The sequence below is a fragment of the Pezoporus wallicus genome, unplaced genomic scaffold, assembly GCF_028554395.1.
Source record: "Pezoporus wallicus isolate ANWC-B61680 ecotype Strahan unplaced genomic scaffold, APGP_CSIRO_Pwel_v1 scaffold_2617, whole genome shotgun sequence".
Taxonomy (NCBI): Eukaryota; Metazoa; Chordata; class Aves; order Psittaciformes; family Psittacidae; genus Pezoporus; species Pezoporus wallicus.
Window position 1 is genome coordinate 545,931 of NW_026637592.1, and position 288,358 is coordinate 834,288.

The following is a 288,358-nucleotide window of genomic DNA, read 5'->3' on the forward strand; positions in this document are numbered from 1 at the left end:
AGGGAAGTTAGAACTTGATGATCTTAAGGTCCTTTCCAACTGTAACTATTCTATGATTCTATGAATACTCAGTGTGTAGTCTCTGAGGACTGCATGCCACAGATAGGAACTGGTTTACCTCTCCATAGTATTTGCACGGAGTTGAACGGCAATGCTTCAAGTTGTTCATGTTGACAAAATCTCTGCTAGACACGGAACTTGCAGTTTAAACAGTGCCATCCCACCACTGACAAGCATCCCAAGGAAGGTTGTAGTTGCAGGTAGGGGCTATTCTGAGCTTGGAGAGCTCCAAGGTGAGTAAGTGTGTGAGTAGGGTAAGACACAGCTCAAGATGGTCAGTAGTATCTAGTGACAGCGCCTTGAAGCACAGAGAAGTGTTCTTTTTCACTGCAGGGCGCTAAGTTCTGTCTCAGTGAAGGCTTTGGGAGTGCAGCAGTCCTTACTTTTGAAGTGACTTATCTATGTCCAAATTAGGCCCTACCAGATCTATTTACTTATGATTTGCACATTAAGCTACTGTAACTCCTTGGGCAAAATCTTCTTTGATTTCAGCACTAGGACTGTTGCTTCCTAATAAATAATTAAAATAACCTGTAGAATCTTAATAAAGATACTAGACCTGAAGAGCTGTTAAGAAATCCCTTGGATATTTATGGGGATTTCTGCCTGAAACTTGAAGATGCACTTTCTCATATTTACATACAGAGCTTTTACTGAAATCCAGGTTTCTTATACAGCTGGGAGAGATTTCAGACTAGACATAAATTTTAAGCAAATTTCTAGATATGTTTAGTAATTTTAACAGAAAATGAAGAAAAGAACTTCCTCCATTTTGACTATATCTGGTGTATAATGATAGTCAATGTAACATCACTTAGGTTGAAATAAATATTCACATAAATCTCATTATTTGCAGAAATATGTGAAACAAAGTAAGAATTAAGTACTATGTTTTTCAAGTGCAAAACCATCTATAATAAAACGTATAATTATATATTTAGCATGCAGTTGACTACATACATGGAACATAACTAAATCCACACAAACATGTTTTAATAGTTCCAATGGTAAATAAATACTGTACAGGAATCATCTAAGTAGATAAAAAAAGTAACTCATATTTGGAAACCTTGATTCCTAAATGCCCATTACTTTACTAATAAAACTAAATGAGATGAAACATTTTACAGGAAAGGAAAAGGTAGGATCCTAATTTGATTAAGACTAGGTAAAGTTATTAAACTCTATTTTTGCATTTATGTTTGTGCTCTGATATAGAAAGTTTAGCAGACAGTGCAATCCTTTCCATCCAAAACAACACTTGTGTTCCAGTGCATTCTAGCAAGGAGTGCTTTCTTACAAGAATAAAAAATGAACTAGCAGGGATTTTACAAGTCATCGCATGCAACTCAGTATTTTACTCTGGGAGTTGACAAGACTACTGCTGCTTTAAGGAAAGATGGGTCTCCAAATGGTTTATGAAGTGATTGATCATATATAAATAGGTTGTTTGCTCTCAGTACAGATGCCATCATTACTAACTACTTTCAGGCTCTTTGAGAGCTAAATAATTTCGTAATGCATCATTGAACATTTAGTTGCTTCGATAGCAGATGGTTTCAGGGGTCCATCTGCTCACAGCAATGTTTTCAACAAGCCCCCTTCACCTTCACCAAAAGGTTCAGAAACATTAGAATATTCATTCCTCACCACAGGTGCCTTTCCTGGAGCCTCCCCATACACGGGCATAGTGGGTTGCACACTTGGAAAGACAGAGGTGCTTTCTAAAACCTGTGACAATCTATTGTGTGTAGATTACTTCTGTCAGCAAACGAAGACAGCAGTAATACTAGGAAAAATGCGAAGCATCAGGTTACCTGGAATACAGCTTTCTTTTGTCAGGGTAGGTTTTTAATATGTTTGCATCTAAATATAAAGAGTTGCGTAAATCTTAATAGTATTCATAACTTTGTGCACACAGTTACAGTTGCAGTTAACTGTGTGTACACAGTTAAAATTATGAATACTATTAAAATTTACTCAACTCTTTATATTTATATGCAGTCAGAGTTAAAAGATCAGTGCACAGCATAAATATCCATGTAACAGCTGCTGAAGGGAGAAATCTGATGTAGTGGAATACAAATATGTGAAATATGTGTTGCCTTGTAGTGCTAACAAGCATAATAGCAAGGGAATAAATTATAGTGATCTTTCTGTAAATTGTCTGTGCTGTATTAACTGCTTTATAAGAAATACAGTGAAGAAACAGAAGAATGACTGTTAACTCTTTGTTGTGTTTTTCTTCTTTGGGGTAAGTTAATTGCAGACAAAAATGTTACAGGGGTCACAGACTTCATTTGGCAGAGGAAATAAACGTGGCTGATCCACCAAGTACTTGGAGATGCATTACACTATCATCCCTTTTTACTGCAGTTTTCGCACACCAGACAGGAGGGCTCTCTGAGAGAGAGACCAACTCTTCACAGAAGATGATCTGTTGAACACCATTGGGACAGATGAATTTGAAGAGCCTTTGTATTTGAGTTACTGCCTCTGTAATTCCCAGGAGAGCTACCTTGAGTTATTTGATTTTATCCTTTCCAAATGCATATATTCCTACGTAAAATTTCAATTTCATAAAGTGTTTGAAAATAGAAATTAATTCAGAATTAACTGAAAATAGCTTTGAGCATTCTCCTGTCTAAGAGGAACTAAGGAATGGGGTTAGTGCAAGTAATAGAGATTATTATTTTTAAGTAATAAATAACACTTCATAGCTATGTGGTGCACACTGAAATAAGGGATTCTTCAACTTCTGACATTCTGTCAGGTTGCTAATTCTTCTTGCTTATAAATTGGTATATAAATATACAGTACCCTGCCTCAGTAAAGGACCTAGCACAGCAATCTGCTCCACTTCATTAAGGAGCCTGAAACTGTTTTGATAGCTACTCAGGAGTTCTTTACCTGTCTAAACCTAGAGAAACTCTCCTCTTAAAGCAATATAATCGGCTTGATGTAGCCTTCAGGAAAGCGGAGAGTAAGGATCTGAGAGATGCAGCTCAAAAGCTTCTGAAAACATAAATTGCAACATATATCTGACCCTAAATGAAGGGTGGTTTAATGATTTTGTTTTGGCACATGACATAGCATCTTCATCCTGACTAGCTTGGTGGAAGTGGCTACAGGCAAAGCACTTGGGCTTAAAACTTCAATTCCTTGTCATTTAGTCTGACTAATTTAATTCTGTGAAGACTTGTACAGATGCTCCCATCAACAGTTAAGCCACCCTCTGTCTTCTGAGCATTAGCAGCAGACCCCTAGAAAGAGCCAACTAGAGGCAAGTCATCTATCTCCCTTTTGCACAGCACCTCTCCAGAGTTCATTCTCACAAAATGTTAACCCTGAATTTTGCCAGTGGTGGGATAAACTTGTTGTCTATGTGCAGGTAAGGCCTCACTCAGATCTTTTTTCTCCTCCATTTCTGAGTCAGTGAAGCAGGATAATAGGCCTTTTTAAAGTTTATAGTCAATGGGTCCTGGACAAATCTAGGATGGGTTCTTTTTTCCCACCAAAATGTGTTTATTTAATGTAGTATAACTGAGTATTTATTGGACAGGCAATAGAAGGGCTCACCCTCGAAGTCAGAGTTCAGTGAAGGAGATGGGCTTCTAAAGCAATTTGGGGAAGAGACATGAGTTGTGGTCTTCTTCCAATGATGTGATCAGTGAGTACTGCAGAACGCCATCACATTTCCAGTTTCATCAGTGGCCCATGAAGATCCTTTATTTATCTAAACTCCTTCCAACCCTGCAGCCAAAACTCTGCTGAGTGAACTATTCCAACATCAGACATCTTTATTTTGCCTATTCAGAATTAGGATACAGAGTAGGGGAAAATGAGATCTGAGAGGGATTGCTTTTTTCTTTCAGCTGGAAAATGAAGGTTTTGGCTCCCTGTTACCAGCTTCCTGACAAAGGGCCCACATTACATGCACACAGATACATCAATCACTGAAATACCAGTTGAATCTCAACTGCAGTTTGTGATATAAATGCTTTTTTTCTGCATAAATATACAGTTGCCTTTTCATCATTACTTTTGCTGTGTATAATAAATCACAGCTGTAAACAGCACTTTTAATAAAAATCTGTCATACAAAATCCTTTCATGAGAAGTTTTATTTGCACTGTACTTGGGACTTAACATGTCAATAACAAAATGGCTTTTCCTTAACTATAGAAAATAGACTGTACCTGCCAGAGAGGGTGTAATAAGCCAACAGCTGGAATCTAGGGATAGATGACAGCTAAAATAAGTGTCTCCAACATGGAAAAAGCACTCAAATGGAAGAAATAATACTGTAAAAATACAAAAGATCTTTCTGCAGTGTGTACTTGTGAGAATTCTGTGTACACTACATGTGTATACATCCACAAAGTAATAAAAACAAGCATCCATGTGTGTTCAAAAACAGGATCAATGAGATCAGTCAGTTTTACACTTGGAAGTAAGGGATTGCATTTATACTGGGACTGTCATTCCCATCTATACTGTCTATTTGGTTTTGTTATAGCATCACATTATTGCTTTAGATGGCTGTGTAAGGTTGTGATGCTGCAATCTTTCTCCAGTGAGTAGCATCACTGACACTTTATGGGACGGCTCATTTCATGAGAGTGCTCTTTTTTGCAGCTGCAGAACCTCAGGCTTGAAAACCTTACTTTGTTGGTTATCACATGCTCATCACAACAGGATTTCATGCTACGGTGGGCAAAAATCTGACAATTGCCAAATAATTGGTTATAACTATGCACATTAAAAGTAAGAGGGTCAGAAGACCACAATCTGATCAAATATTTTCCCTTTACACCCTAAAAATATCATGTCAAAAATCTGTTACAAAAAGCTCATAGTTCTTTCTCTAAAGAGTGGAGAGTTGTCAACTCCTCCAAGTTCTCAGGGGTTTGAGTTGATCACTGTCCAAGTAAATTCAAAGCTCCCTGAGAAAAACAAAGATTACAGATAAGCTGTTGCACCTTCTTGTCTTATCTGTGCTGCATCTTACCAATTACTGTTACTGCAAATTTCATTCTTTGTTCTGCAGTGAAGTCTTCAGGTGGTTTATATAAATGTGGCTTGGATCTTTTCTTTAAAAAAATTGAAAGTATTTGCCCGTATACACAACTTTTCTAAAGATTTTGAAGTCATTATACAAGAATGGAAGGAGGAAATGCAATGGAAAAATGCAATGTGTACTTTTTCCTACAAAGAAAACTGAAAGCACTTGGCAAAAACATATCAAATAACAAAGGAAGAGGATCGTACTTTCTTCAGAAACCAATTCATGCTGTATTTTGAAAGCAATGTGGTAGCCTCCTCTGTCCTGGCACTTGGTCAACTTGTATTTCTTTTGCATTCAGATCATCACATAACAAGCTCCTATTCATTACCTTTCCCAATTCAAACTGTGAGTAACTGTTTACAGGAAGAGAAAATATCTCACGTTCAATCTACAGGACAGCCCAGATCAATTTGAGCTAAAATTGTGGCTGCCTATGACAAGACGGGAAGCTAACAAAAATACAGTATAACTGGTGGTGACTTTAGACATTGCAAGCCCAAAGTAACCCTTCTCTTCCCTTCCCATGAAGTCCCTCCCAAGATTAAACCTCACTCAGACCTCAGCTAGACGAAGTCAAACATCACTAGTCTCATCCCAGTGATTTATTTCAAGCAGAAGCCATGAACAACTACCAAAATGGAAGAAAGACAAAGGGTAAAAGAATGAGAGTGTGATTAGAGGGGAATGTTGAGGGAGAAAGCTCAGTCAAAGTGTGTGAAAGTGAAGCGGTGGAAATCATGTAATAGGTCTTTTAAAACCATCCTGGAGAAAACATTTTAAGTTGGGTATTATAAGGGCAGAAGGATGGATTAGACAGGTTTGTAGGTCTTGAATATGTCTTCACTTCTGTACATGCAACTTATTGATTTAGAATCACACTTGATCAAGTCTGTTGGACAGTTCATCAGATGCAACTTGCTTTAGGAGGGAGCTTTGAAACTTGCAGCATGAGTATGGAAGGACCCTAAAAGAGAAAAATAATCAGTATTTAGATCTGGCATTTCACTAAAATTGAGAGTCATTTAAATGGAAGATCAAGTCAGAACAAATCAGTTAGTCCTTGCTTTGTCACAACTTTTGCACAATGTAGGATGAAGTGGTACCAAATACACCCACTCTGCCCTATTTATTGAGATTTACCACTATTTTTCTTCTGGACTGAAATTTTATGACAATAATCACCACTGGAACAACTTGTCTGCTTCCAGATCAGGAGAGAATAAAGTGTTTTCTCTTCAGAGAAGAAATGATGGCAGATGAAATGATGTGATTCCAGATCCTGTTCTTCAGGCCTTACTGTACTAAGTACTCCTAAGTCTTTATTTCATCCTGCTGTGAAGAACACTGGAGTAAGAGGCACATGGAAACCACAGTTAAAAAATAACTGTGATCAGCAGAGGTTTTCCAATTTTGACCCAGAGATGACAGGACCTATAGTTGTGATATGTTAGTGTAACTCTGCATCACCCTCATGTTAATATAGTCTTAGTATTAAATGGTTATATGGCCACAGTTAGTGAACTTTTGTAGCTATTCAAAACATGGGGCTGCTAGTGCTATTTTTCTTATTCACTTTTAATTGCATTTCTCATTTCAATTTTGGAAGAAAACAATCGCAAATTAAAATACAGTCATTAAAGGAAAATACATCTGGTGTTTATAAAGATACTGAAGCTATTGAATAGCTGACCCATGACTTTAAAGTGTACAAATTACAGCGATTAAATCTAAGTCATAAGCATTTCATTAAACGTAAAGGGCCATAGTGGTATCTGTGTATGTTTTCAATCCACAGCTAGCTGAGCTTTCTTGCTTTCCTATTAGTAGCTATAGTAGTCATTATTCCCCTATTTTAGACATTCATAAAAACTTTTTTTAGTGAACTCTAAAATATCTCACATTATTAAACTACATTGAAAGGATTACTCAGAAATTGGGTAAGAGTATGCTCGGAAAAATACTACAAAGTACCATAAATCATCAAATTTTTGCATGTAAACAGAGAAAGCATGATGGAGAATGGAAGGGAAATGCAGTTATTTGTATAAACAGTGATTCACATACACATGCACATACATACCTCCAGACATTCATACATGTCTGTAATTTTTTGATTAATTAGGCACTGAATTTACAAATTTTAATGAAAGAAACCTTACCAAGAGGCTCTCCTCTATGCTGCAAATACAGAGTAAGATCTACCTAATGTGTTCTCAAACCTACACCTGCTGTACTTCATTTACTTTTAGCAGGTGTCCAATAAGCCTTGACTAATAGCTTTTCCTTTCTCTTGCCTTCATAACGTTTCTGATCTTCCAACATTATTTCTCGAGGAATTTCAGTCATTTTCTTTCCTGACTGCTATGCCTCTCCTGCTAACCCTGCTTACGCATCTAACAGAGCACAGGATTCTTCCTCCCTTTCTGGCCCCTGGGCTCTTCTTTAAAAGAAAAAGCTAACAAACATGCCAAGCTGCATAGAAAAGTGGGATGTCAGTGCTCTGGTGAAATACTGACATTCCATGTCTGCAACCCCAATTTTTGAGGCAGTGTACAAGTTGGAAAACCACCAGTGGCAAGAGCAGTTGCCATTTTAAATTTCACTCTGATTCTCAGAGTAACATTGTGGAAGAGACTATCAAGCTTTTAATATCTACTTACAAATGCAGGTAGACAGTGGTCTATGTTGGAATGATGCAAAGTATGCCAAGTCAATTACTGTGTAAAGTTTGGAGCTGCACATCTTTCATCTATACAGTGAAGGCTGGAAGTCCACCAGATATGTTAAAAATGCTATAAATAAACCCAAAAGAGATAACAGATGACTAAAAGAAAATTGTAGCTTTTTATTAATCGTTAAAGTTATGAATTAAAAAAGTTATGAATTATTAAAAACTTAAGAATTGTTAAAGTTATGAAGTATAGGTAGAGACAACTAAGCATGTATTTTATGAAATAGATTCCTAATATTGCAGTGTTTAAATTCAGTTTATCAGTACACCATTGCCTGTTTGCAAAGGAATAGAGTTCAATAAATTATAGAAAACTGAGTTTATCCATTACTTGAAGTACAAAGAACTTTCTTATATTGATGTGCAGATGAACATTTCCCACAACTTCATATTGACTGGAATTTAGTTTGTTTCACACTATCATAAAATGGAGAATATTTATACACTCTTTAGCTAATTTATCTTTGTGCTTTTGTTCATGAGTGTAGCAAACTGATTGTGTATATTTATCCAGTTGAAATGCAAGTCCAATGTGGCACATTAATCTGCTCTGGCACATTAACATATTCAATCTCCATACCTGAATCTTTAAATTTAAATTGAACCACTAAAATTGTAGTGACTTTTAAATGTAGTTTCAAATCTGTACACAGCTCCAAAAATGAAATATTAAAAAGAAGCTGAAAATATGTTCTAGTGCAAGTACGGGTCTATAGATTAGAGAGTAATTCCAATATTTCATTAGTAGGTCACTTATGATTAAAAGGTACCCAAACAGTCTATATAAATAATTAATACAAATAAAATAGTTTTATTATTCTTACAGGGAACTTGTTTTGGCAATAATTTCCGATTATGTTCCTTTTGGTTTGCTAAGATGCTGAAATTCTGTACTTGTTAACCACAGAGTTTTATTCATGAGATGGAAGAGATACCAATATTTTAAGCCAAACAGTAAAGAAGCAAAGCCTAAAATAAATCCTAGATGTTTATTTTAACCTGATTAATTTCAAGATATCATTAACTTATTGCAGTGTCGCATGCAGTCTCACTTACTGCACTCTCACCTGCAATAAGTGAATCTGTATCATTGTTTTCATTTGAAGATTCAGCCATGATACATAAAGTTTAGTTACTGTATAAAACTGATGAGATTCTTTACACAGAACTAGGCACAAGGGTTTAGCTTTCGTTGTGGTACTGGAAGGCCCTCTTGAGTAATCACCAAGAACATGTTCAACTTTAAAAATGCAAGATTACAGTGCAGTGTATATTTACTTTTCTGGTTTTTATGAAAGCTGATGTTTCAAAAAATAGTTTCCCTCTGATATCTTTAATACTGTTGTACACTTGCAATATTACAATGCAGCACACTTAAGCATGTAAGATTAAGCTTTATGGACTGATCAGTAATTTAGTCCATATCAACTATATTATTTATAAGGAGCATTATTTATGGAATCTGAAACATGTTTTCCAGAGGTGTGCTCACTAATTTGAATTTTCCTTTTAATATAAAATTGCCTGAAGACTTTTCAGTTTACAGAAAGAATGTTTAAGCCAGTTCAGAACGTAAATCATTTACTTTATATTTCCTTCAGAGGAAAATGGGAGTTTGGTTTGTTTCCTTCTGGCTTATCTGGGAAAGTCATCTCATCTTTGAGAGGTATCATGGTATACTTAAGTATTAGAACAACCCTGTAAGCTTCATCTTTAATTGATGCAGTTTCCCTTCCCTGTTTTCATCCTTTGGAGTTAAGAAGTTTCCTTCTATTGGCCATACGGGGAGCAGCTTGGTTCTATATTTTAAAGAAAGGTGTTCAAATAAATAAATAAATGCTAACTTGATGTTATAGGGGGTTGGAAGGTGGGAGAAGGTGGTTTATTCAACCATTTAAACAAGCACCCTGTGCTCATTTTGGAAAAAGACGGGGGCTCCCTGCCCCGTTTCTGCTCCAATTTAATGAAGTTGTTAAAGTAGCAAGACTGACAGGTTAATTATCCTTCATAAAAGGGGGACAAATTGAACTGTGTCTTTCCATCATTTTTTGATAAATCAAGAAGCTCCTGAGGTGCTCAGATGCCACTCTGGTGAATAGAACAACTAATCCACTCTGCTATTCTTTGCTGACCCTGGTCCCCCCATCGGGGCTTTGCAGTATATTGCACTTGGGTTTTGTTTCACATTCAACAGATTCCACTTTATTATAAATTCAGAAGGATATTTTTCCTCCATATGTTGGCTGACAGCTCCCCTGTAATAACTGATGGCTAAATTTAACTCTGATGAAAATTAACCCAAGTGTTAAATGCAAACAGGAGCTGCTTGGAAAGAAAAGAGTTATCATGGTAAATGCCAAACGGTGGAAAATGTGTGTAAATTAATGGAGTCTCACTGGTGACAAGCTGTCAGGCAGTTTGATGGCTCTTGCTAGTGCTTCAATCCCACTGAAGTTGGCCAGAGGGCAACATGGACAAGTCCTGCTTTTCAAAAAGACCGCGGGATGCTTGACAGTAACGCTAACTAGATCATCTAAAGTTCATGGTCAAATAAGATGATTTGTTTTTCCCCTTTTTGCAAAGCTTTGCACTAAACGGAGTTCATGCACAGCTGGGCCATGAATGAGATATCAAATTGCTGTTTCCATAGAGCGGTCAAAACTGAATGCAGATTTCATAGAGACTGCAGAGTAGTGGTGAAAGGAATTCAGAGAAAGTTAATTTCAGATAGGTGCTAATATACTTGTGTTGCAGTGTTTGCTGAGCACAGAGCAATGCTTGAGGGGTTTCTGGATAAAAGCCCCCTTTTCTAGATTGTATTTTAAATGGGTTTTAAAATTGATATTAATTTTAGTCTTTTATTGAATTCTTCAACTGAAGCATTCTTCAGCTCTAAAGAAAGCCTTGGTACATATGGGAAGATCTACTTTATCCCCTATTATTTATTAATAATAAAATAAATTAGTTATTTATATATATTTAAATATATATATTAATAGTTATCTGATATTTTATTTTTCAGCATTTGTATGCTATATATTTAAGAAATTAGTGCTCTGCTGCTCTCAGGAGCTATTTCCTCCTGTGGAAGTAGTGCCTAATCCCGATGGTATCTAAATACTCCCTCACAGCCTGTTCCAGCACAGTTTTAACATCTAATAAACTAATGGAGTGGGAATGAAGTTGAGACTACTAAAATGGACCTGGTGTGGATTAAGCTCTACAGACCGGAAGGAGTCAGTTTCTGGTTGCATTCTTGGGGGGGGGTGTTTTTTGTTTTTAACAGAAAAGCACAATCTTGCTTAAAGCAGCATTTGTAATAAGCAGGTCTAATAAACTTAATATTTTTAAGTTACATTTCTAGTCGAATTTGAAAAGCTTTTATCTAAATCATCTGTAGATTTGGTGTAAAGCATAAGATAGAATAAAAATTCACTCTGGAGGATAATTCACAATTGTCAATATTTACATCAGATTAAAGCATCAATATGCCTTATGGCAATGACTGTCCGTATTGGTCAGGATCATTTCTCCAAGGCTAGTGCTCAAAGGGACCAGTCTTAAAAGCTTAGTAAATGTCACACAAGGTACAGAGAAATTATATTTGAATCATACCTTGGAGAGGACAAAAGATGCAGTGCAGAACTACTCCCTGCATGATCCATCTAACTCATGCAATCCCTCCTCCTATGACAACCCATCCACTGATCTCTTTCTCTGTGGGTTTTCTTCATCATTTCAAATGCCTTTATCAGTCCGAACAGCACCAACTTCTTGAAGTTCTCCTTTCTCTTCTGTGGAACCTTGGCTTCTCCATGAAAATTGTCTCTGCCAGGGCAGGCAAAATCATGTCCAGAATTAGTAATCTCTTTCCTCTGTATAAAAGCATCTAAGTCTTGATTCTTGATAAACTGTGAAGCTGGAAAGCCAGATGAAGGATGTCTTTATGTATATAAGCAGGTCTATCAGCATCTGTAGGATTTCTCATATGGCTAAAGCTAGTTCACTCATTGGTAAATTTTATCTGCATCACATGGTGTACAATTCAAATAATCTGAATTCTCTGATTCATTTACCGGTTACTTGTACTGGTACATGTAGAGTAGGAAGGGGTGTTTTGTAGGCAAGTTAATACCAAAATGAGAATGCCATTGCTCTGTGTCACATCCTCCTTCTAAAGTAGTGTGAAATAAATAATTAAAATGAAAACTAATAGTCAATCTCAGGCTTAAATGAAAATATGAATGCCATGGAAACTCATAATCAACACAGCATCGATTACTTTCTAGATTTATCTCATGTGCCTGCAGTATATACACTTTTTCTTAAATAAGATTTGCTTGTCTGTAAAGTTAGGAGCAACCTCAGAACTTAATCTTCTAATTCTACTGTTTCATAGCTAAGCATTTAAAGACTTTTTCTTCTATATTTCCATAAATATCCTATGACAGATCACACTGTGTGTTATATAGAAGGAAATCCAGTGATAATAAAACTGTTTGCTAACAGGGTTCATTCTGTATCACATTTCCAAGAACACAACATTCAGACCAGGTTCAGTAATGTGGGCACTTCTAATCTTTTTTCTGTGACCCATAAAGGTCAATCTGTGGGCTTCATCAATTCCAACAACCCTTTTGATAGCAAACTGCTACATCAGGGCCTGAAGTAATCCTGATTTCATTTAAGAGATTGTGACTTTCATTTCTACATCACTGGACTATGGGATTTCATCTGCAAATTTTGAAGAAAATGAAGTTTGCTTGTGTAGAAAGGCCAGAACTTTGAACTAGACCTCACACCACACATGCAGCTATGACGACATACTGGTACTCTCCTGGTGTGTTTTCATTGCCTTTCCCATACCACTGGAAAAGTTGAGAACATGCTTGCACACCTCAGAGTACCTAACAGTCTAACAAATAGGGGATTCACATGTAATGCATTAAATCTGTATCTTCCAGATAGCCCTTCTAGGGCTATAAAGTATATTGTGCATATATTGTGCATTTTCTGTGCCTCCCAATGTACTATCACAAATGAAGCCTGTCATTTATGCATTCCTATTGCATATAGGTGCCTATATATGTCAAAAGCTTGAACCTTGGATTCAGCTGAAGGAAGAGGACTACCTTTACATAGCCCATGATTTCTCCTAGCATTCCAAAGAGACAGAGCAAGACCTGATGGCTGTATTAGTTTCTTTTCCTCCCTATCTTCAAAACAGAAGGCTCTTTGCAGGGTAAACATAGCATGTTTAGCACTGCCTTTGTCATATGTTTTAGGTTATTGTGGACTCCACATGGAGGGGGAGGGGGGAGGAGAGGGCGCTGCAAGAAACATGATTTGAAATCAAATATCCACAGCTCTGTGATTCAAGAGAAGGTATGATAAGTTCTCTCCTGAGCCTTCTCTTCTCCAGACTAAACGCCCCCCCCCAGTTCCCTCAGCCATTCCTCATACAAATTGTAGTGAGCAAACCAGTTGGCTGTGTAGGCAGTGTGGTTTCGAGCAAGCAAGGGTTAGACAGAAAGAGCTCTGCAGCAGAGATAACCTTAAAAGTTACTAAACCATGGAGTCCAGCAGCAGCAATGGGAAGCTGGTGCCACTGCAGGTGTGCCTCTTCAGGTGAATATAAATAAGGTGCACAGACGGCACATTGAGGAGAAGGGGAAATTAATGAACAGTCTAACTGCTGAGCTCGGTAACACAGAACGAAAACATGTTGAACTTGACATGTCTGTGCTGCTGCTTTTGTAAGTGCTGATGGCTAAACACGGTGTCTCTGAAAAAAAAAGGAAGCTGCTATGTATCTTTCGGCTGTTAACAGGTAATTTGTTTGTGTAATCAGTAAAAACCTGATTATCTAGTGTGATTTTGACACTATTCCTCAACAAGAGCATTTAAAGAGAAAATATTTTTCTTACTCTGAAGTCTTTTTTGAATTAAAAGAAAAAATAAAATTCACAACTCCTTAGGGAGCTGCAATCTTCACTGCCCCATGTTATCCTACATCTTACAACGCAGGGCTGTGTAGAGATACAGAGAATCTGTTAACAGCTGTCTCCAGAACAAGAAGCAATGGAAACCTGTCAGCATGGTCCTGTGTGTTATTTGCACAGCTGGAAACAGAGCAGATCAGGTTGAAATTCCTAACTGATCCTTGAAGGCTGACTCAAGGATGACATTTATTCTGATGCATATCCTAATCCCTGAGCTGGAAAATCCCACTCCTTTTTACAGGGAGACCGGTAATTGTTTCCTGTAGAAGGAGGAGTCAGTAGGATAGGTGAAGAACCCACCTAGAAGACTAGGCTGATCTCCTACACCTTTCTTCTATCAGCAAGCAGACGCCTGAGTAATTATGTATTTCTCTGAGCTCACCTTTAGGTGTTACTCCTTTTTTTCGTATTACCATAGCTCATAGGAGCTGTTTTTACTTAAGAGTTGCTCTACTGCGTAAGAACACATGGATTAAAAGTGAGTCTGAGCCCAAATTTTGCACAATCTCAACATGGGAAGTAGTGACAAGATGTGGATACAGACAAAGCAAAAGGGAAATACTGCCTAAGAAATGAAGCATTCTTAGCCCATATGAGAGCTTAAGGTGCACATACATCCAAAATCTATTCATTGTGCTTCTGTTGTTGCTGTTAATGAGAAGTATAGAGACAGTGAAATATAAGTGTGTAATAAAAGATAGCAGTCCCAACCGATCAGATGTGGGAATCGGCTTTCTACTTATCAGGAGATGATGGATAATTTCCAGAGAGATTCTGGAAGTGAGCATAAGTGATGAATCGAATGCAACAGAGAAAATGATGTTGCAATAATCAGGATGTGAACTGAGCACATACCATCCAAGAGTTATCTTTATATAGATTTATATGAAAATCTATAACATGGAGATGTTACACAATAAATATCTCCAAGGCTTAGACACAGGCTTCTGACTAGGCTGTGTTGAAGATAATGCCCAAGATATGCACTGGAACAACAGATAACAGCAAGTGGGAGGAAGCAAGGAAGTCTGGATAGGAAGTCATGTGTCAGAAGATGCAACAAAGTTTGTGTTTTTTTTCTTCATAGTAAATTTAATTTATCATTAAGCACTTGTGAAGGGAAATCACAGAGTCCAAGATTTCTTTTTGGACAATATGGGACAGACTTTTGTAACTGCAGCCTTGTTTGAAAATAAAGACACAATGGAAAGTTTGGAGAGGAATGGGAGAAGCCTTCCTCATACATGGATCACACAGCGTCTGAGGGAAAAAACAGTTCAGGCAGCATCCCAAAGGGGAGCCATTGTGCCTGTCAGTGCTGGCAAGCAAAAGGAAGGAAGGGTGGGAAGCTACTGGATAATCTTGTGTGAAAAGACATAGAAGAAATGTGGAGGAGCAGAGGAGGCACGTAGCCCACAATATTGTCCGTCTCCTCATACAGGAGAGATGGACAAGTAATACAAATTAGGTGAATGGAAAGGTGGCTTTGTATGGATGTTAGTGAGGGGTGAGGAAGAGTGAGGGAAGAAGTGGGAGATTCCCCCAGCAACACCCCTCACAGCTTTTTGCACCCTGTACCTATAACTTGGATTTGCCTGCACGTTTCTTAACAGATGACCACAAGATTTACCATAACAGTTTAAATTCAGATCTGTACCTAAAAAGTACAGGGAAACAAGTCTCTTGAATCCTCTGTTATTAGTTGTGTTGCCAGACAGCTACTATTAGGTCTGTTAGCAGAGCATCAGTCATCTCCTCTAGTCTATGAATCTATTTCAGTGATAATACTCATCTTCTGCTTACTCACAGATCAGAGAGTCCCTTTTATAATAAATATATTCTTACAATTTCTAGCCAGATCTGAACAATTATTAAACAGGGATTTAAGAGAACTGTCATAAGTATAGAGGGTTTCTTTTTTTTGCTTTTAACAGATGTGAAACCATGCTAAATTACTAAATGTTTCAGAGGGCAGGGCTGTATACATGCAAGATAATAGTTTTGTTGCCTTTTCTAGGCTCCTGCTTAATGCTTGAAAACAGTGATTCACCTTAACATCTTCAAATCCTTTTCTTTTACAGTTTTTGTTAAAAAGACCTACTTATACCACCTGGGGGAGGAGACAGAGAGATCTGCTCCCTTGAAAGCACCTACCTCTCCAATTAATGTATTAAACAGTTCTGTGTTTGCTATTTGCCTGCAGGTATGTCAAATGAAAGGAGATTTCAGACTTCTCCATAAACCACTTCAATAATAATAACAAAAATAATAATGATGATGATAACAACTAGAACAACCACCACCAACTAAGCTGCCCCTGGTCTAGTTACCTTTTTAGATGTCAGAAAACATTTCCATTAGATGCATTCTCACAGGCTGGTCTGAAACACTGGGTGGTTTGTGCTCAGTGGCATTACTCTTGGAGACCTTTTGTAAAGGTGCTTTCTCAGACCACGCTTTGACAGATCTTTTACAGGCATGATTTTGCTTTCCCTTCCTTCTTCTCTGAATAATTGGAGAAATTGATTTAAAATCTGTCCCTCTCTTGTGTATTAAGGGGGATTTTTTTTTTACGTCTTTATTCTTGAAAGGGAATTTAAAAAACAATCTCCAAACCTACTGGAGTTGGAATTATGCTGTTTTTAGGAGCAGTTGGCAGCCAATCAGCCAGCATTAACAGCAAACTGTGGTCCTTGCAGGTTTAAAGCAGTTTGAACAGACTCTAAAGCACCCTGAATTTAAGGATGCTGTGCAATACCTAACCAGCGACCGGCTTTCACATCCCCAGCAAATTAAAAACCCCTGCGAAGCAGGGGAGGCTGAGAGATGCAGAACTGTCCTGTAAAGCTGCATCAGCCCACAGGTAACTGACACTGCCTCTTCCTCCGAATGACTCCGGCCCCTCTTGCTTCTCCATCTTCCCACCTTCCCTGCCATCTGTTCCCGCTGCTCCCACAGCCTCCCCGCTTTCCTCCCGCCAGGGCCTGTCTGAGCAGACGGGTACAAGCGCCTCTGATGAGGTAGGCCTTGGGCCCCTCCATCACTCCTCGCCATGAGGAAAGCACCAGCTGTCTGCCTTCATTTGCATTTTCTCTCCAAAATAATGAAATTAGCCAGGAGCATCCTGAGGTGATGCGAGACGCAGATTTCGGCTGGATGTGTCAGCGTGCACCGGGAAGGGAGAGGGAAGGTCACGGAGGATGCTCACAGCATTGAAATGGAGGGCAAGGCATCTCCTGCCTGCTGCAAGAGCCCCGCGACCCAGGAAGGAACCTGACACACAGCATACCTCCTCCCCAGCCCACGCATTTGCCCCCATTCGTGTGACAGATAGGACCACTCTGCATCAGTGAGAACACAGGGATAAAATACAAGTGTGGTTTAGCTTCTTGCCAGCCTTACCCAGATGTCAGCAGCTAGCTCAGAAGTGCGGCTGGGCATTACTGTAATCTGTGTTATGGCAGTTTCTGACAAGGCTGCTCTAACCTCCCATCACGTATTTTACACTTCCCTTTTTAAATTACTCCGGACTTTACTTGGTCGGGAGTCACCACAGCTGTTGTACTGCAGTGCCCATCTCCACTTCATATTTCCAGTCACCTAAAGTAGAGAGGAAGACATTTGCTGAAGTAGCTCCAAAAGCACTGTTAGCACAGCTGAATAACAAGCTGAGATTCAAGCCTTCCGAGCTCTTGTTGCTCTGTAGATGATCACTGGTTCTTTGGGTTTTATTGTTATTCTTTGCACATATGTGATTTATATATTTTGAATATATTATAATCTACAAGTATTTATAAAGTTTGCAAGGAAATTGGCTTTTCACAGCAGTTTCTTAATCATTCTCCAGTGATAGAGTATTTGAACAGCTTGAAGATACATGTAGAAGAATTACAAGTGCAGTAGAAAAACACTGCACTTAAATGAAGATTTAAAATACTTAGAAAAAAAAGGCATTTAAAAATATATTTAACTTGATTTGTGTGCATATTTGCTTAAATAAGTTTATGAATTTATATATGAAAGCGACTTATTTTGAGTGAATATTGTGAAATATTCTCAGAAAGCAGATTTTTTGTCTATAAAAAATAGCACTCACAACTGGACTTTATAACAGACATGAAAACTAATTAATGCACTCAGAGTTTACTATTAGATGCTCACATTTAACTCTTTATGAATAGAAAGGTTTAGCTGTGCAGCAAGAACTAATCTCAGAGGGACTGGTTTCAGCAATTAATATTTTCAGGAACATGGCAGGTTACAGACAATTCCAATTACCTACTTTTTCAATGGAAATTATTTGCTCTGCTGCAGCAAGCAGGCTATGTACATATGAACATGTGTCTGTGTATGTTGGTATAAGGAGCAAAGTCCCAGCTGCCAGAGCAGAGTTAGCCACTCATTACACCTCCAGGCCAGGTGGTTGGTGATGAACACAATAGCAGCCTGTGAGCCTCCATTTTCTCTTGCCTATGTGGTAAGACCAAGTGTTTCCCCCCAGTTTTTGGTCTTTTGTTTCTTACACATAGCAAGAGTCCAGGCTTTCCATCCAAGACATTGGTTCACAGGTTATGGGGTCTTGTGCTGAGGGCCCTCAAGACAAGATGGAGTATTCTACATGTGGTCTACTGGGTGCATTAGACAACGTTCTAATTGTTTTGACATACTTAATATCTTATTTGTACCCTGCAGACAATGGGGGTATGTATTAAAGCTAGAGTGGAAAGAAGACACACAAATACAGTGGGTCAGATTAAGACTTTTCCTCGTGTGTATTCCTGTATCTGCTAAAGCAGGACATGGGTATCTTTTCTTACAGCAACAAAGAGAAGTAGATCCACATGTGAATGCTGACTGCCCACTTGTAGGACACATCTCTTAGAAGCTGAAAAGTCTTGGGATTGTAATGTTAGATAGCAGATATATATCTGGAGATGTAGATCTACCTATGTCCCAGTTATTTCTGTACTTGCCTACAGTTCCATATCATATATCATTTCCAGCAGTGAAATACCTTTTTCTACACCCAGCCACGGACATGCTTGATAACTAAGAGGTGTAATACATGGTTAAAGATGTATTGAAAAGGTTCCAAGGGCCCAAACTTACCTATTTTTTGGCAAATTTTAAGCTTGATGAGTACGGGGAGCAAGGATGGTACAGAGTGCGCAGGTTCTCTGAGATGCAGCAAGATAAGAAGTACTTTGGCATCTACAGGTTCTCAGACACACTGAAGTTATCTTTTTCTGATTTTTTCACCAGATAGAATGATCCATGGCAGGGGGTGGAACCGGTCAATCTTAAGGTCCTTTCCAACCCTAACTATTCTACAATTCTATCATTCAAGAGGGTGGTAAACAGACAAGGGAAGTCTTTATTATAGCAATCTTTAATTGTCCAAATCCAAGTAATATTACATTCCTTTCACTCTTCCTCTCTAGCAAGCTGGTTCTCACCTCTTCTTTCTATCACAAGTTATTTTACCAAACATAGCATTGACTCAGACCTCCTCAGTGCTTACTCACCACTTATAATGATGCACCTTGCTTGACAGCTCTTCATGTCAGTCAAAAGTCTAGGTCAGGAACTTATCAATTGACCCTGTGTTAGAGGTAGACCCTCATTTCAGCACCTGTCAATAGCAGCTTTTGAAGCATTTAGAGGCTATATCAGTAGAGTTACTTGCAAGTGAGAAGGCATGGACTTCAAAGAAAGGGAAACACGTATAAAAATCTGAAAGCAGTTTGCTGCCTGGTTTATTGGTATTTAATAACAAGATCTTTATTTCTTCTTTGCCTAGAGGACAATTTTTATTGCACTAACATTGCTGGGAGATATGCTGATGTGCTGATGGTGAGAAATGCAGCGAGTCCTACCAATGTACACAGCTAACATTCTTGATAATCTCCCATCCCTTTTCTAAACACAAATGAACATGAATAAAATGCTAGTCTCTTGTATCATGCTAATGTAGAAGGAGAACCTTTTGATTGTTAGCTGCAGCTACCACGAGCTCTCAACCTGGTATGGCATCTACACTTCTCCTTCTGAGTTGTTAATCACAAATCTGCCAATCCTGTCCCATGTACAAGACAAGGAAAGAAATGTGAACATGTAAAAATTCGCAGAGGGGCCCAGGAAAATTTCCCTGACACACTCCTGCTGTGACACCACAGCAATTGAAGAAGGCCTGTCATTTGGTTGTCAACCTTTGACCTCAGCCAGACATATTTTGAAGTGATGTGAAAAGAATTGCTGCGCTGTACGGCTGGCTCCTTACAGCTTTGCATGTCTGTCCTTGATGTCAGTCAAAAGTAGCTAACTGGCACCCATGGAGTCTAGGTAAAAAAAAAAAGCTCCTATAAAATATCAGTAATGACTTCTGTTAGCAAGACTAGCTCTTGTCAAGTAATGACTTTATGACATAAGGTATTGTTTATCTAGGCATCGTTCTCTTACTTGCATTTTAATGAACCTAATTAATAATAAGTTAGAAGTCCTCAGCTATTTCTTCACAGCTGGACCATATGCACTAATTACACTGAGTGTGCAAACTTAGACTAATCCCTTCATCAAAAGAAATATTTTAATTTAAAAAACCCCAATGTACTCTTTTTTTCCCCCCACGATTACTTGAAAGATGTAATCTTTTCATTCGGGTAAATTTGCACAGAATCAAAGTAAACCTGGCAGGGGGAGAATTTCATCATTTATAATTTTTCTAGTGGTAGACTTCATTCTTAAAATAATTGAGTAAGATCATTCAAGAGCAGAGTGGTGTCAGGTTCATTTCTGATGTACGTTAGGTTCCATAAAGGTAAAGGATAATAATTTTTAAGTTGAAGGATAATCACCAGTCTCTATGAAAAGATTCTTCCTGAATAAAAATGTAAATGATAACAATATTTAGGTGCAAACATGTTGAGGGTGTTTCTATTTTCAAACTACAACAGAATTCACATCACCAGTTAGACAACTCCCTAAAACTGTTGAGGTACTATTAGTTCCAGTCTAATAACAACATGGTCAATATTAGATCAAGTATTACTATCTGAAAATAAGGGTGATTTTGCCATAAATGTGTTTATGAAATAAAATCTTTTTATGATAATTACTAGTTTTCTTTCTATAAGTTAAGTTGCTTGACTGATATATTGCATCTTGATTCTTTTTTCAATAAGAAAAATATGTACAATAATTCTCCAATACTTTGATGACAAATAAACTCTACAACTGTTCACAGACTGCAACAGGGAACATTAGGAGCTAGAATAAAGAATTAACTACAGTCACCTCCAGACTGATTCCATCACTACATTAGATGGTTAAATACCCCAACACCAAACCAGTAGTGGTATTAGAGATTCAATAATTAAGAAGTATCAAAATCCTGTTGGCAGATATGAAAATGGCCAGTCACCAGATGCCCATAAGCATTCTAACATATCAGATCAAACTCGCATCTTTCTACCTTCACAGTAGAAGGAGAAATCAAACTAGCCACATAAAACCTGAATTCCCCAAGCAGGATCACTACTGTCCAGCTACATTGTTTTTGAGCAATAAAACTGGGAAAGAACTGGACAGTCGGGAAAGAATTGGACAATCTACTCAAGAGCTTTTCAGATTAGCCAATAAAGCATGTTAAAATCATACCCATAGGTACTGAAAATAGTTGGATCCTCAAGTCTGTGCATGGAAGCAGATTCTGGGACACTCCATACTGGCGCATGGTCATACAGCTTCCACTGTAGTCTCGGGACACTGAAGTGAAGAGATGAAACCAGGTGACTGTAGGTTGAGACCTTTCCCTTGTCACAAATTCTGACACCAATCTTCTGCTATGGTCTATTCTACTGTATGTAGATTCACTTTAACAATTTTAGAGAAATTCAGCAATTCCAGCCTATCTTTTGGGAGGCCGTTTGGCCATCTAATAGTTTTTTCCAAGAAGAACTTTTTTCCTGATGTGCTCAGCCTAAATTTTATATTTATTTTCATTCCATTAGCTCCTGCTGCACTTTCCTGTACCTTTCTCTAATTTTTCATTCCTTCTGGTTCATCCACTCTACAGTTCATTGCAAACCATTAGCTCATCCTCCTGTATTTGTTGTGTAGTCATTCTTTTACTACGTGTCTTCAGACTTTCCAAAGTTTATTCCAATGAAGTGCTATTAACCTTCCAAGTATTGACTCTGTAAATATAATAATTCTTTCATAATAAGTTATTCCCTGTTAGTTTGCATGAAAATCTAATAATGATGCTTTATCTTTTCAGAAAAAAAACAGTCTCAATCAAATTAAGAATATCTTTTACAAAACTATAACAAGCATTTTTGTAAGTTGAAACAGAGGGAAACTTTCCAGCAAACCAATTAAATGAGTTTGATGTTTCTCTTCTATGTTGTCCTCCTGGAAATGCTATTGATTACTTGTCTAATTTGTAGTATTTCCCTAGGTCTTGCCAGACAAACAGGGTTAGTACGCCAGACAACCTCACTTCAGTTGAACAGTTATGGTCTAATCCTTAGAGTCTCTCTCCGTCCACGTAAAGTCCCCATGTGCTTTATACAGCAGCTTCCTCTATGAGCAGACCTCTGCGGTCCAAAGGGCAACGTGCTGCTGGTATAGGCATATTTCAGAAAAGACAGTTCCCCTTCCTGTTAGACACTGGCCTATGTTCACCTTTTGTCCTATGGATATGCACATTTTTGGAGTAGCTACAGTACATCTAGACATGTCCTTGGTGTCAGGGTGAGCTCTGAAGCCAGTTTGTCAGCACTGCTGAACTTGATGAAATTAAGTAGTGAGCAGAGGGAAGGAAGCAGGAGAGACCCTGAGCTGAAGCTCAGGTGAAGTTCCTCCCTAAAGACCAGCCACCAGCTATAGCAATTCAGGGCCTGACCCAAAGCTTCTTTCACTTCTGGTGCTGTTGTGAGTGGCAGCCTCACTACCACTGCATGCTCAGGATCTCCAGTTGTGAACCAAGGCACAAACAGAAAAAGAGTCTAACCATACCTGAATTACCTTCTCTGTACTTCATTTATGCTGATGCTAAAGTTTGTTCTCTCAGGACCTTCCAAATATAGACACAAACCCCTGTTTCTGTTGGAAAGCTGAGACTCTCTGCTCTCCAGAAGGTTAGCACTCAGATTTATAACCCTGATCTAGTGCCTGATCCTAACCTGGTTATAATTAAGTCTGGGCTCCAAAGCTGTGCAATTCTGAGGTGCAAATACCATGTTCAGTGAAGATGAGGACACTGCTTTGCTTTCTTCAAGGGAAATCAACCATGCAAGAATGAGTGTTTAAATACAATTCTAATTATCAGCCACAGGAATTACTTTTAGTGTTAGAAAGCCCATTATTCTTCTTTCCTTCCCAGAAAGAGGATCCAGCTAATCTAGGTACTACTCTTGGGCTGTGCTGGGAGCCTGACCTCACCTCTCAGTTCCACCATACAGATCATTTTCAGGGCCAGCAAGATCTCTGTTAAGAGCTGTGGTAAGGCCTTTCCATATCTCGCTCCACTGTTTTTTTGCCATTTATGGCCCTTTAAAATCACACGAAATGGGTTAGCTGAAGGTTGCTATCTATCCAGCAACATTATATGGTTAGAAAAACCTGCTTTATGTATAGTAGCAGGCTGGTTTTGGTTTGTTTTTTTTTTAAGGGAGCTATTTGATGTTGATCAGATCCTTCTAAGCACTAGAAGCGGCTCCAGTTGAGATGAATTTGTAAGCAGAGGGTAGATGAGGCAGTCAAAAGCACAAACTGCGTTTTACCACATAGTCTGTGTAATTTATCACACAAATGTCTCTGACACATACATGGTACATGTCTATCCTGTAAGTTTGACTGTCTTGGGCTTATCTACTCACTTAAGATGTTAGCCAGCCTTCTCCCAGCACTGAAAAAAGGTTAACTTGCACTGGGAGTTTGCTACTATCTGGTCTACAAGCATGGTGTAACAGTGAAAATATTCAAAGCAGAAACTTTTTCTACTGAGGATCACCACAAATCTGCTACTAAAACAGATGCTGAAAATAAGGCTCACCCTCAGATTAGATATGAGCACACAAGAAAGACAAACGTAACCTTAAGAACCAAACACAGGTTAATTTAAACAGAAAATACTTTGTGTATATCTATACAACCTAAATGCATTACCGCATAGAGGTATCTGCGCTAGCTAATACATTGAGACGCTTTTTTTGTGGTCTGCAGATAACTGCATGGATATTAATGCGATCCAGTCATTTGTGCTAGAGGCAACATTTCTCCTAGATCATTGCATTTGTTCCATATTTTTATCTAGTGGTGCATCAGAAGGGTTTAGTTTACTGGAGTTCCTTTAAAAATTACATTGTGGAAACAGTGCAGGCATCATGCTGTGTGCACCTGATAATGTTCTGCACCATCAGTAATTCCTACAGTGCTTTCTGTTGCTAGGAAGAGCCTATTGATTAAAAAAATAACATATATAATCTATTTTTTTTCATCTGAGACTATAGATCCTGTATCGTTCCTTCCACAAATTAGAATGTTAACGATAAAAAGTGAATAGTGACCATTTCTTGATTACATTTTAAATAACAAAATCTGTACACGTTAAGACAAGAGCATTAACATGAAGAAAAACAGGAGAACAAAGTACACATTTAAAGGCAGTTTTTTAGTGATGGTGAAACTTAGGAAAGGATTCCTAACATCTTGTTATTTGTTAATACTGCCTAATTGTTGATTGCAAAAGATTTGTATATGCAGCAAGGAGTAGATCCAAGTTCTAGGATGAAGAATATTTAATATTTTCATTGTTTAAAGTTTGACCAAAGAGATACCCCAGGTGGATCGAAACGAAATGGCCTGAAGAATGCACAAACTATTGCAATTCTTTAAATACTTAAGAGTTAGAGTAGCCAAACAGAGGATGACTCCCAAAACCTCAATGGAGATAAATGAAATAATAGATTTTGGACTGGTGATAACAGATGTCCCCTTTTGATAAATAACTGTAAGAAAAGGCAATGTGATCATCTGTAATTATATACACATTTCACTGTGTGGCACCATGAAGTGATCCCAAGCCAACCCCAGGCTAGCTGGATCCAGCACTTTCAGACGGGTATACTCCTGTATAGATCCACGTGTTCATTCCAGGGATCAAAGTTATACTCTGTCCATACCACCTTTGTTTGCCACTGTACTCTTGATGTGTCAGATTTGTGCCTTTGTAGGCATTTCTTCCACAGGGTTGAAACACACCAGTGCAAAACAGTAGTGACTCCAGAAGAAAATTTAACTGGTTTCTTTAAAAACCAGGAAGCTAAAAGAGGTTTATAGGCATAAACTGAAAGCTTTTAATCTGCAACTATGCTTTCCACCATCTTAGCACTAAGCTTTTTCTTCACATTAGGTTTTTGCATCAATCTTTCAGTGCACGACAGCAGAGTCATTCTAGATCTACCACTGCCATATCTGTAGTACAAAACTTCTCTTTAATGATCAGGGACACAGTTCTGTCCCAAGCTACCCAGACTCAAGCTAACCAGCCTCTTGTCTACAGCACAAGAACTGTAACTGCTCGGAGTTTGAACCAGCGGAGTGGCTGAGACCAATCCACATGCACAGAAGCTGATTGATGAACATGATACATCCCTTAGTTAAGCAGAAGCTACTAATAAAAATGAATTTATTTGTTTGACTCTTGCAAGGATTGAGTCAAGGATCTTGATTTGTCTGACTCTTGCGAGGTAGCCGTATGTGCTGGGAATGAGTGGTATGCAACTGATGCTGGTAAACTACAAAAGAGGAAACTTGTTATGAGAGGCAGTGTGGGTGCTGTCACTATTCAGGGCAGTCTGTAATTAATGCCCTGCTCCTGTGATAAGTTGTCCTCTCCTCCCTCTCAGCATTAGTCCTTGCCATCATTGCTGCTCCCACAACCACATCTATTTTTACTTCTTTAGCTGTGACTGTAGCATTTGGGGTGATAAAATCCCTTGAATCTGCACATCTGCTCCCTTCTCTGTGCACTGTAAGCATGTGTTTGTCCCAACAAAACTTCAGAGCAGTCGGGGTCCAGATGCCTCTTTCTGTGCTTGTCTACTATACCTTAATGCAGCATTCTCTGTGGGAGCTGGAGAAGGAGCACACTTCAAGAGGCAGGATCAGGAGGAGGCTTCTGGTTGTCATTCTCTGTGCCATTGGCCAGATGCAGTTGCTTTACCTAAGTATGCTGTCCACCTTTGGAAAGTCCAGACTGGTTTTAGTAAAATGGTACAACCTTGTGGGGTTGCATTGCCAAGTAATCAGCTGAGCAACAGCCCAGAGGTCAGGGTTTTGTGAAAACATGGCAACATTTTCTTGGTTACTGTCCGTGATCAACAAGAATTCTTGCTGTGAGCCAGAGACACAAGCGCAGAATTTAAAGGGAGAAGCGATGTGTGACACTTGTATCCTGAAGCTCCCCACTCCATATGTCTGAGAATTAAAACATTACTTCCAGGTGTACGTTCCCTTAACAGGCTGAAGAAAACTGACTCTTTCACCTTATTTGCTTGGGGAACATGATAATGTCTTCATGTAAACAAGTACTCATTTTCTGCAACTGTCTGCAGTGAAAAACAGCAAACAAATCCCTTCTTTGATATATTCAGTCAACTTCTAATAAAAATTCAGCTGAAAACGTGTGGTTAGGTGAGAGTTCTGTAAGAAAGGAACATGAATTTAGCATAAAGCAAAGTCAAAACTTAGAAAAGAAGGACAGCTCCTAGCAGGACACATAACAGGAATGTTGTCCATAACACAGTCCTCTTGTTCAGCTGGGCACAACTAAGAGTGCAGCTGCAATGGTCAGTTGCTGATGCCACCCTTGAGAGAGATGTAGCCCTAAGAAAGGAAACCAAGTGATCATAAGTCTAAATGGGAAGAAAACAAAAGAAGTGAGATTGCTTGGTCTAAGACATTATTAGCAAGGAAACAGGACTGATCTTCCCATTTGTTAAAAGCACCTGGCAAAAAAAAAACCCAAACTTTTCTCCATGCCCTTGTTCAACAGAACACAAAATAGCAAGTTTAAACTGGAGCAACGGTGATTCAGAGTTAAACATCAGGAAAAAACTTTCAAACAACAAGGATAGTTAAACACAGGAATAGATTGCCTAGGGATGTTTTGGAATCACTATGATTGGAGCTTTATAAGCACAGGTTAGACAAACATCTGTCAGGAATGATTTAGGTAGAGTTGATCTTGCCTTGGGGTAGGGGGATGAACTAGACGACCTCTAAAGGTTCCTTTCGGCCCTCTTTTCTGTGATTCTGTAAGAAAAAAATACACAAAATGATTGCATGTAGAATTGGGTTTGGCACCTTTTAGTAAATCCCAATTGTTTCTGCTTTCCTGTTGTTTGCTTTGCAGCTCAGCCATGCTGAAGACTCCAGGTTTCAGCAAGAACCTTAAAAAGCTGTTTGATGCCAAACAGTGCTCTGATTTTTTACACTGTTACATTTAATTAGGGTTTCCAATTAATCTTCTCTGTGTATTACACCATATCCAGCCATCAATGTTAATAAAATCTTTGCTTAGTTTAAAGACTCTCTGAAAGTTTTCCTTTGGAAAGTGAGACCATCTGGCCTCTCTGCCTCACTAGGATTAGATTCTGGGTAAAAGCATTCTCCATCTGTTTCTGAGATTCATACACATATTACACAGGAATGTAGGTTGGGGCAAGGCTAAGGAGGGATTTCATTGCCAACATGACTGAAATAGAGTCAGATCTGTCTAGAGAAACTCTTTGGATATTCTTGATGCAAAAACTAAGCAAATTTCCTTTTCAAACTGTTCTCAACACATCTTCGGACAAAGGTTTATTGCTTCCCATTGTGCGAGGTGAGGTCTTCCACTGAGGATACACCTCAATCCTGAACGTATTTAGCATAAAATATGGAAAAGGTAACCCCTGTTTTACACTGGGTGTCCCAAGAATGATTCCTCAGCCTCCCCTGGCTGAGGAATCCCCACAAAGGCATAATAGTGGAAGCTATGGAACTGTGCTGCTGGCAGACAGCACGGCAGTGCAGACCAAGCCCACATACTTAGGTGCAGTTTGTGGGCTAGGATGAGGAGCTTGGTCTGCTTATTCATTCATTCATTGATATCCCCTTAGCACCCCACATATGGCGTCTGACACCTCCCTGACTTTACTAAACGAGCAAATCAAAGGCCTTGGTTTGCTAAACAGAGTACAGTGTGTTTTGCAAATGGGGATTTTGGCAGTTGTGTTGCTTCCCCAGCTGCAGTTTTATTTTTTTATATATAGACATATAGATATATAGATATATAGATAGAGATACACACACACACACACGCAAGGTGACTTTTTAAGATGACCATAAATCCAGAGGACTAGGTTTCCCAGTCATCTTCTCTTACTCTGCATTCGGAGCAACACTGCGGTCGAAGACCCTGTGACACTTACCTGGCAGGGGAGACAACATGATCAAGCAGGTGGTTTTCCCAGGGAGAGGCTCATCCTTTAACAAGTCCAGAGGAGGGACATGAGGATGATCAGGGGACTGGAGCACCTCCCGTATGAAGACAGGCTGAGAAAGTTGGGGCTGTTCAGCCTGGAGAAGAGAAGGCTGCGTGGAGACCTCATAGCAGCCTTCCAGTACCTGAAGGGGGCCTATAGGGATGCTGGGGAGGGACTCTTCATTAGGGACTGTAGTGACAGGACAAGGGGTAACGGGTTAAAACTTAAACAGAGGAAGTTTAGATTGGATATAAGGAGGAAGTCCTTTCCTGTTAGGGTGGTGAGGCACTGGAATGGGTTGCCCAGGGAAGTTGTGAATGCTCCATCCCTGGCAGCGTTCAAGGCCGGGTTGGACGGAGCCTTGGGTGATATGGTTTAGTGTGAGGTGTCCCAGCCCATGCAGGGGAGTTGGAACTTTCCAACCCTAACTAATCTATGATTCTATCCCTTAAAGGAGGCATTAAGCAGCTATGGAGCAGTCACACCCAATCACTTAGCAGGCAACAGATGCTTGTTTAATCATTTTAGGCTAATTCCCATCTTTCTGTTCTGGTTTGCGTGACATTAAAAAGATCCCATGAATTACTGCCCATATAAAATTTTTTCTCAGTTTAGATTTATGTCCATCACTGGATAAAATTCAGGGTGAACAGAACATTTTCCATAGCATTTTGATCAGAACAATTTGTAAGGTTTTATTGCTATTGAATTTAAATCCTACTTCTGATTTGACCTTGAACTGCAAACTGTACATTGATGTTTAACAGGAATATCACTTTTCCAGACCTTTTTTATTCAGATTAGTTTGCCATAGTCAATAGACCGCATGCCCAGAAGTGCCACATCCTATTGGGTTCTCATCTTCCTTGACTGAAATCTACAAAACTAAAGATGTTCAAAGCTTTGTTGCACATTAAAACTGCTTCATTAAACATTACCATGGGTATGTGGATTTTTTCCTTCTTTTTAATGTGTCCTGGTTTTCTTCATGCATTTAAAAACAAACAAACAAAAAGCATCAGGAAAGTTTCAAAAGAGATAAGCATGACAATTTGTCTCCTGGATGCAAAGAGCCATTAGCTACGACTTAGCTTCTTTACTGTAGCCATTTAGAACCTCGAGCAGATAACAGTGACTTTCATTGATACTGGCAGATTTATGGAGCCATCATTAAAAAAAGAGCAAAGCGGCCTTGATCAATGTTCTCAATGGATGAGGTACATACTTGCTTTCCATCAATATCAGACATGCGTCACTACTTTTCCCGCTTGTTCTTTTTTTTTTGAGAAAAGATATAAACTGTGACCAAGGGAAGATTAGCTCTTTTCTTGAGGCTTCCTGCTATCAGTTTTGATGGAACAGATTGAGATGCAAACAAAAACTCCCTGCTCCACACTTTGCTCTTTCTTGGTCAGTTCCACTTCAGGTCTCTGAACATTTGGATTATTTGGGCACAAATAGTGCCATTTTCTGTTTTGGAAAAAAACAACATGATCATTTCCTTTGATACAATAAAGTACAGATTGTGCCTGTCTTAGAAAAACCATCACTAAGTAACAAACACACACAAGCTTTATTATCAGAAGGGGCATCACTAGGATTAATAGATAATTTTCAGCTTCCAATTCCAGTTGAAAACAGAAATAACTTTTGACTTTCTATAACATCATTTTTGTGTATTTTCTAAAGTAATTTCTGTCAAAAATAAAAAAGAAAGCATAAAAACATCCAACTTTATAAACACTTCCAGCAACCCATCAAAGCCTTTGTGAGTGAGAGCCATAAAACATATACCTCCTACCTCTGAAGTTCCAGGAGCACCTCAAAGAAAGTGGTAGCAAACAGCTTCTGAATAGCCCAGTAAACCAAGGCAGCCAAAGTCAAGCCCACAGATGAAACCCTGAGCAGGGTTAATCCCCATCCTTCTTCTGACATACTCCTCTCCTCAACTGGCAATTTATTTCCCCCTTCAGCTTCACAGTCTCAATCCCAAAGAGAGAAACACACCTGCATCAAGTTTCTTGCTGAATTAAACCACTGCACTGCCTATTGTGCAAGGCTGCATCTGCTATCTGGCAGATAAATTTCTAATGCTTATTGAAATATGGGGCTCCATATAGTCCATATAGACTTCCATCTATATTTTAGAGTACAAAATTGCATGTACAGAAGTTGAGAAGAACTGAAGAGAGATGAAGAAACTCAGTAGTGAAGGATCCCCACAGTCCTATTCTGTCAGTGTGTTTCAAACTATGCATTTGCATGCTGTTTTTTAGTTACTTGTAAGTGCTTTTAATCCCCAGGCATGTTCAGGTTTGGATTAGGACAAATACTTTAAAAGCACTGTCATTGTCTACTCAGGAACCTGTCGGACATGACCAGGAGAGCATCTATGTGAATTTTAAACCTGTCTTGTAAAGCAAATTTTACTGTTTATAAAACTTTGAGTTCTTTTAACATCCTTTTGACCTCTTTAATTTCTTTCTTTTGTTAGAGAAGGTGACTCAGTTGTTTCTAAGATTATTCACTTACAAGTTCTGCATAGAAAGTGCCAAGACCCCTGGTCCTTGCTTCTAACTTTTCGATAGTAATAAAATACTTAATGTTTTAATAGATTTGCTAACTCTGTGTGACAATCTGAGTAACAGATGTATCAGTTGCATTTGTTCTTGCTGTGAAGAGTCAGTTCATCAACATATATTGAGAAAACAGCATGGCCAGATTCCTTTTATCAGTGTAAAAACTGGGGCAAGCTACTAGTTTTCAAGCTCAGCAGGTGGTTAGTAGTGACTTGCTCAAGGTGAATCATCTCCCATCTCTAAAGATGAGTCTATATTTATGTATACTTAATGAGGATAAAATCTGAGTCTTTCAAATTTCAGCTGTTTATATGAGCTTTTCATATTTGTAATAGAATCTGAGATTCCTCAGAAAGAAGAAATCTCAATAATCATTTCCACAGATGTTATTTTTGTCCAAAATGGACATGAAACATCATTAAAAAAAATAGAAATTATTAATTCTGGCAAGCTGCTGGACTTTGGGAAAAATATGTGAATAACACTATTACAGCAGTAAACATCTACAAGACTGAAACACAAGTTTCACTTTTCTTAATTTCTAAAATTGTCAGAACAATTCTTTTACCCATGTTAAGACAACCAGCTTTGGATAAACTACCCTTCCTTTTTTGGCAGTGCTTTATCTGCTCCTGAAAAAAAGCTATGGAACACATTTTCCTAGCTTGAATGCCTTCAGGTAGAATGCCTTTTCAAGTCTTCTGCATAGGATCACCTTTACGAGTTTGTCTATATCAGATGTGTGAAGAGTGGAAGCAAAGACCAGTGAGAGGTGAGCATGCCCTATGTTTGGAACAAACATTGTTGAAGAAGAGCCAGACAAGAGGAAGAAAATGATAGGAGACAGCAACAGAGATACCTGAAAGCGCCAAGTTTTACACACTTCGCAGCTGGGGATCCAGAAGATAATATTGTGGGAGAGATTTACAAACATTGTAATACTTTGTAAACTCCAATAAACTGGTAGTGTACAAACCCTCACAGGTGCCTGTCCTCATTCATAGCTTCTTAAAACTTCCTATGGAAGGGCTATGTTTGCATAAAGGGACTCATTGCCTTGAGTATGAGTAAACCTGCCAGAAACCTTTCCAGCCAGTGGAGACCCTCTCCCAGTCCAGATGAGGTGACCTAACAGGATGCTCCTGAGCAGCAAATCCAGATGCTGTCTCTCCCAAAGCTATGGATTCCTGAGTGCATGCATGTGGAAATGTTGCAGCACTGTGAAGTTCCCAGCTGGCCATAGACCTATAATTTTTCTCTTTGTTATCGTGAAAGAGTTGTAAGTGGGTTAAATATCAATGCAGCAGAAGCACCTTGTCCTTTTACCCGTGATTACACTGGAGAAGGAACCCTGCAGTCTTCACTGTAAACATATAATACTAAAAAAGACACCTACACTTGGAAATCTTTCAAGCATCTTGAAGTCTGTTACACTTGTTATAACAGAAGTGATTTCATCTCAATGCGTAGTAGTTGTGAAGAATTAAATAAGCAGATGGATATACTTTACAAGTCATGAAATACATCACCACTATTTTCACATTACTAGAATATGCTGGTGGTGAAATGGAAATAAATATTTCAGAGCAACAAGAGCAAATATTCTTATTTTTTAACAAGCACCATATTTGTTTTTAATTGTAAATGGTCCAATCTCAGCATTTGGTTATCTATGTGTAAAGTATAAAGTCATCAAAACCCCTTCCTGATTCTTCGTGCTCAGCAACAGCTGTGAGATATATGACCATGAATAGAAATGAATGAGAGCTAAATCATGTGTTAATCATTTCCAGAACTAGGTCAAACATAAGCTCTCTCTTGATGCTTACAGACACAGCTGTCTGTCACGGTCATCCTCTTCAACTGTCATTAGACTACAAGTGACAAACTAACAAGTTGCAGGAGCTGTTGTACCAAGCATCTCTGTGAAAACCTGACTCAGAACTGCCTTTGCAGGGGCAACAGTGAATTTCCACTTCACTCCTTACCACAGAGATGTGTCTTCAATCACCTTGCTGTGGGTTGAGTGATTACCATTACTGACTTGCACAAAGCAGGGAGGGACTCCTTCCCTTGCCTAGAATAGTTCTTTTTCCTGTTTGAAGCCTGGATAAAATGTTCCAGATATTTGAAATATATGTCACTGGCTAGATTTTGTGGGTAAGATTGTTTCTATGATTCTTCCAGTTAATAAACTTCTTGAACTGTCTTTTCCCTTTTTAATTAATCTTTTTCCTTTAGATTTGTGCAGCAGTAGAAGCACAGAAAGGTCTCTGTTCTAAATAGGGCACTCGATCCTTCATGTGATATCGTAACAGTGTTTATCAGCACAACAGATCCCCACAAAAATGTGATGGGCAGAGAGCTGGACTGGTTTTTAGATATACAAAATATAGTGCTCTTCTGTATCTAGTTTAATATTGGAACAATTATGTACTTCAGTGGAGTTGTAGCTGATTTTATTGATTGTAAATGACTTTAGAAACAGAGCCTTGCAACATGAATAGCTGAAGCAATCATCTAGACTAAGGAGGATTTAGGAATCTAAATTGTAGCACATGCAGTTTTCATTAAATACATCTATATGTTCTGACTGAGATTAAGATATAAACTGTTCAGCCAGGCCAAAATGTTTCTGTTTATGGCACTGTCATACATGTGCCCAGGGGGCTGTGAAGAATTTAGAAAGACCTTTCTATTCCAAAGAAATGTTTAGATATTGTTTAAAAGCCACACTGCCTGCTTCAGCATACTCCATTTGCCCTGCTGTCTAGAGCAAAAGATTGATGGCAAACCATCTGCAGAGGGCAACCCTTTCCAGTGGAGCAGATACAGAAGCTTGAGAGGGAAAGAAGTCTTAGAGACACAAAGTTCTTAAAGATTTGAGCTTTTTAATCCCAGATGATTTTTAACTAGTTCCTTTCAAGGTTTTTTTATGCCATTATTAGTATAATCCAGGGGTATCCTGTGTTGTAGGGGAAATGGAACAAGTGGCAGGAAAAATATAAAGAGCAAGCACAGAAATAAAACCAAGAGGTTAAGATTCCTTAGCAGGTACATAGGAATCTCACCTACCTGGCCCAGTGTTCTGGAAAATAGGAAAAATGAAGCCAGTAAATGTCTCCTGAAATGAATTCTCTGTAATGAGAGACCAGTGTCAGAGGCTGTCTGGTCAGTGCCTGAAACACAGGTGACTGCATTCCTATTCAAAAGTACTGGACATGTATGAGATCATTATTGCTGCAAAAAACATAAAGTATGGGCTGTCTGTTTTCTATTTTTACATACTATGCATTTTCTGCTTTTAGCAGTGATTCACTGGCCCAGATTTTGGTCTAAATACCAGTTAGAAGAAACAAGAACAATCCTAGTCAAGGGAAAGGAGTTACGTTAAGGCCACATTGAAAGAAAGTTTACCACCTATTTTGCTTATGTATGAGTGAACACAAATTTACAGCTCTTTCTTTCTTCCTTTCTCGTCTTTCTTTCCTTATTCACACCTCTTACCACTGAGTTGCTCACTCAGACATTTAGAAATCTGAAGAAGACATGATAAACTGGAAGAATGGCTGTCAGTAGAAAATGAAAAGGTGCAATCAAATGAAGCATGTGGACAAGGAGTCACTGAAACCATGCTACAAACTTAAAGAGTAAAGATGAGAAGGTAACTAAACCTGGCCTCACCTTCTTTTCACAATAGTACTCAAGAAGAAACATGTCTTTCTAATTTAAAAACTCTGTCTCTTTTCAAAACCAGAATTACTGTGAGTTGAGCTTGTATAGGCTGCAACTGCAAATGTGTTATTTGTACCATGAGCAGACATACAGAATGTAGAAGGTTGGGGTTTTGGCATTGCTGAGTATCTTCATTGAAACAAAACCAACCTTAACTCTCATTAGACAGCACAAAGTAACAAACAGTAAGAAAGAGGGTTCAGTTTGGAATAATTCTAACCTAGTTTATGCATGTTATTAGCTGTTCTAATAGCCTAAACTTGCATTTGAGGATGCAATAGTGTCACACACACAATAGCACCAGTGAATGGATTTTTTTTTAAACTAAATATTTTATATGTGGAGTCTCAATGTTTTTCTTGAAGTGCCTGAGTGATTTATCTCAACAGATTTCTGCACTATGGTATTTCTTAACCAAAAGGTTTTCAAGGGAAGCAGTTTAACGCAAACTCTCAATATGCCACATTTTGGCAGTGATTGCTTAATGCAGCAGTGCACTAATGAATTGCTCCACTGCATCCTCTGATCATGAATATGAATCGGAGTACTATAAACTGAACTCAATGTACTGACAAGTGACTGCATCTGATGGTGCCAGCAGCCAGATGATTGTCTCATTAATGAGCTGAACTATTAAAAGATGGAAGAACAGGAAGCCAAGCCTGCTTTGCATTGTCTGAGCTTCTTTGCTGACATCTTTCCAGGCCTACCAGAAACTTCTGGAAACTTGTGAAAGAAAATACACACACACAAAAAATAATGTTTCACAAATGCACCTAAGACAAATAAAAGCTTCAAGGCTCAAAATCTGTTTCTCTCAAATTCTGTTTCTGATTACTTGGATATGACTCCTTTGTGGTTGGAGCTTCTGTTTTAATATGGGGTAATCCAGATTTTAAAATTAAGGGGTTATATACATCCTCTGCTTCTCAGTCTTTGCTATTCTGAGTATAGGAGCCCAAAGGAGCCAGCTCCTCATTTTTCTAACAAACTCAACTATGCTGAACATCTGAATTCATCAAACAGATGACCACAGATTGACAAAAAAGCATGTTGCAAATACATCCTTTGGAATAACAGTAACCTGTTAGAAATACTTTTTAATTTTGATGCTTTCAGAGTCTTATCCAATGTTAAGTATTGGCATGTCAAACTCCATTATTGTTTACCAGCATCACCGTTTTGTTTTGCAGTATTAAGTATGGTCACATCTTAGCTGGAGACAACAGCTGGAGTACAAGGTCCACAATGAGCCATCTAAATCAGTTGTAGAGCCTATAATGGTTCTAGACCTCTGATACTATAGTAATATGAAATGTGACTTATTAAAAATAAAATAGAAAGAAAAAATAAAACCAAAAAGGGAAAAAAAAAAAAAAGCCATTTCTTGAAAGCTCAGCATCACAGTTGGACCAAAAAAGCATAGTGTAAATCTGTAGTCAACACTACTATAGCAATTCTGCCTCTAGAGGGCATTACAAGCTAAATGTTTTCTCTGACGAGGAGAACATCTTGGATCAGCCCAGAAGGCAGTTCTTAAAATTACCCAAATTAAGAGATTTTCTGCGTTTACAAAATCAGCTATGTAGACTCAAACAAAACTATTGGGCAGCAACACTGAAAGATCCTCAATCCACTGAAACAGATTTGGTATGGAAAGAACAGACATTACTAATATCACTGAAACTCCTCATGATGTGAGATGCTGTGAGCAACTTTTAGCACATTGCTGTTCCATTTTAACGACTTTGCCTGCATCCTTTTCCTGAGTGCTGTGATCCCCAGTGGCGGTAAAACCAGAAGATCATTGGTCATCAGCACAGAAGCTTTGAATCCTTAGCACCTGGCATGTAGGCGAGCGTCTCTGATTTAGAAATAAATTACATTATTATCTGACTCAACATCTATGATCTATACAAATTGCTAAGATATCTATGGACATCAAATATTACATTCCAGGCTTTATATACATTAGACAAATGTAGACATATGTATTAGAAATACTCTGCTAGTGAGCTGGTATGACACGTTCTTCCCTCTAAGTGCTGTTTCCTAAAGGTATTTGGTAAGCCTCTTCAGCCATGGAGTATGAAACCATTCAACAGCCTATCTTTTTCCTTTGAACACATGGACTGAATCAGCCCAAATCACAAAAAATATTTGTGTTTCTGTGGCTAAAAAGCAAGGATCAGGCATGTCTTGCTGCATGCTGAGGCCATATTTTGTTAATGCAGAAAACAGCAACCAGGTTGCTTGGGTGTAATTTGGCTATATATGTTTTACTATTCACATTTGTTCAACTGAGTGGAGCAATCAGAGTCATTGCACTTTTTTGTCCTAAGACTGATATACAGCTTCTTATGTTTGTCCATTTCTCTGGCATCACTGATTCCTTTTGATTTTTAGATACTGTTGTGAGTAGTTTGCTGAATGTCATAGTCAACTACATTCCTAAGAGGCTACAGATCTTGCAGACTTATCAATATTCATGAGTCTATTCCCCATTTTCAGTGTTCCTTTCCCAGTGCCTCTATCTTCATTCTATGTGTTAAGGTTCTGTAGCATGAGAATAGATTATAACATCCCCTATAAAACAGAAAATCTTCACTGAACTAAACACCATTCAGTACTAGAATGTTGTAAACCAACAGTTTCATTAATAAGGAAACCCTACAGTAAATAGAATATTAAAAATACATTACTCAATGTATTACAAAAGTAATTTTTTAATTCAAATTGATATGGTAAACTATATCCATTAGAAAGAAAAACATGAGTAAAATCACTTACACAATCACTTAGCATTTATACTGATAGTCTGGTAACATAATGACATTATCAAAATTCTTACTGCCTTGTTCACTATATTATTGCAGTGAATAAAAATATCAAAATCTTAGCTTTAACTGGCTTTAGATAAAAACTGTAAGTAAGTTTGCTACAGGCAAACATTTTGCTTTAAACAAGAGCACAAACCAAAATGTTCCTTGTCAGACAGACGTGTTCACTTGGGTGATGCAGAGGGCTATGCAATGGAAGTGGTGATACATCCCAGGGCCACAGAAATCAGGTCCACCCCAAGGGCTACAATTTATCTTTGCTCTCCTTTCATGTACACTGCAGAGCTGCTAGCACTCACTTCTGAATTATTTCTGATTCGTTCATTATGTCCAATTCCTCTACATTGTAAAAACCTACTTCTGTCACCTGTACTATATTAAGTATTAGGAGCTTTTGCAATCAAAGGAGTCTGACATGCCTAAGGTGCCCAAGACTAGATTCTTAAATTATTACTAGCTTTTCCTCTTAATACTGGGATTTTTCCCTCAGTCAAGCAGTCTCATCCATATGTAGAAAAACTGAAAAGCAGGTTCTCTAGTCCATGTTTGCAAAGGTTCCTGGACTCTGCAGCACCTGCATGGGATTTGAAACTAAAGAAGAAGTCAAGATACATCTAAACTTTCAGAGACTGATATGCTTTTATATTTAAAAGTATTACCAAGCTAAGCCTTGTTAACTCTCTGCATGTGTTTATATGCACTTTAAGAGATTAATGAAAATAATAAGTCTCTACATTATGGAAGAATTGATGAAGGCCTTACTAGAATAATTTTCAAACGGTTTGTGTGAATGTCCTGAATAAGTGCTGAATGTACTTAATGAGAAATTAAACATTTCTGGGATTACAGTGTGGCCACACAAAATAGTTTGGATGTGATATGCCAACGAATGACATAAATTCCATGTCAACTTAAGTAAAGTATTGGATTCCCTAAGAAATACAATTTTCAATATAACCCCAAACCTGGCAGGTACTGTGAGTGCTACTCTATTCATTTTGTGGGTGTTATTTGTCTAATTAAATGATCAGCCCTGTTTTAGTATAAGATTTCTGCAAGTAGCTGTCTGTTTAAAAACAGGAAAGGTTTGTTGTTTAAGAGGCAGACAAGTGTGTATGCATCAAAGAATTAGAATCAGAAGTGTTGGTTTTAACCTCCATCTGTGCTCCACACATTTAGCTACAAGCACCACTGTCAGCACAGTACAGGCTGCATGGTCGGCTTTGTTTTGTCCTGGGGTCAGAGATACTGAAAGGAAGGAAGAGAAAGAAAGATTAATCTGATAAAGGCATTGCTGATTCTAATCGGACTGATGGGAAACTGTGGTATGAAGTTAAAGAGGCAACACAGGGTGAATTACTGTGATGAACTACCTTAAAGCTGAAGCAATCAAATAGATAGCTCTCACATATAAAAATTACTGTGGCATCTTTATTCATCAACAGTTTTGCACGAGTTTCTCATGTTCAATCCCTTCCAGGAACAAGTAAAGCACCCTGATGCACTTGATCAGATTAAATCTTATCAGGGAGACGCAGCCACTGAAGTGCCTGTTTCTCAGTTCCCAGAGTTAATGTCTCATTGACATGCAGAAGAATAAACTTTTCAAAGCTTGAAAATGAAAAACTCCAGTAAGTAACAACAGTACATCCATGTGCCTGCACTCGTAACCTACTGTAAAGGAACCGAAAGAGTTTTTACTCTGGTATGTGACAGTAGTAAAACTTTTTCACATCGGCTGATAGCTGAAAACCTGCAGAAGTGACATTTGTGTCTCCTAGTTCAGAAAGTATTCATAGAAATAGACTTCTCATGGAGGCTTTCTGCACATTTGTTTGAGGACAAAATAATCACATTAAAAAAAGCAGTACTAAAAAGTAACATAAAGAGACATATTTGATTCAAATATAGCCAAATGATATGAAAATCAAACATGGAATCCTAGAGAATTCAGCACAAAACTGTAAAAATTCACTCACATGATTTTAACAATTAGGTTATGACTTGCTCTTAAGAAATGCTGAAGTCTTTCCACGATGCTTGATTTATTTGGGTCTTTTGAAGATTATTGGTTCAGAAGATATCCAATGTTTTGCAGAACTGGTTACTAGGGAACACACTGAACAAATATCAGTTTGTGTGATCAAATGTGTTCTTCTTTGCTGAGCACACGTGATTATGTACCCACATAACAGGGAAATAGGATTACATCCCTTTACAGAAAGAGACCTTTATGGGACATTCAATCAACATACTGCTATGCATTTGCTGAAATACATTTATTGATCACTCATTAGGTGTCATATTGTGCAGTTCACAGGACAATTACACTATCTGCCCAGTACTGGAGTAAGTTTTTCCATACTTTTCAAAGAGAACAACTGATGGTGACACTCTTTGAAAGTCCTACAGAAACAAGAGAGACAAAAAAAGTGTTAGGTTTGGCCTTCATTGTTTTACCTTTTTTTAAGGTATTTTAAAGCTTTAAATATTGCTGTCTGGTTACATTTCATTATATGAGATATAATGCAAATTATGAAAAATAATGTATATGAAACATACATTTTGACATTGTACATACATTGAAGAAGAGCACAAGAATTGATTCATGTAATTGCAAGCAAATATACATTTCAAACTCTAATTATAGGCACTGCAAAAATTTCCTGCTTTAAAAACTAGGACTGCAGGAACAGGACAAGGGGCGATGGGGTTAAACTTTAATGGGACTTTCAGGCTGGGTATAAGGAGGAAGCTCTTTACTGTGAGGGTGGCGAGGCACTGGCACAGGCTGCCCAAAGAAGTGGTAAATGCTCCATTCCTGGCAGTGTTCAAGGCCAGGCTGGACAGAGCATTGGGTGACATGGTCTAGTGTGAGGCATCCCTGCCCATGGCAGGGGGGTTGGAACTAGATGATCTTTCCAACTCAAACCATTCTATGATTCTGTGGTATACAAAATTGTATCCTCCTCTGTGGCAATCAAGTAGGTTAAGGACAACAAGATATCTTTGCAATATTTTAGCTTTTCAACCTTGGTTCATATTAAAACATGGGTATTAAAACAGCTGCATGAGAAATGGAACAAAATGAAATATATATTAAATAAGTATTCATGGCAACAAATTGATTGGGACCACTGGTAGAAAGCAGGAGTTTTTTTTCCAGGAAAAGGTCTTGGTTATTACATTCAAGTTTTTAAAAAATGAAAATGCTTGCAAATCTAAATTGAATACAAGAAATGCAAATGAACTTGTAGCTTAAGAGTACAATGTAAATACAGCAACAAAAAAAGGAAGGAAAGTAAGTGAGGTATTCTATTGATTTAGCTACTTACTAATAAATGTTCATGGTAAATGATTAGCAAGTCCATGGTGTTTAAGATCAAGGTTTGAAAGCATTCTTTATAAAATTATTTTCTTTGACCTTGAAATACAGGGAATAGGATCAGCAATACAAAATCTTTTTTTTTGCATTAAAATTGGTTTCCCTTTCTACAACTAACGTGCCGCAGATGAAGTATTAGCTTTCCAGGATCTGATGGTTCATTTTGAAGGAAGAACTTGGTCTGGACACTTTCTACTTTTTTCTACTGCCAAGTAGTTTGCCAAAACCAGTTTTGCCAGTGAAACTGCATGGCAAAGCAATGTCTTCATAAAATGAGTGAAGTCATGAGTGAACAAAAGCTAGTATTTTTACCTTTTCAAATCATTTGACAATTTCAAAGGTTTGGTTTTCTCTTAAAAACAGAATGAAAACTTTTTTTTGTTATCTCTCTGAAAAATGACATGAAGCAGAATTATCATTGCCTGGATAATTTAGATTTAGCTACTTTACAGCCCGCGGTTCACCTGAATCTCCATAAACAGACAGAGCAACTAGGACATGCAAACAGCAACATGGCCCTCCTGAGTTGGGTCTGCACTGTGTATTGCCAAATTGAGATCACACCGTTTCTTACATCTCAAACTTAATTCATTCAGTATGTTTCCTCCAACATTCTGGCAGAAGGTGGACATAAATAATCAAAATTAAATACCCTGTGTAGTGCGAAAGTGAGTACTGTGCCCTTTTTAACCATTCACATGATTTATTTTTTAATGTTTCTCTATGCCTTGTACCATCCAATTTCTTACCCACCAGAAACAGCTTATTTGCATGTTTTCATATTATACTTTAAGAATAGCACAGAATTTCAATTTTCATTGTGTGTTTAGCATCACAAGCACCTTCTTACTGCAGGAAAAGTTGTCCATATAATGATAATTATAAATATTATTATAGCTCCAGCATAACTGCAAATAGTTTCCTTCTAAAGTGAAGCTAGCTATCTTTAAATCAGTAAATTAACCAGGCTAATATTGCTCTTGAGAGTGGGAAAAAACCCCAACCCTAGTTGCTGAGAAAGCAAACAGATAATACAGGTATAATTTAGGATTAATTCAGAGCAGAATACAGTATCTTTTCTTTTGAAAACATGAAGTATATCTTTCACACATATGCAAGAGATCAGGTACAGTTTAATAAATAAAGCAGTGAACTTGGGGTAAGAAGGGGAAATCAGTGAAAGGTTGTCATGGTTTACACCCCCCACATCAGGCTAGAACTGGGAATGGTAAGTCTGAGCATTGAAGAAGTCTTCATTTGCAGGAGCAGACGGCTTTCGCTATTAGGATTCCTGGCCAAACAAAAACAATCAGCTGCCAAAATTAGCTCCTTGGGACGATTTAGGAGCCTTTGAAGTGAGCAGTTTTTTGAGCTGGAACTAAGCCCAGGTCCAGCTTCAAACTCGAATCAAAATGACAAAGAGGAAATTTTCTGTGCCACACGCCCCCTCAGTGTAAGATTGCTTTGGGTTGGCAGCTGTACTGTTTATCTTGTTATTTAAAGCTATTTCACTAGAAACTCACAACAGAGCATTTAAACAACTGGCTCCGATTATGACGACAGCAGTTATGTTTGACCACATTCAGGAAACATCACGCAGGCTGATGGGTAAATAAAAGTCTTGCTGGCTTTACAGTTAGACTAATTAAGGGACTTTAGAATGTATGCTGGATAAATGTTGTACAGTATGCAAGGAAAATACAAATATCTTTAGGAAAAGATCCCCAGCCGTTTCTGTGTTTGAAGATACAGATTTTAATCAGGTTTCAAGAGTGTGAGAAAGTAAGGCCTGAAAATACCACTTGGCCTTGCAAGATCTACCTCACAGCACTGAAGATAGTCTATCCTAAGGTATCATTGTGGCAGCATAAAGGGAAAGGAATTGGAAGCCAAGCTCTCATGTCTATCTAATTTGATAGTGAAATATAGGTTCAAATTGTGCAATGAAGCACTGCAATGCACTGCAATGCACTGCTGGTTGATTCTGGTAGATTGCTTGGCTCATTTGAGTTTAAGCTGATTGCTACACAGCTTAGAAGTTGTGAAGTTATGTAGATAACACTTCTGAAGCTGCAAGAACAAAAATGGTGAGTGGACTGAAGAAAGGCTTATTCAAAACTACTTTAGCATTAGTCCCTCATTGTTGGTAGCTGGAATGAATTTGCTTACAACTGAATTCCTACATCTTGGTGAGTTTGACCCTACAGTTTTGCAGTCTCAGGGTCACAAGAGCATGGAGCTCAACTTCATGGAATTTTTCCATTCTTAAATCATGCCATATAATTCTTAGCATCAGAGACTTGTAATTCTCAGGACTAAGACCTATTTTTTAAATTCCTAACTGAACTTAATAGAACACTTCCTTTTTAAACTTGTCAGGCTTTGACTCCTTTCACTCTAGTGAATTGTAAGTGACTGAAGTTCAACTGACAGACCTTAAGAAAACCCTTTCAATATATTTGACTACTTGACTGTCATGTCTGCTCATTGGTTCTAAACAATGGAGTCAAAAAAGGTGACATAAAGCCACCAAAGATTTGTCTCTATCAGCACACTCTGATGTCATAGATTAGACTTGCCAAATGCTCACATCTTTGGAACGTTATTATGAAAGCAAATTCCAAAGAGATTTTGCATACATAAACACAGACCACGTGCAAATAACATTGGGAAACCAATGACACCATGTAGGCCTACGTATCAGCTTTAAGGCCTTTGAAAATGCATTCCTTCATATTCTAGTGATAAATTTGCACCAACAGCACCAAACAGATGATTTTGAAAGTACCATACAATTTCCTGTAATACAAAAATGCATTTTGGAATGAAACAGGAACTACAATTAAGTTATCTTCTTGGAAATATAATTAAATAGAAAGTCAGCTGCTTTGGACCAAAGCAAGAATAGGCAAACAGCAGTAGCACATCTACTCGGAGATTTTAAGGCCAGAAAGTAGCATTCTGACCATTTCTTCTCAGCTCCTGCATACACCCAGTGGGTAATTTCCTATAGCAAATCTATCAAGTCCAAAATAATAACCACATGATAAACTTGGATTAATAAGCTTACAATAAACTTATGCTACGTGATTTACAGCTTTGCATAGTCATGAGAAGCTTGGATTTTGTTGTATCAATAGAGATCTGGTTGCATGAATGGAGATTAAAGTTGCATTAGATGGTGTGAATGCAGATTTCCTGTGTAGGTTAGAAGTAGCATGTGAAGATGTTTCAAAGATAACTGTATAATGAAAAGTATTCCAGATGTAATGGTGATTCAGACTTCAGAGCTAATCCAGCAATTCTGAGCACACTGTATAATTGCATGATGAAACCACGCCAGCACGTGCTATGCAAAATGTAAAACCAATCCATGAAAAGTTTGGATCTCAGAAAACGCTTTTTTCCTAGTACTGGAGTTATAACTATTGCTCCTATAGAGACCTACAACTGTAGGTAACATATGTTAAGAATCAGTGGCAGAAGGAATGACTGAAAAGTGGACACAGCTGCTATAGTCCTAATTCTATCTTCATGCTGTTTCATTTGAAAACCAGGCAGTACTGCTGTCACTGTACAGCCATAGTCCACAATCCCCTCTGTTTAATACCAAGTGGTTATATTTAAGTATTTGCTATGATTCTAATGCTTGTAATAGTGAAATTTGATTTTTAAATTGAGCTGTCATAGGAAGCCTCCTGACCTATTAATAGCCATGGAGGGCCCTAACAAGGAAGCAAAAACAGAGATGGCAAGCTGTTATATGAGTAAAATGTTGATCCAGCTAACTTTTATTCTCAGCAGATTTATCAATACTGGTTAACAATACTTCCAACTAGTACAGGGCCTTCTGACATGACAAAATCAGTGTAACAACCTATTCTGTCAATACAACACAAATGTCATTTCAAGTGCTCAAAACCCACTAAGCTACCCTAAAAAAGATTGATTTATCTGCTCCAGTGTTTCTTTGGGGCAAACTTTTCTCACAACTGAAACCAATTAGTGGGCCTGGCACTTGTAGTGCAGAATGTAGGTCAGCATCAAGTAATAAAAAAGTATTGACTTTTCTCTGTCTGTAAGCAGCATGAAAGGGGTGCCATGGCCTTGTCGTATATGAAAAGAGCTCCATTAATTTCACTTATTTCAACCAGGGCTGTCAAATACTAATGCTTCTATTGCACTTTTCACACAAAGTACATTGACACCAATCCTGGCCCCAGTGAAATAAGTTTACAATATTTCAGTCAGTGAAAGGCGTACTATAATTTTTAATTCCCTGTTGTACATTTAGTCTCTTTAAGCAGCACCGCTCATAAGACCTATTGAGAGATATGAGCTGGGATATTAATAATGGCTACACACTCCTTCCCATGGGCAACAGAACCTATTTCTTGGGCATAGTTTCAACAGCTAATTAGCCATAAAGTTCAGGACACAGTTGTTTTGGCATAACTCTGTTTTTGTGGCTGGTGGGCACAGACTGCCAATTTTGCTTTCCGCCATGGAGAAACATCCAAAAACAAGGAATAGGTCTGCCGTGACTTAAGGCTATAAAATTAGAAAAGCTAATGTGTTAACCAATTGGGTCAACTAGCCCCTTCAAATAAGAGATAATAATAAAAGCCTGGATCATGCCTTAGGGACTGGAACTCATTGTGTCAGTGCAGAAGTATTGACTTCTAGGGAAAACAGTGCCTAATCAGAGTTCCCTGCGCTACAGTGGACAAGTGACCACTGTGGTTACGGTGGGGTTAGAAATACACCTTCCCCTATTCAGCTTGCCAACACAATGCAGAGAAGAATGAGGAGCCATTTTTTCTTTCCTCCTTTACCTGTCTACTCCTGCTATCAATTCTAAACCCTCTAAATTGTGTTCTTTTAAGTGCAATGAAAAAAACTATGCTTTTATGAAGACTTTATGAGCTTCTCCATACTGTGAATCAAAACAGCAGTGGTCAAACTGCCCTAAAATGCTATGATCCTGTTCCACTCTATTCTCTGCACTTTGCCTGCTGAATTACCTGCCTTTTTTTGGGAAGCAATGTTTATGGTTCTTCTTGACAAGCTTGAGGGCTCTGAGTGTGATGTCGAACTCATTCCCTAATTACCTCCTGTAAATGCAAACATCACCAGCAACAATAAAACTCTTTGATTTAAAAAGACTGGGTGACTATGGTAGTAGGCAATTTTCTGCTTGCTTTAATGACTTTGTAAGTGCAAGTCTTACCCTTTGAATCAACTTGCTATTAGATCTTAAAATAAAATGATATTGTATAGCCATCATAAAAGGCAACTTTATAACCTTCTGTGTTACACTTATATCAGGCAAGTTTTTCCCACTTCTTAGTTTTAGTCTTTCATTGACATTATGATAATGCGCTGTAAAAAAAAAAGCAGGAAATTATGTTCACAGTAGGAAATCTAACAACACTATTTTAATAGCCTATCTTCCAAACAGAAAGAGAAAACATTAATTGCTATTTAATTTGTGTAACAAACAATTCATTATTATTACACTTAAAGTTTCATGGTGATTTATAACTATCACTGACACATTTCATCTTTGGAATTCTAAATGAGGAAACCAAACTCAAACAGTGCTTGATGGAAATTATGAGATTTCTAATTATGGCTCATGAATTTGAAAAACCATTGATCTGATAATCACATAGGTTTAGATACATCCTGCAGGATGTGTCCAGTAGGAGCAGCACAACAGTGTGTGCTCCTCTGTGACAGTCTAACATGGAAATGATAACTCTATTCCTCCTTTTCTGTAGTATTCTGAGAAGGAAGTGTTTTGCTACTAATCTGTGCTCACTGAAGTTTGCTTTTGTAGCTCAGCAGCAAGACTGTGATAATCTGTGCTTTGGAGAACACTGGCTAACAGAAGCCAAGCCCTAAAACTTCTTGTCCTCATCTGTGCAATGTAGGAGAGGATATGTTCTAGCCTTGACAAGAGCCTATCTTTGATCCTGCTTGGTTAGAAGCAGTTTGGACACAGGACCCTTCCACGTCTGCATAAATTAAGCTATGACGTGACAGAAATGAATGATGTTTTTGAGAGTGCAATAATTTGAGCCACAGTACACGGAAAACACAAGTATTTCTAAATGACCTAACAGATATTTTGCAATAGCTGTGTTCATTAAGGATTGCAAGCCAATCCTTACAGTGCTTTCTCACATGCAAAAGCAAATATTTCTCGGCTTTCATGGAAGTTTTGTCCAAGGAAGGACAAAGGAAAAAGGGGAAGGATTTAGTCCAGTGAATTACCTTTTTTTGTACTATTGCCTCTCTAAAATTAACCTGAGATCTGAAAATAGCCTGTCATTTTTGTGATGTGCAATATAACCAGAAACGAAGATTTGTGGTCCAAATTTGCATTTGTTACATTTACTTAGTATCCTGCAGTCATTGTGGTTGCCCAAGGGGAAGGAAGGGTGGAATTCCCAGCTGCACCCTCTAAATTCATTTATTACATTTAGCTATGATCTCCACATCAGTCACTGTCTGGTCCCTCTTCCCAAACATGTACTAGCTTTGCAATGCTTTAAAAAGACATATATATTCTTCTTTAAAAATAACTGTTCAGATAACTAATTTTTTTACGTGTATAAAGTTAATCTACTGAAGAAGAATAAATCGGCTTTATTTAGACACTTTTCAGTTACTTTTAGACATATTGTTACATGCCAGTAACAATTTTAAAAGCATGTTTTGCCACACAGAGAGATACAATGCATGCTGTACCATACGTTAGTAGGTGTTATGAAACAACACCAACCAAATTCTGTTCTGAATGTCTATATTTGAAGCAAAATTGCCAAAGAGACTATTCTATTTTTTTCAACTAATGTGCCTTTTTTTACAAGTAAATTAAATTAAGAAACTAATGTGAAATTCTCTGCAACCTATTTCATACTTGGATACCCTTGAACTTTACTGAATCTGGGCTAAAAAGCAAAAGTGCAGTTGAAATAGTTCAGTAGGTATTCAGAATCTCTAGAGGTGTTTATTTACTATTGTCAGGCAAATGTCTACTTCTTGCAGGGGAGTAGATGTAAATCTTTATTTAAGATGTATGAATAACGTTGTCAAGTGTGAAAACACACTGATGAGTAATACATAACCCTTTTATGAAGCTTCTATTAAATCTGAGGTGGAACTATGCTTAACACTACATTCTTGTGTACAGAAAAATAGAGAGAGTCTTAAAAGCATCTCATGAGAAAGTAAAGGACATGTTTTTATCATAGTGCTTGTATTTTAAACCAAATCCTTGTCCTGCCCATCACACACACTCTGCTAGCAACAGGACTTGTATTAGAAAATGATGCACATACGGATAAGTATCTTGACTTCTTATGCCATTTATAAGTTGCCCCTTCCACTGTCTAAACTGTTCAACCACAAAATTCTCTTTCCAGCTGAAAACAAGCCAGTGCCAAGTGTTGACTGCCAAGACAAACTCAGAACCACTTTTAACCTGCTGGACTAAACCCAGAAAATGTTTAACCTGCCAAGATCAAGTTGCAACTACATCTAACTTGCCAAAACCATGCCACTGGGAAAATTCTGAGTTGAAATCCACAAGTGAAAATAGATTTTATCTTATCAGGTTAAGCTGTATCTCTTTAAAAAAAAAAAAAAAAAAAAAAAGAGGAAGTTTTTATCACATTCTAAATAGAATTGATAAAAAGCATGTTGACTCTGTGCTGTATTTGGCACGTGCAGCAAAACCAGTACTCCGGTTAGATTTCATCTCTTTTGACACTGTTCTGGATGATGCTTTCAAAGCTGATTGCCTTCTGTTATGAAATTACTAGATATGCAGATCAAAGGAGAACAGTGGATGCTGTCTAGCTCAGCTTTAGCAAGGCTTCCAACACTATCTCCCAGAGAAACCTTTTAACTGAGTTGGTAAATCATAGTCTAGATGCGCAGACTAATAGATGTAATAACTGCCTGCAATATCAGGTTCAAAGGGTAGCAGTGAATGGTACTCTAAGTAGAACCTGGGTACAAACGTATTTCCTCAGGTACTATCTTGGGACACATCTTGTTTAACATCTTCATCACTGATCCAGAGGTGGGAGATGGAATGCACTCTCACCAAGTTCATGTACAACACCAGAATAATGGGTGCCATTGATACACTTGAGGACTATTACATGCTGTAGACAGGCTAAAGGAATGGCCTGACAGAGCCTCACAAAATAGAGTATGGACAAGTGCACCTGGCTCAGACTAACCCCAGGTGCAAAACAGGCTGGAGGCTGCCAGGTAGCAGCTCTGCTACCTGGGGGTCCCGGCAGGCATCTAAGTAAATATGAGTCAGCAGTGTGCCCTAGCAGTCATGAAACCTGCAGAGAAAAACAGTTTTCTGTTTGTAAATTTAAACTACCTTCAGAAAAGATAGAAATGATTAAACAGGAAAAAGCCTTTCTCATTTTGCAGGCAGCTTGCTTTGGAGAGCAGTTAACACTAGAAAAACTACTCATAACCTGTCCAGGGCTCAGAAGTGTTCACTAACCAATCAAACTAGAACAATGGCTCTTAGGCTAATCCCTATTGTTATTTTATCATACATGCTAACATATCCTCTTTGGGTGTCATGTTTATCTTTATTTTTCAGAGGCACTTTTCTCCTGTGTAGATCCACTAGTACTTTGATATAGTTCAGGAACAGCATCAGCAACACTGATTATTCACTCAGGTGCCACAGATTTGTGGCATTGGCATGAAGCTAGTTCTGTCAAACTGCTGCTGACTGAGAAACTGGGGATGAGAAACAGTTGATATTTACAGCCAAACATTATTTCAGATTCAGCAGTGTTCAGAAAAGTAAAAGATAGGTTACTGAACACTTCAAAATCTAAAATCATGCTATCTTGCTTCTGATATGAATATATGTGTCATATACTAAATGTAACAACTTGTGCAAACATATTCTATGGTAGCATATAAGAAAAAGTTTATTTCAGTTTTCATCTGGATAATTTCCAAACTAAATTCTACACTCTGTTGTCCATGTTGAGGAAAGAATTTAGACTCAGACTTTCTTTAATGTCTATGCCTTTAGTATCTATGTAGAACTTTCAATTTATAGCTGAAAACTATTATATCTTACAAATGAACAGGAACTAGGAGGTTTTACAATGTTTTATATGCTAATTTATTCATTGACAGGGTAGTAGCAATATAAGTTATACCGTAAAGTTTCCCATACTTCTCTGAGGACTTTGGGTTTGACCTGAAGTGTGGAAATTCTTTAAATAGCATGGTCTTCCTCCTGCCAAAGGCTTGGGCATCTGCAAAAACTACAAATCATGTCAAACTCTTTGAGTGATATATGGAGGACCACAATCCACTAGCAAATAAGCTAAGACCAACTCATTCATTTCATTTAGGTCCTTCAGTGGGATTTGAACCATCCAAACCACAAACCATGTCTCATGAGATTGCAGTATACATGCAGCCCACAGTAATAATGATTCATATACATATATGTGTATATGCTTTATTGCTACCTTTAGCTGGATTAAAAGCAATATATCAAATTTTATATTTCTGCTTCTTTTATTAGCTTTCTAGCACTTGATCAGCTGATAGAGGCGATAATGAAATGGTTTTTTATAAACTGGAGTTTGTAAGTCCTATCCTGAGAATGTAATATTTCAAAAACCAGCCTAAGCTTTGGAGGGAAAAAAAACAATTACAGAAATAGCATTAAAAATGCCAAGCACTGGGCAGAAGCAATTCTGGATCAGTTTAAAAAAGTGATTGATGAAACTCTAATCTGAGCTGAAGGAACACTTTCACGACAAGCTGTGACCGTTCCACACACTTCATTAGCTGCCATAATTAGCCTGGTGTTTCAGTTTGTTAGAACTGGTGGGGACAATTTTACTCAGAATGCAAACATCAAAAAACAGGGTGCCTCAGAAGAGGCTGATGAGAAGCTTTTCTAGTCTCTGTTAACTAAAAGATTAATTACAGCTGATGGGAGGCTGTAGTCTGATTGTCACTCTGTCTATGTGCATTTCTTTTAGCATTAGAAGAAAGACATGGTTGACACTACACTGCTCAATCGAGCAGCTTCACATTAGTGTGCAAAGTCTGTTAATATGCTACTTTTTTATTGTTTCTCTTTTTTCTTTTATGTTTTTTCCCCCCTAAGTTTGAGATTCTCATACCTAACAAGTTGTACTTCAAAAGAGCAGGGTATTCAGTTGCTAATGGTAAGTGCTCTCATTTCAACTCCAGTTAACCAGAACAAACAAGGTCTGGATGTGTACTATCAAATAATAAGTTGCTTGCTTTTGCAGATATGTTCCATAAATATTTTCAAGTGACTTCAAAATATAGCCTTTTTAATTCAACATTGTTGCAAATTAAATCAAATTGAAATACATTATGTTTGGCAGATATATGATCTTAATTCCAAGAATGATGACCAGTCTATCCAAAACTGTCATCAAACAGCCACCCACTTCCGAGTTTAGTGTGAGGATTTTCATTTCCAACCAACAAAATAATAACCAAAAAGTGAATACCTAAAAACTATAGCTGTAACTTCAAACTCTACCATTTCCAGCTCAGATGATTATTTTTTTCAGTAAAAGCTCTGCTACAAGTTACTGTACTGTACTCCAAGCAAGTGTTAAAGGAACTGGTTAAGATACTCTATTTCTGAAGTATTTCTGTTTAAACAAGAGACTTTAATGTTTAAGTAATGTGTACAATGATAATTATATAGAAAGTTAAAGCATACATATATCTCCTTCATGGAAATATTGGTTGAAGTTAGCTCTTACTAAAAAGTAAGATTTTCTTTTATGCCACGACCATACAAGTTACATTATGAAATGAAGAAGGTAGTCAAAGCAAGACATTTATCATCCAGCAGACAAACGATGCAGGGTTGCTAGTTAGACAGTATAATAAGTACCATCTAATTTTCTCTTCAAATCAATTTATTCTTCAAAGCCTTGGATCATAATCAAGGGACTGCATTTTCCCGTTGAGAAATTACAGAACTGAAAATCAGGTTTTAGAAAACATTCAACTACTTGCCCACAAACCCTTACAAATAACCACTAGGAGTGGATTTGACCAGACAAATGGTGGCAGTATCTTTTCTTATGCAAATAACTGAACGTCTTGACTCTTCTCAGTCACTACTTTGTAGTACTCTTTCAAAATCAGACAGTGTAACTCATCAGTAACCTTCACAAAAAGGTTTTTTCAGCCTTTCCTTTCAGCCTCCTGGTTATCCACAGATTCTTTTCTGCATTTAGTTAAACAGTAGCCAGGGATACACTTTGTATGTTTTAATTTGCTTCACAGTGTTTATCTTCCTTCTACACCTAAGAAAATAAACTGAAATATTGCTGGTAGTTAATAATTACTTGCATTACATATATCTAGAGTAGCAATTTCCAAAGGCAGCCCAGCAGTGGTGACCTTAAGGATTATTTCTCTGGAAACAATCTACAACTTAAGAAGTTTTCCAGGGGGAGCTCTGAAAGTGATCTTCATAACAAAATGTATTTCTGTAAATATAACACAGTCATTCAGGAAGGAATCTGGAAAGATCATCATGTCAACTGTCAAAACTTGAAATTAAGATTTGCTTTCCTGGGAGACTGAATGGGGGCATCTTATTGTGACAGACAGTTCATTCTAGTCCTCTGAATGAGAGGTAATGTCTGGTGTTCCCACTCTTGGATGTGACATTCTCCTGCCTTTTTAATACACTTCCTTCTCAACAGCACATTATGACATTTACTAAAAATAAAAAAAATAAATCAAAAGGAGAATTTGTAAAAGTGATTTTAAGCCAATTTTGTTACCCAGTTTCAGAGACCACTTGCTTATTAAGCTTGTCTGTAATTCTCTGTCTCTGGTGACAGAGATGGAAGTGATATAATTTATATAAGGATCAACTATTGCCTGCTCTAATGGCTACACAATACAGGGTGAAAATGCCAGTAGTATTGACTACAGCACCATTTCTACAGCTGCACCAAAGATAGAGTTGTGTTGATGGGGAATTACAAGGGCTATTTCTCCTTGCATAACCAAAGCCATGACAATCAGAAATATTTGAACTTGATATTTGATTAACACTGGCAGTAGCCTATAAGTGATTTCCTCTCAACAATGTCTAATTATTTAATTATTTCCCATTATTAATGGAATGAAACAATTCCAAACAAACAGCTAGAATGACTATTTTGCAGGAAACTTATAATCATCAATTCCTACATGTAGAAATCTTCCTAAAATTATAGCAAGCCAGCCTGTTGAACTTGAAAAGCATATTTTATCCCAATCAATACATAAAAGTAAAATTATCCATAACTAAAGCATGTTTCTCTGCTGTACAGTTCAGCTGTAATGATTCCCACACACTGCACTTGCACATCAATTATGATAATCATAATCACGGTCATTAAGCTGAATGTTCATTATTATCAGGATGCTGGTGACAGCAGATTCATCGGGTGCAATGAGCAGGCAGTCACAGTCCCACCCAAGTTTCTGCAGACAGTGTTGTGCCACATTAAATCTATGATGTGTTCCACATCCCACTCCATTCCAAAAGCTGTAGACGGTAAAGGTCAACTTTATGTTCTGTGCAAAATGCTTAGGTTCTCTAAATTAATTCTTTGCAGTACTGGGTATTTTTATGCTTTTTAGATAATAAAATTCTGTTTAGGGCCAAAATGCCTGTGCAAATAATGAAACAGTAATGCAGTTGTACTGTAATGCACCTATAATAAGGCATCAGAGGGAAGAATCTGTCAGGAACAAACACCTTAAAATGTCACTTCCTGAATTTTGCAAACAAGAAAACATTAAATACTGCCATTAAAGTCATTTTTTTTAAATGCATATGCAAACTAATTCCAATACTGGTTAAAGGCTGTAAGCTATAATTTCTGCCTCAGTAAATGTGAACATATGTGAGGGTTTTGACAACTCAGAGATTATAGTTAGCTTACTTGATCCCTTGACTGTCCAGCTACATTGAAACCTATTGTTGTAGATTAAATTCATAGTGATTGGTAATTTTTCATATTGATACTTCTACCATAAATTCTATCAAAGGCATTTCATTGCATTTAGACATATAACATTAACCTTTAAACATGCAACCATTTTTATTTTTGTAGTGATTTACAATTGGGTAAACTAACTAGGTTCAGTTTCACACAGAATCATAGAAAGGTTTGGGCTGGAAAGGACCCTAAAGCTCATAGAGTTCCAATCCCCTGCCACAAGCAGGGACACCTTCCACTAGAACAGGTTGCTCCAAGCCACCATCCAGCCTGGTCTTGAACACTGCCAGGGATGAGGCAGCCACAGCTTCTCTGGGCAACCTGTGCCAGCACCTCACCACCCTCACAGGAAAGAATTTCTTTGTTATACGTAACTTAAATCTCCCCTTTTTGAGTCTAAACCCCTTGCCCCCTGTCCTATCGCTACAGTACCTGATGAAGAGTCCTTCTCCAGCACTCTTGTAGGCCCTCTTCAGAAGTATAAAACTTCTATTTCTTGTTTATTTTTAATGAAGAATTAGAATACAACAGTTTTTCCCTTCACTCAAACTTCTTTTAAATGTAAAGTGAAGGAGATAAAATTTTTCAGATTATAACTAGATGAAAAGAAGAACTATTAACTTTTCCTTACATAGATATGGTAATTATAATGTTTAGAGGAAGTCTATGCTAATACCCTTTCATTTTCCGGAAGAAATTTAACAAGGCAATATTTTGCTTTGTTGTTCATTTTGTTTCTAAAGTAATTATATAATTTACATACTAATCTTTTTGTGACTTGAATTAAAATGCATACTTATAAACACATGAAAACCTCAGGAAAATACAACTAGGATATGCTCATGAACATATACAGGGCAACATTTTTATATGTGGTTTAAAAATAGCCAGCTCGTAGCAGCTCAGAGTGGTCACTGACCACTGACAACTGAACTGACTCCTTGGAAAAACTTACACAGTAGTTTGTCTTTACCAGCAGCAATAAGAGAAACTTCTGTAATATAATACTGTCAGAAGCTGAATATTTGTTACAGCAGGGTTGTCAGCTTTTCAGGTTGTAATAGAAGTTTCTTCCACAAAAATATCATCTCATGGGGATTTCAAAGGAGGGCTGTGTTTAGCAGACAAAGCGTTAAGCAAAAATTCTGGGGGGTAATATTTTCATACATGCCTTTTAGCCTTTTGATTCATTAGAACAGGATAATTTTTTCATAGCACTCATATATACAAAGTTTGAACACAGCTGAGAAATAAGAAAGTGACAGAGACTTCTTTCGAGTTTAACAGTAAGGGAAGTATGACCTCCCACCTGCACATAGGAACTTTTTCCATTAAAATGTAGTGAAGAGGTTCAGATTTGGTTTTGTTTTGGCTTTTGGGGAGGTGTTTTTTTTGTTTTGTTTTGGTTTTCCTGATAATAATGACCATTAAAGCAGCAGGTAGGTCAAAACCAGCTCTTTTCTCTTCTCTCTCTCTGGGTAAGCAGCTCCTAATGGAAGGGTCATATTGATTTAGAATTGGGTTGGAAGGCTGTATGTTGTGTTAACGCAAAGTGAGTTTAGCTGTTTCAGCTGAGCTCATATTTTATATAATATTATATATATGATGTGTGATATGATATTCAATATAAATATATTTACATTGTTTATTATCATCATCTGAGCCTGATCAAGAACTGGGAAAGTAAGAGTCTTTACAGGACAAGATCTGTACCACCAGTAAGACTTTTAGATCATTTTTATAGATCATATTTTTGCTGTGGATGTCCAGCCAGTCATATCCTCCACTTACTGCTTTTGAAAGACAAAGTCACATCTTTTTGTTTGAATTTTGATCTCTGGGCCTTTATTTGTAATGAGCTTTAATTAATGTATGTTCAAATACCAAAATTTTACTCAGAGACAGTTTTTCAAGTTTTTATAAAGAATTCTTCTAAGAAATATTACTTCTTAAAACAAGATTCATTGGAACTTGTTGTTTCCACAGGTTAAGTTACTTTCAGAGGAATAAGTAATCACATCTTACATAATTCCAGAATTATATAGGTTGGAAGTGACCTCTTGAGATGACCTAGTCCAAGCCCCCTACTCAGCTAGAGCGCATTTCAAGGACCATATCCAGTGGCGTTTTGAATACCTCCAAGGATGGAGACTCCACAACCTCCTTGGCCAACCTGTGCCAGTGCTCTGTCACGCTCACAGTAAAACTCAGGTAGAATTTCATGCATTTCAGTTTGTGTCTACTGTCTCTTGTCCTGTCACGGGACACTACTGAGTCTGAGAGGAGTCTGGCTCCCTCTGCTTCATTCCCTCCTATCAGGTGTTTATACACACTACTAAGATCTCCCATTGAACTTCTCCAAACTGAAGAGTTCCATCTCTCTCAGCCTTTCTTCCTACAAATGATGCTCCAGTCACTTAACTTACTTTGTGGCTCTGTGGTTCACTCTCAACCAACTCCATTATCTTTCTTTTTCTGGGAAATTTTAATGAGATTATGATACCCAGTACAAGTAGAAGTAATGCAAATGTTACACAAACACATGTTAGAACATGTTCTGAGGAAAATTACCTCTCATAGCATTACAAAACCAGAAATATATGAGATGCTTCTGACAAAGCAGGCAATTTTATGAGACTATCTTACAATAAAAAATGGCTATTCATTAGTTTTTAGAATTTTACAAAGAATTCAAGTTCTTTGCTTTTTTGTTGTTATTAATCAGGTTTTGCCATCATTTTCTGAAGGTTCATCCTAATATGCAGGAGTAAATAGGCAATCTTGCTTACAGGGAGAGAAAAATCTCTCAGAAAAGGCAACACAGATAGAACAGAACTTCACAAAACTTACATAACCAACGCTGTATTCAATCAGGCTTTTAAATGCTTATCATGTAGGTGCTGAACTTCCTCAAATCATACTTACCAGAAAAAGAGGTGAGGAAATCCAAAATTTCATTGCATCTGCTCTGTGTAATTTTATAACATGCTAGAAAGATTCCCATTGGATTCCATGATCTCTGGATAAGGCTCAAATTCACCGAGTTCTAATATGATAACAATCTAAAAAAGTAAGCTATACTTTAATTTTTGCAGTGACTTACCTTGCCTGCAACCCACTTCTTAGGATTTTCTTCTCGGAAGTGTTTATTTCCGTATGCTTCATGGCCATATTTGCCTGACCTATGAATCAATGGGTCATACTTCTTATCTTTGTTATACGAAGAAAATGGCAGAAATCTGGAAATCAAGAATATTTTAAAATCTATTATGCTCTACTCTAGATGCAACACTATGATGTAAATCATAGATACCAGTGCTATAGAAGGTGACGTGAACATATGTTCCTGCTACTTTCGACTACATTCTTAATGTTCCCCATTCATACTAGAATCACAGAATCATAGAATCAACTAGGTTGGAAAAGACCTTTAAGATCATCAAGTCCTACTATTACCCCAAGACCGCCAAGAACACCACTAAAACTCATCAGTGGGGGACTCATCTACATGATTTGTGAACACTATTGTCAGAGGATTACTGCAATATCTCCTATAGCTGCTTCCAAATTAAATTTGAAGCAAAGAGATACAGGCTTTCATTGGGATAAAATGAAGACTTTCTGTACAAACATGTAACTTGGTTCACTTGTACCTTAAACTAGATATGCATGATTTGATATCTGTTAATCAAAGCTAAATGAACAGTACTGTCATTTAGCAGAATAGAAACTTATACAAGTAGTACTGTTGACTTTCACGTATTGGTAGACCACAAAGCAATTATTTCTTCTGTATTCACAAATTGTGTGCTAAATTCTCAAGTTATAATGCTGTCCTAATTAGCAATATTTTGTAATCTGATTCCTTCACCTTTGATCATACTGACGGCAGACTCCCTGCTTGCATAGTGCCACCGAACAGTGAAGCTCCAGCTACCTGCCTTGGTCATGGAACAGTTTTTCAGATGGATGTCCCTAACTCTTAAGGACAACTGCAGGTTTTCTGGGTAGATTCCACAGCAAATGGTATGGAGGAAAGAGAATAATCTCTTGTGTGTATAGGATCTGCAAAAGACCCTACAAAGATGTCTTAGCTCCACCTATTTCAGTTTGCAAGAGAGTCACAAGAGCAAAAAAAGTACATTTTAATAAACAGTAAAACCTTGTGAATTAAGTTATAATTGCTGGTCTTCTGAAAAAGCAGCATGCATTCTTTATTCTACAAGTGCAGGAAAAAATATTATACAGTAAAATTAGAAGTATATGCTTCAGAATTTTAACACGTCACTTCAACTGCCATGACAACAGGTATAGTTAAGTAAAACCTTTTCCTAGTTGAAAGCATTTCAGAATCTAGAATCCCTATGAGTTAGACAGTCAAATAAGTTTTTGATAAAATAGGGATTAAAATACCTTTAGTCTCTCAGCTGATACAGACTCAGAAAATTCTTTATTTGGACTAACTGATCCATCAGCAACTGTTTAAGTGTTTGTTTGCTTAAGTTACATTTCTTTCTTTCCACTTTGTAAAAAGAAACACATTTAGAATCTTGCCAGCTATATCAATTTGATCCATGAAGTACCGCAAACAAATGGCATGTAAAGTTAGTGAAAGAAAACCACTGAGTTAGCAGACTTTTAAATTATACAAAGCTATAGTAGCATGGGTATACTCAAGGGAAAGCACACTCTCACATAAGACAGATTATGGTACTTGTAATGCTCATTTGCACATGGGATGGACATCACACACACACAAAAAATTAATGTGGCCCCAGTGTCCCAGAGAATATATCGAAGGTGCTGTGAAGTGGCTGCTCCACTTGCAGTTTTTATCACTTCTGAATTGCATTTTAATAGTACATTTTTCTTTTGTTCAGACATGAAAGAAAATTGGCTTTCTCAGGGGATTGGATAGCTCAGAAGACAAGGCTAGCCATTTAGGGATTTGCCCATGTATGCATAGAATGTAGTTGAGCCATTGTATTAATAATTTAACAGGAATGCTATATCCATAAAATTTATATACAAAATGGCAAAAAAATAGAGAAAATTAAAAGATAAAGTAAATTATTATAGTTTTCCCTATACAATTGCCTACATAGAGGTTTTGATTTTACTGTGGATCAGTTAATCTTTGTCTTTGTGGCAAAAAAATGGTCACAGTAATCCTATGTTCTACCACGATTCCAAACAAAACTATACACACATTGTAGCACTAACAGCATGTTCTATGTATAGCTTAGCATAAATGTGATCTTCTGCATTATCTCCTCTAAGATCATTATTATGTGGAGCATGTGCCATACAGCCTGGAATGTATGTCTATGGCTGAGTAAAAGAAAAATTAAATCAACTATGAATTTCTGATAAAGAACATTGAACAATAAAAAAATACTAAAATTGAAATAACTAAAATATAGTAGAGTATAATGGTATAAATTAGCCTGAAGTAGAAACTTTCTTTCTTTAATCCTGTCTGCAGTTCTGCTGTCAGAGCCAGGTGGGTAGATCATTATAGTGCTAACAATCTAACTACAAGAAAGGATCATATGCTTGCAAATTCACTGTCTGTTTAAAGCACCTAAGAATTCTCATTACTCTATAGGAATAAGTAATTAAAAAGAACATTAAAACAATTTTTTGTGTTAAGTAGGGTAACCAAATTAATGGGAGTCATACAGAAGTCATTACACCCCCACAACCAATAATAATAGTAAAAAGCAACAGCACTGCAAAAGACTTCAGTAATGGTATTGTGTTCAGTAGCTCTGTATATACACCTGACACAGCTTTTCCCCAAATTAATGACATTATGTGCTCTGAATGTGACAGAAGACAGTGATGGAAGGAGAAGAAAATTAAATCCAGACAATCGTATGATGCGCACAAATTTAGACCTTAGTAATTTTTTCCTCAAAAAGCTCACTCTCAGGATTCTAACATCTGTGCTTCAGCCTTTCCTTGCGATTTAAATGTAAATTCAGAAATCCTGAAAGGTTTTCAGTAAATATGACAGAGATAGTAGTAGCAGGATCAAAAAAGAATTAAATTCCATACTGGTGTTATATTATGCCATAAAACACAGCATAAGTTGAGTCTTTCCAAAAGTTGATGATTTAAGGGGGGGTTGAACAAGAAATAAATTTAGAACTGAAAAATTATTTCATTTCACCCATGACAAAAGCTTGAATGAGAGATATGCTAAAGAATACATTCAAGACAGGGGGAAAGAGCTGGAACTAAAAATGGGAAAAGGCCTCAGGTTCTACAAACGGCAGTATTACACATAGATAACCTGAGGGAGCACCAGACCAGAGCTGGCAGAATCACTGGTAATGAAGGCCAGCTGCATGGTTGCCAAGACCACACTATGTTGAACCTAATAAGCATAAAAAAGATCTAGAAGCCTCAACATAGTAGCCAATCCTGGAGCTGACAGCTGCTAGTGGCATGTATTTGAATTTTGAAAGATATTCTAGATATTTGTTAACAATTATCTCTCCCTTCACTCATCCTATCCTGCAACTCCCTACTATTCATTATGATTAATTTCACCTTTCTAATCCTTCTTTTCTCCACATTTTTACGCCCTCATGCTCTTTCCTCCTGCATGCCTCACCTACCATTTCTTTCCTCCGTTATCTCTCACTATCGTTACAGGAGATGTAAGAAGCATTTTAGACACTGAAGACTTCCCAATTGGATTGACCAGATGACAGAAGCAGCAGTAGATACTGGGTTCTGTCTATGACAATGTGAAACGAGAGAGCAGCAGCACAAACAGGAAGGAGGATTTGTCAGATCCATCATTTAGTGCTGGGTGGCACCATCCCGATGCTGTATGATACCAACAGGACACAGTTCAGAGGCATTAACCTCCTCTTGAATTTAAACGCTGGCAAAAAAAAGAGTAGTCCTTCAGCATGTTTTCTGGACCTGCCTAAGAGGCAAAATCCCGGCCGTTTAGCGGGACAAACAGGTAATCCTGATACCAGAAATGCTTCAGACTTTACCCAGGTTTCTGAGAAAGAACTGGCAGTACATCTCCTGACAGACTGCCATACATGCTGCACTACCAGGACACAATAAGAAATATTAAAACCCCTGAACTAGAAGGAATATTCTGCTTTTGTGGTTTTTCAGACTTTCATAATATTTGTATGTACTGTACAGTTTTGCAATTTAGTAGTAAAAATGCTACCAAAATCTTAACTTTAGAAGCACAATGTGGTGTCAAATTGTGGTTCTAGACAGGAGCAATTCAATTCCTTGTTGTGTTGATCTAACTTGAATAAACCAGTTTTACCTTACTTTGAAGAAGACCATGAACAATTAGCTTCAAACAAACTGTACTTCTCTATCAGAAAGTTGTCACTCTTTTATATTTTATTTTCTTTAAATAAAACATGAAATTAATTTTAAGCTTTCAAATTTGTGTTATACCTGAAGTAATTTCATTATCAAACCCAACAACGTCTATCTTATCACTGAGGGAACAAAGGAAGAAATACAATGGTTTTCCATAGCAAAACAAGTGCAGCAGCACAGCCATTATCTAGTTCATAATGAGTGCATATTAAAATCAAAATGTTATTCACAAAAATAAAGACAGAATATTTTGTTTAACATATCTAGTCAGATTACTTTTACTGCAGTATCTTGCCGTAAGAAACTTATTTTGCGTGCATTATTAAACATATTGTCCACAGCAATATACTAACTGCATACTTTTTAATCAACTATCAGTCACTTTTATCCTAACATCAGTAAATCTAAGTATCTTCTGGCTTTTTTGTTTAACTCCTCTCTGCAATAATGTAAAGTGACAAAGGAAAACATAGTCTAGTTCCTGCAGGAAATAAAAGATCTCTTCTGTAGTAAATTCTGGAACTTCTTAATTATGCACAGACTTATTATCTGCATCCCCAGTGTTATAAAGTACCAGAACTTCATTAGAAAAATTAAGATGGAAAAATGAAGGCACCACTTTGTAAATTTCCAGTGGAAATTAGCTGGAAGAAGCAGAGGAATACTGGATCAAAAGAGGGTAATCATGCTTAACTGTGCCCTAGAGCACCCGCATGTATAATACAATTTGCACAGTAACTACCTCTCCTATTACTGCTTGTTTGGAGTATTCTGTGTTAATGGGGTTAGCTAATTTAGTATTTTAACTTAAAAAGACTCTGCTGATTAATAAATGTTGCACACTGTGCTAGTAATTAAAATAAATGGAAGAGTTACAAATAGAAGTTGAATTGTTAAGAAAACATTGTCTGAAAATATATGATAATCCCTGTTTATCACAATACAATGACAGTCCGGAAAATATGCAGATTGCTGAAGTCGCAAAGCATATGAAGAAAGTTTTCAGATGTGTTATATTTGTGTGACTTTAAATGTAGAAGCCATTTTCACTACAGCTAAATCAGAAATACAGGAAAAGATCTTACAAATGTAGAAATTTAAGGATTTTTTAAACTCTTAAATCTTATTGAAGTTCCCTGATTTTTAAATGTTATTACCATTAATACCATGCAGCTCATACCACTGAAGCATAGAGCTTATTTAGATCACTAACTTCTCTGTAAGTGCATCTTTTGTGCACAGCACTGCACAGCACAGAAGCCCCTAACCTGGTTCTAACCAAAACATTCTCCTGCAGTGTTCACAAAGCACATGAGAGGCAGGGTTTGCAAACCTTGCACCGCTGCTGCACACAAGCTTGCCAGTGCGTTCAGGACTGGCTTGGCTATCTCCAGCGCAGCAAAGAGCACGGACATAGCCAGAAGCTGAGATGACTTGCCGTGTCACACCAGAAGACTACAGTAAATCAGGAAACCTCAGCCTTACACTACTGCTGGTTTACCCCTATTCTATCACCACATTGCAACTCATTCTGATGTATGCTGACTTTATAAAGATATTTAATTGTATATTTTGAAGCATGAGGCGTGTTATGTGAGACAGATTTTAGCAATGTTAATGAAAATAATTTACTTTTTTTTTAGTCCAGAGTGCAGCTGCACGCAACTGAATATAGAAATTTTCACGCTTAGTGATATAAATCTGCTAGATCCAGCAGTTGGTGTCTCAAACTAGACACTACTTTATTAAGAGGCTATCCCGAAGGAGTCCAATTGTCATTCCTACTGAAGCAGAGGGGGAAATCACTTCATTTGTATGAAAAATATCACAATAAGGCAGTAACAGCTTCAATTACATGAAAAAAGGAATCATTCTTATTAGGGTAGATTACTCAGTTGCTCAATTCCAGCAGTTGCTTTAAGGAAGCACAACATTCTCTCTTACTTTCATTTGTACTGCTTCTGTCTGTCACAAACTCTCCCATATCTTTGTCAATTATTTCTGCATTATATCAGAAGCAATAACTTTCTCAGAGCTTGAAACACTTAGAGAAAACATTTCTGCTTTAAAGCACCCTGATAATCAGAGGCAACTGGGAATTCTGAATTTTGTTGGAAATTGCAGGTATACACTGACAATTTGTCTATCTCAAAAGATATCACACAGTATTCAGGACTTCATCTTACACAAACAAGCTTTCCCAACAAATGCCACATACTTCTGCTGCTCATTCCCTCCTTATTTTCTAAAACAAAAGAATAATCAACATAGGAAGCACTACCAGGAAGAAATACAGTCCTGAAGTACACAATTACATAGAAATCTGAGACAGAATTTTTTTCAATTTATAATAGACACTGGTGAGGAAAAAAAGCTACTGCAGAATCTGAGTAACCCTTTGCAGACTTCTCCCTGGAGACCAGCATCCCACACAGCAGCTGCAGCATTACTAGAGAGCGTAAGTCCTGATGATGACCTGCAACTCTGTCATCACCTTTTCAAGGTTACAGATGTGATCCTTCCATGGTTGGTTGAAAATGAACCACAGACAGAATGATCACAGCCTGAAAATGTATAATACACTAGACATTTAGCATGCATGAAGCTGAGCATCACTGGTGTTAGGACATTGCTTCTGTGCATTAAGGATTGCTCTAAATGCCTCTTTACCCATAAGGTAAATAAAGATCCCATGTCAATTAATATCTAAGTTGGAGGCTTCAAATTTTAACTGTACAGGACCAAAGCTTCACAATTCGCTCACTGAAGACAGCCAGAAAAATATTTATTATGAGATCTGACCTTCTGACACTGCTGGCACAGTAGTGTCTGGGGTAAACCTCATCAAATAAAGACTGGGCATTATAGTTACGCCTTTAAATGAAGAACATCATCCATCTTCACTTTGAATGAATCAGTCAATAAATAAAAGAACACAAAGAGGAGTAGAAACCAGAAGTCTATTTTTTACTTGTAACTTAACTCAGTTACAGTTTTGTTACCACAGGAATAGAAGGTACTAGATCTCATTTTTTGCACCAAATATAAAGAATACCGTTGCCTAAATGTGGAAAAGAAGCCAAACTAAGATTTTTTTTTCTTTCTATTTAAAGCTAATATTAAATCAGGAAAATGATCCAACAATAAAATTAGAAAAGCCAAACCATGCAAATGAAATTGATTCTGGCATTCTTAAGTACTAGTCCTAACACATAGCAGCATGGAGCTGATGGAAAAGTTTGAAACAGATCAAAGATAGTAAAGCATTGTCTTCCAGTGAATCAGTGGTTCACAAGCTGCTCATGAGGAAAAGTGATTCCTTTCTATCCTGAATTCTGGTATTAAAGTGCCAGAGGATTGCCAAGAGCAGTGAATCCAAGGGAAAAATTGACAAAACATCAATTTTTTCTAGTTAATGACAAACCCAGTGCAAGTGACTTAACAGGCCTTTATTATGACTGGACAAGAGAGTTCCATCATGATGAGAAAAGAAATGGAAATATTTTGTCAATAGCCTTAAATCTTTTGGGTCAGAAGCCTTAAATCTTTTGCCATGAATTATGTCTGCATTTGGGATTGTACGGAAAAGAACTGGTCTGCCTGACACTATTACAGATGCGATGGCTTAGGAAACCAAACTGCTTCAAAGATGAATACAGTTTTACAAATGATTACATGTTCTAACATGTGCAACATATGCTCCTGCCCCTTCCAAGTGAGCTTTGTTAACTTCCTGGGGGAGAAAGCAAGTCTCTTTGGCATGCAATACCATTCTTCCCTCACATAATCTGTTAACTCACTGAATACGAAGACCAACCAGTATTTTTTCCTTGGCAAAGTGCATGTGGTAAAACAGAATTTGCATTTGTTTTCTTATTTCCCATGAAACCCATCTGTTGCACCCCATATTATTATTAGTATTACAAGTTCTTCTATAATTTCATAGATACGGATGGCACATGGCACACAATTACAAGATAGGGTCTCTGTCCTGAGCAGTTTATAATCTAAGGACACAGAATTTAGAAGGATGTTCATAGAATGTTTGCTAGTAAGCTGTCAGGTTTGACATTTCATTTTGTCAGGCATGAAAGGTTTCTGAAAACAACAGAATAAAGAAAGCATTCTCATAATATAAGAAAAAAACAAAGAACTTACTCTTTGTCATGTATGCAGTTTCCCCAATCCTCCCTTTTCATTTCCTCTCTGCCCTTGTCCAGTGGTGAATCGATGAATGCTGCCATGTGCAAGGTTGGTTCCAAAGGCTTGTGGCGCTGCCAAAATACTTCAGCAGTATCACGGAAAGGCCCCTGAAAGGTATAGTATAATGTATTTTATTGTAGGGTTACAGTTCTTTCCTTTGCTTCTTTTATTCGTGACATATCAATGATGAAAGAAAGAGGACACAGAATGTGTGGGAAGTGTAGCAAGACTTTTCCTCCAAAATAATTAAAGCAGTTCATTTTGATAGAGAGTTACAGATAACACAAAGTTTGATAACATGTTCTAAAGCTCCAAAGAGAAAGGTCCCCTCCAGTTTTATTTAGCTACTAATAAATATTTATTATTTTAAACTAATAAATTGTTAGAACTGATTACGAAAACTTAGCTTTTCCTTAGAAAAAAGGTATGGGTGAAATGAAATCTGATACACAAGTATTAACTGTGTCTAGATTCTGTTTAAGTAGAAAGCTGAAGTCTTTTCCTTTTGACAGGATAAATGTTTTACCTTAAAGAACATGGTCTTTTCAATTGAACTCTAAAGCTATCTGGAAGGTAACTTAATACATGACTTAAGATATAATTCTTCTAATACAATTCAAACTACTGACTTAAATAATATAGGCATATAGCCTATTTTTAAAATGTCTAATTCCACATTAATTTCACTATTCTTTAAAAACAAAAAGCAAGCTTGTAATTCTTCCACAAATCTCTATATATACTAATTCCTTTTTTACAGACTATGTTGTTTAATAACTGATCATATCAACTTTTACCATTTAACACAGTTAAATAGCAGCAAGAAGCTCTTTCCTGTGCTGTCAAAGTGACATATCCTATGTCTTGCTTTTAGTACTAACCAGTGAGAACTTACCTGAAGTATAATTAGTGCTATATCATGCTCAGGACAGTTTAGTGGCAATTTTGGATTTAGAAGTGTTGCTAATGAATTTTTAATTTATTTTCATCATTGTTGATCCTGCAATGAACTAGTGAAACCTTCTGAAACTATGAATAGACAAAGACTCTTAATCACACCCTTTATTCTTAAAGATATCCTTCTTTAAATAGGTTATCACTAACAAGTCACAGCTGGAGTTACTGCAAGCACTGAGTGAAGACTGTGGGGCTAATAAAAAGAAATGATTCACGCCTCATTTATGTTCACTTATGTTTTACATTAATAGAAACCAATAATAGGAACCAGTTACCATAAAAGTCATGGACCGTAAATAACACAAATGGCAAATAAGTATCATCTAGTACTTTTCACAGCTGGACAGGAGGGTTGCTGTATTTGAAAGTAGTTAATGGATTTCTATTGGAACTTTACTTTTTAAAGGCACAGCACCATGGTCTGGAAATTGCTTTAAAGGTCCTAGTAAGCACATCAGCATAATATTTACGCTTCTTGCAGTGATTTTCTTGCTTCTATATTATAGGTAAAAATACATGCTAATTTAAAATGACCACAAGAACTCTTTAAAAACAGAATGAAAAGTGTTATCACCTGTGAAAGAATAATCAACACTAGAACCATTAACACTAGTAAGCAATGTTCTAGTAATACCTAATCTGATGATCAAGTTGTAAAAATAGTGTAAAACTGAACATAAAAAGATTAATACTCTTTATTGCAAGATATTTGTGCCAAGTGGGTATGTAAAGGAAATAAGAATGAAATGTACTATTACCAAACGTCATAATAAATATGTTTGCTTTTAGGAAATAGTCTTTCATATTATTGTATTTCTTCTTCATTGGAAAATATTGTCTCATATTCCACCAGTGTAGGGCCAAATCAGCTACCTAAGCAAAGCAGTTATTCCACCTTTAATTTCTAAGACCTTCTAACTCTTTCTTGATCCATAGTTCAAAGGAAATTACTAGAGAGGAGGAGGAAAAGAGTACAGTTAAGCAAAGGTCTCTCAAGCAAGTCTGTGTCATCACTAATGAAAGTGGGATATATATGTTAGAATACTAAGATAATACTAAACATCGCCTGTGGATTTTTCCATTACTCTGAATAATGTATTTGAGGAAACTTACCTAGCAATAGGCACCTAAGGAATATATCTAAAATGGCAAGACCTCTAAAAAATCCACTTATCTCTTTCCATTTTACAAGATTTGTGGAATCTGTGGTAGAATGGTGTCTATGCACATGCAAACATTTCAGGAATCCTGCTTCAAAATGGAAATCTTCCTGCAGAGGTCAGGCTAGGAGAGGAAGGGATGGACTCAACCAAGTTTTCACCCTGGAAACAACTCGTGTAACTCTGTGTTTTATGTTTGGGATTTGTACTGAGTAGCATAAATCTCACTACTGACTGGTTTGTCAAATAAAGTTTAGCAGATCAGCATTTTTAGTTCTTTCTATCATAGAAACAGAAACTACATATTCATTTAGAAACAGAACAGAAACACAGAAGCAGAAATAACATATTTTTCGCTGTCCCATCCCAGCATGCCCTCAAAAAATCCCCTCAAAATGGCAATGTGCTTTCTGTTATTAATGCCTTTTCTTGAGCAAATGACTAATTTTAGCATTATCTGTGTTTCCATCAAACTAATTCTAGTTAACTCATAACTCAATAATAAAAATGATAGATCTAACTAAGTATATTTAAACTTTTATTTTAAATACACTATCTTACACACACAGAGATTATGTATAAACTGCTAAATACTTATTTCCCAAAGTGAAAGGTGAAAAACAGTTAATTTTTATTCTTTTTGACATTCTCATAAAAAATATTGAACCGTATAGGTAATACAAATTTTAGATACCTGCAGTAAAATAATAAGTGAGTCACAGTGGGCTGGACAGATGTTAGAAAAAGAAGCTTGGTGTGCAGAAGTGTTACCACAGAGAACTAGGACACAAGTATATCTAGTAATTAAATTTCTTATTGTCACACCAGACAACTTTCAGGATGATGTGCTCTGATGGGGTTTCATTTCCAGCTGTTTCATCAGCTCAAACCAGTGTCCTTTCTTAGACACACAACCCTAAATTGTCCAAGTGCTGTGTAGGGATTTAGCCGTGTGACTCCCATTAACATCAATAAGAGTCGCGCAGCTAAATCCACGCTCTGTGCTTTGAAAATTTACCCCACAGTGTACATCCCAGGGTGCGGAAAGGATTAAAGTATTATATAGTAAATTCCCTCTTTGAGGTGCAGAAAATAAACAGAACTCTTCTGGTTTGTTCTAAAAGGCTATCTGTGCACCACTGCTGTGCATGTGTCTGAACTTAGAAAGGTCTGTAAAATATTCCAAACCCAAGCAGAAGCTTGTAAGATACTTCATATACAGTTTTACAATGGAAAACCTTGAGTTCCCTTTTTATTTAAAAGCATGATTCCTTTACCATGTCCACTAGCAAAATCTTGCCCTCTATCCTGAGAGACAGGGCATTCAGTCACATCCTGCTGAAGGACTGTCATAGCCCCTTTGGTCCCAGAAGGTAAAGCTATAACATCGTATTTATCTCAACCCCAAACTCCCTGATCACCCAAACTGTTTGTGGGCTCACACTTTGTCTCAATCTACTGTGAGCTGAGTTCATTCGATGAGGAAGCTCATGCAGTCAAGGTGAGGAGAACATAAGGAGGGAAGAACAAAGAGAACTGCTCTGAAGTTGACCTTTAATGTCATAAGCAGAGTGGATCTTCAGTCAAAGTTACTGAGAAGGACACATTTAGAAATGTTGTCTTTCTAAGCAAAATAGAGGTTCTGAAGATGTTGTCATTCAAAGTCAAACAGGCACTAAAAGTGTACGTGTGTGGTAAGTAGAAAGTTCAGTAGATTGGACAAACTGAGAAATTCTTCAGAATAGAGGGAAAGAGAATACTTCTATCCCAAAAGTAACTTCATAAGGCATTTACTGGCAAAAGCTACATGTCATTGTCTTATCATCAAGTCAGGAACATAAAGGTTACAGAAGTCTGTCTGCTGAGAATATTCGGCATATGCCCAGCAGGTTTTGATAATCAGGTGGCAAAAGCTGTTCTGGCATCTTGTGGGATATTCATACTGATGCATTATCTCAGAGATCTCTATTACTTTATAGAAAAGAAACAAAGCTATCTGCAGCATGTGTTGACAGGAGATGAAATAAAAATTGAGACCACGACGCTAAGAGTAGGAGAGGGGCAACTTTGCTCTGTTGCAGATTAAAATGTAGAAATGTATGTAATTAAAGCTGACACACAACTAGTGGACATAAAAGAGCAGGAATGAAAAGAGATGGGCAGGATGTTTCTTGGCTTTTATATGGAAAACAATTGCAAAATGAGGAAAAAGTTATCATAACTGGTTAATTTATCCTATTATTTTTCATTTATCCTATTATTTTTCATTTATCCTATTTTTATTGTTTTAAAATTGGAAATTTAGACTCCTATCTCTAATGAATCATAATAATGATATGCAATTATATCAGGTCTTCCCTTTTAAATATTGGAAATGACATTTTTTCCCCAAAGGACAAAAGTATGAAGAATCATGCATCCTTGTTTTTACGAATCACCTAGATTTCTTTTTCTTTAAGACAAATCTGTTTCAAAGACTTTATATCCCGAATGTAAGCACTTGATCTATGTAAAAAAAAAACAAATCCAGAAAAGGGGTTGTTGGACTCGACAATCTGAGATATTCTACGATTATCTATGATAAAAGGTATCAACAAAAGCTGCCTCAGAGACACTGAAAAATATTACCTGAGGTTTCTGTCTGATGATAGCTGGCAAGGGCTGTCCTGTGGAGAAAGTCGGAGGCCTTTTACAAGTTGGCCAGTCGTAGAGCTCAGAGGTAAGAGGACTCTTGGTTTGCTGCTGTCTGTGGCTCAATGGCTTTGACTTCCGTAGCAGCAGCTCCATTGGATCTGGGGATTTTCTGAAAGGTGAATTGTAGATGCCTGGAATCTGAGCAGAAAATGGGGATATCTTTGACTTCAACTAACTTAGAACTCCCTCTTGCATTTATTCTACAAATCAAACCAATTTAAAAAAAAAACTATATAACCATAGAATCATAGAATCAAACAGTTCTAAACAGTCTTTTTGACAACTACTGATTTGGCATAGATTTATAGTGTAAATACATCTCTGCATTACAAAAGAGGTTAAATAGGGCAATGTAACGTAATCTGGGTTTCAGTCCTTCAAATGGGGGTAACTTTCATTTTCTGTAAGAAAGAGCTTCCTCTACCTCAAACTCATGTTTTCTTTCTGTCACATTCAATCTTCAACCTTCCACAGCAATAGTCAAACAAACATGCCAGGTTTCCATTATAAAAGAAAAACAAAAGTGTACAAATTTGCATCTAGTTTTAAAGGCAAACCATTATAGTTGTGTACTTTAAAAGTTCCTCTACGCAACAGGAACAAAAAAATATTTTTATTTCCAAACACATACTTAAAAGAGTAAAATAAATACCTATGCAGGGGAAGATAACTCTTGTCCTTTTAAACTCTGTGATGGCTGACTCACAAGGGGGACAAAACTTTACTTTTTAAAAAGTAAAAATGAGTCATTAGTTAAGGGAAAATACAAGAAAACTGATGGAATATCAACAGCAAATAATTGCTTTTTTCCAACAAAATGTTCACATAAAATTCCTTTCACTGTTCAAATGTATTCAGTTTTAATGGTATACAACTTGGGAAAAACAAGAACGTTGAATAAAAATTTCTGAATTGTGAATTAAGCTAAAAGATTCATTCTTCACTAAGTTTGATATTTTATTTTTTCAGGATACATTATTAATTGCATCACCAGTGTGATCTAATATAACAGTTACTGATACAAAGCATAAATTTCAAATACTGAACTAGTAATCCGTGTCATTAACAGTCTGCGACTATCTAGCAAGTCAAAGTTATGTGACAGACTGTTCCCAAATCATTCGACTGTTCCCAAATCATTCCTATAAATGTAGGGATTTTCTATTTATATATAAACAAATCTCAAATAGACATACGTGAGTGTACAGAATTAATTATGAACTGTTAAATGTGAGAATCCTTACACCATATTGCACAAAGCCACTAAATCTCTTATAAAACAGATGACATATATTTAAAATACACCTGGCAAAAATTAAAGATACTGTGTTGATTTAAGGATATTTTTTGTAACAGTATACTCAGAATATTCTTAAGACTTTCAAAGTATATTTGCTTAGTTAAAATATATACTTCTTTGCTTTTATCATAGCTTTAATTGCTAAGATGTATTGAATCAAAATAGTAGGAAAAGAAATCAGTTTTGTGATGTTGGGAAAGGTAAGGAAAAGACTAAATGTCTAAAATCTTACATTTCTCCTTTGAAAAAATACTGAGGACCCATAAGAAAACTAAATAGAGCTTCAGCTTCCTCATAAAGTATTAATCTCTTGGGGCTGGGAAGACTGAATGCTCCTCAATTAGCTCTAATGCATTTTTCATTAACATATCCTACTGGGAGGTTCCAGTTTCTTCTGCCCAAACAGTTAAATAAGGCTGATATAAAACATATTGTTTAATGGGGACAAAAATATTCTGAGATGGTAGCTTATTCAAAATATTGTTGGGCTATTCAAAATGTTATGGGCTATATTCTTGAACTCCCTAAGTGATCTGGCCCTAATGACATTTTATTTTGGCCTTCTGTTAAATGTTCCCTTCTTAGTGCAAACCTTATAAACTATTCCTCTACACTAACAGTCTAAATGTGCAATGGGAAAGAGGACATGAATAGAGGGAAGTGGTAGAAACGTGTATGCCAAACAACCACTGGCTGTTCCTTTAGCTCTTCAGGATGCCACACTAAAATGGCAGGGTTCCATGCTCCAAATAGCTAGCAAGCAGGATCCCTGGAGTAAATACGAAATTACAGCTCTATCTGTATGATTTGTTAAATCCAGCTGCATCCTTAAAGTTTGGTTCTAGAAGTCTGGCTCTCACTCACATAAACATCTCCTAAAGTTACAGATTCTCATAGTGTTATTATTTTGTGCTATTTCATACATTGCCCTACTGCAATTTTCTTATCAGCCCAGTACATTTTTGCTTGTGAACACTCGCTGACCTCTAAGTGCTACATAAACACAAGTTTCATATGTTGTCTTGGGCTTTATTGCACTGTTCCAGAATTACTGAATGCATTTACACTATATATTTGTTACAGATGTTCTCTCAAATATAAAATGCCACAGCAAAGCTCGCCCATACAAATTAGATTCCATGCTAGAGATATACAAACCATCTCTATGCCATGGTTGTTATGGCTCTTCACTCATTAGTCCTACCATGGTCATCAGATCTGCCTACTTTCAGATCAATTAAATTTTGCCTTCACTCTGTTAAGGACAGTAAAATAGAAAAGTGATTGCTCATGACTACCTTTTTTCACATTTCACTGAACTGCTCATAGTATTTTACTTCATCTTTCTAACCATTCTTACACCATCAATATTCAGCTGTTGTATCCTACCTAATGTACAGACTGTGTTCTAGCCATGCCATGAGTCTTCAGAGCTCCCCAGCTAGTGGGAGAGCTACTGTTCTCTCACAGTACAATCCAAAGAGCAAACTGGGAAGGAAATTTTGACCCCCCCCTCCAAGACCATAAGATTTTTCCAACCTACACAGCACAGGTTTGGTTTTTGGTTTTTGTTTCTCCAGCATAGAAAAGTACAATATCTTAAAAAATTTAACTGATTTTCCTCTGAAGAATTATAGGCAAGAATAACTTTAAAGCCATGTGCTGGCTGAGTTCTAGGAAACAGCATTGCCTCTGTTAGTCATATTAAGAGCAAGTATAAATGGCTCCAGGAGTACAATGGCTTTCTGAAACTGCAGTTTGCAATCTATATTGAGATACTATGTATATTTTACTTGATGTTTCTTTTGTTTAAATGTTTGGCAGTAAAAAAAACTATAGCTCATACAGGATTCAGAAACTGAAATGCTACTAAATATCTCCAGGTGTGCAAATACATTTGGTTTTTAGCACTTTTAATGAAACCAAAATTAGCCATAATAGCTGGGGAATCCATTGAAGCAGTGTCTTTTGAATTATTGCTGAAAGGTGTCTTAACAAAGAGGCACCTTTTATTGTTCTTTTTTTTTACGTACTCTCAGGTTAAACATGCACAGATAGTGTACCAATGATGAAAATGGATTTAGTGAGGCCACTTGGACACTTTGAAAGTTGTCGCTTCTGCTACAGCTGAAAATCTTTGTAAGATCTGGGTCAATATTGATTATGAAGTGCATTTTTAAATAATAATTTTCAAGCAACCCTTGTTAATTACTTTACATTTTAATTATATACATTGAAGTATTCAATCAGACAGATAGCAGAGCAATCAGCAGAGTTAGTATCCAGACAGATAAAATTAATACTAATTTACTCGAAATTCCCCAAGGTTTGTGGTGCGGTTTTAGGCCTAGATTTAAAATTGGCAAAGTTTGGTAGGAAAGACAAGGGGATGAGCTTGCTTTTACTTCCCAGTTCAGACCAATCTCTGGCAAACGGCTTCCATTCATTTTTAAATATCTTGTCAAATCAGAGTCTTATTTTTGTAATATCTTGCACATATGCTGTGTGCTGATGAATGCCCTATTCACTCTATCCTCTGCAGAGAGCTGGCAGTCTGCAGATATCTGAGAATCTGGAGGATCAAAGCCTTTGGTACTTAATAAATTTGCTTATCTTCTTGAGACCAGTACAATGTCTTAAAAGCGTTACTTCATCTTTTCCCTACTTTAACACGATATTCTCTGAACTACAATGCCATTGTGGTTAATGCTGCTTTTTCAATGGTAGCAATATCTGTCTTGAGATATTACTATCATACTATTCCCACTATTTTCAAGTACAAATCCCACTATTTTCTCCACCTTTCATCTGTAAGAAAATATGTTACCCTCCAAAATACTATAATAGATTACAAAAAGCAACTTGTCTGCAGGGAGAATGACACATTTTTCTGTACCCATGTTCTTTACAACTAAGAAGGGACTTTGTCAAAGTCAGCTTTCTGGGACTTCCCTTCCAGTGTGCTGGATTTGGCTGGGCTACAGTTAATTTTCTTCATAGTAGCTGTGTATTAGATTTGTGCTGGAAACAGTGGGGACAACACAGGAATGTTTTTGTTATTGCTGAGCAGTGCTTACAGAGAGTCAAGGCCTTTCCTACCTCTCGCACCACCCCACCAGCAAGTTGGCTGAGGATGCACAAGAAGTTGGGAGGGGACACAGCCAGGACAGCTGACCCCAAATGACCCAAGGGATAGCACATACATATGGTGTGTTCAGCATATAAAGCTGGGGGAACAAAAAGGAAGGGGGGACATTCACAGTGATGGCGTTTGCCTTCCCATGCAACCGTTACACATGATGGAGCTCTGATTTCCTGGGTATGGCCAAACACCTGCCTGACCATGGGAAATGGTGAAGGAATTCCTTGGTTTTTTCTTTGCTTGCATGTGCAGCTTTTGCTTCACCACTTAAAGTGTCTTCCTCTCAACCCATGGTTTTCTCACTTTTACTCTTCCATTTCTCTTCCCCATGCCACTGCGGGGCAGATGAGCAAGCAGCTGGGTGGTGCTTAGTTGCCAGCTGGAGTTAAACCATGACATCCAGGAACAATTTCCTAAAGTGACAAATACTATGGGGAAATCTGTGCTGTTAAAAACCCTACAACTGAGTTATTTGCAGTACTGTCATGCTAACTTCCACCTCAATAAGACCAAAGAAATCTCAGGAGGGGACTCTGCTAATAGCTTCTTACTGACCTCCTTGCTTCAGGCCCTTCTGGCGAATGGTGGCCCAGTGGTGAACACAGCAAATGAGGTGTGTAAGCAGAGATATTATTTTTTTTTTAAACTATGGTTCTGACTTGTCAGGGAAAATAAAAATTATAAAAAAGAGAGAGAAATGAGTTATACCATAGATGTATTTTTCTCCTAGAATTCCCTGCCTCAGACCTTCCATCATGGAAACCCAAGCATGACCTGGAATATTAATTGTGTCAGGTCAAGCATACTGGCAAATGTACCATTTGTTACCCAGCCATCCTTAGCATTACATTAATATTTTGAATCATTCTACATTTCTAACACTCTATCATTTAGTTTCCTCCCAATCATTTTCTTATCTTTATAATTAATGGTTGCATATAAAGAAAGAAAAAATCACAAGCAAACAAATATTAATTTAATGAATATTAGCAAAGAAAAGATTTGATTTTTATATTCTCTATTGCTTCTATCTCTAATCCTATATTTACTCTACACTGCAGAGTATCCATTTTTGTCTTTTCTATTTGTTATCTCTATGCGGAGATAAAGACTTAACTGTTTTTACCAGAATACCACAAAGAAATTATTAAGGAGTTTGCCTTGAAAGCTAAACTAAGAAGGAATGCAGCAGCAAAGAAATTGAAACAAGGGAAAGAAGGAAGGAAAGAAAAAGGTGGAGGTAAAAAGTGAAAGAAAAGGCTGTGTTGTTTATGGTGGTTAAGTTCTTCAGGAAAGGTCAGTGACCCCAAGTAGTATAATAAAATGTGAACAGTTTTAGATGCTGCAATGAAGGTATTATTTCTTATTCTTCTTTCTCACTTCTTGACTAAGCTTTTAAAGTCTACATAAATTACAAACAAAATAGCCCCTAATAGATACAGTGTAGCTACTGCACTGCAAATAATTACACACATGCAAAATTAGAACTTGCTGAAGATAAAACACAAGCATTATGTCAATGCAAAGTGTATCCTTATATCTTTAAAATATCTTTATCTAAACAATAATAAAGGCATGCTCTATTTTAATTACTTTTCCATATCAACTTTGAAAGACTGAAATAATCAACATGTATCATTACTATAAATGTTTCATTCAATAGTCATTTAATTTTGAAAACATAGCTTTGAGGGAGGAAGCCTTTCGCAAGTGATTCTCAGAGTAAGAACCTAAAGAAAGTCCTCCTTTCTCACTCTGGTCTTTCAATGAGGAGTAAATGAGAAGGAAAATACTTGAGCAAAATAGCTACTTAACTAGAAAATCCTTTTTTGCCCCAGTGTAATTTGCAAAAAAAACTAAGCAAGCTGAGAGGATAGGTAAGAGATCTTTAAAAGCCATAAAAGTAAAAGCATGAAGGAGAGCTGTGAATGAAATATTTGCTAGAGATGGGATTGCTGAATCAACACTGACCAGTGCACTTCATCATAATTATCAGGACATACTACTGCCAGGGGATTTATAAAAATCCCACTCAGCAAATAATTGCCCTGCTCTTAGGAGATAGTCAGAGTGTTAACACACTGTCACAGTCCAGTGTTTAGTAAGATATTCAACATTCAATTACTCTTGCTGAGAGCTAAAAGGAAACATGATCATTTCTCAGCCTCTGCTGTTATGCTTCCACATGAATTCCAGTGAACAATCTTGTTAATCCTCAGACATAGTTTCTCTAGGAGGTAAAAGAAATACCTTAAAACATTAATGACTCATAAGAAAAAAAAACAAAACACCTGTTTATGTGATGCTGTAATCATGTCTGTAAAAGAAAAGGAATTTAAAACTTCTAAATACCTAGTTTACTACAGGCTCTCAGACTATTCCATTTGTAGTGAAAATAAAAGGATAATACCTTTAACATGAAATTTACTGGGGAAAGAGCCATCTATAAAAATTCTGCAAATACTGTTCTAGCAACAACTATAATAAAACTATGTCCATGAACTCAAATTTGAAAGACCAAAATGTTTAAACCACATAACAATATATTCTACTAGGAATAATCTGTGATTTTTAAACCAATATAAATATATTTTTATATTAAAAATTAAGAACAATAGTGTAAACTTTATTCAAATATTGGGGAAATGCAGCAATGTGGTTTAACATTCCTGTTTGAGGTAAAATTTCCTTACCATGGCTGACAAGAGGGAAAATGTCACTGAGCTTTATAAATGTAGGTTCAGTTCTCACTGAGCTTAGGCCTGATCCTATAATCCTTATAAAAATATACTCTCAGGAATTTCATCTAAAAAAGAATTGGATGGCCTAGCCTATCATTGTACCTAAGATATTTTAGCTTTGTTTGAGATATTGCTTTTACGCAGAGAATGAGGAATTCATAAATGAGTGATGAGTAGTGCATGTTCTTTCAAGTGGGATTAATTACCTGTCTCCTGCTTAATATATATTCTGTTTCAACAAAGTAATAGGAGCATTAATTATTGTTATTTTGCCTTCAGATTGTAAAGCTTGGTTCAGTCCTTTTCATCTATGAAATGTTTGCTTGATATCAAAATAATAGTGTAATCACATTTTAAATGCACTTTTATAAGTAAACCCAGCTGCAATTTTATGGACTATACAATGAGTTGTTAAGGAAACACTGCAGTCCAGTACCCTGGCCACAGACCATAAAATCAACCTCTAAGCCTGCACACCACTAAGTTCATTGCAGGAAACCAAACTGTAATTGAGTCTCCAAACAGGTAGCAACTGCTTTTGTATTTTGGCAAAGAGACAAAAGAGAAACAAACTCTTGGTTTAATGCATGGATTGCTGTGGCACAACACCCAAAACACAGCAGCCCAGCATATGCAGAGGCACCTCCCAAATGTATCCACTTTTCATTGATTCTCTCTCTGACTAAGGCTTACTCTGTCAAATCTAATTCTCATGCAGGCTCTTGATGACTTGACTAGATCAGGGATAATAACTTGAATGAGGGAGTGATGACATGGGAAACAATATGATGATGAAGACACAAAACAGACATAAACCACTCCAAGTTCTTTTGCTGACTTCTCATTTGACTTCTAAGTGATTTTGAAACAAGCACAAAAATACAGTTCAACTTGCTGAATGAATTTATCTTAAAAATAGGAATGAGAAATTCCATTACTGTTACCATTTTTCCTTCAAGTGCTGGGATTGCTTATAGGATTATATACAAATTCTACGAATCTCAGAAAACCAACCTGTTTCTACAACCACCCTGTATAAATGGGAATAAAAGATCTTAGTATGAAGAATAATCTCTGAAGGTGATGGTGTTCTTCCATGTATCAATAACCACGTATGAATACACAGAATTTCCTTATTTCACAGGATTATTTTGAGGCTAAACTTACTTGTGCTTGTCAGAAGTTTTTAGAGCCTTTAAATGTGTGATATCATTTACATATTTAAAATTAAAACTCCCATCTACTGTTGTTTTCATAATGGAAAAGATTAGCTTTCTAAAAAAAAGGCAACTCGAAATTCACTCCTCACTGGATTGAGAAAAATTTTTGTAATTATACTATTTAGTACACCAGAAGTTACCTACAATATATCAGAAGACAGGAGAAGCCCTTCTTAAGAGATAGCAATGGAAATCATATAGAAAATATCTTTTTAAATTAAATAATTGCTAATTAGAGAATTCATTCACTTCTTCAAAAATATATAGGTGCACCTAAGCAATGTAATATTTCATTGCTTTTTATTGTTTCTTACATGTGTTGCATTGTGCTTACCTGTGAATCTTCTCTCACAGACATATGTTCTGACAGATTTATTAAACAATTTGCTGTAGTAAACCTATCGAATTAGACAATGACTAAATAGTCAAAAAGTGGCTGTGTATTTAACAAAGCAGTCTTCAATGAGACCAATATACAATGAGGTGAATGTTTAATGAATGGTCATAGTATTGTATACAGGAAAGAATGAAGAACAGGGAGCAGAACCATGTTAGTCAGATTTGTACAGGTAGTCAGAAATGAGTAGAAAACAGTGATGTACTAAGAAAAAAAAGATTAAGATGCTATGGAAAGATTGTTGAAAAAGAAAACCTGGAAGCAAAGAAAACAATAGATGGAGGAAGATATACTGGTTTTATCATGTCCACTGCAGGACAGACACAATTCCCAAATTAACAGTACCTATTAGATACCGAACAAAGACATTGAATATTGAATAAACTGTGCAAGTTAATGAGAGAACTTTACCATCATACTCTTCACTTGCCTAAGAGCTGAAAAACAAAAGAACTGGTGTGTACATCACTCATCTTGAAGTCTCATTAAAGCAAGGATACCATCAGCACCACTTCTTAATCAACAGGAAGGTCTGCTGTTGAGAAATATTGTGTTTTATCTTCATGACTTCTCCCAAGCTGTTCCTAACCTCTCTCTTCATAAGCACTTATTTCTTATTTAGCATGTACTTCGGATATAATAGTTTCAAAATCACCCGAGAAAGACCCTACATCACATTACACTTACAAAAACACCAGATAGACTACTACACATCAACCCCATTTATACCAGTAACAATTTCAGGAATGCCAGTGGAGTTCCACTCTGTGCAAATGTGCGCGAATGTGGCTCTGTGTGTGAGCTATTTAGCTGATATTTGCACTACATTGTAATTTCCTTGCAATATAGATTCTTTCTTGTATGTGTGTGTCACATCATACACAAAGCCAGCATTCAATATGAAACTCAGTCTTACCAGTTTTCTGACTCTGCAGCAATCCAGCCCTTTTGCCACCCCAATTGACAGTAATACACAATATGTGGTCATGTTTTTCTAAGATCTCAGCATGTACACTTTTGATAGATCACACAGCTTGTCCTTTAAACTCTGCCATTAATCCTGCCCACAGGAGTTGAGCAAGAAGTTTGTTGTCTAGAAAAAAATCCACACAAATAGAGATTATGCAATTCAAGTGCTGAAAAGGACAGTTTAAGTACAGGGACCTTTTAGCTAGAGGATTTTTAAATGACTAATGCTAGATTGAGCTGAATGCTCAATACATGGTAGATGCAGAGATGCCACTGTGCTATAATAACATATGCTTAGTATGAGTGACATGACTAGCAACAAGCTATTTAGAAGCAGCTCTGAGAAATATTTCCATGTCTACATGGATATGTCTTTGAAACCAGAGCTTGCATAGGATCAATCACAAAACAGCACTCAAACTTTACATCCTATCGCTGTTAAGCTCTTTCTAACGACAGGTGATTTTTTCAGTGTAAACTCTCATTTCTTTGCACAGTTACCCAGTTATCAAATGAACTGAAATGATTTTATAATAAGCAGCCTTTAGGAAAAATAGTTTGCAATACTGTCACAGAACATGCTGAAAATTATTCATTTTTTAAGTTCATTCACTCACTACATTTAAAAATAGGATGCAAGTATCTTGTTTTCTGTGAAGTATGACAAAGAAAGAAATTACTGATTTCTGTTGGAAGCACTCTCATTCACTACTTGAGCTAGAATGAGACTTAGGGCAAGAGTGAAAGGGAAAGAAGAACTGCTCACTGACACCAGGAAGAAATACATCTGAAATTGTGCATAGCCATCTATTTCTTATAGGAGGCAGATTATGGTATCAGCAAATAGCACTTCCCCAGCCTTTTCCCATTACTCCCTAATCTACAGAGTTACCCCTTTCTGGGCATGAAGTTCACCATGTTTGCCACCGTAGTTTTGGCTTTAATTGTACTTGCCCTCTCTAGGGAGACAACCACCCTTCTTAGAGAGAAAGAAAGGCTGATTGAAAAGGATATGATCAAAACAGAAGTTGTACACTTTGCCTTAATGGTTTTGGCAGAATGCACACCAGGTATATGGTGGCTTCCAGCACTTTACTTCTTTTTACACCAACATGATACTGTGATTAACAGCAGAATTACAGTCATGATTGTTCCCAGGATGCATAATCCTGAAGGGCAAGAACTAGACCCAAATTCCAAGAGAAATGACAATTCTTGATTGTGCGTGCAAATCGCTTAAAGTTCATTTTTGGAATTCAGACCTAGTGGAATATTAGTTCTAAGCAGAAACATTTTTCTTTGTTCAGGTATAATGTCTTCCAGAATCACAAACAGTTACTGGCTGCTTGCAGCTTACCTTACTTTGTCCTTCTTTATGACAGAAACATTAAGCAACATGAACTCAGATTCCTTTCAAGTGAACTGAGATGGTGTGTACAGTGCCCCATGAGGCACAAGAGTTGAACGATTTTCCCGCAGTGAATACCTGTGAACGGACTGATACATCTGGCTTCCAAGCTGGAAGTGAATACATGAAGAAGGCTAGCTGATCAAACATACATGTCACGAGTACTGTAACAAGGATTTAATGTAAATTGAGAATCCTTTGGAAATCATGTTTTATAAAAACAGAACACTGTGGCATGAAGTGCTTTATATACTAATGCTATTTAAATGTAGCTGCAAGCCTGCCTTAGAGCTAGGAAAGCTCATTCTCTCCTCTTTAATTTAAATGGGATTTTTTTATGGTACAAGCTTTGGAAAGACCTCAGAAATATCAGACTTCTTGGCAGAGAAGTGATGAGTGTACATTAAACACCCATGGATAGGTGGGGACGTTCAGTGATTGGGAAACCTACATTAAAAAACAATCAAAAATTAACCATTTTAGTTCATCTTCAGGAAGTATCAGTAGTCATAATGAACGATAATTTCATCCCTGGAATGTTTTTTGAGACAGGATAACAAAATTACAACAGTAAAGAGGGAGGAAATAAAATGTAAAAGGTAACAGCTAATTCATTCTTCATGCTAGCTCAGTCCTTGGTCTTTCCTGAACAGACACTGCCAGCAGTAACAAATTACGTATAATCATTTTGTGATGTGGACTGTTCACTTGGGACTGAGCTCAAATGACCAAACTTGCAGCCTTGTCTCTTAAACTGTGGATCTGAAGATCAAAGGCCAGAGCTTTATCCACTGAGTCCTCACCTTTATAAGAATAAAACTGCCAGGTGTCCGCACACAGAGTGGGTGTCAAACAGTGTCATTTCAGACCAATTGTTTTCAAGTTCTTACAGGACAGCACATTAGGTTAGAAGCATATAAATCAGTTGTGGTTTCTGAATATTCATTAACCTGCTCCAGGAAGGATTTTGTGGTTTTTTTTTAATTCCTCACTTAGAACATTTACACCTGAATTCAACAGAATTAACTCCTGATTTCCAGTAGCATACAAAGGGGACATACACAATCAGTGTAATTCTTACAAATTGCCATTTCTGTTGATAGGAAAAATGTAATTAAAAAATACCCCAGCATTGAATAGAATTTGAATTTTAAATATTTAACTCTATGAACTGACAGACTGATACAACTGACTCAGGTGTTATAATTTTGAGTTTGACAATAACGAAAGAAAATCAAAACAAAACTGATTTGAGAAACAAAAGCTAAAAAGTAATCTTGGGGCATGTTTTTGCTACCTTTATCCTCAAGAGCCCTAATCAAGAGTCCACATAAGTTTGGTAAATGACTCCTATTACCCTAAAGTAGAATTGCTTATGGAGTATGGGTGTTACACAGAGAAAGAACTGAAAAATTCAGTTCTCATTGTTGAAATTAGAACTTTTCACTGTCTTAGATGTTTAACATCTGTTATGGTTTTTTGAAGGTTGGAAATATCAATGACAAGAATCATGCAAACACATGATCCACCAGATGTGAGCTTTTCATACCAACTTCCACCAAGTGCCACCAATTTATTCAGCAATTCTATGTTCCATTGACTTTAAAGGCCATTTGTTAGCACTTTGCAAAGGATGGCCCTTCCTACAAATGTCAGCCTTGAGAATATGACAAAGAGCAGAAGTAAGAACCTATTTAATTATTTAAAGGGGATGTACAGGGACATAGAAGAATAATCTACATAAGTAAACATGTTTATAATACAAAACCACGTTTAATAAGTAGCTCATTTGTTAATGACAACTAAAAAAGGGATCATTACCACTGTAGTAGCAATAGCATATTGTTAGTATGGACTAATAAGAAAAACTTTATATGTTTCGTGCTGCAATAAGAAATTGCAATGCAGTTCATGATCAACCAGGTAAAACTCACCAAAAAAACCACACCACTATTATTTCTACCATGTGATAACCGATAAGGAATGAGAAGAAATATTCTTTACAAAGACAAAGGCTTGTTAAATTTGTACTGCAATTTTTATCATGTCCATCATGAAGCTGGAATTTATCAAGCTGTTAAGGTAAAAACAGACAAGGGAAATATTGCTTTATATACATACATTTTCGAATCTGAAATAGAGAGAATCTTAGTTTGAAAATGGGATTTAGCTGGGCAGTTGCCACCTCCAGATCTATTCCTGCTGTATTTTACACTGGAATTTCTTGCAACAAGCAACCAGTGAATGAAAGGACAACATAATTCACCACCTGATAAGAAGAGCACAGACTTGACTGTTGGGTTTGGGTTTTGTTTTTTCATAATTATAGGAATCAAACAAAAGAATCTCATGTGTGTAAGATGCTACTGGAGTTGGTTTTGACACTACTGGCCTATATAGCAAGTTGGTTAAAAGCTCAGTATTTCATAACCATGATGTTTTAGAGCTCAGGCTTTATTTCTCCAGACATTATTTGGCAACTAAATTAATTTAAATTAAAAAAAAAAACCTTCTTTTTTTTTAAGCCCACTTTTATGCCTACAAATTGGGTTGTATTTGTGTTGCACAGGTACAACTGGTACTACAGGAAAAAAAAAGTGTGCTTTTAGTAAAGCAAAAAATTGTGTTTTCAAGTTGGCAGGATGCATAACATTGTTCTTTCACAGAAAGACAATTGGTAATTATATTATTAATATCATTAGTAACTGTCAATTAGAATTACTACTATTAGTAATCATTGATTATATGAATACCTTGTTTTAACTTTCTTTTCCTTAAAATTCTTTGCTAAAAATTAAAATCTGAATGAAATGATTTTAGATCAGGTCAGATATAAGAAGGAAGTTCTTTACTGTAAGGGTGGTGAGGTACTGGAACAGGTTGCCCAAAGAAGTGGTAAATACTCCATCCCTGGCAGTGTTCAAGGCCAGGCTGGACAGAGCCTTGGGCAGCATGCTCTAGTGTGAGGCATCCCTGCCCTTGCCCATGGCAGGGGGGTTGGAATGAGATGATATTAAGGTGCTTTCCAACCCAAACCACTCTATGATTCTATGATTCTGTGATTTCCCTGAATGTCAGTCTCATAGCAATGGTACTCAATATACACACACCTCCCCTTCAAAAATGTGGGAGACTGCAGGCAAAACAAATGTAGGTGTGCCTATATAATACCTTGTAGGCAGATCAAACTCCTTCCTCCTGAGTTTAAAGCATATGCACACTTATTCTGCCCCTATTTCGAGCTGATCAGGAGCTGTGTAAGCTGTCTGTTCTTGAGCTAATATACCATAGCTCTCAACAGGGCCGATTGGTTTGTGTTGAGCCCCACGTTATAGCTGCAGATTGGCTTGGAAAGTAATCAAAGCAAGCTCACATCTGGCTATGTATGACTATGTGTATATACCTGCTACCAGTAACAACAACTAATGCATACTAATTTAGAGTTTGATACCCATTTCTTCCTCATTTTTTTCTTTATAAAGGTAACAGTTTATGCAGTAACTAAATGCTTGAATAGCAAGTTAATTAATGAAAAAGACAAAACACATTGACTTCATCATAGTCCATGTTATTACATACGTACTAGACATACATTCATGACACTAGCACTCTTGGTTTTTACTTTTTGACATGTAAAACAATGCTAGCAATCAGGAATGGGCACAATCTATACACACACACACACACACACACATATATGTAATATGATGAATACCTATATTACCTGTGGAATAAGAAGAGCAAATTCTGTAGTCAATAAAGGATTCACAGACTGTAAGGCCAGAAAGGATCACTGTATCATCTGCTACATTCTGCAATACTGTGATGTTTGATAATCTCCCTGTTTAAATTGTAACACTTCTGAGATGGGTTTCTTGGCTTCAGCTTATAGGGAGTGGAGAATGGGACTTGACATGTCCTTCTTGACTAGAACTGAGAAGCAACAACTCCTTAATTCTTTTCTGTCAACAAGTAAACACCCTTTTCTCACTCTTTTTGCTTGTGGAAAAACAAAAAGATTCAAAACTATCAATCGCATACATTTGAAACAATTATTGCAAATATGTATTTTGCAATGCTGCTCATATAACCTGCCTGAACAACTGCAGCCTTGATACATAAGGTGGCTCAGCTCCATCTGCACCTTGTTATGCATGGCAGGAAGGGGAGGGAATTGCAGTAATAACGCTATGAAAACACTGCACAGATTATTCTTAGTATTCTAGATCTGTATTTGGACAAATAAATTATTGTGAACTATTTTCAGTTATTAACTAGCTCCCCTATCTAAAAGCCACTCAGAAAACTTGTCATGCTATACTCTAATAATATTTTACTATGTTTTCTTTTTCTAATAAAATAACTTAAATTTGATTTATAAAATGAGTTTTCATAACTGATATCCAGTTAATTATACTATATTTTTATTTATTGGATAGATCACAATTGATTCTCAGACAGAAAGATTAAGTTTTTTGTCACTAAGTGTCATGGTATTTTTCCTGCGTTGTTTAGAATTAACAGTTCTTACACAGAGATTTCAATTAACAACCTATGAAAAGCAGACACTTAGATCATACCAGCATTCCCTGATTGCATATAAATTCATCTGAAGAACAACCAGTCACTGAACACTTACGGACACAAAATCTTTTATAAGTTCACAAAAGGGGACTAAATAAAGCAAACTCACAAGCTTTACCAGCCATATCCATTTTGTCTAAGATATATCTACTACCATATTTAACTGTCTGTAAAGCAGCCTATGGAAGAAAGCTTAGAAAAATATACCACTTTTATCAATACAAAGCAAATTAATGCAGAAATACTTGAAATTTATGAGGCATTTCTATATGAAAACAATCATGCTAAATAAGCTGATTCAGGCAGCCCTAGGAAAAGCTTCAGTTGAAAACCTGCACTTCCAATCTATCCTAAACCCGAGCAGAACACAGCACCAATCCCAGCATTTGCTCAATTAAAAGAAAAAAAAAGGAAAAAAATTAAATCCCTTCACAGCTTAATAACTTGTTAGCTCTTGACAAGTGCAACAACACAACAATAAGCCAGTCAAAATGAGTTTTTAAAGCGAGGTTATGCCCTTCATGTTGTGTTATCACAGTGGCAGATCAAACTGCTGACTTGGACTCTTTCTGCCACCAGTGCTGATGCTGCCTCTATGAAGCTACTGTCACAGAATAGTCATGGTACCTGCTCTGGCCTATAGAAAAGCACTAAATTGAACTCGAAGTAGTGTCTTTGTGTTATCTTTTCAACAAGTCATGTCCCATTCAGCCTGCTAGTTTATCTCTGTCAGGCTGGGGGCCCAAGTGGTTTGCATGAGCTGTCAGGGACAGGTACACCAACCTGCTTGGTGCTAAGGAGGTAATGCATCTTTCGAGCTTGGTATTTCTTTTTCTTTCCTTTCTTTTCCAGGTCTTTCCTTTTCTCTTCATTTTCCATCATTTCTGTGTACTTTTGCAGTTCACCCCTGTAATAAAATATGTCTGCTAATTATTCTACAACAATAAAAGGTGTGCTCATGTTTTATTTTACTTCAACACTTTTATAGCATCACAGTATTCTGTTATTATGTATTAACAGTATACTAACACTACTGGAATGTAAAATTACAGTTCATTCAGTTGCACAACAGCAGGATTCTACATGGATATAACTGCGAAGAAACAGGATTAAAATGATAAAAACTATGAACAGTATATTTAGTTCATATTGCTTACTCTTTCGAAGAATATGCTAATGTATGTATTTTTATAGCTTGATAAAACAGCATTCATTTATGTCCTTTTTTTATCTTTCAGCATCATCTCAGTTTGAACTTCTCTAAGCACAAATTATTATAATTTAGTGATTTTCCTTCAAATGGTTTCAAAATAAAAGTTGTTCACTTATGTTTCAGCTAATACCTTGCAATGCCTCCTTCTGATCTGCAGAGAGAGAAGATCTTATAGAATGAGAGAGGACAGTAAACACAGGATAAGAGTTGACATACACTCCTAGATCCTCGAGCCATCTGCAATGCTGAGAGTGTAGGCATACAGAACTCGATGTAAACCTTTTACATGTGCAATGTCCTTTAGAGGAGTTTCCATGGCATTAGGCTTCTTACACAGATCTGACAGCAACAGTACAGGCCACCACTAGAAACATGAATGTAAATTCCTCATGAGCCACTGCATGACAGAGGCTTGCAAACACATAGTGTTATCTAAAGGGATAGGTCTGTGTATTCAGAAATATTCAGTCATAGAAAATTATATCACTGTAAAAGAAAGAAGGAACTGTACTGAATACCAGCTCACAAAGAACATGAAAACTCACAATGTTAACTGAATGTTTGGAGAAAAACTTTCACAGCAAATGGCTGTAGATTTCCTCCTCAATGGTTTTTTTCATAGAGCCAGGCTTGCCATTAATTATGCAGAGTTGAGTGAATGAATGTTCTGTAGGAAACAAAATTCCATGCTACTGTGCATAGTGCAGGTGTTATGGAATTTTTTTGACCCAGTTAAAAAAGGTTAGTTTGATTAACATCTGTTATTTTGGTTATTATGAAATAGCTAGTTCAAATTAACCTGTATGCCAAAGCCACCAAGCATATTCAGTCAAGCATTTAGATTGTTTAAAAGTTAATTAAGTGAGTAAATTCTAGTTTGTTTTTTTTTTTTAAGCATGTGTGTTTATGAGGAAATAAAAAGCAAAGAAAAATACAGTATTCACATATTTGGGTGATTCCAGTATTCCCACAAAACAGATTATTTAGAGAGGTCCACATTTGTAGTGTCAGTTGTTTCAGTGAGTACCAAATAAGACACTCAAGGACAAGGGTCGAATCCTGTCAAAATATGCACATGGATAAGCTTGCTGATATGAATAATCCCATGGGAAAGTCATATTGCTCCTGAAAGTGGTTTTAAAATTGTGATTCAGACTTATTCTTGATATTTTAATTATCCGAAATCTATATTAGTTCCTCAAAACATGCGAAAGAGCAATAAGTGCTTTATAAAGATGAACCCCATGAAATCACATCCCTAAATACAAGTTGCAATGTAGAATTTTTGTTTCAAGCTGTCTTTCAATTTTTTTCCATGAACTAAAATAAGTAAAATATTAAGCAGTTGAACATGTTTTATTCAGATGTAAAATTAAAAATCAGAATTAAAAAAAAAGAATCAGAAAAGACCTATAGGTCTGTTTCACTCTCTGGACACACTTTTTGTTGCAGTTTACTGTTAAAGGCTGCTAATACAATATTTCACACAAGGTTACTTATGAAGCACACTGACGTTTAAAAATCACCATGCTATGCTTTTGCAGCAGTGTAATTTTTTTCCAACATAAGATTAAATTGCAAAATAAATGAATTACTTAAGAGTGGCATGGCCCCCATTTTGCCACCCTTCTCTTGAAAATTGCTTATTAATATGAAAAAAAGAAGTTGGAAAATAGCCTGTTTTACTTTATGCATAGCGTTTTGGGGCCTCAAAGCCTGCTGAGCCGGACTAGCTGCACATTTTAGATTGTGCTGGCAAGCGGGGAGGATGACCTTTCTGACCTGCATCTCAAGGCTATTATTAATCGCTAAGTAACCTGGTAAAGCCAAACAAATTTGTTTCCATTGAAAGGATCTCTATCTGTGTCTGAGAATTTGTGCTGTACCAAACAAACCTCATTAACCGTGTCCATTTTTGACAAAGAACTAGGAGTTGGAGAGATTGGCGACCTTTCTTTGTCCTTAAGGTACAGATATCAGAGTCACTGCTTGGAGGTACATAAGCATTTTTACTTGGAAACAATTTGTTCTATATAGATCAATCATAAACAAATGAATAAATAGACAATGCATACAGTATCAACTTTGTTCTTTCATTTTATGCCACTTTACTTTCAGCATCAGTGTATGATCCATATTACATATTTAGTACTATTTCTTGCTCCTTTTTGATTAGAGTCCCCTATTCAGCTTCAGTGTCACTATTTATAACTGATGAAATGTTTATCAACATATTAGTACAGTTAATTCATGTTCTCACATACTCATGCACTTCTCCCGAGCCGTGGATATGGATTTCATTGTTATTTAGAAATGATAAAAATATAAATTGGCATCACAGATATAATGATTATGGGATGCAAAATATTTCCCATTGTCATTAATCTGAATTTACCAGATTAGTTTGAATGAATGAATACTAATTATTATTTGCTGAAATTATATGGTCTAAAATACTTATTGAAGTCCAGTGGAATTCCTGATCCTTTCAGACAGTACTATCATCCAAATCATCATGATCCTTCATTGTCATCATGTCCTCACTAATGCTGTACCATAATTGACTAGAAGTTTGAGGTTTTTTAAGCAGCTACAAATGATTTTCAACACACTTTTGCAGCCTATACATTTTGTCAGTTGTGATAAAATATTTCTATCATGAATTATACTGCTCTGTACAGTTGTACAGAACATGCAGACAATTCTGTCTTGGGGATAATACTTCCCAAGATGATTCCCTTCTGAGAGGCAGTACAAAATAAGGGGTATGTAGCAGTCCGAACATTGTTTGACCGGAAAGCACAGATGCTTTAGCATAAATACAGATTTATTCGAAAGCTACTGGAACCTGAAAGTTTTATCTCCTTTATCATACTTTCAAGAATTTGAATAGGAGCAAAAAGCAGAGAAGCTGAAAGCATTTGGATATGAATATACTATTTCACACATTAGCAGATTAATACTAACATACTATGTATGTGCAGAGGGTTTCACTGTTACCATACAGAAAACTGTATATAAGCATATGTGATACTAAAGACTTAAACTTCCAAAGAGTGTTAGAATTCCAGATAGCTTATATGTAAATGTGTTTACAGAGAAGTTTCATGCTTGTGACCTTCTACATGTATGCATTTCCAGAGAAAATAAATCCAAATCCCATTAAAGTCAATTGAAAATTCGTTGAAATTAAATGATCTTTGGATTAAACCCTTACACTCACTGTCAGTCTTCTCTTTGTTCATACGTATCTTTGGTTCATTGAGCAATGGTAAGCATTCTTTTTTTGGTATTGCTTGGTACAGTACTGTTTACTAAACTGCTATGACTGAAAAAGACGGTAACGTTTTTAGCACAGAGTATTTTCACTATCTTAAGTCTTATCTCAGTATATTAACAGCATCTACTGCACTTCCTACAAACCTGGCTTCCCATATAAGCTTAGCTCAATCAGAGTTTCTCCCACACAGATTTTTACAGATTACCTTTGTAAGTTTTGATCAATGTAGTATCTTATCATGACCTGAAACTGAGTTCAACAACACAGAAGAATTTTATTGTTTTCTTGTGTTTTTTGGTGCAAGTTTAGGGTGCTTTCTTTTATTAAAGAAGCGGCTAATACAAAGTGTGTTTTCCTTGTCATAGGGAATGTTTTATGTAATTGAAAATAAACATAATATTATCAATCTATGTGCTCAAAGCCCAAAATTCAAAATGATCCTGAGTAACAAATCCTAAAGAAGCTGTTGATTTGTTAATGAGAAAATTATTTGCTTTATATAGTTTGAAAAGAAAACATTTTCATATGTCAAGGTAACTTATTGTTATTCTGATACTTCATTATGCAGTAGGCAGTGGTGCTGGTTCCAGCTATGAGATGCAAATTCGGTTGACAGTGCTCCTGCTGTCTGTATAAAGGTTAAAAATACACATATAATATTGCTTCTGGCACTTTTGGAAAGGTCTTCGAGTGGTGATTTCAGTAATATACAGATTTTAATAATTCTGCATAGAACTGCAGCATTTTATGAATTCACACTGACATACATTTATTGAATTTTATCAAACTATTGCATTCTGTTTGCATTTTCACTAGCATTCTGTGGTCCTTTAACAAGATAACCATAAAATTATGATATTAACTAAAGGGCATCCGAGAACATCAATAATTAGTGTAGTTGCCTTGGGTAACCAGAAGAGTATAAAGTTATAGTGATTTTAAACAGTTCAGACCACAAATCATCAAATTCCTGCAATTTAGGCAGTAGGCAACTTTAGCATAAATGGATAACCTAAACTGATTTTACCTTCCTGACTAGACATCATCCTCTCTGCTCAAATGCAGAACATGAAATTAAATATGAAATTAGGGGGACAATACTATCAGTACACCTCTTCATGTCACCTGATTTCACATTGCATTGGTGGAGGTGAGAATGGAATATGCCCTGCCATGATAATATCGTTTGATTTCATCTATTCTATCTAGGAAAAAAATAAACAAATGTACAGACTAGGCAAGGACATAAAAATACTTCAGAGAGCTCCACACTTTAAAGTATGAACAGAGCACACATATACATACTTGGGTTAGCTATGTACCATCAGATAGCTTGATCATCCTTAACCTTTTTCTGATATTTTGAGCACTCCCACTCTGATCTACTGAGAAGAAAAAAGCAGCTCTGCAACCCACTTACTCGTCTCTACCATTAGATATACTACTGTGTATCCTGCTATCATCACTTGACCAAAATGTTTGATCAGAAGTTGCAGTGAAACAGATGCTCAAAGAGGCAGTTAGTTATTAGCAGTACAAGGTAACTTACTGCCTAGGAGACATACCCCAAAGGGGTGTCCAACATTCTTATTTTATTATTATTATTTTAAATGTGAATGATGTTTACATCAACCCATTCAACAACTTAATCGTGACACCCTCTTCAAATCTGGAGGAACAGTAGTGCTCTGTCATTGCAGTGAACAGGAATCTAATATGAATCCTTAGGATGAAGAAAATTAAAATACATAAAAGTAATGTGTGGGCATGAAAAACACCCTATAGTTTCTATTCTTTTTTCTTTTCAGAAAGAAATTCATAACACCTTAAAATCCCATTATAATTTACACATAGTAGAACATACTCTGTCCATCTATTCTTAATCACATAGTGTACACTGACAATGGAATTAAGTGACATACCAGTTCAGCTGTCAAGGTCCACAATGTGATCAATATACTACACAGGAAATGCAGTGAGCAGAGTGGTGAAGGGCATACAGTGAATGAATACTTTGTGCAGATCAGGAGATCAGGACACAGCATGTACCAGATGATAGGAAAGAACAGACTGATGTATCCTTCTTACCCTTCCAATTTCCTCAGCTGCACAGTTACTGAAGAGAAGGCAACAGCTTTTCAAAATACTGACTGCAGAGCCAGTTTATAACTAAAATGGATGTATTTTCAGTAATCCATTACACAGAATCTTCTAATCAAGGTTTAAACAACAATTCATACAGAATTTTTCCTCACACCTATTTAAAAAATACTTTTTTGGTAATATAGAATCTTTTCAAATGATTCCATTGTCTGGAAACATGCAAGTTTATTGGTCCAAAGTCTTTTTTTCCCTTGTGTGTAAAAATCCTTCAGCTCATACTCATTGGCAGCACAAAACGTTGTGAAGTTAAAAATAATTTGTTAAAGGTCTGATTTAAACAAAGCTGTTTTGTTAGCTTAACTATTTTGATCTAATTAAACTGTAAATCTGGCACATTATGGATGTAGCATAAGAGTAAATATAACACAGAAGCTTCTGTTGTCTGAGAAACTGGATATAAGTATCCTGGTTCAACTTTATTTATGCTCAAATCTATACCACTAAAGCTAACCATAACAAGAAAAATGTTTTCACTCCATTTCTGTTTGCTATTGACCCCTTCATGGAAAATCAGCCTGATTGATTAGCTTAAACACTGGAATTAGTATCTGGGGGTAACAAAGCTGATCTGGTCCAGAATGAGTAACAAAATCCTCACACAAATTATCCTGATAGCAGTTTAGCAGTAGTGGTCATTTCCAGCACAGTGTCAGTGCTAAACTGCTAAGAGGGCATGTTCTTCATTTTTCCAGCAACATATAAGAGAGGATGTCTACCACAGCTAAATACCATTGAAAGTTTTCTAGTGAATGTCATGTGAAAGTATCTGTTTCCTTCTAGCACTGCAATTCCCAGAAGACTATATATGCTACCATCTGCACTGTAATAACCAGAGGAAAGCACACTGATATGTTTTGCTACAGTTAAGCTGTTCCCAGTACTAGAATGAACTCATTTAGGCTGTTATCTCTCTGCTGCAGTGCAGGACAATGTAGACATATCTGTATTCCTTTTACTTTAATATATGGCAACATTTACAATACTCAACATTATGTGATTTAGAAAGCAAACATGACATTACAACTTCTAAAGGTCATCAGCTAAGTTGATTTACCCTCTCAGAGTATTATGAAACAATTTGACTGAGCTCAACTCCCCAGCTCACATTTTTCACTTACTTTCATATAAAAGTCTGCATATGTTTGCAAATAAAATGGTAAACTTTGTTCACATTAAATAGGTTTTACAATGGCAAGGCAGGGAGAGCTTTTATGTATTGACCTATTTTGTACAGCAGAAGAAGTAGGAAATCTTATCTCTTACTGTCTTGAAAAGCTTGAAGTAATCAACGCTCCCCCCAAATCAGGCATTTTTTAGCATAGTATGCAAAAATTACACTCAGAATTAAAGTCTGTTGTCTGAAATTTGGGCTCCATCATATAAACCAGGCTACATTTAATTAGGCTACATATAATTATACATTTAGGCATCCCATTATTCATGCCTAAAGGGTACATCCAACATTTACATTCTATTGTCTATACCTAACCACATAATTTCCTGATATGAGTTCTAGATCCTTTCTTGAGTAGCTAAACACAATGCCAGGTGGTAGTGAGGCCTCCCACTATCAAGTACAAGTAGACTAATGAGCGCTGCATGATTTTGGGTGCCATGCAGCCGAAAGATCAAATTGGTTTGTTAGATGAGGCTGTAAGCATTTTGCAATCAGTTAGTTATTGGATAAGAAAAGAATAACCTACTTGCAGAAAAGAGGTCGAAAATGTCGCTGTCTCAAAATACTTCAGCAAAAGGGAAAAAAAAAAAACACCAGAACTGAGTTCTGATGCTGTTAGTATTTTAAAGTCTGTTGAAAAGTATCACAAGAACTATTTTAAGCATAGGGACAATATCTTCAAGTGACCTCCACTCTTTATGTTTAGCACAAAGAATACTAAAAGCTGGGTAGATTAATGTACTGATGCTAAATATGAAAGGAGTTTTCAGTCTAGTACAGGAAGACATAACAAGAAGTTAACAATAAAATAAAAATGTTTCAGTAGAGAAATATGTGACATATTTTGAACACCAAAGGTAAATTGACACTTAAGTCTTCTGATTTTCTTTTGTTTCTTTGGAGAACTCAAAAATAAGCTACATTCCAGCACGTTCTGGTAAAGCTGTATGTGTAAATGAAGTAATCACTGTTGTATCTATAGATACACTCACATATGAGCTGGAATATTTGGATAGCATAGAGCAAGCTTAGTTACATAATTATTTGTACACAAATAAAAGAAATATCTAGTTTTCGAATGTAACACATACATTCATGCATTTAAATTCTATGCTTCGTTATTAAGCTGAAAATTGCCCACCAAAAAGAACCATGCCCCTTTTTTAATGACAAAAGAACTGCTGTGATTTGAGTAAATAGCACATAAAATTTGTCATTCTTCTAATGACCTAAACAGCTCAAATTACTCCAAAAGGCACATGAAAAAATATTTATATACTTCTTCATGAGTATTTAGTCCTCAAATGCTAGAGCTCTTCCCTGATAACCTAGTATACCCTGTATATCGATGGCCTGTCATGTCTCTACAATTAGATAAAACAGAACTGCTATAATGTAATCAGTTACAACCTGAAAATTATATTTTGAAAATCAAGTTTATTAATATGTAATCTTTAGGTAATCATATTTATCCTCCTAATTTACACAATATTTATGATACTCTACATGTCCTTGAAATAGGGAACAGGGACACTATGCTATGAAAAAGTGGCCTAGCTGCTGGAGTTCATAAATTTTGTTCAGCTTTGGATGAGTTCAAAGAATTGCCATGTAAGAAAAGCCTTACAGAGGGAATTTATCTGATTATGGCAGTAATAATTACCCAGCTGTTTATTGCAGATAGAGAAATAATTCATGTAGGCAATAGGCCGTGGTGGCAATGACACTCCGCATTTAGTAAATATGCAAACTGTTCACTTCTAATTAACCAAGCTAGAGGATGCCCTTATTAAATGTATAAACTAAAAGTGCCTTCCTGACAAGTGATGAATTGTTACATTGCACAAACTCTTGCCACAGAATTACTGGAGTGAACTTGGGGCTTAACTTCATTAAGAGATCTTGTGGGATAGTTAAATGAGGATGGACAGCGTAACAAGACCTACCTGACAGTCAATGATATGTTAGAGCGTAATGAAACTGTACCTCTTCCCCTTTTCTACTTATTTTGCAGTGAAGGTCCTGCCTCAGACAAATATAAAACTGTGAAGTCTGTCTATGGAAGACAATATAAAATGCTAAGGTTAGTCAGTCTGTCTGCAGAAAATGCTTTATGGGCTCTTTGTAATTTAAAATAGAAATCTATCCAGACACTACAGTGCCTTCAAAGCTCACAGGTATAAAACTATTGTTACTCTACAATACTGTTTTATTCTATTTTCACCAAAAGTAGTCAGCTCCATCACACTTTATTTGGTCCAATGAGTCAATGCAAGGATCTCAAATTTCTTTCTACACACTCAGATTAAAAATTTTCCATTGGATACAAGTGAAATAAGGCTTAATGTTAAATCTGTTACCCCTAATGGTGTTCTCAGTGCTATACAAAAATACATGAGAAAATATAGCCTTCATATTTTTCAAGACTAGAATCTAAGCAGTTACTTATGGTTACTTACAATACCCATGTCTACCTGCAAAACTTGATCAGTGTTACACAGAACTAAAACCAGGGTAAGACTGCTTTCACCACTTGCTCAGAAGAGACATGAACAGAGTAAGGCACATGAGGTATATCTAGCTGAACCTGCACTGGAAATTCAGCTTCTTGTGTAATCATAGGGGTTTCTACCTTAACCTCAGTGTATTCAGAAAGTGCTTTCTTTGGAGTTAAAATAGGCGCTGCCTCCTCTATAGCTTTAGCCTACTCATTTCAATTTGATGATCAAACTAAAAAGACAGAAAGTCCATCTAAAATGTCTGGTTTGCCAAATGCATTATTGAAAGCCTATATATGCTGTTTAAAAGCATATATGTAAATGAAACTGTATTAGTATGTATAAAGGTAGGCAAAGAGAAGACCTAAAAATGGACTGACTTGTCAAAGAGGGTATTTATGCTCAGAATGTGTGAATAAAGCTGGATTTGTGGGAAACATGTTTAGGAAGGAACAACCATCATAAAATGCACAACTGTGGAAACTATTCTGACCAGATATGAGACTCTTTACAGTTTATCATTTTAAAGCTTTTCTCTGGTCTAACTCCCACTTAATTTAATATTGGTATCTTCATATTGTTCAATGGAAACCAGGTCAAATCACAGAGAAGAATCAAATAACTCATTTTTATATCCTAGTCATCCTAACATCAGGTTTGTAGCTATGGAAGTACTACAGGATCCTCAGTCAATACAGTACTGAGTTTCCTACGAGATCTATCAGTTATACCTACAATCCTCTGGAAAAGACAAAGATCATAGAACCATAGAATCATAGATTAGTTAGGGTTGGAAAGGACCTAAAGATCATCAAGTTCCAACTCCCCTGCACGGGCAGGGACAACTCACACTAAACCATGTCACCCAAGGCTCTGTCCAACCTGGCCTTGAACACACAGCCATGGAGCATTCATAACATCCTTGGGCAACCCATTCTAGTGCCTCACCACCCTAACAGGAAAGGACTTCCTCCTTACATCCAATCTAAACTTCCCCTGTTTAAGTTTTAATCCATTACCCCTTGTCCTATCACTACAGTCCCTAATGAAGAGTCCCTCCCCAGCATCCCTATAGGCCCCCTTTCAGATACTGGAAGGCTGCTATGAGGTCTCCACACAGCCTTCTCTTCTCCAGGATGAACAGCCCCAACTTCCTCAGCCTATCTTCATATGGGAGGTGCTCCAGCCCCCTGATCATCCTTGTGGCCTCCTCTGGACTTGTTCCAACAATTCCATGTCCTTTTTATGTTGAGGACACCAGAACTGCACACAATACTCCAAGTGAGGTCTCACAAGAGCAGAGTAAAGGGGCAGAATCACCTCCTTTGACCTGCTGGTCACACTCCTTTTGATGAAGCCCAGGATACGGTTGGCTTTCTGGGCTGCAAGTGCACACTGCAGCCGGCTCATGTTCATTTTCTCATCGACCAACACCCCCAAGTCCTTCTCTGCAGGGCTGCTCTGAATCTCTTCTCTGCCCAATTTGTAGCTGTGCCTGGGATTGCTCCGACCCAGGTGTAGGACCTTGCACTTGGCATGGTTAAACTTCAGAAGGTTGCCATCAGTCGACCTCGCAAGCATGTCAAGGTCCCTCTTCATGTCATTCAAATGTCTCAAATTATGTGCCTTACCATTCAAAATTGATATTGAAATAAACAAAAGCACATTTGGCACTTACTTCTATGGCTCCCAAAGAAAGCTGCCAGGATAACTTTACATTCTGAAAACTCTAATTACAGGTACATAAGTTAAAAAGCATCATGCATTTCCTCTTGATATCTTTAAAGACAAGGAAAAGAAGATGGGTTGAGGACAAATTAGTTAATTAAACATCAAGAGAAAGACAACATTACAAAAATGAGGTTTTTATTATTGCAAGAATTCCAAGGAGCTCTTTGAAACGCTTTGGCACTAATTGAAAATAGACTACAGAATCAATTGCTTCTGCAGTCAATGAGCAGGAACATTTTAATTGAATTATAAGACAATATATACATCCTTCAAAATGCTTTGACACTTGAAAGAATGGCCAGCACTTGGACTTATCATAAACGAACAGAGAGGTTGATGCTGAGCAAATTCTCCTCGTATTACTATGATGGCAGATGATTTAATTCAAGCCCACTTCATGGAAAACAGCACTACCTCAAAAGTTTTAAGCAGTAAAGTACTTGCCATGTTAAAAGCAAACAGACGTCAGTAGTGCTCTACTAATCAAGAATAAGCTAGATACTCTTACCTCTCTCAGTCCTACATGCTCAGGCATATTTGAAGAAAGGCTAAACCTTGGATTAGACCACCAGTAACATGTAACAGCACTGTATTTCACTGTTCATTAATTTAATAAAAAATCAGGCTGCACAAAGGATTTGTGGATATACATATTGCCAAGGAAGCAATTTGTATCACTTTGCATTATCTATTTCCCTGATATTTCTTGAGGACCAAAAAGCTTTAATGATGACTGTGATATTAAATCTGCTCATAGAACAGCTGCTCAAACTTGGATGAAAGTCACACCCTTCAGGGCCACTCTCAAGGCTTTTTTACTACTATAGCCAGCAACAATAGAATAATTTGGTGTCAACCCTGTAAGTGTGTGAATTCATGATTTATACACATGACAGCATTTACATACAGTACTATGCTTGCTAAAGCCAGATCAAGTCTTAGTTTGCTACCTTTAAGTCACTATTTATTTAATAGCCAAGAAATTTAAACTAACTGCCTTGATTACATGAGAAACCCAATGCCAGGACTTGGCCACTGCTTTGTTAGTTTTCTGATACTGCTATCTTACTGAGTCCTGTGTCTAGGGAAAAAATTTAAATGGTGCCATTCATCAGCAAATGGAGCACTACATCCCCAAATCTTATCTCTAGTTGCACACCTGACATATAGCAAAGTTGCTTTACTGTAGTTTAGAGGCCAGTGTGTAGATAACCTTAGTCAAAGAACTGCAAGTTAATCACACAGTTGGGCAACTGACATCACCCATAAATTCTTCTGATATAATGGTACCAGCATGCTAATTTATGTGAAGTGATGTCAATTTGCTTATCATGGATTGGAAACTGTTTCACATAAACCAAAATTCTAATGCATCATATGGAGTTATAGCCTATGCTAATTGCTTTTGGCATATTTCCCCTGGTAACCATTTTTCTAGGTCTTAGAGATGTTAAAGGTAGCTAGAAGAATATTTCAAAACAAGGTACATTTCCTTAAAATTAAATACATGAACTTTACTGAGAAGTAATGGAATTCATTTTAATGCATGCATGCATGTATATATGCAATCACCCAACTAATCCATATCTAGATAGAATACAGTATGAGTTGGTACTTATTTAAATACAAACAGATGCTATGGAGGAAGACTTATTACTAAAATATTTATTGTAAAATAAATATTTAAGAACAGGTTTCCTACTTGCTCAGTTTAGAACTTCCTAAATCTTGTAGGCAAAACAGAATTCAGGACTGATGAACCCCTTTCACCATCACACTGAGGCTAAACTGTACAAATACCAAGAAAAGTCTTAGTCTGCCCTCACGTAGGCAGAGTTCAGGGTTCAAATTCATTTTTTGCCGTCTGTCAAGGGATTCTTCGTATCACTTCTCAACTTAACTACTAGGGACTCTACTGGGGACACCATCAGCCATCACATCTATTGCTTATGCAGCAGTGAGAAGTAATGGGAATGCTGGAGGAAACCCCACATACTCTTCAGCCAGTCTGGGAGCTAAAGCCGACAGCTACCTTCAGTTCATAAAAAACTAGTGCCTTAAGTTAGGATAAGCAGTCTGTTAAGTGAGTAGAACCTCACACATAATATGACTATTATTATTTAATTATATTTTAGGTCAACTTCTGTTAGAATCAATTTCTGTTAAACTTAATTACATCCCTCTATGGCTTTAAACTGAGGCAGCTTCTATTAAGTTTACTTTCTCCTGGGGTTTTCACAGTAAAGACAAATGATAAAGGTCTGGCTACTAAATGAGGGTAGCTATTAAATAAGGACGGCTTGTATTAAAGCTGAATGGTAAAAATGTGACTACTGGTTGAGAAAACCTTTTAGTGGGGGATGTGTCTTATATTTAAAAAAATAGGACAAAGGAGAAGAGTGAAGGAAACAAACTTTGTTCACTAAGTCTTATAAGATACTCTTCTAAGAAACTAACAGAATGTTCAGTTCTCTGGCAATCTCCTCTGAAGTTTCCCTTAGAAAGTACTGAATGGTAAGCTGATACAGGCTCCTCCTTAATGAAAGGGGAGAAAAATAAGCACAACTCCTGGGGTTCTGGAGACCAAGAGGGAAGGACCTGAAATGTGATTTCCGGTAGCTGTTGATAAGAATTCTGTCAGCATTATTCTAGAGTATAAGACTGAGAACGATACTTTTTAGTTCAGTTTACAATCACACCATAATTCCAGAAAGAATACTGTTTAAAGAGATTTTGGAATTATAAACTTCTCATGTGTATTTTGTTGTTTTTTTCATTGTTTGGTTAGTTGTTTTTTTTTTGGGGGGGGGTTATATCACTGGAGTCCTTAAAGTCAGTCTCTGTTTTACAGTGATTCATTTGCTGTTTGTGAAGAAACTTGGTTCTTTACTAGCACTGACACTGCACAATGCATATATTCTGGTGAATACAGCTATAAGACAAATGAGAAAAAATGCATTACTTCATCTGTTAGGTTGTGCTCTTTCGTTTATATGCAAAAATGTTTACAAACAATGAGGTTATAGTCTTCCATATGTGATGACTGACGAAAATATGCAGAGAATCTTTCCATTTTGCTCAGTATTCCTCATAAGAAACACTCTCTGCCTTGGGGCCAAAGTAATTGACAGCATCTTAGCCCAATGACAGGAAAAATCTGTTTTGCTGAGGGCTTAAACCTCATCTTCATTAAACATCCGCTAGCCTTCATGAGAATATATGTATTTGATTACAAATGTTCCCCAGTAAAGAGATTACTGCAGTGACTTGATTGCACTTGAAAACTGATGCATTTTTAAAACTGAAACTTGTATTGTTTGAGATAAGTGACCAAATTCACGCAAAAATTCATTAACTTTTAATTCAGAAGATGGATTTTTCATTTCATCTGAAAGATATAAAATTATGTAAATTCTCAAAGACAGAACTCAAATTAGCAGAGTATGAATATATCAGTTGCTGGGTAAGAGTTTACATGGACCATCTGAGACAATTTGACGTACCTGAAGTTACACTGCTCACTTTACTTAGTAAAGAAAAGCAGCAAAAAAGTATTTCCTGATTAAAATATCTACCCAATGGATAGGCTTTATGGTTTTTAAACACCTGGACAAATTCTAGGGAATTTAATGAACCTATCAAAGTAATTAAAGAAAGGTATTTTTGTAGTCCTGCAAAGTTAGATGTACCCAGCAGAAATCTGTTATGGATTTTGGAAAATAAAATACAAAGCTCCAATCAACCTGTGTTCAGTACAGCAGGAACACTACTGGTTACCTTGTTTTATTCACACACATCAAAGGTTGATCTAACTGACAAGTTATGAGCCTTTTTGCAGGTTTAGGCAGGGAATAGAGAAGAGTGTTTGAACTATTACAAACAGAGAAGGTTGTGTCTCTGCAGTTTATTTCAGTTATATTCATTTTAAACCAGAAAAATTATGGCTTCATTTACTTTCCACAATTTGGTCTAGTCTTCCTAGAATTCTACATTTTCAAGAAGACAACATACTTCAAAGATTTCAGAACAAGAAGGTACAATTGAAGAGATGATAGGTTTTTTAAGTCTGGTTTTGCATAGCTATAATTTAACTTTCTGCATAGAATACATTTAAATGAATAGCAATGAGAGATTAAAGGAAGTAGTTATGAGTGTGTTTCATTACATGTAACAGTGTAATGCACGAGTTATAATGCTATGACAAAAAGGACGTATCATCATCTATAATTGTGGAAAAACATTATAAATTAATAAGCAGTGTCCAAAGAAGTGGAATAATTCTTTCTTTTCATCTGTAACTTACATATTCTTTTTTCTTTAACAGTTTTCTGGCTGAATTGTCTGCCATGTGATCTAGACAAGATTTCCAGAAATACTTTTTCACTAGACTGCCTTGTATTTCTATGCTTCAGAAAGCAAAGATTTGTCTCAGGCATTCTGAAGAGCAAAAAATTGATGGATTTTGTTCAACACTTTCACTTACAAGGATAAAGTAATAATCATGGAAACCCACTATTTTTTCTGTTTCCACTGTTCTCTGAAGAAATAGTCATGGATCAGGACATCAAATGTGCTAAAGGGAAATAATTGCCTCTGTTTTATACAGCTTTCAACTTAAGTACAGGGAAAGACAGGAGCTGGATAGAAGAAATAGAGTAGGAGCATACAGCAACAACAGTTCTAGCCAGAAATCTAATAGGCAAGTGAATCTCTTCTGTAACTATGAAACGAACCTGCTTCACTATATCTACACCAGCCCTTTTCACAATTAACATTCATAGCATTGCTAATGCATGTAACTCAGATCTATATCTGCACTTTCATTCATTGTCACTAATCAATTTGCAAAATAAACTATGAAACCATTTTTTTTTTTTTTTAGCTTGTGTATACTGGGAAACCAACTAAACTAGTTCAACAAACCATATATTCGGCATAATGATCTATGAGCTCTGAGCAGAGATGAAAAGCCCAATTCAAATTTATGAAACTGGTACAAACCCAGAGTCTGCCTAATGAATTCAAAGAAATTATTTTGAATTCCTAAGAGTGTAAATGAGAACAGAATTTGGTGCAACATGCACAGGCTTAGGTTAAAGTGATGATGACTGATACATACATATATAGTTGATAATGGAAGGGAACCTGCACTCAAAGAAACAGTTTAAATAGTGCCATGCACTTTCTACAAATAAAAGAAGAGGAAATGAATGCATTAGCCCATGGAGGTTTATCTTTACCTGACAATATCGTTATTCACAGAAATGGCTTCCAGGTATTCCTTCAGTGCATAATAATTATGGACATATTTCCGAATATAATAGCCTCGCCATCTTTTCTGAATCTAGAAGAAATAAATACCTGCTTAGTACATTTCAAATCAAAAGTTTGTATGCATATCAAAAACCTGCTGTATTTCGCAAATAATATGGTTTCCTTAAAAGTGATATCAAGTAGAAACACCACTATGTTTCAATGAAGAAAACAAGGGTAGGATGTAACATATTGTATTTAAATGGTGATATGAATTTACTATTAAATGCCAACATCAAAAACATAATATCAAGTTTAAAAAAAAACAACTATATTGGGGTGTGACAATGAAAAGAAGTGTCTGCTACTGCCAGTGGCATTGCTCTAAAAACAGCAAAAAAGCAGCACAGAAGTGGTGTCTTTTGTCAGGTGTAACATACATTAATTACTGATTCACCAGCTACACTCTCACTTTTGTGTTCTGTATATAATCTAAACTGAATAGAAGCCTTTCTGGTAACTCAATGAATCAGGCTTTCTCTAAATATCATTTACAAACTGCACTTCTTTCATCTCCAGTGTAAGATGATGCATCTCCTAATTACTTCTAGTCTGCATTACGTCCACTCCTCCTCCAACTTCTATCTCTTGGACCTTTACAGCTTTGATATTTTAAGAGACATAACAGCTGAAAGGCAGAATCTACATTAAAAAGGCAAAAAGACTGAGGTCTTCTGATCCAAAACAATTCCATCATGAGAAGCTACACCCCTTCACTAAGTGCACTGAAGAGAATGCTGCAAACTGCCGAGAGCTCTCCTTTTCCTCTGGCTACTAGACTTTTCAAAAACTTAAACTCTTCAGTTTATCTACAGGGAATATTTTTTGTTTTGGTTTGTTGTTTTTTTTTCCCTTTACACCTACCCTTCTCTTTCCAGAACCAAGGGATGAGTTGGTAAGTGGAGTTGGTAAGTGTTACATATCTTTTATGTAAGATTTAGCGAGAGAATAAATAAAGCCTTCGGTAAGTCTTTGAGTGACGAGTCACCAAGAAAATCAAATGATGCACTAAAGCTATTAGGAATAAGAGGATAATAGCTTCTAGTGTTAATACACTCTTCTATTTCCCCTTTGTGCATCTTCATGTATTTTCCTCTCTTCACAAGTAAGACTCATGACTAATTTTAAAAGTTGGCATTTTCTTTTACCCATGTGTTGTTGTTTGGAGTTTTTTGACTAAAAAAAAGGGTTTGGACCTCTAGACATTGTTATAATATGTATACATAACAGTTATGTGAGTAGCAGAACATGGGAACAAGAAAGTTTAAGCACTAGACATGCTTCTTTGCACTAAGTGATAGTAAATTTCATACTCTTTGCAACTCCACTTTCTCATATACAAGCTTACTGGGTTAAAAAGGGATAGTGAAAGAGCAAAGAATGACTATGCCTTCCGAGATATGGGATTAAGCAAAATCCTTTGCATGTAAATAAAGATCTTAGCTTTGTTTTTCTGTTCGGCTTCAAAATTTCTCAACAAGAGCAACTTGGCTCCCATCTAGCTGTGTGCTCATTAATGCAGGATTATGGTCCCTTTGGAACTCTTTCTGACAGTCTTCACCTCACAGTTATAAATGCAGAAGCGGATAGTTCTGGGTTAAAGGATCAAAACTCAAACTGAAAGACAAAAGACTCACATTGCATAAAGCTATAATTATCTCCAATGGGCTCAGCATACCAATTAAATGCTGCATTCTACCTTTATTTACACCACTTGCTGTTCAGAATGACCTCACTGATTCCAACTGAATGAAACATAAGCAAGAAAAACTGCATTTTGCCTCAAATTATTTTATGCTAGGCTTCTGTTTCCCTAATACTGTATGTCTTTTCACGACTAATCTTTTTGAATGTTTTACACAGAGCTTCTGATGATGTTCATATTTTCCATGTGCAAGTTGTAAATGTTTGCTTTTATATGGAACTAGAATATGCTATAAATACATTTCTTTTTAATTCCAAGGTGAATGTTTAAAAATTCTTGAGGAAAAAAATAGAAGTGTTTATGCCCTTCAAAGTAATTAGCAAGTTTCAACAGTGATTGGTACAAAACAATTATTGTCATTGATCAGCACTGAACAGATCATTTTAACCAAAGTCATTGTGTGCTCAGCAGATTACAGCTTGTTAACGGGCAAGTTCTAAATGACCTCTTAAGCTAGTCAAATCAATGATGCATATTCCTCATTAAGTAACATCAAAATGTAAGTGGTCTTATAAATAATGTTTATTTTAAGCACTAAAACAAATGGCAAAACCTTGATATATCAAAAGCCATCTGCTCACGGAAAATAGTTTTGGGGTTTTTTTTTTCCACAGGATTACTTTTGTTGCTGGAAATTTTAGCAAACTTAAATCTTTTCAGGGAGAGAATCACGTTCTGACTTATTAGTCAAAACTGAAATTGATTTAAACAAGTTCTCTGATTTAATTTGAAAGGGTGAACCTGATAGTTCTGGTTACAACTAAATGCAGAGAGACAGAGATTTAAGCTGACTTAGAAACTGAGCATGTGTACACCCTCAATGATACTTCAATAGTGAGAACTAAATACGCCTTTCTAATCAATGACTATAAACTGAAATAAATAGTTTAATAAAACTATGAGGCAAAACTAAGTGGTTAAACAGAAAAAATAAACCAAACCCACACAGTTATTGTTATATTTTCAGAATACTTAAGCATATTAATCATGAATGAAGCACACAATGTGTGAATATGAGGCACTGTTGGCTTAGGAAACCTAAAGCCTGGCCACACATCTGTGCAGAAACTCAACAGGCCTCATTGTCTATTTTCCTGGGCTTTGGCTCATTCTTCAAAAAACAGACGACAGCAAACAACCCAACGCCAAAACATTCAGTGCTTCAGAATGGTAGTGTTTTCAATCTGCTCTGCAGATATGGCTGCGCAATATTTAGATACAAGAGAATGGTATTCTGACATTTGCAATTAAAGATCTGTTGTATTGTTTTCTACTGATTTAAATTTCCATTAAAGAAAAGGACATGACTGAAAACAATGGTATTTTGACGATTTATATCACCTAATGATTCAACATTATATTTCCATTATAACTGAATGGGAATACATTCCATTTCTTTTAAAAATGAAAGACTAAACGTAAAACTTCATTTGATTAGATTACATAATTGCCTCTGGAATTTGGTCTTCAAACGCCTTCTAAAAGTACACAGCCAACTTTTAAGAGCTAGCTCGCATCTCCTGTTTTCTCCCCAGGGTGGAATACTTTCAACCTAGCTAATAACCAAATAAAATAACTTAAAAAAAAAAAAAAAAAAAAAAAAAAAACCTATATAAACTAAACTCTCTCCCCTCAAAAAAAAAAAAAAAAAATTCTGAAGAATTAGATTGCTGTTCAGCTCTCTAACATGCACCAAATGTAAGATTCTGTTTTGTGCCTCTGAAAGAACCCGCACCAAGTCAAAAACCTGATGGGAACACATCTCTCGAGTCTGAGATCTTTTGGAACTGGAAAAGCCACAAAATTAAAATCTGTTCTCAGATTCTTCCTACTTTACAGGAGTTTCCTTGGGTTACTCTCCATTCCTACCACATTCCAAGTTTTGGTAGTATTTGAAAGGTAGGATGCCTTGCCAAAAAAGTTATAGGCCTCTAAAGTGTGTTTATTCCACAAAATAGAAGAATTAAGTGAGATAAAAATATTTCACCTAAAAAAAATCTCTCATGTCCTTCCTATGTTTGTTCTATATATTTGTTTAATTGTGGTTCCAAAGTAGAGGAAAAATTGCTGATTTCTAGATATTTTCCAGAAATTATATATATTCTAAATTATTTTGCAGCTTTCCTCATAACAATCATAATTTGCTGTATATTTACTAAAGTTCAAGGACTGTTTATACTCCTCTTCATCTAGCAAAATTCACTCAAACATCAGCAAGCTCAGTGCAGGTCCACCTCTATGTTTAGGCAATGAAATTGTCCTGTGCTTTCCGAGTAACTCTTACAAGATTCCATGCATCAAATGTCATGCAGAATCATAGAATCATAGATTAGTCAGGGTTGGAAAGGACCTTAAGATCATCTAGTTCCAACTCCCCTGCACAGGCAGGGACACCTCACACTAAACCATGTCACCCAAGGCTCTGTCCAACCTGGCCTTGAACACACAGCCATGGAGCATTCACAACATCCTTGGGCAACCCATTCTAGTGCCTCACCACCCTCACAATAAAGAACTTCCTCCTTACATCCAATCTAAACTTCCCCTGTTTAAGTTTTAACTCGTTACCCCTTGTCCTATCACTACAGTCCCTAATGAAGAGTCCCTCCCCAGCATCCCTATAGGCCCCCTTTCAGATACTGGAAGGCTGCTATGAGGTCTCCACACAGCCTTCTCTTCTCCAGGATGAACAGCCCCAACTTTCTCAGCCTGTCTTCATATGGGAGGTGTTCCAGTCCCCTGATCATCCTCGTGGCCCTCCTCTGGACTTGTTCCAACACTTCCATGTCCTTTTGATGTTGAGGACACCAGAACTGCACACAATACTCCAAGTGAGGTCTCACAAGAGCAGAGCAGAAGGGCAGGATCGCCTCCTTGGACCTTTTGATGCAGCCCAGGATATGGTTGGCTTTCCGGGCTGCAAGTGCACACTGCAGCCGGCTCATGTTCATTTTGTCATCAACCAACACCCCCAAGTCCTTCTCTGCAGGGCTGCTCTGAAACTTTTCTCTGCCCAACCTGTAGCTGTGCCTGGGATTGCTCCCACCCAGGTGTAGGACCATGCACTTGGCATGGTTAAACTTCATAAGGTTGGCATCAGCCCACCTCACAAGCCTGTCAAGGTCCCTCTGGATGCCATTCCTTCCCTCCAGCGGATCAACCAAACCACACAGCTTGGTGTCATTGGCAAACTTGCTGAGGGTGCACTCAATCCCACTGTCCATGTCACCAACAAAGATGTTGAACAAGACTAGTCCCAACACCGATCCCTGAGGGACACCACTCATTACTGGTCTCCAGCTGGATATCGAGCCATTGACCACAACTCTTTGTGTGCGGCCATCCAGCCAGTTCTTTATCCACCCAGTGGTCCACCCATCAAATTCATGTCTCTCCAATTTACAGACAAGGATGTCTTGCAGGACAGTCTCTAAACCTTTGCACAAGTCCAGGTAGATGATGTCAGCCGCTCTACCCCTATCCATCAGTTCCGTAGCCCCATCATAGAAGGCCACCAAATTGGTCAGGCAGGATTTTCCCTTAGTGAAGCCATGCAGGCTGTCGCCAAGCACGTTGTTGATTTTCATGTGCCTTAGCATGCCTTCCAGGAGAATCTGCTCCAAGATTTTGCCAGGCACAGAGGTGAGACTGACTGGTCTGTAGTTCCCTGGGTCATCCATTTTCCCCTTCTTGAAAATGGGGGTTATATTTCCGTTTTTCCAGTCATCGGGAACTTCACCTGACTGCCATGATTTTTCAAATATGATGGACACTGCCTTAGCAACTTCATTCGTCAGTTCATTTGCCAGTGAAGACTGAGGCAAAGAAGTCATTAAGAACCTCAGCCTTCTCCAAATCCAGGGTAATCCAGTTCCAAATCCAGTAATCCTTCTCCAAATCCAGTTCTCCGGATAGCTTTCAGAGAGGGCCTACATTGTCCCTAGCCTGTCTTTTATTCGCTATGTACCTATAGAATCCCTTCCTGATATCTTTAACATCCATAGCCAACTTTAATTCTAACTGGGCCTTGGCTTTCCTAACCTGGTCCATAGCTTCCCAGACAACATCCCTGTAATCTTCCCAGGCTGCCTGTCCTTCTTTCCACTTTTTACAAGCCTCTTTTTTTCCCTCAGCATCCCTTATCCATCCAAGGAGGTCCCTGGCCCTCCTGCTGCACTTCCTTCTAGTCAAGATGCAACATTCCTGAGCTTGTAGCAGGTGATCCTTGAATATCAACCAACAGTCTTGGGACCCCCTGCCCTCTAAGGCTATATCCCATGGAACCTTACTAAGCAGGTTCCTGAAGAGGCCAAAGTCTGCTCTCTTGAAGTCCAGGGCAGTGAGCTTGCTGCACGCTCTTCTCACTGTCCTGAGGATCTCAAACTTGACCATCTCACGATGTACTAACATAAGAAAAAGCACAGCCACATCAACAAACCCAAAATCCCTCTCGTTTGTTAGAATTGTTAATATATGTCTACATTTGTAAGAATACAGCTAGAATGTTTCAGGGTTTTATCAATATCATATCTGGTAAGGTAGAAAGAAGTCAATACAGCAAGACACATGCAGATGCCTTAAATTCAGCAACAGCTTTCAAATACAACCCAGACTACTGAATGTAACTTTAATTTTTAACTATGTACCATTTCCCACTGTTGCCATCAGCATATCAATCAAGTGTATATTATTCTGGTTTGCTCATTTTATTAAAAGCAAATTCGGAGCACAATTGACTTTTTCATTTGTTTAACAAGTGAAGAAATATTTACCCTGACAGCCATTTCATTGTAGAAATTCATCTTCATCATAAAATATGCTGTCTGTGAATCAAGGGGGGAAGAAAAGAAGGCTTATATTTCAGTTGCACAAAGACAGTGCTCCTATTTTTACATATAAAAGATAAGAATCTTTATACATAATACATAATAAGAACTCTAGTCTTAGAGAGAATAAAATCAAACTTTGTATTGAAGAGATAGGCTTCCTAATACATAATGCAGGCTTAACCAGAAAAATCTATGGTAGTCAAACTAGGAGCTAATGGAGATATATGATCATAAAATGCTCTCCGCTGAGTTTGATAATCAATGGTGCTCTACTGAGAGTAGAATAACAAAGCAGAAATATTCACAAGTGCTGGTGACACGTAGTATCATGTATGATTTATTCACTGGGGTTCTTTTAGCCAAAACTCACAGAAACATAAAAGGAATTCATATTTCAAGACGTCTGGTTTAATGAAAATTTCAAAGAAATGCTGTCTTCAGTCGAAATCGTTCAAGGATACATACGCAGTGATGGAGCAAAATTGTGCCTTCCAACCATCTGTACTAAATGTTATGTACTTAGCTGCCTCCTGAGTAATCCTTGGGAATTTTATTTCATTTAATATTCATTTTAACATCATAAAATCATAAATACAACGATACCATGTTACAGTGAATCCCCTGACATAGAAAACATTTCCTGAAGTCCTGGTTTCTTTCCAATAAAGTAGAATTCCTCTCATAGTGAACGAATCCCCTATTATACTAAGCAATCACTTGGCAGCATAGGTTATTTTAATGGATACATCACTTTAAACTAAGCTTTCACATCTGTTCCACCCTCTAATTACAAATGCAAAATGAACATAATTCACAATTGTATCATAAAAAGTAAAATATAAGTACTTTGAATGCAAGAGTATGTCCTTTATTTAGCACAACATGTAGCTTTTATATGTTTCTCATGTTTTAGACACAAATCAAAGGCAAAAGTGCTTTCCCCCGATATAGTGATTTTCTCCCCCATGGCAAACAGGAATTCACTATAAAAGGGTTTCACTGTAATTAGTGTTATTTGAATTGCCTAGTCTGATCCAAAGCAAATTGTCTGTGGAGAGCAGCAGGACTGGATTATTTATCAACAGTCTGGGCAATTAAGAAACAGTTGGCTGCAATATGTTATTTACAAATGAACACAATGATGCTACTTCATTTTAAATTCTCTTTCTTCATTACATTAAGCAAGGCATAATTCCTGCACTTTAATTAAGGTGCATTTTAAATGCTCACTTTCATATCATACCAATCTACTAATAATGGAAACAGTAGAAAAGATATTTCTGATATAAAAGAAAAATGCAGGACTGTTAAATTTCAAACAAGTTCTTCATATATGTGTGTATACATACACACATACACATATATATTTAAGGGAATCTCCACCTCAAAGATATGAATTAGAATAGTGGATTCTGTCACCCCTTTTGTCTCCATAAATGTTTCCTGAGTGATACTGACTGTAGATGGCTAATACTAGAATGAAATAATGGTTGCCAGGGCTACGTATATTCCTAAACTGCTTGATTAAATTGATACAACTTTGCTTTGCAGCTCATCCCTTCTTCTTTTGTACCACCTTCTTTCTTGCCCTTCCACCAAATAAATAAAGTACTTTTTTAATGGGAATTTCTAAGCTTAAAAATCCTCATTTCTGTCCATTACTGATTAAACTAAACTCACATCTTTGTTTATTCTCTTATTTTAAGGCTGTTAGGTCTGAATACATCCCCTTTCTCTGAAGAACCTCAGTCAGAGACCTAACATCACAATGCTCTTTATATTATCAATATTGGAAGACAGTGGGACCACTTTCCTTCTGAGCTTGGCAAAGTACTGAAGAGCTCTGCAGTTGCATCTCTGTCTACCATTTACAGAGATAGTCAATGACAACTAGGGTCCTAAATTGCTTACTTCACTTAGGTGTGAGAAATCCAGGCCTTACCGTACCACAACTTAACAAGATCAGGCACAATAAATAGCAAATTACATATTCCTGCTTTTACTCAACACTATTCTAAATCACAAGTCAGCCAAATGCAGAATTAACAGCCTTACAACCTTATCCTTGTGCTTAAAGCCAAAGCCTGTGTAACCATCTAGGCTCTTCTGCACTGTTTTCTAGTCCTGATTAGAATAATGTGTACTAGTTCTGCTATTACAAGGGATGGAGAATTAGAGCCATAATTTAGTGCTTCAACCCCAGTCTCTATTTATATCGTTCCCTAGTAAAGAAAAGATTTTTTCCTGAACTGGTGCTTTCTTGCACAGAAAACTCCTCTCTTATGTGTAAGTGGAATTTCCTGCATTTCAGCTGTGCCCATAGCATTGCCACTGGCTCTGGTTACCAACTCCAAGGTGACACTGCAAGGCTGACTCTCTGAGAAGAATGATCTTGCCATCTCACCCACATGCAGCACCTCCACTTTTGAACCATGAAGTCTTTGTATCTGTCTCTGGTTTTAATATACAGGTCTCCCTACTACTTTACAGTAGGTCTATGGTTCCAAAATACATTTGAAGCTTTTTGTGTATGAAGTGCTGTACTACTTTCTCCTTTTCTGTTTAAAAACATGTTTGGGGATCACCTACAGATGTGCAGTAGCAGTCAATTTTTCTCCTTCTTGGTAGCTGGTGCAGCATTGTGTTTTGACTTTCAGCCTGGGAACAGTGCTGATAACACCAATGTTTTTAGTTGTTGCTAAGTAATGTCTACCCTGACCAAGGACTTTGTGAGCCTCATGCTCTGCCAGGGAGGAGGTGAAGCCAGGAAGAAGCAGAGACAGGACACCTGACCCAAACTGACCAAAGAGGTATTCCATACCACAGCACGTCATGCCCAGGATGTAAGGGAGAGTTACCCAGAAGGGCGAGGAGTGCGGGGCTGGACAAGTTATCGGTCAGTGCTTAGTCGGGCTGGGGGGGTGTGCGTTGGGCTGGGGGGGGGGGGGCGTTATCGGTCGGCTGGTGGTGAGGTGTTGTCTTCTCTTCCCTTGTTATTTCCTTTATCATTATTATCATTGGTGGTAGCAGTAGTGACTTGCGTTGTACCTTAGTTACTAAACTGTTCTTATCTCAAGCCGTGGGAGTTGCATTCTTTTTGATTCTCCTCTCCGTCCCTCCAGGAGTAGGGGGAGGGCAAGAAGGGAGGGAGGGAGTGAACGAGCTGTCTGGCTGGGTTTAAACCAAGACAGATATGATCCTGGTTGGTATTCTGTTTTTCTTTCTCTCTCTATATATATCCTATTGTTACTGATGTTGTTGTATTATATTTTACTTTTATTTCAATTGTTAAACTATTCTTATCTCAACCCATGGGATTTTATTTTTTTTTTTCTGACTCTCCTCACATCCCACAGGGGTGGGGGGTGAGTGTGTGGCTGCATTGTACTTAGCTGCTGTCTGGACTTAAACAACCACAGCTTGAGATTAATATTAGGAAACAAAGCTTTATACCAAAGAACCTCTATTTAGAATATAGAAAGGCACATAACTTTAGTCATATAAAAAACATATTTTTATTTTTTTTTAACTTATATCTAACAATCAAAGCAAGAGGCAGCAGAAGAGTAACAAATGAAATACTAGCAGCGATGCACATATGGACAGCCAATCTGATGAGCCTCAGCTTTTGTTATTTTCCGCATCAGTACCAACCACATTTCACCATTTTGAATATAATCATTAAAATGATTTATTATCAAGCAATCCTGGGTATTTTGTGCATATGCTTTGCCTTGTTTGCTGGCAGCAGATACCAATCCAAACATTATCAGTGGGCAAATTTTAAAGTGACCAGTCTATTAAAGGAATTATCGTGTCAAAGGTATCACTGTGTTTCATACTTAGGACTCATTACAACAGTTATTAGCAAGAATCCAGTGCAAACATTAACTGATCCCAAATTCAGCCACTGATGGAGTAAAGATAGTATAACAATGAATATACATAGTAAACTCAAACTTTACATTTAAGTCCATCCCAAAATATACAACACTGAATATAGCTGTCTAAAGGGAGGGAAAAGTACCTCTTTATCTGCTACTTGTATGGCTTTCAGGTTATTTTTCAATCAAGATGTCCTATTTAGTCCTCTCCAATCAAAGAGATGGCAAATACAAAATAAAGTATTTGAGGGGGAAAAGGTGGTTTTCCATGCTGATCACTGTACAATATGTAAGTTTGCTGATGAGATTCTGCTCCTCTAGCACCCTAATACTGACCAAGTACCGGAATCCAGAAAGTTAATGAATTAATAGTGTGATTTAGAATGTGTTAAGTGTGGGCTTGCACAATTTCTTTCCCTGCATTATTCCACAAACTTCAGATTTGGCAAGGGCTTGTCAGTTATGGCTATTTGAAGAACTACACACGAACCAGGCTTTATTGGTTCAAGTCTTTTTTATTTTTATCTCCAGAAACATATTGCAAGAATGGGAAGCTGAGGGGGGTTTATGATACTAGCTATCTCAGCCTGGTTATTACAGCAAATATATGCTAATTTGAAAGACTATCTTAAAATGTAACTATTAGAATTTTTTTTTTAAAAGAGAGGGCAAAAGAAGGGAGAAGTAACAAAGAGATGAGATAAAAAACCTTCAATTTCAGAGATGCACAGAACAACTGAGGTTGGCAGAGACCTCTGGAGCTCCAAACCATTGCTCAAAGCAGAATCAATCAGAGCAAGTTGTGCACTTCAGCTGGGTTTGTAGTATCTCCAAGGATGGGGACTCTACAAAACCAGCTTGTACTCTCCGGGCAACCCATTCCGGTATTTGATTACCATCTCAGTTAAAAAAACAAGAAAAGATCTTTCTTAACTTTGAAAAGGAATTTCCTATATTCCAGTTTGCACCCTCTCATCCTGTCACTGGGCAGCAACTCCAAACAATGTTGCAGGCTGGCTCCCTGGGAAGAGTTATCATGTCATCTCACTTACAGAGCCCACTAAGAACAGTAGGTACTGTGGTGATGTATCTTAACTGGGCACCACTGTTTTTACAACCTTTATATAAGAAAATAAGCCTCTAAAGTGACACCATTCTGTTTAAAATAGGAGATTGACTACTATGAACAGAACAATTAGTATTTGAATATGGAGTGGCCAGAAGATAACTCCTTACAATTTGGGGGGATTGAAAACCATGCAAAATTACCACAATCAGGCCTTTGTCCTGCTTAAGTCCTCTTAAAGACCTAGTGATCAGATGACAAAACCTGACATCCTGAAACACAGAAACACATAAATTGTCTTGTTTCTGAAATGCATCACTCTATGATGTTTTAAGTGTGAAAAAAAAATTAGAACTTGAACTAATGTAGAACTAAATGTAGAACCAAAACATTGCCTGAATCGTATCTAAGCCCTACACATGCATTTGTCTATTCTCTTCTTAAAAACTTGCAGTAAAGGGAGTTCACAACACGTTTTAGCAGTATGTGTCAGCGTTTCATATGAAGTTGATTTCTTCCTTCCCTCTTCCCAGTGACTGCATGGATCATTTCTTTCCACTAATAAATTTTAATATACATTAATATTATTATGTCCTTCTTCTACAGAAGCTTTCCTAGATTAAACAAACCTTCCCTAAACTCAGGCACAATATTCAACTGAAGTCCAACTTTTTTTTTAAAGCAGAACCCAATCTCAGCATGCAGCTACCTGCCCTGTATTAAAAACTGAGTGATTTAGAAGACAGGCTGAAAGCCACAGCCTGAAAGGATCCATATCCTAATAATTTATTAGATAAGGCAGGTAAATTGGAGGAGGTAAAATCCTTCATTAGACTACTGATAGACCTGGGGAAAAAATAGACAATCTTTCAGGCACACAAGTCCTGTTACTCGAAAACACAGTTTAGTAGGAGGTATGGATTTTAGCCTGTAATATATGAGTTATTATGGCTCCTTTTTTTTTTTTTCTTAGCTTGTCTGTATTTACTGAAAGACAGTAATTTAACCTTAGCAAAATTAATCAAGAATAAATGGCTAACAAGTTTAAAACTAGTGTAAAATATTACCATAAATTGATAAATTACTGAACTAAACTAAATACCTTAAGCTCATTGTTTTAGGTTAAAAGCAAACTAGTTTTTAACAAGCCACAAATTAGTTTTTAACAAGTTTTTAAAAGCAAAAAAGTTTCTTCTTAAACTCCTAAACCTGCTAACAGGAGTTTTAGCTTGTGTCCTGTCATACACTTCTGCTATCTTCAAGTCTGTCAAGAGAATTAGATTGACTGTGACCTGTGTGCCTTAAGGCAAAACCTCAAATACTTCAAGGTTCATTAAGCAAGAAATTTCAACCACTAAATCATGGAGCAGCAATATGTAGACAATTTGGCTTGTTTTCTTTTCAGAATTAAAAGTTCTGCCGGGAAAAAAAGCATCTTGAAAAGTTCCAATCCTTCAATTAGCATCATGCAGGCAGGCTTCTGCATGAACAGATCTCATTGCTAGTTTGGGGGCTGACACTCCTGATCTGCAAACACTTTAACTTAACTTGACCATTATGAGTAGGCTTACTGAAACTAGTGGTTGTTTCCATGACAGTAAAATACATGTCGATGTGTATAAAGGATCACATTTCAGCTTTTGAATTTCAAGACAAGTGAATGACTTCAGATGTATTCTATAAATAACCAAACAAAATGTTTAAAACTAGCTTCCTACCTTCACCATTTTTCTGAAGTGTTTTCTGCTTAGATATCCTCTCCACCACCTTTGTATAACAATTGCCATTTGGTTCAGATATCTAAAATGAAATACATTACCAAAATAATGATTACTTTGAGACATTACAAAACAACTTTATTTTTTCCAATCTTAAAGTATTAAGTATTATCCATACATATTCCAAACAGATGGCCACTGCAAACATACTCCATACATATACACATATGTGCACACATACACACTTATAAACCAATTTATACATATATTTACTCATGTACACATATATAAATATGTGTGCTTTTGGAAAAAATGGGTTACTGAAAACTTTTATCTATGTACTGTTTCAGTTATCATTACAAAAATTGAATGAAATAGCCCTAGAAATGTAATTTGCATGGTAGATGATGGTATTTTCATTGATGGTTTAAACTAACACATCTGACCAATTCAGAATTTTTATCAGTCACATGCAATATTTTCACAGCTTTCGAATTTTTAAAGATTTGACAAATCCCACAAATATCTGAAATTTTTCAAATAATTTTTTTCTTTTAGAAAATTATATCTAGCTAATTCTAAGTAAATCCTTACTCTGTCCTTATATATACACGCTTTATTATAGAATCATAGAATTATGCAACTAAAAATTCCGTAACTGATGTCTCACATCAATTTCACAGAAACTAATACAATCATTACTTTGGGACTGGCTAGAAAAAGCTATGTAGGGGACTATTTGTACCACCTAACCAGGGCCAAATTTAGAACCCTTGCAATACAGCTAGAGTCACACGGTGGAGGAAGTTTTTTCCAGCAGTTAATTCAAATGAGAGACTAATTCAGAACACACAACTGGCTATATCGAGCCTGTGCTCCTAAATCAGACACCACACCCAAGTTTGGAAAGAGGACATTGAGCAGGATTACTCTACGCAGTTGCAGGGAAAATCCTCTTCTACACTTAGCTGATCTAGTTCTTATGTGTTCATTACAATTATGTTGTTCTTACAGTGGTCATTACTAACTACAAACGTGCATTTGGAAGAGCACTTTCCTACAGAATGGATTGGCAAAGACACTTGGGGTTTCACTTTCTTCTGCAGCATGCTGTTGTTACTCATGTGCTGGAAACAGAGGGGCACTAACCAATCCTCTGTCTTTGCAAGGACTTTTGACACTGATGGCATAACTGTTATTCCTTGAAGGGCTGAAATACCATGTTTGTTTGCCTGCTGAGCGCTTGCGTGTGATGGTTGTATCCTGTGATACCACACTTGAACCAGCACTGGAAAACAAATTATCAGTGCTTTTTTAAACAACAACACATAATGGCTGTAGGCTTTCTTTTTGTGAGGGAATATCTGCCATGAAGTGATTGTTACTCAACCTAATAATTCTTTAGGCTTCATACAGTATGCTTGGATGACACATAATGACTTGCAAAGGGAAGAGGTCAAACTAGAAGATGCAGCAAACCCTCCCCCTCACAGCCCTAATTTTTATGCAGATACAGAAATTTGAGCACATGAGTTAGACTAGGTGGGCTTATAATCAAAAAAAAAATGGAGAATAGCCTCCTGGGAAAAGAGACCAACCATAGTGTTTCCAAAAAAATTATATCAATGTCAATAGTAATACTGTGAGGAATTCTGTCAAAAAACAAAAAATCAAGATTGAAGTATAGATTAAGACAGACTTAATATACTACCTCAGATAGGATCGGACTCTGCATCCTTGAAACCAGCTCTGGATTTTGACAGCAGCTTTGTACTCTATTTTTCTTTCTTCATCTAGAGATCTGAAAATAGAGAGTAGTAATATTTGTCGGCATGGTAATTTAGTATATGCAGGCTGAGAGAACTAGGGTGTTTAGCCTAGAGAAGAGAAGGCTCAGAAGTCATTATAACAGTCTTCCAATACATAAAGGGGGCCTACAAGAAATCTGGAGAGGGACTTGTTACAAGGACATGCAGTGACAGGACAAGGGGAAATGGCTTTAAACGGAAAGAGGGTAGATTTAGGTTAGATATTAGGAAGAAATTTTTCCCTATGAGGGTGGTGAGGGGCTGACACAGGGTGCCCAGAGAAGCTGTGTCTGCCCCATCCCTGGCAGTGGTCAAGGCCAAGCTGGATGGGGCTTGGAGCAACATGGTCTAGTGGAAGGTGTCCCTGCCTATGGCAGGGGGTTGGAACTGGATGAACTTTTAAGGTCTCTTCCAACCCAAACCATTCTATGACTCAAAACACAAATGCTCCAAAAATACTTCAGAGAAAGACCCGGGCAAATTTGACATGCATTAATGACCCAAAATTGTTTGTTCAGTCTACAAGTTAAATAAGGATCTACCAAGATCTCTAAACAAGTTATTCTGATTTGTTTCAGGACTTTCCTGGCAGCTGTGTTGAAGTAGTCTGAGATTCTCACCCTAGTGAGCAAAGATCAGATTACTGATCAGCCTTTCAGCTGCTGAGCTGGACATTTTGAAGCCTCTCATTTAAATTCTCAGCTGAAAATCTGAATTTCAAGAAACTGATGGATTATAGCCTATTCTTAAAGCGGAACAAAAAACCCCAATAACAAACCATTTTTTGAAAGCTCTGAAAAAAAAAAAAAAAAAAACACCAAACAAATCCCCAAACCTCAAGCATGTTGCCCTCCAATGGATTACCATGTCTGGCCCAGCTTGTTCTTTTTAACTTGAACTACGTGAAATACAAGCATAGTCGCCCATAACTGATGCTTATTTAGTGAACTGATGCATGCACAGCCACAAGAGTACAAGCTAAAGTTCTGGGAAAGAGCAGGAAAACACAACACATTATATGCAGGCAGGGATTGAACTCTGTGTAACTTTTAGTGATGTTCAGGGGCTTTATTATTCACAATAATGATGTTGTAATTAGATTCAAAACCAAATTATTCATTAATTAGTGAAGAAAAACGTAACACTACACGTATGTTAATACTGCTTTTTTTTTTGTTTCAGTGGTACCACAACCCATACAGCAGCAGCAGCAGCAATGCAGTTGCTACAGAATAAATGGATGCAATATTAAAATAATTCTTGATACATTTTATTTCTAAAATCTGATCTGGGAAAAGTTAGCCACCACTATCTTAGCACTCAGAAAACTCAGAGATAAACGCAGAAAACACAGAGAAAACAGAGACTGTCCTGCTTATGAAGAGAAAGGTAAGAGGTGATCATCAGCCTGTTACTCTACATGGGACATTTTGCACCTTTAGCAGAATAAGCATCTCCTTTCCTTAGTAGGAAAAGACAAAGTATGTCCCAGGTACTAGAAACTTAAGCAGCATAACCTGATTTAGAAAGGAATTGTAAACAGTGTGGATAACAAACAGTAACTTGCTTAGAATGTGGTGGTGGTGGTGGGGTGTCTGTGTCAAGTAATGACAAAGAACAAAGCAACTGGTGCCTTCCAACAGGATCAGTATAAGTTACAGATTTAGACCACTGCATGGACCTCGGGAGGCTCACCGCCTCTCGGGGCCTTCCAGCACTTTCCCCATGGAATTAGCAGGGGGCGAGGGAAGAGCGGGACACTGTTGTCAGACGCCGTGAAGTAGATGTGCGGCTGACATCAGGTCTCCTCAAATCACTGCAGCGAGATTTGGGGGCCGGAGCGAGAGTGCTCTCCGGAGGGGCTGTCAAACCAAACCGTTTTCAGCAGGAGGGCCGCGATCTCGTTGCTGGGGGAGCCTGCAGCTTGCCCGCCCCTCCATCCCCAGCCCCGCAGGCACTCACCGCCGGCAGGACGCGGTTACCTGTTTCTATGGAACCACTCTTCCCGCAGCAGCAGCAACCTCGCCTCAAGCCTAGCTACGGCCTCCATGCTCTCCCCCTCCTTCCCGCCCACTCGACGCCGCCACCATGGCAACGGGACCGTACCTCTCCGCGCGGGGGACGGAGTGTCGCTTCCCACCGTAGCCCTAACGGCGGAGAAAAGCGAGGCACTGGCGGCAACGAGAGCTCCGCGTAGCCGGACTGGAGCGGAAGCAGAGCCAAAGTAAGGTGCGCGGCAAGGGACACGGCGGCTGTGGGCACCAGGCCGGAGACGGAGAGGAGAGATGGTAGCGCCCGGCTTCCTCCCGGTGCAGCAGCTGCTTCCGGGCTCTCACCATGGGGGCCTGAGGAGCAGCGCTGGCCGCCTGCACCCTCCCCTACCGGCCCTCGCCCGCCAGCCCCAGACCTCACCGCCGGCCCCCGCCCCGGCCCAGTCTCTGCGAAGCGGCGCCAGCCTCCCCGGGGAGCGGCCAGGGGAGGCGCCGGGTTCATGTTCCGGGTCGCTGAACCTGCCTCGACCCGAGCTCAGGCGGCGAGAAAGAGCTGGTAAGCTCGGGCCCGGGGGACGCCCGGGAGACGCCCGCCGGACGGGGGAAGGAAGGGGACGCTTCTCCGCCGCCCCCTGCCCGCGTGTGGGGCCGCAGGGCTGGTGTTTGAGGGAAGGGATCGGAAGTACTGTCGCTGCACACTGCCCGGCCGCTGCCGCCCTGCGCCCTCGCCGCTGCCCGTTAACGCGGGGGGGAGACGCTGGTGTTTTCCTCACCGGGTCAGAGGCGTTGGAGGCCGGGCACGGGTGGTTCGCCGTGGTTATAAGTGAGCAATGTGCTGGAAGGAGGAACTTGCTAATAAAGGAGCAGCAGGTAAACGATGGATTGAAACTTGGCGAGTTTTGTCTGTGTGTTTGGGTTGCTCCGATCGATGTAGACCCTCTGAGGACTAAACCCTTTGCAGTGTATCCTGCAGAAACACCCAGTCAGGTGGTGTTGCTGCTCCGAAGCTATGTTGTTCCAAACCAGGAATCAACAAGTGTAGCTCTAGACAGTGAGCAAGGAAAAGATGGGGTGATGCTCCTGCGGTGGAGTTAACAGATTGACTGGTTTATGTAATTCATAGCATAGTGACCCCAGAGGCCATAGTGGTTTTATTGTGGAGCTGAGGAGATGCTGATTAACAGGACAGAAAAAGAGAGAAGTGAGTTTTGTTAACAGGCCATGGAGCTATAAAGACTGATAGTGGAGAGACTTGATGAAAACCAGGTGTCCCAAACGGCCAGCCAGGAAGCCTTCAATTTCCTTCATGAAACGTTGCCATCTTGTGCTTACATAGTATGGACCGATGTGTGTAACTTCTTGTCAATTTCACTTTCCTTAATGGAAGTGGGGAGGAGCATTGTAGGGGTTTGTTTGTGGTTATTTCTTGAGTGTTGATAATTTGAGGACTTGAGGCTTTGTTTAGAGGCTGTATTATCATACAGATACCTGCTGGTAGAGTTCCCACATTTGCAATAGATTTGTTTTTTAATATAAGTGGGTTTGTTTATTTTCTGGGGATGGGCAAGAAGAGGAAAAGAAAGCCTTAGTACTTCATTTTCTTACATAAGAAACTCCATTTTTTTCCCTGCACTTCTGCTGCTACTGCCACTTTTGTACTGTATTTTGGTGCTGTGCTGCTTTATCTTTTGCTAAATAGGAAAGCTTTCAGCGAGGGATTTTGTTTGCCCAGCTGCTGTGTATTTGTTAGAAATATGCTAGTATTGCTTGGCATGAAAATTTGCCCAGCATAAGTGTAACTTTGCTTTTGTGGATGTAGTTCAGAACGCTTCAGAGAATGTGATATTCTGTAGTGGTAGAAGTATTTTTATTTTAGTACTAATGCTGCATACAGTAGGCACATTGCAGAAGACATTCCAAACTTGTATCTGTACTCAGAGGAAGTTTTCATTGCATACTCAACCTGTCATTTGTCTTTAAATTTTACTGGTTTGTTTCCACATAAAATAATTTCATTCAGAGGATGTAGAAATAGTGTTCATCAGCACAAGGTGTGAAAATTTGGCCTATTCTTCTGTCATTGTCATCAGACAGTATTAATTTTGCTTCTGCAATTACGCTGCCTGGCGCAATTCAGTGCAGAGAGAATTATTGAGGTCTTATCTATAGGACTATTAGTTTAGAAGTTCTGAAGAACTGTTAAAAATCTGACTGCTCCTTAGGACCCTGTCTTATACATCATCTATTTCAGAAGCTGCCTGTTAAAGAAAACCCATTTGAGTGAGGAAAATATTTTATTTGATGTCTAGTGCTTGATGTAGACAGTTAAGAACTTGTGTTTTTTAAAAACATGAAGACCCTGAAGAAGTGTGTAGATTAAGGACAGCCCTAGAGTAAGTGTTCACCTTTGGTGATAAAACTCCTCTGAATGTTTTGAATTTATATATTGTGACAGTTTAGTAATAGTTTGCATTTGAGTTCTTCCTGGGCACTTTGATTCTTTTGATAATGACATTGACACTTTAACAGTTTGTGTGTTTCACCACCTTGAAGTTTAATGAAGTCATACTTCTGCAAAGGGCAAGCATATCAAGAAATGGCAGCAATGGGATCGCAAGAATTGCTACCTCTATGAGAAACTGCTGCAAAACTCATTTCTAGCTGACCAATTAATTTGTGTTAGACCTTTAGTAAATGAGGTTCATGGCAGCCTCTTCCTGACTGTATACTATACCATTGCTCTGTACTGAACATGCTTTCACTGTTGAGTAGACCTGATAGTATTTATTGTTCTGCCTTCTTAAATAAGCAGCAGTTGTAGAAAAATCAAATTATTGCAACTTTGTCTGTCCCTGATTTTAGGGGATCAGTGGCATGATCAGTTAATAAAATTCCACCTATTCCTCAAATTCCTGTTAGCCTTTACAGGAAGCACTGGGCAGGTTCCTCAGAAGTGGAAGAATAAGGGTTTTTTTGATAGCGCGCTGTTATGCCCCTCAGCAATGGGTCAAAGGCTTTTGGGCCACTGTGTAGGTCTGTGTACCTGGTTGTCCAGTGCCTAAGGACATAAATACGTGTGGATGTGGAAATGGATGCTTTGTGTCCTCCTCTTGGTGATAGCTGTTTGATGACAGCAGAGGTCTCAAAAGTAGTGATTCTAAGGCTTTGTGAAAATAACTTCTGAGGTGGAGAAATGGGATTCAAATTAGTGCCTGTCAGAAGATAAAGATACACTGAATACAGACATGTTACAAGGCATCAGAGAATCTGTATGGGAAAAGATATGGGGAAGTCGGGTTTATAATCCCAATGTGCAAGGAACTACTTGGTTTTCTTCTTGCGCTCTTCACTTGTGAGCAGTGTGGATTGTGAAGGCAGCAAAGATCATGGCTCTTCTCGGAAGTGATGAGATACAGATGCAGCAGAACTTTAGCTGCAATAAACCCCATATGTATTTAGCAGGAAAAGGTTTAGAACTAGGAAGTAAATGTAAATGCAGCTCTTGGTTTAGTAAAAGGTACTGCCTCTATACAAGTTGTGTGACTAAATTAGCTTTCTTGTCGGTGGGTGTTTGTTAAATATTTCATGCGTAGTCAGCTCTGCATTTTTTCATGCTTTAGGTGGGAAGTGAATTAAAATGGTACTTGACTGTCACTAGAAAAGGAACTGCCCATTATTTTCATTAGGAGTTTCAATACTAATCATATTGAACACAAACTGCATGAACTGTTTTGGAGCAGGAGAGGACAGTTACACTGCTGCCTGCAGCAATACTGTTAGGGTCTATTCTGGTAAGGGTTAGAGGGGGAATGGGTCACCCTTTAAACTGCGTGAAAAATTACTTCATATAAATGTAAAGGTCAGTGTAGGCAAACTAGGTTTTCTTATAGTAAAGTAGAATCTTCTAGTAAAGACATTGGAGTTTATTGCTAGCTGTGGGCTGTTGCTGTAAAAGCACTTTTATAGCCTTACGTGAGTCATGCTAAACTACAGCTCAATATTTTATGTACCTCAATATGTTGTTCTACATTCCTTATTACAACCTTTGAAGTTGCTCATCTTACTGTATGCAATTGATACTCCCCAGTAATACCTTTAATGCTTCTTGTGGTTATTTTTCAAAAGCAAATATTTTTGTTACAGAAACATCTGCAGCAGTGATTTAAATGACTTCATAGGTTTGGAATACAAGCTGGTTGTAAACAATGGAGAAAGTTGCAAAAGTGAGTTTGATAAATAATGCTGAAATAGAAATACACTCCTGATTTTCGAGACAGATTTCAGATTAACTGTTCTAGATGTTGCTGTTGCCATTTTTTTTCTTCAATTATAGCAAGAGAAATGATTGATCCAGTTAAATTAATCGTAAGAGGTTTCTTGGCTATTCAGAAGGAGATTTAGTGTGGACCACTGGCATGTTGAAAATGCAATGTGAATCAAAAGCTGAAGTAGTATGTGTATTGTTTTCACAATCTATTACAAAAGAGTTTCCACTGTCCCAGCTGATCAAGTAATTTTCATAATCATCGTAAGGAAACATATGTTGAAGTAACTAAAATATTGATTTATCTGCTTTAAGAGGTAATGCAATTAGGGTACAGTTATGTATACATACAGTTCAATCATGGCAGTCAGGTGAAGTTCCTGATGACTGGAAAAAGGGAAATATAACCCCATTTTCAGAAGGGGAAGATGGATGACCCAGGGAACTACAGACCAGTCAGTCTGACCTATGTGCCTGGCAAAATCTTGGAGCAGATTCTCCCGGGAGGCATGCTAAGGCACATGAAAATCAGCAAGGTGCTTGGTGACAGCCAGCATGGCTTCACTAAGGGAAAATCCTGCCTGACCAATTTGGTGGCCTTCTGTGATGGGGCTACAGAACTGATGGATAGGGGTAGAGCAGCTGACATCATCTACCTGGACTTGTGCAAAGGGTTAGAGACTGTCCTGCATGACATCCTTGTCTCTAAATTGGAGAGACATGAATTTGATGGGTGGACCACTGGGTGGATAAAGAACTGGCTGGATGGCCGCACACAAAGAGTTGTGGTCAATGGCTCAGTATCCAGCTGGAGACCAGTAATCGGTAGTGTCCCTCAGGGATCGGCGTTGGAACCGGTTTGTTCAACATCTCTGTCGCTGACATGGACAGTGGGATTGAGTGCGCCCTCAGCAAGTTTGCCAATGACACCAAGCTGTGTGGTTTGGTTGATACACTGGAGGGAAGGAATGGCATCCAGAGGGACCTTGACAGGCTTGTAAGGTGGGCTGATGCTTTAACCATGCCAAGTGCAAGGTCCTACAGCTGGGTGGGAGCAATCCCATGCACAGCTACAGGTTGGGCAGAGAAGAGATTCAGAGCAGCCCTGCAGAGAAAGACCTGAGGGTTTGGTCAGTGAGAAACTTAACATGAGCCAGCTTCAGTGTGTGCTTGCAGCCGAGAAAGCCAACCATATCCTGGGCTGCATCAAAAGGAGCGTGACCAGCAGGTCCAAGGAGGTGATCCTGCCCCTCTACTCTGCTCTTGTGAGACCTCACCTGCAGTATTGTGTGCAGTTCTGGTGTCCTCAACATGAAAGGACATGTTGGAACAGTCTCTGGAGAAGAGAAGGCTGCGTGGAGACCTCATAGCAGCCTTCCAGTATCTGAAGGGGACCTATAAGGATGCTGGGGAGGGACTCTTCATTAGGGACTGTAGTGACAGGACAAGGGGTAATGGGTTAAAAGTTAAAGGTAAAGTTTAGATTAGATATAAGGAGGAAATTCTTTACTGTAAGGGTGATGAGGCACTGGATGGGGTTGCCCAAGTATGTTGTGAATGCTCCATCGCTGGCGGTGTTCAGGGCCAGATTGGATAGAGCCTTGGGTAACATGGTTTAGTGTGAGGTGTCCGTGCCCATGGCAGGGAGGTTGGGACTAGATGATCTTAAGGTCCTTTCGAACTCTAGCTGTTCTATGATTCTATGTTATATATGAGACTATGGGTGTCATTTTTAGTGTGAACGAGGTTGCTGCCCTGTATAGATCTTAGTTCAGGAGCTCCAATGAAGAGACCTGATATTCACTAGGACAGATTAATTGCAGGAGTGCATAAAATTCAAAGTTCTTGTCTAATGGAAATTAAGTGCTTTACTGCTCAGGGCGTTTTAAGAATCATGTTATCTCATTACTTCAGGGTATTTACTCTTCTTGAGTTTCATCTTTGGTCTGGACTATCTGTATTGACGACATTTTGGGAGGATTTGAAGGCAAGTTTAGGTTGGATATATAAATCCCAGCTGGATAGTTTGTGTTTGATCTTGAAGTATTTCATAGAACTAAGGCAACTCTAGCCCCATACTTAGACTGTTACCTCGAGTAAGCTGGTGTGTCCACTGTAGGAGCTACATTGATTTTAGTGATAGTTATCCATATGGATTAAGGATACTAAATTGAATGAATTAACCATAAACTGTGGTGTAAGCGATTAGTGTTCCTGTCTTCCCCTCCCTCTTACTTTGTGCTCCGGGAGATTATATATGCTAGTTCATATTCTGGCAAGTGAGCAGAAACCTGTTTGTTTCAAAAACTAAATGTATGTTTAAGCCCACTAGTTGAGGTTTTGGTGTACCTCCACTACTGTGACTTCACTGTCAGTGCAAAAGTCTGTGCCAGAAGGGCTGGACAGGCAGCTGGGAGACTTGATGTCTCGTTAACCCAAATAGAGTTTGCCTGTTCAAGCCTTACAGCTCCTATTATATTAGTGCTGCAGTATTGGAAAGCCCCTTAAATCTCAAGGGCATCTCATTTCTGATAAGAGCACTTGTGAGGATAGTTGTCTTCATAGATGTTTAACAATAAGGCTAAAGGGACTAGTTGTGCAGTTACAGCTACTGAAAAACATGGGTTAATATATCTAAGCATTGTGTGTAGAAACCCTATACAAATATAGCTGCACTTATATCTCCTGGTGGTTGAAATTCCTACTACACAATCAAAAAACTCAAGCAAAACCCTGACCAATGCCCCGCACTCTGCAGACCTCTCTGCAGTAATTGAAACTTTGAAAACTTGAAGGAAGAATTAGTTTGAAATCACTGTTATGCCACATGTGGTAAATGCCCCATCCCTGGCAGTGTTCAAGGCCAGGTTGGATAGAGCCTTGGGTGACATGGTCTGGTGTGCGGTGCCCCTATCCATGGCAGGGGGCTGGAAGTAGATGATCTTAAAGTCCTTTCCAACCCAAACCATTCTATGATTCTATGTCTCAAAGTAATTCCTTACTTAATTGCCTTCCACTTTTTTCCTGACTTTTCAGAAAATCATTGCTTCATTTGGAATGCTTTTCCTCCTGTGTTGCTTCTCTTGCCTGTGAGAAATACTTCTGTGTGATTATGGAGGTTTTGATCTTATGAACCAAATGGATTAAGGGTAAAATGTAGCATTTTTCCAGAGCTGTCTCAGCTCTTACTAGATACGATGATTGTGCTATACTAAGAGCCAAAGGGAATGTTAGGTTAATAGGGAGTAATAGGACTAGAGATTACAGCAGGATGGAGAAAGAGGTATGAGAAATAAATGCAAATGACACAGTAGTTTCAGGAATTCAGAATGAGCTTGTGTTTCTACCACTCTCTGTGCATCTGCAATTGGAAGGTTTACAGTAAGTTTTTCTGAATATCTTCAGGTAAGATATTTAACAATCAGCTTGGACTTCATCTTAAACATGCTCTTCATTTCCCCCAATGATATTCAAAACTTGTGTAGTTTAAGGTAGTGAGTGTCCATTCACCATTAAGTACCTTTAGCACTGGCATTTGTGATAAGTGAGAGAGGTGACCCCGTGTGCTACGTATTCAGATTTTCTCCACATCTCCAATTCCTCTTCATCCATCAATTTCTGTTGTAAAATAAAGTGAACAGTCTTGCTTTTAAGCATCCTCTACGTAATTTACTGAATGTCTTCCACTTTTATCAGTTGATGTAATGTAATAAAGAGGGTGAATGTTACTCCTTGCTTTACCTCAGTGAAAGGGATCTTCTGATGCTTTGGTGTGAGAATCTGGTTGCTGTGTTCACAGAGGAGGTTCACAGCCTTCAGAGAATGATTAGAGTTGAGCAGTGATCTCTTAATGTTTTCTTTTTGTAATTATGTTCATGTAATGCATGGGTGAACTTGCTGAAGCATTACAGGGTCAAAGTCATGCTAAATGCTAGTGAAATTTGAGGAGTAAAGAGCAAAAAAAGGATAAGGCCTTAAATCAGACACTGTGTGTTCGGTGATACTTTTCCTTGCACAATCAGGTAATTTTGTCACGTAGGTGCCTATATGTGATGGGAAACTTTGTATGTAATACTCTGGAATTCCCTCTAGCAGGGTATTGTTTCCACTTAATATCCCTCCACTGAATCAATATTTTAAAAGAAACAGATATCAGAATTAGTCACTATGAAAGAGTCATATATTATCAAATAATTACTGTCTTAACTGCATTTTGGCGTTTAGGCAGCATTGAGACATAATTATTCTTAAAAATATTTTATCATAATGACAAATTTTAAAGAGAACTCCCAAATCTGCTGTCAAGGAAGAATATTATGTATCCCATTTTCCATTAACACATTTGAAATGTGCTCGCTACCTGCAGTTAGAGTGAATGGTCTTTGTTGATGCTCTTGCCGTGCAGAATCCCTAAAGACCATACAAATGTGATGAGGTGAATTGAAACCAAACAATAATAGCGAGGTCAAACACGAGCTGAGGATACCTTCCCCCTATCTCCCCTTCTTTCAAGCCAGAAATGTGTGTGGAATGCTATCTGAAAAAGGATGTATGCTGTTGTGTTGCAAATTACATAGGATTGGTCAGCAAGGTTTTGTCTCTCAGCAGAAAAACTAATCTTTGTAGGATGGCTATTTAGGACTACCTTACTGAAAGTGACTATAATGATTTTGGCAGGTAAAAGTGTTACAGTTTATGCTTAACACTTCAGATTAATTTGATATTTTCTTGTGTGCTTTTTCCCTTGAAATGTGTAGGCATTTCAGTAGGACGATGGAGGAGCTGGTTCACGATCTAGTCTCAGCACTGGAAGAAAGTTCAGAGCAAGCACGAGGAGGTTTTGCTGATACTGGAGATCATTCTCGAAGTGTGTCTTGTCTTCTCAAGCGTCAGGCAAGGAAAAGGAGGGGACGCAAAAGGCGTTCATTTACCACCCATCATCCCTGGGAGACTGGCCACTGCTTAAGCGAAGGTTCTGATTCCAGTTTAGAGGAATCAAACAAAGACTACAGGGAGAATCATGCTAATAAGAAAGACCACAGTGACTCTGATGACCAGTTGTTGGTTGCTAAGCGCAGGCCTTCCTCAAACTTAAATAATATTAGAGGCAAAAGGCCTCTGTGGCATGAACCAGATTTAGCTGTCGACAGTTTAGGAAACAGAATTTTGCGCAGAAGAAGAAAGGTAAAACGGATGGCAATAGATCTGCCATCAGAAGTCTCTAATGCACTGACAATAACTCAACAGCAGGATAACAGCAGAGATCAAGAAATGGACAATAACAATAAATCATACCAACACCAAGAGTTCTCCAAGAGCAAAGTGAAAAAAAGAAAAGTAGCAGCAGCTCGACAAGGACCAGAAGTCTTGGATGAAGGAGTAGTTATAGAAAGTGAAGAAGTGACCCAAGCAAATAAGGACAAAATGGAGTATGAGGAGCAAAAAGGCTCAGATGAGAACATGAGTGACAGGTTATTTTTTCTCTTCCTTTTTACAGAAACTTTGGATAATATTTGCTTTTATTATTTGTTTCTCGTATTGGTAATCTTTGTATTTTTCTTGCATTCCAAAGGTAAAATGCTAGCATCAGTAGTATCTGTTTTAACAAATTACTCTTTAAGTGTACTATATTTCATACATATGAGTTGCTCTGGTTAAGGAATTCAGTGTAAAATAGTATGTCATGTAGCAGAGGAATAACCAAGAAAGCAGGTTCTTTAAATAATACATTCTAATTGTTTCTCAAGATTAAGAATGACAGAATATACAAATGATTAATATGTTTTCTCTGAGTATTTTAACTGATGACAGTTCTCGGACAAAAATTGGTTTTCCAATTTCTAGACTTTGGTGCCTTGATTGTTATCTCTATTCATCAGAAAGGCTGTCAGTGTTTAGTCACCATTTAGGCAGTATGTTCTTATGTGTCATGGGCATAAAAAGGCTGCAGGTTGCCAAGGGTATATATCATTTACAAAATGCAAAAACCAATTTACAGTTCAGAAACACCTGAGCTTACCATTAGAAAAATGGGGGAATGATGACCCTTTGGCAGTACATCTCATCCATCCATTCCAGACAGCAGTCATACTACAATGGTAATTGTTTCCAAAGTACTGTTTTGACAACGCAGGAAGGTGTAAGTCATTTTTCCACCTTACCTGCAGGGCCTGCTAAGCTTGATTATGTTTATTCCATGTGCCTGTTCTGAATGCAGAACTGTCAACAAGAAAGGCTCATATGAAAACAGATAATTTTGGTCAGTTGCTTGTTACAGTAGTGTCCCTGGCTGTTTGTAAGCGTTTTATCTATAAACTGTTAAGTGTTTTCCTTGCTGGAGAGGTAGATTGAGATGCAGAGAGTATCCTGGGGTTTTGACCAGTGCAAACAGATTAATTACTGTCATAAGAGCAGTGCTGGTAAGTGACTAACTCCAGTTATTGTCAGAGAAGTTCTAAGCCTTACTATTACATCCTAGTGTTGTCTCTCACCTGCAAACAATAAGCTGAAAGCTGAATAAATCATGAGTCTTCAAGATTGTTTCTGATGCTTTAATTACTAGAGCAGAAGCAGTCCTTCAGGGCAGCTAATGTAACTTCAGGCATCTCCCTTGGATATACAAGATAGGACTGTGTGGTGTCAGGAAGCCTTTAGAAAAGTTTCCTCTTATTTGACTCTGGGAGTCTGTTCCCCCCAAAAAGTTCCCGTAAAGACGGCTAAACATTTCCTTGGTGCTAGGAAGCATTGCATAGTTTATAATACATCCATAGCCCTGTCACAATGTATAAGATTTCTGCTATGCTACAAGAGTATCAGTTCTCTAACTGAACTTTTATAGCTAATTTTTGGGTGGACAGAAAGTGCTCAATCAAAAGTCCTCTTATAGAGTCTCCAAACTGTGCTACTTCCACCTCACTCTGACTATTTATTTATTTTTCACCGAAACAAAGTTACTGATTTAAAAATTCCTCTTCCAAATGTTTAATGTTTTGTTACCCCAGAAGCTGCTCATTTTCAAATCATGCTTCAAATGTTTGTCTCTGGCCCTGATAAATGGCCTTTAAAACCATTCTTATCTTCACAATGCTTTCTGCTCATGCATGTGGTTGAGTGATGGTCTGTCATTCTACTGAATTTCTTGCAGTGGTCATTGGTACCAAAAGTTTTGGAAACCATTGAATTAGAAAATTTGAGTTTTTTTAATGTGCTTAGAAATCCACCATGTCTAAGCCTCTTGGGTGCCTACTGGATATTTTGTGTGTGAATTAGTTTAGCTCCATTTTAGCTAACTTTACTTAAATGCAACCTTTCCTCTATTGTTTGTGATCATTTAGCCAGAAGAATTGGAAACAACTAGCAAACATTGCTCCTAAAAGTACATTCTAAAAGTAAAAGCTGAGGTTTTAAAAGGGAACATGGGTTTTGTAAGGTTGCATGAGATACAGAGAGCTAACAAAGCATCTTGGATAAGACTCATGCTTCAACACTTCACGAAAAAAGGAAAAATATGAAGTATACAAATCTGCTTGAATTTTGTACATTTGTGTGCATACAGTTCAGTAATTTTAATAAAAAATAAAGGATTAATTTTTTAGAAGTTCGGTTTTTAAAAACAAACCAAAATCAACTGTTGGTGGGAGTTAAATTAGGTTCTAAAACTGCTGAGGGCAAGTTTTAAGTGTATGCATGAAATTACTTTAAAGTAACTTAACACATTTGAAGTGCACATTAAAAATGCTAAATGGCACTTCTGCAGTCTTTTATCTGTGTGTGTTCAAACACCACAATAACTGGTTTTAAGTGCATCATTCAGGAATAGGAGTCTTCAAGCTCTTAAAATGTCAGCATCTAAATGATCCCAAAGATGAATTACCATGAGGCTGGTTTTGAGCACTGGAAATGAGATTTTCATGGTCAGAGCCTGTCCTTTGCTCATTCTTCTTATCCTCAGTGCTTAGTTCTTGGCCACTTTCAGGCAGATTTGGCAATTCATGGAGTTCTGGATGATACTTAATTCCTCAGGCTGTGGCAATTGTTTGTGTTTAAGTGACTAAAGGAGGAAAAATCTCAATTGCCCATTTTGAAAAGAGCAGCAGTAAAGCTCAAGTGACACTCACCAGTCAGTGTGAGCACAGTGAGTGTCAGCTCTTGGGGACAGGCTTGGTTAGTAAACAAAGGTCACAATATGAAACTAATGTATGAGACAGTGTGCTATTAATAATAAGTAATAATAAAAGATATTTTTTTCTTTGCTTCCAGAAATGTATAAGTAAAGCTGTGAAAGCTTTTTGGAGAACAGAGCTGTCCCTTCCAAATTTTTGCTTGCATATACTGGTTTATGGGACTAAAAGAAATCTTTCTTGCTTTTTCCTGGAAGTCTCTTTTTAGGAGTGGAATTCTCATTACAAAGCAAAGTAATTAGCAACATACAGTGCAAAAGTATATTAAAACTGGAAATAAATTCCATCATAACAGCATTCATGTACTTGAGTATTCCAGAGGTTTTGAATGTCTTCAGTGAAATGACTGCCATATAGAAATTTGTTCTGCTGTAATCCCTGCCCTGTTTGACTCTGGTCTGAGGAGAATGAACACTGGCTGCCTTAGATATGCCACTGTTATGGTTTGATTTTAAAAACAAGCAAAACAAAACAAACCACAAAACCAAACAAACATCACCCACCCTCCATAACCCCTCTGCCCCCCCACCAAAAACAAAACAAAACCCCAACAAAACCCAAACAACCCAAACCCAAAATACTGTTCTGTGCAACTTTGGCAATTTCACTTGGTTCTGTTTTCATGAACTGGCTGCTCCTTCAGTAAAAATTATTGTGCAATTAAAATGTTATTTAAATACACATGTGAGATATTGTTTGTAACAATGTGTCTACAGCAAATGATCATTGATCGTTAACTCTTTTCTTCAGGGTGACCTGTATTTTGATGTAATTGGCCACCTTTATTAACACCTTTTGTCTTTCTCCCCAAGCAGTATGTTGTTAAACCTTAAGCAATGTCTTTTCCAGAATATTTGCAAATGGTGTTCAGAAAGGTAATCTGATTTTCAGACGCTTATATTTCAAGTGCTGATGGAAGGCTTAGGCTGCTTTTGATTGAGACTTTTCCTGGTTTATTGAGCAGTGGTGTTCCAGGATCAAGCTGAATTGCACAGCATAAGAAGGGAGTGGTGAGCATTTGATGGAAGCAGATAATAAAATGCATCAATTGCGACTGCAACAAGGTACTGACACATCTGGCTTCCTGTCAGGGTACCATTAGATTCCCATGGTTTTATGTGCCAAAAATAATATGCTTTGTAGTTAATGGAACTGAGATATTTGCAGTTTGATTAAAAAAAAAAAAAAAGAGAAAATCCTATTTTCTTTCCGATCTCTGTTGGGCTTAAGTTCAATCTGAACACAGCCTTGTCTCCTTAAAATTTTACGACTGAAAGATCAATTGTTCTTTTGATCTGTGTTCTCTCTTTTTCTTATTACAGTGAATCCAGCAGTCTGAGCAGCAGTGATGCTGGTTTGTTTACCAATGATGAGGGAAGACAAGGTATTGAAACAATCTTTCCCTAACACCCCTCAAACCACATCTGTTGAAATTCTGTAAGCGTTACAAGTTATTTCATAGGTTAATTACTCAATTTCAGTTGCTATTACTGTTTTAATGGGTTGAAGTATAGCTTGCTTTCTGCTATGAATGTTACCAGGGAGTGTCCTGGATCCATGGCTTGGTTAAAAGGTGTCATGAGAAACAGTCTCTTTATAATAAACTTATTTATAACTTGAGCATCTCCAGAAGATCATCTATACTATGTTTTAATTCTGATTTTCAGACAGGACTTAGTAATAATAGTCCCAGTCTCAAACTGTTACTGAGGTATCTCTTTTCTTCCAAATTGATATGGCAGGGTTTTATAGTTCTTTTTCATTCAGTAGTTTATTTGAAAGTACTTTTCACACTACTTTTTCAGCAGTCTAAGGCTGAAATGGAAAATGCATGCTGTGTAAAGTCTCTCCCTTCTGAAAACAATTTTCTTTGATGTAAAATGCAGAGAAGATTCAATATTTCCTGTTAGTGTGCATAATGTTCACACATGGTTTAAAACCGTTGAGGATGGAAGTATGAGATTTTGGGGTTTGGGGGGTTTTCAGCTTTAGTGTTTATTGCGATCTTTAAGTGCAATACATTTACCTGTATTATGCTAGCATCTTAGTGGCCAGCTCATGGACTAGGAACTCAGTCTTTGACAGTATACAAAAATGAGGTAAAAAATAATCTCTTCGGTGATTAAGACTTGCTTTTTTGTGTTGGCATTAAATTAATGGTGATGCAGATCATTTTCTTATACTGTTTGCCACAGACTATGGTGTGTGCAAGAAAACAAATCCCAGCCCATTCCACAGATCTAGGTTAAGGGAATGTTCTTTTATTTTTTTCTTTTCTTTCTCTAATGTGTAATTCAGTTTGGGTTTTTTTTTGCCAATTTTTGTTGTTTTTTTTTTTAATCTTCTCTTTTAACATTAGTTTTTTTCAGACTTAGAACACAGATGTTGCCTTCTTTGCTCAACAGTAACTTGTGCTACATAAACTGTAGCTCCCAGTCTGAGTATCTGCTTTGAGTTGTGCTAATGTAGCTAAATTTCAGAATTTAAGCTTTCTTTTAAAGTCTAAATCAATGTTTTAACTTCAGTATTGCAATACTTTATCAATATCAGACATTTTTAAAAGATTTGGTTTTACTTCCCTATATGAATTTATCTTTTGACTTGCAATATTTTAAAACATTTGTCCTGTATATTTGTACAATGTTACCTACCACATTTCATAATTCCATACATGTTTTGAGGTACCCTTCCAATATATTGGTTTCAATATTTTTGTCCCTAAATTACTTAAATCTTTGAGTAATATGGTTGAAAATGTCTCAGCTACTTACTGTTTTTCTTATACATTTGATGGGAGGAGAAAAGGGGAAGGATCAGTGGACAATAGCGTGGTGGTATCTTTTTTGGTGTTAGTTCTTTACTATAGAGCTGTAATTTTTTATCTGTTTGATTTTTGAATCTTGATTCAGTTTGATTGTCATTTGCAAGCAGAAAGCATTAGACTTGAAGTAATATTCTGACATGCAAATGAAAAGAACAACAATTATTAAACTCAAGAAGGATAATGTCAGGACAAAACATGTTTTCAGTCTTTACTGTGAATGAATTATTTTGCGGGTATGATCAGAAGACCATTAGCTTCACACAGACATTTAGATTTGCTATTAGCATTGGTTTTGTGAAGGCTTTTCCTTAAAAGTACTATTGGAGATCCTACTGCAGGACCAAAATTATTTATTTTGTAATAGTAATTATTCGCCACCACCACCCCATAAAATGCTAGTAATTGTTATCTTTGTACTTCCCTTATGAGGATGAGGATAATTCATTTCTGTAAATTAATTTATAGCTGAACTGAGACACATACAAACTTTGGAAAGAATGAGGGAAGGAGAAAATAAATCTTATAAAAGCTGCGGGAAAGCCTAAGGAAGAGAAATGAAACTGAAGGAGGGCAGAATGGAAATGTATTAAGGGATGAACTGTCTGATTTTCTTGTCATTTTTTTTAAGGCTAAGCTCTGATTCCCATCTTCCCAGTGTTCCTCCTCCAGGATATATGTTCGGAACATCAGCATCTCGACCTCATTTGTAGTTCAAATTTTCTGCACTTCTGACTTCAGGTTTCTGCTAAGTCAAGTGGAGAACCAGAGATTGATTGATGCTGCCTGGTGAAATACTTGGTTTAAATGATGTGCCTGCCATCATTCGCAAGTTTGGATAGCAGAGGACAAGAGGATCCTGTTCTCCAGGGCAACATTTGTTCATTTGGTGCCTCTGAGATTAAGCAGCAGACCTCTTTTGTTGCAGACAAATGCTCTTTATAAAACCCTACTTAATTCCCAAAGCATATTCATCCTATGGGATAGACTTAGTAAAAGGAAAGTGACCTAAAGCAGCAATTTCTTTGAGCAGTCAGTTAAATAGTTGACTATTTAGCGCTGAACTTTGGAGTTCCTGACCTTGCAACTTCTAATATTTCCCAAAATTCTTTCAGAAAGCAAATGGAAATAAATCCCATCACAGTAACTGTGCTCTTCTGTGTACAAACTCTTAGAAAAGTTTCAACTTCTCTAGTTTGAGTCAAGAAAAGTAGGTGTTGTTGCAATTGGGAGTAGTAGTGGATTAACTGCTAGATGGATTTTAATTGCCATCAGTTGCTGTTATAGAAGAAAATGGTTGAGACTTGAAAATCCTGTGTTCAGCTCTTAATATGTGTTGTGCCATCTAACAAATTTTAAAAGCCTTTTCCAGCCTGCCTCTGTTCCAGTCTCATAGTTTTCTTGTTTGATTTGGTTTGTTCCTATGAAGTCCTCTTCCAAGGATAGTCATGCTTGTCCTCCGTTCTCAGTTCTCCAGATGCTTACATTAGGTCATGTGAGAGAATGAAAGCAGCTTTCTTGCTGTGCTCTATTTCACTGTCCTGTTACCTTCTGGCAGAAGTAATTGGTACTCCATGTCTTGCAGTCCCAAAGTGGCAAATGCTTTTTGTCTGTGAAACATTGCATACCCTGCACAGTAGGGCAACAAAAGGTTCAAGATCATGGTAGATGTTCAGTGCAGGTACAGTCAAGTGAAAAAGAGATCTGCTGAACTATTAATAAACCTCAGGGGACCTCTTATGCATTGTATTTGGTTTTTTTTTTTGAGTTTTGTACATTGATCAACTTTGGGGAAAGATTTAATATAGGTAGCAAAACCCCCAAATCCTATGCCTTAAGCCCTTGTTTGTGGAGGTGGTAATTTAACCCCAGTTGGCAACTCAGTACTACACAGCTGCTTGCTTACTCACAGGGGGATGGGAGGAGAGTCAGAAAAAGGTAAAACACACTGCTTGAGAAAAGAGCAGTTCAATAATTGAAATAAAATAAAATACTGCAATGATAGGAAAAAGAGGGGAAGAAAATTCAAGTGATGCACAACACAATTGTTCACCACCCACTGACCAATGCCCAGCTTGAGCAGTGATCCTTCCCTTTTGGGTTACTCCCCCCAGTTTATATATTGGGCATGGTGTGCTGTGGTATGGAATAACCCTTTGGAACCTCCTCACTGGCAGAGCAGGAGAGACTAAGAACTCCTTGACTGGGGTAAGAGCTACTTAAGAACAACTAAAACATTGATGTGTTATGAGCATTATTCTCAGATTAAAGCTAAAACACAACTCTGCAGCAGCTGCTACAAAAAAAGTAACTGTATCCCAGCTGAAACCAGAACACAAAGTAATTGAAAGAACTGAACAGTGGCTGAAGCTTATGTATTACAAATCCTTATGTCTTTGCTTTTTCTTCCTACTTTTTCCTTTGCTCCCTATAGCATTTTCATAAATGGCTGTTTTGCAATTATAAAAACTTTAATGATAAGCAGTGTTATGGCTAGTGTAGAAAACTCTTAAAAGTTTTGAAACAAAAGGTCTAATCTTACATTGCAACATAAAATAGAAGTCTTACATAGACTTAGCTAGTAGGATCGCATGTGATTTCAAGGCATTTTGCAGGTCCACTTTACAAAGGCACTTTAAGTTGAAAGCACTGTGTAAGTTAAGCTTTCAGCACAATGTTAACAGGACGGTAACCTTATCCAAACACTAGTTGATATTGCTGGGTTTTAGGGAAAAAAAGCCAAATTGCAAATATATTCTTTAATGAATTTTATGTTGTGGGTATGGCAAAGAAAACATACTCTGTATTCCTATTCCACCTACACTTACAAGTACACTTGGGGAAATTCAAAGTTGACTTAAGACCTCCTAAATCATGATGCGTAGCACTTGAAATGTCCTTTAATATCTAAGCAAGTAGGAAGGAAGATTAATATTAATCAAGTGTTAAACAATTAAAACTGGAGAAGTCAGGGTTCTGCTGTGGATGTGGCTACCTTTTAAAGGCAGCTCTTCATTATTTTATGATTAAGCGTGTATTCATTAGTGTGTCTTTAATGAAGATGACCCACTAGTGATTCTGTATTTAAGAATGCCATCCTTTTATCTTCTCTGCAGAAGAAGTAATTTGGACCTTGTATAGTAACTTGGTAACTGCAGGTGTCAGAGTACACTTGGGTAGCTGTCCTACTCAGGAGAAGGCCTTCATGTGCAATTTTCAAGCTTGAGTCAGAAGTAGCTGCTTAAACTGAATGGGGGCAAAAGTGTCCTGTTACCCTTTTGCCAAGGTAGCTCTGCAGAGCGCAGAGAGCAAGATGCAGTGTGCCTCTTTTGATGAGCAGATTAATCTTCTGCTTTCCTGAAATTCCTTGTATTAGTAAGTCTTTGCATGTCTCCAAATGATTATTACAGCCATTAACAGTGAGGGTTTTTACCTGGAAAGAGGAACACTGGAAATGTGACTAGCATCCTAGGGTGTTTACAGGCCGTGTGCTGTCACTCTTTGTGTGCAAGCTGATGGAAGATGGACCAGCACAGTATCAAGTGGTGTTTCTAGGGCCCTGATGCCTAACTCTTTTCACAGTATACTCTCAAAGTAGGTTGTGGTTGTTCAAAACAAGCCCACATACATCGTATGTGGCTGCTATGGAGGGCAGTCTAGACATTTTTAAATAAACCTACAAAGGGAAAACTGTGTGCAGTGGAAAGTATTTTTTGCTATAATCCTGGGCTGCTTCAGCTGAAATAAGATTCACATGAAGCTATTCTTGAGAATGAAAATTTATAATATTTACAATTCTGACAAATGAGGACTCTTCTTGTTGTTTGTCAGAACAACAACAACAAACTTGTGTTTGTTGATGTGGCTGTGCTTTTTCTTATGTTACTACATCATGAGATGGTCAAATTCGAGATCCTCGGGACAGTGAGAAGAGCATGCAGCAAGCTCACTGCCCTGGACTTCAAGAGAGCAGACTTTGGCCCCTTCAGGAACCTGCTTAGTAAGGTTCCATGGGATATAGCCTTAGAGGGCAGGGGGTCCCAAGACTGTTGGTTGATATTCAAGGATCACCTGCTACAAGTTCAGGAATGTTGCATCTTGACTAGAAGGAAGTGCAGCAGGAGGGCCAGGGACCTCCTTGGATGGATAAGGAGCTGCTGAGGAAACTTTGAGAGGGAAAAAAGAGGCTTGTAAAAAGTGGAAGGAAGGACAGGCAGCCTGGGAAGAGTACAGGGATGTTGTCCGGGGAGCTAGGGACCAGGTTAGGAAAGCTAAGGCCCAGTTAGACTTAAAGTTGGCTATGGATGTTAAAGATAACAGGATGGGATTCTATAGGTACATAGCGAATAAAAGACAGACTAGGGACAACGTGGGCCCTCTACAAAAGCTATCCGGAGAACTGGCTACCCTGGATTTGGAGAAGGCTGAGGTTCTTAATGACTTCGTTGCCTCAGTCTTCACTGGCAAATGCTCTGACCACACCACCCAAGTTTTGGAAGGCAGACGTAGGGACTATGAAGATGAAGACTTTAGGCCCACTGTAGGAGAGGATCTGGTTCTAGACCATCTTAAGAACCTGAACGTGCACAAGTCCATGGGAGCTGATGAAATCCATCCATGGGTCCTGAAGGAGCTGGCGAATGAAGTTGCTAAGCCACTGTCCATTATATTTGAGAAATCATGGCAGTCAGGTGAAGTTCCCTGGAAAAAGGGAAATATAACCCCATTTTCAAGAAGGGGAAAATGAATGACCCAGGGAACTACAGACCAGTCAGTCTCACCTCTGTGCCTGGCAAAATCTTGGGGCAGATTCTCCTGGAAGGCATGCTAAGGCACATGAAAATCAACAAGGTGCTTGGTGACAGCCTGCATGGCTTCACTAAGGGGAAATCCTGCCTGACCAATTTGGTGGCCTTCTATGATGGGGCTACAGGGGCAGGGCAGTTGACATCATCTACCTGGACTTGTGTAAAGCGTTCGACACTGTCCTGCAAGACATCCTTGTCTCTAAATTGGAGAGACATCAATTTGATGGATGGACCACTCGGTGGATACAGAACTGGCTGGATGGCCGCATGCAAAGAGTTGTGGTCAATGGCTCAATGTCCAGCTGGTGACCAGTGACGAGTGGTGTCCCTCAGGGATCGGCGTTAGAACCAGTCTTGTTTGATGTCTTTGTCGCTGACATGGACAGTGGGATTGAGTGCGCCCTCAGCAAGTTTGCCGATGACACCAAGCTGTGTGGTTTGGTTGATACACTGGAGGGAAGGAATGCCATACAGAGGGACCTTGACACACTTGTGAGGTGGGCTGATGCCAACCTTATGAAGTTTAACCATGCCAAGTGCAAGGTCCTACAGCTGGGTCGGAGCAATCCCAGGCACAGCTACAAATTGGGCAGAGAAAAGTTTCAGAGCAGCCCTGCAGAGAAGGACTTGGGGGTGCTGGTCGATGAGAAAATGAACATGAGCCGGCTGCAGTGTGCGCTTGCAGCCCAGAAAGCCAACCGTATCCTGGGCTGCATCAAAAGGAGCGTGACCAGCAGGTCGAAGGAGGTGATCCTGCCCCTCTACTCTGCTCTTGTGAGACCTCACCTGCAGTATTGAGTGCAGTTCTGGTGTCCTCAACATAAAAAGGACGCGGAACTATTGGAACAAGTCCAGAGGAGGGCCACGAGGATGATCAGGGGACTGGAGCTGTATGAAGACAGGCTGAGAAGGTTGGTGCTGTTCAGCCTGGAGAAGAGAAGGCTGCGTGTAGACCTCATAGCAGCCTTCCAGTATCTGAAGGGGGCCTATAGGGATGCTGGGGAGGGACTCTTCATTAGGGACTGTAGTGATAGGACAAGGGGTAATGGGTTAAAACTTAAACAGGGGAAGCTTAGATTGGATATAAGGAGGAAATTCTTTCCTGTTAGGGTGGTGAGGCACTGGAATGGGTTGCCCAGGGAAGTTGTGAATGCTCCATCGCTGGTGGTGTTCAAGGCCAGGTTGGACAGAGCCTTGGGTGATATGGTTTAGTGTGAGGTGTCCCTGCCCATGGCGCGGGGATTGGAACAGGATGATCTTAAGGTCCTTTCCAACCCTAACTCTTCTGTGTTTCTGTGATTCTGAACACAGAAACGAGGGTGATGCAAATGGGGTGTATGTGTCACTACAGAAACCATAATAAAACCACATAAATAATTTTCTAAGCCTCTTAAAGAGGGAAGCAACTGATTTAACATGAAGGAGTAATTAGATAAAGATGTAGACTCAATAATATAGGTCAAAAATTAGGCAAACAGTCGTGGGGGGAGGAGACAGGTTAAAAATAAAGCCAGCAACTGAGCTGCCTTGAAATTTTAGCATTTTATTAATATTTCTGAAGTTGATTTTTTTTTTTTAACTGATCAGTAAAGTTAGAATTGAATGTAAATTGCTTTAAACAATGCCTGGAGTCATTAGCATTACTCATAAACAAGTTTGTGGTTTTTTTAATATGTGTTTGGCAGAATGCATGCACTCGATCAGTTTCTGGACATCTGATGGTTGTTTTACCTTTCCTGTAGCTTGGAAAACTATGATAATTTGCTGTAGCCTTCTGCTGAATCAGCATCCCTAAGGGGAAGGGACAGTGTAGTGAATCTTTTGAAGTATTTTCAAGTCCAAAATGTTGCTTTGAATACTTAATTCTCCTAAGTATGTTTACTGTGGATACTGTGTTGCCTTTTGAAAGTTGCAAATTAAGTAGGATAAAATCCATGTAGTTGGTTGCCAAACTTTTGAGTGCGGAAGGTCCCCTGTGTTATATTGCCTATATGTATGAGATTGGGAATTAATTCAGTGCAGTGGTCTTCCTGATTCCTTTTGAAAATGGTATCCCTTCAAGGTGAAGCAACAGGTAAACAAAACTCCAGTGGGTGCTCTCACCTGGATAAGGAGTTAATAGGTTTATGCTCTTCTCAAGGTAATACTGAAAACAGACAAAGGGTTCAGAGCTGCAGACAAGGAAGCTAAAAACCAGATATACAGAATTATGCTGTCAAATGGGAAAAGCCCAAGAGGTTCAGATAGCTTCATACGGTAGCTGCCTAACATACTAATATTCCTGTTAGATAAAAAGGAAGTGTAATTTTGTATTTTTTCCCAAAGGACCATTGTTGGGGTTTTAGTAAATATACTAGTTTCCTAGCTCCTATTTGCCTTGTTTTGCAGTCCACCAACAGAGTCTTCAATTCTAGCTCTTTCTTTCAAGCCTGCATTGCATACCTCTTACAGGCTTTCTGTCCCTTGAGCTGATTGTGTAACCCAGTTTTGGAATTCTATACTTACTTCCATAGCTAATTACGTACAGCAAGACTTTTTTTTTTTTCTTGGAGTTTCTAATAGTAGTGTAATTAGTCTATGTGTCTAGAGCTCTCATTTTATGACAAAATATTCATTAAAAGTTTATCTTCATAAAGGTTTGGAAAATCAAAACAACGGAGTTGAAACTCAATTCTGAACCACAGGACAATCCAGCAAAGAGGCATGATTATCCCTCTACTACCACCACCGTCTCTGTTCACTATTCTTATACATCATCAAAAAAAAAAAAAACATACCTGGCTGTAATGAAACAAGGATAGAATTAATGGGGAATGTGTTTGTGAAATGTCATAGCTATAAGTGGGGATATGAATAAATGTGGACAATAATGCAAAATACTTCAGGAACACAAAGAAACGGAATCTTATTTAGACCTACGTATCTCTTTCCATCTCTGTTTTCTTTTTCTTCCATCTAAAAGTTCTTGTTCTCTAGCCTCTGCTAATTTTGCTTTTAGTAGCAACCACTAGAGATGTAAAGATTACATTTCACCTGCAAGTGACCAGTGAGGGGCCCTAATTATTCCATATTTTCTCAAAGTACTTGTCCTGAGGAATGTTTACAGCCGTTTTCATTTGTGCTTGGTCTTGAAGGTCTCATTGCAACAACTTCTTTAGAGAAGGTGTTTTGAACTTTATTTTTCCTCAGATATTGGCTTTGAATTTCATTATTTGTGTTTTCCCATTGTGGCAATGAAGTTTTACACAAATACTTTTTGATCCTGAAAATTACATCACAAATATGTTGCGTTTGGGTCTTGCTCAATTCTGCCTAATGAAAAATTAAAATGCCAAACAAATAATTTATATGCAGAAATAGTGAGCTATGGTTTGGATACTTCGAAGTAGAATTAAAATTTACGGCACATAGTTTGAAATCCGGTATTTGGATGTAAGAAAGGAAATTTGTCTTATGAAGCTAGGATGCTGGATTCTTCCTCACGGGCTTTAGCAATAAGACAAGGGGTGATGCGTTCAAGCTAAAACAAGGGAAGTTCAGGTTACATGTAAGGAAGAAGTTCTTTACTGGGAGGGTGGTGAGGCGCTGGAATGGGTTGCCCAAGGAAGTTGTGAATACTCCTTCCCTGACATAGTTCAAGGCTGGGTTGGACAGAGGTTTGGGTGACATCGTCTAGGGTGAGGCATCCCTGCCCATTGCAGTGGGGTTGGAACTGGGTGATTTTAAGGTCCTTTCCAGCCCAAACCATTCTATGATTCTATGATTTTTCCTGTCTTCTGTAAACTACTTTGTATAAGTGAACGTGTTTTAAACCAAACATAACCTTTTTTTTTTGGTTGCCAGCATTTTTATGAGCTCAGATTTTCAGTCTTGTCTTACTTTTGACTTCAAACCCAGGTATTTAAATACTGCATCTATGTCAGTAAAAATGACCAGCTTTGTGATATAATGCAGTATTATTCTCAATCCTATGATGCTGTCAGTTTTCATTTAAACCCAACTTTTTCAAAACTTATTTCTAAATGAACTTAATCAGATTAACTTCATTTAGTCACATCTGCTCATGATTTTTTCCCCTTTTACTAGCCATACAAATCATGAAATTAAGCTAATTATATACCATTATCGGCTGCAAAGAACTAGTTCCACAGTTTTATACCTTTTAATTCCCTGCAGGAGATTAAGGCTTGTTTTTTGTTAATATGAAAAGTGCAGTAATTTAAATGGATTTCCCTGCAGTTATTGCCAAAGGATTAACTAGTTTATTATTGTTTTTCTCTATTGTAAATTGTTTTAAAACATTACATTTGATGTGGTTTCATTGATGGCAATGCTTGTCAAGCTATTGAGAAACATTTTCTAAATAGAAACTGCTATATACAATTGTTATACAGCTATAAAGCAAAAGAAATAATTGTGCTGTCAGAGTGTTTATTGATGGTGACATCTGATTTTTGTCTTCTCTGCTCCTCCGTCTCTTTTGCGGGGCTGGGGGGGAACACTGCCCTCACACAGGTGACGATGAGCAGAGTGATTGGTTTCATGAAAATGAACCTGGTGGAGCATGTGGAATTACTGGAGTCATTCCATGGTGGGAACAAGAAGACGCTACAGAACTTGAAAGAGAATTGCCTGATCCAGTCTTCGAAAGTATTTTAACTGGGACTTTTCCTCTCATGTCCCATTCAGGGAGGAGAGGTAAGACACAATCAAGTAAATGCAAACTGTAGAGTCATTTGAGTACAGTAGAAGGATATCTATACATATAAAACATGAAAAATGCTGACAAGATCTTGGAGTTACCAGTTTGTTCCCCTGAACAATTTCATTTGTAAGTATCATTAGACAGAAATAGTTTTTAAAACTCAGTTGTTAGAAAAGTCAAATTTTAAAATTTGGCTCGTTTTTATAGCCTGCTCTTATTTGTATTGATGTTTCCATTGAGAACAGCTTTATTTGAAGTGAATCTTAGTATCCTGTTTTGTTCCTGGCTCCTGTGATAGTGTTTAGAGTTCTATAGAGGTTTGTTAATTCAAAAGTTGGAGAGTAGTGTGACCATCTGCTTTGCTTTATGGTCAGGCAGTGTTGTTTGTAGAGAAGGTGGAAGGGTTCCTTTAGAGCAAGGATTGAGATTGTAATTTAGAAAATACCTTTTTTTTTTCTTTAAAATATTTTAGACAGCTGTGGATCCAGTGTATCCAATGGTAAGTTGCACCAGAGTTAGATTGCGTTTACAGCTGGGAACCCACTCTTATCTAAAGACTGAAGTTGCAGACCTCAACTTGCTGCCAGAGAGTTTTGTTGTACCTTCCCTCTGCCACAAGGATCTCTTTCACATTCAAATGCAGATCTTTTATGTGAGCAGTGGTCAAATCACTTTTAAACTGCTCTGCACAATGTAATGAATTATTGTGTGAAGCTTATTTATGAAATGCTTGAAATTGTTTCTGAGGACTTGGTCTTTGTGAATTCACCGGATTTAACGTGGTTTAGTTCTAATAAAGTTGTAAGTGATGCAAAAAACCTTTCCTACTGATCAGAGTGCTCTGCTCATGCAGCCAACTGTGCATAGAACCAGGATGGCAGTAAGAATATCTACAGAAATACTAATTTTTATAACAACTTAGCCTTTCTCTCACTTTCCCCATTGTGCTTTGTTGCCACCAGTACAATTGACTATATTAAGATGTTTTTATTGAACTGGTCAGATTAATAGATTGGTGTGTAATGGTGAATGTTATTGGTTTCATGGTATAGAAAATGTTCTTAAATCAGTTTGTACTTCTTTTTTTTTAGGTTTCCAGAGTAGATTTAGTCATCTTCATGGAATGCCAGCAAGAAACATAAAAAAGGCTTCAGGAAACCAGAATGCATTGGTAGGTGCTTTTATTATTGTTGACTAATGTGCACAGTTCTTAGCGGTATTTGGGTTTGCTTTTTGTTTTAAAAAAAACATATTTCTCCCATCCTTGTTTCCTAGTGTTGTAGATAGGTAATGGAAGGGCGCCACTGCTGCTGATTATTGCCTCTTTTGTAATGGAATATTTGTGTGTGCTTGAATGGCAGAAAGAGTTGGATATTGTCTCTCAGTACTTATTTTGAACTGAGTGAAGGGGAAGCTTTGGGGGAGCATTATTAGAAATTTTCAGTGTGGATCTTATGTCTATATGAAAACATGTTTAAAATGAAAATCAAACCAAAGTTAAATGTTAAGTTTTTCTCACACTGAAAGCATTTTAGGATGGATTTATTTTGATTTCTTTTTCTCCCAAAAGTCTGCTTTGAAAAATCTGTCTTTACTCTCTTGTCTGGGTGACTTCTGTGTGGTCAGGTAAAGGGTCTGTACAGTCTAATAATATGATTTTCCCATAGCTGTTTTCTAAAATAAGATTATAATGAATTTATGAGAATTTGTTCTTCAGAAGAGACTTCTCAAGTTAAAGCATTTAAATTTATTAATTTAATTATATAAATGTTAATATTTTTGTTATATATAATATATATTAGATATATAAAACTATCTATATTAAAATATATTTTAATAAATATTAATTTATTCATGCAGTCTATTGTTTTCTTATTGGGATAGTGTTTAGAAGAGAAGGAAGCAGGATGTGGGAAACTCTATGTCAATGTATAATAAACCTGCTTCAACCTGATAAATACTGCAACATCAATGTTCTTTGTATTTGAGAAAATTAAATGGTTTCCAATTTTAATTTACCTTAAAGTAAGATGCTTCTCAGAAATATAAGAGAAATATGCAGAGAGAATAAAAATTAACTGTGAGAAATGTAACTTGTTTTGAAGAGGGAAGGGTTTTATAATTGACGTCCCTGTCCAATAATTGCCATTTGGAGCTGAATAAGATGCTTTAAAACCTTGGCCTGTGATCTTTGCTGTTAGCATTCATCTAATTCATGACCACTATCTAGTTCTTGGTTTCCTATCTACCTATTTTTATTTTTGGTTCAGTGCTTGCTTGAGCATATCTGGGATTTGTAGCCCATTTTCTAGGCTTATTGCAATTTCACTCTGGTATTTTATAGGAGCTATTATAACTGATGGGTTAGCTTCATGGTGTTGATGATACATAGCTTAACTACCCTAAAAACTGCCTTTCTAAATTGTAAAAGGGTGATTAAATTTCAATTGATGAAGATATACAGTGAATGCATTTATATAATAAAAAAATCCCAATGTTTATTTTCTGCTACTCTTTCTGAATTGTCCTTAGGAGCCTATTTTTTCTTCTAGCCATGATATCTCATACTAAGATGAGTAAAGATGGCATTGTAGTTCCCTTTATAACAAAGTGCAAGCCAATCTACTAAAGACTGCTAATTCAGTTACCTCGAGTTACTAAATATATCATTTACATAGTGTAGTTAAACAAGATTGTCCTGCAAACATAGCTTCTAAGCCACTATTTTTAGGCAGGAGTGTATATATAGAATGGATGTGCAGCTGGCTCTTCACATGCAGTTTTCTGACCTTCTTAATGTCTATTTATGTTTGTGGGCACATTTGCTGCATCCATCATTGCAAACATATCTATATAAGCTAGAGTTCATGTACTTCTTTTTGTTAGTGGTTGCTTCTTAAAGAAAATCTTCTTTTAGGTCCTTTAATCCAATGACAAAAAAAAAGTTGTTTTATACCTGTGACATCTGATAACAAAGAACAAGAAGTAATTACTGCTATTAGATTGTAACAGTGAAGAAAAGCAAGGATGCTTTTAGAAAGATTAATATCCTGAGGAAAGAACACTGCAGACTCAACTGATTGAGCAGAGTTGTGCTGTGACTTAATTCTTTTTTAGCAGTGAGGAGTCTGATGTCTCTATCACTGCTTTTACACAGACTCGAAAGACAAAGTAAAAAATGGAGTTTCCTACTGAGATACCCTACCTAAAAGCCACACATTATATCCTGCATTTGGCCTAAGGATGTGTAGTTTGTATCTAGGAAGTGTGAGCATATAGTTACCTCTTTGCATACAGGCAATGTGTGTTTAAATTTCTTTGGGGAATTTAATTGAAGGTTCACAGCTACAGCAGCTAGTGGAGCCTTGAAGCAATTACTGGTTTAGGGAAGGCAAAATGAATAGCTAGGGTAGATAATACCTTGATACATTGTCATCTTCTGTCAAAAAATGTTCAATGCCAAACTGTTTGGTTGATTTCTTGTGAGAAACATCAAGCCAAGAGTGTGATTATTACTTGCTATATATTAAGGGAACTGCCAGCTTACATTGTTTTCACACCAGAAGCAGCGAGAGCTCAGAATAGGAAGAAGGATGCTGCTCTTTATAGGCCAATTAGTGAACTTATTTGTAGTATCCACAGCTGGCATTCAGATTCTGTCCAGATGCTTTTCCTGAATTTCACTGATGAGTTGCTTAATTTTAACAAACTTATGGGTCTTTCTGTCATCAGGCATGCTACCTTTGAGTCAAAACGTTCTTTTAATGATCATACACTGGACAAGCAAGAGAGAAGTAAAAACCTGGCACGCAAATGCTATGAAAATCTAATGTGCAGAGTGTTGTCATATAGCAGATGACAACTGAAAATGAAATGTAAAAAAAATTATTGCAATTGGTTTATCCCTTTAATCCCTTTGGATTATCCAGTTTACTAAAGATAGGCACGTTTCTTATGGAATCTGCCATTAAGTGGTTTGTCAGGTGTGTATTTTGGCATACAATTACAATGCCGGCTTTTCATGTCTTGATTTCTTTGTATTGTGGCAGCATCATTTGGAGCAGAACTTTATTTGAAAAGAAATAGAAAACATATTTTCTAATGTACTATGCTTTTGATTCCACCTGTGTCAAGTTGCTAGTAGCAATCAGAAGCATGATCCATGTACTTTCATACCATACCAGTAAGTACCAATGTACTCTTTTAATAAGGTATATTGCATGAAATCTTACTGTGCCTGGTTGAATTCTGCGTTTACATAAGACCGGATCAGCTGTTCCTAACCCTTGAATCCTTTTGTTAGGTAAAAATTCTACATTTCAAAGGTAGTATCCTATGAATGAAATGCAGATTTCTTAAAGGAATGCTTTTTTTTTTCATCTTTTTTCTGTATGTGTTTATAGACTTGCATGTCATGTAGTACTATATCTGTCCTTTCCAACAAATTACATGTGAAACTTCAGTATTTAGAAGAATCAAATCTGAAATCTAACATTTTAGGTGCACTGGAAATGTGAAAGTTCATTTCTGTGATGTAGAACACTAGATAAACTCTACCTTCAATGATGAAGGCTGCCATACTTTTTTTCAGATGGATTCCTGGGAAAATCACAACAGTCCTAATGAAAGAAAATAAGAGTTTATAATTCTAGTTAGTGAAAATAGAACGTGACTACTTTTCGTTTCTTTCAAAATTTTTTGGCCAACTTAGTACTTGATTGAAAAGTTCTACTTTTTTCATCACAACTCCATACAAATAAGTGAAAGGGCTAAAAATGAGCCCTGCTGTCTTAGCTGTTCCGTGTGTGGTTCTGCTTAGAGTTCCTTCTCGGAAACAAGAGACACTGTAGGGTTTTGTTTGAGGACTCTTGCTTGTCATCTTCCTACATGTATTCCTTGTCTAGGCTGGAAGCTGGGAAGTGATTTCACTGAGGTGAAGTGCAAAAAACATGAGCAATAAAAAGGATGCTTTCTTTTGATTCTGCCAAGTTTTCATCCATAACCTTTATGTCATGGGTTTTGATTTCATGGTATTAAAGACAGCCTATTTTAAGTCTTGCACTCCTAGGATTGATTTGTTTCTTTTTGCACAGCTGTACTACTGAGTTAGACTATACATAGTTATAATTACTCAAAAAGTAAATAATGAAAGCTACATTTGTGAGACCTGTTATCTGAAGGTATCTGTGTATGTCTGTTAAATTCTGTGACTCTTTCTCCAACGTTCAAAGATAAAATAGCTTTTCTCAAAAATAAAATGTGTTGTTGGGTAACTGCTATATTGATGTGAGGAGAAAAGATGTATTGAGCACTTCTGCTTTTTGTTTACTGCTTTCAAAATGTAAAATCAAACCTTTCTGCATCTAAATTCTTTCTAACTGAAGAAAGGGGTGTGTTCAGGATTTCTTTTTTTCTTGTCAAAATATTTTGGAAACGGAGTGAAAAGGTATTAGATGATAACCCTTGTTACAGGCAGTGTTCCTTAGAGTAAGTAAGTGTAAGGCAGTATTGGTCAGAAGCCTTCTTATGGATGTTCTGCAGCTTTTGGAAGAGCACCATTTCTCAAGTTAAAGTTGATTTAGTGTTTTGGAGAATTCTTTTACACCAGATGTGTGCCATGTAGTTAGATAAAACACAGTTCAGTTTGTGAGGTGTATGAAATCTCTGGGGTTTTAATTAGTTTCTACACTTAACTATTCTCGTTTGAAGCACAGTCTTTACCTCAAAATCTGTGGAAATGTGAGTGGTATTAGATGATGTCTGATAAGAAAACTAAACTCTTGTTGGATTCCAGACTTTCATTTATTCAAGGTCAGTAATATTAGGCCTGTGTCTGAGGAGGGTGTTTTGAAACCTTGCGCTGCTAATGCTACAAATTAATTTCTGTTTAATCTGGTAGGAGAGTAGGGGCTTGTGGTTTTTGTGATGGTGGGTTATTAAGATTTCCTGTCATCACAGATATTTTCACCTACTGAAAGCATTTCTTGCTGTGTTTTTCCTTTTATTTTTTAAAACTTTTCCTTATTTGTAAGTCTTAAATTTATATCTGCTTATGTGAAATATAGTGATAAAGTCATGCTTTTTTAATCCTCACATTACTTAACTCAGTACCTTATTTTTATAACATAGAGGGAAAATCTTCCTTGTTTCCTGCAGTCACATGCTTCCTGTAGATAGTTTTTCAGGCGGAAAAAATCAGGTTGTTGGCAGAGGAGAAGCTGCTGTGATGGCAGGTTAGGCTCCACCTTCAGTTCTTCCTGTGTTTAGTCATTGACAGAAATGCTACTACAGTTCTTAAGGAGTGAGTCAGATGGTACTCTTCTGGGCTTCAGATCTTGGTCATGTTGAAATAGCTTTATTTTATGAGAAAACAAAAGGGAGGGAAAGAAGCTTCTGTCAGATGTCAAAACCCCATTATAAACAATGTAGGTTTCAAAAATGGGATGTAAATACTGGGGACGATGATGAGTAACCTGTGGTATTCTTAACTTCACATATGTAATATTTGGGGGGGAATTGATTACTGTTCTTACTGCTGCTGTGTATTTTGCATAGGAATGGGATCTTTTTTTCCACAAATTACTTTTCAAGTACATTTTTGCTAAAGCTTTCACTTATACTGAGTAGAATTTGTTCCACCTGCTGTGGGTAGGCACCTGATGGAAGAGCAGAAGTTTCTTAGGGACTTGAGTAATAACTTAATATACTTGGTGTTCAAAAGAATCATAATTAGACCCGTACCATGTTTCACAGTAGGTCAGTATTGGTCAAAGTGGTTTCTATTAATGGTTGTACCAATGGCAGTACCCATACATAAGGCAGTTAAATACTGTGATTGTTCAAAGCAGAGCACTAGAATTAGATTGGTTTTGTCAGTATAGTTGTCATTGTTACAAAGTATTTTGGGTTCTAGCTGTCCCTTGTGAGATCTGAATGGTTTAATAAAGTCTGCCTTACAACCTGTGTTTGCTTTAACTGACAATGATTTGTGTGTCACTTGTAATTGTCTGATGAAGATCTATGATCATTTTAGTGTCATCAAACCTATAAATAGGCACAAATAATACCACAGCATTTCTGTCTGATTTGAGCCTGCAGTCCATTAGCCAAAAAGGACTTACCAGTAATTTAAATACCAAATATTTAGATTTCAACAAATCTAAGGTTGGTCAGGTTTGTTATTAGTTGTTATCTAAGTGTAAAACACCTCTGGTGTAATTAAAATAGCTAGAGAAATCCTTTACTTTGTAAATTAGAGTGTATAGTCTTGAATTCTATCCTAGTTTCATTCTTGCTAAGTGCATGCTGATCAAAGAAAACAATATTTTCAACGTGTCAGGCAGTTAATAGCTTATAGAGGTAACAGTTGTACTTTAGCAATGAAATGAAGATACCTAGTGGGTGTAACTAACAGAAACAGCTGCTCTGTGCCAGAGTTCACAATGTTTTTTCTTGGTTTATTTTGCTTGCTGAGAGGGATCAAAGCATAGGTTTAAAATATCAATGATTAATTTCTGTCTGGCCGAAGCAAATATGGAGACTTAGTCTCTTTTCTTGGACTCTCCCTTCAAGTATAATGTCAAAACCAGCATCCCATTTCAGCGATATAGATGCCCTCCAGCACTAGTCTCGGAAATCCCAAATGTGCTGCTTATTTTTAAAACGCATCTTGTGCATTATTCATGGTGACAAGTGCTGTGAACTCTTAGTCTGAGCAGTATTCCTTGTAATTCACCTTAACCCAGCCACTCAAGTGATAGTCATCTACAATTTCATTTAACTTTACTTTTAAATTAGGTTGAATGGCAGAGTATGCATTTTATTCTTCAGTTTGTTTCTGTCTTGAAAACATATTTAATAAAGTTTTACAGCGCTTCTTACAGATAATAGTGATTTTAAAAATGTCTGACTTCAAAATAAGAGGCAGTGTAATTATTCCTCTTGTTTTCTGCTGCTTATCACAAAGAAATCCCCCTTCCCGGTGTCTGGCTGCATTAAATATTACTGCAGACATTTGGAATTTGCTTGTTTTAACTTCCTAAGTCCAGATTGGGGTTTTTTTGATGTTTTATGGTTTAGTGCAATTCTAATGGAAAGAATTTGTCTTTAAAAGCAATGGGTTTAGTATCTCTTCTGCAAAAATTTCACTTGGTTGAATTTCTTCCTTACTGCCTCAGTAGCAGCATATTGAAGACTTAATGGTCAAACAGCAGCATCTTGTATCCAGAGTCAAGTTAGGAGTTGTATTTCCTTGTATTGACTTTGAGAGGGAGTTGATCACTTAATGCTTAGAATAGACAGGAAATCATATGTGTAATAGGCAAGAAACACATGCACAGATACTGTGCATTAGCTGATGAGAACCATCTCATTTATGCTGTAGTAACATCATAAATGTCAAGTAAATCATGACAGTGTGTCATGGTTTATACCCTAGCCAGACAGCTTGTTCACTACTCACTCCCAGTGAGTAGTGGTGGGCTGAGAGCAATCGAGGCCCCGCCCCCCGCCACCCCGGGGCTCTCCCCTTCCCCGCTCCCATGAGTGATGGGGAGGAGGATCAAAGGAGTGCAACTCCCATGGGTTGAGACAAGAACAGTCCAGCAACCAATGTACAACACAAATCACCACCAACGACAACAGTGATAAGAGAAAATAACAAGGGAAGAGAATACAGTACCGCTCACCAAGAAACAAGTCTGACCCAGAAACCCCTGTCCTTCCAGGTAACTCCCAGTTACCCCCCACCCCAGGCATGACGTGCTGTGGTATGGAATACCTCTTTGGCTAGCCTGGGTCAGGCGCCCTGTCTCTGCTTCCTCCCGGCTTCCCCTCCTCCCTGGATGGAGCATTCACGACTTCTCTGGGTGCCCTGTTCCAGTACCTCACCACCCTCACAGTAAAGAACTTCCTTATATCTAACCTGAACTTCCCCTGCTTCAGTTTGAACCCATTGCCCCTTGTCCTATCACTACAGTCCCTGATAAAGAGTCCCTCTTCAGCATAATAATTATATATATCACATATATATAATAATCTATATATTATTATTAGGTAATAGGCATACCTACAATGGAAAGGCTATTTCCTGAAGCTAATCAGTAAGTTAATAATGCTGTTTGTTGTGAGGGCAAGTCACAGAAAACTCAAAGCTCCTCTGTTTAGTGGTCTCTTGATGTTGTGGAAAGCCATACATATAATTTTGGTTTGATCTTATCAAAAATACAGTTACCTTTGCTTTGTATATATTGGAATAAAGAGGACAAGAATAGGTTTTGTTAACATCAGTGCTTCAAACTGGAGTGGTTCAAGAGACTTGATCCTTGCCTTTTAATCACTGTCCCTTCAGTTAGGCCACAGCACCTGATTTTTTGGTTTCTTTTCCAAATGAAGCACACCACTAGAACTGATCACGTGAACCCTTTCAGTGTAACACTTGTGATAACTGCTCAGAATCCGTTCCGTTAAGCCCCTTGCAGCTTGATTCAGCAAACACTTCCTTGCTTCTGATGAGATGATTTTGTTGTGGTTTGGTTTAACTTTTCTCACTGTGAACTTTAGGTAGTCCCTCATTTGACGGGATTTTTGAAACCTTCATTCAAAAAGTATGAGAATAACTTTCTTGTTTCCCGGTCTTGACTTAGCACTCCATCAGATTATGGTTTTAAAGGTCAGGGAAGAAACTTATCCTCAGTTCAGAGGACTGAAAGTTGTCTATTTAGGCAGTCAGTTTCCCACTGCTAGTTGATGGTCAAACTGTCCTGCTATACATGTATTTTCATTAAACACTTGTGAAATTTGCTTTAAAATCATTGCATAAAATATGTACCATTTCCCCTTTCTCTTTGACCTCTTCCATTAGTTCTAAAGGGCTTATTTTAGAAAGACCTAAACAGATAGATACAGTAAGTTTACAGGATTGCATTTTTATTCTTTATAGAACATAGTCACACTGGAGGAAAAGAAATGCTTTTTTCCTGGTTTATGTCATGTTGTTAGGCTTTGAAAAGGAAAACATGCTTATGGTGATTAGCATTTCACTCTTGTTGGTGTTTTTAAGCACCATCTAATCATTGATGTAGGTCTAAGGCAACTTCTAAGTACCTAGAATAATTTTAAGAACATTACCTGTTCGAAGGTACCGTAAGGCACCTTTCAGATGCAGTAAAATATAGCACTTTAAATGAAAGACAGGAAATGACTGCATAAAACCCAGGGTTGGGGTTTTTTTGTGGGCAAATAACAGCTAGCATTTCAGTGTTAAGTTGGGCATGTTCACATTGGTGCTGTTCAGCATCTTTGCTGGTGACATGGACAGTGGGCTTGATGCGCCCTCAGCGAGTTTGCCGATTTCACCAAGCTGTGTGGTTTGGTTCACACACTGGAGGGAAGGGATGCCATACAGATGGACCTGGGACAGGCTTGAGTGGTGGCGAGTGCTAACCTCATGAAGTCAGGTAAGGCCAAGTACAAGGTTTTACACCTGGGTCAGGGCAATCGCAGGCAGGAATACAGGCTAGGTGGAGAATGGATGAGAGCAGACCTGCAGAGAAGGACTCGAGGCTATTGATTGATGAGAAGCTCAACATGAGCCAGCTTCAGTGTGTGCTTGCAGCCGAGAAAACCAACTGTATACTGGGCTGCATCAAAAAGAGTGTGAGCAGCAGGTCAAGGGGGGCGACTCTCCCCCTCTACTCTGTTCTCCTGAGACACTGCCCAATTTTGCATGCAGCTTAGGGGCAACAAAACAAGAGGGACCTGCTTGAGTGAGTGCAGAGGGAAGACATGGAGATGATCAGGAGGCTGGAGCACTGCTGCTATGGAGATAGGCTGAGAGAGTTGGGCTTGTTCAGCCTGGAGAAGAGAAGGTGCTAGGGAGACCTTATAACAACCTTTCAATACCTTAAGGGGTACTGTAAGAAATCTGGAGAGGGGTTTTTTACAAGGGTGTGTAGTGACTGGACAAGGAGAAATGGTTTTAAACTGAAAAAAGGGAGAGTTAGTTTAGATATTAGGAAGCAGTTCTTCCCTGTGAGAGTGCTGATGAGCTGGCGCAGGGTGCCCAGAGAAGCTGTGGCTGCTCCATCCCTGGCAGCATTCAAGGCCAGGTTGGACAGGGCTTGAAGCAACCTGGTCAAGTGGAAGGTGTCCCGGTCCATGAGAGGGGGTTGGAACTGGACGAGTTTTAAGGTCCCTTCCAACCCAAACCATTCTATGGTTCTGTGATAAATACTGAAAAATATATGGCTACCCGTTGTTCAGGAGAACAGAAACTTGTCTCAGGTTATTGGGAATAAACTATGTAATTGTCACATATACATAAATTTTAAAAACTCTGAAGGATTTATTCAAGTTTTCTTTGTACACAGCTGATCTCTTTATAAAATGAATTCCCTTCTATCAGTGATGTACGTGTGTATTTTGCTTAGGGTTTAATGTGATTTTTTTTTTGTTTCGGGAAAACAACATCATTTACATAGGGTGTTTTACTGAATATTACATTAAATATTGCTAGAATGTGGAAAATGTTTTAAAAATATTTTGGGGTTGATGGATTAATACTCTTCAAAGGGAAACAAAACACTAAATATTTCTAATCTTGCATTATTTACCGCATGGGTGGTTAAATGCTACTTTAAGCCCCATAAAATTAAAAGGGAGAAATCTGCCAACTGTAGCAGGAATTGGATTTAGGAAGAGTGGTACAGAGCCAAAATATTACTACAGAATTAAATGTCAAAAATCTTCTTTAATAGTAGATATATAGTTCACAGTGCCTGGTTATGATTAATACATTTAATCTAGATCACTGAAAGTTGCTCTCTCCTTTTCCATAAAATACAATAGGACACAAATCAGTTTTACTGTAGGTGGATAACAATTGGAAAATAATGCATCTTCCCGCCCAATAAATTGTCAGTTATACCTTTTAACTAAAATCGATTCATCTTTCCAAAATTTATTACAATTTCTACTAATAAATCTTTTCAAATGTTTATTCATTTGCTTTTTGATACATTTGTGCCACTTTTGCTATGGTCTAGTGTTTTCTCTTTTGATTCATTGTAAATTAGAAAATCTATTTTCAGTCAATTTTCTAGTTAGGAAGTTAAAATCTATAACCCAGCCATTTTTGCATAGTCTCCTTTGCACATTTTAATACCCTTGAACTTAGATACAATCCAGTAAATTCTGATCAGAAGGTGATTAAAAGACTTTTCACTGCAACTTCCTAACTGAGGGCCAGATTCATAAAACAAGTACTTAGGAGATTTTTAGCTAGTTTTCTCCTTCGCATCTCCCTGATTCAAAGGGGAAGATTTAAACAGGTACAGCAAATGAACATATACAGAGGTTTTGTCCAAACATTTTTAGTACAGACAATTGGAATTGCCCTTTTGGATTAGAATCCAGCTGTGGCCATACAGGGTATGATAGAAACCTCCTTTTATTGCCTCTTTATAGCAGCAAGACAAGGATAGTGCCCGAGTTCACTAAAGCATACAGTATGTTTCCTGTTATTTGTTGTGGCTGTGATTATTCAGTGCTGACCTCTTGAAGTGTGATCATCTGCCACTTCACTTATTTAGAAGTAGCACTTTTATAAGGAGAAAATATTTTAAGATAAATTTTCATCGATCTTTTAATCTGTGTTGGGAAATTGTGTTCACTGTTCAGCAGTTTCCTGCTCTGTATATAATGTGTCAGAGAGGGATAGTTTCCCAATAAACATAATTTCTGTTCTGATCAATTAAACAATGTGATCTTTTAGTCAGTTTTCTGACAAGAATTCTGTGTGAGCAGCTTAATCTTGTATGTAACCATTGCACTTTCTTAATGCACAAATCTGTTTTGTTTGTAATATAAATGTCAACGTCAGTGAAATAGGGCTAGAAAATTCTTTAAATAGACCTCTGCAGAAAATTACATTCATAATTTGAACTTGATCTACAGTATCACTTATTGGCAAATTTGTGTAGCTGAAAGCATCTTGGGTTTTAAAGTGATTGATTTCAGAGTTAAAAGAATCATTTGTGTGGATAGATTGGAATTCATTAATTTTGCTAATTACACAGTGAAGAAAACAGATGTTTTCTTAGGCAAAGATCAGGCTTTAATTACAGGTCTAACCTGCTCATCTAAAAATAGTGTCAATATGTTGATGTCTCTCAAAGTTAAGTTATTATTTTTATATGGAAGTATGATTATGTTACACATTTGTTAAGCCTGACTGTAATTGCATACAAACACAAATCTAATACTCAGAGTACTGAAGGGGCACATGTATTGTAATGCATGGATTTAGAAAATTCTCAAGAGTAAGTTGGGTGTAAAGATTTGCTCTTCAAAATGTTAAAATCAGTACTACCCAGTACTACTCTATTTCCAATTGTAATAGTGTCTGTTACAAAAATAGACAAAAGCACTTGAAAAAAGCACAGTTTCCAGCAGCTATGTAAATCTGTCTGGAGTTCTTTTGGGACTCTTATTCTAAGGTGTGTACTCTGTAGTCCTACAACCTATGTGAGGAAGGCAGAGTAAGCTACTGTAGAATTAGAGGAATTATGTTCATTTTGGCCTTTAGCGAATTGTTACAAATATGCTGTCTGTCTTAACTGCTTTAAATATGTATTTGTCTCTGCCTTTGGGTAGTGGAAATCATGTAAGTAGTAGTAATAATTGGCAAGATCCAGGAAGACATTGCCTTTGCAAGCAGCATTTGCAACCAGTAGCCTTGGGATGCATGATCTGTAGGAAAAGTAACTCCATTTTTGCCATTTTCTTCTGTGCTTGGAAAAAGCACATGAGGGGAAAGAAGCTAGCAAAACATCAGTAAGTATAGTGCTACAATGAGTATTTAATGAACTAAATTGATGCAGGCTGTAAGTTAACTCAAAGTAGTAATTGTCATATTGGAAAAGCTTGATCATTTTAGCTTTATGTAAAATCTTTCTAACTCCAAAATATACTTTTCTAAATACTATCCTTTCTCAGACTTTACTGTTTGCAAAGTTTCTTTATATTTCAGAAAGTGTCAATGTGGCATAGAAGACAATTCCCTATCTTTTCAGTGCAAATGACTTTTCATCAAAATCAGACTTGTCCTACAGTGAGCACAGTTTCTACCAAAAAAAGAGTTGAAATGTTTGTACAGTAAAGCAACACAAGATGAGAAAAGATAAGCAGACTCAATATAACCCATTAGTAAAAAACACCAGTGGTTGTCCAGATGTTCTGTTATAGTCTTTCTCTTTTAAAAGTTATGAGGTGGGGAATGCTGCTTTCTAAAAGGTTCTCTGCTTGGGTGTTTTCTCAAGGTTTTGGTCAGCGGGATTATTTTGCTGCTTTTTCTGTGGAGGAAGGTTTGTACCTGATTTCCTGATTTCATTGGAGTTACTGCTGTGGGTGTTGTGGTGAAAGTGGCTGAGCAGTCTTAGAGTGCAGTCGATGCAAAATCCCTCATGAATATGAGAAAGCTTCGATGTGGTTACCTGCTTTTAGTCGTCGTGATGTATTGGTGGGATCTTGAAGAAGTGGGTCCTTAATTATTCAGTGTTCTTTTAAAACTGGATTAATAGATATGAAACTACTGTATTGTGTTAGCTTGCATCTGTTGTACCTCTGCTCTGCAGTTACCTTATAGTGAGGATCAGAGTAGAAAATACGTGAATTACAAAGTGAGCTTTCACTAAAATCCTACCAAAATTATCCAGGATTACTGCAGACTGTTGATGTACTCCTTGTTACTGCTTCTTTGACAGAAAATGGTGACCTTTCAGTTAATGTTGTTGTGGTTTTCTCATGTTCAAAACTTCCGAATTTCTTTTGGATGTGTTTCTTCTCCAGTTCTTTCATGAAGTTAGTAAGGCAGAGAAGCTTAATCTCAAAATAATTAAAATGGGAACATTGCACTGTAAAGAATGTGTTCGAATGAATAGCTCTTGGTACTCACTGTGGCTAACTATTTTGATAGGATACCCAATGTTACTATACCATGCAATTCTCAGTTTTGCCTTTGTTGCCATGAAGATCAACTGTAGAGGTATTACTCTTGAAAGGAGATTAATTCTTGCCTCCTGTGCAAAGAAACATCTAGGGAACTGATGGATGTTTAGTCACTTTGCTTTGGAGGCGAAATAATATACTTGAGGTATTGTCCACTCTGATGTTTGTGGCTCTCAGAGTGGTGTTACACAACTGTTTTTTACACCTTCAGAAGAATATAAATGGGCTCTTGTGTCTACCTTGACCTAAAGGGAGACAGAAAACTGCCTGGAGATGCAGGTACACGTGGTGTCTCCTTTATTTTTACTGCCTTGCTGGAGGAGCTGAAAGTGGCCAGCCGTGCTGTCAGCATATACATAGCCCAGAGGTTTCAAATGGCCTTGACTTGTGCAAAATAGATTATTCCAGTAGGGTGACAGAGCTGGTTGGCTGTTAGGAGAACTAATCAAAGCAGACACAAACCCAAGTATAATACCAGCTATTAGAAACTCTGCTGGCATCAGATTAATTAAATGTAAACACCTAAAGCATTCATTTATTTCTTTATCAGAATTATCAAACTGGTGAATTGCCCACAGCTGGGGAGAGATGGGACTTTTTGACCTCACTTAACCTTTCTAGTATAAGTAAGAGGATTTGTCTTGGCAGCCCCCCTCTCCAAGGGGAGATCATTGAAACCATTAATGATCTATCCTCTGGCAAAATGCCTGGCACAAATTCTCTCAGAGCACACTTTTTAAAGCTTTGTGTGCTTTCCTTAACACACATCTGACTGTTTTAAAGAAGCTGCTGGTTCTTGCCTATGTTTTGTACATCATTCTTACAGTTTATATAGCTGTATGCTTTGTGTAAATCCTTTTTTGTTTAGTATCATCACTGTGGCACCTGTGCACTTCAGAACTTAGAATCATAGAATGGTTTGGGTTGGGAGGGACCTTAAGATCATCCAGTTCCAACCCCCCTGCCATGGGCAGAGGTGCCTCACACTGGACCAGGTCACCCAAGGTTCTGTCCAACCTGGCTTCGAACACTGCCAGGGGTGGAGCGTTCACCGCTTCTCTGGGCAGCCTATTGCAGTGCCTCATCGCCCTTACAGTGAAGAACTTCTTTTATCTAACCTGAACTTCCCCTGCTTCAGTTTGAACCCATTGCCCCTTGTCCTATCACTGCAGTCCCTGATGAAGAGTCCCTCCCCAGCATCCTTGTAACCCCCTTCAGATACTGGAAGGCTGCTCTGAGGTCTCCACGCAGCCTTCTCTTCTCCAGGCTGAACTGCCCCAACTTTCTCAGCTTGTGTTCATATGGGAGGTGATACAGCCCCTGATCATCCTCGTGGCCTCCTCTGGACTTACTCCAATAGCTCCGTGTCTTTCTTATGTTGAGGACACCAGAACTGTACTTGTCTCTGAAGAACAATTTGGAGAAGGCTGGCAAACCCCAGGCTCTTTAAGTCTTCTCTCTCAAAAGTGATAATCCAGAACTGGAATCCTCGTTAATTCTCTCAGTGCCAATTAAAGCTGAGAGTTTGGCAGGGCCTCACCTGCTGTGTTGCAGTGGGTGATTTGAAAGCTGTCAAACAAATGAGGTTAGATAGGCAACTTTCTATCAGCAGGAATTACCATAGGTTTTTGTCATGTGCAGTAGGATGGTAGCTTGTGGAAGGTTGAGACTGGGGAGAACCCTTTTGAAATAGCAGCAGTGTTTTGCTGTGTGCTTTGTTTTAGTGCATGCAGCCTCTCTGAAGTGAAGCAAGTTGACTTAAGTATGAATTACATCTTTCCTTTGCTTGTGATCTTTCTGTGTCTTTGTCTTGCTAAGAGGTGTTCTTTCCAGGTATTAATCCATTGGTTTGCTTTTCTGGCTGTGGATGTCTCTGAATTCCATGCGTATTTCTGCTTATATTGCGAAGCACTGGCTGTTTTGGGGGCTAGAAGAATAGATGCTGCTTTTAGGACTTTCAGAAAGTGAAGTGCATGTGTTCACTGTGTTAGACTTCACATAGCAGGCTCTGAACACCAATTTTCAACAGGTTGAAGGATTAGCAAAATGCCTGCTTACATGCTGACCATGTATAAGATGCAGTTAGCAAAGTTCTTCTTGACCATCACAAAACTCTAGTTTCTGAAAGACTTTCTGCTGCCACTTAACAAAATCTTTTGGCTACACAAACCTTAGTTCCCTTTTTTCCCCTGGCTTCAGGGTTTTTTTTGCTCTATTCCTAATGATACTCACAGCTCCCTTTTCATATCTCTTTAGACTTGCATACATGCATAGAATCCTCATAACTCCTAACTGCCAATTTGAAACGGGGCAGCATATGATACGCATTGTTCCAGGCTTCGCACGTGAGCCAGCTGAGCTTGTACTGATGTTTCCCTCTAGCGAGGTTTGGGTGTCTCTGTCCATTAGGTGCACAAATGCAAACTTATTTTTAAGACATCTCTCCTTTTAGAGCCAGCTGAAATTTGCTAATGGGCTTAAAAGCTAGTGAGGGAGTGCTAGGAGGTCAAAAGTTGCACAAGCTTTGGGTTAGCACAAGGGATATAGTAGTATATATGTGTGTATATTTACTAAGTATTACAGTCCCAGGATAAACTTGCCTGTCTGTTTTTAGGGCTAGTGGCTTTTCTGCTTAGGGTGTGCTGGGTTTTCCAGGTTTTTTATTTGTCTATTTCTAAAGTTACTTACATAAACTATTTTGCTTCGATAAAATGCCTTGGGGAAGTTAAAACTAGAATTGAAAGCAGAGTGCATCACTGTTAAAAAACCTCTTTTGTGCCTGGGTAATGCCTGTATTAGTAAGCTGTGTACATTACATATTAATTATACCTTAAGAAAGCAATGCCAATTACTTCCGTGGCACCAGTTTCCTTCCTAAAAAAGTAAATCATTTTCCACGTACATTGGCTAGCTTTTAAAAAAATCTATCATTTCAGTGCAGAAAACTCTCTAGTTTTAGTAAATATGCTTATTGTACTTCATGTGATTGTATGTTATTTAATTTTCCAGCAGTGATTATATTGATACAATCTCATGCTTTACAGTGCAAAAAGTCTCTTTTAAGACTGCGATCCAGATTCACAGAGGCTAAATTGAGTCAGTTTCATCCAGTCTGAGACCAGTATTGTCTGTTAATTTAGGTGTCTCTGAGCTAATTAAAGCTAATAAAATCTAAGGAACAGAGACATGGGCAGATTTTACACTCTGTAAATCTGGATTTACACATCTATGGCTTTTCATCTCTCTCTGTCCAATAGCTAATAATACCCACCTATCCATTCGATAGTAATGCAAGAAGAAAATTGGTAGTAAGTTGTGAAGAATGTGTGCAGGGTATGGATTATGAACATGGTATCATGTAACTTTATTATTTTAATGATTTGTTTTTGTTAATTTCTATTATACTATAGGACCTATTTCTTGGTACTGTGTGAATGCAGTAAGTCCTAGTGACTTTCTTGGTGAAATACATCTGCTTTTAAGCTATCTATTTGTGGTAGTTTGTGAATTGACTGCAAAGGATTCAAGTAGCATCTTGGAAAACAAGGACGGAATACTGGAATACTGTCAGAAGAACCTTGAAATTGAATTACAGCTTTAATATTCAAACTGGTGCATGTATTGTTATTTGTAGTATATGTAAAATGACTTTTATAGATGAAATTTAAAATCGGTGGCGCAGAATAGGGTTTATAGTGCATGGGCTTTAAGAAGAGCAAGGGAAGAGCTTTGATGTAGAGCATGTAGCAGAAAGATGCATATTTATTAAATAAAGGAATTTTAAAATGGGGGGTAGGGTAAAGAAAAGGTTGTTCTTGCTGATGTATTATTCAGATGCTATTCTTGGTTGCCACAAACAAATGCAAAGTGTTTCTCTAAATATTATTTAGATTTACTAAACCCAGTTAAAATAATGAAATATTTATCTTGTAAAATGATGAACAACAGTCTTGTCACATCTTAGTGCTTGAGGCTTTCATTTCTGGGAGTCTGATTCTTTGTGCTGTGGTGCCAGTATCACCTGTGTTTGCTGTGATTTTTTTCCCATCCCTGGCATTCTGTCTGAATTGTCAAGACTTGGCTAGTTGTGCTTCTCTCTACCTGGTTTAGATGTAAGAGTTTCAGAAATAACAGAAAATCTGTGTCATATGCATCTTAGCAGAGGTGAGTGTTTGAAGAGGCACTGCATGGAGTACCAGCTGGCTGGCAACAGCCTCCAACATGCTCTGTTTCCTATCATGTAATCCATTATATGGAGACACACATTACATGACCCCAGACCATTAAGCTTCATATATTTGATAAGTGTTAAGAGTTCTGTGGTGTCCACATATGAGCTTAAAACATCTTGCTTGTTTAAGCCAAAAAAATAAACCAGGACCCCCCCTTCTCTCCTGCATCGTTTCTGCCGCAGACTACTACTTAGTGTCACTGCAGAGGCAGGTCTGGAAGAGGAAACAGAAGGAAGGCCACCCACTGTATTGTCACATGTGTTGTTTTCTTGAACTCTCATTCCCATGGCACTTTGTCTTCATGTCTTGTCTTTGACATTTTCATGGCATTTTCTCTTTGGGTCTTTTTGTCAGTATTCTTTACAATCATTTCCTTCCTTATCAGCATTGTTTGCACTGGTTTTTGTAGTAATTTCAATGAATCTATCACAGTAAGCCTAATGTGCCTAAGCACTGTATGAGTAACAAAGTAAATGTATAAGTAACATTAAAGCAATGTATAAAAGTAACAGCAGAGGGTGAATGCCAACAACAGACTTTGCTTGACAGTGGTGCTTCAGTGGCAGATACAGCACCATAGCTACTTAGGAACATCGGGAGCTCTGGGTTTCCAGAAACAAATTCCAGATAGTCATCCCAGCAGAAGGAATCTACAAGGGTGAAGTAATGTACAACAATCCTCTTCCTTTCAAAGTAGAAAATTCTTAAGACTGATAAAAATCCTTGGCAGCTCATCAGGAAAAGTGAGATATTTTCCATTACACAAAGTGCAGCAAAAACTTTGTTGTGGGTTGGGTGTGTAGCCTGAGAGAGAAAACTGGGATTGAAGATAGAACCCAGATAATCAAAGAGACCGTGCAATTGCTTTCAACATACATTTTATTGCATTTTTTGCTTTTAGTGCAAGAATATGATAAACGTTCTTTCTTAGTTATTAAATCTTGTATTCAACCTAAAATGTTACAAGAAACCTTTTTAAATAACAATCCTGGTACCTTAAATACACTTCTCATTGTCATGTTAAAAGATACCAGCTCAGCTTGCTAGGCAGTTACAGCAATCTGAAATAACTGAGACTTGATAACTGCAATAGTATATTTGTGTTTGCTCATTCCAGTGGAGTTTGGAGCTGATTCTTAAAATATCTTTTATTATGTCCGCAGCCATTTTCCAGGAGCTGTTTCTGAGTTTAGATATCTAGATTTTTAGCTTCAGATAGGGGTTAGCTATTAGAAAGGAACATGTTCCTGCTCAGTGTTTACAGGAAATGGAGAGGAGGAGAAGTGAGGAATGTTTTCTCGTTCTTTATATGGTCCCAGTTGCTGGAATCCAGTTTGAATGTTTTAATACAGGCTTTTGGTTCTAATGTTCTCTTACTGTACTTACAAGCAAACTTAGTCTGTGGAGGTGGTGTGTATTTAAGGTGACATCGTTTTTAAAATAGGCAATTCTAATTTCATAAATTTAAGACTAATAGTTTCATTGCTGGAATAATCTCTACGGAGTGTGTTTATTTTTTAAGAATGGTTTGTCTCCCTTTATCACAATTACCCTTCAGTGATAACACAGAATGAGAATCACAAATAGATAATATGGAATATATTAATTAACACTTCTTTAACTGGAGATCCTTCTAAGACTGTCCCAGCTTTCCTGCTCCTTCTCAAATAATTAGTCTTTTGATACACAGTTAATAGATTCCTTCTTCATCTCTTTTTATTAGTGATTTCCTACAAGTTTTTATTTTGTAATTTGGTAGAAGTATATTTTGCTGACTTAAAAAGACACGGTAATTTTACCATATTAGAATCACAGAATAGTTAGGGTCGAAAAAGACCTTAAGATCATCCAGTTCCAACCCCTGCCACGGGCAGGGACACCTCACCCTAGACCATGTCAGCAAAGGCTTTCTCCACCCTGGCCTTGAACGCTGCCAGGGATGGAGCATTTACCACTGTTTAATTCTGTATAGCATACTTTAGTCCATGTTAAAATACAAAACTGACATAATGGATTTTAGATTTGTGTATTTTGCTAAAAGTTTATTAAACATAGTACATCTAAGACTGTGCTTGGGAAAGCAGCAAGGTAGTTTTGAAATACCATGGGGAGAATGTGTGGGGGCAGTATTAGACTGTAAGAAAGAAATGATGACTCTTTATTTACACTTGAGACTTTCAGAGCCGCTTTCTCCCTCTTTCTCTTCTCTCCTTACATTCACTTTAATGAAAACTGCCTGGGTCTGAACTTTATGGTAGTAGCAAGTAAGTGGAGCAGATTGCAAAACAGACCAACCCTGAGAGTTTTGATAGTTTTTCCATGCTGTCCTTTTGTGGATTTCTTAGATAAACCAATTGTAATAGAGTTCATTCCAACATGTTCTGTTTTTTAACAAATATATGTATATATAAAATAAACTTTCTTGAAAATTTATTTATTCCTTGTACTTTATTCCTTGCCTCTGAGCCCCTTTGCATACCATGTTCTCTTATCTTGTCAAAAGCACCCAGTGAGCAAACCCCTCTGATTTGTACGTGCTAAGTGCATGGATTTACTGTTGCAGTTTGAACAATTTTAAATTAAAATATATTGCTGGTTCCAAATGTATTGATTTACACATCTCTGTGTCAATATTAAGTAGAGCAACTTTTCCAATAAGTTAAAAAAGATCTGGCGAGTCAGGTTACATTTAGTGGATTGGTTTGAGTTTATATTTCTGCATTTACTTGTTTATGTGTTCTTGCTGTTTTGCCCTTTATTCTCAATCACTGTTACAGGTATTTGTAATGTCCCCTAACTGAGAGAAGGTCCAGCCAGTTGCACTGTGAATTCATACAAAGTTGCAGTCATTCAAATGTGACCCTTCTTGGGTTTTCCTGAGTTTGAGTTTTCAACCCCTAAAAAATGCGTCAATATGAAAATCCTGCCTAAGGTTAGAGGCTTCTTTTAATACCTTAAAATCTTAAATTGGGCTTCAGAGCTTTTAATCTTAATGATGTGTGATAATAATGAATTCGCAAAGTGACTGTTTTTACCATAAGTGCTCTTGAGTAAAACATTAGAGTTCTATCTCTTTATTTTTTGATAGCGATGTAATTATTTCTTTTTCCAGTTTGTCATTGGCCAGCTGCTTGTGCAATAGTCATTTGGTTTTAGACTATGTGTACAGGAGTTACCAATGCAAATAATCTTACTGCTTCTCTCTCTGCTGTTCTCTTGCACCTAATGTTAAACTATTTCTTGTTCATTTGTTTACTTAGGACAAAGTGTGTTGTAGCTGATGGGCTACAGGGGCATGCTCTAAATTAGTCAAACAGCACTCTTGTAAAACTTCTTTGGCCATGTCTCTTTATATCTGCTCAGCCTATGATTACATATCTGAACAGCAGCTGACATGTCAAGGCTGGCGTAACAGTTCATACTGGGACATCAGTCTGGTGCGGACCAAGAAAATATTGTGGATTCGAGCCCTTTTTTGTCTGTAGACTTAGATCATGCTTAGTAAGTTCATTTTAATCTTTCCAAGTGCCTGGTAGATCCACCTGGGGACTGACCAGTTCCCTAAAAACTGTTGCAGGGTCTTTAAATCCTGTCATTCTAGATGCTTAAACTCTAGAAAGTCACTAAGAGACTCTCTTTGGTAGTGATGGATACAGGTAAGGGATTTTTCCCTGCTAAAAAAGAAACCAGCAATTTTTTTTTTTTTTCACTTTTAAAAGGTGAAAGTTCTCTCTTCGTGTGGTCTGGCTAGCGTGTGTCTGTTGGTATCGAACATGCATGTTATTTAAATTTTAAAAGCAAATATGTGTTTTAATACTGTACTTACTTTTGATCTAAATACTTGCAACAACTTGAAAGGACAGATTATCATAGCAGCTACTTTATCTTAATGGAAGCAGTCTGTTAAAGAAAGAAGAAAGGGAAAATTGCATAGACATCTTTATGAGCCATTGAAACCCTTCATTTTGGTGATATCTGTCAGCGAAATTGTAGAGAAGCTTCTGGAAATGGGGTATGTAGTTTCTTGGGGAGAAATTGATGGTGATTGCAAGAGCTTGTTAGCAGTGCAACATCTAAGCATGCTGTGAGGGCTGCACACAGGCAAGAAAAATTATTTATAGCAAGGCTGCTTCATATCAGTAGAGACAGTATCACCTAGGAAAAACTTTGACAGCTTTCTTTGTCTCTCTAAATCACATTAATTTGAACTTCTGGGTATAGAATCATAGAATAGTTAGGGTTGGAAAGGACCTTAAGATCATCCAGTTCCAACCCCCTGCCATGGGCAGGGACACCTCACACTAAACCATGTCACCCAAGGCTCTGTCCATCCTGGCCTTGAATACTGCCAGCGGTGGAGCATTCAAAACTACCTTGGGTAACCCATTCCACCCTCACAGTAAAGAACTTCCTCCTTACATCCAGTCTAAACTTCCCCTGTTTAAGTTTTAGCCCGTTACCTCTTGTCCTGTCACTACAGTCCCTAATGAAGAGTCCCTCCCAGGCATCCTTTTAGGCCCCCTTCAGATACTGGAAGGCTGCTATGAGGTCTCCACACAGCCTTCTCTTCTCCAGGCTGAACAGCTCCAGCTTTCTCAGCCTATCTTCATACAGGAGGTGCTCCAGTCCCCTGGCCCTCCTCTGGACTTGTTCCAACACTTCCATGTCCTTTTTATGTTGAGGACACGAGAACTGCACACAATACTCCAAGTGAGGTCTCAGGAGAGCAGAGCAGAGGGGCAGGATCACCTCTGTCGACCTGCTGGTCATGCTCCTTTTGATGCAGCCCAGGATACGGTTGGCTTTCTCAGCTGTGAGTGCACACTGCCAGTTCATTTCAGTTTCTCAGTATCTTATCCTAGACTTCTGAATGATAATGAATTGAAATTAATAAGTAGAATTGCATGTCCTCTTTTGTGAAGGTATATTGTGTGGTATTGGTACCTCTCTTCAGTATAATCTGTTTTGTCAGGAGAAGAGTGTGTTATCCAGTATTATTCTCCAGTGGAAAGCCTTTTTTCACTGGGTTTTCTGTGGAAGTGAAGTGAGCTATCATCAGTTTTCTTTTCCCCTTCCTGCCTCATTCCAATATTTTCTGGAAATTTCTACTTAATTTGACAACTGTCATGGTTTAAACCCAGCTGGTAACTCAGCAACACACAGCCAGTTGCTCACCGTGTGGGATGGGGAGGAGAGTCAAAAGAATGAAAACCCCACAGGTTGAGATAAGAACAGTTTAATAGGTGAAGTACAATATCATACTAATAATAGTAATGATAAGGCAAATAACAAGGAGACATTACATGTAACTAAAAGGGGAAAGGGAAAACAATAGCCAGCAGTGATGCCCAATACAATTGCTCACCAGCTGCAAAAACTGGCCCCTTCTGGGTGACTCCCCACTGTTTCTACACTGGGCATGATGTGCTGTAGTATGGAATACCCAAACTTTGGCTAGTTTCGGACAGGTGTCCTGTCTCTGCTTCCTCCCGGCTTCCCGTGCCCCTCCTCACTGGCAGAGCATGAGAGACTGAAAAGTCCTTGCTCAGAGTATAAGCACTACTGAGCAACAACTAAAACATTGGTGTGTTACCAGCATTGTTCTCAGACTAAAGTCAAAACATAGCTCTGCACCAGCTCCTAGGAAGAAAATTAACTCTATCCCAGCTGAAACCAGGGCACTGTTCTTCCTAAATTTGACAGTTATTTAGATATAAATGATTATTTAATACCTTTAGTTTCCCAAAAAGAAGTAGCCAGGCTGAGGTAACAAATCTGAATTTATTAACTCCCTTGTGGAAAGGCGTGCAGTATAAGCTCAGTTATTAGCATGAGAGAAACCCATGTGGGAGTAACCTTATTAATGCTTTAACATTTGATCAGTGTTTGTGCCTTCATTAGACCTCAAAGTCAGTTAAATGTCAGGTGTAAAGCCATAAGAATCCAGGTTGAGTTGCTTGGTTTGTTTCCAGTTTCCTTTATCCAGAATACATTATGAATAGGTAGAAATAATTAGACTAGAAACTTCAGAAGCACTGATTTTTATTGATTTGATCACCAGTTCAGTTATGTTATCCTTTATTATTTCAGGCAATGTTATTCATATTTCAGTTCATTACAGTTGAATCCTTTTTACCAAGAGAAGCCATACCAATGTTGGGTTTTTGTGTGGCTAGATCTGTGGCTGTTGTGACCTCTAAGTCTTAATTTAACTTTCATCTGAATATTCTAAAAACTTTGTGTTTTCCTGTTTCAGTAGTGTCTGACTTCCTCATACGTACTGATAAAAGATAGTGCCAAGACAATTCCTGGCCAATTTTCCAGAAGGGCAGGTCTCTTGAGTTCCAAGCATGATGGGTCAAGGAGGAAACAGAATTGTTTTCTGGTAGCCCTGAATAAGAGCTGGGTCTCTGCTAGGTGTAGTCAATTGAAGTACCGATGAGAAAAGATGGTGTTCTTTGTATTTGGAGTGTTTATGAAGCACATTTACATCTATCAGCACTAATAAGCAGCAAATAGGCTGGAATATTATGCATGCATCTTCATACTAAATTTTTTTTTGTCCCCCGCTTTCGGTGGTTTTATTCCTTCCAGTTTCCTCTTACACTGTATTAGGTGATTGGCAATCCTTGGTATTTATTTGGTCCAAATAAGCAAACTGAATATAAAATGCTCCAAAGTTTCTTCCTTTGATTTGCATAGAGACAGACTTCCTGGTTCAATACTGCTGATCTTGGAGGAAAACCCCATTTTACAGCTGTGTAATTCTGCAGGAATTTCCTACTTTTGCTGGGAACAAAAGTTTGTGATTTAAAGATAGTGGTATTTAGGAGATAATGCATTTGATTCAAAAGAGAATTTGACACAGTCTGTTCAGGGGATTTGCCATATTTGTCAGCAGTATTAGTATCCTCAGTGAGAAATACAAGCAATTAAGATTTATTTTACTTCATCACAAGTTCATTAGCAGCTTCATTTACACTGATTGACTTATGTCCCTTATCTCATACTAAGGAAGTTGTAGACCATAGCAGGAAATTGTTTGCTAAGTTTTTGTGTGTTACTGTTCCATGTGAAAATACACTCTTTTTACACATTGAGTCTGTATGAAAAAAGGAATTAATGATTGCAGGTGATGGTAAAGCCAGGTTCCAGCCTGACAGCTAAATCAGTCAAAATAATCATTGAGAGTTCCAGGGCTGCCCTTTTACCATTACCTGGAGTATTAAAAAAGATTTACAAATAGGCTGTTAACTTCTCAAATGTCAAAAGCCCACTGACTTCATGAAGACGGCTGCATTTAACTGAGAAATCTTTATGGATTCATTTATTACATTAAAGTAGTTCTCAAGAACTGAGAAAAATACTTCTAACATACTTTAATTGCATTACTTCGTGGCATTCAGATAATCGAGGTTGAAGTGAGTTGTCAAGTTAATGTCACGTCATGCTCTTAGTGGACTCCACTTCCATACAGTATTGAGGTTTTTAGCCTGGTTTTGTGATTGGCTGGAAGGCCGCTGTATATAACTGCTACTTCAGGACATGAGCAGAGTTACAATGCTGTGTACTGTCTAGTATATGCCTTTCCCATCTGAGTGTTTTTCAGGCTTTCTGTAAGAAAAAAAAAAACAGAACAGCAATGCTAGCTCTGTCATCTGCTTAATCCTTATCCCCTTCGCATTGTCAATACTCATCTAATTCCACTTTAACAACAGTAATTGGCTGATGGAGTAGCAGATATAGATTTGTTTTCCTGATGACTCCTTGACTTTTTTCCTCTGGTAATACTAATGGAATTCCAAATCCTTACTGGTGTGATCATGTCATGAGCAGGTCAACAGTCATGTCAAGGTCCTATTGGAAACTTCATAGCCAACATCTTAATTTAGACTTAGCTATCTTTTTCTCTTGTATGTGCAATTGTAAGCAATTCTTTCAAGTATCACACTCCACACTCATTCTATTATAACACAATTCATTTAATGCAAAGAGAGGCAGTTCTGCATGTGAATTGTTTACAGAATTGTAGTTCATCCCACACAAATTCAGTAAGCCGCTTTGCAGGCATGATGTATTATCTAAATTATGTTGGGAGCTTGAAGGAAACAAAATATCGCTTGTTTGCTGAGATTTTCAAAGTTATATCAGCCTTTCAGTTAATGAGAATTGAAATGGATATTTTGGGTTTCCAATGTTTAAGGAAAACATGTCTGAAAAATTGAAATATAAGGTTGCTGGCCTGGCTGAGTTTATCCAGTGGTTTCCTTCCACTGGAAGGAAAGGGCTTGCCTCCTTGTTTCTTGCCTTCTTTTCTTTAACTCTATCCTAGCATTTAACCCTCTCTCCCACCTGCTCTGGGCCATGCTGCTTCTCCCCTATATCTTGCCACAGTTGTAAATTCTAAGACCTGTTTCTAAGCTGCTTCAATTTACCAATATGGGGAATAAAACCCTCTGATTTTTCTTTTGAGGTTAACTTTCCAATCTTTAGTGAACTGGAAGTGATTTGGAGAAGGTCAGAAGCATCAATTGACAGGAATGTGAAGCTGATAGGAGGATGGAAAGGGGCTTGCAGAACAGCCCCTTTTAGCAGTAATAAGTCATTTAGGACAGTTTCCTGGTGGGATTTTATATTTAGGTTTTGATTCTATAATTTAAAATTGAGAAATAAAGCTCTGTGAAGCTGTTTGGAAACCTGTGTAAGTTTGACGAGCTAATGACGGTCTGTCTTACCCCCCTACAACTTAGTTTGTCATTCTGCTACCTGAAGCTTCGTATTTATTTTGGGCACCAGTGTGTATCCAGCCTGGAAATGGAAAGTGTATCTTGTTGCCTTTCATGGACTTGAAGCAACATTGCAGAAGTTTTTGGTATTGACTTGAGCGAAACCAGAGTAGACTGCATATGCTCAAGCTGTCAGAAAAACCAGTAGCAACTGATTAAACACCTTTTGTCTCTTAAAGCATGTCAGATTTAATTGAGTGGTTAAGAACCAGTTTTGGCAGAGACTTAATCTCACTTAGTCTTTTGGCTAAGTGAATAGTACTCAATATTGAAAGGGTGCAGGCAGTCTCTTGATAGAGATTTATGCACTTGACCAAGTGCTTAAATTTTACAGGGAAACATTTAAATTCAAGTGCTTTGGTAGTCCTACATCAGAAGCAATGCCCGTCTTGGGAATTACCACTGTTAAATCAGCAAGGAATGTTAACCAGCCAGAGTGTCCAACCTGGCTGACTGCCTTATCAAAGCTCTCTCTTTTTATCCTCTGTCCAAATCCCTCCCTTTGTGAAGTTGTTGACTAACTATAGTCAAGTCAGGCATTACCATTTCTCTGTCTAGTGGATTAGCTTGTCCTCCTAATGTTTCTCCATGAAAGGCAGAAAGCAGAAGGGGGCAGAAATGAGAAGCAAAACCCCAAAACAGAGCGTTTGCTGTTTAGTGGCGAAGTTATCTTCAGTATTAGGCTTCTTGGTGCCAAGATGTGCATTTCTTTGACTTCCACTTTAAAGTACAAGTAGGTCCCAGTTATTATTATGCTAAGAATCTGTCCCAGTACCTGAAATGTGTTTAGGGAAGCATTCTTTTTATAAGAACAGAAACTGCTTTTCTGTAAGTAAAAATTTGTACTATTTAATGGAATCTTGATTATATTGATTAGCTGCTTCTGTAAAAAGAAGCCCCCAAAGCATAAAAATACTAATCTACACTTATCTACACATGCTATAAGTTTTCCTGTGTTCTGTAGCTGAAGCAAGAAACAGTAGTTAAGAGTGTTAATCTTTAGTTTTAGAAACATGGACTGCCTAAATATCTAGACATGCAGGTACAATAATATCTTGTTATGCTAAATTCTTATATTGAAATATTTTTATTTGATAATGCTGTGTGTAATAACTAATATTTAATGTATAAACAAGTGTCTTTCAATAGAAGATACAATCATATTTGTTGGTCCAGCAAAGGTAATTCTTGTTACCAGTAAAGCTAAACAGTAAGTTTAGCTTTAATAGACGATGCCTCAAGGAAACATCCTGACTTTCTAGTGCAGACATGCACAAACACTGTATAATGGTAGTGTTATATGCATCATGTTACGTGTACAGTGAGTATATTATCTACTGTTTTGGAGGTAATGGCTGAACTCAGTACCCCTGTTTAAGGAAGAATTTGATATAGTTAAAATATTTTCTTTTTCTTAAACTTGCATGTATTTTTCAATGTTACTGGGGTTTGCATTAATAATACATGACAATCTATCAACTGGGATGTGAATATGACAAGAAAGCTGGAGAAAGACTTTATACAAGGGCATGTAGGAATAGGATAAGGGGTGATAGCTTTAAACTGAAAGAGGTGAGATTAAGATTAGATATAAGGAAGAGCCCCCTTTATGGCAGGGGGTTGGAACTGAATGGGCTTTAAGGTCCCTTCCAACCCAAATCATTCTATAATGATGAACTACTGATAAACAAAGGTACCTCAAAATTTCTCTTGTTACTAACCTGAAACTCAAAACAGTCTTTTTCCAGAGAACAAAAATGTTGATATGACTGTGGTACAGTTTTTAATTAAAAGATGTTTTACTGCCTTCTTTCACCAACAGTGTTCCAGTCTGTCTCACATTTTCCCTCTCATTAATTGTTTTGTCTGGAAGACTGAAATACTTTGTGGTTAACGAAGTAGCTGAGAATTCAGATTTGAGGTAATGTCTTACTTCACAGTGAGGATAGCTAAGCAGTGGAAGACATTGCCCAGAGAAGGGTGTGCAGTCTCCATCCTTGGCAGTTTTCAACTCCTAACTGAATAAAGCCTTGACTAACCTGGTTTAACCTCAGATCTGAGGAGCAGGGCATTGGACTAGAGACCTCCTGATGTCTCTACCCACCAGAACTACTAATTGATTCCAGCCAGCGATCCTGTCCGTTGATCCTATTATATTAGGAAGTACCGCATCATATCTCTCAAATTACATTTTCTTTTTAATACACATTCAACTCCCTTGTTAAATTACTTTTATCCAGTCAGTGGTCAGATGGACAATAGAATGTAAGTGGGTCTCCTAGAAAGTGAGCAAAGCTGGTTTTAACACACGTGTGTATTTCCTCATTAAAAGTGTGTCAATAAATTAATAAATAGTTTTAAAGGTTAGCCTGTATTTTATTATAAAATGAACATCTTTCTGTCAATAAATTCTGAAATCTTTAATAGGCATGAGGCCCTTGAAGAAATTAATATGAAATATTGTTTTAAACTATAAAATTAAAAGGCTTTTTGACTTAATGTCAACAGTGTAAAAAAATCAAAAACTTCTACTATGATGATTCATAGTGAAATGAATTTACTAATGCCATTCATTAGGGAAAAGTTTTATTGTGGGTTTTTTTTTCCTGGTATGTATTAGACTTTCTTGTGGTTGAGCTTGTTGGCTTTGGGATTCTGTTTCCATCTGGCTTGTTCATGGTAGAATAGGTGAAGTCAGCAGTATGGCCTTTGTTTCAGTTAGGAACTTAAACCAACTGTAATCTTCTGCTATCAATGCCCTGAAGGTTAAGAAGTTGTTCAGTGTGTTAAGGAGAAGTTAAATGGAACAGCTGAAACGGCTTACAGCTTGCACTCCCTGAAGGAAGAGAGGATAAGAGAATGCACAATCTCTGTTGATCCTGCTCCTTTCCACCTAGTAGAATAGTTCAGCTTGAACTTTTCTGCTAGCTTGCACAATCTCACTCCTCAGCATTTCAGTGGGTTGAATCAGCTCACTGAATCCAGTGGGTGTCACAGCTGGTGGAAGCTGCCAACCAATGTTAGAGGAATGTAGGAAAGAATGGATTAATAACACCATGCCCTCTCTCCAGTATCCTGTTAACGTAAGCAGTTCCACTAAGAAAAAAAATAGAATTCCAGAGCAAGGCTAGACCTAGCCTAATCAAGAAAAGGTAACTAGTGAAAGAAAGCAAAAACATTGGAGATCTAAATTTTACTATTTGAATTGGAGGAGTTCATCAGTCACAGTATCACACAGTATCACTTCTAACACATTTACAATTTGGGATTTTCATTCCTTGTTGACTGTGTGTGGCATACTTGTGCTTGTTTTTATTGTTCTCACAAAGTAATAGGTACTTCCCCAAGGTTAAATACACTGACACAGAGTCATAGAGTGGTTTGCGTTGGAAAGGAACTTAAGATCATCTAGTTCTGACCCCCTGCCATGGTCAGGGATGTCTCACAATAGAACAAGTCCCTACTGCAAGGAGATAAAAACATACATGCAAAGGAGATTCAGGGCAATAGTATAGCTGGGCATTGGATTGTTGGCTGCTAAATAAGGTGATTTGGGTTTTTTTTTGTATTTAACTTGTCAGTATACATCAGCTGGATTTCCCATGGGCAGCATGGCAGATGAGGGTCTTCCAAAGGGAATTAACTTGAGGAAGGCACAAGAGGCAGGAAGAAGTCAAATAACCTCTAATGCTAGGAGCATTAAACAAAACAATATTAAAAAGTACTGCAGAATCTGGTGTCTGTGATAAGAGGGAAAGAGATGGAATTAAAAAAAATGGGAAAATGTGTGGGACGTGAAAAATGATGGAAGGGTTGATTTAGATTTTGTTATATTGGTAGTAGAATTCAAATAATAGTGTAATCTTTGAGTCTGAAACCTGAACTTTAGCCTAAGATGAAAATAGCAGGCAAGGAGGAAGAGGTGCGACATCAGTATCACTGCTGGTCATAGTTTTGTTGGGTTATTAAAAGGTTTTGGAAATAGGAATAAGGAACAGGTGGTTTGGTGTTTCATTTGTTCTTTTAGAATTATATTAGTATAAAACTCACCCTGAGATACCTGGCTGAGGTTTCAGGAAAGGTGTTGGGATCTGGTTTAGGTGAAAGCTAACAAATGGAAGATAGGCACAATGGGAGCCATCAACACAGGTGTTCTGTGCTGCAGATCCTCAGCTACCTCTAAGTTTTTCAGGTTCCAGAGCTAAACATCCTCTGGAGTGCCGATCTAGCTTGGTGTAAAACCAGCAGGTGCTTTGGGTAGTTGGGGAAGCAAGACCCCCTCCATTTGATTCTGCCACAACAGAAAGAAGTTGAAATGCTGTTTAGGGAGAATTCTGAGTGTGTCATTGAAATTACTTCCCATTTCAGTTAGGCAGAGCCCAGGAGCAGTCTGCTGAGCACACAGGGATACTTAAAGAGTTTGTACATTGCAGAAAGTTCAAAGAGAATAAACGTTTAGGCTCACTGTTGTAGTGAAGTCCAAATTCCTGTATGATGTGCACAGCTATGCTTTATTCATTGCATGGGAGACTGTGACCAGCAGTAGTGAAGGAGCTGGTACTGGGGAAGTTGTTCCATAGGGTCTAACCTTTAAGAAGTTAATTTGGAGCCTCAACTCTTAACTTAAGAACTTGTGTAGACAGCAGGATTTTGAAGAGTGATCCAGAGCACTGATGTGAGCGGTATGCTTCAGCAATTTTCCCTCCCTTCTCCTGTCACTGTTCTACCCCAACAGACTGCTCTCTCTTCGTAGAGGTTCACATGTTCTGTGTACAAGTATTTTGAGTAATGATATAAAATACAAACCTTGCATATGTAAAAATACCATTTATTTTACTTATTAAGCATGCGTAAGCCAGTTTCACTTAGAACACACTTTTTTTCAGTTATTATATTACAAGAAACCTATGTTTCTCTGAAGTTGAGTCTTCCATCAAGTGAGTCTAGGAGCTGTCTTTCCCTGTTTACTTGCTTCAGCCTGAATTCTGTATTTCCTTGAGAAATCTCTTTCTGTGTTTTAATAGTGTCACAGCATTATTCTGTTTTCAGGCCTGATTTTTGTGGACAAAGCACATTGATACAAGAAAAAGACATCTACTGGTTTTGACACTGAGAATTAATTACGAAATAAAAGACAGATTTGTGCTCAGGCTAACATTAGCCTAGCAGTTCAAAATACAAGCAGTCACCTTGGAATCATGTAACAAAAAGTGACACCCTTTTTTTTTACTATAGGCTAAATATATCATGGGAACTTCAGTTAGATAAATCATCTGTGTGCCATAGAATCATAGTTTGTCAGTTCTAGCTGTTACTCTATTTAATTTGGAAAATAGTTGTTGCTTTGCTTTGACAAGCGCAGAGTTCATGTTTGTTAAACACTTTGAAACCCCTGGTTATGCTTTTTGAAGTGGTTTAGATTATTATCAGAAAGGTTATTCATTCTTACCAGAAAAAGGTGACTTTCAGCATATCATTGCTGGCCAATTTTAAATGAAGTAAAGTTTCAAAAGAGTATCTATAATACCAGTTTTCAAACCTTTTAATTAGTTTTTGCATGGAATACCTTACACAAAGTGCTGGCATCGTATTTTGCTCTTGTTCCTTGCAAGTGAACACAATTTGGATGCTTTTAATGCAACTTTCCTTATTTTATGGCAACAAAGACTCCTTCAAATATCTTGCATTGGTTAATACAGAAAAAAATTGTGTTAGCGTGTTAATCTTGAGTGCACAAAGGACCACTGGAGGGTAAGAGGAGGACATCTGTTGGATAAGCTTTCAATATGATGGGAATGATAACAGACCTACGACTGGTGCAAAACCCAGCTAATCTTGTACAGTAGGTGATTAAAACCAATGCATATCTTCTTTTCAGGATATGTTTATTGATGCAGAGGAGAATAGCCCTATACTTCCCAAGTAGGCAAAGAGGGAACTTACTTTAGAGAAAGCTGGCTCTTCAAAGCTGCACTGACCATTTCAAGGTTTTAGGCCTACATGTTCTGGGTGGGTTATTTTTGTGATGGATTGTCACTGTAATGGATGATCCCCTACTACCTCCTCTATGTATTTGTCAGTACAATGGCAGTCGTAGTAGTTTTTTAGGCTTCTATAGTAAGAATTCTTGGGAAGATTAAGGAATTATAAATCATTTTGGAGTTTTGCATAAGAAAAAGCTGCTTTTATTGCAGTGAAGGGGTGGTTATGAGAAAAAAAATTAAGATGCTGAGAAATCAGCTTTGGAAATAAAGAGGTTTTTTGTATCTTGCTAAATAGGACAGATAGTCCTCATGCATTTCCTAGTTCCGGTATAATTGGCATTCCAGTGCAAATTGGACCTTCCTTTAGAAGGCTGGGATTTTTAAAGGTACAGAAAAGACTAAACTGATCTTGCTTTCAGAGAAGAGTTTAGCAATTGTGTACATTATAAAGCTGATGAGCAATTAAAATCTTTCCAAACCAGCATGTAATAGGATGTAAACAATTTCCTAGGCTACAAAGCATGGTAATTTTCAGACATTTATGCTACCTTCTGCTTAGTTGGCAGTGAAGCCACGAACAGGTGACTGTTGAGAATTCTTCAGACTTACAGAAACTACATGTAGAGCTAGCTGATAGCTGCCAGGAAGGGTGTTCTTAGCTTTTGTACATTAATGTTTGAGATGTGCTCTAAGGAGCTCTTCAGAGCTTTATTCAAACATTGTTACTATGAGCTGGCAAACATTAAGGTAAGACTAGAAGTTTGTGAGAAGTTAGTTCTGGCCCATAGTCCCTTGCTTAGTATCATTTAAGAAGCTGCATGCATTAAAAAAAAAAAACAAAAAACAAAAATCCTCTGTGTGCAGATGTTCTGAACATTAACATGACAGGTATGACAATCAATCTGGGTTTAAGTCTTTGGGTCTCCTTTATATGCACAAACTTGCTGTGTTTAATAATACATCCATTAAGCAACATGTATCATTTTAGTTCACAATGCTGGTAAAGTTTCGTTTGGACTTAACAACAGCTCCATGTGTATTCATACATTTTTGATAAAACAAAGGAAACTGACTTTTGGTGTCGAGTACAGGAATGAAATGAACGTGGAATGGAATTGGTTCCTTGCTCATTAAATCCAAAGGCACCTGCTGTATTATTATTTGGCTGTAAACCAAAAGAAGAATGGTTTACTTAAAACTGGGGGAGGGGGGAAACCACTTAAATCAAATTTATACAGCTTTCCGAAAGTTACTGGAACTGGAGTAGTTGGTGATGTAATGTATGAAGTCAAAGAGTATTTTGCTATGCTGGAGAAAACTAATGGAAACATTCACTTGGGGTAAGACAAATGGTATTAAATGAGAAAACACACCATGAATTGCAAATGGAGCTGAGTTAATTTGTTGCTACAGTAGTGTTGCCCTACTGTTAAATGAAGGCTGTGTAATTATCTTGCTGGCAGAGATAATGTCAAAACCTCATTTCTCCTTACATGCCTCATTTTTACATGAGGGCTAATTGAGCTGGAAGGTGACAACTGATTATATATAGCTATCATCAGGTCCTCTTGCTCAATTTGCAAATGATGTTATCTCTTTTAAGTGATGTTTTTTATCACATGTCAAATTAAGGCATTAAAAAAACTTTTTAAAGCTATTTTAGCAATTTGTAGCATTGCATTTCTGACACTATTTTATTTATATTTTTCAGCATTAATTAATTCTTCCTCTAAGACTCCTGACATCCATTTACTTGCCTTCCTTTATTTAGGCAGTACATAGTACTGCACGTGTACTAGTCACTTTTTCATTCCTCTTGGTCGTTATGAATGAAAGGGCCCTTTTTAATCCCAAATATAGTAAGTTTGCTTTACTTTTCTGTTGGGCTTCTTGTTCTTTAGAAATGAACAATTTTTGTTAATAAATGTCTGAGTTAACAAATACCTAAATTTAGAGCTTTTCCTTATGGTCAAAGAAGCCCAAGGGTGCTGTGGCAAGTAAAAACACCTCTTGGCTTCATGAATACCAAGGGGCCGCTTTACTTTGTCAATGCAGAAGTGAAGGGGAATGCGTTTTAGCCTGTCACTGCTTGGTCTGCTCAGTCTCTGCTTTACCCATAGGTGCAGTAGTCTCTTTCCAAGATCTCTGGGTTTTTGCCTCCCGCTATGTTCTCAAAACCAGTTTATTTATAAACAGCTCATTTTGCATTCCACTAATGTAAAGGAGCAGCCTGGACTTCCATGTTCCTGCCCATTGCTTGGGAATACTGTTCGTAAAATGTGTGTTATGTATTTAACAAAGAATCTAGTCTGAAGTCATCTTAGTATATTGACTACGCTTTACACTCTCAGATACAACTTGTACTTAAGTGGAATTTGGAAAGTTTGATACCCTTGTAAGGACTGTCTTGTGTTTCAGAGCAGTCGGACTCTTACCAGGAGATTAATTGTAATCTAATTGGTATTTCATAAGAAATGCAATATAGTAAAAGATTTTAAATTGTAAAATGAAAAAGCAGACTCAGTATTGCATTAAATAAATTTCAGATATATACTTCTAACTTATAACTGATTGAAGATTAATAACATGAGACCGTCTTGTTTGCTAAACCCCTATACTTAATCAGGATTCAAAGAAAATATACACTTCTGTTCTTGGATCTTTTATTAAACTTAAATATCTATTTTTATATTTTTAAGTTGATTTACTTCATTGGACATGAAGTTCAGCCCTGACTTAGCTTTTAAACAAGTGAAATAATGATTCAAGACTAAACAGTCTCCTATTTTGCTTTATACTAGGCAATAACAGAATAAAGCCTTGCTTTGAGATGAAAAACCTGAAAGGTGCTTTAGTGTTCTCTTATACTGGCATGATTTTGCAGACTATTTGTATGTTGTAGTGTAGGAAAGATGCTCCTCTTTATTGGAAACCTCATGACTGAGACTTAATCATTTTACTTTATTAGATAGTTCTGCATTTGGAAATTAAATGATACTGCTTAAAAGAAGAAACTACTCCAAGACAATTCTCTCTTGCTTGTCTAACATCAGAGAAACATAAAATCAGAAAGCTTCTCCTGGATGAAAGGAGTTACTTGAAAGTGAAATGCGCAAAACCATCCGTGATATTTTAATAATGTTGGGTCATGTTGAGTTCTTTATAATTTAATCATTTGGTGTATGTTTGCACTTCTGTAGGAGACTTTGTTGGAAAATACCTTTTTAATGACTGACTTGAATCCTCAGCTATTTTTTTAATAACTTCAATGTTCATGTGATAGTTCTGTAGATCTGAGAGTGCATAGTAAGTTTGTACTTATTAAATTCTTCATAAATAGAGCACAGTTCTCCTTCATGCGATAGAGCTGACATAGGAAATGAAGAGATATTCTTATATACCAGTATCAGACAACTTAACTTTTTGCTTGGGTTTAAGCAGCATATATACCCATTAACTAGATCAGACTTGTATTTTGTTTTCTGAAAGCCACACCTTTTGGATGACTTCTAGGTAGAAGCATTTCTGCTGTGTTTACTCACTGCTTACTCTGAGCTCCTTGTTAACCCTCTTTACTGATGACCTTCAGCCTAGCTTATGCCTGAACAGAATTTTAATATCTTTCCTTCATCAAGCACTTGACTAAAACCTTGACTTGTTCCCTCTTGCCTTAAAAGACTGTATTGAACAGCAGAAGCTTTACTTTTGGTTTCCATGTATTGAGTTTTAGAGGGTTTAGAATATTGTGGGCACTACAGAAATTGGCAGGTTTTCCCAATAAAATATCTTCAGTTGCTAATAGAAGATATATGCATGCTTCACAAGATTTACACTTTAGATAAAGGTAATTGTTATAATAATGAAAAAAGTGAATATTGGGAGAATTGTAACAAAGCCAGAAAATATTTCAATAAGTAGTGGGAATGGAGGAGCTGATGAAGGAACCACTGGCGTTCTCTCAGTACAGCGTTTATCCACTTGAATATTTACCAGTACTTAGGAAAACTTCAGCAGTGAGTAGCCAGTTTCCACTTTTAAGATATTTATGCCGTAAGAAACCCATGATAAAAATGCATGATTCTTTGCTTTAAATTATTGTCTTAAGCAACTTTTTTTTTTCTTTTAACATTAGTACATTACACAGTGTTGTTTTGTAGCCTTAAGAAAGCTGTCTGAAAAGTACATTCCCATTGTACTTAACATTAATTCTTTATAAATACATAAAAATAAATGAAAATTCTTTAAAAATACATAAGTTTTAGTTTACAAATACAGAATGCTTATGACACTGGATTCTGAAGCAGGTGTAAAGTTCTATTATGTTGTTAAAAAATTAGAACTCAGGGATGCTCTGAAGCATGCGTACACTATAACTACAAATAAAATCTCATTCCAAAATGTACGGGATAATAGTTCCAAATATGCCAGGAGTAGCATTGGTGGTGTTCACTGCAGAGTTCTGTGATGTTGGGCTGCCCTAGCTGGTGACCTCATAATTTCCAGAAGCAGGTGGAGGTGGCAATTATAGCTATGGCCACTATCTTGAACCTTCTGTAGTAGGTGATGAATTGTAAATGGCTAGACCCAGTGCACAACAATAAACTCAAATAAATCTTCAATGTGTAGTAATGACAAGACTGAAAGACTGGCAGTTATAACAAGGCTGCTGTTGTCACCCACTTTACTGCAGCCTTGATATCCATCATTATCAGCTGGAGCTAGCTCTAAAGTCGGACAAGAAGGTCTGAAGAAGGATGAGTTGTTTGCGCTGAAGCGTCCAGTAGGTCCCATCTGGCAGAGAGTAAATGGGATTTTTTTGCCTGTTCACTGGGCCAGAGCTGTCCATCATTTTGGGCAGATATCTGATCACTTCATGCTGTGGGACAATATGGCTTTGTGCTGTTTGGTACAGCAATGGCAATTAAAATAACTAAATTTTTCATTTATTTTGAGCTTCTGTTTTGCCTTATCCAAAGGTGATCCTAAGAAATTGTCTTTACATTGCAGAGCATTGTATTTCTTTGAGTCAGGAAGTCAGATTAGACCAGTGAACACCAAGTTACAGAAAAACTTTAATGTGGTGAAAATGGTTTAGAAATACATGCACAATGGAGGTTTTTGTCTGTTTTTCCAGTAGCACACTTTAGAATACCTGAAAATATCAAGCTAGAACACAGAAAAATTGGTGAAAATACAAAAACATCATAAAAGCTACTACAGAAAGAGCAGTAACTTGTCTAGCCTGTGGCAAGTTACTTGTAATTACTATAAATCCTAATTGTCCTAATGCATCTTAACTTGCTACTTTTCTCTGCTAAGTACATCTCTGCTGGGTTTACATCACGTGTTTAACTTTCAAATGTATTTATCAGACAAGCATGAAGGATTATTCCAAAATATGTTATACACCAGGAATGAACTGTGAAAACTGAATAGTGCTTAGTTTAACATGGCAGCTTATCTAATATTCGTTTGATCTTTAGATTTTTCAGTGAGATCATAGGATTAATCAACATAACATGTTAATCAGCAAATCCCAGATTGATTCTCTCTGCCTCAGAGATATAGTGCTTCTTCAACAGAAGACAATTGTTTATTGAATATTAATTTATTAAGGCAATATAATTGCACTTTGTAAATTAGTTTTGTGTTTCTGTTTTAAGATACTTAGTTGCAAGCAAAAAGATCCCATTGATTGTCAACATTTTAAAAGAAAGGTGATTTTATTAGAGGTTAGAATTCTATAGCACCTAGGATTGCAAGCTGCTTAACAGCAGTCTCTTCTTTTGAGCTGTCTTATTTTGCATTCAGGTGACATTCTTACAAAGCCTAATCCTGGCTTTAAAAGATTCAAAGTTGTGAAGTGATGCATTATAGATATGAAGAGTCAGGTGTTCTTTTAATTTTAAGATTATTAAGTGCAATGGGAGAATATTATTCTAGCTTGTATGTTCTTCTATTTCTATTTCAAAACTATGAGATTTTATACATGCTTCAGCTGTGTGATAATAGTTATTTTACAACTTTTTAATGTTGATGATGATGATTAGGCCATAATGCAGGTTCAATAGCTGATGACCAGGCCAAATGACATACCATCATTCATGTTTTTCTTTATTTCATAATGAATCTTTCAGCCTGAAGGCATCAGACCCATGCAGATTTCACTGCACTTCAGTGTCTTAATGGAATAACAACTTACAAATTTAAAGTAGCAGCATATTGCATTCTATCTCTATAGACTTCACTTGAAACAGCAGTAGCCACATGAAAATATATGTCAAGAACACTGTTTTCTCATACTGGAATTTAGGCAATTTGTTTTCAGTCAGAGAGCTGTTTCTAACCTATTTTTGGAGCCCCTCTGTGGCCTGACCATGCGTTCCAACATAATTTATGGTGGCACTGTAACATATGGACTTTTCATCATTGTCCCGCTGAAATCCTCTGTTGGACATGGATGCTACCCCCATACACAAGCTCCCAAGACAGGTATTTTAGAGTACTATTTAGTTTTGTGTAAGCTGAATTCATCAGTGTGTCTAGCATGGTGTCAGCCTAGTTCTGTGCTTTTTCTTTCTAAAAGCAGTACTGTATTTCTTGTGTGTATTCTATCTGAAAACTGACAAATAAATTTGGTATTTTGTAGCAAATAAACTAATCACAGATGAGCATGAGCGTTGTGAGACCCCAGAGCTTCGGTTTCTCATTGGTAATACAGAAATAGAAAATAAAACTAATCCTAAACCCAGGGAACTTTACCGTTTTAAATACCTGGAGTAGTAGGAGAAAGGAGCAAAAAGATTCTCTCACAAGTAGCGATACCTTATGTTTGCAATGGGTAGGTTTTATTTCTGTTGCTTTTGGATAAGATTGGGTTGGGTTTTGAAAGTGACAGCATGATTGAAGGAGGAGGGAAGACAGTGAGGGGCAAGTGTGGGAGAAACAAAGGAAGGATAGAAAAATAGAATGTGAAGACAAGAAGAATGTGAAAACAAGTCACTGAATATTACTACATTGAGAGAAAGAAGAGGAATTCTTTTAAAAACGCTTGCTTTTCTTCCCTAAAGGAAGTGATTTATCAAACGGCATGCAGGTGATACTAAGAATTCTGTGACAGTAACTGGGAAGTGTGAAGCGATATAAATACTTATAGTTACCTAATACTTATTAGTGTAGTCTGATACCTTAAAAACTGTTACAAAACCCTTTCTCCGTGTACCTGTGCTTCTTGAAATCTGTATCTGGCCAAATTGAAGCATAACTTACATTTGAAGAAGGATAACTTATCTTTAAAGGGTAGTTCTCTTTATTCCCTACTTTTTTCTCCTTCTTTTTTCTGTGTGTTTTCATTTTCTATACCTACTTTATCTATGAAGTAAGCATTATTTAGAAGATCAAGTATTGGGATTGCTTTGTCAGCAGTAAGTTTCCAAAAGGTGGCTTTATTTTTTCGGTTGACTAACGACCAACTCGCTTACTACTAAGAAGATAACAAGTCTCAAAAGATGTAAACACCTACAAACTACACCTCAATAAATACTTTTTTTTTTGTTTAGAAATAATATAAAAATAATAGAAATAGGACAAAAAAAGAGAAATATTTTTTAAATAATTTGTTCTATTCCTCATTGTCGTGTTCAGTGCACATGTAGGTCACTGGGCATTTCAAGGTTAGGCCAAAAAGAAGTCACATACAGAAATGCACAGAATTAGCAAATGTAGAGATACGACTGAAACCTGATTTTCCTTGCAGAGAGTGTTTGAAGCATGCTTGTAGGCAAGTTACTTTCCTTTTTGCACATTAATTCAAGAGTTGGTGCCTGTGTAGCTGCAAATGGGCTGGCTTAGAGCCATGGAAGTGTGACACTTTGTGACAGGAAGAAATTCCCAAGTTCTTTTCCAACTAAACTTTGAGTGCAAGTCATATCTAATTTAAGAAAGAAAAGTAGTCTGGATTGATGCCTTTAAAGGAGCTTCAAACCATCCTATAGCTCTGATAACCTTCCACCATCAAAAAACCCCCACAAACAGAAAGAGCTCCACCAATACTCTGCAATTACTTTGGCATCAGAAATCTGAACTACAGTACTGTTTAATTGCATCAGTGAATGCATTTAGTTTGTGGTGAAGTTTCTTTGTTAATATGGCAGAATCAATTTTACATGGTATCATGCCAATCCAAGAATTCCATGTACTTCTGCTTTATTTGGTTGTTTTGTTCCAGTAAACCAAAGAATAGATCGAAATAGTTTTGGTAGTACCTCGTTTGAACCATTTTGTACAGACATATTGCAAAAACACCGTTTATAATATGAGCATCTCTACACCAGGAGCTGTCTTGAAAATGTAGTTTCATTATAAAGCTCAGACTTCCAATTAATATATAATATTTTTAATTACATGGCTGCTCTGTTGTTTCTACTGTTCCATTTGCAGACAGTTTATACTAGAAGAAAAACATTCTATCATTTGATTATGTGACATGAACAGGTTATTCGGGTGTAATCCACGGGATAAATTGTGAACGCCTCTGGAATCTGTTAAAATGGTCTCTCTTCATTTCAAGCAAAGTTTTTAGAAAGCCTGCCTATTTACACATGATAATTGTATAATTGCACATCTTAATCATTATATTTCTTCCTTAGCAAGTTATATGTATTTGCACTAATTATACTACCAAAATGTTTAATTACTAAATTATAGTTGCTTATTGGGCGGGTGCTTTAATCTGCCAGCTGAGAGCAAGTTTGTTGCTAGCATTCTACAAACATAGTTATGTTTAAACTAAATATATTTAACATAAAAATGGTGGTATAGTATTGTGGTGGTCTTACTTTGAACATAAATAACTGCATGGCTGTCCAAGAGAAATATTCATCACAATGTAGCTTAAGATGGTATAGGGATATACCAGCAGATGGAATAGTAGACAGAATTTGCAGTATTGGGCTTTTAATTGTTATAGCAAGACACAAATAAAAAGTTTTATAACAAGATGTTATCCGTAACTCCTCTTTACATTCACTCTAATATTCCAATTTCCCATTTGGGCTATCTTTATTTTAAAATATATATGGCATTCCCTTGTTTAATCACTGGAGAATGCTCCCAGCCTTTGTCATATCAGATCAGTCAGTAGTGGGTGTCAGCTTTGACTTCACTTTCTTTCTAAATAATGTTATTTGGGTGTCTTGCTAAGAAACAGCCTTTCTTTTTCTGTCTTTCCACACAGTTTTAATCTTTTCTCAGGCTCCCACCTTTCTGTGTTTTCAGTTACATTTTCTTGTCTAGCCTTGACAAAACCATTCTTGCCTGTTCATACCCATTTAAAATGTGGTTACAAAACTTGTTTACTTAGCTGAATGTCTTTGCAGTATCATCCTTCCCCTGCATTCCCTCTCCCAACTGTTTTCAAACTCAAAGCATTTTTGTTTCTCTTAACATCCTTCCAGATTTGGTTTTGTAGCCAACTCTCCAGTACAGTTTAAATGTTTAAATGTGGTTTAAGTTTCACACCTTGCTTTTGAGGAATGCAGATGGGCGGGGGGTGTTGGCTGCTGCTTTGGGTTTTCTTTCTTTTTTCTTGTGCCATATGTCTCTGCATACAAGGTACTAAGATGACAATTTCATCTTGCTGCCTTTTTTTTTTCCAGGTACCCATAATATGACAAAATAAATGATAGTGTCAGAGAACACCAGTTCTTAATGTCTCATTTATTTTGTGAACATTGGAAAGGAAGATGTTTTTACAGCTTTTAGTGTTTGGGTAGTTACCTGATTATTATCAAGACAATCTTAAAATTAAGGGATTATTACAAAAATAATGCTTTTACCCTTTTGATTTTAAGCATTTCCTCATTTGATTGCTAATGTTTTGGTCTACTTCTAGGATTGTATGTTACAGCATTCAACTGAAATATGTGTTGTCTAATAGTATTTTTTTTCCATAAAAGAGGTGACATACTATACTTTTAGGTACATGCTTTCAGAAAGGAAAAAAGGCAGCAAGACATGTGTGCACACTTTGTGCACAAAGTCTTTCATTTCTTCTTTTCTTTACAGTTAGCTGAAGTGTAACATATTTGTGTGGGAAACAATAAAATTCTCAATATGTGAGATTATGGTTAAATTCACAAGTTTTTATCAAGACCGTGTTTTGTGGAGAATACAAACCCAAACTAGAATATTAGAAAAACATTGAGAGGCTCTTCCAGCTACATTGTGCTTTAATTTATAATGTATAATCTATACATACTGTATAAACTATATAAAGAATCAAGCAATCATGTCTTTCAGTGTTATCTATTGCCATCATTTCCCATGCATTGAGGCTCTCACTATAGCTATTACTATAAAACGTTCCCTAAGTACATAAAGGCTCTAATCGTTAAGATTTTTATTGCCAGCCACACATACAGAGCTGCAAATTGCCTTGTTTCAGATTTATTATGTATTACTCTAGAAATTCTATAAAGATCAAAAGAACTGATTACAATGTTGACCTTTGCATTAACTCATCTGAATTTAAATTCAAGTGTTTGATTTGGGAAAATAAGTCCATTTATCATAGGTCTGCTACTGAGGGGATTGTGCAGCCCTGATTGGGAGTGCTAAGACCAAATTTATTTATTGAGCATGGGCTTGAAAATTGTTTGTAGGACAAGGGGAACAAAAGTTTGACCTGCCATTGTGTTGCACTCAGGGAACACTGTGACAGCCGCCCTTGTCAAATGCCTAGCATTCTGTTCTTGCTGAAGAGCCAAGTGATAGTCATTGTTTAAATATATATAACTACTTTGAACATAGGAGCCAATGAGCCTTTTCTCAATGAGGTAATTAGCTGTTAGATACAAATATTACAGTCTAGCAGTATGGTGGAAGACGTGGTATTCTGGATCTGAATGTTTCCTTTTCTAAGTCTGTTTGAAGTTTACTGTCCTGGAAACATAAATATTTATGAGTGTACATTTTAGAACTGGCTCATTGGCTAGTAGAAGGATGGTAGCTTTATCAGTTAATTAATTGTAGCTCATTTAATGGGCATATTTATACCAGCTGAAGGGCTGGTCCCTTCAGAAAAGTAAATAAGAGTAAACAAAAGTAGAACTGATAGAACTGGGAGTAATGTATTTGTACCGAGTCTTTGTAGCAGTGTTCACTTTCTTGTGCAATACTAAAGGTAGGGGGGGTGTCAAATATGGCTATCTACACTTTAAAATGTCAGAATTGGCAGGTTTTCAGGCCCATAATTTACTACTTAAGGATATTTGCACCCTGATTTGGAATAAAGTGTTGTATTTAATGTGAACTTAAGGAAATTAAATTCAGAGAGAATGCACGTTTTTATCTGACGGTCAGGTAGTGAGTCTACAAACAGCGTGCTATGATGCACAATGCTATGTGGAGAACGGCATCTTTGTCATTTACACACATTCTTACTCTCAGGTTGGTAAACACAGAAACACTCCAGTGATGATGCACCCAGTGCATTTGTTAATGCTTTATTTGATTTTCAGTTTCCTGTTAAGGAAAATATGTATTGTGCTGGATTGCGTCATGAGAAAATGCTTTGGTTGAAACTTTGGTATATTGGGAATGTTTTGATAGCACGGCTGATTCAAATACGATTCAAATCAATCATCACATGCACTTCAAATAAGAGACAGGTGGAGATGAAATACCAGTTCTGCTGTGGTAAGAGGCTTGTCTTGCAACACATGGGTTGCAACATTGTGAACTAAAGGCACTCAAGACAGTCAGCAGGAAGGGCAGGATTCAGAAAATAAAGTTAAAATTTGCTCCACTGCTAAAGGAGTATATCAAGATAAATTTAAGACACCTAACAAAGTTTGATTTGGGAGCTTACTGTTCATTGGAGACAGTTTTTTTATGTATCTGAGTATATGGCTGAGAAATTAAATGCTCTTAGTGGGGATGCATGTTTTGTTTATTAAGAAAATTCCAGCTTTTAAGATGTGTACTTCATACGTTAAGTAAAAAATGACCTTGCTGTTTAAGATTCTAATGCTTTCCATTGTCAAACATCTTAAAGATTACCCATCCTATTGTTCTGCTGCTGTGTGGCATCATGTTTTGAACTCTAGATCTTCATTTCTTTAAGCGGAATTCAAGTGATGATTCAGTAATAGATGAGGGCTGTTTTAGTGCGTGTAAAGCGTGGTAAATACATTCTGTTGGCAAAATCTCAAAACAGTTGTGAGGGATATTGTCTGGTCTCCAATGTCTATTCCAGTTTTAGACATCTAGTAAGAACCTAAGTGCTCCATTAAAATGAATAGCTGCAGCTTTGGAGGAATTAGTGGGGGTTGGTTTGGTTTTTGTTTGGTCTTTCTTAGTCTACCACACATTTTGTTACCTGCACCATTATGTTTTTGCTATGTGAAAAATTGTTTTCCGAAGTTGAAAGAGCTCCGTTGTATTAGAGGTAAGATATTTCAGCTCAAAGGTTGTTAGTTAGTTTACTTAGTGAGGACTCTTGAGGAACTGTGAAAACTTAACCTTTTAGGAACTCCTTTTCCAGAATTGTATTGAACTAGGGGGTGATGGGGAACTAACACCAACCTTAAGTGTCCAGTTGCTTTACTAAGGTCCCATATTTGTAATATTTTGCTTACTTTCATCAGTAGTAATTTTGAAACCCTGCCATAGATCTCTCACAATATTGTACCTGGTTTAAAAAGTAAGTATCTTTAATTGAAACCAAAAGCACAAGGAGCTTTTTGTGAGGATGAAAAAAAAAGGGGGCAATTCTGTGTAGAACAGAACCCTAATTCTTGAATCCAGAGTGCTTATGTTGCATTTCATTGGAACTAGAATTGCACATGGTAAACTAAGATCACACCTGAAGATGAATGCATTCAAAGAATTCAGGGGGCATGGAAAAGTCCCAGAATAAGAAAGAGGAATTACTTTTCAGGGTGAAGTGGTGCTACAGTTGTGGGGCATACAGAATTATGGGAAATAAGAAACTTTAAGCTAAGGTACAAATGGAAAATATACTATTGTTAATTTTAGCCACAAAGTCTGTTTTAAATAATTGGAGATGAAAAGTTTGGGAGCTTATAGGCTTTCACTTTGTGTGAATGAAAACTATAGTTCTTTCCTCATATCTTATGATAGAAGTAAGTAGGGCTTTTGTTGGAAGCAGAAGCTTCCAAAGCTGATCTCACAGGCCTGCAAGTAAAAGCAGGAAATAAAAACGAATTCCTGTAGTGGACAGAAGTCCAGGATATTTCTGAAAAGGTTCCATTGGAACCCTTTCAGAAGCAGTATTTACCCACTTCTTTACCCCCAAAGAGTCAGATAAACTATTTAGCTGTGGAAGGAGTTAAGGTAAATAACAGTGTCTTAAGAAAAAACCCTGAGCATTTTTTTGTGGATCAAGTTAGGTGAATATGAAATTTCCAAGGTTGATAGCACTTGATATCATTTGAACCTGATTTAATTGAAGTTAAGAATAAGCTAGGCAAAACTGGAGTAGGGCAGATATGCCTGTGTCACTGAGTTTAAGAGCTGCAAAGACTTGATGCGTCTGTTGCTTTTCCAAGAAGGTATATTGGACCATGTAACTCTTACTACTTTTCCCCTCCCACCCTTAGTAATGGGCATTCCCTCAGTAGGTGCCATCTTTTGATCCAATATTGGACAGATGACCTCTGATTTAATAATAAGGGAATAATTCCTTTTGAGTGTGCACTGCTTTGATAACTTTTCAGAGTTTTCTGTAACTTTTCATTGTCCAGTTGATCATTTTCCTCAGCACATGACTATATGCAGGAAGAACTGGAAAAAGTTCCCATGTATTTTATGGCACTTATGGCAACTTTTTAGTGAACATCTATTTCTTGCCAACAGCATTCCTCCTAATTAATAGATCCGTACATGATTTTTTAAATCATTTTTAAAAGCTCAAAATTATTTTTTTTTTTGTGCTATTTGAATATCTGTGGGTTGTAATGCCAAGTTCCAGTGGCTGTTTCCATATATTCTCCTTGCTAACCACCTAAACAATTTAATGCTGTCAAGGGTATGATATATACAACAGCACTTTCTGCCAATGTTACGATTTCTTGAACACTGCCATCAAATGCAATTTCTTAAGACATTGAGACAGAGTTACAGGTGTACCTGGTTTGTTTGGTTTTTTTTTCCCAATGACTTGAGCTATTTATTTTCCTATAACTTTTCTTAGACTCACAGTTTCCAGCTAACTCTGTGAATGCAGTACTTACCCAGTTAATATCCAGCTGGTATCCAGTTAATAACTAACTAGATGAGCTTTCCTTTGACCAGAAATTTTCACTTTTGTAGGAGCAATCTGAGTACCTTACCAACAGTCGGGAGCCTTCCATGCTTTCTAGTGATTAAACCTGCCTGCCAAACCAAACCAGGCCTAACGGTATAGTGAGTGCCCTCAGTTCAGCCTCCATTCTGCTACTGTGTAAAGGCTTTGGGGTATTTGATAGCATATGGAATAGCCATCAGGATAGTATTGTTTCAGTAGCTAAATAAAAGGTACTGATCTTGAAACTTGCATTTAGTAAGCAAACACCACAGATATGCATCGGCAGCAAATGAAATGCAAACTTGATAACACAATAAACTGTGCGCAGGATTGTACCCCAACCAACTTGAATGTTGTAGTGGATTCAGCAAGGCTTTGTGTTGGTGGTATTTGCTCAACCACCTTGAGGATAGGAGAGAAGATGAGTCAGGTTATATTAACCTGATGTCTTTGAGTATTAAACAAAGCAGAAATTGAAAGAATTGCCCAAGCACCACAATTTGAGGGGTTAGTTGCTATTATCATTCAACAGCCTCTTAGTTTTGATCTCTCTATAGATTTCATTGAAGGTGTGCTTTCCCAAATACTCTATATTTTTAAGGATAATCATTGCACACAGTACCTTCTGCTTTCATTATGGTTCATTTTCCTCCCTTCCTTCCCAAACTGAAATCAGATAGGTATTCCAGCATCCCATAGGCGAATGCCTACTTTTATGTTGGCAGTGAAAATACTTCCCTTGACTGGAAGTGAAGTTTTCTGTTTAGAGACTGTCAGATTGTACCACAAATAGCCTCTGAAAGCTTCTGTGCATACAGAAATTTTTAGCAGCTGCGCATCACTCATAAGTAGCTGGGCACAATGTACTTCAATGTCAGTGTTCTCCTTCCATCTGCTTGTCTTGGACATTGTCTTGATAACTCATGTCATACCCTTATAAAAGTTGTAAGCTTTTAGGGCAATTTGTCTTTATTAGGAACTATGTTAGCTCTAGAATAACAAACCCATATAAATGCAAAATGTTGGTATTTGATTCAAGATGTTCTCTGTGACAAAGATCCTCTTTTTGTCTTCTGATTTTTTTCCCCTCCTATAATAACAGGGAAAATAACTTTCTAACTCCCCAAAGGCAACTTCAAATTCCCTTGGGATTTTGCTGATAGCCACAGGCCATAACTCTGCGATGTATGAAGCTGTGTGGAAAGCCAGCCTTCTTGAGGACCTGACAAAATGGGCTTTACAGGTTCATGTCTGAAAAATAATGTTGTCCTCTGTGTCCTGCAACACATCGAACACTTGCACCTGACAGCAGAATGTTCTTTACTTCATCCCTTGACTAGGACCAAGCAAACCAGTTATTCCTCTTGTTCTTATATTTACAGTGATGCTTCATAAGTAGAGGATATGCTTTTGGTAGCTGAAAGTTGCCTGTGCATGGTTTTATCAGGACTTGCAGAGTATGTTGCTTAGGGACCAAAACTTAGTCTCATGGAAGAGGCCAGAAACATAAAATTGATGCCACCAGAGACACTGGGGGAAGATGAATTGTCTTTCCCCCATGTTGATCCCAGGAACAGAAAAGCTGTGAATGAGAACAGTGCCCTGATTTCTGTCTTGCAACAGGGACAGCTACCAAGTCAGACACGTTTCCCTGCCCTCAGTCACACACACTTCTCTAGCCAATGGTTAAACTGTACATAGCTTTAAATTTTCTAGGGGCAAAAGTACAACTTTTGGACAGAAACATTGTTTGTAAAAGTAAGTTTAACTTGACAGCACAATTCCAGAAACATCCCCTACTTTAACAAAAGAGCATAAAACAACCAGGGAAATGTATGTTGTGTGCTGTGGAAAACATGGAACAAAACATAGCTTTAGATATATAGATGATATTTCATCTTGCTGGGGGAGTCGATAGCAGATACAAGCAACGTTCTGCTGCTAGAACATAGGCTTCACCTGCCTTTATGAATTAGTGTTTTGGGATAGCTATCATTTTAACGCATTACAAGTTTAAATTACTGTAAGGAACTTCAGGCTCTCTCTTAAGAGTGTCCTGTGATGTTTTCCGTTATTTAGGGCTTGATATCGTGTAAAGAGAACCTGGGAGCACTCTTACTGATAAAGAGGGATTTGAGAATAAGATAATACAGTTTGAAATCAAAGTTAATGGTGCCTTTACACAATCTATTCATGAGCTTTTGGCAGGGTACATCTTTGGTATCTGTGTTATGTTAGAAATTTTGCAATGCAATGCTACCTTATCCAAGTGTTAATATCCCACTGTGGGATGTGGGACTGCTATTAAAGCCTAACAAGCCTTGCGTTTGCTTTTAAAATGTATGAGTGGAATTCCCACTTTTGATTTTTTTTTATTTTCCCCTATTAGAACCTACTTGTTTCCATTTCCTCTATAATAGAAGTCATGAATTATTTATATTTGAAGGCAAGATGATGGAAAAGCTTGAGAATGTCTTGCTAAGAAAAATCATATTTATTGTAAAATATTTTAACATCTATTTTATTTCTAGGTCATTTCACTTAGGGAGAAAAAAATGAAAAAGGTACCTTAAGCCTGAATTTAGCTTGTCCTTAAAAGTGCCCAATGAAAAGTTGATTTCTGACCTTCCTGCTTTCTTCTTTTCTGGCATATTGAAACAATGGTTATAGTTACACATTAGCAATTCAGATGGCAGAGAAAGTGGCAAATAAGAAAGGATTTCTAAAATCTACCTAAGATGCAGAGTAAAAGGCAAGCTCCAAATATAAATGTTGTCTGTATACAAATACTGTCAACAGTGAAAAGGGCCAGCTTTGTATCTGAAACTCCCCTGCAGTGTCCCCCACTGGTTTGAGTCCTTCTGTTTGGAATTTCACTTGAAATGAAGAAAAAATTGCATTGTGGGTACTAATTTTTTAAATGTGGGTACTAATTATTTAAACCTAAAGGACAAAAGGTAATGCTTTTATATTTATTTGTATTTTATCTTTATAAATGTGTAAATTTCATAAAGTCTGAACCAAAGCCTCCATTAGCCAAACTTTATCTATTTCAAAAGGTATTTTATTCCAAAACTTACCCAAGTGTAACCTTTAAAAGCAAAATTTTCTGATACCTGAATTATTTGCATCACGTGGGTAATTCTTAGGTACAGTGCTGTCAGTATTCCCTTCCTACTGAATCATTCTCCTGAAAATAGTCTAGGTACCATCTGGGTTTTGTTGTCCAGGCTGTGATGTGGGTGACCCTTTGAAAAACAAAAGGTAATGAGGTTCTAATGCAAATGAGACGTGACTGGTTCACGACTTTAAGACCATGCAGAACTATAGGTGCTACAATAGGAGACCTTTCTGCAGCTAGGAGAGGAGTTTTGCCCACCTCAGTGTGGGGTTGCTAATCCTAACTGCTTCTCCAGTAGTGCGGAAAAGATGGGGCAGAAAGAATGAGACCTCTCTGTACTTCTGTCTGTTGTGTGTTTTCAGGGAGATAAGACTGGGGGCTTCAGTGCGGTGTGGCAACAGGGCAATCTCTTTAACTGCAGTGGCTGGCCATTAGTTTCTCCTTTAGTTAGACTCTATTAAACTGAAATCCCTTTCTCTTTTGAAATGAAACAGGCATCACTGCAGTCTGCATTCTAGTCATAGTATTTTTCTTCTTTTTTTCTGAAAACAGTCAAATCAAACATTAACACATCTATATTAATGGCTATATAGATTAATGGAACTGGTGTCAGCATGTTTAAAATGAGGTTTGATGTATAAGTAAAATGAAAAGACTTTAAAACAAACTATTTAGCTTGAAGCTCCATTTATATGGTGTATGTTTCAAGCTAATAATCAGGGTTTACTCTGGGTCAGCATGTCATATCCCAGTGGTGTCTAGTGAGATGGAGGGTTATCTTATATGTCAGCTAGATAACCTTGTGGACAGTTTTGAGCAGTGGAGATAATGGGACTGAATTCTGAAATGAGGTAGAATTCTGAAATGGGGCAGAATTCAGAATGGGAGCTAGTAATATCAGAGTCTAGTGTCATACATGAGCATTGTGCAGCTTCTTATGAAGGCAGTCCCCTTTCGGCATCAGTAGTCACTTATTTTTGACAATAATCCTACTTGATAGAGTGCAATTAAAATGTGGGAGAATGGCAAATCAGGTACATATTCCTACAGAAAAAAAAGGGGAAGTAAAACAATTCCTTGCTACTTTTGCTATCCTTTTTCTAACTATTTTTTTCTATTTGAATACAGATAGTACACAATAATAAATTCATTTTTCCATGTTTTGTGCAGCTTCTACTATCCAAGTTGTGGTGTCCACAATTACTGTGTTTAAAAAAAAATAAAAATATGGTTTATTCTCCTTTTTTCTTACTAAAATATGATTTTTATGTACTTTGAGGAAATTGTAGACTTTCATACTTCAGGTTTTTATTATTCTGTATTTTAGTAGTTTCAACTTTATAAATAAGGAAAAGGCACATTTGTGAAAGTTATAGTTACATAGTCTGTTTTCAAACCATCTCAGATGATACAACAGTTTTTCTAACTGTGCATTGAAATCAAACCATTGATAACATAATTGAAATAATTCAGTATTAATCAAAGTATATGCTATATAAGCAAATTATAAAATATTTGAGTTTAAGGTTTGTTTCACCTTTACAGGTAGCACAGTATATCCTGCTGAATTCCATAATCAGCTTTTAGGAAAAGGGCTTCTGCATGTATATATTCACAAGAGTATATTTTGACAAATTGTAGAAGCGCCAGTATTAAAGGCATTTTTACTACTGTCTGTTGTCTCACTCATTTGATGTTTGCTTTTAATTTTTAGCCATGGTGTGAATTATTTAGCACTGACAAGAAGATTCTTTCTGTTAACATTTCCTCACACATTTGATAGCCACAGTTGTAACTCATAGCATAAGCTTAGTGACTTCTGTAGCCTTTGGTCAGCCAGTAGAGGCCACTCCTAGCTTGCTGCTGAAGCTGGGCGGTGATTTGAAAATGGGGGGTTTGTTGCTGCATAGCTTTTTTAATCCGCTCTGAGCAAGCTTATGCTGCTCTGAACTGTCAGAGTATAACTTGTACCTGCAAAGAGTTCTGAGTTATTCTGCTTATATATGTAAATGCATTTAATATTGACATTTTTTCTGTTTCCTGTAATAAGTCCTTTGGCGGTAGGAATAAAAATCACCTTCAGTATCATACCTTAATCAGTTGAAAGGAAATGCTTTGATGACATCCTTTGTTGTAGGTACAGTCTTTACTGACGTTATATTACATTAATGAAGTAAGGAAAAACTATTACAGATTACAGAGAGGTGTCTTGTTTGCATGGGTTGTTTTTTTCGTGTTTCCCAAATGGGGAGCTGAGCTGTAGGAAACAACTTCCCAAGGTCAAAACTGCAAGCCTGCAGCAGAGCAAAGAATTGAACCTGCATCTCGGGTCAAGGCTGGTATCCTGATCAGTGCTCTGCTGTTTCCTCCTGTCTGTATCACCGGGTGGGTAACTTGATGATAATTTTACAGGTAAAAACATGATGTCAGTATTTTAGATCATTCTTAACTAATAAGGATACAGTCACAGCACTACTGAAATCAACATCCTGTTCACTTAGGGGAAACTACGATGTCACCCTAAGAACAAGTTTTATATCCAAACAGACAGCTGAAATGTAATAAAGACTTTTTATATGCAGCATATTGCTACAGGATTTAATTAATAGCTCTTTGTACTGAAGGAAATTAAGTTTCATTTCAATAAAATTTGTTAAATGTTAGCTATTTACAGAGCAATGAAGTAGCAAAATTTTGGCCATTGTTTTGTTGCCATAATACAGTTGTCTAATACAATTCAGAGAGCTGCCCTCACCATTTTACCTAGTATAGAACATTGAAGTAGTGGTGCTATGCATGTGTTTGTCCAGTCCTGAGGAACTTCACCTTTTATCAAGGAGCTGTGAGCTGCTGTTGGAGCAGTGCTGCCACATAGTATTATTTCATATTAAATATTAGGAGTCTCAAAAGAAACTCTCCTACTGACTTCCTTGCAGGTAGAACACATACACTTTCTGCTTTACCTGCTGCTTTCTCCATAGGCCAAGTAATTTTTTTCCATTATCCACTCGTATTTATTTTCTCTGTTTTAATAACTCCTCCACTGTTACCTTATTACATACCTAAAGGCAGTATGTATGCACCAATGTATATCATTAAAATGCATCATTAAACTTATTCTCTTACCTATTTTATAGTATATAAAAGCTAGTGTATGAAAAAGATTTAGGACAAAACATGGATATTTTCTGCTAGTGTTGCTGTTTAAAACAAACAACCATGCTTACATCCAGGCCAGTCTCTTTTCAATAGTCTGTTTTGTTTTACATTTATAGCTATCTTAAAAGCGGCTGAGAAAAACTGTGTTATAGTAAAGATTTAAAAAGTAATTCCCTATTTTGCTTTGAAACATGAGATTTAAACCTTCCCTGTTTCTCTGAAAGAGCAGTGCTCAATAGCAGACTTTTAATCTCTGACACCATAGTTTTTATTTTCCATGTGTTAATCATTCAGTAGGAAACTGTACATGAGGAGAGGTATTTTGATCAGTTGTGTGAAAAGAAATGTAGAGAAAACTCTTTTAACAGTGTGTGAACTATTCAGCCAGTGAACCATGGCTACATGAAGACTTTGTGGAGTTTGAGCATCACTTAAAGGTAACCTCTACATTCAAGATGTGCTTCTCTGGAATGGTCAGTTTGGGCCCTTCAGCAAGGGTGTGCTTGTAGAGGGAATAAAAATGTAATGGTAATGTCAAGCTATGACAGTGATTCAGTAATGTATACTGTGAAAGCTGTTTGGGTTTTTTTGTTTTCTATGTTGCTCCAAATCAATTGCTTCTCTCTGCTGTGGAGACTCAGCAGATCTTTGGAGTAGATTTTTCTGGCAGTGAGAGAGCTAGGAGATGAGGATGAAGATAGATATTAGGTTTTGCTTTGGCTTTTGATACCCTAGATGAGTTTACAAACAGAAATTCATTAGCATTAACGTACAATAATCAGCATTCAGTTTTATGCAAAGATGTCTATTTATGCATTATTAACTTTAGTTTTATAGATATACTGTGGCTGTTTGGTTAACTGAAGCGATCTGGGGTGTGCAAGAGAAACCTGAGCAGTATACTTTGATCAGTCATAACTGTATTCCAAGCAAGTTCATATTCTCTTATAATTCAGTGGAAAAACATATTTCTGTGGTTTAGATATTAGTTTAAAACTGGCAATTTATCAAGTGATTTTTCTTGAAATTTCCATGCTTATTATATTTCAGATTATGTATTTTGAGTAAACTGGAAACTTAAACTTGTTTCCATAAGTATGGCTGCAGGTAAACAACCAATTTTAGCCTAGAAAATAGCTTTTGCTTCTGTCAACATGTTGTTTATTTTCTCCCTGAGATAAAAAGTTTAGTTTTCTGATATTTGTACCAAGATAAAGTCTGTAAACAAGATTAATATAGTGTGGAAAAGGTTGTCAGCAGCCCTGGCAAAGGAAATAAGTTGCCTCTACATAGAACATACTGTAAACTGAATAAAAGTGTCAGGTCCACCATGAGATAATGTGATCATGAACCTCTAACAAAGCATGACATAGGCACAGTTGGCTTTTCTTATAGCCACAGTGTAGAAAATGGATTACTGTATTCCAGGGATACCCACTGGAATAGCATGAAAACCTCATTTTGAGATTAATGCAGGATGTAACCCTCAAGAGCTGAGCTACATGTTTACCTATAGTGTTAAAGTAACAGTTTAGTTATTAATCTTAAAATTTGGAAAATATATATTAAATACTTGTTCATTTTTCTTCTTCTCTTTATGAATTGACATTTCTCGTTCTCATTATTAGGTGGACTATGACACTGAGATAGTAATATTTGATTACTGTTTTATTATTTCTTTATGACTTTACTATTATATTATGTGGCTCTGTAAGGTCTCAATAAGTCTAATCAAACAGTAAATTCCAAAGGCAGGTAAGGCTGTACGTGCTCTTCTCCCATGTAGCTGCCATGATTTCCTCTACTAGAGATTTGTATGTTTGCATAGATTTTCCTGCAGTAAGGTATTACCAATTCCTTTCAATCACCAGCAGCCAGAAAAATGACACCACTTAAGGGTTTCTCAGTTCAGCCCCAAGTGACATCATTCTTCACGTCAAAGGAGCTAATTTTGGTCAAATACTTTAACCATATGGAGCTCTCAAATTATTCAGTGAGTGTCCTTGAAAGTTTTCAAGACTTGGAACTTCAACGGTCCTGGCTTTTATCCATTATAACACCAGATGAGTAGGGACTTTTTCCTTTAAATGTTGAGCACATTGTTCTTCTCATGAAGAGTAGGCTGCTTTTATCTGTGAATCTGCTGCCTATGTACTTTTGGTAAGCCTGAGCCTTCCAAATGTATTACTGAGGTTTTGTGGTCTCCTTTCAAAACTGGCAGAACATCTGACTTCATTCCCACCTCTGGTCATCTATTGACAATAAAGTTATCTCCCAGGAATTGAAAATTTCTTCCTGTCTTGTTTCCAACAGGAATAGTTGGTTCTTCAAGCATGAGTTTCATCAGGTAGTCTCATTCTGCTGCTTTTACCTACCTGTAGGTGCAGACAATTTAAGCTGATTGTAAAAATAAAAATAAAGCTCTTTTTATGCATTCTTGAGCAATACCAGAGTGTAATCATCTGCTATAGTCTGCATGTGCTATCTTGCGTTCTTAAGATCATTCTTCAGTTGAACATATTACGGTTTTTTTGTTTCAGTATATATAAAGCACTAGACAAGGACTGCAGTACAGTGTGGTAAACAGTATTTTATCTTTGCTTTCTCTCCTACATCAACTTGAATATCAGAAGCTTTGTGCTGGAATACAAAGGTTGGAAGGTTTTTAATAAACTTATTGCTGTATTATCCATAAGTAATGAATTTCAAAACATCTAACTTTCATTTTTTGAAGATAAAATCCTTTGTGAACTTTTCAAAAGGAACTTAGGCCCCTGACATTTGTCAGTGTCTGATATCTGACATCCAATCCGGATTGCACATAAAGGATTTTGGGAAATCTTGCATAGCACTTCCTGCATTCAGGCTTTACTTAAAAATTGCAGCTATTTCTAATTGCATTTACTGTATTTAGTGTATTGTGTCTGGTTTATATTCAGTATTTCTGATGTTTTCTTAATAAACAATCACTGTCTGTATGTGCTGCCTCATGACTCAAAGATTTGTTTTCTTTTTGCCATTAGATAACTCCAGGACCAGGCGGTAGCAGGAAAACAGTTCACATGTCCCAGGATTGTCTTCACCATGAGTGAGTATCAGTGATGGGAGTTATAAGGGTTTTTTTAGGAGTAGTAGTAGTAGCAGCAGTATTAGTATATTATATTCTACTATTATTAGTATTACTACTATTATTATTGTTGTTTGATTTACAGTATTATCTCTGTCCTGAAGCCACGGTTTACAACTGTACAAACATGATAAAAGAGCCTGAACTCAGTTACAATCTTTATTTTTATTTATTTATATTTAAATTTTAGTATTTATAATAATTTGCAATTCATTTTGTGTTTCTTAAGGAAACATGAACTTCAGTGCTTTGCAAACGTGTTTTTATTAACTTACTAGGCGTATACTTTCTTAAAATGCAGCCTTTTTAAGGCTAGATAACAAATACAGGTTTTTTTAAAAAACCTGCTTTATTTTTCTCCAAAGGGAAATTCAGAAATACCAAGCCTGCATATATGAAAATGAACAAGCATCACATCTTTGAGTCTTAAACATGATGTATCATGAGAGGAATAAGGTTATGATAATTTCCTCGAAAAGACATTGTATTAATTGTTTAGACACATGTAAACCGGGAATGTCATGCAGTTTCAGTTTGTTTAGTTACTCCAGTGTACCATTACTGTAAACTCTTATTCTGTTCAGCTGACAACATTTAGTAACATTATTTCTTGGTTATCTCTTTTGAATAATTACAATAAGATTAAATTTTCCTATATTTTCCACATCAGAAATTTAAAACACAGGCACACGTGATTAGGAAATAATATATTTGGGGATACATTTTTATGTTCCACCTTCTGTTAGAAGCATCCACTGTTTAAACCAAAACTTGCCAAGGAGCAGATACTGCAAACAGCAAATCCTCAGTAGCAACTGTTTTATGCTACTGATCCACTTTACTTGCTAATGTGTGTGTTAACTGAAGCGGTCGTGATTTCTTAAGTTATTTGTACCATAAAGTAATTCGGTTGGTATTTTATGGGGTTTACTTTTGTTGATTTTATTATAACAAACAAATAAATAATACTGTAAGTTAATGGACAAAATCATAAAACTCAGCGTGATGTGAATATCGCTTTCTCATTACAAGAGGTCTTATTCTTTATGAAGGGTTTTTAATGTCTAAATATGAGAGGCATTCAAATTATTTCAATATATTTTTTTCAATAGAAATATGGTTTACTAATAATTTAGTCTGTGAGCCACTGGTTTGCCTCAAACCAGCAGAGCTGCTCTTCCTTGAGCATTTGCTGTTGACATTGCTCAGAGACAAGATACTTGTCTATGTGGAATTTAGATCTAGCCCATTATATTTGTTATCTTCTTCAGCTTCTGGATGTTTGTGACTTTATTTGTTGGGTCACTCACAATAAAAGCTTAACAGCAGATAATGTGATGGTCTTTTTGTGCAGTATTTTAATGGCTGGAATCCTTTTATCCATTGCCCCAAACTTATTGCTTACATGAGTAATATATAGGTGCAATATGTAATTTCAGATCCCCCTTGTTTTAATTGTTTTTTCTTTCTCCTTTTCATTTTGCAAGTGTCAAGATTTGTCTCAGGTTTGTGTAATGCTTAGTACAGCTACATTCAGATGTTAATTCAGTTCTACATGATCACATTGTGTGTGTGAACTCGTATTAATATGTTTTTACTGCTACTGGGAGAAGAATCACATTGTGAGTTCTTGTCCCTGCATGCCAGTGTGTCTGTGAATTAAGGCTGCCAATAGTCAAAATTGTGCAAGTATATAGAGATACTAATCCACAGAACTTACAGACTTTGAATTCACTTTAGATTCAAACTCAAACCTCAGTTTTTGAAATAATGCAATGTAACTAGCAGGTAGTCCACAATTCTTAAAGATCTCTTCAGCTGTAATCATTAATAAGTAGCACTTCAGCACTAAATATGTAATTGCTTTTATTTATAGCACATTCATTACAGTCTCTTAAAATACTATCATTTATATAAAACTTTCGCTTGTTCGACAAAGTATAATTACCTGTAAAGCCAATAGCTGCTCAGAAATGAAATTTGTGGTGCATTCTTTCAAAACTGTTATGGACTTAGACAGTTCAATAAAAATATCCCATAAAAATAAAGCATAGCCAAAGGCTGTATTTTCCTGGCAGACAATAAAATACTCAAAAGCACGCACGGACTGGTCATATGACAGCATGTGCTTTGTTAGTTATATTGTTAAACCTGTCTTTTCTTTTTCTCCCACAGCCACTGGTTTAGCCCTGGGGCTAGGAAGGAACATAGCCAGGTAAGAACTGCTTTGATTGAGAGCAGTTTACTTGAGATGCATAAAGGAATTTAACTACCTCTACTCCAGAGGTAGTGGGCTAGTACTTTAAGTTACTATAAACAAAACAGATATGATTTCACATTTTCTTGTAAGGAAGCATGTTAACAGCAGTGCCTTTCAGAAAGTACCTTGATTAAGAATCTTTAATTAGTCACTTAATTCCAGTTAAGTATCTTTTGAGTTTTATCAAGTTCAGTGAGAAGTCTGATTTATTTTTTTTAATGAGTTTGTCAATTGCAAGGTCTCCAAATGTTGTTTCTCAAAATGCTCACAAAATCAAGAAATGCAGAGCAATGACAAGAGCAGGCAGGCCTCTACAGGAAGATCTTCAATTCCATTTTTCTGCATTTCATTGGTTAAAACAACCACAGCAGTAAAAAAGAACTGTAAAGTCTCCATCATGTTGAAGATGTTGGTGAAACAATGCCACCAGTTTGTCTACTGAGTCCCTATCCCTACAGTGTAGTCCCTAGAAGGTCCAAGCTAGAGATGTGGTAGAGGGAATGTGAAGGCATATTTAATATTTGTTTAGCAACATGGCACTTATTTCTTTAGTTTGTCTTCAGACATGGAGACATACCTTACTTTATGGATGGTAGTAAGGTCTAAACAGAACATACTGTCCAGGAACTATAAAATATGAAAGTAAGTCTGGCTTTATTTCATTAATGTGTAGTTAACTTTAACTGTTCAGTAAAAGTAGCTGAATATATCATCACTGCATTGAAATTTAAGACTAAAGGTCCATAGATATTGGAATGCTACTATGAGGTCTCCATGCAGCTTCTCTTCTCCAGGCTGAACAGCCCCGATTTTTAAGACTGCCTAAGGCCAGTCTTTGTATGGGTAAAAAATCGTGACTACATTTAAATATGAATTTTAAGTACTCTCATTCATTGATGTTAAGAAAATGGAAATGTTATTTTACAAAAATATATCAGAATAAGTTGCCTTACCTTTGTATAGTCTTCAGATTGCCTTTGAAAACCAGACTGGACAATTTTACTGCATCTGAGAGCTAGATAGTGGAAATGATGAGGAGCATTCCTTATACAAGCAAGCTAGCTGTAGCCAGCTGGGTACAAATTAATCAAATGCAATTTTATAGGTAGGTGTAAATTTTTTGGAGTCCACACTCATGTGCAACACATTGGCCAAGTCATAAAGTTCATAATTTCCTAATTATTAGTGGACTTTTAAATGTGTTTGCAGTGAATATTAGATCCATTTACCTGTAATCTGCTTCTAAAACAGTCTTTCAGTCTATACTTTCTTCAGTATCGATTCAAGAAATATTTGTAGTTTTTATACTGTCTGGTTTTAAATTCTTTGGTGTAAATTTGACACTACAACGCAAAGTTGTTCTTTACTGTCACTGCTGCTTTACTCATGCTGACAAATATAATGCTGGAAATAGATTTCTCAGTATTGGAGATAGTTTGAATGAAAAGCCATCCTTGTCTAAAAATAAATAAAAGAATAAATAGGAGCTTGTTTCAGAAGCTGACTCACCATTTCAGTTAAATGAATCCTTCATTATTCCTACTCCCCCACTATTCTGGGAAGCTTTAATACCCTGGTTTTGTTAATTCTGTAACTTCCAAATTACAAAAGCTCCTGGGGCTTAGAAGAGTTTATAACTGTTTCATAACTGCTTAGGTACAAGTGCCAGCCTGAATAGTTTTTCATAATTTAAGTGTTCTTCAACATATTTAATTATAAAATTTTGGTAATTGAAATTGTGAAAATCATAAAATTTTACAGATGTGTTGGTTGTGAAATTGTGAATTGCATATTAATATGCTTTGAGAATGATTTAATTTTTACATATTCAATTACTTGGTGGATGTATCCTGAAATATTCTCTGTTACTGTAAAATCCTATTAATATCCATCCCTTTTACAGTCTTGGGGCAAAACTATTGATATATTACTTAAGAGGGGAAAGAATGGCATTGTCAGGGTAAAATTTCTAGAAAGAAATAAAGGCTTTGCTTGTGAACTTTCTTTTTAATAGCTTCAGCTCTTGCGAGACAACCGCTCAGAGAGAGGACACAAGAAAAACAGCTCTGTAAAAACAGCAAGCAGGTAAGTTAATACTGCAGCAGTCATTAATACTGTGCATTAACTTGTTGACTTTGTTACTCAACATTTTATATAAGAAATTACACCATTCTTCTGAGGTATTTTCAGAGGTCTTTTTGTGTGATTTTATTGAAAGGATTTCTTTCATATGACATAATCTTTGCCTAACATGGGTATTAGGCTTTATTGGTGACTATATCCAACTACACTGACTAAACTTAATCACTTTAGTAAACATCAGAATTAAATGGATGCCAAAGTAAGGTTTGTGCTTCTGGCGTGTAAGTTAAGTGCTGAAAATGTATAAAAATCATCATTATGCACACATGGTTTTAAAATCAAGAACATAACTCAAGTGCTGTAACACTTAAATTGTTCTTATATCACAGTTTGACAATAAAAATGTCATTGCGAAGAATTATAAAAACAATTCTAGTTCTACCCTCCAGCTTCTTTCCACCCCTTCAGAAGCCAAAATATTCAGCGCTGAACTGATGGGCACTGCCCTAGGGGTCTGTTTCTAGGGGAATATTTTATTACCCACTGAATCTATTCTGCTAAATAATTATTTGATTGTAGGTTTGTTTGTTTTAAACTGGTAAGCACAGAAGTATTTCCTTTGCTGTGCACACACCTGACATGATTTTTATTGTTCTGTAAAGGTAGCAATGTGCTATCAGATTACTTTTTGAACAAACTTACAATAGATTTATATATTCTGGTTAGACCTAAGGAAGAAGTTCTTTACTGTGAGGGTAGTGAGGCACTGGAATGGGTTGCCCAAGGAATTTGTGAATGCTCCGTCCCTGGCACAGTTCAAGGCCAGGCTGGACAGTGTTGAGCACCATGGTCTAGTGTACGGCATCCCTGCCCATGGCAGAGGGTTGGAACTAGATGATCTTAAGGTTCTTTCCAACCCAAACCATTCTCTGATTCTATATCATCATGTAATATGGTGGTTTTGAGACAGACGCTTGTCTTTCAGGCACTTGTCTTTTTTTTCAGGATGATCACATATAAATTAAGGTTTTTATACTGTTAAATGCTTGCTTTGATGAATACTTGGAAAGGGAGGCCAATACATCTTCCAAAAATATGTATATTAAACATTCATCTAGTTTATTGTGTATAGGTTTTGGTTACATACTCTAAAATGTTGGTTGTGCGAGTGTTGGTCATTCATCTTCAGAAACTTTGGTTATCTTCATTTATTAAACCTCTTATATTAAGCCAAAAAATTAAATCATATTTTTTCTCAGAATTTTAGAGTGAGTTCACTTTAGGTATGAACCTTCACCATAAATGCACTTTTACTATTGGGCTGCTTACAAGAAACTGAGAGTATAAAATAGATGAAAAGAGAGCAGTAAGAAACAGATCATATTTAAAGTCAGTTTAGGATCATTTCTGTGCTGTAGCAATGTAAAATGGTGCCTGAGGAATTTGAAATTATAACTTCGGTGTTTGTTATTCTGACCAGTGAAGCTCTTGGGAAGTTATTGCTACCTGTACAAACAGTTGAGTTTTCTAAAGTGGCATTAAATACCTGAAGTGGTCTTCAGCCTTTCTTCATGCCCAATCAGCAATACGTTAATGGACTGTTATCCCAATAAACATCTGGCATGGTGGTGTAAAAGCAATAGGTGGCAAATCCAAGACTGAAGACTGGCCTTTTCCATAAAATAGCTGTAATGTTAAAGTAAGACTTACATAAACCATTGTTACAATGTACATAAAGCCACAGTATCTTATAATAATGCAATACCTTTAAAAACAACAAGGTCACTTGCTAATGTTTCCTGGTACCATCATCTCTGTTTTCAAAGGCTTTTTCCTCTGGATGGATTCAGGTTATTTCAAAATAATTATTTGTGCTGTACATCAGAAACCCACAGTTTTCTCTGCCTACCACAGAAACTTCACTGATAGTTCTTTAAAGTGGCTCAAAGAAAAATTCTCAGACTTCTATGATAATGATATTTTTAACAGGCCATCTGCTGTCTTAGAATATCAAGTCATATGCATCTTATTTACAAGGCATATACTGGGCAAATTTTAGCATCCTTTCTACAGTTTAGCTGTTGAAAATAAGAATTTAATTTGCACAATGTGCAAACATTTCTTCTCTCAGGCCAGTCGCATGCCTCGTGACTTCTTTCTCCCTATAGTTTTTGATCTATAATATTTTGCTTTTTATCAAAAGCTGTTACAGTCAAAATAGGGAATTTCAGACATATAAGAACAACACGGAACAATTACGTATGGTCATAGAACCTATCCTTCATTTGATTCAAGACAATTTCTCTGGCAGGGTGGTTGGAGCCAGATGATCTTTAAGGTCCTTTCCAACCCTAACCACTCTGTGAATCTCTTCCTTACAAAAGAAATTCGTAGTGCGTAGTGACATGTGTCACACTTATCTGTGGTTAATACTGAAAGCTGATTTTCTTATGACTTAATTTTAAATCATCACTTATACCAAAAGGGTTAATCTTAGTTTCAGCAGACAATACAGAGAAGGAAAACGTGTCTGCTTAACAAGGTACCCATAGAAATTACTGATTTGATAGCAAATTATGTTCACAGAGTTAATAAAATGGTGAACATCAGCTCATTTGCAAACGTGCATATTCATTACTCTTTATGAAATCTTAAAATGGAAATCTGTCATTTAGATTTTTGCATGGGCCCAAATACCCCAAAACCCAGTAAACTGAGTTTAATTTGGTAAACAATACCAGTCAAATGTCACAAGGTGGTTACAGAATTAAGTAACTTTGTAAGAAATCCTTCATTATTATAGTGTACTACATGCATATGCAGTTAAATCTCTAAAAACAAGTGTTTACTCACACCTGAAACTCTGAGCCTTTCTAAAATTGACTGTAAATTAGTTCTTGCATGTGTTGAACTATTACAGTTGACATGTCAAAGTAATTCAGGTGAACAACCCCTTAAAAAGAGGCATACGTAAAGTAATAGCTGTGGCCTTATATTGTCTCACTGTTTGCTGCTAAATGCATTGATAGCACAGCAGCGGCAGATAAGTATTGGACATTCTATAAAATTATTGTACTTTTCCATAATACAGTTTAATCTGCTTTTATTGCAAGACTGGGTTTCTCCGGGTCTTTCTTTGTATAGTTTTTACACAACTTTATTAGTTTTCTGTTCTGGAAGACCTTTTATCTGGTTTTTGTATGTGTAAGAGATACACATGTACACACGTTTTTCTATGCTTTCCTTGAGTTTTCTTAATCCATTTTGGATGGCTGAACCCAGTTCTTGTCTCAGCACGAAGACAACATGTAAATACCCATATTGCGTTAGATCAGTCACTTGTGAAATAATTTACTCTGCCAATGCATCAGACAAATGTGGAGCTCTAAGCATTGGTAGTGGTCTGCAGTTGTCTGTGGTGGAATAATACTGATACTTTCTGGGTGAGCTTGACTATACTGTGTTGCTTATCTTAGGCTTCTTCTGTCAAAGTTAATAATAATGAGCCAGTCCTCTATAAACTAACTTGAACTTTTACCAGTGGCAAGATAATTGGATTGTTGAGATCTGTTGATATGGCTACTCATGAACCAAGAAGAGGGACAGTCCTGCACCACAACACTTAGAACCTAGATAATGTTATGCTGATGTACGTCAGCACGTGTGTTCTTCTGTATCTGACATATTTAAAAATACGCATCTATTTATGATACCTTTACAGATAAGGTTTAATCTAAAAAGATGTATTTTCCCATTCTTTAAATTGTATAACTAGTACTAAATAATGCCGATTTAGAAGCTGCATTGATTTCTCCCTTATAGCCTTGAAAAAGTTCTCTGTTTACATTATCTCTGCATTAGGACAGGAGCAATCCCCTTCTCAATCCAGCTACACTGCTTAAAGGTGTTAATTCTTCCTTGTTTTCACCGTACTCTTTCACCACTAAAGAAGTTTTCTTGTCTGCATGTTTTAATATGCTTCAGACAAAACCAGCCTGGTTAGCTCAACTCACCTATTTAAATTAAATTGGCTGGTTTTGTACAAACCATATTAGTGAGAGCTCACATGATTTCTTCTTCCAGCAGAGCTGTGGAGATGATAATCTCCAGCAGATGTGTGATAAAAAATAGCTTGGAATAGTAATGTCTTCATCTGGCACAGTTGTTAGCAGACCAAATGTCTGTCTGCAGCCCGAGGCTGTGGGCAAACAATTGACTATTGATTGAGTTATGGTGAGTTAACAAGTTGCTGCTTGGCAGCTGAACTGCCATAGCTGATCATGCGCTCACTGTTTGCCTGCTCCCGTCATAAGGTAAAACACAGTATCTGATGTCACCTTTGTAAAATGTTATGAAAACGAGTCCTGCCTAAAGAAGATTCCCCAAGGCTATGAGATTCCTTTGGTCAGCAATGGAGACAGCACTGAACGGTATTTAGCTGAGCTGCTGTAACATGATTTTGAACATGTGATTATATTATTAAATGTATGGGGCACATCCATCATACAACTGTCTGCCTTTCTCAATATTTAATGTATTTATCCTCACAATACCCTTATGAAGTTAGGAAGTACTTTTATTCTCATTTGACAGCATGACCGGAGTACTTAAACAACTTCATATTTTGCCCTTGGTCATACAGTTGTTGCCATAACTGGTTAATTTATGCTGTAATCTAAAAGCAAGAGATTTGCAGATTGGGGTAACAGCAGACTACTGAATAAGTTAAGCTTGTGTAATTATTTCTTCTACTGTGCATAATGGCCTTGTATCATATTGTTTTTACAGTGTGTTCCTGTTAAGTATCATTAATTATTTTATCTACATACTTATTTTTCTTACTGTACTGTAAGTAGAATTTATGGCACATGCATGAATTGAGAAACTGAAAAGAAAACAGTGCCCAAATTTTCACTGCTTAGAATTTGGGGGGGATCATATCTTGATAATTCTGTGTTGGCTTTTCAAACACAAACGCTTCCCCATAAGTCTTTAAAACAAAAAGCAGCTATTTGTAATTCTTACATAGTTAAGTTCTGGCTTGAAAGAAGCCTAAGTTATAAAAGTGTTTACAAGTTGGAGTTAGAATTAAAGAAGTTGGGTTTCTCCTAGCTAACTGATGGTGGGTTAACAATCTGATCAGCAGCTTACTTTGACCAAGACACTTCTTGTGGCTGTAAAGAAGGCTATGGCTTGAAGAAGAGGTGTGGTACCTTGATATGTCTTTAAAATCATCAGGAGCCACCTCCTCAGCCATTATTATAAAGCGATAGGAGGACTGTGTGTCAGTTATACAGTGATCGCCTGTTGCTTCTCTATTTTGAGGTGGCAGAGAGACTTTGAAGTCTTCTCCTGTCGTGGTGAACAGCACAGACTGCAATACAGGTCTTTGCACATCTGGAGGAGACATTCAGGAAAGCAGACTCTAGAAGCAGTATGATGAGGGTTACATAAAGGGAATAGTGCCGATTACTACTAAATGGTGAGGAGATGATGAGAGTTTTTCAAAAGTGTGTTATTGTTTTGGTTAGAAATACCACCTTTCCTGTGGTTAGAAATACAATCTTTCCCAGTTTGGAGGGGGAGCCCCTGTTTGTACATTTGGTTACTTTTCATCTGATGATACAGATCATGGTATTTCTTCACACAGATGTGACAGCATTACAGCTGGTCTTTATTTGATCTTCTAAAGAAACAAAGATGTGCAAGGATTCTGTCTGCTCCCTCTTTCCCACCGTGTCATCTGTTGTTTGGGAAAGAACCCTAATCTGCCACAGATACAAAACTATTTGTCGAGTTGCAGGTTTGCCAAAAATAAATGAAACCATTAATTACTACATTTTTTGAGCAGCTGTTAATGGATTGGGATAAGAAAACTGTACATTAGGCTACTGGTAATTACAAGAACTGTAATTGTTTAATGTGGCTTTTGCAGAATGAAATTACAATACCAGAGGAGATAAATTCAGCCAGGTTTTGAAAATGATACATGAAAAAGTGCACATACTTACACTGCAGTAAAGCTGAGGAATGCAGAGCTGGTTTACTGCGTGATTCACTTCTGCCATCACATGAACACATGTTCTCAACAAAAATACTTTAAAACGAAGTAATATTTAAACATGCTTTTTAATTCAAGTGTAAAATTATTAATGGTAGTAAGTTAATATCTTGTAACCCCAGAGCTAATAATGCAGGAGATTCAGATATAGCATTAAAATCCAAATGTGTTTACATCATTAGAAATTAACAACTAAGCAGTTTTATCTCTTCTTCAGAGTGCCATGAAGCAGTAACTGTACTGTTATTATTGGTCCTTAATAATATTTGCAGTTCCAGATTAAATTATATGAATGTTTGAGGACGCATTGTTTTCCTCCCCTGCTGTCACCCTCAGGGACAACATTATTCCAGTTTGGTATTTCTCTTCTCTGTAAAGAATACAAGGTGGTGCCATTTTGGAAGAGGGCAATTCCTGGTTGAGTTTGCTATGCTGTGTCCTTATTTTTAAGGTACCAGCAAGATTTTCACTTGGGAGAGGGGGACGGAGTGATGATAGTTTGACTGTTATTTCGGAGTGGAGCCTGTATGTGATGCTTTAATTTTATGGAAAACTTCAAGCCTCACTAGCGATTCTCACCACACAGGCACATGAAAGCTTCATATCACAGACATAAGGATGAATAGCCATGCATGAAGGAAGGGTGGGTTTGCCTCTTTCTGTTCTTACTGTAAATTAAACTGCTAGTGCAGTTTTTACATTGAGTTCCTACTAATCTTTGAAGGGATCTCTGAATCTCATATATGTAAAGCAGCATCCACTGGTGCATGTTCACTAAAATTTAGAACCACAGACACACTGTCTTCTATTCAGACTGTGGTTTTGTGTAAGGAAAGAGTTTTGGAGAAAACTTGAGTAGTTTGTCTCAAATTACATCATTTTCATTTTTATTTTCTTTGGTGCTGTTTTGAGATTTTGGTCATTTATCATAACAATACATTTCATGCTCTCTGGAAGCTAACACTCAGTAATTGTCCTAGCCAAAGGGAAGCAAAGGGCACAGTTCAGCCTGCTGATTTCTGGATTTTGGAATTAGTTTTGCCATCCCCCTGTTACTTTATATGCATATTTTAGAAGTATTGATATTGCTGATTAATAACAAATATAGAACATATAAGCATAAGTAAAGCTTTTGCTATTAAAGAATTTTGAAACTAAAAAAGACCCCAATGTTTCTTTAACTTACCTGCTCTGTTTTGCTATTAGAAAGTCAAATTTTGCATTCACTCCTACACAGACAGACCCCTTGTACTCAGTGGAGCTCTGTGACAATTACTGAGGGGAATGGGTGCAGAGTGTAAAGAAGTATAATTGGCTTAATGTTCAGTGTCAGCTTTAGGGACTTTTTTACATCCTCACGTCCCAACTTGCATAGAATTGTTTCTTTATCAGATTAACTGAATTATAACTGTACTATCTTGCCCAATGAGATTGTTTGAAGTGTTGTTTCTCTAGTATTAAAAATAGAGAAGTGAAAGGGACTAAGGGGGAGAGTGATGCTGGGGTCCAGCTGCAGAGCTGTTATTTTGTTGGAACTGATTGGAAGGCAGTAGGATAAGGACTTATCACAGTAGCTGTAATATGACAAAAAACGTATGAATCACAGGTCCAGATCTAGGTCTGAATGACTGGTTAAAAATCATTACATTGTGCTTCCTGTTTTCCTATGGTAATTGAAATACTGGTCTCTTATGCCGCACCAAATGCATTCTAGTGGGCCATGCTTGCTCACCTTCACAGAGGCAAAGAAATTACCATACAGGCTGAGTGTTAAGTGCTTGCAACCTGATAAGACATGTTCTTTCTTCCATTTTGGAGCTTCTGTAATAGATACTTGGATTTTTAGTGTTGCTTTTTGTTCCATACCTGATTTAAAAGTAAAGGATTTTTAATATGATGATAATGTTTGCAATAATTTATCCTAACTGTATACAAATGTAATTCAGAACTTTAAGATGTGTTTTAGATTCTTTTCAATGAAATACATTTGTCCTGCACTGAGTTTATTTAGTGAATGTCATACTTGGTAAACAAATATGTATCCAGAAATACCTGGAAGAAATAGTTTAGCTGACCTATCAAGTCCTTCTGTTGATCTGTTCAAGCCCATGGTGACTGCTCAAGTCATAACGATACTTTCCAAATCACTTCAGAGCTGGATCAGGGCCCATATATGTTGAATATCAACAATGTTGTCATGAGATAAAGAAGAAACCAAAGAATATTTACATTAGAATTTGTAAAACTATATTGTCATGTAACAGGATGGTATTCTATTACTACAATTTTCTAGCTATGTTTCGTTGTTACATGAATATGAGCATTATTTTTGTCAGGTGTTGCTCGACACAGAACACTAATGGAACTTGCTGTTAAAAACCATTTAGAAATATTCTGAATTAATATAAAATTTATATTCTGAACGAGTATAAATACTCATTTCCTGTCTTGAAAATATGAGATCATGTCATTTGTTGGAAGAACAACTGTAAGTTTTAGCTATTTAATTTTTAACAAAAGTGGGTTTTTGGGATTTATTCCCTCAGAGTTCCTTCATGACTTGTTTGTACACCAAGATACTGGTTTGGATTTGCCTTTGTGTAATTCATATACTTTTGATCAATTCCAACTCATGCCCAATTATATTACACTAAATTAACATAATTCAGCAGATGTTGATATTTAAATGTTTTCTGGCATTCACATCTTGGACAGCTGTCTTAGAGCTTGGGGAAAAGGCAAACATTTAGAGTTAAATGCTGAACATATGTTTAAATTACTAATTAGAAACAAGAAAAAACACAATGCATTATCCTTTCTGAGGGCAGTAGACATCGAGGAGGGGAAACATTTTTTAGAGGATGAATTCACAAATGAAGTACAAACATGACTTGAGATTGGGTGTCAAAACATATGCAGTGATGTGAGTTTTCATTTTCCAGTGTGTCTGGTAAAGTTATACAGGATGGAGTTGAATGTGTAGATTCGTAGAGTTCAGGTAAATTTTGGGTGACTGCTGTGTCTGAATGACACTTGAAAGTGCTGAAAAAGATAACAAAACAGAACATATTAGGATATAGTGGTAGGTGATGAGGTAATCTGATAGGGCCAGGGGAAGATTGTATTCTTTTCATAATAACGTTGCACTAGGACTTTCAGTAATACAGGTCTGTCATCCTTATGTTTAAAGTTATGTTGTGAACAGATTGGCATAGGATGAAAGGAGTCTGATGGAGTTGCACGGTTTTATCACATCTGTTTAAGGTGTAATAAAAGGAAAATAAAGGCCATAGCTCTTCTGGTTAATAGAATGGTTTTCACACTTATGGAGGCAGGTAAAGCAATCTGTTGTGTAGATGATGTCATTCAGTCAAGTCTGAAGGGAAGCTTTACTATTTGTAAAAGATGTGGAGGAATCAGGTGTGGAACTGATTCCACCATTCCACCTGACTGATGTCTGAGAAAATTCATACCAAGAAGAAATATATATTCATCTTCATAAGCATTAAAAATTATGGATACGTTGAACATGCATCGTATTTCATTATTCTGTTGCTAGCTCTTTAGCACTGAATGAGAAGTTTCTGTAAGGACTTTTCATCTAATTTGTAGTCAAGACTAATTTACAGCAGTACTGGTCTACTACTCCTAGCCAAGAGAGAAATACTTCTAATACTGTGAACATCAGGGATGATGATGGGGGAATATGAGTGTATTAGTGAATTATTTCACACATTAAAACCAAACCCAAGCAAACCAGAGGAAGTGATTTCTAAGTCTCTGATTTCTAAGAATCTGTCTCCTGATCCTGTGTATCCCCAGTGCTGCTTTCACAGGTTTCTTAAAAGCTTGTGACATTCTTCTCATCCACTGAGAGGGTTTGGTAGAAGTAGAGGTAGATCTTGTGTGCAGTGTGAGCATATTTCAGTGTCCCAGTATCAAAAGTATGTATTTTTTTCTGGAAGAAAGGCACAAGTGAGGAATTGTTCACCAAGAATACAGCTGTTGCAGCAGCTTTGATGTAGACTGTGGCGAGCAGTCTGGCTTTTAATATGCTGAGTGCCTAGATCGCCACCATTTGGCACATTTCTGTCTATCACAAATATACCAATAACGAAAGTGCTTTCACACATTGATATGACTAGAGTCAGGTAAGTTTGTATTGAGTGAGGTTTATCTCAAATATTTTTAATAAAACATCGGTGAGTTGTTTTTCAGGATTGCTCCTGATATTAAGATGTGGAGTCCAAATCTTCCTTGTTAAAGCAACTGTTATGTTCACACCCATGTGTCTTAATCTACTCCCCAAGAATGTTGACCTCAAAGTAGTGTCCTGTGCATCTACGGGAAGTGCACATGCTGTGCATATTTTAGAGAGCAAAAGAATGGATGTTTCATGTTACTCTTCTCTGGGCGTTCAAATGGAGACCAGAGGCTGTGTCCGTGTTTTGGGCAAGCTGTATGCTACAAAAGAATAGAGGAAATATTTCCTTCTGAAATTCCTTAGCCATTGTTTTTCATCTGTTTTTCCTCAAAACAAAACCTGTGTTGCATATTTCAGTGTAATATTAAGAAGTCATCGTGTATCTTTTCTGTGGTTATATTGAGATACATTCCAGCGACAAAGATTAGAAGTGTTTGCTATACCTTGCTAATACAGAATATTCTTTCCAAATTTACACCACCAGTTGCCTACTCCATGTATTTAGAATTTACCTTTACATGTAGAAATAATAGGCTTAATGGTGTTTACCTCTAAACTGATTATAAACTATTCCATGGGCTCAGACGCTCTTGAATCCATTGTCTGCCACGTGTGGAGGTTGGGAAGGTACAGTGAAAGCTGAAGTTCACCCAAGCTCTCTTATTTAAGCAGTGCTCATGGATGTCATTGGCCACCAGATACAGCAATGTCTGCATTTTAAGCCATTTAAGAAATGAGATAATCTGTACTACAGGTCCATTCTGTTTAATGATACGAGAACCATTTCTGTGACATTTTTGTGTAAACAAAACTTAAATAATGGGGTGTTTGCTCAGATTATTCTTTGATTTTATAATGTTCCACACATTCCATTTTTTTTGATCATTTTATTGGCTTGCTTCTCTGTTATGCAACTGTGAGTTGTTGAGTTCTTCTGGTTTTTCATTTTTTTGTCTGCTGTTTGTGAATGTTGCCTCACACACACCCTACTCAGTTTCAGTTTATAGGAAATTTTTCATCATTCAAGCTTTATGTGACTTGTGGTCCTCACTGCATTCTCTCTTTAGTCATATCCATATTCATATCTATATTTTAAGACTGAGAACTGACAGTTTCAGTTAGATTTTGCCTTCAAAATAATTCTCTCAGGTCCCTTCTAAAATGCAAACCAGCCAACTCTTGCCTTATTGTAATGTCTTGTGAAAGAAGCTCACTTAAAGGCTTTTATCAAACCTCTCCATTAGCTGAAGCATTCAGCAGTGATGAACTTGCTGAGTTGTACAGCCATCTGCAGGAATGCCCTTGATACTGTGGCTGAACAGTGTGTCACTGTTTACTGTGCATTTGTTCTTCAGGTGAGAGAGATGTTAATTGGAATGTAGTGATAGGGAAGTATTGATCATTACTAATTTACCTAGCTATGAAATAGAAATCAGTCTAAACACACCCTCTGCCTGTTAGTAATCAGTACTTCTATGCATTTTTGACACAAACAGAACATAAAACCATCACTTCCATTACTTACAAGTTATATTAGCCATGCTGTAGTGTCATCTGGTAAGTGGCTTAACACTAAATATACTAAGGGGCAAAATTAAGTTTGCCTTAGTGATGTAAACATTGGCGCAGTTACAGTGCATCAGCAAAAGCAACTGCACTGATACTAAATAAAGGATTGCGGCTTGCAAAGAAAGTGACAGCAGACAGACAAAGTGAAGTGAACCACGGGCATGTTGCGGTGAGACATATAAAATAAAATCACAAATGTTTTGGTTTTAGTATGTTAGTAGGCAGTTCCCCTTTGTGCAGTGGTGGCCTTGGTAGTTCAAGCCATTGTATCAATGCGTGTGAAACTACATGCTGTGTAACACTGCAGTCAGTGCACCTTTCTGAAGAGACTGGGGAACAATTGCCACATTACAGCATGTAGGGATAGGACAAGGGAGAATGGCTTTAAGATAGAAGAGCGTATATGTAGATTAGGTATTAGGAAGAAATTCTTCACTGTGAGGGTGGTGAGGCACTGGCACAGACTGCCCAGAGAAGCTGCGGCTGCCTTATCCCTGGCAGTGTTCAAGGCCACGTTGGAAGGTGCTTGAAGCAACATGATCTAGTGGAGGGTGTCCCTGCCCGTGGCAGGGGAGCTTTAAGGTCCCTTCCAACCCATGTAATAACCCAGAGAGCTAGAACTCAATTTCAGGAGTATCTGCTGTTCTACACCCATTTTACTGTATTACTCTTCTCAATGACTGGACCTCTGATAGCAGCAAAAATCATAACTGCTCATGAAAGGGTTAAGAACCACTTTATGTTCTTAGTTTCTCCAAAGGTGGCTTACAATTGGAGCAGTGTAGCTGTAGGTTCACCTGCAGAGCAAGATGCTTTTTTAGGAATGGTGCGTTGACTGCGTAGGTCAGGGTAGATAAAAGTCTGACATAGCTTCCTAAAAATGGCTTGGGGAGGTGCACGTGTGTAACTGCAGAAAAGGCACTCATCAAAAATATTTGTTTATTGAGCTATAGAAATTACAGACAAAGAGATCCTGTCATGTAAGTGTAGATAGGAATGCTGGAGGAGCTTAAAGAGGGAGTTCTAGGCATGTTACCATATTAAGGGCAATTTCCTTGAAAAAAGAAATTGTAGGGAGAGTGCAACTATTTAAGAAGGAGGTAACAGTTTCTTTCAGTGAATGTTTGTCACAGGAACGTATAGGTGCTTGTGAATTGTTTTACATCTCATTGCTTCTATAAAAACACTTGCTATATCAAAACCCTTTCTGGAGTGTTTACTGTTTTTTTATTGCAACTGCTATTCTGCTGTTACTGCCTTCCCAGCCTCTCTTCATTTTTGGAGGTTCTTATGTACCACCTAGAAAGGAGAATCTCAACACTGCGCATGATGGAAAATTAATACAAATTGGCAGTGGCTTTTCCAGTCTTTTTGCTCAATACAGTGAGGCACGACACAACAACAACAACAACAAAATTCTTGGCACGCCAGTGCAAGTTCACAGCAGCCTGACTTTTGCAACCCTCTCGTTTCTCTCTGCCACAACTTTGCCACTGCTATGACACTTGCAGGCCTGCTCGGCCGCGGTGCAGCTGATGCCCTGTCCATGCTCATATTTTTCTTATTGACAGTGAGTGTTCTTGCCAAACGCCAGGGACCATAGTCACATCTGTTTGTCTCCCAAGCTTGTCTGAGGCTGCTTGGGAACACTTTTTATCCAGAGGGCAGCTTTAACTAGGCCTAATACTCTGAAAATCCTCTATTTGTAAATGCATACAATGAGGCGACAAGTTCCTGTTGTCTTTCCTTAGAAATTATTCCGTTTGACACTGCTTGCTCCAGTCCCTGTCACCAGCACGTCAAAAGCCAAGTTTTCAGGCAAGGTGGTCTTAACAAGTTTTATTTTTTTCCCTAATAAAATGCCTAGCTTCCCTCCAGAGCACTATTTATAAACAATAGCTGGAAGCAAGCTAGGGGTAAGTAGAGAAAAGTCAGGCAAATAGCTTTCTTCCTCTCCGTAATCTGTGCTCTTCTGATTTAATGCTAAGAAACATAATGCTGAACTTAGTCTGATTAAGAGTCAAAGTTCTCCCTCATTTATAATACTCCCATTACAAGCATTTCAAAATGTAGTGTTCAGCATCAGAACACTACTTCATTTTGTCTAAGCTGCCAGTTCCAGAGCAGTGATATTTTGTGTCTGTTCCTCTTAAAAATCATTGTAAAAAAGCTTTTTGTTTTACTGTGATCTACATTGGCAGCGCGTATCAAATGTTAAGACCTGGCAAAAGCAAATGCTGCTTTAGAATCCCGAACTAGCTTAATGTTTGATGTTAGTGACCATAAAACCAGGTTTGACAAAGCTTAATTTATGCTCTGGTATATTGTTATTTATTTGTGGTGTACAGAGTTTTTGTCGACAACAAAGAAATACCCACTCTCACCTTGGCTGGTGACGGGGTTGTTGTGCTCAGCAAAGGCGAATGATTCATTTATGCTGAAGGAACAAGGCTGCCTTTCAGACGTTCATTGATTTTAAATTAAAAAGTAACTGCTATGTTCTACATGAAGGGTGACAACAATAACAAAGTAGTCCTTACTTAGTGTTATTTGTTGCAACTCCATTTGGTGTGCCTGGAGGAAAAGTGGGGAGACCCTAGTACCATAATCTTACAGATCAATAATCTAGATATCTCAATGTAGTGTAACAGATAATCAATTCTGGGTAAAATAACTCAAACGCTGGTGCTGTTACTGCTGTAGCTCAGGTCTTCAGGTTCAATTGCCTGACTTTATTAATTTTTATCTTTCATCCTGCTTGTATTCCTGGAGACTTTCTCCCTTTTTCATTTGGAAGAGAAAATGGACAGTTGTACTCTGTTTAGCATCGAATTTACCACACAACTTATTCTGCATGTTTAATATCAGTATTAAATATCAATCTATTGATAATTAAACATCTCAAATGTTTCTTTCTCTAAGAACTGTTTCCCCATATTGTATTTAAATATGAATATTGTACAGTCAATTATGAAAGGGTTTCTTTCTATATTTAGAACTGAAATTTATCACTGTGTTAAAACTAGTTCAACTGTGTTCAGTATCTAAATGTTAAAATAGAATGCAGTTTCAACATAGAAGAGTTGTAAGGAAAATATGTGGTTTAGAACAAAGAGAATTCAGTAAGTGTTGAAATAAGGTTTCATTACGTGAAGCGAGATGCACTCCTGTGTGAAACTTAAGTTTCTTGGAATATTTTATTATTTAAATAAAAGCACTCTGGTACTTGTTAATGTACTGTAACATTTTAGGCAAAGTATGTCAAGAATTGTACATTGTCGTCTTTTTCATCAAGGAATTGTTATCACTCTTACATTATTGAGTAGATCTGAGGTCTCTCAACATTATATGACCATTTGTTATTCATTTAGAAGCAGTACAGCTTTAAAAAGTTTATAAATGCAATGAAGGATAAGCCATATATCCTCACTGAAACCAGATCCCGTGAGTGACAGAGTGTTACTGTGCTACACTAGACTGTCAGATGCAATTCTCAGCTTGTAATTTTATCAACATTCACTGCACCTCTGTGGTAAGAATCACAGTTCTCTGTAACATTTATGGAGACGTATTAAGATTGTGAAGTATAGAAATTACTGCCTTTTCCTCCCTTCTGTTCTAGTTCTTCCCCAGAAAAATGCCAGCTACATATATTCCATTCTTTAAGCACTGTATATTACTTGAAGATAAATAACTCTAACTGTCCTTTAAGGTTATATTCCAAAATTCAATATTTGGAAATTCCAAATGTACCCTTTTCGGTGGTACCTGACTTCTAATTGCTGGCTTTAAAGCAATAAGATTTGCTTGTTTGTCATCCTCTGCAGTTCCACCAATTTTCCAGTCTCCAAGTGGAAGCTCATAATTCTTTAATGAGTATAACAGATACTGTGCTTCTATGTTATCATTCTCACAACTTGCCAGTGAATTAGAAAAGGACAAATTGCTGTGCTACAGGTTTATTCCATGCACCTTCAAAGAGTTTACTCTTTCATGTTTTATCATTCATTCTTCAAGTTACCTTAAAGTGAGAATGGTCTTCATGTAATAAATGATGTTCTGGCAGTGGGGTGTTACTAGCCAACTGATCACAATACCAACAGTATTGTGACCTCTGTAGATATTTAATCTTAGCTATTTTCCTGTTAGGAGCAGCAGTGTTTTTGTTTTATGTTGAGCTAGAAAGATTGCCAGTTTTGAAAATTAAAAAGCATTCCCTTTGTATTATTCATTCCTGCAACAATTTACGATGCTGCATTTAGATACTGAGTGCTTGTCAACAAACATAATTATACTTTGATATAAACAAGATTGGTGGCATGATTGTGCAGCTTCATCTCAGTTGAGAATGTTTTGATACAGGTTCAGATTATACAAGCTGTGCATTTACGTGGTGGTTTTCTTCCTTTGTTAATAGTTTTCTTCTGTAATTACTTGCAGGCAAACCAGTGTACATTTAGGATCATTGTGCATGGGAGACATCAAACGGAGAAGGAAAGCTGCTCCCCTGCCAGGACCTACAGGTAACCAATTTCCCTGAGACAGAACACAAAACGCACGATGTTAAATCTCTAAATACAAAGCAGTAGGTCAGTGACCCAGAGAAATGCTTGATAAATTCAGTAACTTCCCATATAACTTCAGGTATGATCTATTTTTATTTGTTAATAGAGATTAAGAAATAAATAGGGTCTCTTAATTCTCCTTCAGACATTTCTGATTTCTAGTCCTTTGTAGTCAAGCCTTTAAAGAGAATGCATCTTTGTTTTCATATAGCGAGAATCATAGACAGTAAAGATTACTGCTTATGTCTGTTGAAGCATTACAAGGTAGGAGACATGAGGTATCTTTTTTCTGTGAGGAATGCATATGAATACTATATAAATACCCTTCACAATAAAGATAGTATGTGAATTCTTGGGCAAGCAATGGAAATGTTAAGGAGATAAAATGAGTGCTGTAGATTAGATAGGGAGCACTTGTAAGCACATTCCTGGAAGATTTTTACAGATGGGAGGTCACCACCACTGGATGCATTTTGCTGATGTCACAGCTGTGAAATGACTTTTTCAATATTTGGGAGTGATTTATAGGACTCTCATCAGTTTGTTGTATTAATTATATATGGTGCATGCTGGATGGATTAGATGTGTGTGTGCCTCTGTAAGGCTTTTTATGTATTGCTAATATGGAACTGTGAATTGCATCTCCTTGTCATATTCATTACTGTAGCAACATAGATAACACATACAGTTTTTCAAGTATATTCTAAATAGGTGTCTTTACAGAAGCCTAATATTTGTATTCCAGCTGAATTCACCCTCCTGAAACTTCTTTGTTTCGAACCTCAGTGGCAGCAACAGACCAAGAATAGCATTAAAAATGTTATAAAAGCACCTCAGTGGCAGCAGTGTGGAAAAAGAGAATGTGTGGGTCAGTTTCTAAGACTCTGAACATATGTGAAGTGAGAAAGAAAAATACTTAATGGCTGAAGAGAGAATAATATCATTATTTCTACAAGGTGATTTTCACTTCACAACTTTCAAGTACTAGAGGATGTCACTTTGTACTGAGAGGGTATGAAGTATCATGAAATTAATTTTGTTATTCATTTTACCTTGGGCTTTCAACATTAAGTATTTTATTTTACGAGCTAGCTCCTCTGCGTAACTTTGCAAAGCCAATATTTTGATACTAAGGCAAATATATTATGTGGTCATTCAATGTTATATATCTATCTATTCACAATTTTAGAGATTTTTTTGCCCCCCAAATGTGCCCTTATATGGAGAGTGACAGGTAATGGTGGTGGATAACGGTATCGTATGAGGTACCTTGTAACTAATGTGTGAGTTTTTCTTTTTCAGGCTCAAGGTGCTATTTTCAATTTTGTTCTGGGCAGGAGGATTGTGATTATTTTTTTTTCTATGGTCTTTATATAAGGTTTTTTTCTGCCTTTCATCATTGTATATTTTTAAGCAAATAGAAACTTTGGTAAACTTTGAGTAAACTTGTAACATACGTTTAGGTAATATTTGTAAATTACTTATATAAATTAAATAATGTTTATAAATTACAGTGTATAAATTACTAGAGCTTTCTCAAAAGCTAACCTTCCTACAGGTAAATTATTGTTTAGCCATCACAATCCTTGTTTATTTGTCATTGTCAGTATTTCTTGCCATTTAATGAAAGAAACAGGGTCTTGTTTTAGAATGGAAATCCATTTGGATTAAAATGAAAGATCACTTTTTGATTATTCTTCTTTCAGTAGTTATAGTTAGCTAACATAAAGGAGCAGAAGGACTAAATTTTATGGAGAAGAATTTGTAAACCTTTTTTCTTGAAAGAAAGGCAAAATTATTTACACGAACAAAAGTTGGAAGTGGGAAGAAACCTTCTGCTAATAATTGTCCCTATTTAACATCGTAGCAAATCCTGAAAGGCTGTCTGTGAATGTTTTCTTGAGCTGTGTGTGCTACAGATTAGCAAAGTTTCATCCAATATGAGCTAATCTGTTCAAAATAGTATTTTTTTTAATTATTTTGTGCATTTTTTGAATAATTTCCATTGTTAAGCTAGTCCTTATCACACTGTATGGTGTTGAAAATGGTAATTTATATGTTTAGCTTCAGCAGTACTGAAAAGAATGACTGGGGGTCCTGATAAAGTATCAAAACCTGTTCTCTGGTTTGGAATCTCACAAGGGTAGCCCCTGCTACTTTCAGACACCTTACAAAGCCATAGACTTCTGTAGCAAGCAGTGTGATTGGTTAAACATTTATTAATTGTGACAAGAACACCCAATTTGTTTCAGTACTCCAGCTTATTTACTGCTCTTTCACCTTAGTATTTTGTATTGAAAAAGTAAAATGAATATTGATAGAGGTAGGTATTGATTTCTAAATTTATAGCCTGTTCTCAGTCCAGAGTCAAAGTCATATACCAGTAGGTTTGTGTATACTAGTAACAAAGGATGTAGATTTACTTGTACAGCAATGAGAAAGTACTGAAACAAGAAAGTTTCAGCAGCAAAGAGCATTTTATAGTTTCAAAAATGTCATTTGTAAAGGTGAAGAAACTCTGTGTTCGAATCAGTGTAGAAAATGGGAGATAATTCAAGTGTGGATTGTTAGGAGCTGACAGTACTGAGGCAGGAGTGTCCTATTCTGCCTTTTTTACTAGGATACATTTTCCATTTTCTGTTTTGTGGATACTTGATATAGTCCCATCTGTGCATTATTGAACATAGCTCATTAGTACATCAACTAAAAAAGATACTAGTAAAGATCATTTACTTCCTATGATTTCTTTCAAGAATTAGGTGGTGTGTGTTATAAAAAATGTACTTTTTTGCACAGCTTATTCCATGAAACCAATATAATTTCAGTGATTCTAATCAGATTTGCGACCAGGTCACACTCTCACTGACTTTGTGCCCTCTCTGACTACCTGAGTGGCAGAACTGTGTCATATGACACCCTGACGTATTTCATTGCAGCGATACAGTTCCCTGAAATTCGTATAAAAACCTCTTAGACAAGCTAATACATTATCATGGAAATAGTCCTACCAAAACTGGGTCCTCTATTAATGAAAATAATAACAAAACACCAAAGAACTTCTATGGAAGAGAAAGGACATTCTCTGCAAAGTGTTATTACTACCTGGAATGCATGCTTTGAGAAAGTTTTACGGTCTTCTCAGCCTTACATTACTTAGGCTCATAGCAAATCAGTAGATCCTACAAAATTTTAGATGCTATATTCATACATTGACTATGCATTTAGTCCAGTTCCTTTCCTTTCCTACTAATTCTGTCTTTTTCTGTACAAGCTTTTTTTCTCAGTCAACTCCTATTAAATCCCAAAGACCTCTTAATTTCTTTTTTGTTTGGTTTTTAATAAGAAACCTCTGGATCTTAAACACTGGGAAAAATCATCCAGTTCTGTTTCATATCTGTGGGATTTTAATAACTTAATTTACAGAATGTAGAAATTTTGATTCAGAACAAGAAAAGTTTCATTGATGTGCCTTATAAATAGCCATTTATTTCCATTGGAAAACACTCTTTTTGCTCTGATGTTTGCAGTTTGGAGCAGTGTAGAAAACCTGCAAAAACTAATTTTGAAAAGAAAAAGTGATTTTCTACTTAAAATACAGGGAATGTGCATATAAAATATAAATTATTGCATTTTATGGGGACTTTAACACTTACGTTTTGCAAAAGCAAATTTCAGCTGTCATTTTCTTTATCTCGTTGGCATGCTACACTTCAGGCCAGTGCTGATTGAAGTGACCAAGTTAAAAGTCTCATTTTAAAGAATGTGTTTTAATGAAAAATATGACAGATTCTTAATTACAGCAGAAGTACTGAGCACTGCAATAATGCTATCATGACTCACTTTAACAAGGTAATCAAAAGGGTACATGTTTTCATTCCTTTTTAAAAATTGCCAACGGAACAGCTAAGCAAACTATTTTGCTGATGCTTAATATGTCAGTGATTAAAAATCAGACCTGAATATCTACAGTACCAAAATGGTGATTTGAAAAAAATGGTGATTGCACTGTGGTAACAGAGGTGGCTGAGGCTAAGTTTGTGGTGAAGGTCAACTTAGTGAGATATTTGTAGAAGAAGGGTAGACTTTTGTGTACTTGGGTGAACTGGCAGTTTATTACCAAAACTCTAGACAAACATATGCCTACTTTCTTTTTAGCTTGATTCACTGTTGTGGTTTTTTTATGCTAAATATACAACTCCTAGGCAGAAATCTCTTTTCAGAGGGTAATACAACGTTGGCATGTGTTATGAATGCTTTCCCTTATTGCCTTGCGGTATTTCTTATCCTTAGTCTACTGAAGTCCTTTCTGGCATACGCAACATATCTGCTTGACAGTCTGGCCTATGGATACTCTTCTTCCTTGGGTTGGTTTATGCAGCAGATTAAATTTGTTCCATTTTTTGTTTCTCTTACCATATAGTCTCACTAAATCAGTTCAAAACTTAAAAGGTTGCAGAGTGCCATCTGGTATTGGAAACCGCTGTCCTTTCCAAGCAATAGACTTTTCATGTTGAGCTTGAGATCACTGGTTCAAACAAGGCCCCTTACATATAAATAGCAGAGTAATGAGGAACTTCAGAAGAGCCACAGTGCAACAAGAACCAAGCTTATACTGAGAATTTGCTGATGGATTTCAGCCTATATATTGACACTGCCAATGCTAATGTAATAACTTTTATATTCTGATGCCTTCTTTACTGATAGATTACAGTGAGCATTGTTTGCATAAATAAATAGGCAACAGGTTATTTAGCCCATAGTAAAAATTATGCAGACGTATTTGCTTAGCTGTAATGGATTAATCTTCATTTTTAAATGAAGATAATTCGATATCCAACCACAAAAGCACAGAATAGAAGTGGAACTTACATTACATAATAACAGAAGTGGAACTTCATCTCCACTATCCCTACAATCGATCCCAAATTGAGTTAGGGTCAGATAGAGCTGCTGCAATGTACATAGTTCCAATATCAGTTTAATCCTCCATCTTTCTGCTGAAATTAACAATAAACACGCTGTCCGTTTTGAAAGTATTACTGTGATTTAAATCCTTTCCCTGGGGTTTCGGTGTAAGGTTACAAGTCTTAACTTAAAAGTCAGAGAATGCTTATCAGAAGGGAACAATTTTGACAAGTTTTGAGGGGTTTGGAAAGGTCCTCAGTAAGAAAACTACTCCCAAAATGCCATCTGGTGATGGTCTGTCAGCATAGGCAAGGCATAAACCTGACCACCCTTGGACCCAAGTGAAAAGACATTTTTTGGTTATTAAAGAGATTCCCCTAGCTGAGTGATAAATGTGAGTCTAATCATTCCAAATCTTCCCAACCAATTTTAATAGTAGTAAAGACTGAATGGGCATAAAGTTAACTTCTTTACACACAGCGTAGTCTAATAGAGCATGGAGGGAGAAGAACACCAGCAATGCTATTTCCAAGTAATCTGTGATTCTGGATGACCAGTTGAAGCTAAATTGAGTCTCAATTTTTCATCAGTGTGTGGATTTATGTTTATATATTCACAGGAGTTGAAAATTGATTTAAGTCTATGCTGCAAGAAATAATGCATTTACCCATGCTGCAATTATGCAACAATTTCTTGCAATCATAGGCTCAAACAGGTTGGAAAAGACCTTTAAGATCATCAAATCCAACCTTTAGTCCAACACTACCAAGGCCACCACTAACCCATGTCACTGAGGGCCTCATCTGTACAGTGTGGGAACACTTGCAGGGATGGTGACTCCACCACTGCCCTAGGCAGCCTGTTCGAACGCCTGAGCATTCCTCTGGGGAAGGAACCATTCCTTTGGGGAAGGAATTCCCCAACATAGCCAGTCTAAACCTACCCTGGTGGAGTTTGAGGCCATTTCCTCTTGTCCTATCACTTGTTACTTGGGATAAGAGATCAGCCACTTCCTCACTCCATCCTCCTTTCAGGTAGTTGTAGAGAGTGATAAGATCCCCCCCCCGAGCCTTCTTCAGACTGAACAATGGGGCAGTATTGGGGAATGAAACCATGGCAATGCAGACAATAACAAAACCCTGCTGTGGCTGCTGGGTAGATATGGAAGTTCAAAACACCTACTGCAGTTATAGCTCTGTCCTCTGCAATTTTTCTTTCTCTGCTAGCTAGAATAAAATACGATGCAAGCGGGCTCACCTGAGCTATAGTTATTCTGAAGTTATTCTTCAGGCAGAGTCTTAGATAGCCCAGTATGAGGGATACATAAAAGTCTGGTATAAAAATGCAGTCTCAAATATTTAGCTCAATAATAACATTTTCATAACATGGTGGGTTTTTTTTTTTGGCTATGCAGCCATAGTATACTGAATTTTGAAAAGCACTGATTTTAGAAATCACAGTACGGCTGTCGGCTCTGCTCATGATGCTGACTGCACAATTATCCAAACCACTTTTAACAATACAAGCATCCAGGCAGTGTGATTCCCATTTTGCTAGTTAGAGCTGGCATAAGAAGATGCAGCAATGTGTTATTCTGATTAAATTCCTTGTAAAATTGTCTTGTGTCTCAGGATCAGTCCCTACTGTTCTGAGCTCATCTGTCTAGTGAGGAGTCAGAAAAGCAAAAGGAGAGATGGAATATTAAATGCTTTCAGAAAATGAAGGGGAATGTGCACTAGCTTTTAAAATGAAGCAGCATGTATCGTTTCTCCTTCCATTGGCTGTTTATCCAACATCAATACAACACTTTAGGAGCCAAATTACTAAACAAGCTGCCAATTAGGCTTGCAGTCAGCTGGATAGATTAGTGGCTAAGAGAGGCAGATACAAGATTTTCATCTCTTGAGCCAATTACGCAAGTGAATTACCATCCACAATGCTCCTTGGAAGATTTGAGGGTAGAAAGACTGAGTCTGCTGTGATAGACATAAGTGAGATCCAGGGTAGGGGGTAAGGGTTAGCAGGCCATGTATTGCAAAAATTACCCAGGCAAAAAAAAGATCCTTCTAGGAAAGGATTTAAAGGATTTAAGGCTGCTGGGAGTGATAGAAGAGGAAATAATAGTTCTGGTATGTATGCTCTGCAAAGTCATTGCTGTTCTGCTCACAAGTCTTAATCGTATAAAAGAAAGATGAAAGGCCACGACTGTATTTATGTACAGTGTCATTTTCTCAGAACTGTTTAAAAAACACACACACAAAAAAAAAAAAAACAAAAAAAACCCCACACTTTCTTAGATAGGGTTAAGAGATTGAACCTAGCAATATTCTGGTTTTAGTCACCCCAATATAAACTAAACGTGCTTTATTCTTATCCAGCAATTGGGCCGTATAAATATTGTCACAATAATGGCTTATAGGATCACATTTCCTTTATTATTCTGTAATAAATGATAACCTAAATAGTGATATTTATTTTTTTTTAGAAGCATTTTGCAAATAGAATTTATCTGTCAGACCAGAACTGTGCACAGGCTCGTTTGTTTCCGGCTGGAGATGTTGCACACTGGTGTAACATTGTTCCTTAAATATGAAGCAAATTTAAAACCTGAACTTTTGCAAGCTGTTGTATCCAAAAATGATTAAACAGATGTGGAGCCTGCAGCAGCATTAGACCTCTGATCTGATTTTAGCTTACAGATGGAATTAAATTAATTCATGGCAATCACTGTAAAATCAAGGGTATGGCACTGAATGCTAGTGTACTGTTTAACCAGGACATACCTGTCTCAACAGCTGCTAAGAAAAAACGACATACCTTTATTTTTCATTGAAACATGCCTTTAATGCCGTCATAAATATCATACCAAAATTAAACAAAATTTTTTGTTTTCCCCCTTCACAGTTTTGCCTCTCTGCTCAGAGCTTCCCTCTTCCGTGTATGTAATGTCATATGTGTAGACCTTGAAGTGTGTCTGTTCATATACACAAAGGTTTTAGGATTGTCTTTTTTTTTTCTAACTTTCATTTACCAGTATTGCAAAGAGAAGGAACATAAGTGAGGACATTTTACAGTGCTGTCTTTTCAAGCAGGTTGCTGTTCCTCAGTGTTTGCTCCTTGCTTGTGTAACGGCAGGCACTTTACATGCAGACTACTCATCTGCAGCATCAAGTTGTTAGGGTTGCTAAAAATATTTTGTCTGTGCGTTCCTCGTAGCTCCTGGAACCCCACAGAACCTCACAGAGCAGTAAACTTAGAAACAGGTTTTTCTTGCGTGGGTTTTGCATGGTTATGTTTTGTAGGACAGTGCAGTGGGTTCTTTTGCTCTTGCTCCTGGGTGGGTCAAGGCTGATCACATCCCAGAGATAACAGCCACTTTCAAGGCCAATGTGCTTGGACCATTCTCTCTAACAGGCCCTACTGGCTAGTCCAAGAAGTGCCATAGGCATGAATTAAAAATTGAACTTGAAGATGAATATTGAAAGGACAATTACTGCTTTTAATTAGAAAATAAAAGCCCAAAGCACAGGAATGGGGGTCAGGGGAATAGTACACAGTGTAGCCTGATTTTTAGCAGCTCTCTCCTGTCAGGCAATCAACCAGCAATGCAGATTTTGTCTTACAATTGGCGATTGGTGGTGTAATGGAGGAAGAGGGCAATACCATTGTCCATATTCCTCTGAATCAAGTGAAATACGTTGCATTACAGATAAATCTTCCAAATGACGGTTGAAAATTGCAGGGATATTAAAGACAGATGTAGATATTTATGTGAAACCTGACTATTGAAAAGGAGTGGTCTGCATATATTAAATATTTTTCAAAATTAAAAGCTATCCATATTCACTTCATTTGCAAATGAAGGAGTAAGAGAAAGAGTAAGTGGTCAATTAGTATTATAGGCAAGTTGGGTGGCTTTCTGATTTGGCCTTATTCTTGCTGAAATACAAAGCCTCCAAACACATCAGCCTTTGGGCACTGTATGTTGTCTGACTGTTTGCTCAAAAGTGGGTTGTGAAGCCAAGTTTATGGTGGTTTCTGCTCCTTTTCTTTTCTGTTTTTTAATCTGGTGATGAATAAGAGCAGAACTCTTCAGGAGAGCTTTCAGGCTTCTAACAGGAGACGCAGAAGTATGTACAGTGGAGGGGAAAATAGTATACATTCTAGAAGTAATTATATCTTTAAAAACAAAAGTATTCCAATAGTCCTGTCAGTCACAGAAAAAACCTGCTGAGCTACTTCAAAAAATATCAAAAGTAGAAACATCAGTTTATTAAATAACACAATTTATCTTTCATTTATCTTTTTTTGTGAGGTGGCTCTGGCTGTCTTTAGAATTCAAATCCATATAGAAAGGTACATCTGTTACAGGAAAAGGTCTGTGGGTCTTTCCTCTAAATAGACTAACAAAAAAGCTGTTTAAGTTGTCTCAGGCTATGCCTTGCATATCATTCCAGCAGCATGGCTGTCTATGCCTAAGCAGCATTACAAATGGCTTCATTTTTCCAGTTCTTAGATGCCATGAAATACAACCTTGCTCTTTCCTGCTTGGCAGCTGTTAGATCATTTTTCCCTGTCAAGTTTCTCCCTTAATTATTCCAAGGATGTATATTGGAATGATGTTCCATTTCTTACCATCACGTGTTGTAAAAGGTGCACCAAAACACACTTTCAGGATTTTACCTGAGAGGCTTACCAGAACCTTAGTTGAACAGTGACCTTTTTTCTTTCCCTTCTTTGACCTAGAAAGTATAACTAAGAAGGTTGCAAAGCCTGTGTTGTGTATGCCAGTCAGTGTCAGGGACTTGTGTATGAAAATTGCATCTGCCTGTGGGGGCCTGAAAAGAAAGGAAGTTTGGACATTGAATTTTGTGCTGGTCAGTTCAAGAGGACCCCTCTTGGGGATTGGAAGCTGCTGACTTAAAAGCCTTTATTGTAAGCATAGCTTCAAACCGGTATTAAAGGATGCCTCCTCTCAGTCCGTTTCCTTTGACTCAGGAACTAAGACACTAGAAAGCTATCTGCCTTTTATGTAGCCAGTACTGAGTGTGAACAGATCTATAGTGGATAATTCTGGACTGTGCTTACTGATAATACTGTAAATTCATCATCACAATCATTGCAAGGTTTTTAACATGCGCCTCTCATTTGAACTTCTGTCTGAATGTGGTTTCTTCTGTGTGTGTTCTGAGGCTTTTCAGAAGTGCACATTCAACTTTCCTTGTGCTCTTTAGTGAGTTAATACAATTATGACCCAGCTTGTCAGTGGCAAAGCCTTGACTGAAGACATTATAGTCCCCAAGAACACAAAACCATAGTCTCCTCCTACCATATTTTTCAGAAAGTAGCAGGCCAGAGTGAATAGGTAGAAAGTTGAACAGATACAATTTGAAGCAGGGCACATGGTGGGATTTTGTTCTGTTAGCGGGGGGAGGAAGATGTTTAGCAAAGCTGAAAACAAAATCCAGCTACCCATGTGCAACTGCTTATGTTAGTTCAAAAGCTGCAGCCCTTTTTAAAATAGTTTGTATGGTGTCATTTGATAAGTTTTCATGCAGATTCTGGAAATAAATGTCATCTGTATCACTCATGTAAGACAGTTGTATATGGGAAGGCTTATTCATGCCTCATCTCCATATTCTAGCTCGAGGAATTTGGTTGATGAAGGGAAAAAAAACTGCTTTGTTGCTTAATTTTTATGATGCATTCATGGAAAAAAATAAAATCTGTTATCAAAAAATTAATCTTTTCTATCAATACCTGCAATCATGATGATGTTTTCTGCTGTACATGTGCAGCTTTTCTCAGAGATCTCAGTAGTATGGGGGGAAAAGTATAAACAACACTTAGTGGCATTGAAAATACCAAAAGCAAACTCCCATGTGTCAGATCTCTCTTACAAAGTTCAGTAAAAGAGAAACTGAGTAAAAATATAGCTGAGTTTCAGAATAGTAGACCACTTATTGCTAATAATGGAAAGATGGTTGTATTACTATGATGTGCCTCGGCTTAGTAACTGCATAGGACCAGAAATTCAGGTAATCTTGCAGATGTATTGGTAGACTTGTTTAGGTGATGGATGTTCTTAGATGTAAAATCCACTGTGTTGGAATATAAAATATCTGTGACACTATCTGTCATTCTTGAAAACTGAATGAGTCTTTAAAAACATTAAAAATAAAGCAAAGCGTAAGACTGTATTATTTAGAATCATATGCAACCAGGAGGTCAACATGTGCAAAGACAGCCTGTTCTAGCAACCCGTTAGATGAATTAGGAGAATAAAGAAGGTTTAAAGCTTTAAGGGAGATTATCCTGCTCTTCTCCACATGGCAGGCAGTGCTGATTAATGCTGTGTGTTTCTTTAATCTCAGGGTTTGTAGGTGAAAACACCCAACCAATCCCAGAAAACAACATTGGGAACAGAATGCTTCAGAGCATGGGCTGGACCCCTGGTACGGGCCTAGGACCGGACGGCAAAGGGATCGCAGAACCAATACGAGCTATCCAAAGACCAAAAGGACTCGGACTTGGATTTAGCTGACAGAAATGCACTCTGGCTGCCTGATAAAAATAAGGCTAAAAATTAATTTTAAAAGACGCACAAAACAAAAAAGAAAAAGTAAATTTACATCATTTGTTGTGATCAGCAAATCCTGTTATTCTTCTCTCAAAGATCACTGAAGTCAATCTGCTTCACATTAGCTACACCAGCTGCAAGGTACAGCCACAGTGACAGACCCGGCATTCAAGTCTTAACTTTATAATGGTGCTAAAATGTACAAAAATTTCTACTTTTTTAGTTTCTGTTGTCTTAAAGTTTGTATTCAGCATAAAATTCCATATATTCACTTCTGGCACAGCAGGTTTTAGTATATAAGCAAATTTACTTCTTCTTTCTGTAAGTATAATTTCAGCTGAAGAATCTTGATCAGATTCATCAGGGAAAACAGAACTTTTTACAGCTCTTGTGTTTCCCCCCTTTTCAGGCATAGTTTCCAAACCTGGTATTTCTAGTGTTTAACAGTATTTGAGGATAAGCGTTCATTTTATACACGTTTCCCACTGGAAGGTGATATAGTATGCAGTTTTTGTATAAGGGCACGAAAAATGGCTTTGTTGTCATAGGAATGCCATTCCAACACTATTATCTGGCAATGTATCACTGTCTTCCACATTGAAGCTCAAAAGTAAAGCTTTTATACTTGTTTTTACATTCACAGGATTATCTTTTTTCATCAAATATTGTAGAAAGTTAAAGTTTGTTCTTTGGATTTCACTTTATATTAATATCCTCGGTGTTCCCACATTTAGGAACAGTTTGAACTTTGAACCAGGAAATTGTATTTTATTGATGACCGTCTTTCAGTGTTTATATTTGGGGGGGGGGGTGCATATTTTAAACAATACAGTGTTCAACATCATGTTATCACTTGGTTTGTGATCAGGCTGGTGCGAGTGAGCACCACTCTAAGGATCATGAAGAGAAAAAGGGCAAGGAGAAGCAGGATTAGGGTGGAGGAAAGGAAGGAAAAGGATATTTTCATGGCATCTCACAAATATAAGCTAGCAATTTAAAATCAGGAAGGATCATTAAGTGTTTTAATCACTATCCTAATGTGTCTAATGTCAGCAAAAGCAATTTCATTAGGCACCAACCAATCAAGCTCCTAGGGTACTTATTGGTCTGCCGTATAAAACAAATTCCACTTTAAAATTAAATGATAGGGCTGAAGGAAACTGTTGTTCAGATGGTCTAAGGAGAAAATCCTGCCCCTGTCCCTGTAGCAGCTGGCAGTATTTATCCTGGCTGCAAAGGGAGCAGGATTTGAGTGTCCAGTCTTCTTTTTTTCTTCAAGAGAGGGGTTTCTCCCTCCCTCTACTTCCACGCAGAAGAGAAAAATACCTACTTCCAGATGCTTGCAAAGATATTCCCTTGGAATACACAGAGCACAGCTTCCTTCATGTGACTGTGAAATATGGTGATGAATTTTAAGAAGAGCTTTTACTACTTTTTGTTTTCTCTCAACTTCACCTATTTTCCCAGAAAAATAATACTAGGGGAAAAATTAGCAGTGTTATGGCTTTGAGTTTGCTTAAAAGAAATGTTCATGTTTTCCAGTGTGCGTGCTGTCAGGTTGGGTATGTTGTTTCACCATACACATAATGTAGACTAAAGTGTTAGTACCTGATGCTGTTTTTAGTGATAGCTGAATGCACCTCTTCTCTGAATTTCAGAAGAACTAATTATTTATTGCTGTTTAAATACTTGATAAAATTGTGTGGTTTTGCTTTTGGAAATGGTAAGACATTTTAAACACGCTTGGCATTTATAATCAACATGTATACTTTTTATTGGAAGGTTTTAAGGCATAGCACCATGCGAGTTTGCCACTTAAACTAAGTTAAATACATTGCACATCCAAACAATTTCAGGGCCACATATTGCAGAGGGCTAAGAGCCTGGAATTCTGCAGCTAGCAGAGATACTGACTTGTGTGTTATTTCCAATAACGAATTGATGTTGCGTGCTCCTGTACTTTCATTGCGATGTGCTACTGAGAGCAAGTTAGTTCTAAAGACCTCTTTGTATTGTACACCACAATCAAAAATTCCTTAAAACAACTTTCAACATGTGAATTGTGAAAGTAAATCTTTAAGTTCTGGTTGGTTTTGCTCTATTTGCAAAACTGTAAATGAATATTCATTCTCTGTTAGTATTCCATTGTTTTGCTTTGGTTGCAACACCTGCATGTCTTGGGCTGGAAATTCTAAGTGTGGCATATATAACCCTTGTTTGAAGTATTTCTGTGCAATTTACTGTAGCAGTAGTTCCTCAAGAAATGGGTCTGTGACTCAGAAAGTACGTGAAAAAAAATTTCCTGTTTTAAAACGATAAGAGGGAAATAATGGATACATGTTGAGAGAAAACCTCTTTAGCCTATTCATCATTTTATTCATCCATTCATACACATACAGTGAAGTGGCCAACATAGGAAACAGCTGTAATGGAAGAAGTATTTGTCTGACTGGAAATCTTACAACTTTTTGGTTTAGATCAGCCTATTAGCGAGAAACTTTCAGACGTCTCATAGGTGCCACAGCTGACTGTCAACTTTGTTCATTTTAAGCTGCAAAGTGATTTATTAAAATACTTTAATGTAGTGCTTTAAAATATTTTTTTGTTTCAGTAAAATTCCCCTTCTGACTCATACTCTCATTTTGTTTCTGTTTTCTCCATATCTCATAGTAGTGGTTTTAAAGATATTCTGGTAGTGTGATTTTTCATAGTTAAAAATAGTGTTAAGAAACAAAACAAAAATTAATTATACTTTTTCCTTTGTTAAGCCATTACATTGTTAGTCGGCTTTGAAACGTGTCAAAGTACTTGGACTTATTGAAGGGATTCTTTAGGTCTTTCTTAAACTATGATACATGCTATAATGTTGGCTCACATTACTTTAAAATACATATAGAAGTATTTTCAGATAATCATTCGTAATGACTGTGACACTGAAGGGGGTTTTGCCTACATAAAGAAGTATGGGATCATCTCGTATCTAAAAGGTATCATCCATCTTGCCAGATTCTTTCCGTTTAGGTGTTTGATCAATCAGTAGCTCAGCTGTTACCATAGTATTCTTCTTCTGCAGAATATTTAGTGAAGAGACATTATGTATTATCGCATTGCATTTTGCTGCGTGTTCCATGGTGACTCAAAAGTTCTGTGAATTGAGCCATTAACTGTTAATAAAAGAAACCCATGAGCACTGTCTTATTTTTAAATAAGTATTTGTCCCAAGTCAGAAAAGCATTGTCTCTATTCTCATTTGAACAAGTTTGTCCCTGCATTTGTCTTTCTGCAATTAGGTCAATAATGGGTGTAGAATGGCAGTAAATAGCTAAATAATATGTATAGAATGCTTTGCTTTACAAACACAAATGCAAGATGAAATAAAACAAATAGACTCTGTTCTTGAGTTTTGTATGTTGTTTTCTTTAAACTGCCCTTTTCGGTAGCATTGTTATTGCACAACCAAGTACAAAAACATGCTGTTTCTGAAATATAATTAAGGTTGGAGGTATCTTGTACCCAGCAGATGCATATTCTGCTAAAGCTACTATACTCTTATATGTACCTTTTTACTAGTACTTCTTTCTAGGTGGTTATTATTCAGCTGAAAAGGTTACACCACGCCATGAAGGAATGCCTCATTTAAGATGTTTGCAGTACTTTTGTTACCATATTTGTCTAAGATGTTTAAATACAAGTTTTCATGACTCTTTAAGAATATGTATACTCAGACAACTGTGACAGGACCTTGTGCTTTTTCATCAAGCAGTTCTCCAAAATTGTTCCTTCAAGGATAACTTGCACAACCTTTTACTTTACCTCTCCCCATGCTCCCAGGGCAGTTTCAGTAAAGACCTATCAGAAATGGGGATCCCTTCCCTCTTACTCTAAAATCAAGAGACATTTTAATCAGACCTTCACACCTAGCAGATTTTTTCAGGAGCAGTGGCATAGCTAGCACACGGAAACTGCATAACCAAGTTGCTCACATTAGAGTCCCATACCTAAGAACAGTATGTATGTTCAGTCTGAAAGAACATAGTCCAGATTTGACTCTTTATTGACCTGTACTCCAGCTGTAAAGCTCATGTAAAATGTTAAAAGAGAAAATGGCATTTTTAAAGATTATTACTGGTTTTGCTTTGAATTCTCCCTGGAAAAGGTTTCATTGTAGTCAAGAAGGTTCATTTTACAGGTACAGGTTTAAGATAAGGATTTTCCTGGGTTTTTTCAATGACCTCTATACTGGAGAAAGTCTTGAGGAGGTGCAGCAGTTTCAGCATGGATGTTCTGCTTGCCTCAAGTGAGAGGTTTTGCTAAAAAGAACTATGTAAAATCTTTACCAACATAGATTGATACAAGCTATATCTACTATCTGCTAAGCTATATGAGAGTTTGTTCAGTAATTCTGTCAACAATCTTTTTAATGTAAGTGTGCTTTAAGTTATTGTGAAAAACTACAAAAGCTTCATGATTGACTGGTAGTAGGTAAATCTGATGGAAAGCACAGAATCATTAGGGTTGGAAGGGACCTCTGTAGATCATCCAGTACAACCCTCTGCCAAGGCAGACCCACCTAGAGCAGGTTATACAGGAACATTTCCATGCTGGGTTTGGATGAGGAGAGAGAGGGAGGCTCCACAACCACCCCCGGGTAGCCTGTTCCAGTGCACTGCCACTCTCAACGTAAAGAAGTTCTTCCTCACAGTGAGGTGAAACTTGTGTTTTAGCTTATGACCATTGCTCCTCATCCTGTCACTGGGCACCACTGAGAAGAGTCTGGCACCAACCTCCTGGCACCACCTTTGAGATATTGACCTGCATTGATGAAATCCCCTCTCGGTCTGTTCTTCTCTAGACTAAACAGGCTCAGGTCTAGCAGTATCTCCTCGTAAGATGCTCCAGACCCTTGTTTGGGCCTTCTACGATTCTCTTCTCGTGTCGTTACAGCAAAACAGACTCAACAACAGATATGTTGTGAGCATGTGTTGTTTGTATTTGAATATTCAATCTTTAAATAAAAGGCTAAAAATCACTGAGATTATGTAAACTTGATCTCCTGCAGCTATGAGAACTGTTTCATATAGGATAGTTAGGGTTGGAATGGACCTTAAGATCACCTAGTTCCAACCCCTTGCCATGGCCCGGAACACCTCACACTAAACCATGTTTTTAGTAACAGCTATGAAAAGTGGTTCAAATTAGTAACAGGTATTCTATCTGTAGAAAGTTCTGATTTTGGCCTGACTTCTTGGAGCAGATAATGGAAGTATTGAAGAGTCTGACTTCTGAAACTGTGAATATAAGTCATTAGTCTCTGAGGAATGGATGTTTTATTGTAATATATTTACACTGATTGAATATGCAAGCTTATTAAAATATTATCTTTCAAAATATTTGATCATAGGTGTGCTCAGTTTAATTGTGCCTTGTCCTTCATGTTGTCTTTCTTCCTTAATATTTGTCCCTTTTTTTGAAAAAGTGTAACCCTGTATGTATTTTGTGATAATACCCAGCATTTTCTGTCTTAAGTGTAATCTCATATGTGTGCCAAGTGATGCTTCTCAAGGTTCTCTATCATTTCTAGTAGTCTAGTATCTTTCAGTATGTTCCTAGGCCAGTTTTCTGAATGGCCTACTGTTGCCTTCATCAGTTGTTGTAAGAGATTTTGACATTGAAAACTTGACATTTCTTTAGCCTGTTCAGACCTATGTTGGCCTCTCTGTTTCCTGTGGCCCCAGGCAAATGAAGACTGGAAGATATGTAATACTTTCTGCACACAAATATCTCCATTGACTTCAAGATGTGAAGTACTACGTAGGTCTAAAAATAAGCATGAATGCAAGTGTTTGCAGATTGGGGCCTTAACTTCCTGCCCTGTAAAAGATACAGGTCCTAAATTTTCCATGGTATCATTGTTCCCACAGACCCCTGGAGTCTTGCTGGATCGTACTGGCCCATTTTCAGCACTGAGATTCCTTAGAGTGCCTGTTTGGCTGCTGTAACTTACAGGTTCATGTCAGTCCCTTTATCCTTTCAGTCCCAAATGCAGTAAATCCTAGCAGTGTGGGACTTGGGGCGCTGTTTCAACCTAGAATATCTCCATTTTTCATACCAGCCTTGTCTGGACTACAGTCAGCACCATCAGACAGCCTAGTTCTGGGTTGTTGATTCTATATGTGTTATGTAGGCTCTCAAAGTATCAAGTAAAAGGGGAAGAATATAAAACTTCGGCAGTTCAGAAATCTTACAGCAGCAAAGTAAGAATCCTAGATAATGGAAGGGATCAAAGTCACCTCTGAGGCTATGATACAATGAGAAATGTGAAATCTCCGTTAAATTTGTGTGCAGATAAGTAAGGGAAAACATGCATCAGAAGGAAAATGTAAATGTCCCAAGTAGTATTTTCTCTAATCTACAAAAAAGGTGTCAAAATGTTTGGCAAAACAGACTCAATGTTTTGACCTACCTTTGAAGGATGCTGACAGTTTTAATACCTGAGGTAAGTTAAACTTCTCATGCATCTACCACTTAGAATCCTTCAAACTTCCTTAGTGAGTCAGCTGAGTCAGTTTAGTCTATACTTGTCCACTCTCAAACTTCCTCATCTTCTTGAACATCTCACATTGTTTATGATGTACCTGAGATTTCTCCCTGCTGGTCCATTTCTATGGGTTTTGTTTTCTGCTTTAATGACCTGTGGTTGTTTTTCGTTCAACTTCCATGGAAATTGCCTGTAATGTGGATTCAACATATCTTGTCAGGCAAGCTCAAGTGGTACAAGATGATTCTTTGAGGAATCAGGACAAATGGGTTTTCCTCTGGTAAGATGGTTCTGCATTTAGATCCTGGTTTTCTTAAAAGCCCCATACTGTTCACCATACTCCCATTGGTTTCTCTGATGCACAAACTTGACATTTTTTTCCTGGAGATTATTGTGGTGGAGGGCGCAGACACTTTTTGACCCCACGTTGACTCCGATGGGTTAATTGCTTCAGGTTTAAAGAAGGGCCAGAACCAGTTTCTGAGACGTGTTGACAGTAGCATCTTGGTAAGTGAAACTTGGACTTCCCAGAAGGGTCAAATATGCTGATCATGGAGTCTGGTAGCCCCAGCCGTGGGGTTTGTTCTGTGTCACTATGGAACAGAGCATGTGGTTCCTCTTCGAGGTTCATACCTTTGACATGCAGGATTCAGTTACAGATGCAGATTTTCCTGTAGTGGTTTGCAACGGACACCATTCCAAATGAACCACTACAAGACTGAATTGTACCGAACCATGACAAAAAGGGGAAGGGAAATATCCTGTAGTGGTATCTGTCACCATCGAGAGTAGTGGCTGTTTGAATCATTTTGGCCTGAGCCACATCCCTGCACTGTCTTTGGACATGGTGAATCAAAAAGGCAAAACTAGAAAATGATGATTTTAACTAATGGGGGTTTTACTGTGTAGTTGAAAAAGTTATTTGCCTATATGTGTCTGCACAAACACACGTATATAAATGTAGACAGGACAAGGGGTGATGGTTTTAAACTTAAAACAGGGGAAGTTCAGGTTAGATATAAGGAAGAAGTTCTTTACTGTGGGGTTGGTGAGGCGCTGGCACAGGGTGCCCAGAGAAGTTGTGAATGCTCCGTGGCAGTGTTCAAGGCCAGGTTGGACAGAGCCTTGGGTGACATGGTTTAGTGTGAGGTGTCCCTGCCCATGGCAGGGGGTTGGAACTGGATGATATTAAGCTCCTTTCCAACCCTAACTATTCTATGATTCTATATCTACAGAGAATGGTGTAACATAACATTTTGAGAACAGTAGTTAAATGCTAGGCCGTTTGTTGAATGGTCACCCCACATACCTCACAGGAGCGGGACAAAAACCTCTATGTTCTGCTGAGCCTGCGTTACTTAAAAAGGGGTGAGTTGCTTCTATGGAAGTCAATAAATCTGCAATGTATTGTTTCATATTCTGTCTTTATGTAAACCTAGCCACGTTTTTTTTAGTTGTCGTCTTCCTAATCAGTGGTAAAGTGCGTTTAATGGCTCACTTAAGGTGTCATCCATTACTATGAGTTACTGTTAGAACTAATTAATAGAGCTGAAATTATTTTGTAATGAGAAATTGAAGTATTGCAGTGTTAGAAGAAAGAATTACCATTCATAGCTAATTAACATTTAACAATGCAAATAAGCTGATAATTATTTTTCAAGCCATAGAAAAATTCTGTGACACTTTATATACTGCCTTTGCAATCCTAATTGTTTCTGAAAAATACCTTGAGAGAGAAATAGTCTGAAGAAATTTCGCTGGATAAAAAGGCATTTTCTGAAGCGCACAATGGATGAGAGCTCTCCTTTTGTTCATGTGGGGCCGCATTCAGCAGCTATTTCTCATGGTAAATACTGATGAAAAGAAGGAAAAAGTAAGGGTCAGGAAGGTAGGTGGGAAGGGAGCTTACGTAGGATCATGGCCAAAATTTCCTGGCTGCTCCAATTCAGCCATTCTTTTCTTTGGCTACTGTAGGTATTACAAATGCAGCCTCAGTGGGCTGAGATCATTTGGATCCCTCACAAGAGAAGTTGTTAACAGCAACTGAACACAATTCACAAAATGCATTTTTAGGTCATATAAAGGAATGCAATTAAACCCCAGAAACTAAAAGGAAAACCAAGTATGATTTGTGAGGCATGTGAGGTCCCACTCCCCCAGAAATCAAGATGCTGGGTTTTCTCTCCAGGTTTTGTTGCTTTGGATGTTATTGAAGCAGGAGTTTTCAGAGGAAGTGTTAAAGAGTCGGTGTCCTATTAAGCCTGATGCTATGGGCATCACCTGCTGATCAAGCAGGAGCCACCACAGCGGCAAGTGGAAGTTTGTTCCATTCTGCAGCATTTTTCACCCACTTTTCACACCTAGCCCTAGTAAATAGTAAGATCTGTTTTGCAGTAAGGGAAGTAGCCACTTTCTCATCACTGTGAACTTTTGTAAATGAATATGCTCTTTGTTTTGATTTTTAACCCAAGTTCATCATCTTTATTGTATTCTAAGATGTCAGTTTAATGTGACAAAGATTTTCATCAAAAGTTATCCTCAAAGTGGTCAAGTTTACCTGCATGCTTTTTCAATCACCTGGCAATAAATACCATTTTATATAGCAGGTATGATAATATGTAATCAATAAGATAACATTTTATCAGTGGCAAGTGAATTGTCGAGGTTCCTGCTGGTCTCCTACTAAGCACAGACACCTGACATTTTAAGATTCCAGTTTCTTTCCAGTCAGTTCCACTTGCTGCCAAGGGTATGATCCAGTCTTGCCACTTTTGGTTTTATCTATACATTAGAGTTGTCTTCTGCCTTTGAGCTGTCAGACAGCATAAAGCATCCTCCGGTTCGTAGTTCACTCTGCCACAAAAGAGCTTTTTACTATGGTTCTTAAATTATCCTGCAGAACATGGAGTGTATTTTGTTGTCCTGGCTGCCCATTCTCCCCCAGTAAGGACCTTTCTTCCAGGACTGTCCACCGCTGCTTTTGTACTGTTGGTGGTCTGCAAACTGGTATCATCCCATCTTCTTTCGAAATGGATTTGAAGATTTTTGTTAGATTCAGCTTCAGATGAGTGCTTGTGATCATAACAATGTTCCTGTGCCAGAGGAAAGGAAAAAGACCTGTGAAGGCAATACTTTATTTTCTTAATGCATTTAATGATTTTAAACTGAAGTTGTTAACTAATGGAAGAGGAGTTCTAAGTCAAGACTTCCAAAAGTTTGGTGGACCTGGGCCTGAAACCCGGCATTTGCTTCAGTTGGTCATGTAACTTCTTAAACCAGGGGGAAGAAGCTTTATAGACCAAGAACAGGTTACTGTGCCATGGTTTTCCTGCCATCAGGAGGGTTTGCAACAGTGCTTGCTGGTGTTTTCATCATTCTGTATGCTGATTTAATAATTAAGATATTAAACCCACTCCATAAGACAGGCATGTCTTTGGTGAGTACTTTATACAAATTTACACTAAATGTTTAATAGCCAGCTTGGCTATCATGGTCGAAGGTTGGAATTTTTAAGGATTCTTTTAGCTTCAATGGATATTGTTCTGAGGACCTACCTGTGTAGTTTTCCTGCCCACTGAGCGGTGCCATGCCCTGCTCCCTGTATCTCCAGGACTGACTTCAGGCTGGCTGCAGCCCCTGCTTTGGACCCTTGGCAATCATTTTCCCTCTTGTCTCAGAACAGTGATTAATGATTGTTTGAGTACCTATTGGGCTAAAATTTGTGGATGTTTTGCAATTAACACCTGGATCGTTTCTTGTTAATTTAAATAGATATTTAAGAAATGTAGCATGAAGAATAACACTTTCAGCAGATTTGCCCTCATCTGTGTTGCATGTAGTGTTTATCATCTCACAGTGATGGTGTTTGATGTGATGTGTGTTGCAGAGCAACATAACAATTTAGAGAGGCACATTTTCAGGGCAGTTAGTAGTTGAAATACAAAAATGTTTGCAAATTGCACCCCTAATACAGCTGCAGAATCATAGAATAGTTAGGGTTGGACAGGACCTTAGGATCATCTAGTTCCAACCCCCATATCAGATGATTTAAGGTATGGGTTTAATCGTAGCAATTCAGACCCTGCAAGCTGCAGAGCATGGATGCTTTCAGCTGCCTTAATTCCTAAATCCAACTTGTACAAAGGGAGGGAGAAGGCTGAGAAGCCTTCCTGCCATGGCTCTCATGCTCGTGTTTCTCCATTACCCCTGTTAACAACTACACCCGAAACAAGCAGAAAATGTGTTTTTTTTCCCGGCTCTGTGAGTAATTGTCTGCACAGCAGTGACAGATGTGCAATATAGCAGCTTCTTCAGGAAAAAATTAACAGTTTGTCCAGCATGTCAGCTCGCTCTTTTTAGTGCTTTGGAGGTCTTGGCCCCATTATGGATGATTTAGAAATTGAGGCAAGCTAAGACCAGCTGCCTGGGTTGAAAGCCTTAGTTAGTAGCCCTCATCTGCATTCCAGTATTCACTTACATCTGGAAATTGGTAGGGCCCCTCTGGCCACAAGATGAGTATGGGCTGACAATGCTTTGATTTGTTGAAAGAGAGAATAAATGGGTTTTTCAGAAGATGAGGAAATATCACCATTACTGGCCAATTTACAGCATTTTATCTGTTCTTCAAACGTGTCACTTTTGTTATTGTTGCATGGTAATTACATAGTGAAACGGAAAGAAAACAAATTCTGGTTACATATTCAGATGGATTGCAAAATCATATAATCCTGATAAATGCCCATTTATGATACACACGGATGAAAGGTTCATTTTAATTTTGAATAGCTAGCACAGCCATAAATAGGATATAGGATTAGATCCCACAGAATCTGATTACCTAAAAGCAAATAGTATTTTTCTTCCCATTTTTTTCATAACCAGGGAATTCAGTGTGTGCAGGGTATTTAAATAAGCAGAGTTTCCATAAAAATATATGAAATAAATAGTTCAATAATTTCTCTATTTTAACTTTAATCATTTAGGACTATTGAGCTAAGTCTTTTCTGATATACTTGTTTGTAAAAAGGCATCAAGCCATCAGTATTGCTGAGAAAGAGATCTCACAGCTGTACCCTACTGCAGACTATACATTTATGACAAATAGAAGCGGCTTCGCTTATTGGATCTTCAGTGCAACAAAGCAAAAGATGGTTGGTGTTGGGCATATACTGTGAATTGCAACTGTTAACAACTTCTTACCAGTTACAGAGAAAGTTTCAGGGCATATGATGAATTTAAGCAAGTTCTAACAAAACACCACAGAGCTGCTGTTTTGGCAATAGCTTTCATGCATGAATCATTGCCTAATATATGGGAAGCTCCACAGGGGGTTTGAACTTAAGGTCCTTTCCAACCCAAACCATTCTATGATTTTCCTCAATGGGAAGACATGAAGAAAGGAATGATGTGAAAATATATGCCTATATTAGCAGTAATCTGCAACTGATTCCTGATTGTTACAGAGCTAAAAAGAAACTACATTGTAAAGCTGTCTGCTTCATAAACACTTGGTGTCCAAATTATCTTCACAAGGTGTTGTATTCTCAGCTTTAGGGAGGGTTTGCCATTGCTTCAGGAGTAGGATGGCAGAGAAGGGAGCCTCACCCCATGAGCAGACATCTCTGTGCCTGAAGGGAACCAAACTCATGGAGTCCTGCCACCCATGGCACAGGCTGACAGATTTGAAGAGGCAACTTCACTGTGGGTCAAGGTTTCTGGTAGTGGGAGAGGGAATACATAAAAAGGCTTATCTCTGGGAGACAGCAGCAGATGCTCTGTTACTTTGGATGTTCAAAGCTGAACTTCATTTTTTACCTCTGTTTGGAGGTGGCCAGTGGGTTGTGTGATGACTTCAAGTGAGGCGATGGGTGGAAGAGCTTTTGGTCAAAACGTCAGAGGGAACTGGATGACAGGAACTGAATTGCATTCTATGGTTTTACAGCAGGTGTTTTGGAAGAGTCTGAAATACCCTTTCTATGTTCCAGTCATGAAGTCACTTTCATTGTTCTCTGCCCCGAGCTTTGTTACCACTTTAGCTTTGACTGACTGTTCTGCTAGAGGATTTTTATCATGTGTTTTTGGGTAAAGTAGTTCAAATATGTGAAGTGGCTACAAGAAGCATATCTTGGGAGGTGTAAGATAAACTGCTGCAGTTGGCTGAGCAGCGAGTGAATTTGCTACAGTTTTGAATGCTCAGTTCAAACTCAGAGCATTAAGTAAGTGCAATTTTTTGTTAATTTACCTCCTAAATCCCTTCTGAATGTTGTGATTCAGTGCTTATAAACAGCAGAGACTAGTAATAGTCATCTGTGACTACAGCAACATCTGACCAAGGAGAATTGCCTTCTCTTCCTGTTCTTCGTGGCTTAGCTGCTGTGTCCCTCCTTAGTAGACTTTCTAATGTGACTGACCAACAAAAAGACGTCTCAATTGTCTTGAAATGATGTGGGGGTGTTCCAAAAATGGGCTTGCTTTATTTTCTCTCTGTGCGTATACATGTGCACATAATGACAAAGCAGCTTTTTAACTTGAATGCAACCTAGCAGTGTTTCATTACAGTCTTCAGTAGTTACTCTGTGTGATGATACACGCACATTCAGAAGAAGAACAGTATACAACAAAGCAAAGATTTCAGCTTTGGTGAATCACTGCTCTGTATTCCCCTACTCCCATTCAGACTGAAGATTTCCTGTTGCTTTACACATACTATGCAGCGTGAGATGTAGCCGCATGCTGCTGTCACCTGGCTTTAAACAAGCATCCAAAGTGGCTGTTGAAATCTAAATACCTGGTCATCACCTTTAAAAAGAACCGTAGTTTTGCCACGAGCAAATCATGAAGAACTCATTCTTTATTGTTATTATCATCCTGAATTTCTTAGTGGCACTGAACCTTCCATAATATGCAGCCATCTGGTACAATTGCTTCAAATACAGCCTCACATTTGATGGTAGGGTCTGGAACATCAGCCTGTAGGAATGTGCTGCTAAAGCACCTTCCTTTACAGTCTGATGCTGAAGAAATGTAGGATTTTGCAGTTTCCTCAAAATCCCTGTTTTTTTCCTATTTTAAACATACCAACAATAAGTGTGACTGTGTAGCAAATACCCCAAGAAGACAAGGAGAGCGCCATAGCAAATTCCAGTAAAGCTGAAATAATAGCAAGGAAGAGGATGTACTTCATACATAATTAAGATGAAGTGCAGTTATCTCAAGGGTCCTTAGAATCACTTGTTGATTAAAGAAAACAGCACTCATGTACTGTGAACTGGCATAAGGTCACTAAAACACAGAATTAAAACTGCACCATCTTTATGTTACCAATAGAGGAGGTAGGGATTTAGCTTCCCCACCTGTGCTAGATCCAATAGAGAGAGGTCTGGGGCAGTCAGATAGAAATACAAGGCCGGTACTAGGCTGCCCATATGCCCACCAGCCCTTTCCCTGCAGCACCGTGTTTGGTTACATTGGTATGTATAGGAAAAAGGTACTTATCTGCAGAGTAGTTTCTCACTTCTTAATGCTCAAGGAGTAGCCAAGTTCACAGTATATAAGGGTTTGCATTCCTAGTCTCAAAGTCACTGCATTTTTACATGGGTAGCATCGTGTTTAAGGGACTCTTTTGGAGATTTAATTAGAGGTGACACCAGCCTTTCACAGGGACCTCAGTGAAGTCATTTAGTCTCTCTGTGATGCTGTTCTCCCATAGAAAACGCAGATTATTCCTATGCATTAGTTATCTGCACATCCCTTTGTGTCTCATTTTCTGTGACAGCTTCAAGGTGTAACATTAATCCAACCCAAGCATGAGAACAGGCAGTGGGTTTAGGTCAGTCCTGATTGATATTCTCCCCTTAATATTTTCCTTTATATTTGCCAGCATCCAGATGTTTAGGAGAAGATGTAACACATATCTTTGTGAAAGTCAAGCCATACAGGAACATGATAGTCTAAAGTAATTGGCTATACTGATCATAACAGACAGTTCAACCAGCAAAGTGCTTAATGACTAGTCTTGAAGTTGCTGCTCATTTTGTTTGGAACTTGTGTCTTCAACCTGCCAATTCACTCATCATTTCCTCTGATATTTTATTTATGCAGCTAGTGGCAGAGTTCGTAAGGCAAAGTAATTTTCTTAAGTTATGTGGTTAATCCAGAATGTAACATATAACATATACATGTAAAATACAAAATGGACCAAAGGAACAGCAGTGCTGTTAAAGTGCACCTAGATCATAGAATCATAGAATGGTTTTGGTTGGAAGGGACCTTAAAAATCATCCAGTTCCAACACCCTGCCATGGGCAGGGACGTCTCACACTAGACAAGGTTACTCCAAGCCCCATCCAGCCTGGTCTTGAACAGTGCCAGGGATGGGGCAGCCGCAACTTCTATGTGCAACCTATGAAATCATAGTGCTGCTTAGTTCCCAAAGTCCTGTGGACCTTGCTCCAACATGCAGACCCTGAAAAACACTGGCATCAGCTTTGAACAGAGACTTCAATCCATAACCTGAATTTGCTTAACCAATATGCTACACTTGTGTGGCACCTTGTGGTTAACAGGATAACCTACTGTTCAGTATGAGATCCAATACACATTCAGCAACAGAAGACAAAGGTAAAATAAACCTTAAGAGGTCCCAATACTTACCACCTGATCTCATTGGCATACAACAGTCCTGGGGTCCATATGCACTCATGGATCTGTTGCAGGCTGCTTTTCCCAGCCACTTGCTCCTGTATGTAGCAGGGGTTTGTATTATAATGTTTCTATTGGTTTAATATTCTTGTTTTCCTCATTCATATTCGAGGGTATTATTATTAGTGCCAACTCATTTATTATTTGGAGAAAGCACTTGTTCAGAAAGTCAGCCCTGGATATTAAATGATGATTGCTTGCAATGAATTTCTTCTCAACATCTACAAAGACAATTTTGCCTTTTCTTTTTCCACGTAACTCTAAATGAGAGATCTTAAGCATAGTTAAATAGGTTTCATAATATCATGCTGACTGAAAATCATCTTGAAATGGGGGAATATGAAGGCAAAAATGGTTACCCACATACAAAAGCCATCTTCCCTCTGAATTTAAACAAGAGGGAAGGGGAGAATGTTTTCTCTGTGTGTACATTGCTGTTCCTGATTATATACAGTGAAGAGAGAGGAAACTCCAGGAGCAGAGCCACAGGTTTACTGGAGACACAGATCTGACCCATTGACTTCCTTTCCCTTCCCTCAGGTCTCAGGCTATTGAAGGCAATACTTTAGTATGTGATTAGCAATTGGGAGAGAAAAGTCCTTTAAATAATGCAAGTATGTTTTGTATTCTTAACTGCTGTCTAAAAATACATTCCGAGTCCATTGGATTCAAGAGAAATTTTTCATCGATATGTGTAAATGTTGGATCAGATTAACAGTAAGTCAGAAATGTTTTGCCATTACTATGTTTTTGGCCAACATCTCAGTATCTTTCCATTAACATCAGCATCATGATAAAGAAATAAGATGAGGCCTCCATATTAATTATCATGCGAATTATCCTTTTTACCCAGCTGCTTTAAAACTTTTGTGCTTGAAGGCGCTTCATTTCATTATCCTTGAGAAACGAACATGAAACTAGCTGTAAATAAAGGTGCAATTTACATCTCTGCCACCAGCCAGGTTAGAAAGATGGACAAAATGAGAACAAAAAGAAAATTACATTACAGATTTAATTAAAGATAATCATCAAGAAGGCTGGGAAAACAAACAAGTACGTTATTTTATTAATGTCCCAACATGAAATATATGAGGTGACTGAACTTCTTACCAGTGCTTTAGTGATTCTTTTTGGTAATCCAACTTTCTTTCCACAAATGGGAAAATAACCAGTGGGGAGCAATTGGATAGATTGGTGTCCTACTTTTCCATGTGGAAAAGGAAAACAAAGCAGCTTTGGTTTAAAATAGTTGGCTCCTTTAAGGAGTACAGCCACAGTAAAACACTGAAGCAGAAAATAGTTTCTGGCATAGGATGCAGCATTGTATTTCTGAATATATTATTATGGAGCTAATTGTCATGGAATTACATTTAAATTCTGTGACACATCCTAAGAGCAGTGACATGAGATGCAGAGCAGGCATTTCTTACATAAATATTTTGCCCCCTTTCTCTTTAGATTGTGGCAAACAGTAAAAATGTCTCCAGCTACATTGGAAACCACAGATTGCGCTCTCCCTTTAAACCTGGTGGTTGGAGTGCCTTACCTTGCTGCTAAATCTTACGCATCTGCTTGAGAAAGGGGAAGCATCATGACACAAACTGATTTGATACTTGGTAATTATAAGGGAATTGAAGAAGGGTATGATAATAGAATATTGGCTTAATTCTTTCTCATTTTATTCATAAGACGTAGTTGTTTTATTAGCTGTTGGCGTGCTTGATGGTGTGACGTGACCTCAAGTTTCTTTCAGCATTCGTTTGACATGGTTTTCATATTAAGAGGAGAATTCAGACTTAAACCTGCCAACTCTGTCTTTTTTTCTGAACCATTATGTATTCCACATAGGCCACACAGGTTGCAAAATATTATTCTGCAAGCAAATTATTAGGTTGCAGTGGCACATTTTACATGTCCCTTCATCCTCAGGTTTACCTTATTTTCTAAAGGGTTTCTATGGGTTGTGAAGAAGATAAATTGATAACTAATGTATTTTAGAGATTACTTTGGAATGGGTGATTTTGAAGAATATATGTAAATGTGTACATATAGTCCTGAAATACTTTATGCATATAATTATTATTAACCTTGTTTTAGAGAAATTTTTAAATGGAAATGGGCAATCATTGGTAACAAGTGCATATTAAATCTCAGTAACTTTAGATGAAATGGATGCTTATAAACATTGTCCTGAACAGGAATACTTCCCTGACCTAGGGCCTTGTGGAAAAGATGCTTAAGAAGTTGCATGCTCATAAAGAACATTCTGTGTTGCTGTGGCTGCATACTTCAGACCTGATTATGATTTATTGGCCCAAGGTGAGAAGTATCTAGATGGTGGAAAGGTGCAGCTGGCTCCCCATGGTGCAGGAAACAGCCCATGACATTTCTACCTGAGGGAGGAGCAGCGGTTGGAAGATCTGGGCAAGCCTCCCAGCCAAGAATGGAAGCAAAATGTGAGGCTTGATAAGACCTTGACTACACATTGACCTAGAGACAAGGGTGCCCTGTGACACCGCTTGCTCACATTGGGGGCATGAATTGAGACTATGATGGCTGTTGATCCAATAGACTGTAATAGCTCTTTTTGTGCCCATAGAGGTCTGTTGTATAGATCTGTATTTAGAGACTCTTTAATATACCTTGTGAACCTGCTTCAAAAAAGATGTTGCAGTTGGTGATGTAAATCCTTCTCCATTCTTGGGTAACTGAGCATCACCTCAGAAGCTGCTGTACATGCACACCACACCCCAAAGCTGAAAACATTAGTATTAATACTAAGATTTATGATTTCTTTAGTTGATTTCGTTATTGTTACAGTTTTTAAACCTCTCTTTCATATGTTCAACCAATAGCAACCAAATTAAAGAACTTAAACCAGCTGCAGGCTTTGTCACAGGGGAAAAAAACCTCCTGAAACCAATAAGCTGTTTATTTGTGTTCTGTAACTTAGTGCTGCTGTGTACATTAATGGGGGTTTTCCTTACCTGTTTTTCTTGGAGTTTTTTATTGTTTTGGGAGGATTTTATCTTTTTATATTGTCTCTAATTGTTTCCCCTGAAGTGCTTCTGGATTGTTGCAACTTTGCATATGAAATGTCAGCCTAGAGCTAACTGTTACTGTTGTTGAATTATAAACCACTTAAAAATAGGATTAGAAAGGAGATTCTTGTGCATTCTTGAGTACAGTAGCACAAGCTTGCATCCCTGGTACCAAAATAAGCCATATTTTCCTGCTTAAATAAGTTCTATTAAGTCATCCGCAGCTTTCAAATCCTCATGCATTTCTTTCACTATTCCCCCATGGAGTTCTCCATATTGTTTTGAAAAGGATAGTCTCAAGTCTAAGCCTGCACTTCCAAGTCCTGCTCTTTGTTGCCTAAGGAGTACACAAAGGTTTAGATTGCATCTTCCCAATGCATTATGGCACTGCAGCCTAAAGCCAATACTTGTTTTTTAACTGGCAACCTGCCTGTACGAATGGAGGAAGCAGATTGCCTCTTTGCTGAACACTTAGACAAGGTACTGATTTAACAACAGTGGACAAGCAGCTGGGAGCTGGGCTGTCAGCCTGTCACACACTGACAAATCTGTTGTTCATATTCAGGCAGGATGTTCCAGTTAGATTGCCATCAGTATCATCCATCTACCACAGGCATGCGAGGCAGCCCCCGTGTCTCCTGCATACCCATAGACAAAATGCTGGTGATACAGCTTTGTGGGGCAACCTCCAGAAACCAGCTCATTTCATCCCCTGCAATAAGACCCGGGTGGCAGCAGATGCAGTTTTTATTTCTCTCTTTGTTTCCCTCATTGGGTACTCTGGAATTATGCGTTCAAATTGTTGGTTACTCCAATTTCATGTCTCAGGCATGAAAGGAAACCTCTGAACGGAGCCTTTCCTCTCTCAATAAAGCCATGAAAGCTTGCTCAAAACCCAATTCAATAAAATGCACTCTAACTAAAACAGGGATAGCAACGTTAAAATGGTGATTAATAAAGTTATACTGAAATTACATTGTTCTGGCTTCCAGGCTAAGTTTTAACATATTTCCATACAGCTGCTGTATCCATGACACTAAAATAATGCACTCCAGAGCTAGTTCACTTGCATAGCCAAGCTCAGTCTGCGGGTGAACTCTCGGCTAAAACCTGTCTGTCTCTATTCATGTTAATCAGTTGGAGTCAATCTATATTGGGCTTATGTGTAAGAGTGGCTGTGGGGAGTGGGTGTTCATCAGGGCTGTACATGTACTGTAATTGTTTTATCACAGACATATACTTGCCCATTTCTTTTTTAATTTAGAAAAGCTGCTTTTAAACACTCTGATTATATATTCAACAGATTATAGTTCCATATTATCTGTCCTTATGTCAAAGTTACCCAATTTGTGGCCCTGTGTGCCCTTTATCTTTTATTCCAGCTCCAGATCTGTAATCCCAAAGCCCAGGAAAAGAGCTCCTGAATTGAACTAGGGGAAAAGAATGGTACATCTGTATAATTTCATTTGAATCTACCACCTGGTTTTGCTGCTGCCTGTTCATCACCTCTGAGTGATAGAAATAACCCACGGCTTTCTTAAGGAGGTGATGGAGGAAGGAGTCCAGTTAACTTACTACTTATTCTCACAGTGGTATACGCTATTTTACATTATGTAATTTAAACAGGAATGGCTCTGAAAAGTGGTAAGGTGGTCACATTCTTAGTATTAATCTGTATCTTTTTACATATTACCTTAATACTATAAAAATCATAATATGACATACATTTACGTAGTGCGTAATTTAATCAGCTAATATCTTCAAGCCCTCATCCCACCTCTTCAATATAATACCTTTTCTGGTCAAAAAAGCCATTTACCTTCACTATATTTTTCACAGTGAGGTTCAAGATCTGGAAAACACCAAGTTCATTTAGATTAGGTATGTGACCTATCTGAAAAGGAAAAGAAGAATCTTGCTATTTTCTGTTGTTTTGGGTTTTTTTTTTTGAAGGTATATCCATCAACAGGAAAGCTCATGAATAGAAAACAGTGCAGTGCAGATTGCAGGAAATTCTCACACAAAGCTGGGAACAATATAAAAGGCCAGTAAAAACATGTATAAAGAGGGCAGGCAGATGATAATCTGTCTTTACTTCTTACACAGAATGCTGCTGTTTCTTCATTATTAGAAATAATAAATTTGATGTAATCTTTCATCTCTCCCTAAAAGGGATCTGTTACCAATCCACGCATAAAGAAGGGGGTAAAACCAGAAATCTTTGTTGAAGTGTACTGCTTGGTCTTTTAGAATAGCCCTACAGGTTCATCAGACAGTAAACATGGGCTGTAGGCAGAGCAGTTAAAGGGATTTCTATATTCTTATTAAAACAGAAACAATATCTGAGAGAATCAAACTGCTTTTGTGGCTGACCAAATAATTCCAAGGTAAATTAAAAAGTATGCTTTAAAGTCTTCTGTACATGGTCGCATGTTGAGGCTAAGCTCCTACTTCTTATACACAAAGGTAAGAACATCAGTTCCTTATCTTTATAAAATCTCTGGGAGTTCTTTGCTCAGAATACTCTGTGATTTTTGATTGACACAAAGATTACCTAATAAACCTTCACCACAAACTAATTAATCACCGTGAATACAACTCCAAATTGGCAAGTATAAAAAAGCAAATGAGATGGGTGTTGAAGACCATTTTCAAATTACCTTAGTTAAAAGCCAAGCAGAGAGTGTTGAAAGCATCAATAATACTGCAGAGCTGTAAACTTCCTTCCTTACCAGACCTGTGAGGGCTCCACAAACCCTAGCACATTCTGGTCCGTGGGACCACAGAGTGGGGCATCACCTCTTCTGAAAGCAAATGGGACATGGGCAGGACTGGGATCTGGTTTATAGTTCCTTTGTGCTGCTTTTGCAGTTATTAATTACAAATAACTACACATTCTCATGCTTATTATCCTGGTGTAGAAATGTCATTGCTTCCATGAGCCAAGGTTTTACTTTACTGCAAGCGGGTGGCATTGTGGCAATGCAGCAAGTGGGTTTCCTCTGGACACAGTGGCTCTGGTGAGCTGTGAGAATAGCCCTTTCCCCACATACAAGTTTAACAAAGATAAAGTCACCACAAAGTGATATTCCTGACAAGTTTATCTAAGTCTGAGACTTAGGTCAATATAAGATATTAGTTCCCCACTTTCTTTTTTTCTTTTCTGATTACTGAATACAACTACGGTCTTATATATGGCTCAGGTATAGGGTACACCAGCATCACTGCAGGAAATACACTTGTCAATTTTTTAAACCTTGAAATTAAAGGCAGGAGGAAGCTCTGAAGGGTTTTATCCTCCTCGGGTTGTTCCCTCCATTCAGGAGGCTAATATCAGGGATTTTGCTCAGGCAGTCCCTGCCAAGGTTGAGATACAGAACACACACACACCTTCCCCCCAGGAATGCATCGGCTTGGCTAGATCAACTACCTCGTGGCTTGGCTACAAGGGGCAGAGAGGACCACGGCTCCTGCAGCGGGCTAGGAGGAAGACAGGCTGTGGGAAGGGGTGGTGAAGACCCTCACTTCAGCCACAGAGGGAAGCAAGAGTCATGTTTCCATCTATACTTGCAGCCTGTTAAAGTCTGTTTCTGTATCTTTCCAGCCATGTTCTACTGCATACCCCAGTTTAACATCAGTGTTGTGTTTCATTAATGTGCTGGTTTACCCATTCATCTTTAGAGAGGGTGAAATAGGTTTTCTTTCCTGCAGATTTCTAACAGGTCCCTGTATACTTTTGATCTTTTGCTTCTTCAACAATTCCTATTGTCCTGTTTTTGGCTCAGACACAGTTAATTTTCTTCCTAGTAGCTGGTGCAGAGCTGTGTTTTGGCCTTAGTTTGAGAACAATGCTGATAACACACCAATGTTTTAGTTGTTGCTCGGTAGTGCTTACTCCAATCAAATACTTTTCAGTCTCTCATGCTCTGCCAGTGAGGAGGGGCACGGGAAGCTGGGAGGAAGCAGAGACAGGACACCTGACCCAAACTAGCCAAAGTTTGGGTATTCCGTACCACAGCACGTCATGCCCAGTGCAGAAACTGGGGGGAGTTGGCCTTGAGGGACTGACTGCTGCTCAGGGGTGAGATGGGTATTGGTCAGTGAGTGATGAGCAATTGTATTGTGTATCACTGTTGGCTATTGTTTTCCCTTTCCCCTTTTAGTTTTATATTCTCTCCCCTTGTTATTTCCCTTATCATTATTACTATTACTACTATTATATTGTACTTCAATTATGAAACTATTCTTATTTCAACCCACAGGCTTTACATTGGTTTTCCTCCCCATCCCGCTCAGGGGGGTGGGAAGTGGGGGGTGAGCAAGCAGCTGCTGACACTGAGTCGCCAGCTGAAGTTAAACCACAACACCTATGCAATCGTAGAATTTGGCTTAGAATGGAACTTAAAGAGGAAAACTGAGAGAGATTGTTTCTGTGTGCCATTTATCTGTGAGCAGGCAAGCGCAGTGACTAACTTGAATCCAGTGGGTACCTCTGTGTGTTATCCACTCTACTAGAATTATACTTAAAATAATAATTTCACATTTGTGGACTTTGGGTTTTTTTTTTCCTCGCTATGGTTTTGGTTCATGATTTACCTCATCTGTAAAATTTTATTGTGTAAATTAAGCTAAAACCCTAGCAAGCTGGGGATGGGGGAATAGCCTCCCAGTACTTTGCTTGTTCAGCAGTGTACAGTTTGTGTGGCTGCCACTGTATGATGCTCCATCTCAGTAGCTGAAGAACGAAGCAAATCTCAGCACTCCAAATATCCTGTTCAATTTGGTAAGACTATAAACAAGAACAAAAAGGATGCTGTGAAATGGGTAGTTGCAAGGTTGAAGCCGGTGATAGATTTTATACAGGGTCCAAGCAAACCCCAGCCTGAGCTGGGGTTTTGTCACATCATTTTCATCTGTTGTCCTCTCCCAGTTATCCATGTTGCTTTTATGGGAGCATGGGTGCAATCCATGCCTCCTCTCAGCCTGCAGTGGATCTGCTGGGGTGATTCCCACTGCTGTTCGGTTAGGGCAGGATGAGCTCTCTGCTCAACTACAGACCTGCCTGCCCAGCTCCAGGCACAGGCCACCTTTCACAAGGACCAGCAGCAGCAACCAGGGACTAGAATGAATTTGCCACTGTTCTCCAACCCACTTACTTGACTCCTGCAGCAGCCCCCTCCCTCCACCAGTCTCTTCCTTCCCTGCTCCCATCCTGGCTGCTCCCATGCAGGAGAGAGAGGAATTATTTATTGTGTGCCTGTTGAAAATGAAAGGCTTTTACATTTTAATGAGCACTAAATAGGAGCGAGGAAATATTGTTCATTAGCTGTAATCTGTGGAATTGCTTGAGTGAACTTCCTTTGGAGGCCGCTTTAAACGGTTCACTCAAGTAAAGCAGTTTGTATGGTAATTAAGGGAGCATTTTTCTGTCAACATCTGTGCTGCTATTTATAACGCTGAAGGTATCTTATTACTCCACCAGAGAAACATTAAAGAGGGTGGGCAAAGGAGAGGTTGTATTTTTTATATATATATGTATAGTTCTGTGGGTATAATTACCATTTTCTCCCTTCAAAACCTTTTCCTTCTTTCCTTTTTGCTCTCTTGTTCTCTTCTCACTCTTCACACCACCCCCCAGTTTGCCAAGGCAATAAAAGAAAATCCTGTCCCCTGTTTTCTGATAGTGAGGATTATCATTCTGACATCTTTTCATTAATCATACCCTTTGCTCAGCAGCCAGGCAGGGAGACTCAAGCTGCTTGGCAAAAATGAGAGGGCTGTGTCTTTGGAAACCATTCCTCGTCCCGCTTCTCTCCATGGTCAGATAGATGCCTTTTGGCTGTGTTGTGGCCGTGTCCCCAGAGGGGTAACCCAGCACCACTGTTCTCCACTCATCCCCCTGGTAGCACTGCTGCTGTAAAGCCAGCCTGGGCTCCTGCAATTAGGAGAGATAGGTGGAAGAGGGTGATGGGGAGAAATAACCTTTAGCATATTCAGTGTCATATTTAACATTTGAAGTTGGTATTTTGATTTTGCTGTTCTGAGGAAAAGAGTTTGGGAGCAATGAACGGACCTGGATTTTACACACAAAAATAAGACGGAGTTTTATTTGTTTGTTTTCATTTGGTAACACTCAACATTTTAACTCCACTGGCTACTCTACACTAGGGAAATAAGGAGCCATCACCAGGTACAGTTTTACTTTTTCTCTCTTCGATTTTTCCTGTACTTATAGCAATGTTGTTCACTGATGCAGTTCATCACTAAGGGATATGGGAAACTGGAATTGCCAAAGCAGAGATTCACATTACCCAGTGCTGCTCAGCAAGGCCTGCCACTCTGCTTGGCTCTAGGTGATTTCCAAGGACCTGCAAGCCATCTCCCATAGTATATGTGTGCAATTCCCACTTTCCCAAAGCTAAGTGCCTTCCTCCTTCCTTTTTCTATGTTCTGAATGTTTCATTTATGCTCCGCTGGTTTACTTCTCCCTTTAAACCTCTGACATCATTTTCTCCCTCTCCTAAACCAAATCCAAATCTGGGGTGTTTAGATGGATTTTTCCTTTGTGTTTTGCAAGGAAACATGCTAAGAAGGCTTCACAGGAGATGGTATTCACTAGTGCTGTGAAGATTTTACCTTTTTTGCTGAAAAGAACCAATGTATGTGGAAAAGCGCATGAGGAAAAGCTAGAAGTAGAGTTAAAGCTTGCTAGAGTGCACCAAATACATTGCACTCAAGAAATTAAATATGCTGTGCTAAAGCAAATAACCTTTATAGATTTTCCTTTACATGTAATGAGGGAAAAACATAAATGACTATCATAAAAAGTAAACATTAGAGAGAGAAAATCCCTTTTACAGCATTCAGTCCATCTTTCTGCCAATAACAAGTTGTTCCCTGTAGTATATTCTTCTAGTGATTTCTTCAGTCTAGTGTTAAACATTCCAAGTGATGGGCCTTGCTGTTCCCCTGGGAGGTGGACTGAAAGCTTAGTGCATTTTCAATGGCAGGAAGTTTTTCTTGGCATCTTTTGTTTTCTCTATCTGTATTTCTTCCTATTGGTCTTGGGATATCCCTGTAATTACTTATGTTCTTTTGAATTATCTCATCAGTGCTGGTTTGGAGGTAAGTTGACCATGATTCTGTATCACTATTTCATAACCCTGCAGCAAAGACTCCAACTACACATTTTGTTTTCTTTCTTGGCTAAAGTTTAATTTATAGGTAAAAGTTTCCTTAATATTTGCATTCTATTGACATCAAGAAAGCTTATCACATCGATAGATTCAGTATCACTGTTCTTTTATTTTAATGGTTAACCAGATCACGAGACCCTGACCAATCTTCAGATAAATGAATTATTTACCTGAGGCTACCAGCACCCCTGCTCTTCAGCTAATGGGTGTTCAGGTGTACATCCATCCACTTACAAACTGGGATCGCAACCAGGAGCTAAGGGGCTGTTCCATGGGTCTGAGGAGTTTGCTGAAGAGTTGGACCCTTTCCATGAAACTGCTGCCAGGAAAGGTAGAGGCTTTCTGTCTTGGTCCTTGTGAATACAGGCCTGTGTCCACCCAGCATGGTGAAAGGGCAAATGCAGTCCAGATTGTGACATACCAGAGTGCTTGAAAAGTTAAAACTCTGTCTGGATTGCAGTATGTCTAATTCACTGTGTGAGAAATGCCAGAACATGGATCCTGGGAATTTTGTCTGTCTAGTTTTCGTTAACATTTGGAGTCTGGGTGAAAATGTTTGTTTTTCAGGCTATTAATTTTGCTTGGAAAATCATCTGTCCCAGAGCATCCCAACAGACACAGTGATTCTCCAAGTAACACAAAGAAGAGACGTGTTTACTGTATAGGTTTGACAGAGGATGTTTCAGGGTGCAGCCTGCTGAATATCTGAAGACAGACCAGGCTTCTCCTCATCTGCTGGGCAATTCAAACACTAGCGGAGGCAGCAGGCAGACATCTATCGAATAGAGTGAGCATAGAACCAAAGCACCACAACTCGTGCATTTGCTGAATTGGAAGAAAAGGATACTGTTTACTAATCAGGAAGTCAATTCACTACCAGGAGGCTGCATTAGACCTTCTGTATGTTAAGCTCCTTTCCAACACTAACTATTCTATGATTCTGTGTATATCAGGCAACTTTACGTTTCCCTTGCATCGCTTGTGATGAACTCAGTTCGAGTAAAGTGCAACTTCTCAAAGTTACCCCATCTTGATTTGTCTCATTGTCTTTGATACTGAAACCGTACAGGTAAAACACAGAATCAGAGTAGGACAACTCCAGAAGAAATGTAAGGACCTCCACTTGGATACAGTTTGCTGGAGTTGTACAATCTGCCAGTAAAGGACTAAAAAAAGAAGTCTGCCTTCGTAAGTATTTACTCATCTGCCTTGCAAGGTGTATTTTATTTATTTTTAACAAGCAATTAATTTTATTCAGATGTTCAATCTGAATTGAAGAGGCTTTTCAGTGAAATAAAATACCATAGTCACGCAAGGCAGGAGAGGAGGAATATAAATCTGTGCAGTAATTGTTAATTTTCTCCTCAATTATATTTTTAGTTGTCAAAAGAAGAGATGCCAAATGAAGTAACAACTTTTAAGCATGTGAAATACTCATTTTTTTTTCTCCCATTACGGTAAGTATCATTTAAAAACATCTTCCTTCCATGCTTTTGACCAAATTGTTTTTCCCACAACTTTAACATGTAGCATCATGTGGCATCATGGAAAAAGCAACTTTACAGACAGCTCTGGCTTCTCACTGTCAGTGCATCTCCTTCCAGCATGAAGCTCACGCATGTGCTTAACTTTAGGTATGTGTAACTTCTACTGGAGCTCAATGGAATTTGAGCTCAGGGAAGAGCTCAAATGCTTTGCAGAATGGGAATACATTTTAGTGTACGCTCAAGTATTTTTCTTAAGAGGCTTATCCATGCATAAGACTTCTTGAAAGGCCCTTGTGAGTTAAAAATACCTGAAGTTCTTTCTAATGAGGATCTAGAGCATTCTGCTGAAGATAATCAAGGCTCATGACATCTCGTATTGCAAAATCCTCATTATGAAATAATAAAAAAGGTTACATTAGATAAAATAAGCACAGGTTAGAATGAAAGTTAAAAATGGATAAAGAAGATAGTAGATGTAGGTATCTCTTATTGAACATCTTCATTTCTAACCTTTGTTAAGCTATACCGTATTTACCTATAAGCTCTTCAAGGCAAGGATTCATCATTCTGTGTGTATATGCGAGGCCTGATGTGGTTCAGGGTGCATTATAATATTTAAAACCAGATCATTTTCTATGGGTGTTACAGAGTTCACTTGTTTTAACACTGTTTTGGTATTTATTGAATATCTGAACAATGCAAGACACAGACAATTAATCATATTTTCCAAAGATTAAAAGCATTCTTTTGGTTGCTTTAGAAGCTACTTCTGAGGCTTCCCAGGTAGTTTACCATTGTAATACAACGTTAACGCAGGACAGGGCATGTTTCAGAGGTTCATTAATACATCCTATAGATGCACAGCCTCATGCATTCAGCCACCAGAGGCATGTAATAATGGACCACTATAACACCCAGGAGTGTCTTGATGCTATTACAAGTTTTAATTCAACTTTTGTGTAAAACAATTCTTTTAAAAAATACAGTTTTTACTATACGGTGGAATCTATTCAGAAAAAAAAACAGCTTTTGTGACATAAGAAGACACTGACAGCTGGATATGGACATAAATACCATTTTTCTACCATTTTTATATATTCTGGTTTGCATTTACGTTGTTTTATAAATAACATTGTCCTAAAGCCTGATTCTTATTTTTGCTGACCTACCTTTCCACCACTCAGGAAGGGTAAAGGAATCTTCAAGTGCCATGAAGGTAAATCACCACCCCAGACTACTTAGCTTAGTTGCTAATCTCAATAGACATTTCTAGGTTTCTAGGTAAGACTTTTAAGCAGCTTTGGACTTGTGTTGAAGAAGCAAAGCTAGACATCCAAGCAGTTTGCCAAATAAATTCTGCAGTAGGAAGCTAAAACTAGGGAAGGAAAAACTGGGTCTGTCACAGGTGGTCCATGCGCTCAGTAAAATCTTGTCACTGAGCACATCAGTTTCACAACTAAATCTCAGTTTAATGGGCTCTTTAAAATCATGTTATCATTCAGTACTGTTATTTTACTACTGTTGCATACCAATAATACAGAAAATGCTATTTTTATTTTGCTAGTACAGCAAACCATCACCCATGATTTGATACTAAATCCTATGTGAAGGCAGACTGCAAGTTGTGGAACAAACCTTAACCTCTCATGTCACCCTTTTGTGTAAAAGTCAGGAGCAGCATAAAGAGCTTGGAAGTACTTGAGCCTGACTAAAGATTTCTTTAATCATAGAATCATAGAATAGTTAGGGTTGGAAAGGACCTTAAGATCATCAAGTTCCACCCCCCCCCCCCCGCCACGGGCAGGGACACCTCACACTAAACCATGTCACCCAAGGCTCTGTCCAACCTGGTCTTGAACACTGCCAGAGATGGAGCATTCACAGCCTCCCTGGGCAACCCATTCCAGTGCCTCACCACCCTAACAGGAAAGGACTTCCTCCTTACATCCAATCTAAACTTCCCCTGTGTAAGTTTTAACCCGTTACGCCTTGTCCTGTCACTACAGTCCCTAATGAATAGTCCCTCCCCAGCATCCCTATAGGCCCCCTTCAGATACTGGAAGGCTGCTATGAGGTCTCCACGCAGCCTTCTCTTCTCCAGGCTGAACAGCCCCAACTTCCTCAGCCTATCTTCATACGGGAGGTGCTCCAGTCCCCTGATCATCCTTGTGGCCTCCTCTGGGCTTGTTCCAACAGTTCCATGTCCTTTTTATGTTGAGGACACCAGAACTGCACACAATACTCCAGGTGAGGTCTCACAAGAGCAGAGTAAAGGGGCAGGATCACCTCCTTCGACCTGCTGGTCACGCTCCTTTTGATGCAGCCCAGGATACGGTTGGCTTTCTGGGCTGCAAGGGCACACTGAAGCTGCCTCATGTTCATTTTCTCATCAGCCAACACCCCCAAGTCCTTCTCTGCAGGGCTGCTCTGAATCTCTTCTCTGCCCAGTTTGTAGCTGTGCCTGGGATTGCTCCCACCCAGCTGTAGGACCTTGCACTTGTCATGGTTAAACTTCATAAGGTTGGCATCAGCCCACCTCACAAGCGTGTCAAGGTCCCTCTGGATGGCATTCCTTCCCTCCAGGGTATCAACCAAACCACACATCTTGGTGTCATCGGCAAACTTGCTGAGGGTGCACTCAATCCCACTGTCCGTGTCACTGACAAAGATGTTGAACAAGACTGGTTCCAACACCAATCCCTGAGGGACACCACTCGTTACTGGTCTCCAGCCAGACATTGAGCCATTGACCACAACTCTTTGTGTGAGGCCATCCAGCCAGTTCTTTATCTACCAAGTGGTTCATCTGTCAACCTGATGTCTCTCCAATTTAGAGACAAGGATGTCGTGTGGGACAGTGTCGAATGCTTTGCACAACTCCAGGTAGATGACATCAACTGCTCTACCCCTGTCCATCAGTTCTGTAGCCCCATCATAGAAGGCCACCAAATTGGTCAGGCAGGATTTCCCCTTACTGAAGCCATGCTGGCTGTCACCAAGCACCTTGTTGATTTTCATGTGCCTTAGCATGCCTTCCAGGAGAATCTGCTCCAAGATTTTGCCAGGCACATAGGTCAGACTGACTGGTCTGTAGTTCCCTGGGTCATCCATTTTCCCCTTCTTGAAAATGGGGGTTATATTTCCCTTTTTCCAGTCATCTGGAACTTCACCTGGCTGCCATGATTTCTCAAATACGATGACCAGTGGCTTCGCAACTTTATTCGCCAGCTCCTTCAGGACCCGTGGGTGGATTTCATCAGGACCCATGGACTTGTGCACGTTCAGGTTCTTAAGATGGTCTCGAACCAGATCCTCTCCTACAGTGGGCCTGAGGTCTTCATTCTCACAGTCCCTGCATCTGCCTTCCAAGACTTGGGTGGTGTAGTCAGAGCCTTTGCCAGTGAAGACCAAGGCAAAGAAGCCATTAAGAACCTCAGCCTTCTCCAAATCCTGTGTAGCCAGTTCTCCTGAGAGCTTCCTGAGGGGGCCTACATTCTCCCTAGTCTGTTTTTTATTTGCTATGTACCTGTAGAATCCCTTCCTGTTATCTTTAATGCCTCTAGCCAACTTTAATTCTAACTGGGCCTTAGCTTTCCTAACCTGGTCCCTAGCTTCCCAGACAACATCCCTGTATTCTTCCCAGGCCGCCTGTCCTTGCTTCCACTTTTTATAAGCCTCTTTTTTCATTTGAATTTTTCCTCAACAGTTCCTTATCCACCCAAGGAGGTCTCCTGGCCCTCCTGCTGCACTTCCTTCTAGTTGGGATGCAACACTCCTGAGCTTGTAGCAGGTGATCCTTGAATATCAACCAGCAGTCTTGGGCCCCCCTGCCCTCTAGGGCTCTATCCCATGGAACCTTACTAAGCAGGCTCCTGAAGAGGCCAAAGTCTGCTCTCTTGAAGTCCAGGGCAGTGAGCTTGCTGCACGCTCTTCTCACTGTCCTGAGGATCTCGAACTCGACCATCTCGTGATCGCTGCATCCAAGGCTGCCCTGGAGCGTCACATTTCCAACGAGCCCTTCCCTGTTGGTGAGCACGAGGTCAAGCGCGGCACCTCTCGTTGTCGGCTCCTCTGTTACTTGCAGAAGGAAGTTGTCTTCTACACAATTGAGGAACCTCCTGGATTGCTTGTGCCGGACCATATCGTCGCTCCAACAGATATCAGTGGTTGAAGTCACCCATGAGAACAAGGGCCTGTGAGTGTGAGGCTGTTCCTATCTGTCTATGGAGGGCTTCACCCGCAGGTTCTCCTTGATCAGGCGGTCTGTAACAGGTCCCCACAGTAATGTCTCCCATAGCTATATTCCCTTTAACCCTGACCCCCAAACTGTCTATTGACTGCTCACCTGTCCCCAGACACAGTTCCATACTCTCCAGCCTATCCCTAACACAAAGGGCAACTCCCCCTCCCCGCCTGCCAGGCCTGTCTTTCCTAAAAAGCCTGTAACCTTCCATCCCAACACTCCAGTCATAGGAGCCATCCCACCATGTTTCTGCGATGCCTATTATATCATACCCCCGTAGACATGCACACATCTCTAATTCCTCTTGTTTGTTCCCCATGCTATGGGCATTTGTATAGAGGCATCTGAGCCAAGCTCCAAATGAAGCTGGCTCATTGGCTGGAGCAGCTGGAATATCTCTACATTGCTCCAAGCATTTATTATAGGTGATGGCAACTGACTGGGTGTGTTGGGATGGAATGATGCCCCCCTTCCCCAACACATCTAGTTTAAAGCCTCCTTGACCAGTCTGGCAAGCCTCATACCAAAACCGCTCTTTCCCTTCATCAGACCAGCTCCATCAGCCCCCAGTAGACCTGGCCTACAAACTTGGGTCCCATGTTCAAGACAGCCAAACCCCTGACTATGACACCACCCTTTAACCATTTATTAACCTGGCCAATCCTCCTAGATTTTTTTAGGTCCTCCCCTGTATCCTGGAGAATTGAATTAATGATAGTGCTTTGAAAGAAGGACACAGGACATCCTTCAAGAAATGTATCATCCATCCCTAAATAAAATGCTGTCTCAGGTTAATGTACAAACTGCATTTCAATTTTACCTTTATTTATTTATTTATCTATTTATTACTGCGTGCCATACATGTAGCTGAAGCCGGCTTTCATTTTGTTGTATTGCAACACCATGTTCAAAAAGACTTTAATTAGGTGTCAAGGCATTGGTTTTCCATGTTTCATTCTAAAAACTGTGTAAGAAAATCCTACGTCGCTTTGTGAATCAGTTTTCTGACAGCAAAAGTTGCAGTGGAGCTCAACATTTCGACTAGAGTTGCTTAGGGCTGTGTGTTAATCATCATTATCATAATAATGGCATTACACTGTTACTACATATTACTCCTCCTCTGAAGTGTATAAGTACAACGAGCTGTAATTCGTAAATACCAGTGCTGCTCCAGCTGCACTTTTCATTCACAGAGCTGCAGGAGGAGCATCGGGATAACACCAGGTTTAACTGCAGCATCACCACTCCAGAGCATCAGCTCCTCAGCCTTAAATCCTTACTGCTGATCAGCACAAGGGCAGAAGGTTCAAAAGGATCTGTGGCTGAATTGCTGTTGGGACATGGTGTCGATCAGGGATTCTTCTATTCCTGCCACGTTTGTATGAGAGCTATAGTGCTTGTCAGCCACAGAGTGGGAAGATCTGACTGACGGGAATAGTCGGGTAATTAGAGCAAATGCAACTGGTTGGATTTGAGTGTTTTTTATTATTCTTCCTTCCCTACACTGATTTCAACTGTGGGGAGGTTTAAGAAGCTGTTTTGAAAGGAGGAAGAGAAGGGATGAAGGAGCACTTGGTTTGGGTTTTTTTGGGGGTAGAGGGATTTGACTGGAGGCAGTGCTGAATTCCTATGTCTGCAAATGCAAAGAAAGGAAACTGTTACTAAAATGCCTACATGTGAACATAGCCTGTAAATTCAAACCCCAGTGATGATGATTTAGGTCTTATCAAGGCTGATAGTGTCAGAGCAGTGTTGTAGTGCTCTCCATTAGGTATGGCAGTGTTGTTGACTGTTGCCTTTCAGAATGTGCTTGTAGCCTTCCTTGTAATTAGAAGACCCTCAAAATTACAGGTGTTCTGAAATGCACCATGTCACTTATTTACATATTTTCATTGAGGTTGAAATTATATATACATATAATCTTCAAATAATTAACAGTAATTTAATCCAATTAGAGGAAAATATATGGTTTGGACCAGAAACTAGAGACAATTCTAATTAGGCACTGCAGTGTATAACTTCTAAGTTTGTGGCTGCCAGAATTTAATCTAATTCAGCATTAAACACCTCATCTTCCTCTATATTTTAGGTAAAAAAGTCATCTGCTCCAAACCTGTTATCCAGAAAGAGCATGGAGTAGGAAATCCAGTAGATCTAATCAGTAAGCAAAGAGCTATCTCTGAATTTAGGACACATTTGCTTCAAGGCTCTTCAGGGGTGGGAAGGAAGAGGACATAGTGCTGGACCTAGTTATGTGAGAGCAGACCGAGAGAAGGAATCAGACGCAGAGAAGAGAAGGATAGCGAAAATTACAGTCTGTATGGGAAGAGGATGAGACAGTCAAGCTTGGGGCAGCCATACAGATGTACAGCTTCATTCCTGCTTGCTTTCCTCCTCTGCCCACAAAGGCCTGGATTTTTACCGTTCATTTTATATTTGTATATGTTTTATATATTATGAAATATTTATTGTATATTGGGTTGTATATTTATTGCATAATTTTATATTCTATTATTATTTTATTCTTATGCATTACTTAAAAGGGCTATTATTATTTAGATTCAGGACTCCAAGATCCATCTGTGATTTATAGTTTATACAACATTAATTCAGTTCTTACAGTCTGAAATGTAGATACAACATAGTTTTACCGTAGTTTACTAGCACTGTTATGCTGCTTCCAATATATAAACTAGTTAGATTTAGCTCTGGCACTATGCAGTATGGACAATCATAATAATGAGCTGGGCAGCTGTCTGTCCCTCATTCAGGCCATGCCGTGATGAAGCAATGCAGCAGGAGAGATGACACATCTGAAGTGGTCTGTCTGGTGGGGAAGGACTTTCAGGACTTAAGACTGCTGTTCCCTTTTGGAAAGGCAGCTCATGTGAGTACTAGCTCTTAAAATATTCAAGTTTATGCGTAAAATAAATAAAAGAATATTTTACATGTATTGATCATTAAAAATTATTATAAAGGTCATAATTATATAAAAATAAGTTCATAATAATATAAAAATAAGGTCATAATTATTTTAATCCCTAAGTAATGGAACCAAAAAATGTTTGTATAGCACTTTGAAAACAAGCAGGAGTCACGAAAGTGCTCTGTACACTAAGTACCTGGTTAGTATTATAGAATCATAGAGTCATAGAATAGTTAGGATTGGAAATGATGCAAGTATGATGTACTTCAGCAAGTGCCAATTATCTCTAGAGCTGGTTCAAAGTTACTTCTGTAGGGCTTTATAAACACATCAGGAAAGAGAGAGCTATTATACAGTACAATACAGAAGATGTCACCACCGTTATTGATACTGTGCAACCAATTCAGCTGGTATTTGACCCACGAGCCGTATGGATTCCTCTGAAAAGGTCCCAGACTAGTTATACCTCAGTGTTGAGTCTGAGGCAAGTATTCCAATAGTGTAGTTGTGACAAAAGTAGTAAGATTTAAAATATGGTATTTTTTTATATCATGCTTTGTTATGTGAGTACAATTCAGCAACAGCAGAATCCTGATTTCTACCCAGAGCTGGCATGACCTAAACACAAATGATTTTCCACTGAATTTTAGTTTTCCAAAAGCAACTTTCCAGCCAAAATGGCCTGGTCCCAGGTTCTGTTTTAATTAAAACAAGAATGTTAGAAGTTAATTAGCCATCACTGGTCCTTTTTCAAAAATTCCGTGGCTTTTACAGGTTTCCAGATGAGGGAAGAGGAAATTTCCAAATGGTTGCATTGAAATGGCTTTTTCTACCTGGTTTTGTGTCAGCTTCCGTAATGAAAGTTTCAAAAGAAGTTATCTCACAGTGCCTCAGATAACATCATGCTGAAATAGGAGAGCAAGTAGTGACAGGACAAAGGGTAATGGCTTAAAACTGTAAAAGGAGAGATTTAGATTAGACAGTAGGAAGTTCTTCCCTGTGAGGGTGGTGAGGCACTGACAGAGGGTGCCCAGAGAAGCTGTGGCTGCCCCATCCCTGGCAGTGTTCAAGGCCAGGTTGGGGCAACCTGCTCTAGTGTGAAGTGTCCCTGCCTGTGGCAGGGGGGTAGAACTAGATGAGCTTTAAGGTCCTAGCTTTCAGGTCCTAACCTAAACCTTTCTATGATTCTATGCCTGCTTTAGTAGTTGTGAAGAAATCATAGTTTTTTCTTTTGCTGAAAAGACATTCTATTACATTTTGAACAAGAAGAGAGTAACAGAAATGGCTGCTCTTAAAAAATGTGTCTCTATCAGAGACATAAGTGTAAAAACAGGCTGGAGAATATCTGATAAATTCTCTTTAATATAGCACTGTTTTTCCTGGAATAGCATTAAAAACCTGCAAGGTGTTCCTGGGAAATTCTTTCACTGGCATAGCTTTAACCTACATTAAACGATCTCAGGATGGACACCACCACTTAAGCAGCAAATACTAACAGAGGCTAGATGGGACATGAGAAGAGAGAATCAGAGTATCGATGCACAAATGCTGACTACCATCTGGCAGCCTGGCACAGATGTCATTTACTGCTGTTCATGAATCAGAAACCTGTTAAATTTAACACATTTAGCAGTCTATCTATCCTTGTGCAAAGTGAGGTAATACAAGAATTATTCCTCAAAGTTGCAAACCACAACTTCCATTATTTTATGAACAGAAATTCTTGATATTTTTTTTTTAATTAACATAGTTTTTCAGTTTAGGGTAATATTTTAAATCCAGAACTTACAGAAACTAATAGCAACAAAACAAGAGTCATCTTTCAGTACTAGAATGTGTGTGTTTCAAAGCTGCTTTTCAAGAGAGCACTGCTAGCTGAAGGGGTAACTGCCAAATGGTGGGGTTTTTTTCATTCACTGGAATAAAAGAGGAAGTTTTCGGCTTAATTTTCTTAGGAAAACACATGTAGGGGTGTTTTTTCTAAGAAATGTGGCTATTTTGCTGAGTATCTGTGAGTAAAGCTTTATTATGTAGCCATACATACATATTTTAAAGTGCATGACATTATAAAGCACCAAAAAATCCATAGCACAATTGCAGATACCATCCTGTGTTTGCATTTTAATTTTTGGAGTAATATTTACATGTTTACAACATTCAGGGATTAAGTTAAATTCTCAACATCTCCTTATAAAAGCAAAGCTCTGAACTCATGAGCTGCAAATGAATATACTGAGGTATCATCATTAATAATGGCAACCAATTTATCTTGCTTGTATGCTATGTCATGAAAAACATCCTACATGGGTGATAGAAGATACTAATTTTATTAAAGCTTTATCAATTCCCAACTTCAACCCCTTGAACTTTTAAAATTTGATGCTGTAATTAGGACAAAAAAAGGTTTTCAGAAGGAAACTTTACAATGTTTTATTCAAAACAGAAGACAAAGTGCTGCTCAGACATGAATTCTGGCCTTCATGTGAGGTGATGACAGTAAAGCAGAGAAGCAGGGAAGGAGTGAAAGCAAAGGGAAGCACAAACCACCGCACCACTTATAAAGGCTTTTTAAAACATGGTTGCTTCTAGAATTATACTGTTAACATTAACTACTCTGCTAAATGTCATTTCAGAGCAGCTTGGCTATGCTGGGACCAATAATGTTTCAGCAGATGTTAACAGTGAGGGAATTTAAAGATTACAGAGTTTCATGGGTGTAGTAAAGCTGCAGTGGGAACAGAAATATTACCATAGCTGTTATGTTCTGAGTGCACCACATCTACTGACAAGTAATACATGAGTGATAGTGAGGACCAGGGGAACATAACTTTATACTTACTGGTCAGCAGCCTATAAATTCCATAAATTAAACAAAGTTTTATGTATTTTTCATTTCTTTTCAGAATGATCCTCTCTAAGGGCCTCTGCTTCATGTTAATTCCACCGACAAAGCGTAGCTCTGTCTTTCAGCATTTTTTCAGAAGGGTATTTCCCCACATATATGTTCCCTTTCCCTCCACCTCCTACCCTTCACTTGAAAGGTTTTCATAAGCAGTACTTTCTCCCCATTGATCTTCCATGGGCTCAGCCTTGATAATGAACCAAAGAGTGGTAGATACCAGCTTTTGTAGGAGGAAGGCCCTTCATAGAAAGATCTTTTATCCAAAGCGGGGACAGACATTTTGTGTGCAACTTCTGCCCAAGGTCTAAATAATCATCATGGCTTACTAAGACCATTAGAAATCTAGACATTCACAGAGAAGTTGTTATCAATCATCTTTAAATTGACCTTTTTAAAATGTTAAACCTGAAGCCTGAGATGAGCAAGGCAAACTAAAAGGACATGGTACCATGTAACAATATCCAGTGTGGTTCTAGCAGTCAATGGAGTGTGGGGTTAAATAAAAAATTGGTCAAACATTATATATAGCTGTCAGATATGGGGTGCATGTTTGCTTGTGGATCTAGATACAGAGACAGAGCATGAGCCAAGTGTTTATTACAGAGACCATGACTAAACTTGCAGAAAGCATGAATGTCTATATCTGGGCTTCATTACTTATGTACGGATAAAGTTTTAAGTTGAGTTAATTTAAAATGTTATGTTTAGTAAGCATCACTTACCAGTCATTTAGAGAAATGAAGAAACAAAATTTATTCTACTGTCTATCAAAGAATGAAATAGATATAGTTTGGAGTGAATGTATCTGGCACTGTTACCAAAAGGAGGCCAGGAGAAGGTTATTAATGTAGCCACAGTTTAAAGGCATTCTCACAGGGCCTTCTGACTGCTTTTCGAATTTCAGGTTGGGCATTAGGAGGGAAAGGGATGACCTTTTGTCTTCTTCTTCCATCACAGAGTCCACTACAAAGTGTCATTGATATGAAAGTTCCCTTCCCAAGATGATGACTGTGCAGAGCTCACTGCCAGTGTTGGTCCTCCCCAGACCTTTCCCTTAGTGAGTTAATCATGCTTATGAAAGAGAAGAACACAGTACCAGTATGATGCTCATTAGGATAGAAGATCACAATACAAAAGACTACTACTTTTTATTTTGATGGTGGTCTTTCACTGTCTATCATAAACATAGTGAAGCAGGCTTTCTCTATCCAGCTCTCCTTTTATTGGGCACAAATCACTGCTGACAGGAAGTTTTATGCCTAAATCCGTTTACTGTCCTTGTTGGTATTCTTTAAATTAATATTTATAAGCTGAGAGAGGCCTAAAAGGATGCAGCAGTAAAATATCAAAGTGCTTCGGTTTGGCTTGAGTTGAATTTTCTCCTTCTTGACCACTGACATTCCTTAATTACTAGTGACCCAGGCATGTATTGTCTCTCCTGTTCCAAGCCTACAAATCGGTGCCTTCCACAGTATTGTAGCTGACAAAAGGGGAGGTTCAAAGCAAACCAGTTTGTATGATATATTGGATGAATAGGTATGGGTACAGGCTGAAAAGGGAGAAAAAGAAATACCTTCAGAGAAATGCCTCAAGAGAAGTAACTTAAAGCAGAAACAAATGACTTGACTATGAAAAAAAAAAAAAGAATTATGTTTGAATTGGAAAAAGCAACAGATTTAGTTGCTGCAATTTTTAAAACTGAAGGAAACAAACCAGAGGGCATATTGAGCTCAAAAAAACCCTCAGCTGGGCATATTCCGATTCTGACTGAATGATACATACTCACACCCTCAGCAAAATGACTGTTTTCATTAAATCAGTATGAAGGACACTTCTTTTATGTACCAAAAAATAAAACTGTTGGGCCAGCTGAAATTAGAACAAAACTGATTAAAAGTAAAATCTTGTTGCATTCAATCTTTTCCTCCTTTTTGGTACTACTTTGATTTTTTTTTAACTTGATGTCTTCTTTCAAAGTAGATGAAGGGTGTGCAACAAAAGAAAAGCAAATATAATAAAAAATAGATCAGCTGTCACCACCTTAGCATGTAAACACGTGAAAATAGTGAGGATGGTTAAGCTGGGAGAAAAAGCAGACATTACAAATGGTGAAGTACTCATAAAATGTCATTCTAGGAAGAAAAAAAACATAAATGAAAGAGAAGCAGAGGATTCTAACCTGCAAGTGGTGAATCTGCACCCTGGTCCAGATGCATATGAGGTTTTGGCACATGAATCGTTTTGTGATTACATGGGAGGATCCCGAAACAGAAGGTAGCAGATAGCTGGCCATGCAGGATGCAATAGACCCAAACCACCACTGTCTGTAGGCTGTGTGAAATTCTTTTCATAAGGAATGAATGAGATTTTTTATGTTCTCCAGGTAACAGAGAAACAACTGAATAGTTTGCAATAAAACTAATGAAAGATGCAAATAAAGATCTTTCTAATTTACTGTTCATGCCCTTGTACCCACTAGACCTCTGCCTCTAAGGAATGTCTAAAAGGTGGGTTAGTGTGTATCTGTTTCACTTTGGGAATGAAGCCATTCACCACCCTATTTTATTCACTCTGCAAAGACTTATTTAGAGACATAAATGAGATTTTTCTTGCTCAAAATTTCTATTCTATTCTTGACTATTTCCTGTATTTTCAGATTTGATCTATTATGCTTAACCAAACCTTTTTCATCACCTCCCTGGCTGCTGTACCTCCAAACCAGGGTGCTGGTAAGTCTTCATTACCTATTTTCCCAGTAGTGTTATACTTCATACCTGCTACAGTCACACATTACAATAGGACAGTTTTGATATATATATGAAGAAGACTGGGAAATAAACCGTTAATTCTTTAGTATCTCAAAACTGCTGTTCTTCTGTGTTCAAAAGCCTAAGCTGCCGCAGGTAGTCTTCAAACCTCTTTATGAACAGTGCTCCTGTCAGCTGAGATAGCCTACTCTCACAATTATAAACCAGGAATGATTAGGCTCCCTCTAAATCCTATTCTTTCCAAGCAAGATAAAATTACAAGACTTGTAGAATAAGCCGATCATCTGCTGACGGCAACTAATTCCCATATAAGTCTTTCTGCTCTTGGGTAATCAAGTATCCAAAGTGATTCATTCTTGAGCTTAAAAGGAGAAGGCGCTTTGACACCTAGGCCTCTACCTTGAATCTCCAGGTACAATGATTCAAGTGTGAAACCTGAGGCAGGACATACATGACAGGATGTATGTGATATTAGAATCATAGAACGGTTTAGGTTGGAAAGATCATCCAGTTCAGCTCCCTGCTATGGGCAGGGACACAAAAAAATTAGAAAGCAAGGCATAAATGCAAGATGATGCAGTACAATGGATGTAAACTTAACAAGTGCTGAATCTGCCAATGAACTCTTAGCTCACTATTCTTAGACCTTACTCCTCCTCCTCTTTGTAAGGGTGCAAATAAGCTGTGATAGATAAAGTTGTAAAAGCAAAATGTAATAACATTGCTCTTTGCCTCTTTTTCTTGAGTTTTATTTTGGACCCTTTCAGATAGATTAAGTACATCACAAATACAGGGGGACACTTTCTCTAACCCAATGGTTCTCTACATCTGCAATGAGTTATTCAGCCTTCCTTGAAATGATGCCTCTGTTCAAGTGAACCATAGTGAACAGTTTTCAGGGCTGCATTTTTCTTGGGCTTTACAAAAATTACAGCTTAACCTTCTTTTGTTTATATGTTGACTCCTAAGGCAGACCGTGGGACTATCCAAATTCAGACAAGATATTGATGTATTCTGTGCTTTTTCGCTTGCTTAGGATTATTTGGGTGGCTGATTTTGTTTGTGTTTTTTTTCTTGAAGAGAAAAGTGTAACTGGAGTACTAAAGCAGTTTATAAATGTTTTGGGGGGGGGGGGGGGAAATCTAGATTCTTCATTGTATTCTAGCTGTTCAGCAGTTAAGATAATATTGTTAATGTGTTGTGTTTCATTTGTTCTGTCATCAAGACTGAAATCACTGTACTTCTCAATAGTGTGTCAGAAAACCTACCCTGAAATATGGCAGTAACTGCTGCCATTTAGTAGATGCACAGCAGTTACTAAACACTCCTCCTTATTCCGAGCATTTTTTCCTATGAGAAGATGCCTGTGTGGAGCTTTTCCATTCAAACAGCACTAAACGGTCTTCACCTTTTAGTAGTGTTTTTCCTACAAGTTGGATAAGTTTACATGCACACACAACCAATCATTTGATGAAGGAATCTGTGCCTATGGCTGAGGGATGCTTGTTAAATGGACTGTCATACTTTCTAAACACACTCTCTCCAGTGCTCTGACCTGAAACAAAGCCCCACAGCAATAATTTTCTATAGCTGAGAGACCTTTAAATTGAAATGTTTGGAAGTTTCCTTTCCATTGGCTCCAACCCATTGTTCTCAATAGCCTATTTACTGTAACTTCCAGCTGTCCTAATAGGGACAGAATAGTCAGTTCCCTCTTCCATGCTGTGCTATCAAATGCCTCCCTGTGTCCTGGTGTGCAAGCTCTACTCCTTTTGGGGAAAATCCTTTGGAAATCAGGTATTTCTGATCTGCACACTTGCATGCGAATGTCTTAGTCAGGATGTACATTTTTGGTTCAACGATTTTGGCTAAGAAGGTAACAGCCGTGTCTGGGGTTTGCATTGGGATTCCTGGATGTTGAGCCTGATGATGTGGGAAGTTCAGAAATGGCTTTTTGTTTTTCATTTACTGTTCTTCTCTGCCTCTGCAGGTGGCTTGCTGTTACGTTGCCTAGGTGCAGTTAATTTCCCATTGCTCTTCCTCTGCTTTTCCATTTACTGTGCAGAAGTTAATAGAAACATCTTTTTGGACTGAATAAAGTCCGTTTCTCTCTCTTCTCTACTCATATCTTTCCTCATTCTTTTATGTCACAGCCTTAATGCCTCCTGCTCACTACCCAACCAATTTCCCTGGTGATTTTTTTTTTGGTGGCGGAAGAAGGACAGGGGAACAGGACTTATTCTTATGGTCTGAGCTAAGATAAGACAATCTTTATTACCAGCTTTATGTGTTGTGCCTGAAGCAGACAGAATTTACTTCAGGCCAGGGGGTTCTAAAGAGAGAGGATGGAATTTAGGTACTTAAGTGCTTTGAAGTCTGATCCTCCATCTCTTCTTCCCCTGGCCTGAAAAGATGAAATCTTGTGGTGCTTCACATAGCAAGGTCTCAGTACCAAGGCTGATGCTGTCTTCAGAGTCTAATGAGGGAATTATGGCCATCTGTGTTTGGCCTGAGTTATGAGGGGTTGCATAGTAAAGAAGTTAGAAGTAAAAGGAACAGGAAGGACTCTTCAGGCTGCAAGAAGGCTTTGGATGTCCACAAAACTCTACCCAAACTCCTCTGAGGGCTAAAGCCGTAAATAAGGAGCTCTGAGCTGCAGCATGAGACTTCAGTGCTGCCACATCAACAGCTGTAAATCTGCTCTTGAGCTCCTCTTGCTTACCCTGTAGGGGAAGCACAATTCTGCCTGGATGAGCAGTAGCATTTGGTGGCAGCGCTCTGGCAAACAGACTTCCAGATGTTTGATGAGAATGACAGCCTCGGAGTGCTTGAGTGTGTGCATGCATTGCCACTCTTTAAAATTCAAGGCTAGCTCGCAGCATTATCAGGGAGTGAAAATGTCAAAAGAAGACAGTGTTCATAGCAGGCATTGCATTTCAGGCCTTAGGAGGAAAAAGAAAACTGAGGGAAGACAGCACTGAAGCATTTTAATAAGTAAAGAGGGGGGCAGTAGTTAGAACAAGTCTGGAAAATGTGGAAAAGACTGTGACCCCCAGCCCAAACCTGTGTGCCAGCACTTGTCTGGCCAAATCGAGGGGTATGTCAGATCTCTGTGCCCCATCGCATGTAGTCTGCATCTCCACACCCTTGCCAGGCCCCATTTCCAGCTTTCTTGCATTCAGGAAAATAAGCCCTGTGTTTTTCCCTGTGATGCCTGGCTCATGCCTCTGACCTTCACCTGACTTTTTCCACAGATGTCTTTTGTTGCCATGCCATTCCTGCAGACACCCCTCACTCTTCTGCTGTGCTTGCTACTGCTTCTGATGTGCTTGCCACACATCCCAGTTTTCCTCTGTCCCTGAGGTGTGTCTTCCTTCTGTCCATCACCTGCAGACTCAACAGCGTTGCACAGCGCATAGCTTACACCATACCCTTTTCTCTTCTTTGTCTATTTGGCCTACATAAGTTGCATTTATGACAGCATTTTAACCTGATCTTTTTATCTTTTTCCCATTATCTGGAATGTTATTTTAGATTTCCCTGGCTGATTGCACATCTAAGTTAGAAAAATATATATGTAAGTGAATCTATTAAGTCGCATTATCATTTCCCAAACAGGATTGGGTTTTATTTTTTTCAAGTTTGAGAGCTAATCATGTTCTTAAGTATCTCAGCTGTTGCCATTTCCATATTGGTTTATTTCCTTCTGATGAAAGCTTCTTATGAAAATCATCTACTGATGGCATGAGTATTTACTGGTAAAAATGTAAAACTATTTCTGTGTTCTCATTCAGCTGTGCTCCCTTCCATGTGGAAGTCCTGCTTTACAAAATATCGCATGCATGTTTTCTATTGTGCTGGTGATCTTTGCAAGTATGTGTATTTCAGATATAAGCTTTGCTATCCCTGCAGAAAGGCAAACCCTTTGCTTCACATATAAATATATTACAATCTTCTTTTCTTCCACTTAAACATAAATCTCCTGTTATATGACCCAGATATCCCTTTGCAAAGACAAGAATCTTGCTTTTTGGTGGTTTTTTTTTTTTGAAAGAGATTTCAGGTCGATCTGGCAGTGTTAGGCAAGGCATCTAAGGGTCAAAGTGGCTGAGGGCACCGATTGCACCTTCCTGCCTCTGTGTGCCATGCTGAAGCATGGGTTCTGACAAAGTACTTGCACATTATTCTGATAAACACTGTCCTTCTTGTGAAACATCTGTAGCTTTCTGCTGAGGGTAAGGAAGCTCATGGCTCAGTGCACTGCTCTTATTCCAAAGCCTCTGTCGTCTTCCCTAAATAAACACCAGGGACCGATGCTTTCCCTGGTGTAACACCACTGACCTCTCTGAAATTACACCAGGCATGAACTTGATCAAATTTGTCATCAGATCCATTTTGTACCAGCAAGAGCACAGATGAATGAGGCAAGCCATCCCACAAGTCCCATCCAGGGCTTTTCAGTTGCCTCCGCTATTACCCCAGGCTCCTTCCTCACCTTAGGCTGAAGGGAATGATAAGGTCCAGCTTGTCAGGACTTATTACTTATTCACAAAACTCCCACACCTTTGACACATCTGTCAGTTTTTATACCAAAAACGGATAAGCAAGGATGCTGAAGTTTCTGTTCAGCGCACTGGAGGGCAGACCTTTTTACCACACCCTTAAGGCTTTCATGTCAGGTCTTAGTTGCAATGACAGAGCAGTGTGGGAGAGCTATCATTTCATCTGGCCGTACTGTGCTTTCCTCTGGACAGATTATACTTGCCCCCTGGTATTAAGAGCTTTCATCTCTTCACATAAAATATATATAAATATATAAATGTGGAATGTAGTAGTTATAAATATATAGTATGAAATATCCACTTTATGTTAGAATTATGGATTAGACGAAGATATTTCTGTTTTTTTCCCCAACACTTCCCAAAAATAAATCTGGCACATTGCCACATCATAGAGATCAGTCTCTTGCAAGAGCATTTTGGGGGGTAAAAACTGGGAAATCAAGAAGGGCAAATCACAGAATAGAGTGCTGCCTTTTCTAATGAGTTTGTGAACAGATCTGTAATTTAAACTTGACAGTAGAAACATAGAATTCAGATTAATGCTGAGGCCACCAGTGATCTTAGGAAACATTATATTCAATACGGTGTATGGCTAATGGTTGCAAAGGATATGGATATGCATGGCTGGTTTATGACAATTCTGTCTGTATACCAAATGTATTTATTCCAGCGTTTGGGCTTTGTTTGCATTTAGAATGAAAGAAAGGCTGCTTATTAATTTTGCATGAGCTTTTTTGGCTGTCTTATTCAGGACCAAATTCTTCTTTTCAAAGTTCCTGTTTTCTAAAAATCACCATAACTAGGAACAATGCTGTTATAATGCTTTAAATCATCAATACCCCAGTGGAAGAGAAAGAAAAGGATGTATGTGTGACAAAGTTCTTCAGTGCTAGCTTGTATAGCATTTTGGTCTGAGCTGTTCTTCAGAATCCATAATGCATTCAAAACCTGAGCTTCATGGACTAAACTTCCATGATATGTTTCCATGCTAGGAATGAGCTTCTCAGCCCCTGTGAGCACATTTGTCTTATTCATATTGCAGTTTTTATGAGGTTTTGTGACTTCTTTTCTGTAACAGTATATGCCTAAAAAGAGCAAGGTATTAAATAGTATTTTTTCCCTTGACTTCCAAGCATAGATAATGTGACACTTGGCTGTACCTCAGGACTTCTTTATGTAGTTATTTTGCTACTGCTTTTCAATCTGTAGCAAAAAAAAAAAATGAGCACACATTAAATAACATAAATTAGGTAGAGTTATTCTTCCTTGTGCACCTATTACTCTTTTATTCTATATCATCTCTTCAATAGTAGTAGCAATAATAATTTTAAAACCCATAGACTCTTTGCAGTGTTGTTAAGATGTCATGTTGCTCCAAATATTAAAACTAAGAGAAGCCAATTCAGGAAAGATAAAGTGACCCTCTCAGACAACATATCTCAATGTGTACGTACATATTACTGTTTAAACATTATTATTTTCATAATCTTTATCATCAATGAAACTGAACTGCCTTCCTGATTCTCACTGATGTGTGTGGATATGGAGACGGGAAAGGGTGGCAATTGCAACAGGAGCATCTTCAAATGAGCCAGAATCATCGTGTGGAACAACCTCTTTTCCCTGCTTTGTATTCTACCTTCGCTTCCAACTTAGATGAATGAAGGCAGTACACAAACAGAATAACAAAATTACCATAAACAATTACATCATCAAAACAAACTAACATCATATGCTATTTGCTTAAAATGTGGTGGTCCAGAAATGATGTTGTAGTTCCTTCCTCAAAGCATCCTGACTGCAGCTAAACTCAGACCAGTTCTGAAGCAGCTAAAGCCTTGTTACTATGCTTTTGTTGCAGAAAAATCTCTCCCCTGCACTGGCTTTTCCATTCTTACACAACTCGGCTTATATATTGCTGCAACAGATTCAGAGCACTGTACCAATTGAACACCTGAGCTGGGTCCTGCTGAAGACAGTGGCAGGACTTGCCTTGACTTAGGCCACGGGTGGATTGGAAGTGGAATGTGAATGGGCAGATACATCCTGGATGCTTCAGCAATGTATTGACTCTCAGGCATCAGTTTTGCCTGAAGCAGAATGAAGTAAAACAATGGTGAAATAATGATCTTTGTTTTGAAAAGATGACAGTGGTGGGGGAGGTAAAAGAGGAGCACTCCTTCTAATTGTATTACAGACATATACCAGGATGTTGAAAAGTGTGATGAGGTCCCAGAACAACAAAGCAGCTAAGCATAGGCTTAAAATTAAGCATTTCTTTAAGTATTTTGCTGAATAAGGATGAGATCATTCACATACTTAAAGTGAAATGCATGTTTAAGTGCTTTGCTGAATCTGGGCCCAGATACATAAACCATTAAACAGTCACTTTATGAAAAGCTGGAAAGCTGTTATATAATTTCTAGACCTTTTAAGTCATGTCTCCTACATTTCCCACTATCTCTTTCTTATTAGCTCAAGGAAGAGGTTTTTAAAGCTCCAGTTCACCCAAAACGATAATGTTCATTGCTACCCAATTGTAATTCAAATTGCTCCATGCAGCCCCGAGCATGTGTTCAAACATATAATCAAGCAAACAGGAGACTTGAGTCTTGCCAGTTGGAATACTGTCAGTCGCAGATGCTACATTTTCTCTCTTTTTTTTTAAAGCATAAATAAGGAAGGGTAGAGAGGTTGTGATAGAAGCTGGACCTTTCCTGTCTGTTTTTGGTGCTCTGTTCCTGTGGCTTGGGTTATTTGGGTACATGTTGCTTTGTGTCTGTGAGGGCTCGTTTCTTATGTGTTTTTTCCTCTCTTTCTATCCCCTGGTCAGAGAAGCAGAACTCGTCACCTGGAGTGAAGGCTGACAGGAATGAACATAGGCAGGAAACAGCGTGACACACACATTGTCATGCATGACTGACCAGCAGCCATCAACAGCAATTAAACATCGAGAGCACTGGATCCTTTTGGACAGGTTCAAGTTTCCTGGCACTGCTGTGATTAGATGTTTTGCACTGTTTCCCTGTAGTCAGTATGTGACACATTCCCTTTTGCTTGCTCTTTTCTGATACTTATTTTTCACACTGTTCTGGTGTTAGCATCTTTGCATGGAAAATTAATCACTTAAAAAGGAAGGAGGTTTGTGAGGTGGGTTAAAAAACAAATAGATGTAAAAGAAAATAGCTGGGTTTATTTAAACGAAAGATTCCCCCTCTTCAGTTGACCATTGCAGTGTTTAAGCATTTTTTTAATGTGTATATGAGATTCAATGAGAGAAAACTCTGTGAATGGCAGAAGCCAGCGAAAAACATGGGCCTTTGGGTTTACCCATCTGCCTGCAATTTTACTGTAATTTAAGATGACAAAACAAAATGCCCTCAAAGGCAAGACGAAAGTGAAGAGTGGCTGTAGTTGTGCTGGGCTGTCACTCGCTTGCCCTCATTTCAGGGCTGAGATCCAGAGCAGCCCAACTGCCCAGCGTTTAACGAAGGACTTCCAGGGCAAGGTCTGTGGCTTGGCAATGCCAAGCTATGGCACAGGAGACAGCAGCAAAAGGCCTATTGGCACATGATGAGGTCTTATGCCTAATTGAATAGCCACAGGATTTGAAGCCAGAAAGGCTCATTAAGGCAAGATTCTGACCTCGTGGGTTGTTGTCCTCTTCGTTTCCCCAGATTGAGTCTAGCATCTTACATGGGATTAATTAATTGCTCCTTTTCATTTGCAGTCTCCTAATCTCTGCAACGACTTGGGAGGTCCACTAATAAACTGCAAGGAACCGCTGGAAGTCTGGGTAGGAAACCTTCATGCCTACTGTCCTTTCCATCTTTTGCCTTCCATGTGCAAGGCATGGCTCCAAACTTGGTTTCGACCAGGGGAAGCAGTGAAGTAATCAAAACTAAGGGGATTGCAGCATTCTGCAAGGAGTATCATGAGAGGGCAGTATTATTTTAAGTGGGCTGTGCTCTGCTGTGCAGCAACCAGCCCAGCCAAGGAAGCCAGTGAATGCATGAGACGTTCTCCCTAACTGTTAATTCCCTCTTGTGCAGTTAATGAGGGTTGCTACAGCCGTGCATCTGTTTCACCTTTATGTTCCTGAAATAGCATTTAGAGGCCAGAGAAGCCCTGGGTCTTTGATAGTTCTGCCTTTCCCTGATAATACAACTCTTCAAGATCTTTTTCTACCAGATAGATGGCTGGGATTGTGGTGGCAGAAATAAGAATTGATGTAAGAGCTAGTTCTGAATTTGTCATTTTCAATGGTCATTCTGGATTGCCATATTTGTTATAATAATTTGACTATTTTGTGAAGCATAATGTCTTAGTAACACTAAATAAACCTCAGAAGAACCATGTAAAACAGAAAATGTATTATTTCCACAATGCAGATACAGAAGCAAAGGGACAAAAAGGATGAGTGACTTGGCCAAGGTCATAAAGTAAATCAGAAAGGTAAATACAGCCACAACTCACTTCTGTACGGTGCGGGTGTATTCAGGAATAAATAGTTTATTTGATTCTAACTTTTTGCAGTTTTTCAAAGACTTTCTACCTCTCTCCTTGTAGTCTTCCAGGATGTTCTGGTAGATCATCGTAGACACTTCTGCAGATACTAAGGAAAGAGCATTGGATGGCAACAAAGTGATGCTTGAATTTGTTACTAAAGTAGATGTCAATCAAATGGACTGGGCATTCAAGCCTGGAATGTCTTCTTTACCTGTGAATCGTATTTTGGACCTTCTGCTGATGATTTGGGAAAATAACTGCAGAATGAAAAATGAGACTTTGCATTTTCAGCCTAGGAGAGCCATTGAATAGCTTCATAGAGAGCTGTCCCAGTGTAAATGAAGATGAGAATGAAAAATTGAACATGCACTGGGAGAGAGAGCACTTCATTGACTAACTTCAGCACTAACTACTTCAGCACTATTACTAAACCTATTAAGTCACAGCTGAGATTCATCAAAAGGTTCTTCTCTAAGGATTGAAGCAAAGATGTAGAAGAACACAGCAATCCTGAAGATTCAAAAGTACTGCCTCATAAGTCAACTGCTAGTTGCTGACATCAATAAAATATTGTCCTTTATTACAGTCATTAGGGAACCTTTTAACAATGATTAAAATTTCTTAATACTGTAGTAAAATTTTTAGCTGTTGCCTGGAAAAAAGAAGGTACTCTGAACTATATAGCAGGCAAATATTTCAACCAAATGCTGTCATATGATGGAGGTATTAACAAGTATTTCTTAGAGCTGATGGTCTGGTTTTGGAACCCACTCAGTAAAATAACATAAAATATATGTGTATATAATACTTAATACAAGAATACTGAGATTTTTCTGGCAACTAAATAGAGATGTGATTTAAGCTCTTTACCAGTGGAGCTGAAATTTATTAGTTATGAAGTTCTGATATGTACAGACTGGGCTTTGGTGTTTGCTTCACCTCTTACATAGTGTCTTCATTTTTTCTTCTGCATTTTGTTCTCATAATATGAAAACATGAAATTAAAGTGAACAGTTTCACCAGCTACAGAAAATGTATGATAATACACTAAACAGTAATAGAACAAGAGCAGGGTTATTGATCAGAAATGTCTTGGCAAAATGGTGTTTCTGGTGGGTAGAACGCTTCTTTTTTAATTAACGTTTCAAAATAGAAGAATCTGATATTCATTTCTACCTATATAATGTTTGTACTTCAAGAGCAGGCTTTCCAGTGGCATACAGAACCAAACATTTACTTTGAATACTGTGATGGCAGTAGTGTATCTCTACTTTGCCAAAAGTTCAGCTCATAAGAGCTTGGTACAGGATGCCTGAAACTAACCACGATTCCTAGGATTCAAAAAGACAGGGAGCTTAGAGGAGCTTCCTACCTCCAATGTGTGCAGCAAACAGTGCACCATTGCAATAAAACTGGGTCGTATTCTGATGTATTTGAAATTACAACTGGTAGGAGAAGGAAAGGGGAAGCACACCACATCTAACTGCAGCAGCAAGTAGGATTAAGACAAACAGAGCATAAAGTTCTTAAGCAGCATGTTGGCTGTGGGTAGTAGTAATGACTTGAGCCTGGTAACATCCTCTGAGACCTTTAACAGCCTTAAATATTCAGGTTGCACATCATGGGAAGAGCACTTTTGGCTCTGTGGTACCCTGCAGAACTGAGTGAGAGAACTGATGAGAAGGAAGGCTGACTGGCAGCTGCAGAATTGTCAGCTGGTAATTTCTTGAGTGTGGAGAATCTCTGCTCATTTCTCACAAAGCAGTATACAGCTTTGATTGCAGACAGGTCTGCTCCAGACATTCTCAGACTTGGAGTATCTGTTTAAGCCTCAACAATACACCAGTTTCTGATCTTACTTTTGACCTTATCTGGAACCCAGTGATTCTAAAAGAGTTTGTGAAAATTATATCAAATATATTCCCCTTCTCACAGCAAATAATTTTTATTGAAATGCACAATCCACAGATTTTCTCAGTTCCAAAAAATCTTTGTGCTTATTCAGATCTGAAGTAAAAATGGTCCAATGAACCATTTTAGGGAGGAATTCTCATGGCATCCTCAAAGCAATAGGTGACATCCAAGAATAATTTTTCTCTTTGCCACGAATGTTTGAAGTTTAGTGATGGATCCAAAATTGATATAACCTGGTTTTGATCACTCTTATTTAGTACCCAGTCTTCATTGACTTCCTGTGATTTTCAAAATTCAAGGTTCAGGTTGCATCTGCAACACAGCTGGATGCAAGGTGATCCAGTTAAAAGAGCCATTTAAATAGGTGCAGGAAGACCAGTGACTACAGGTTAGAGCATGGGACAGAAATTTACTGGTGTTGAAGCATATGGCTTTAAATAGCACTATGTCTAGCTAGCTTTGTGTATCAGCACCACCCTTTGCAGCGTTCTGTGAATGGGTGTTACGGTAGAATGGCAATGGGATTAACAGAGGAAACTTCCTGATTTGACTTTCTCACAGTTTTGATGGCTTTACAATTGTGAATTTCTTTATCAACAGGGAAAGTCACTGGGAAAAGTTCTAGGAGAGAAATACTTTAAACCCTTCCAGAATATCAGTTGCAAAGTTTAAGAAGAAACAATAGAGTTGAAGTACATATTAATCTATCTCTTTTAGTTTTAATTTCATCTTCATCCTCATGCCATATTTCACCCTGAAAAATACTGATCTTGGCAATATGGAACATCACAGGATGCAGTGCTCAAATGAGGAAAAAGAAAATTGCTAACCATGTGCTGAGAAAATAGAGATTGAATTTAGGTCAGGATTAGTGGTCAGCAGTACTTCATCCATGTCTCCCACTATCCTGTACCCTCCGTTTCCTACCTATTGCAACCAGTTGATGCTTGCCCTGTTGCTGCTTCTGCCATCATCAGGTATGTTATAGGCTGTTATGTATCTCGGGAACATGGATAAGATTATTTTGCTTCACTCCTTGCACAATGCACATAAATGAGCACAGCAGTGGGATGGCGGGGACTGGGATCTTGTTTAGCTCCAAGGGCTGTCTTTTCAGTGTGTGTACTGTTACTACCTAGTTTAATTAACATCTGTGCCAATCAGAGCAGCTGCCTATAACATAGAGAAGGTTAGCTGAGCATTCAAGAAGATAAATGAGACAAGGGGTTGCCAAGGGGATGGCATGTCAAACACGTGCCGTTGCTGCAGCATACATACACATTCCCATTAGCTGTACTGCTCTTAGGTCTGGGGGCAGAGTTAAGGCTTTAAGGCAGGGATGATACATACTTTAACTTCACATTTTTTATCTTTAAAAATGTAAATACAATTGTATTAGATATTCTGAAAGGGTTTGTGACCCCACCAGTCAACTTTAACTCTTATATCAATAGAGCCTTAAAGCAGCTAATAGGAACGATTTAACATTTGACATCTGAGAAAGATTTCAAGGCTATGTATGATATTCCCTCCAGGAGCTCTAGGAATAGTAGAGCTGCCTAAGTTCAAATGCCAAAATATCTCAAAACCAGAAGATTTAGAATATCTTGCAAACTAGGATTCTCCATTCCAACTGTATGCATCGCATCCCATCCTGTTGTCTCCCAAATCAATTGATGCTATAATAATATGGAAGAGTCTGAGCTTATGCGTGCCTTACTAAAATGGAGCGCTCTTCCTAAGCCTTCAATATTGTTTAAATTAGCAGCCTTCATTATTGCTTTTGGTTTTTCGGTTCTTTTTATCTGTTTGTTTGGAGTTTTTTTAATATTGAGAAAACAAGCTGCACTAAGATCATCCTATGTGGACGTATTAGCTTCAGAATGATTGTAGTAAAATCTTTCTGCCCCAGCACCCTAACAGCATTGTAATGCAATAGTCATAGGGTCTAGACATGCAGTGGAACAGTTTTACCATCACAATCTTGCATCCAAATGGCCTGATAAGACAATCCCTGTAGACATGCAATGAAATCCTTTCCCCCTAGTGACAACATCACAAACTCTAATTGTTAGGTATTACTCTTACTTTGACATTGACACGAAATCTGTACTACAAAATGCAGATCTCATGCAAGTTTACATTGCATTAGCACACTTTTTAGAATTAGTATTTACCTACATACTAATTATTCTTCAGTTATACTAAAGCTATATAAGTGTTTTGGCTTTTCAACATTTTCGTTGCCTGAGTATATTAGAACGGAAGAAAGTTGGTCCATCTAGATTTGAATTGGGTAAAGTTAGCAGCAGTCTT

General features: G+C 37.8%; 2 protein-coding genes across 6 annotated transcripts; one reads left to right on the forward strand and one right to left on the reverse strand.

The window, feature by feature from the left end:
• Nucleotides 1–39,809: 39,809 nt before the first annotated feature.
• SPATA17 (spermatogenesis associated 17) lies at nucleotides 39,810–120,767 on the reverse strand. Of its 5 annotated transcripts, none has more exons than XM_057406435.1 (10): nucleotides 120,645–120,767; nucleotides 118,442–118,531; nucleotides 116,731–116,812; nucleotides 110,006–110,056; nucleotides 103,456–103,559; nucleotides 86,937–87,060; nucleotides 70,327–70,530; nucleotides 65,537–65,688; nucleotides 57,111–57,246; nucleotides 39,810–39,955 (listed from the first exon to the last, which is right to left on the reverse strand). In XM_057406435.1, the coding sequence occupies exons 3-10, from the start codon at nucleotides 116,797–116,799 to the stop codon at nucleotides 39,875–39,877; spliced, it is 921 nt and encodes a 306-aa protein (XP_057262418.1). In that variant the 5' UTR covers nucleotides 116,800–116,812; nucleotides 118,442–118,531; nucleotides 120,645–120,767; the 3' UTR covers nucleotides 39,810–39,874. The 5 variants fall into 5 exon arrangements, with proteins under 5 accessions (XP_057262418.1, XP_057262415.1, XP_057262417.1 ...); XM_057406432.1 differs by lacking the exon at nucleotides 120,645–120,767 and adding an exon at nucleotides 120,521–120,641; XM_057406433.1 differs by lacking the exons at nucleotides 39,810–39,955; nucleotides 120,645–120,767 and adding exons at nucleotides 56,187–56,402; nucleotides 120,521–120,641.
• Nucleotides 120,753–235,277, forward strand: GPATCH2 (G-patch domain containing 2). The gene is made up of 10 exons (XM_057406431.1): nucleotides 120,753–121,085; nucleotides 129,551–130,264; nucleotides 134,296–134,357; nucleotides 145,118–145,300; nucleotides 146,399–146,478; nucleotides 202,927–202,991; nucleotides 205,206–205,245; nucleotides 207,305–207,375; nucleotides 223,647–223,729; nucleotides 235,051–235,277. Exons 1-10 carry the CDS (start codon nucleotides 121,030–121,032, stop codon nucleotides 235,218–235,220), a joined length of 1,524 nt encoding a protein of 507 aa, XP_057262414.1. The 5' UTR covers nucleotides 120,753–121,029; the 3' UTR covers nucleotides 235,221–235,277.
• The last annotated feature ends 53,081 nt before the right edge of the window (nucleotides 235,278–288,358 follow it).

Excerpts from the sequence above, each read along its gene's own strand:
- SPATA17 (XM_057406432.1), bottom strand. The coding sequence starts at position 120,588 with ATGGAGGCCGTAGCTAGGCTTGAGGCGAGGTTGCTGCTGCTGCGGGAA. Across the intron at positions 110,057-116,730 it reads ACTTCAGAAAAATGGTGAAG|ACAGCATATTTTATGATGAA; the intron begins GTAGGAAGCTAG and ends CTTGATTCACAG. Across the intron at positions 65,689-70,326 it reads TCATCAGACAGAAACCTCAG|GGGCCTTTCCGTGATACTGC; the intron begins GTAATATTTTTC and ends TATACCTTTCAG.
- GPATCH2 (XM_057406431.1), top strand. The coding sequence starts at position 121,030 with ATGTTCCGGGTCGCTGAACCTGCCTCGACCCGAGCTCAGGCGGCGAGA. Across the intron at positions 121,086-129,550 it reads CAGGCGGCGAGAAAGAGCTG|GCATTTCAGTAGGACGATGG; the intron begins GTAAGCTCGGGC and ends TGAAATGTGTAG. Across the intron at positions 223,730-235,050 it reads TCCCCTGCCAGGACCTACAG|GGTTTGTAGGTGAAAACACC; the intron begins GTAACCAATTTC and ends CTTTAATCTCAG.